At 36.2% G+C, this 288,358-nt stretch overlaps 1 protein-coding gene and 1 long non-coding RNA gene across 4 annotated transcripts; one reads left to right on the forward strand and one right to left on the reverse strand.

Moving 5' to 3' along the window:
- The first annotated feature begins 20,896 nt into the window (after nt 1–20,896).
- LOC131043799 (DNA (cytosine-5)-methyltransferase DRM2) lies at nt 20,897–174,893 on the forward strand. 2 transcript variants are annotated; one of them, XM_057977032.2, is made up of 8 exons: nt 20,897–21,269; nt 21,466–21,636; nt 23,238–23,334; nt 23,440–23,486; nt 23,573–23,710; nt 97,724–97,823; nt 157,826–157,935; nt 173,487–174,893. In XM_057977032.2, the coding sequence occupies exons 1-8, from the start codon at nt 21,189–21,191 to the stop codon at nt 174,633–174,635; spliced, it is 1,893 nt and encodes a 630-aa protein (XP_057833015.2). In that variant the 5' UTR covers nt 20,897–21,188; the 3' UTR covers nt 174,636–174,893. The 2 variants fall into 2 exon arrangements, with proteins under 2 accessions (XP_057833015.2, XP_057833016.2); XM_057977033.2 differs by having other exon boundaries at nt 21,268–21,380.
- On the reverse strand, nt 123,788–181,426 carry LOC131043800 (uncharacterized). 2 transcript variants are annotated; one of them, XR_009105597.2, is made up of 4 exons: nt 181,389–181,426; nt 181,131–181,262; nt 171,919–172,070; nt 169,154–169,469 (listed from the first exon to the last, which is right to left on the reverse strand). It is a non-coding gene; the product is annotated as an uncharacterized LOC131043800 (long non-coding RNA). The 2 variants fall into 2 exon arrangements; XR_009105596.2 differs by lacking the exons at nt 169,154–169,469; nt 181,389–181,426 and adding an exon at nt 123,788–124,079 and having other exon boundaries at nt 181,131–181,343.
- Between the last annotated feature and the right edge of the window lie 106,932 nt (nt 181,427–288,358).

A 288,358-nucleotide genomic window follows, 5' to 3' on the forward strand; every position in this document is an offset into this window, starting at 1 on the left:
CTCTTAAACCATAGATCTTCGTATTTATCCTCACCACTATCAATCATCACATCAAGTAATCAACAATGACAAAGATCAATATGGTTGTTGTCTTGGTGGTCTAGGTAATCTTATTTATTATTGATTTGTCTTGGGTTAGGTTCTTATGCTACTCATGGATGTCCGCTAATAGAGTAGCCGAGATGATTCATGATCCTTTTTCTTTGTTTGTTGTTTCTGGTGTGTTTCCATGAAGTTTTGGGACATGGGTATTTTGGGTGTCTATGTTGGTATGTTCATTAGGCAAGTATCTTTTGCAAAAAAAAATGAAATTCAAGGATAACAATACTTGTGGCTATCACACATACCTCGAGCATTAATGCAACAACCCTAGAATGGAAGGATTCACACCTTTTTTGCTACATGTTTGTTACTACAATGGGAAAACATCAACACCTTGGTCTCTCATACCTTAGTGTACAAACCTCCATTGTTACATAATAAGGCTCGATGATAAAATTGTTGCATTACCTAAGAAGCACGAGAATTCATGATAGTTTCATTTACTCATATCAACTATTATATTTGTAAATCAATTTTATTCCCTAACATTCTTCTCTTCTTACTAATCATTCTTTACTTTCATAATATGTCATCATTCATCCAACTTTCATCTATCATTTGTCTTATATATGATGTGTCATTCTTGAAACTAGACATTTTGATATATCTTTAGTCTTATATAGGATGTGTCTTTCCTAAAACTAGATAATCATCTATCATTTATCTTGTACAGGATGCGTCCTTCTTGAAACCAAACTTGATCAATCCAATCAATCTGCAAATCATTCCAACCATCTCTTCTATCCAATCAAAACCCATTCATGTCATCAAGATAACCATTTTTTCATTTCTATATGACATTCTTCTTCTTTCAAGGGATCATTCATGCCTTAATGCACAAACAATCTCTCCAAGGGGCCTCCTACCTCCATCCCTCAACATACTAGGACAATATTTTCTTAATTATTCTTTGAAACACCTAAAAATGCATTGTCTCAAAGAGGGGTAAAATGTAGACACTTAAAATTATCTCGCGCCTACAAATGCCAAATTTATTAATTATTTCTCTATCTTAATTAAATAATTTTAATTGATCTAATTATTCTTCTATAATATTCTTCTTTCATTTTAAATTTATATTGACCATTTCCCCCTTAAATTAATTAAATAATTGTATTATTTAATTAATCTCAATTATGTACTTTAGTTAAATGGTATTTATCATATAATTAAATTCAATTTTTACTATTCCCATCATTAAAATTTTCTTTAATTATTTAATTATCTCATAATGTCTTCTCATTAAATAAATTTTAATAAGTTTATTTAATGTCATTTGATCTTAATTTAAAATAATTCAAATTTCCCTCCAAATTCAAATTCAATTCATTTCCCACTAATTTCAATTGAATCTCACATTTTCAAAAATTCAAATGCAAGTCAAATGAAATTTTATCCTAAATTTCCTACATCAAATGTAGAAATTGTTTACTAAGACTAACATCTAGTTCTAACTAGTGACTCAACAACCACCTTTTCTAACTAGTCAGTTACTTCCCCCATTTTCAAAATCCACTTTTTCTAACTACTTAGTCAAGTAAACTGCACTCCCAATCAAGTCACTTCACTAGTCAGTCAAGTGACTTATTCTCTCAATCATATCTAGTCAAAATGGGAAATCATCTTTCACCAATTTGTCTTATTAATTATCAATCGTCGATCAATCTTGTCTTCAAATCAATCTCACCCATCGAATTACAACTCTCGAAATATATAAATTGAATATCAATCCTCCCTTTTTGATAACCATGATCTTCGTAATTCTTCTGCTTATATCTTGCAGGTATTTCCAAAGTGTAACTTTGAGAGCCACTTTCTCCACAAGAAGAAGAAGGACAATGGAGGACAAGCACATTGGAATTGAAATGGGTTTAATTAGTTTGTGATTGAATTTTATTTCATTATTGAATTAAGATTGAATTTGTTAGTTAGATTCATATTTTGTGCTTACTTCTCGATCTAATTGACATGCAAATTTTACCTTGTAGATAGTGCCTTTGACAATCCTCTATAGCCTCATATTGTAGCATCGATATGCTTTTCTCTTTATAGAGTATCCTAGAAATATTCCTTCATCAAATCTTGCATTAGACTTTCCTAAATCTTCCTCATCTCTTTCGATGTAGCAATTGCTTCCAAAGATTCTAAAATATCTGACTATACGTGATCTACCATACCATAGCTCATAAGGTGTCTTTGTGTGATTCTCTCTCACTTGTACTTTGTTAAGAATATAGACAAAAATATGCACAAAATCTCTCCAATATACATTCAACTGGTTAGCATCTTTAACATAGTTCTAGCCATTTCCACATCATTTCTATTCATCCTTTCAACAACTCCATTTTGTTGTGGAGTCTTAGGTGTAAAAAAAAAATCTTCTAATACCATGCTCTTCACAAAATCTATTAAATTCATTTGATTTGAATTCTCCACCTATATTAGACCTTAGACACTTGATCTTAGCTTCTACTTGATTTCAACCATAGATTTGAACACTTTAAATTTATGTAGGGCTTCTAATTTTTGTTTTAAGAAAGTAACCCATGACATTCTAGAATAATCATCAATGAGAAACATAAATTACCTTTCAAAATTTAGTCCTCTTCTCCTTGTAGGTTTGCACAAGTTTGTATGGATCAACTCCAAAGGTTTTGTAGTAGAGTACTCCTTGTTCTTGAATATGTTCCTTATTTGATTTCCCATCTAACATTTTTTGCACATTGTATTGGCAGGTTTGATAAATTTTGGAAAATCTCTCATTTCATGTGTAGAGATGATCTTTACCATGTCAAAATTGATGTGTCTCATCATTTTGTGCCACAACCAACTTTCACTACTTTGAGCCAACAAACAACTACTTACTTTGTTTTCCTTTATGTAATAGACATTATCATTTGTTCTTATACCTTTTGCAACTAATGTTCCAGAATCTCCTTTTCTGATCTCACATCCAATCCCATCAAATATGAACTTATTGTTGGATATTTCTGAGAAGTTTGTTGGAATGATGTATTGTCGTTGATGTCAACATATTCTTCTGTGTATTCCAGTGTTGCAATTAGATTGGATGAGTTGGTTTGACTAGTGTGTTGCAGTTGAGTTGTTGCAGTTTAATGGGTTTAGAGATACTTATCTCTAGTTGATTCAACAAAAGTTTTAGAGGTTCACATGGTGATTTGATCATGTTGTGAGATCCGGTATTAGGGTTGGTTATTCAATTGTTCGTGTTATTCGGTATTTTGGTTTGTGATTCGCATTGCTTCGGAATTTCTATATCTTGGTTTGCAGATTTGGCAGAGTGTTTTGGATTTTCATATGTGTCCTCAATTCAGATGGTTCGTGATTTGGAAGTCTGCAAGTGAATCTTTCAGTTTGACAATCAGTTCAGCGTGTCTTCTTGAGGTTCGATATATTATTGATGAAGATTCTAGTAAGTGGTGATGTTGCAGTTGTTTCTTTGGTGATTCAAGTTGCTTGTGGATGTTTCTAGATTGGGTCTATCTATGTTGATGGTATGCATTGATCGTTGTGTGTGTTATTGATCCGGTGGTGTTCTTTGTATATTATGCGACATTCTTGGTGATTGTAGAGTATTGCAGATGTTCGAGGCATGATTCTTGGTGGTGTTTTTTGGTTGCGGTATTGATTTAGGTCCAATCTATGTCTTAGCCGATATTGTTTTGGTCCACATGTGTTGTTGTAGCATGTGAGGTTAATATTTTTTTATTTGTGTTGAGGGTTTAGCCGACCTTGAAATATAAGTTGATGATTTGTATAAATATATGTAATATTTATTTTTGAGATGTATCTACATGAGAAAACATTGAATTGATCTTTTAGTAGCAGAGGAGAAGTGCAAAAGAGTGAAGAAGTAGAAAAGGAAGAGTTTGAGTGTTTGTGCTTAACCGAAACTGTAACCAAGCATATGGAGATGGTATTTTCACAGTTCATGTCATCCGGATTGTTGTTCGATCTTTGTAAGGTAGTGGGCCTTCCTCAGGGTTGTAGTCCTTCTTGTTTTGAGCAGTGATCTCTAGGAAGTGTGCCTGAATGCATGTGCATTCCCCATTGTAATATTTACATTTAATCCTAACACAGTATTATCTCATTGTGGGTAGGTTCCCACCGTGGTTTTTCCCTTAACTGGGTTTTCCACATCAAAAATCTTGGTGTTATGTGTTCTGTTAATGTGGTGTTGATTTATGCTTTTACTGTTTATTATCATATCAAAATTTAAGTTTGACTTGTGTAGAGTTTGTGAGCAAACTGATTCACCCCCCCCCCTCTCAATTTGTTGCATTGTTGCCAAAACTTGTACACTTTTGTACGCATTTGGCTCACACTCAAGAGATTATATCTCAAACCCTTAACATAATAAACATCATCTATTTTATGCTTATCATAAATGGATATGGTTCCTTTACCACAAATAGGTGTAGTGTCTTCACCAACAAACCACATTGATCCACCATCATACTTTTCAAAGTCAAGGAACTTCTTCTATCACCTATCATATGGTTTGAGCATCCGAAATTCATTATCCAAGCTTTAGTTCTTCTTTTGCATGTAGTGCAGTCCTTACAATCATTAATCTTTTATTGTTCTCTTCATCATGCAGAGTATCAAACCTTTCATCATCCTTTTCTTTTATGGTTAAAAAATAATAATCCATCATTCGAGTCATCACAATTTTCATCCTTAGATGAGTGGGTCTCCATTGAATAAATTTTATTCGTAGGCTCATCTATGTCATCTATTCGTTCATTTATGTCATCTCTTCTACAATAATCCTTTCTCTTGTTATCATCATTAGGTCTCTTATAATTACCTTCCTTGAAAGTACATTTAGTAACATAATGACCAATTATTCCTTTGACTAGCATAATGACCAATTCTTATTTAATTATCCTTTCTCTTGTTATCATCATCAGGTCTCTTATAATTATCTACCTTGAAAGTACATCTAACAACATAATGACCAATTCTACTATAGCAATCATTTCTCATGTTATCATCATTAGGTCTCTTATAATTATCTTCTTGAAAGTACATCTATCTTTGAATGCAAATTCCTTCTTAACATTGTGTTGATACATAGAGATGATTCAAGGTAGGTGTATCCATATTATGACTTTCCTTAACAACATACAACTTAGGTCTATAACATATAGGCAAAGTTCTCACTTCTTTTCTCACAACCTAATTTTCTTCAGTATTCTCACCAATATCATTGATTGCACTTACTATCTCATATACTTGATGTAGGTAATTGTCAATGTTCTCATCTTCAAACATTCTCAAAGTCTCAAATTTATACTTCAAATTTTGCATCTTGACTTGCTTGATCTTTAGATCTTCTTCATAAATGCTACCTAGCTTCTTCGAAACTTCCTTTGTAGTCTTGAGGGACATCACTTTCAAGAGCACAAAATAACTTAAACTACTGATAAGTACATTTATTGCCTTGTCATTGTTTTCATACAACTTGATCTTATTTGGAGTAGAAGGACCACTACTAGTAGTTGAAGGAGTATAGCCATCCTTAATAGATTCCAATACTCCAAAAGGCATATAATCCAAATAAGATTTCATCTGTTCCTTCCAAAAGCAATAATTTGAACCATCAAACTTAGGTTCTTTGTGACCACTATCTTGTGCCATCCTAGACCTTACTCAAGTGGTTAAGCATTCCTAAAGGAACCTTTATTTGATACCAATTGTTGAACACACCACAAGCTGAGAGGGGGGTGAACAGTCTTCAGAAAATCCTTAAAATTTCTTCACTCATAAACATATATGAATTGTCTTTAACCAATTGAGCATCAATGAAAGATGAAAAAACAAGAACCAAACACATGAAGACTGATTTTTTACATGGAAAACCTAATATGGGAAAAACCACAATGAGAACCAAACTCACTATATGAATAATTGAATACAATGTTTAAAGCACAAGGCTAAGGAATCTCACTACTCTTGATTTAGACTTGTAGGCTAAGGCGCACAACTTTAGGGAAAGATACAAAGGACTTGCAAGATGAGACACACGATCTCAAGGCAAGATGTAGACCTGCACATGCTACCAAAAGGACTCACTATCATTTGGCATGTACAAAGGAATAATGAATTGAAATGAACAAGATCTCCTCATCATAAAATTATCCTTGAACATCTGGTTCAAGTGACTAATATCATGGAAAATACAATTCACACATTTGTTGGCTCAAAACTCTATCACATTGAAAGATGTGATCAACACATCTTATCATAGATTGATATCTGCACTTCTACTTCCCATATATTCTTCCACAACTCTTTCAACCAATCCACACACAATTCACACATCTACACATCTATTTATATCACCTCATTCACCAAAACTCTCAACTAGGTCGACCAAAAACAAAATAAATATAATTTACACAAAGTTGACCACCATGAGCAACTACGCTAAAATTGGTCCACTCCAAGAGATAAAGATGACCTAAATACATCACAACAGGTCTTCCTAAGTCGATTCCAATGAGCTGCACACAACACACCCTCCAATGTAAACATCAAACAAAATGTGTAGATAAACAATAACACGTTAATTAGTCAACCCAAAAGGATTATCCAATGCAAATTACTTAATGTAGATCTTCACACGCCATGGTAAGACCTATAAAAATACCTTAACCTCCAAAGAATATCCAGACCAAAGGAGCATGATCCAAATAAGATGAACCAACTGAGTCAGCTAGAGACCAACACAAAAGATAATGTTGAATAACAAAACAACATCACTTCACTTGCAGAGTAAACAAACACTTGAATTATAAATTGGAACATTGCACGAGCCATATGAACATGTCCTAAAGTTGCAACACTTGAATCAACACAACGAAGCAATGCAGAGCATTCTTTAGACCAGTCTTGACAGACAACCTCATTATCAACAAACTACAAAAATTAAATTCAATGCCTGAACTACTAAGGACTTGAAAATATTATAGTGCAACATCCTCAAAACATAGACATTAAATCCAGATTCACAAGCCATCAATTGCAAATGTGGAGGAATGTAGGGCATTCTCCCATAAAGATTTTAATTACTCTTTCCTGCATATTTCATCTTCCACTACCATCACCTTCTAAAAACACCACATACTCACTCAATATCACCACCAAACACCATAACAACATCTAAACATTCATTTTCAGACCTTTACATGTTCGGCAACAATCCACACACATATCAGGTTGACATCAATGAGAACATTGAACACACATTACTAACAACTTCTACATGCACCACCATTAACAATCATCAACCTTAGGCTTTTGGATTCCATCAATCCTTCTAGAAAGGTTGCCCATTGCTCTATCTTTGTATGTGCTTGTTGTTGAAGGATTTAGTTATTCATTGGCAAACTCTATCTCCTTTGGGAGGGTTAGAGGAATTGCCTTTCTTGAGTCTTCTAATCAACTGGTTAATGGTGACATTGTCGATGATTCCTTTCTCATTCTTTTTTTTGGTTGCTTCTCACTCTCATTGAAGAGGAGGAAAATATCAAAGAAGCTCTCTCAACATCTTTTGTCTAGCTCTGGCTTGATAATTTGGTGGCATAAGACTTAGTGTTATCATCAATCCATTCTTCCTACTCCCTTGTGTCTTCTCAACTACGGATGGAAGTGGATTGGTCATGGGAAAATTTTTAGATTTTTGGGCATTCCTTTCACCTTCTAGGCTTCTTTGGTCGACCTTTGGAATGTAGTACTCTCTAGAATTGAGAAAAATCTCACTTATTAGATCACTAAGACACTTTGATTGGCTGGTAAAATCCAGGTTTGTTCCAAAATTCTTACTACTACACATGTGTTTATCTCCTTTTGTTGGGCTCCCTTCAAAGCTTCCTATTTAAAGCTTGAGAAACTTCTTGGTGACTTTTGGTGGGCCTCTTTTAAAGACCACAAAGTATTTCACCACATTGATTGGAAGTTATATTGTCTCTCATGGGACTCAGGAGATCTTAGGCTCCTTTCCACTCAATGAAAAGGGATGGCTCTTTGTGTTAAATAGTTTGTGTGAGCTATTTTTGGCAATAAGGCTTGAAAACTTCTTCTTGAGCATTGTATTTCTTCGAGTTTTTAGCTAATCAACCTGCTTGAAATGTGATTGGTTTTCAAACCCTTATGTTCACAAAAGAAGTTCATATCGAGGGCACTTTTGTTGCCAAGAGTATCCGATGTACTTGGGAAGCCGTTGAGCCTTGGCTTTTTTTATTAGTGTATCCTTTTCCAAGGCTTGTTTGTGGGTTCTCATCTTTGACATTTGGGCATTTAAGACCCTCATTTCCTATTCTATGGGCAACTAAAGTCCTTTAAGCAATTTTTCTAGTGTTGCCATGCTCAACAACTTTGGAGCTAGATTCATGACTTTTTTTGCCTCTTTCAATTAGAGCCCTTCTCCTGACATATGGTTCTTTTGGGGGTTGGCTTTTCATCCCTTTCAACAATACCCAAATTTGGCATGCTTTTAGGGTGGAGATTTTATTTTCTTTCTAGAAAGATAAGAATTCTACTGTTTTTGCTCACTGCTCAATTGATACAAATATTTTTGTTTTTTTTCTAAGGCTTCCATTTGTTCTAATGTAATGTTACATATTCATTTGTTATGTTGGAGGTGGCTCACCTTTAGGAGCTTCTTGAACATTGGAGCACTGCTACGTGTACTATTACAAGGGTGTCCCCAAACAATTCTATCTCTCATGGTTGTTCTCTTCATTGTGGTCAACATTGAGGTTGAAGTTTCTTAGCCCAATGCTCTTGGTCTCTTAGGTCCCATGCTCCTTAATGACACTCTAGTTGTAGGAGTGGTTCAATTATATGTTTCTCTACCTCTCATCCTAGCGGTGTTGCGTTTGGTTGGCTTTCAGGTGGTATGGGGTCATTGACTAGTGGTGGTGGTGATTGGTTGGTGCCTAAGTCATCAAAGTGGTTCCCTTGATTGGGCTTGGCTATTTCTTTGATAAAAAATGAAGACAAAGATAAGGAGAGAGAGGATAAAACTAACAAGGGGTGGTCCATTATTGATATCACCCCAAACCTCGATGATGCATGGGGTAATTTGAATGTACGGGACCACCCATCACCTCTCATTGGTATTGCTCTAGATGCTTAGCGACTTTTATTGTTGGTATGTTATCTTTTCAAGTATTGCCCATGTGAACTTTGGGGTGTCACCTTGTGTCCACCCACCCCCTTTTTTTTTTATAGGTAATGGGCCATTGGTCGAATAATTATAAAGAAACTTTACAACCCGATTCAGTGTGGGCACCGATAGGAAAGAATCGGGCGAAGAAAACCTCCAGTCTTGCCCAAAAAATATTATTCCTGGAATTATGCTGATCAATTGCATTAAGTGGCAATTTTCCATTACAGAGCTATACATTTGACATTTCTTTTCAATTACATCAATCCTATTTAGAACAGGGTGTTTACAACTTTGTCAAGTAAGTCATTGACATGTCTTCTGAAGACCGATTTAATCCAGCTTCCTACAAATAGTGGATCATCAAAAAGTGCATTATATATAAAAGACAGAAGATAGAAAAATAAACAAAGCAAGCTATTCATAGTGAATGACTAAACCGCCTCTCAGCTAGACCACAAAACCTTTTTATTTTAATATCTTCGCTTACCTGCTCTAGAGATTATCACCCACCCCTTTTTTGTGAATATGTATATTTTTAAATATTAATAGAATTAGACACATTTATTCATCAAAATAATTTTTTTTATCTTCATAGTATCAATTGTATATACTTCCAAAGATTTTGTGATACAAATTTGTATAATATTATTTTATTATCCAAAATTAATAATTAACTAATGCAAATCTCAAATTTTATAATATAAAATTTATGTCAAATACTACTTTTAAATTTTATGTATGTATGTATGTATGTACTTCCAACAAGTTTGATATATTATATTTTTATTATTCAAAAATAGTAATTTATGTACATTTAATAATATACATTATATTTCATATAATAATAAATATGCTTATATTATATTTTTCAATGAATTTAATCATATTTAATAAATATAAATATAATAATATATAATATATACAAATATTAAATTTTTAATCTTATATTCAAATATATTTAAATAAACATATTTTATATTATAATGCACTTTTTGATGAGTCACATTATTTTCAAGTTTCAAATATTTATATTTCTTAATATTCTTGGCTTATTAGGCTGGTCTCTTTTACCTACATTTCACATGTCCAACTTGGACCCCACAAATATTAATTAAGCTATGGAAAGAATCAATTTTTATGTATCTATGATTAAAAGAAAATCAACTTAGGTGATGACCGGAACTGGCTCTGCAACTACGGTTGCACCTATGTCACGACCATAGGGTTTGACATGAGGCTGCAGGGGTCGTTGCCATTAATGTGGGGGAGTGCAGGTGACCTCCTCCATGTAGGTAAGTTTCTCTTTCTGTTTCTTTTTTTCTTGTTTGTCATGCATGCTCTATTCTCGATTGTCCTACACGTCGTTGCTCGCTCTCCTATCTGCGAGTGGAGTTAATGCACTTTTATGGAGGGCTCGTCCGGAGGCGTCACCAATTTAAACAATAGATCGGGAGTCCAAGATGGAAGGAAGAAAAAATTCAGAGATGCCATTAATCAACCTTCATTCGTCGTTGCAGAGGGTGCGAGGTTTGTGTTTCTTGCTAATGGAGGTCCCTGTGGAGAAGGTAAGGACCCTAACTATAGTTTGGACTCCATCTCCATTGCTCTAAATGAATTAATGTGTAATGAAATTGCTCAGGAAAAGAATAGGTTAAAGGATACTGCGATTTTCTTTGTTGCTATTGATTTAGATAAATGTCTGGCTAGGAAATTTCTTGACGACTAGTTTAAAAATGTCTGGAATATTAAACTAGGTTTTCATGTATCATTTTGTAGATTAATACAAAAAGGTTTATTCATTGTTTTTTTCAAAGATCACAAAGCTCAATTAGAAGTCATTAGAAAACAATATTGGACGGTGGGTAAATGTACTTTTTGAACCCTAGGGTGGTCTCCTGAAGTGGTCAATGAAGAAATTTTAGCACTCTCGTGCCCTAGGTGGCTTCTAATTAAAAATGTTCCACCGCTTCTATGGAGATTCATACCTCAAATGCTTGAACCAATTGGCAAGACTATCTAGATGGATAACTCGACATCTCTTATTCCTCACTTGGATGCAAAGGTTCTGGTATCCATCAACCCTGGCCGAGACCTTCCTAATTCGGTAAACATTAATTTAGGTAATGAAATTGTCATTTGTCGTATTGAAAGCCTCAGAGGGATTAACGTGTGCTTCCTCTGTAGCAAAGAGAGACATATTCAAAAAAATTGCCCAATTGTTAATCAGCATAAAGGAATGAAGAAGGCCCACAATGATGCTAGTGACCCTCCTCCGACCCACAAAAATAATGCTCCTCTCATGGACAGTCTTAACTCAGTAAAAATCAATAGAGCTATAAATGGAGAGAGTAATAGAATCTCTGATACTAGAAAATTAGATAATAATGGTATACCCAATACTATCGCCACCCCCCACTCTGCAATATTGAAAGCCTTGAAGAAGATGGGAGAAGGTCAGCGGGATGGTTTTCAAATGGTGGAGAAAAACCCTAGGAAAAGGAGAAGGAAAAATTCCCAACAATTGGCGCTGGAGAAAATTAGAGCGAATAACCCTACTAATTTTAAAAATAGAAAGGATAAATCTTTTGTGGCTTCGCCTATGGACGATGATGTGCAGGACATCCCCCTTGAAATGAGATTCTCGATCTTGAAAGCAACCTCTTCCAATGATAAAACCATAGATCAGGGGTTCGAAGAGAGGTACGATGTCAGTAGTGAGTTAGGTAAGAGAGGGAGTTCTAATGGGACAGTGAACTTAAAGGCTACTCATAAAAACTATGCTAATATGGATGTGTCCTATGAGCCAGCCTTAACATGTGTCACTGATAATGCAAAAGAAACCCCCTCTCTTACAAAATCCACTCCTGATACAGTTGTCTCCCTCCCCCCCCAAGAAGTTCATTGAAATTGAGGATAATTGTGTGATTGAGGTTATTGTTGCTGACCCTAATAGTTGTGATGTTAGGTGTAGTAAGCCATTAGCCTTTGAGGATGAAACCCTAGAATGTTGTAACTTGAAGGCACTCGAACCCTGTTCTGAGAGTGGCAAGGCCCCCAGTCAGCGTGATCCCAATAAGGACCCTGATTCCGAGGATGACTCTCAAAATGATGAGTACACTAGTGAAGACGGGGAATGGATGACGGATTCAGACAACCTTGAGGCTATACCCAGAAGAAGAAGAGGTAGACCACGGGGTTCAAAGAATAAGGGTTCAACTAATAGAAGGAAAAATGAAGAAAAGAAAGATCTTCCTAGATGTTTTAGCAGCTTCAAAGTTGCTAAAGAGTAAAGAATTCACACTAATCTATGATGAAGTGCATTTCATGAAATATTAGAGGTTTGGAGTCTCCAGACAGGAAGAAAATAGTTAGGAAGTTTGTTAATCAACACAGAGATGCGGATTTTGTTATGCTACAAGAAATAAAAGCAGTTAAATTTACCTTGGAGGTCAATTTAGATTTCATTTGAAAAGACTCTTTTAAGATCTGCTCAGGACATGATAAGGGTAGAGGAGGAGTTGGGATCCTCATCAACTCCAAATGAAAAGAACACATTATTAACCAAGGGTGCTCACCGTGCAACAGAGCAGTGTGGGCTTCACTGGACATTAATAAAACTATCATCGGAGTATGTTTAATTTATGCTGCCAATGACTATAGGGAAAGGACCGAATTATGGGACTGACTTGCCTCCCTCCCTGATATATTGTGGATTATTGGGGGAGACTTCAACATGATTGAAAATTATGAAGATAAATGTGGTGGTGTTCCTATGGAATGGAAAGGAGTCGAGAAATTACATTGGGAAAGAATGAAAAATTGTAAGAAACTATTTGACCCCTTACTTGGCAACAAGAAGGATGCAAAAGGAATTTGGTTCATGTGGTGCAATTACCAGAGATGAAAGCAAAGGATATATTGTAGATTGGATAGGTTTTATGTTGATAGAGAACATTTCTCCTTTGCACCAGATAATCAGGGTAACATTGTGAAAGTATGGCCGGTTTCACTCTCGGACCATCACCTTGTGGTTTCCTTAATTAGTCTCAGAGATTCTCCAGCTAACCAAGGGAGAAGAGGAGATAAATTCATCCTTAATACCCATCGCCTTAAAGATCCAGATGTGTTGGTCGCCCTAAAAATTATTAGGCTTCTCAACAAAGGAAACAAGGAAATGAATTCCCATGTAGACAGATGGAACCAAAATGTAATGAGTTGGCGGACATTACTCCAAACTATTGGGCAGAAGAAAGCTAAAGATTATAGGTCGATTGAGAAATCTCTTACTAATGAACTCTACCAATGCGAGATAGATATCCAGAATAGTCCAAGCAAAGTAGAATTCTCGGACAAAGTGGCTCAGGCGAGGGATGCTCTGAGGAAGCACCAACAAGTTAAGATTAGAGGTGCAATGATTAGGGCCCGAAGTCAGTGGATGTAATTCGGTGACAAAGGTTCTAAATTTTTCTTCAACATGCTTAAGCAGAAGCAATTTAGAGAAAATATTGATAGGTTATGGATAGATAATAAAGAGGTAGTGGAATTGGAAGACATTAAAGAGGCTTTTTGCAAGTATTGCATAGAACTCTTCTCCTCAGAAGAATCCCTTAAATCTCAGGAAGCCAGAGAAAAGTGCAAAGCTATTATTCCCAGTAAGATTTCAGGGGAGGATGCACAAACGTTGGGAGAAGCTATCTCTATGGGTGAGCTAAAAACTGCTATTAGGAACTCGAGCAATGACAAAAATCCGGGTCCGGATGGTCTGCCTATCAAATTTTATAAAGCTAATGAGGAGTGGATTTGCCATGACCTCCATGAACTATATTCAGAGGCTTTTGAGAGGGGTTCATTAGGAGAACTTATCAATAAAGGAACTATTAAGTTACTACCCAAAGAAGGAGACAAGTCACTTATCAAAAATTGGAGACCCATTACTCTCCTCAATGTATCCTATAAAATTCTGGCCAAAGCTCTTGCGCTCAGAATAGAGAATGTGCTACCGAAATTCATATGCCCCACTCAAACAAGGTTCATAAAAGGAAGATATATACTGGAAAACCTAATTACCAGCTGGGGGGTGATGGATTGGGCAAATGTATCAGGGCAGAATGCAACCATGTTTCTTTTAGATTTTGAGAAGGCCTATGACAAGGTTGAATGGGAGTTTATATTAATGATACTAGAAGCCTTTGGATTCCCTGTGTAATTTTGCAAATGGGTGAAGATTCTCCTTAAATATGTGTCTGCTTAGATTGAGATTAATGGTTCTCTCTCACGGTCTATTGAGTTCGATAGGTCTATCAGACAGGGTTGTCCTCTTGCCCCTGCTCTTTTTGTTATTGTTTCTGATGCCCTATATTATATCTTAAGAGATTACACCATATCCCCTAAAGTAGGAGGTGTTAAACTTTCGGATGGGTCTGAACTGATTAATACCCAATTTGCTAATGACACTGCACTTTTTATAAAACTCACCAAGCATAATATGGAAGCCCTGGAGTACAAAATTAAGTTCTTAGGTGAGATCTCAGGGGCCAAAATTTCCCAGGCTAAATCTACCCTGCTTGGGTGGAAAGAGGAGCTGCCGATTTGGCTAGATCAGTTTGGCATCCAATGGGGAGGGCCTAATAAGATTGTAAGGTACTTGGGAATAACCTTTGCCATCTCCCCTTCCCTCAAGGAGATGTGGCTTTGGGTTAGAGGCAAAATTGACAAGAAGCTCAATAAATGGAATAATAGGTATCTTTCGCTTGCCGGAAGAGTGCAAGTATGTCAAAAAATTATATCCTCATACAGTATCTACTACTCCTCGGTGTGGATGTTCTCCAACAACCAAATCATGGAGATTCAAAAAGTTATTAGAAACTTCCTATGGTTTGACGGGAAAGGAAATAAAAAGATACACTTTGTTAAGTGGGGGTGGTGCCACGTAGAGAAGAATCTGGGAGGACTTGAGCTAAAAAATTTGAGAATACAAGGGGTTGCCCTCTTTGCAAAGTGGATCTTCCAGGGTTTTGATGGCTTTGAACCATGGAAAATTCTGGTAAGAAACAACATCTTGAGAGCTATGTCAAAGAAGGATAAATCATGGAAATCTCTTCCTTTTTGTGACCTAATGGCTAGAGGTTTTGTCGTCTCAGTGCAAGGTTTGGGTGTCTTTAAGTCTATTTGGAAAGCCTGGGAAACTATTAGACCTTTCATCACAAATAAGAGGGCCAGCAAAAATGACCACATCCATGGGGAAATGTTTATCTGGTGGAACCTTCTCCATTCGTCTAAACCTCTTGCGCTTACGCAAGGCTGCTCTGCCAAAGCATGGGCCATTAAAGGAATTCGATGCTTTAAGGATATGATAGAGAATGATAAGCTTCTTAGCTGGGAATCCCTTAGAGATAGATTTGACCTACAGAATTCCCAAAAAAGAACCTATAACGTGATGAAGCATGCTTGTTCAAACCTGTAGTTACCCAAGAAATGCAAGATTTTTAGTGAAAGTTGTACTAAGCTAATGTGGAATGATGTTATTTCTGTGTCTAATGTCAACACTATTTTTGTTTACAATACCCTAACATATGATGAATCTATTATAATGCATGCTAACAATCTGTGGTTTGCAGAATTCTCAGTGAAATAGTGACAGAAGATATTTTCACGACTTTGGACCAGTCCTATCACACCTAAAAAAAAATGCTTTAGATGGTTGATGATAATTAATAGGCTACCATTTAGAAAAGATCATAATAATACATATATGTAAAGTGTGTAGAGTACCTGAGTCTGTTAGGCACATTTTTTTTTAATGTAGTTTTGCTAGAGAAATTTGGCTGTTATTTGGTATATCTATTTCTAAGCAGATTCTTGTTTTAGATGTTCTCACTGGATATATCAAGGGTTTGAAAAAGGATACGAACTTATTCTGGTATATTCTTTCCACTGAAATTTTATGGTATATGGAAAATTAGAAATGAAGATAAGTTCCAAGGTATAGATAGGGCCCTTACTGTGTCATTTCATGGACTCACCCTTCATCGAATTCTTCTGTAGGTATCTGTGACGATGAACATTGAGAAGCATAAATTCCTCAGGTTCATTAGAGACAGAAATGCCAAGATGTACCTACATGAGATGGAGAACGGATACAAGTGGAGGCAGGCCGTAGGAAAAAAACAAGTCGTTGACCTAGCAATGGAGAGCCTGGGAGTAGAGGTTGGAAAAATCAGAGACCCGGTGAAGGATCACATCCAGATGCTTACCCAACTCCTTGAGGGTAAGCAGGCCGTGTGGATGGAAGGCCCGTTGGGGTGGACGACCTAGATGGAGGCCTTTCAAGATTTTGATCAGTCTTGATCCTGATTTTGACACTACATTACATCTCTTATGTTCTAGTTTTGATAGTAATTTATGCATACATATGCATATTTTTATGTAAAATCTGTGTATAATCCTATGTAATTTCTGCATACATATGTGGTTCTCTGGATCTACGATCCTTATGTACATTCAGTTGTAGTTAGTTGAACTCTGGTTATGACAGTTTTTGTAATAGTTTTACTCCTTATATGCAGTACAAAAAAATAAATCAACTTATTACAATTTAAACAAATAATTTTATACAAACATTGTTCTACAACAAGAACTCAAAATATCAGTCTACGATTTTGTAAAATAAAAGATAAATATTTCTATGATGCATGTGCCAACTGCTTTTCAAGTAGAGAACAATGCTAAGAAAGAACAAGATGCAAAGCATCAAGTTCCTGCCCAATAGTAGTTTGTTTAGAGTAGAAAATGGGAAAGCATTTGGATAGAGTAAGGAGAAATGCCTAGAAAAATAGAAATCATTTTAGCAATATGTTGAGGCTATTAGGGCCCATACCAAACAATTGAATGCAACCGAAGAAAAGTTAATTATCTCAATCTCAGTCCAATCACTTAAATGTATATGTCTGTCTAAGTTGTATTATCATAAGTCTTCTCTCAACAAGATTATAGCATCGACTCTATTTAGATATGAAAATTAGTTTACTTATTTTTTATTTCTACTATCTATTTAACTATTAGAGAGTTCTTCATATCTTTATATAAGAAAATACAATGTTGTTTAAGACATCTATAGTTAATTTCAAATAGAAGTAGTATTATGATTTTTTTATAGGTAAGATATTTAGATGAGTATGGATAGTGATTTGAAGGTGTTTAAGATTAATAAATTTTATAGTAGAAATGTCATTTAGAGTATTGTGTATTATAAAGAAATATAAAAAAATGAAATTGAAAGCATGAAATAATAGAAATGTGATGGTTAATTTCGTTTCATAGTATGAATGAAAATTTAGATCTTATTATTCAGATTTTTAGATGTCATTTAATTTAATTATTAAAGATAAAATCGATAAATAAATATTTAAAACTTCAAAATAAATAATCAAAATAAAAATAAAATATGATTTTAAAGTTCCTGCCAATAAGGGATAGGTTGAAGAAAAAAGGTTGAGAGATAGAGATAGCTTTAAAAAAAATGAATAGATAAATATATTAAAATTGTTAAAGCTAAAAGTTTAACTTTTACATTTAGAAGTATAAGTAAAACTAAACTTAAATATAATTCTCATATTCTTATTTTCTTTTACTTAAAGAAAAGTTTAAATATTAATATTTTGTTGTCTAAATAAGTATCAAATTTAATATAAACAATGTAAAGATGTATATATACGTGTGTGTTTTTAGATACCTACATAAATATATTTAAAACATCTATGCTATTACAATACAAAATATATTTTTTAATTATATATGAAAATAATTTAATGTAAAATTTATATAATAGAAATATTATGAAATTTATATTATTTAATTTAATATATAAAAATTCATTAAATGCGAAAAAATATAATTAAAAATAAATTATTAAATTAGCTTATCAAATATTAAAATAGATTGAAATTATGAGTTCCATGAAGTTAGTTTTTAAAGATGTGAAAAATTAACAACTGCAAAAGGATGAAGTGTCGTTAAAAAATAGACATTGGCATGAGAAACAAAAATAACCATCAACAAAATAATTTAGTGGTCAAACTTAATTATCAAAGAAGATAAACAATCTTGGATAAATGTCACTTGAAGTATAGACCATACAACAAATAATGCTTGGACACTCTAAGACTATAAAATCAACTCCAATAACAGTAAAGAGTATAAATGAATGTATTAACCAAAACTCTTATCTTCTATCATAAATTTAACAAGCTTCAAATCGACTATGCATTCACATATAGGGGTACAAGAATGATTGGAACAAAACCTTTGAATTAGGAAGATAATAAGACTCTGTTAGCAATAGGCTATTTGTGTAATAAGGAGAAAGGGAGAGAGAGGGAGGGATAAAGAGAGAGAGAGAGAGAGAGAGAGAGAGAGAGAGAGAGAGAGAGAGAGAGAGAGAGAGAGAGAGAGAGAGAGAGAGAGAGAGAGAGAGAGAGAGAGAGAGAGAGAGAGAGAGAGATAAAAAAAATATAGGAAGTGATAAATAGAGAGAGGTAGAGATGAAGATATAGGGTGAGAGAAAGGATAAGAGAGATAGATAGAGTGATAGAGGTAAAGGGAGAGATAAATCTAGAGAGATAGGGAGAGAAGTAGAGATAGAAAAATAAATATGGAGAGAGGTTGAAATAGAAAGAGGGAGAGAAATAGGAGAGAAAGAAATATATGGGAAAAGAGGGGGTGAGGGTGGGAGATATGTGGAGAGCTAGAGAGAGGAAGAAAGAAAGGGAGAGAGAGGAGAGGGGGGAGGAGGGGGAGACATAGAAGAAGGCGACAAAGATAGCTCAATCTATAGAGATAGAGAGGAAACTTGAGAGATGGAGAGATGTAGAGATCATGATATGTAGATAGAGAGGGAGAGATAGAAATGATGAGATACATATAATTAGAGAGAGAGAGAGGTCTGGGGGAAATAAGTAATTAATTTATTCTTATATTCAAAGGTTGACAACTTTATATTTATTTATATAAAATAAAATTATATGTATAAGTTTCATATCATTTAATTTGTAAATATTGATGTGATCCAATGGAAACAATATCAAACTTTGTTACTACCAATAGAGCATTTCTTCAATCACATATAAATTTGGGTGCAAATATAATTTTTTTCATGTGTATCACCATTTGTTTCATTCCTTTCCTCAATACATGAGTTTACAATTGCCTAATCTAATGAAAAATTATTTAATTAAAATAACTAAAATAATTATATAATTAAAAAATATTAATTAATATTACGATTATGATATAATTGATTAAAATATTTATAGATATTTAATAATTACTTAAGTATTATTTTATAATTAATTTAAATTTGAAAATAATAATTAATAACATAACAATATTTTATATATATTAAAATTCTTGAATTAAATAATTATAAAATAACAATAATCTCTATAATATCAATTCTAATTCTAATTCTAATTTAATTTTAACTCTATTTTAGAAAATTAAATCTTACTTAAATTAATTAAACATATTCTAATCTAATTAAAATTATATAATTAAAATTATAACTTAATCAGCATAATAAAAATTTTAGTAATAAAATACAATATTAAAATTAATTTTAAATCTAATTATTAATTATTATTTTAAAATTATATTATTTTAACTATATTTATATACTATTAATTATAACCCACCATTAAATTTATTATTTAAACTTAACTTTAAATCAAATTCTTAAATATAATATTATTTTAAACTTATGATTAGATTTATTGTTTTAATAAAAAATAATTACAATAACAAACATAATTCTAATTGTTTTTTTGAAATTTAAAAATTTATTATTAATTACAATTTTAATTATATAAAAAATCAAAGATAAACTAAAAAAATTTAGAAAAGTAAACCTAAATTCTAATATAATTCTAATTCATAAGTTTTCTTGAAAAAGTCATTACTAGTAAATGAAAAGAATAATTAAAGCAATTAAACATAATCTCTTGTACCGTATGTGGTTTAAACAATATTTTAAAAACCTAAAATTAATAGTTTTTAATGATGCACGACTCGGAGCATCCAAGTTTGTACTTGACTTGTCTTGGTAAAAGAAAAAATATGTAGTAAAAAATGTTAAAAAAATTGTAAAGCTACTATACATTGAAATATGCAGAGAGCAGATAATTATTAACTATTAAATAATGTGTATTTTTCTTTGGAAAAGGCTGTTTCGAGTGACCGTATAGTGAGAATGAGTCAGAAATATAATTACAAAACATATTGTATGTATAAAAAGATAAAAGTACATTGTATTTCAGTATTTGTATTAAATAAAAAATAATTATAAAGATTTTTTTGATTGTTATGATTGTACATCAATTTGACATTTGATGAATGGTTGAGATAAATATTGTATTTTGTGTGTTGAGAAAAATTAAATTTTATGAAACAAAATTCAGAAAAAAAAGGATGAGAAAGAAAAAACGAAAAAAAAAGTCCAAGAAAACAGTGACCCCAAAATTTAACGAGGAACATTTTGATCGTCTTGCATTCCTTTTCTGCTAGCAGTTGAACTCATTTCATAGAGGGAATGCCTTCAGACAAATATTCTCAATAAACTTTCAATCTTGTTATATTCATCATCTAAGTTTTATGATATTTTTAATGAATGATTTATTTTGTCTGTAATCGATTGGATGCCTCAAATTGGACCAAACTGACTTGCCCAACACTAAATTTTTTTTCGGACAGCTGCTTCTCCCACAAATAAACCCATCGACTGACCAGCTAAAATATCTGAATTATTATCAGAGTTTAATTTCAAAATTTCTGATCATAGACGATTAATACTACATAAGATCTGATAATTTCGAGATAGCACAACGTGTACAAGAAAATGAACATGAACGTGAATGTGAAATTGAATTTTGCCATGACCACTAACGTGGCGAAAAATAGCCGCAAGACGTATTCCTCAGTAATATTACCAGATGCGCTTTTTCGCTTTTCACTTTTCATTTTCTTAAACGACAAATCTATTCTCTTGATTTTTCATGTCTGAATGCCCAAAGAAATCTAACTTCAAATGGTATGTTTTTTTTTAAAACTCTTTTCTTCTTCTTTGGGCATTTTGCTGTGGGTGGTCTGAAGTCGCAGTGTTTGTCTTTTCTAAGGGAAATCTAGTGGAATACGAAGAAAGTGATACGGAGGAAGCTCTGAAGAAAAATGCTGGCCAACCCATCAAATTATCAGGAGATCAAGATAATGGCAAAAAAATTTCAGAAGAATTGGAAGAATGTGCTTCTACTATTATATGGCAGGACTTTTCTCACAACGCATGTGAGGTAAGGTGGCCCACATCTCTCTACTGTTTTTCTACTTGACAATTTGGCTTGCTGTTTTTAATTGCCCATTTTGCCTTCTCCTTAGCTTTGTGAGAAGTGAATATGAGCCTTTTTAACTTATTTTGCAATCATCCTACATAACCATCAAATGTCTTGCATGTGAAATAAAATGTATTACCTCCACCACAATTCCAAGCTTTTTAAGCTCTCACAACTGTTAATAGTCATGCTAAACGAAATCTTAACAAAGCATCATCCATCCTAATCATTGGAGAATCCTTGTTTTTAATTTAAAAAACAAAGCTTTCTCGCTCCACTTTTCAATTTCTCCATGTAGGTTCTGGCTTCTCAAGTTTGTTGGGCTCTAAAATTTGCTTGACAGTGAGGCTTGTTAGAGGTACTTGAACGCAGTTACATGAGGAAAAAAAATATCCTTTCATAGTTTTTGAGACTCTTGCAACATAATGCACGAATCAAGCAGTTGAGTATACCTCCTTCAATGTTTAGGTTTTTAATTGGTTATATATTTATTTAGAAATAAAATGTATTCACCTCCACCACAACTCCAAGCTTGTTAAGCTCTCACAACTGTTAATAGTCAGCTAAACAAAATCTTAACAAAGCATCATGTTTTTTAATGAAAAACAAAGCTTTCTGCGCATAGCTCCCACTTTCCAATTTCTCCATGCAGGTTCTGGCTTCTGAAGTTTGTTGGGTTCTAAAATTGCATGACAGTGAGACTTCTTAGAGGTACTTGAACACAGTTACATGAGAAAAAACACATTCTTTCATGGTTTTGAGACCCTTACAATATAATACACGAATCAAGCAGTTGGGTATATCTTCAAAGTGTAGCTAATTGGTTATGTGATTATTTAACTGGCTTGTATAGATCATGTTTTTGAAAGATTTTTTTCCATTCTTCAGGAGTGAAATGTTGCTTGGATAGTTTCTAACTCTCGCACGTGCTCCTCCACACAGAAGATTTACTTGAATCAAAAAGTTTACAGAAAATTTTAAGGCAAAAAGAATTTAAGAGCCACTGTCAAAAGTATTTTAGAGAGCTTGAAAAATTCTATTTAACTTTGAGCTTAAAAAATAAGGTTTACTTTACAGAGTTCTCATCTCATGTATGTGCATGGCGGCTCATCAAACTCTGCGGGTCATATCTCAACTCTATGTTCATGACTGACATTATTCAAGGTTAACATTTATAGGTTTTCTTTTCTTAGGAGACTTTGGATTCCCTCACCAAAGGATAAGTCTGAATACCAGAATTGTTTAATTTATTTATTGCCCATTTACTTTAACTTTGGTTTAAGCCCTTGTATGATGTGCTCAACCCATCCAGTGCTCTCTTTAATTTTCTAATTGATTACCTTCCATGATTCACATATAAAGGACCTTTGTTTTGTAAATCTAAATACTTCACATATAGGATTTGTACTAAGTCACTTACGCTAAAAATATTAGACATTAAGTTGACCATTGGAACTTCTACATTGAAAATCTTAGGTTTTCATTACTAACAAATATACAAGATTTGTGCATCAGTGTAAGAAAAGATCTATTTTCTTATCACTCCATTATTTTATTTACAGGGAAGCTCATCAAACGCATCATGGAGCTCCATCAAAAGATGGTTTGTAGATATGGGATGTTCTTCCACCATAGTTGATAAGGCTATTGATATATATGGTAGTAATCCATTTCTCTAGCTGTGATTATCAAGCTGATTTTGTGATTAAAGTCTACTTTGCAATTGGCTTTAGCGATTCTAATAATTAAATTTTCTCATGTCAGGAACGAAGAATGAGGATGACATATTAGAATATGTATTAGCTTGTCAAGTGAGTGAATTGATTCAGATTCCTAAAATGGTTGACGAAATTTTTTACTTTGGCCTATGATAACAATTGCTGTTATATTTTTATAGGCTGCTGATTATTCATCAGATTCGAGTCACCAAGATTCTTTCACTGATTTAGAGAGATTGGAGTGGGAGGACACGTATAACTTTGGAGAGAATGAAGTGAAAAGCCAGCCGCAGTTCTCTGAATTTGCACATCTAAAGGTGATAATTTTATATTGAAACGCTAGAAATAATCTGCAGTTTTTTTTTTTAAGATGTAGTCTTAGATTTGATGTAAGCTTCATCCGTTCTATAATTTTTATATGGCTTATCTAGTATTTTTTTTAAGCTTACACAAATTACCCTAATAAGAGATTAGGCTATGACAGATAATATAAGGTTATGTTCCATGTACCCTGGATGTTGGGGTATGTAAAGTAGGAAGATTTTCGAAAATAGAAGGATCTTTTCCTTGCCTTAAAATCATAGAGGATGGCATAGGATATATTTGTATTTAAAAATACAAAAAGCTTAATTTCGTAATTAATGACCCTGCAGAAATGTCAAACTACATAATAAATATTTTTGCACAAACAAAAAATATCCATACACAACACTATGAAGCTACTTGTGCATTCAATGCTTAAGTAATGAATTTCATAAAACTAAATCTTAAACAATGCCTTGGAGCTATGTAAAATTTCTTTGTTGAAAATGAGACATAGTTCCACGTTGTCATGCACTTGTATATAATATAATCAGATGAATCAAAAATTGGAACAAAAGGTTCCCACTCATTAATGGGTTTTGAGTACTTCTAGACATCCTTTATGCAATTGTTGGAATTCTCAACATTCTTGAGTTGTAGATCCCTAAGTTGAAATCAATGACTTCTTGGGAAACCTATGGAATTGGAATTCTAGATATCCCTAACCCATAGTCCCTAATCTAAGGGACGACCAAGGGACAAAAGTGGTGTCCCTATTGCTACATATGCCAAGATCACAACCAAGATACATTTTCTATCTATCCCACATCCCCATACCAATGGAGACAGATTAACACATTCTCAATCCTTGGGTAAGCATGTATGAGAATACTAGATAACATAGCATTTGAAAATCTTTTTTGCAACTAAAACATGGAGTTACCTATTCTTTAGTTCATGTTTTGGTTTCATATCATGTTATTAAAAAATAATAAGCATCTTATACACTAGTTGGCAGAGATATTAGTTCGTCAAGTCACCTATGGTATTGCACATGATTCTTTTTGCAGTTACATTAATCGTGTTTTGATCACTTGCAAACAATAGGATCTCTAATTTATTTTTTTCTTTGAGGTTCAAACTTTTCTATGAAAGCACATCCTCTCTTTTGTGCCTAATTTTTTCTATAATAAAAGATGACTCCAAAATATATGCCTAAGAAGAATCTTGGACCTTAGAAGTACTTTATTTTTTGAAATAGATCAACATATATTAAAGATGTGGTAAAATTAAACATAGGATAGGTTAGAAAATGAAAAAGTGTGGACTGTCAATTTGTCTTCCTAAACATGATTTTGTCCATATGTACAAGAAGCCTAGAATTTCAATTTTCTGACAATTATACCAAAGAAAACCAAGATAGGAAGCCTAAAACATATGAACATATAGAGTATGTATCCTATGATTGCTCAATATTTTCTATTTTCTCCAACACCACAAGGTAAATATTTTTCAGTAGAAAATTGGAAATTAGGCCCTTCCCATAGTTGAAACTAAGATCACTTATGGAGGCTCGTTAGGATGATCTTTCTTCTATCTCTAGGATTAGCTTCCTTAATTGGCTCAACTTGGAGCCAAGCATTGGGGTAGTTTGTCAAGCTATTAGTTTATTCTTGCATGCTGTTGCACCTCCAAACTTGGGTTGCTTGGTTGTTGGATACATGTTTGTAACGTCCCCTTTTAGTATCTTTTGTCAAATTTCTGGTTCTTTTTGTATTTTTTTAAAATTTCTTGAAACAAAACTCAAACTGGAGCAGCAAAATCAAAATGAAACTAATTTCTAGAAACTTGTTGTCACACATTTTATGGCTGGAAAATAGCTTCAACTTCTCCCCAATCTAGTAAAATTCACTTATAGATGATAAATAACCCAAATGAAAATGCTGGTTAAGGTATGATACAAAACAGACAGCCAACACCACACCTTTTTATATGCAATCACACTAAGATCTAAGTAGAGAATGCTCACATACAATCAATGTCAATGTCAATATAACTAAAAGTGAATGAATTGAATTTTCAAATGCCAACAAACATACAAGAATGGAACCCTAGCATATTAAGTTTGATTAGATATGAATTAAACACCATTTTATCACCTTTGCAATGCCTTTATGAGATTTGCAAAACGCTGGAGCAACTTACATTGACTGACATGCACAATTTTCAGATTCATAATAATTGAAATTGACCAAATATGATGAATGTGCAGCTGTAGGAGACCTATATGGTGAATATTAGACAAATTTGGTGGATGTATCTGACTGTATTGTGGCAGCAACAATGGCGAGGTGAATGCCCTTGGAAGGTCATGTGGCAGCAACAATGGCGAAGTAAATGCCCTTGGGAGGTCATGTGGCAGCAACAATGGCAAGGTAAATGCCCTTGGGAGGTCATGTGGCAGCTGGAAATAGTCAATTAAAAGGTGCGCAGCAGTCCAAGGGCTTCCAAAATGCTGAAAATAGTCAATAAATTGTTTCCTAACAGAAATATATGCTAATGTTGCTTTCCCAAAGTGTTGTTTTAACCTCTTCCAATGTTGTTATGCCCAATTATGGCCTGAAAATGAATAAAAACAGCAATAACTATTTGAGATCTTCCCTCCCAAGCAATGGTGCTTCCAAAGAAAGTGGCTGGAAATGTTGTTGAGACAATAAAGAAAGCTCTCCAAAAACCCTCCAAAGTGATGGCGCTATCACTTGATTTGCAGATTATGCAAGATAAGGTGATGAATTCACCATGCTGGTATACTCGATTTGTTGGCTGTAGATTTTGGTTGCTGCACTAATGATGGATAATTATCAACCCAAATAGCGAACATTTCCCTTGGAATGTTGGCGCCCTAACTCGAGCAGAAATAACTATTCAGTATCATTTAAATAATGATTATTACCTCCATATTTCAGTAGCAGATGAAGCTATAAATCCTCTCCCAAATGTGATGCACTATATCGCCATTAAATGGCAATGCAACAAGTGCAATGAATTCTGAAACCTAAAATTAAACTCTTCAAATCATGAACCAGAATTATGAAAATGCTCCAAACTAGTTTTCATCCCTAAATCAAATGGTGAAAATCTAAGAGAGTTTTCATCCTCCAAGATCCTCAAAATCAACCAAGGGTTTTTGTTTGTGGAAGTAAACTTGAACACAGCTCAAATTCTAGAAATTGAATGGCAAAATGATGTCAAAGACATGAGATATCCAAATAAAGCTAAGCACCCTCCTTTTGTAGTGCTTCAATTAGGCCCTTGGGACCAATTTCTTGAAGTATTTGTAAATACTTTTATTTTATTTTCAAATATTAATTATTTATTTATAAGTGCTAAAAACTCTTTTTATTCTAATAACAATATTATTTAAGTTTCCCCTTAAATTAAAAACTACTAGACCCAACTTAAAATAATATTAATTTTTTCCCTTGCTTTTCTCTTTAGTCTACTGGAAATGGGGATAGCCTAGAGGTCTTCTTCTTGGCTCTCTTTCTAAAAGGGGACATTGACAATTTAGAGCTCCAAATTGTATTGCATGGATTGCAAACCAATCATTTGAGGGGGTGATACATAAGGAATGTTAGTTAAGTTGCCCCTTGAATTCAAAATTACTAGGTCCAACTTAAAAAAATATTAAAAGTTATTTCCCTTGCTTTGCCCTTTAGCCTATGAGAAATGGGGATAGGCTAGAGGTATTCTTCTTGGCTCTATTATTGAAAAGGGGACATGACAATGTTATTGATCCAAAGTTTTCTACATGGATTGGAAACCAATCATTTGATAGGGTGATACATAGGAAGTGTCATTGACAGACTAATGTATCTAGTATCATTGAATTAATTACATTCTACTTATCCCTATGCCTAAGAACTAGCTACAATTCAGATTCTTAAGTGAGAACTAGTGATAATCAAACACAAACTGTTGATAATATAGCGTCAGTCAGTCTCCTTCTAGCCAATCCAAATGTGTGAATGGCCTATCGGCCTTACACATTTTATTTGTATTATGATTATCTATTTAATTCTTGTCTTGTTCAATATGCAAACATGCTTATATTATAATCGATGTATTTTGCATATCGTATATTGTCTTAATTATCCAATTAGACATTAGACTGGACATTAGTCAAACATTAGTTAGTAAGCAACTTATGTGAAAGTCACCATCCTTAGTGCATTTACCTAGGGTGGTGACTCTTGGAAAGAGTCACCCCCTCCTCACTTATATATCGTGGACAACTCTCAGGTCAAACAAAACATGGAACACATTCACGGTGAATAATATCTGGTCGTTATCATATCACAGCTAACAATATATCATGCAAAACAACTGTTGTCAGACCGAATCGAACAGAGAGACGAATCATAGACCATGGCTATCAGATTGGTGATAGATGACTGTAAACGAATATAGTATATCGTGGTTGGCAATCAGATTTATACAACAATTCATTGATAGATAATACATAGAACAAGATAAATTTAAATTCTGATTCATAAATTTAACACAAACATTGCATAAATTACACAATACATGAACACCCCTATTTATTATGTTCATCAAAATATAAAGTACATAATTGCCAATGTGTGATTATCCATGCCAAATCTCTACTTTCCCTTAGGTTTACAACATCAATGCTAATTGATGATATTTTGACCCTTATGTAATGTCCCCAATCAGATACACTAAGAAACTATGCTAATTTTTCGGTATTTTTCTGATTAAGGAAAATTGGAAGATAAATATTGAAAAATATATAGATTCAAACCCTCAATAGTTTTATGATATTTTCCAAGAATGAATACTGACAATTTGCATTGAATTTTACTCGACTTTATAGATATCAAAAATGCCTCAATACCTTAGGGATTTTATTTGAGAGAATTAAAGATAAACAAGATTTGCAATAATATTATTCAGCATGGATAAATATTTCAGAAGTTAGTGTAGTCGTAGTTGGAAAACTTGGACTCGGAAAAAACTCCCCAGACAAAAAACTTGACTCGACAAAAACTCAGCAATTTTTTCAAGATTTGCAATAATATTATTCAGCATGGATAAATATTTCAGAAGTTAGTGTAGTCATAGTTGGAAAACTTGGACTCAGAAAAAATGCTCTAGACACAAAAAACTAGACTCGACAAAAACTAAGCAACTTAAAAAATTGCTTAAACTTAATTAGAAACACATTGTTTTGCAAAATTCAATGAAAAGATGTATCCAATGAGTCCATAAATGAATACAAAAGTGTTTTTATCAAATCCGATTGATTTGAATGCAAATTAAGTACAAAATTGCATCCGCATATGGAATCTTGATGGTTGATAGCCTAATAGTTGATACAATAGACAATTGACAAAATGAAAAGTAAATACAACATTTTACATCTTCCTCTTCCTTGATCTACTAAAAACTAGGGAAGAGGTAGAACTGAAAGCTAGGGGAGAGGTAGAACTAGAGGATCTAGTCCTTGAAGTCTATTGTGGCTCCTCACTTGGCATGAAAGGTAGTGGCTCGACCTCAATCCTCATAGTAGATGCCAATGGCAAGGAATCCTCCTCAAACTCATCAAAGTCATCAAATCCTACATCTCTTTCTACAGGAAAGATTATGATAATTTAAAAAACACTAACAAATATTGAAAGAAAAATATTATTCAGTTGAAAAGAAGATTGCATATATTTTCATATGAAAAACTAAATATTACAATAACACTATACACGCTTTATAGACTGTTTTTGATAAATAAAGCAGCGTTAACTAGGGCGCTGGCCCTTTACAAAGCCAACAGGCTAACGGAATTAAATAGACCAAGCAGGGGTGCAAACCCCAAACAAACAGAGTTAGACAGGCCAAACAAACCTACCTGTCAAACCATCAACAACCCAACCCAACTCAAGAGTGGGGAGAATCCACAACTTGACGAAGGGGTGGCTGGGGAAGGGGGGTAGATTTTCCCTTCCGCCTGCGACAAACAACCGTCAAGGCAACACTATCATTAGGAATATTCAAAGAAAAATCAGGCGGGGGAGACCCCGAAGAGTCACTGCCAGACTGCTACAGCAGAACACCAGGAGACTGTTGTTGCAGAACAACAACAGACTGCTGCTGAAGAAGAACAAAATCGCCAGAAGAAGAGCAAAGCTGAGGATCAGGAGCAACGGATGTAGGAGCCAAGGGCACGAAAGGGTCTACAACAGTAGTAACCTCAACAAAGGCATCATCAACAGTAAGGGGCACCTCATCTCGAGAGGACTCAATCGAGACAGAGTCAGAAGCATTAATTGTCAAGTGATCTTCAGTAGTGTCCTTCCACCAAGTAGTAGCGCCTTTTGCGGCGAGAGAGAGTAGTTTGAAGCTACATGGCCCGTTGAGAAGCACCTTTGACAGCGAAAGGGGAGGCCCTCATAATCCAGCGGTTGAGCCCATGGCCTATCCCCAACCATAAGAACCACATCCCTGGGGAGGGCTAGAGATATGTCAACATCAATTAATAGGCGAGCAAAAGTAGAATGACCCATGGAGATCATGGCATCGTCAACCTTCAAGAAGCTGCCAATGGAGTTACCGATGGCCTCAAAGCAAGAAGGCTCCCAGAAATGGAGGGGGAGATTGGGGAGGCGGACCCAAACCGGATGAATCTGTTGGTTGAAAATTTTGTACACTTGGGGAAATATACAAAATTGTGGTTTCAACCACAGCACACGAGTAAAAACTCTCCTAATTAAGGGAAGGCTCCCCCTATCTAACTACAACTTGGAAAATAAAATGGGATGGGACAACAATCTTTCTTCTTTTTTCAAGAAAGACAATATCCTTTTCTCTTCACAGAAAAGGATAGCGATTGAATATGAACAACAGTAATTACTTTCAAGTGAAATGAGAGAAAGGAAATGAAGTTTCCTGAAAGCGCAAAGACTTCCGTCACTTCCTTTGGGACGGGACAGCAATATCAAGCTCAAAGACTTGACTATTGGAAGTCCTATCTACCCTTTGCTATACTAAAATTTACAATGAATAAAAGATAACAGCTCAAAGACTGGAATAATCTATTCTTTCAACATAAAGACAAGAAATAATGCGAGCTCAAAGACTTGCTGCTATTTCTTATCAAACAATAATTTTTCCTCAAGAATAGACGCAAGCTCAAAGACTTGCTGCTCCTTCAAGAGGGTTTCCTATTTTAATTAATCTTCTCTACTTGCAGCTCAAAGACTTCAAATCAGATTGGACTAAGCTCCTTTAGAAACACTTTGCATAGAAGAAATAAAAAGATTCAAACTGAAACATGTAGTTCAAAGACTCAAAACTTGAGTAATCCTTCTTTATTATTCTTCAAAACCTTCAATTCACATACATAAGCTCAAAGACTTCTTGCTGTAAATTTGGCAGAGTTTTTGGTTGCTTTCCAAAAGATATATTTACAATGGACCTCTCAAGTATTTATAGAAGAGGAGCCTTGAGAAAAAGGTGGGAGGATCCTAACTAACTTGAGAGATTCTCTCAACCACCAAGACTCCTTCAATAAATAACTGAGACTTCATTAATTAACTAAGAGTTACTCTAACTAACTAAGACTTATTCCAACTACAGTCCTAATCGGACATAACTTGTAGTTGCCTTACATGTAATTACAAAAGTACAAGTAATGTGTAACTTGTATTTTTACAAAAATTACTTTTACATGTAACTTGTCAAAACGAAATTACAACTAAAGATTACAAAAGAGGGAAAATTCAACTAAGTGTTGAAAAACACTTAAGTTGCCTTTTGTGAAGACACGAATCCTTGAAATTTTCTGATGCTCACTTGTAGTTCCTCGGGATTTGGTTCATGGGTGTTCTTAGCAACAACCATAGTCTTCACAATAGTGTCGTGACAGCGGAGGAGCGCAGAATTGTCTTTATCCAGGATAGACTGGATCTCATGCAAAAAGGCTTGGTGTTTCATCAATGCTTGAATTGAAGCTGCCGAGAATTGTTCGCTCCTCCACTCATTATGAATCCTCATTTGTAAATCAGCAAGAACTTCTTCTAGAATCAGCTCTCCATCCTGACTTACTATATTGCAAGAGGCCCCTTCACAATGTGAGACAATACCTCGATAGACTTCATCCCGGAATCTCCTTGCATCACTGATCTCCTCAATGAGGGATTTAAGAACAAGGGTTTTGTTTTCCATCAGTTCCTCAAATTCCAAGTACATGACCCTGGAAGAGATGATGGTGTGTTCCTGCAAAATACTCAGCTGTTGTTGGGGCATGGTACGCCAGATTGCCAGACTTTTCTCAACGCTTTCCAGATTCTTTTTGAAAGTGTTAGAAGTCTGATCCAATTTCTCCTCAATGGTTTCCAACTTAGACATTATTTGAAAAATGTCTTTTATCACTTGCACGCATTGATCATGAAGCTGATCAATCCAGGAATCCAGTGCTTGTACTTTCTGAGCAGCCCTTTCCACTCCACGAATCGATTCTTGGGAACCGGAAGAACCTATGGAGTTACTCCCTTCAGCAACAGGTTTTGTGATTTTATGGATGGCTGCCATGAGCTGTCGGTTTTCTTCTTCTAGCTTGTCTTTCTTTGCAAGAAGATCGTCACACCTTTGCACTAGTGAAGCAACAGAAAACTGAGCATCATGTTTAATGACTTCATGTGTTTGCTTGCCCAATTCTACCCTTGTAACCTTATAATCAGCAGCTGACATTTCATCAAGTGGTTTATCTGTAATAGGTTCCACAATTTCAGCTATTTTCATCTTGTTGCTATCAACAGTTACCCTAGAGATAGTCTTTGCCTTCTTAGCAACTTTTGATCTGGACTGTTTGAGTTGCTGGTAGTCAAAGGCATCAGGTGAGATCTCTTGCTTCTTTCTTTTCGGGGTGAAAGAACTAAGCCATGGAGGCAAAGTCATCAATTGACTTCCAGTAGTAGCTGTAGGCAAAGGAGAAGCAGTTTCTGTTTGAATTACCGTGGTCACCCTAGGAGGAATATCTGTTTGAATAGCGACCACGGTTTGCTTAGTTACCAATGGGCATGAAGATTGCCTCATGAATTCTTCAAAACCAGAAGTGGAAGTATCAATTTCTGATAACTGAATGCAAGTGGGATTATCTTCAGGAACTTCCAACACACTTTCTCGTTGTTGCTCAGGAGAAGGCCCGTATGCTGAAATGGGAACTGCATTCTGAGGAGACTCATCAATGAGCAAATCAGGAGGAGAAAGAGGCGTCTCAATAGAAACTGGAGGAATGACCTCATGAGGCGTGTTTGAAACTGGAGACTTAGGCGCATCATCAGATTGCTGCCCCTCTTCTGGATTATCCAGATCGATCACCTGAACATGGAACCGTGATTTCTCCTTCCCACGAGTAGTTGTCTCCTCAGGAGGAAGCACTACTGCACGACTAACTCGTAACTTGATCCTTGTGCCTGAAGATGAAGCACCCTCCTTATTGTCAATCTGAATCTCAGACTTCCGTCCAAGAGGCCCTGTAGAATCATTTTCTTTACCAACCTTGATTTTGATAAGTCTAACAGCATTACTTTTCAGCCATGCGTTAGTGTTGGCCAAGATAGGCTGAAATCTGTCAAGGATGGAGACGCACTCCTTGTGTGACCATTGGATCAAAGGAAGTGGAGCTTCCTCAACCCTTCATGAAGTGTATTCAGGATCAAGTATATGCCCGTCATCAATCATCCCTTGTGGGATATCCGCCAAGTTCAAGTCAACAATTTGCTCAACAGTGAGCCTGCAATAATCCATCTTCAGAACTTCAGCTTCTGTGCGGAGATCTGCCCAGATGTCTTCAATGCGATGAACATGCACAAAGGATTTCTTGATCTTTTCCTTCATACCTCTATAATCAAAATCAGCTCTAGGTTTGAACCTCTTAAGCTTGATTTCCTGCAATTCAACCTCCATGGCCTTAGCCTTCACAGATGTGACAAGGGAGTATCGACCAATTTTCAATGGATTTGTGCTGGAGATCCCCATTCCAACCTTGTTTCTAGCAGGCTGAAGAGTATGAACAGCCATAATCTGTCTTCCCAACTCCATAAGAATTATCTTATCGGTTGGGTATCTCGGAAGCATGTATGGCTGTCCATCATAGCACCCAATCCTCATGTAGGTGAAGGTGGGAAATTGCAGGAATAAACATCCATACTCAGATACCTTGACCCATGCCTCATCTGATACTCGTTTATTTCTGAGATCCATGTCAAACTGACACATAAAATATCCAAAGAATGCGTCTTGGACTCTTCTGAAATGTAGTCTGCTAGGTTTCAAAGGCAGCTGGTCATAATATTCCCAAACTGGTATGAGCGAGCGATCACCCTTGGTAGAAAGACCTGGAAAGTGTCTAAGTGATGCTGCCAGATATACCAAATAAGAATTCATAAAGAAGGTCATAGTGGTAGGAACCGCTGCAAGTTGTCCGCACAAAGCATCGCTGATGATTTCACCCCATGAAATGTGATGCGACTGCCGTATGAACATGATGAATTGATACATCCATGGCTCAAAGACATTAGAGTGCTCAAGGCCTAACATTCTGCTGAGAAGAGTGATGGTGTCTCCTATCTCCCACTTGAAATCACAACGGTACAACTTTGCCCATCTTGAGAAGGAAGGACGTGGCTCATGAATCCACCTATTGATGTGGCGCTTGCAATCTTTTTCTCTTTTCACATAATACTCTGCTGCACTTTCTTTGGTGATTTCCATATAAACAGGTGCAGGAGGTATTTTGAAGACCTTCTCGATTGTATCCGCATCAAGACGAATTATGGCTTCACCATCATCATTTTTTATGACTCTTGACTCTTTGTCAAAATGATGGGCGCATGCAAGAACAAATTCAGGTTCTAGGGCAGCCACTGGGAAAGAAGATGCATGATGGATATGGCTGTCCAACAGCCGCTGCAAGTTGTTATCCTGTGGATCTTCTACCCTGTGAATGAATTCTGCCATATCAACGTGCCCTATTTCTGTGTCCCTGATGCGATCCAATGGAGAGGATACCTGGGAAGGTGTAACCTCATTCTGGTATTTATCATATTTGTATTTCATTTTCTTTGGAGTTGGCGATGCCGGCAAATCTGACATTGATTGCGAACCTGAAATGCTGTGATGAAGACTTAAAAGGGTTAAGGCCACATCATAATCAGCTGCAAATATCATTCTTTCTTTTTTTTTTCAATTGGGTAAAACTTTGATCTCTGAATTTCATGGTTTTGTGAGAAGAAGAGGGAAGACATGTAGAAATGGGAAAATCTTGACTTTGACCAATTTCGGATCTTGGGGGAATTTTCGCAAGTATACAAGTTGAAAAGTACATACATGCAATCGGGATTTTAAAACCCGAATACAAGTATACTTGTAAATTCGAAAATGGAGAAACGGATGAAAAATGGGATTTTGACTTGCGGGAAATGATGGAAATGGAAAGTACGGATATGGGGAACGTGAATGGATGGAAATGGGAATATCCGGGATAGTCATTTTCATGAAAATGGGAAGATCTTTTCAACATGTAATCCGGTTTTTAAAACCCGAATTTGCAAGAGAGGGGTATTTCACATTTTTCAAGCTTGGAAATTTAACCAAAAATGATTAAATTTCTCAACCGTAAGGGAAGAACAAGAATTTCCAGCGAACTTGTAATCGAGATTTAAAATCCCGAATACAAGCTAAGATGGAATTTTGAGAAGAATAATGCAATTTAACAATTGCATTTCAAAGGGAAGATTTGTTTCATGAAAACCAATTTTAAGGGAAGAACAACACATGCGAAGAATGTAATAAATAACGAAAAATGAAGAAAACATGAAAATAATAAAAAGAAGAGAAGAAAGGAAGAACATACCTTGATTGGAAAATCAAAATGCTTCTCCAACAATGCAATACTTCTTGAGATGAAGAAGCAAAACTGAACTATTAAACCCTTATCACGTTTTTGTGAAAATGCCCCCAAAAATGGCAGCAATCTTAAACTTGGAAGAGTAAAATGCCAATGAAAGTGTTCATTTCAAGTTTGTTGAAGCAAAACGATCAAGGTATGTGCTGAAGCAATAACACCAAAGGTGTTTGAAGAGGTAACAATGTCAAAGGATTAAAACGCAGCCAAAGAGAGTCACGTTTTTGTGAAAAACGTGGTATTCATTACACATTCAATGAACCATTAAATGGTGCGAAACTTCTCTTACCCTCCACACCTTAGGAAGGAAGATCAAAACGATTTAGGAGTGTGCGAAATGTTAAAGATTCAACCCCTCAAAACGTGGCATTAATGATTCACGTTAGGAAAAAACGTGGTTGCTGTTTTTAGGGTAAAAACCAGCGAATTTGTCTTTGAAATGGCATGATAGATGTCTAAAAATGCAAGAAGATAGGATGCAAACCCAAAACGCCTCCTTCATCCAACGATTCATCCACGAATTTCGCTTTGAAAAAGTCCAAAATCGCTTCCTTCTTGCATTTCGGGTTTTGAAAAACAAATGACAAGTTCGTTTTCTTCAAAAGGAAGCAAATCGGGTTTTGGATATAAAATGACAAGTTCGATTTGCACTTTTCCCTCTTTCATGCTTAAAATCGGGTTTTGGATATAAAACAACAAGTTTAAAATCTCACTTTTTCACTCATTAAGCCAAAATCGGGGTTTTTTGGACAAATGACAAGTTTAAAATTGTCAAAAATGAACTTTTATGTTAAAATCGGGTTTTAAAAGACAAACTGCAAGTTTAAAAATACTTGTAAGGGGGAAATAAAATCCCTACAACAAGTATTAAACACTTGCACACATGTAATGGGGATTTAAAATCCCTATTACATGTGTGAAAACCATTAAAGTAGGAGTTTTTTGAACAAACTGCAAGTTTACTTGCAGTTGAGCTAAAAAACCCCTATTTTAACTAAAAATGACCAAAAAACAACAAAAAGATAAAAACATTAAATGGGAAACTTAAAATAAATTACAAGTGACATATTTGAAATAAAAAATGCACATGTAAGTGATCAAAAATTCCCCTACAAAGACCACAACAATGAATATCATTAAAACTTGCAGTTTGAAGAAAATTCTCCACCTGCAGTCTGGGTTTTAAAACCCGAAATTGAAGGAAAGGCATAGCAAACGAACCCAGAATTGGATGAAATTCGAAACGTAGTTCGAGAATGGACTGAGGATCAAGCCAGTCCAAGGATTAGTCGAAATTCTGCCTCGGGAAGCGTGCCATAGAGTAAAAATTTCAATTTTTTCATAAAAATTTCACTGTAGTGGTCCTTCATTTTTGGAAACAAAAATGAGGACAACAGAATCGATAGAGATTCAGTAAGGGGGTTGAAGGAAGAAGACCAGGTCTTAATAGAGAGAGAGTGATCCCCCCAAGACCACAACTTTCCCAGAACCAAATCACGGTTAAGAGTAGAGGTAAAAGAAGCAATAAAAAAGCCTTTAGCACAAGGGAAAATCTCAATGCCATAAGCAACTAAAGGCTTCCAAGAATCACTCACCCAATGAAGACTGTTGATCTTCTACACCAATCAGATTAAAAAGAAAAATCAAAGCTAAAAACTAAAAAATAGTGCACAAACTGTTTTTAAGCTAAAAACTAGATAACTGCATATGTGTGTAGTCTTTTTTAAGAAAGAAAAAAAATAAGAAAAACAAAAAACTGGATCAATTTGCAACGCATCATTTTGATATTCAATCTCCAACACATCGATCATATCTTTAATCTCCCCCCTGAATGATCAATGGAGGTGAGTCCCAAATCTGACATTTCAAATTCTTGTTTCATTTCTGCCTAAAATTTCTCCATAAGATCTTTGATGTTACCTCTAAAAATAAGATCATCAACATAAAGGCAAATAATGACAATATCATTACCAATACGTTGTACATACAAGGTGGGATTTGAGTGGGGGATTTGAGTGGCTTCTGTTGAATCCCTGCATGAAATAACTACCAATTATAGCATACCAGGCATGATGAGCTTGCTTCAACCCATATAGAGGTTTCTTCAACTTGTATACTAAGTGTTCTTTTTCTAGAACTTCATAACCCATAGGCCGTTCCAAATAAACTTCGTCATCTATATAACTATTAAGGAATGTTGATTTCACATCCATGTGATATATTGGCCACTTGTATTGTGCACCAATAGCCAATATAATCTTGATTGTATCAAGTCTAGCAACAAGAGAATTTTTTTTTGAATAATCCACTCCAGGTGTTGTGCAAATCCCTGGGCAAGTAATCTTGCCTTATGCCATTCTACTAAACCATTTGCATGATATTTGACTATATATATCCATTTCATACCAATCACCTGCTTATCTTTGGGAAGTTGCACTAATTCTCAAGTATTATTTTTATGAATGGAATTCATCTCATCATTTATAACATTAACCCATACTAGTTCTTTCACTGCTTCATGCACAAAGGGTTCAACTTGAATTGTACTAAGCAAAGAAAAATTAATAACTGGATTTATATTTGCACTCTAATAAATATCAACCAAACTTTGTACCTTTCTTGGAGCTAATGTTGGAGGTGAATCATCACCTGAGTTTATACTACTAGAAGAACTAGGTGAACTTGGAGGACTTGAGCTTAAGCTTGAACTTCCGCTTGAGCTTGTGGGGAAAGGAGGAATGCGATTATCTTCCATGCTAATGATTATTGATGCATTTTTCTGTACACTATCTTTCCATTGCCATACTCCCCCTTTATCAAAAACCACATCTCAACTAACAATCCATTGTTTTGTGTTAGGATTATAGAATCTATATCCTTTAGTTATAGTAGAATATTCCACGAAGATACAAATTTGGGATTTGGCATCCAACTTCTGCTTTTGAACTAAAACATGCACATATGCCAAGAAATCAAATATTCGAAGATGAGCCATTGAAGGCTTGTGACCACTCTAGGCTTCCTTTGGAGTGATGCTTTGAATTACTTTTGTGGGACTTTGGTTCATAATATATACTGTTGTGGCAACTGCTTCTCCCCAAAAACTATTTGGATGATTTTTTGTCTGCATCATACTTAGTGATATTTAATGGTACGGTTCTTTCTTTTAGCAATACCATTTTGCTGAGGTGTATATGCGGCAGTAAGCTATCTTTGTATGCCATTCTTAATAAGAAAACTCATTAGAAGTAAACTCTCCCCCTCTATCTGTTCTGAGTATCTTGACATAATACACACTTTGCTTTTCAGCCTTAGCTTTGAAATTCTTGAAGCATGCAAAGGCTTCAAACTTTTGTTTAAGAAAACAAACCCAATTGTGGCAAGAGTAATCATCAATGAAAGGAAAAAAAATAAAGGTTCGTACCCAATGATTCTTCTTGCATGTAACTACAAATGTTAGCATGCACAAGCTCTAGAGGAGATTTTGACCCTCAAAGATTTGTTCACCAGAAAACTGTCTCGATGATGCTTGCCAAGTCCACACCCTGAACAAACTTCTTCTTTAGCCTGAATTGCATGAAGCCCCCTCACCATATTCTTTTTGTGAAGCAAAGTTAACCCTTGAAAATTCAGATGACCATAATGTTGATGCCATAACCACGAATCATTTGTGGTTGATTTGAGTGCATGCAACTTACTAAAAACCAATGTGAGAGGAAACAATCTATTCTCTGTCATACTAGCCTTTGCTACAAGATGATAATTATTAGATTTATCAAATATTTTGTAGCAGTTATCTTCAAATACTACTTTGTGTGTAGGTGATAGATTTCTAAGAGAATGAATACAAATCTAGAAAAAGCAGATTGAGACGCACAAAACCAAATTTTTAGGAAGTGAAAATTCTTGGTCAAAATCGCCTAGCAATAGTGACCGACACTTTTCCGACAAAATTTCAGGAAGATACTTAGAGCAACATCTTGATTCTGAAACGGTTTCCAATATTTGCATCTTACACAACATTGACCTGCATTTCCAAACTCAGATTTCAAACACAGGTTCCTCTTTGCTTCCCATTTCCAAATCTATACTTGATGTCTACATATCTATTCTGAAACTATTTGTTTATGCTGATCATTGTCAATTTTACATCATTAGCCCTAGCTCTTACATTTAATCATTTCATATCCAATTACAAATTTCAACTCAAACAAGGTGAATAAAATTGAGTTTGTGCTCAACCCTTTCCAATAGACTTGAGGTTGAGCGTATTGAGTCTTATTCCCCTTAATTGAATTTGGTTACGAATGGGTTTCGTTCCTAGATCACATAATTAGACTAGTGAATCCCCATTTACATTGATTACAACTCCATTCTCTGCATAGCTGTCCTATATGTTACTTGGATGTCTTTTTGTCACTGTTAGTGTAGGTTTTTATTTTCCTAGTTGGATTTATTATTTTCCGTTTTCCTAGATTTTTCCTACACTTTAATTAAGCTTGCTTAGGTTAATAAAGCATGTTTACTTAAGACAAGTGGGTATTGAGGTTTCGGCATGCTATGAGGAGGTGCATTTACTATGTTTAGACCATCATGGTGGTCTCTCCTCATTGGCCGGTATTGCCACCTCCACCCCTCTCTTGATTCTATATAAACATGCTACCTTGCTTGTATTTTCATATAGTTGGAGATAGTAATCTGATGCTATTTTTCCTTGGAGCACTTCACATCAGTTTTCTCTCGGTATCACTGTTATGCTATTTATTTCATTTGCATTTACAGTTTATTTGATCTATCTCTTTCAATTTAATTCTGGGTAGTAATTTGTTTCTCAGATTTTAACATGGTATCAGAGCCTGTTTTGAAAGATTAGATTATTGTAGATACTAGATATCTTGTTAAATCTTGCTGTGTTTTCTTTTGCATTTTGCATGATCTGAAAAACCAACAAAGGTTTAAGAAGATCCAGTAATATTGTTTTACATAAATGTTTTTTTTTGTAAAACAAGGTTTTTGAAGCTTAGATTTGTTTTACATAAATGTTTTTTTTGTAAAACAAGGTTTTTGAAGCTTAGATTTGTGAAGGAACTTTCAAATAGTGTATTTTGAGGCCTAACAAACCTTACCTTTGTATTTGGAAGGCCCCAAAACCTCTATTTTCATATAAAGTGTGTGCAGATCAGACATCAGAAGCTTTGCATGTCGTTTTTTCCTTGTTGAAGGCGTTCTTTTAACATTGTGGCCCCATCTTCCGAAAGTGATAAATAAAAACGCTTTCTGGGTTTGTTTCGCCGCTGGAAAAAACCATCTGGGTCGTTGCCAGATTTTTTATTCAATCAATTGATCTTTTGAAAATCGCATTGGAAAGCTTTGGCCAGACCCCTCACCATTGCAGTTTTCATTTTTGCATCTGATCTTCAAATGAGGTTTTCTCATTCATATGGAGGTATTTATCAGTGCAATTTTTTTTGAAATGGGGTATTTTTTCGTTCTCTTTGCAGAGGTGCAATCAATTTTTTCTTAGAAGTTACCAATTTTCCAAAAATTAAATTTTATCAGTAGATCTGAAGGGCAGTCCTCGTTTTATGAACTTTAAACCACTATAACGTTCACATATGATCTCGGATTCAGGTCATTCTTTTTTTGAAAGTGGATGTTTTTCAAGTAGAATACAGTGGTGTTGGTTTGATGCTCATATTCTGAGATATTATTTTTGCCTGTAGTATTTGTGTCCATTTTTTGGACTTCGTAAAACTCTGGAAAATAACTCCAGCATTGTAAATGCACTAAATTATAAAGTGCCACCTTATAATATCTGGGGGGGGGGTGATTTCTGATCTAGTACAAAGGGGGGGTGGTCCAGTGTGTTCTCTCTAAGTTTTTCGTCTCTCTTTCCTGCACAAGCAATCTTACTTTTTGCATTAAAATGGATCAAAATATAGTACCAATACTCACACCTTACAACTACTATGAGTGGAAATAAAAAATGACAATCTATTTTAAGAAGTTAGGGTTGTTTAAAGTAACTATGGGACTTGAAACTAAACCAACACTAATTGCAGAAAAGCCAAAATGGTTTAACAAATGTGATGAAGCTTATGGTACTCTATGTATATCTGTATCTTCTTTTTCATGTTGAATCTGCTATAACTCCAAATGATGTATGGACAGCATTAGAAGGGTTGTTTGGTAAACAAGATGAGTTAAGGGGACACCAATTGGAGAATGAGCTAATAGGGATAAATCCATGTAATTTTGATACAATTCAGGACTTCTTCACAAAACTAAAGGCTATAAGATTGCAATTGAAGGCATGTGGGATAGATAAGAAAGATTCACAATTGATTCTAAGCATTCTTTCCAAACTTGGTCCAAACTATTCAGTTTTTGTGTCTACTTTCTATGCTACAAAAAGTGCCTTAGGAACCAGCTTTAAAATGCCTTCTCTTGATGATTTTGCAAAAGAACTCACACAAGAACAGGATAAGCTGATTCAAATGGGCACAATTAAGCCCTCTAAATATCAAGCCTTGGTTGCCAACCAAGGTACAAAAGATCAAAATGGGCTTTCTAAGCAAGAAAAGAAACAAAAGAACCAAGGAGAAAAGAAGAAAGAACAGAAGCCAGTTATTGCAAAAGCAACTAATGATGCATCTTCTTCAAAGGGTGACAAGCCCAAGAAGGAGAAAACTAAGTGTTCCTATTGTAAGAAACCTGGTCATGATGAACATAAATGTCTAAAGAAGCAAATTGATCATTTGACTCATCTTCTAGAAACGAACAACATCAAGGTGCTTGAGTCTGTCAAACCAAGTTCATCTCAGGAATCTTCAAAGGACACAAGTAAGGGGAAAGGAAAGGGCAAGGCCCTAGTTGTTGTTGCTTCCCAGCCTAATTCCTAGGTTATTGACTCGGGTGCTTCGCACCACATGGCTTCATCAAAGGATAGTTTTTCCTCTTTGGAGTCATGTTCTATGCCATCTATTCTATTGGGTGATGACACTCCTGCTAAAGTGCATGGGAGAGGGTCTGTTGACGTGGGCGAAGGAACATTTCAGGATGTCCTTTGTGTTCTATCTTTGTCAACTAATCTCCTATTTGTCTATCAGATCACTCACACTTGCTCTGGCAAGCAGGTTGAATTCACTCCAGACATAGTGGTAATTAGTGAGATGCATAATGGGTCTACAATTGTAGTGGGAAAGACAGATCATCAGTCTAGACTGTATCACTTCTCTCACTTTGTTCTAGATTCTCCTTCACTTGCATTGCTTACTCACTCAGATGAGGTGAGTTGTTTGTGGCATCAGCGGTTTGGCCACTTGAACTACCGCTACTTGCAGCAGCTCAGTCAATATGACATGGTTATAGGGTTGCCTTCTATTCGATTTCTTGATGGAGTTTGTCAAGGATGCATTCTTGGCAAGCACCCTGAAGAAAAATTTGATAAAGGCAAAGCATGGAGAGCCACACAGCTTTTGGAGCTAGTTCACAGTGATTTAGCAGGACCATTTCCAAATCCTTCTTTCAGCAGGGCCAAATATGTCTTGACATTCATTGATAATCTTTCTCGGTACACCTTTGTATATTTTCTCAAACAAAAGTTTGAGGTCTTTGAGTCTTTTCAGGAATTCAAAGCCTTTGCAGAGAAGCAATCAGGGAAAACCATCAAGGTTCTGCGCACCAATAATGGGGGGGAATATGTCAACCAGAGGTTTGAGCAGTTTTGTATCTCAAAAGGCATTGATCTTCAACACACAGTTCCCTACACTCCACAACAAAATGGAGTTGCAGAACGTAAGAATCGGTACTTGAAGGAAATGGCTAATTGTATGATCTACTCCAGATCATTGGCACCTCACTATTGGGCAGAGGCCATCAATTGTGCATGTTATATCCAGAACAGGGTTCCTCATCGAGTTGTGAAGGAGGTAACTCCTTTCCAAGCTTGGACTGGTCGGAAACCCACAGTCAAACACTCTCGCGTGTTTGGGTCTCCTGCATGCGCCCACATTCCAGCAGAGAAATGCAAGGCTATGGATCTGTAGAGCAAGCCTTGCATATTTGTTGGGTATCCAGATGGTGTCAAAGGCTACAGGCTTCTCCATCCTACCACACATGAGCTTTTTATTGAGAGGAGTGTTCGTTTTGAGGAGGATACTTCCAATTCTTCTTTTATCACTTCTCCATCTTTCATTTCTATGGAGACATTGCGACTTCATGATGATAGTTCTTCTGAGGATTTTAATCCTCCTGATCCTTCTGAGGAATATTCTTCCTCCATTTCAGATGACGATGATGAGGATTCATCTTCCTCTTCTCTTGGTAATCATTCAGACGGTGATGATTCTCCTCCAGATTCTCCTCATTCTCCAGCTACTGGGCCTCTTTGGGCTCGTCAGACATTGGAGTCAGCAGGTGATTGGGTTGGTGATCCTTCAGATGAGAGAAGAACAAGGTCACAATTTGAGCATGCTCCACATCTCTTCTTTGCTACAGCTTCCGATCCACAGACCTTTCGGGAAGCTTCAGGTGTCCCCGAGTGGGATGCAGCTATGCAGGAGGAGTTCAATTCCTTGGAGAGGAACCATACTTGGGATTTACTCCCTCTTCCTAAGGGAAGGAAACTTGTTCGGTGCAAGTGGATCTACCAAACAAAATTTGCTGCAGATGGGTCGGTTGATAAGTATAAGGCTTGCCTAGTCGCCAAAGGATTCTCTCAGGTTGCTGGGATTGACTACTTTGAGACTTTTGCGCTAGTTGCCAAGATGAATTCCATCCGACTTGTCCTTGCTATTGCTGCAACCCATTGTTGGGAAGTTCATCAGATGGATGTGAAGAGTGCTTTTCTTCACGGTGACCTTCAGGAGGAGATATATATGGAGCAGCCACAGGAGTTCGTCCAGGATCCTTCAATTGTTTGTCGCCTTCGGAAGTCTCTCTATGGCCTTAAGCAGGCCCCTCGTGCCTGGTATGCCAAGATGGACTCCTTCCTTCTATCAGTTGGGTTCACTCGATGCCATTCTGATCCAAACGTCTACATTTTACAGCAGGATGATACTCTCACCTTCCTTGTTCTCTATGTTGATGACTTGTTGATCACTGGGAGTCACTCATCTCGTATCAAGGCAGTCAAAACTGCCCTTCATGATCGTTTCTTGATATCTGACTTAGGCCTACTCCACTACTTCTTAGGGATTGAGATCACCCAGTCGCCTTCTGGTATCTTCATTGGACAGCCTAAGTACGCTCTTGATATGCTCTCAAGATTTTGCATTGCTGACTGTAAGCCCGCACCGACTCCATTTCTGTCAGGAGTCAAACTTGAGGCTTCTTGTTCTTCACCCTTGGCGGATGCTACCTTGTATCGTCAATTAGTTGGAAGCCTCATATATTTGACTCACATGAGGCCTGATATTTCATATGCAGTGGGCCTGGTCTCCAGGTTCATGTAGGAGCCACATGAGCTGCATTGGAAAGTAGCTAAGCAGATTCTTCACTATGCATAGGGTACTCACAGTTATGGGATTCATTATACAGCGGGCATGGATATTGACTTGGTGGGATATACAGATTCAGATTGGGCAGGTGATTCTCAAGATCGCAAGTCCACTTCAGGGTATTGCTTCTCTCTTGGTTCTGGTCCAGTTTCTTGGTCGAGCAAGAAACAATCTGCTATTGCTCTTTCATCTACTGAGGCTGAGTATTGAGGAGCAGTTAATGCTGCTACTGAGGCCATTTGGCTTCACAACATTCTCATTGAGTTTGGCATTTCCTTCGAAAGCCTACAGTCATCTTTTGTGACAACCAAAGTGCTATTCAGATTTCTCACAATCCGGTCCATCATCAATGGACCAAGCACATTGAGATTCACATGCACTACATTCAGGAGCTGATTCATGAGTAGGTTCTTGATCTTCAGTATTGTCTGACATCAGATCAAACTGCAAACATCTTCACCAAACCCTTCACTAAAAGCAAGTTCATTCATTTGAGATCTTTGCTTGGGGTGCGACAGGTGTTCTCTTTTGTTGGGGGGGCTTCTTAGTTCCTTCTCTCTCTCTCTCTCTCTCTCTCTCTATTCTGGGGGGGTGTACTCTCCTTTGTTGGGGGGGAGGACTACGTACATGGGTACCTCATCAGGCTTCATTTGTCGGGACCCATATTTTCACCCACCTAAGCTATGCTTAAGGGGGGGTGTTAGTGTAGGTTTTTATTTTCCTAGTTGGATTTATTATTTTCCCTTTTCCTAGGTTTTTCCTACACTTTAATTAAGCTTGCTTAGGTTAATAAAGCATGTTTACTTAAGACAAGTGGGTATTGAGGTGTCGACATGCTATGAGGAGGTGCATTTACTATGTTTAGACCATCATGGTGGTCTCTCCTCATTGGCCGGTATTGCCACTTCCACCTCTCTCTTGACTCTATATAAACATGCTACCTTGCTTGTATTTTCATATAGTTGGAGATAGTAATCTGATGCTATTTTGCCTTGGAGCACTTCACATCAGTTTTCTCTCGGTATCATTGTTATGCTGTTTATTTCATTTGCATTTACAGTTTATTTGATCTATCTCTTTCAATTCAATTCTGGGTTGTAATCTGTTTCTCAGATTTTAACAATCACTGCTTACTACCAACTCATTAAACTGTTGATTGTTGTTTCTTCTAGCACCTCACCCGTCATGTCATTTTATCAATGCTTACTACCAACTCATTAAACTATCTATTGTTGTTTCTTCTAGCACCTCACCCTTCAATGTTAGCTCATTGTAATAAATTTTGACCTTCTTGGACTATTCTTATCCTCCAAACTGTTAGTGAGTCTGCTACTGATCCTGAAAATTGTCACGTCTCTTCTTTCTTATTCATTGTCTGGCCTTACCTTTGTTAAGTGTATAGCTTCCATTGGATTGAATAAATCAATATATATATATATATATATATATAAATATAGATATATGCATATTTATTAAATCATATATTAAACGTCATGGTCTATATAATCCCGATAACTATCGGGTTGCATTAGTTAAGACACCGAACACCATCGCTGTTAACTAATCCGATGGATGTGAGACGGAGGGTCATGTCCCCGTAGGGTCATGACTCTATGTGGCATAAAGCCACGTAGAAGTCATGCCCCTACGTGGACATGGCTCTTCGTCTACTTATAGATATGCAAGAACATCGACACTTTCTGACATAGTGATCAATAACTGTGGCAATCTCTTGACCCAGAAATCTGTCGACATTGCAATAGAAGATTAATATCACAAAGTTTAATTTGGATACAAATCGAAGGAAACAATATTCATAGCAGTAATCTCACTTTAAGTCTATCCTTACTAAACACCATAAGACTGTTATGTTCTCTATCTCTGATCAGATTCCTTAACATGGTATCAGAGCCAAGTTGGTAGAGAAATAATAAAAATAGAGACAACTCTTTTCAGACTTGCATTCAGAATCGAAGGAAAGCAATCATGGTGAACAGTGTTAGAGTGGAGGATAGACTTGAAGGCACATCCAACTTTGTCTCATGGAGAATTCGAATAACAACAATTCTTCAAGAACTCGAATTAGATGCATACATAGAAGAAGACACTAAGATGCTTGAAGACGAGCCAGAAAAAACAACCTGGAAAAGACACAACAACAAGGCTAAGAAAATCATAATTGACACTGTTAAAGATCACATTCTTCCAACCATCTCAAAAATTACTACAACTTATGATATGTTCAAGACCATTTCAAACTCATATGAAATAAATAATGCAAGCAGATTGCTCACCTTAAAGCAGCAATTAATGCATATCTACATGAACAAAGGAGAATCAATTACATCCTATTTCATGAGGATTTTAGAGTTGAAAGACCAATTATCAACCATTGGAAATAATGTAGATGATTTGGAGCTATCTCTAATAGCACTAAAGGGATTACCATCCAGTTGGGAATCCTTTATTCAAGGCATTAGTGCTCGTCCGACACTACCAAAATTCGATGAAATCAAGAATGATTGCACTCAAGAAGAATCTCGGCTAATCACAAGAGGATTGGGTCCAAACAAAGAGGGAGAAATTCAAGCACTACATGCTAACACAAGCAACAAAGGGCAGAAAAGGAAGTTCAAACGGAAGAGAGGAAATAACCACAAAAGAAGAGACTTCTCCAAGATTCAATGCTACAAGTGTGATAAATTTGGACACAATCACAGATTTTGTCCATAAAGGAATAAAGCTCAAGCAACCATAGCTGAAGTCAAGGAAGTAGAGAATCCTCTATTTTTCCTAGCCTTATCAAGTGAACTAAACTCAAACAAACATATGTGGATAATCGATAGTGGAGCCTCTCGACACATAACCAGATTTAGAGATCAATTCGAAACCTTTGAAGGCCACTCAACTGAAGAAGTTACAATAGGAGACAATTCTACCTATCCAGTGAAAGGAATTGGGACCTGCTCAATTCAATTAAGAACAGGAGTTACACTACAATTGAAAGATGTTCTTTTTGTACCGGGTATCAAAAGGAATTTGGTCTCTACTTTAGGACTAGCTGATCAAGGATATCGTGTCACCTTCCATGAAGATAAAGTTCTACTCTGGCCTAAAAATTCTAATATAAAGAATGCTATTCCTATAGGATCTAGAGATGGTAGTTTATACAAATTATGTAATATTCAAAAACAAGCACTAAATCATGAAATACCAAACTCTAATGAAATTTGGCATCGAAGATTAGGACATCTTTGATTTAGTGCCCTACCTTCTATAGGAAAGATTACCACAGGATTACCAAATCTAAAGTCTGATCATGTTGGAACTTGTAAAGGATGTGCTCTAGGGAAGTGTTGTCCTCATTTTTGGATTCTCAAAAATGTGACAACCCCTACAAATTTTTGCCTTAAAAGTGTCATTTTTGTCTCCAAGGCACATTTTACGAGGTAAAAAACTCACATTTGATAGTGTCAAATCATTGGGGGGTGTCTTTGCCATCATTGTCCAAGTTTTGGTGAGTTTTGGTCTTCTTTTTCCTAGCTTTCTATGCAATTTCGGGTTTCAGAACAGTCACTGCAAGTTGAAGTTTTTACTCTATGGCACACTTCCCGAGGCAAAATTTTGACTAATCCTTGGACTGGCTTAATCCTCAATCCATCCCCAAGCTACGTTTCAAATTTCATCATGTTTCGAGTCCGTTTGCTATGTTTTTGCTTCAATGTAGGGGAATTTTTCAATGATTACCAGTAACTGGTAATTTGTTTTTCAAAACCCCCTTGAAGCTTTTAGGCTTGTAGGGGAATTTTTAACCAACTGCAAGTTTTTATAAAACTTGCTTCACTTTAAGTGTTTAAAAACTTGTAAATGAGATTTTAAAACCCCTTTACATGTCTTTATAGCTTAAAGTTGTTTTTATAATGTTAAAATAAAACTTGTAAATGGGATTTTAAAACCCCTTTACATGTTTTAAGTGAAATCACTTGTAAAGGGAATTCTATTTCCCTATTACAAGTAATTTTACTTGTAATTTCTTTTCTAAAACCCGATTTCGCTCATAAAGTGCTTTTTTGAGGATTTTAAACTTGTAATTACATTTTTAAAACCCGATTTTCATTGTTTCACGCATTTTAAACTTGCTATTTGTTCCAAAAAACCCGAATTGCAAGGAAAAACATGTTTTTTGAGGATTTTTAGCAAATTTTTGTGGAGATTTTTTGGGAGATAGAAGGCGTTTTGGATTCCTCCCTATTTTTATGCATTTTCAAACACCTTTCACGCCACATGGAAGTTAAGATTGCTGGTTTTTAGCTTTATAACAGAAAACACGTTTTTGCCAAAAAACCACGTTTTTCTTCATTAAAAATGCCACGAATCAGCAATCTTGTGAATCGTTTTGACTTGGTATGCTAAGGTATTCAGGTTAGAAAGAGTTTTGGTCATTTTCCATGCCATTTCTCATGCATTTGCTGCCACGTTTTTCAGTTTTGGGCATTTTTTCAAAAACGTGGCTAGGGTTTTGGAATACGGTTTATTTCTTTTTAAGAGATATTCTTCTTTATTTCAAAGATTGATCATCTTTTGGAGAGGCATTTTCAGATTGGAGCAAGGTAAGATTTATTTTCTTCTTGTTTCATTTTTCTTGTTTTCTTGTTTTGTTGTTTCTCCTTTCTAGTTGTAAATTTGTAAATGGTTGGTTCTTCCCTAAAATCGGTTTTTATGAGAGGAAATTCCCCATTTTACAAATAAATTTGTAAAGTAAAGTTGTTCTTCCCCTTTGGAATTTCTCCTTCTTTACTTGCATTCGGGTTTTAAAAACCCGATTGCAAGTAAGAGGAAAATTAGTGTTCTTCCCTTTTTGGACAAAGACTTAATCTTCTTTGGTCCAAAAATCAAGTTTCAAAATAAGAAAGATGTGTTCTTCCAAAATTTGCAAAGAGATTTGCAAGTGTAAAGAGTTCTACCTCTTGATGTGTTCTTCCCAATCATTTGCAAGAGGAATGTTTTGATGTGTTCTTCCCTTTTTGGACAAAGACTTAACCTTCTTTAGTCCAAAAATCAAGCCTCAATGATTAAAAAATCAAGTTCTTCCCATTTTCTTGAAGATGATCTTCTCAAAAAAATTTCATATTCGTTTCCCTCATCCGTACATACCTTTTCATCCACTCATTTCACACTTTCATTCATTTTCCCCATTTAAAGTCTACCTGCGGTCAGCCATCCAGAACCCGAAATTGGTCCAAAATGCACTCAAAAAACACTTGAAATTGAGTTTTAAAAGTCCGATTACAAGTGCAAACTTGTAGTTACCCATTACGCATATGAAGTTGCATGTTTGTTCCCACACTTGCAAGTTAATTCTCTTGTTTATCCCACACATGTAATGCAACTTCCAAAACCCGAAATTCACTTGTGAGCCTATTTTTGCATCAATTTATCCCTTCCCTTGTCAGTCCGGTTTGCACACACGATCTACCAAATCAATGGATTAAGGCATGGGCCTTATTTTGCAAGAAGATTTCAAGAATGAAGGATGATACAAAGAAGAGATACAACAACAATTCATGGTTGAGAGCATAGAATGCTTTCAAGACAAAGATGGTCATGACATGAAAAGAGGAAGGCAGCCCGTTCCCTCTTGAAAAGCTAGTACTACCCCAAGCAAGAAGACAAGGATGCAAGTTCCCGTTCCGGTTCAAGATGTCTTTACCAATCTATAATACTTCAAGTTCTAGCATCCTGAAGCGACATGAAGATCATCACAGACAAAGGATGATGCAGTTAGAGTCGTGTCTTTAGACACATGGAATAATTTTAGTTATGCATTTGTAATTTCGTTTTGACAAGTTACATGTAAAAGTATTTTTGTAAAACGCAAGTTACACATTACTTGCACTTTTTTAATTACATGTAAGGCAACTACAAGTTGTGTCCAATTAGGACTGTAGTTAGAATAAGTCTTAGTTAGTTAATAAAGTCATAATTAGTTGTTGAATAGGTCTTGGTGGTTGAGGGAATTTCTCAAGTTAGTTAGGATCCTCCCACCTTTTTCTCAAGGCTCCTCTCCTATAAATAGAAGAGAGGGTCCTTTGTAATCTTTATCTTTTGGAAAGCAAGCAAAAACCCTGTCAAATTTATAGCAAGAAGTCTTTGAGCTTATGTATGTGAATTGAAGGTTTTGTAGAACAAGAAAGAAGGATTACTCAAGTTTTGAGTCTTTGAGCTACATGTTTGAGTTTGAATCTTTTTATTTCTTCTATGCAAAGTGTTTCTAAAGGAGCTTAGTCCAATCTGATTTGAAGTCTTTCAGCTGCAACTAGAGAAGATTAATTAAAATAGGAAAATCTCTAGAAGGAGCAGCAAGTCTTTGAGCTTGCGTCTATTCTTGAGGAAAAATTACTGTTTGATAAGAAATAGCAGCAAGTCTTTGAGCTTGCATTAGTTCTTGTCTTTGTGTTGAAAGAATAGATTATTCCAGTCTTTGAGTTGTTATCTTTTATTCATTGTAAAAATTTAGTATAGCAAAGGGTAGATAGGACTTCTAATAGTCAAGTCTTTGAGCTTGATATTGCTGTCTCGTCCCGAAGGAAGTGACGGAAGTCTTTGCGCTTTCAGGAAACTTCATTTCCTTTCTCTCATTTCACTTGAAAGTAGTTACTGCTGTTCATTTTCAATCGCTATCCTTTTCTGTGAAGAGAAAAAGATATTGTCTTTCTTGAAGAAAGAAGGAAGACTACTGTCCCATCTTGTTTTTATTTCAGTTTTAGTTAGATAGGGGGAGCCTTCCCTTAATTAGGAGAGTTTTTACTCGTGTGTTGTGGTTGAAACCACAATTTTGTATATTTCCCCCAAGTGTACAAAATTTTCAACCAACAGGAAGAACTCAAAAAAGTTCTTTCCTCCAAGTGAACACAAATCAAAAATTGTACTAGAACTTGTCCACACTGATTTGTGTGGTCCAATGTCATTACCATCACTAGGGGGTTTCTTGTATTACGTGATATTTGTTGATGACTACTCTAGGAAAACTTGGATCTATTTCATAAAACTCAAGGAATCAAATGAAGCGTTATCAAAATTCAAAGAATTTAAAGCCTTAGTGGAAAATCAAACTAGAAAGAAAATAAAGACTCTAAGATCAGATAATGGGGGTGAATACATCTCTAAAAATTTTAAAGAATTATGCATTTCTGTTGGGATTAAGAGGGAGTGTACTGTACCTTATAATCCTCAACAAAATGGAGTCGCAAAAAGAAAAAACAGAACCATCATCGAAGCCGCTAAAGCCATGATGCATGATCAAAATCTGCATCTCTCATTTTGCGCTGAAGGCTCAAATACAACTGTGTATATTCAAAACAGATGCCCTCATTCAATCCTAGAGAATATAACACCTGAAGAAGCCTTTATAGGAAATAAACCAGATTTAAGCCATCTAAGAATCTTTGGTTGCCACATCTATATTCACGTTCCAAAAGAAAAGAGAACCAAACTAGAACCCTCCGGGAAGAAAGGCATATTTGTTGGCTATAGTGAAATCACTAAAGGATATAGAGTCTATATTCCAGGGCAAAGATCTATTGAAATCAGTAGAGATGTCAAATTTGAAGAAGATGCTGCTTATAAAGTCTCTCTAAGTGCAAAAGATGATCAAACTACAGAATTAGATGAAAATATTACAGTTGAGAATCTGAGGGAGAATAGCATAGAAAATCATGAACTTCAATCACCTAATTTCGAGAATGCTGAAAATCCTAACAAGAAAAGACCACTATGGGCAAGAAAGATGATTGAAGAAAATAATGTGGAACCTGATGAAATCTTCAAAGAGAATAAGAAAACAAGAAGTCAATCATGCTATGTTGCACTCATGACCAAACTTACAAAATCTGAACCATCAAATGTTGAAGAAGCCTTAACATGTCAAGCTTGGAAAGATGCAATGATTGAGGAATACCAATCTATATTAAAGAATGATGTCTGGGATATTGTATCTAGACCAAAAGACAAATCAATTGTCTCATCAAAGTGGTTATTCAAAATCAAATATGCACCAAATGGCAGCATTGAAAAACACAAAGCCAGATTTGTTGCCAGGGGGTTCTCTCAAAAGGCTGGAATTGATTACAAAGAGACATTTGCTCCAGTTGCCCGATATACTTCTGTGAGAACCATCATTGCCATTGCAGCTTCCAAAAGGTGGAAAATACACCAAATGGATGTAAAGACCGCATTTTTGAATGGTTTTATTGAGGAAGAAGTATACATAGAACAACCCGAAGGCTTTGCTACATAGGATAGAAACCTCTATGTGTGTAGACTAAAAAAAGCTCTCTACGGCCTGAAGCAAGCTCCCAGGGCATGGCATGGAAGGATAGATAATTATCTCTCCAAACTAGGATATTCCAAAAATGAAGCAGATTCTAACATATACTTCAAAATATTGGATGGTGACATGTTAATACTTGTTCTCTATGTTGATGACTTGTTGATAACAGGAGAAGATCACCTCATTGCAAAATGCAAACTAGATCTTGTGGCTGAATTCGATATGAAAGATCTAGGTCTACTGCACTATTTTCTGGGTCTAGAAGTATGGCAAAAAGAGAATTATATATTCCTAAATCAAGGAAAATACACCACTGATATCCTGACCAGATTTGGTATAATAGATTGTAAACCTCTCTCCATTCCAATGGAAACAAATCTTGATAAGCTCAAAAGTGAAGCAGCAAATTCAAAACCTACAGATCCTACATACTATAGACAAATCATTGGATCTCTTATGTACCTAGTAAACACTCGCCCTGGTATTTGTTACGCTACCAATGTGTTAAGCCATTTCATGTGCGAACCTAAGAAGATTCACCTAATGGCGGCTAAGCGTATTCTGAGATACTTGTGTGGCACTATTGGACTTGGCCCGAAGTATAAAAATGTTGAGATACAACTCCAAGGATATTTTGATTCCGACTGGGCAGGTAGTTCCATTGATCGTAAAAGTACAACAGGGTGTTGTTTTAGTCTTGGATCAGCTATGATATCCTGGTTTAGCAGAAAACAGTCAGCAATTGCCCAGAATTCCACTGAAGCCAAATATATGGCTGCCTCCATGGGAGCACGTGAGGCAGTGTGGTTAAGGAAATTGCTAGTTGGACTATTTGGGAAACCACTAGACCCCACTATGATTCACTATGATAATCAAAGCTGCATCAAACTTTCTATAAATCCACTCTTTCATAATCGATCCAAGCATATAGAGATCCCATACCATTACATAAGAGATATGGTAGACAGAGATGTTATCAAATTGACCTACATCAGCACTGAAGAGCAAAGTGCCGACATATTCACCAAACCTCTTGCAAAATTGGAAGTGGAATACCTTAGAGGTAAACTTGGTATGACTAAATTATAATGGAAATTTCTAATATTAATATTGTTCATATGTGATTTGATATATTCATGAATATCTTGGATGCAATATTGCATGTATGTGTTGTGTCATGAAAGGTGACGATCTTTCATGTAAGTGTAAGATCGCTATTTTAAGGTGACGACTTTAACAATAGCCTGATCAGTTATCAAGATTGACTACATTAAGTTGATGTCCCGGAATGTGCCGGAAATCTTGATACTAAATTCCCTATGATGAGTTACTGAGTTGTTACCATTAAACGGTTGTTCTGAAATATGTCGGAAATTATGAGAACAACAATATCATGATTGACTACATTAATTTGCTGTCCCGGAATGTGCCGGATATCATGATACTAAATTTGTTTCACCTATGGTAATGACATGTTATAATTGTCACTAGAATCAAGGTAGTAATCTGATAAGACTTAAAATAGTTCTTGTCCCAGAGTGTTGGATATCAGATAATCTATATCTCTCTGAGATATGAAGTATTTCATTAGTAAATATTCCTGAGTGAATGATCATGTCAAATAAATATGTATATCTAGAAGGTTGTTCCTTAAAACTCATTATGAAATTCAATCCTCTTTTGCTAAGAGGGAGTGTTAAGTGTATAGCTTCCATCGGATTGAATAAATCAATATATATATATATATATATATATATATAGATATATGCATATTTATTAAATCATATATTAAACATCATGGTCTATATAATCCTGATAACTATCGGGTTGCATTAGTTAAGTCAGCCGAACACCATCGCTGTTAACTAATGCGATGGATGTGAGACGGAGGGTCATGTCCCCGTAGGGTCATGACTCTACGTGGCATAAAGCCACGTAGAAGTCATGCTCCTACGTGGACATGGCTCTTCGTCTACTTATAGATATGCAAGAACATCGACACTTTCTGACATAGTGATCAATAACTGTGGCAATCTCGTGACCCAGAAATCTGTTGACATTGCAATAGAAGATTAATATCATAGAGTTTTATTTGGATACAAATCGAAGGAAACAATATTCATAGCAGTAATCTCACTTAAAGTCTATCCTTACTAAACACCATAAGACTGTTATCTTCTCTATCTCTGATCAGCTTCCCCTATCTATCTTGCAACTTTAACCTTATCAATGACTTTCAAAGTGACATTTTTTCTTGGCTTGGGACTGTCACTTTTAGTATTTCTTGTTTGACCCATGCTTATTTCCCTTTTAACTTCACTCTACAAGCTCTCTCACTGCTTTATTCACTATGCATGTGGATGACTCACTATTATTCTTTTGAAGCCATGATCAATAAGCTCTTTGTCCTTTCCATTCCTTGATGTTTTTTCTTCCTCCTTTGCTTCTTCTTCCTCCACACTGGTGTTCGCAATGTCAATCACTTTCTCTTGTAAAAGAACTGGTTGCCCTTTAACTTTGAGTCTGAACTGCAGTAGTTGTGGGCTGCAAAGATGGTATATCTTTTTCTGCAATGCCCATTTACTGAAGTCTGATCTTTCCTGTGAGGAGGCAGTGGCTGGATTCACCATTCCAGGTGGCATTGACGTTACTGTTCCAGAAATGGAAATAATTTATATTGAGGATGGTCCTGAACTGGCCAATTTTGTTTTGATTGTTTAAGCAATGGAAGGCAGATTTGATGGTATAGTATCTAGCTCCAAGTGCTAACTTGGTTCTTATACGCCACAACCTTCATTTGGGGCATCAAATCCCACCACTGACCATAATTGTGCTCTTCACATTTCTTTGTCCAAGACTGGCATTATCCTTTTCATCTACTGGACTTCTATGTCATTTGCTTTGGCAACTCACTTATCCTTGTTTTCTTGTCTTTGACTCCCATGTGAAGAGGCATGATATGAACAAAGTAGGGCAGAATTTTTGTAAATTTAATGGCATCAGTGCCCTCTAAATATCCCTTAAACAATATTACCATTTCACCTAAGGCTGTCCCTTGATGTTATGCTCACCATTTTGGCTTGATTGTCAGTGGCTGTCATTATGGAAGCCCTTCTCTTACAATCTCTTATCCACTACCCAATTTTCATGTCAAATGGTCTTTGTTACTTTTATGATTGTTATGAGTATATGAGGTGAATGCCTTGTTCCTTTTGATTTGAATCCTTCATGCTCTTTAGACTCATCATCATGACTATTATAGTTCTAAATGTTGACTGCTCTTTTACGCCTATCCTTCTTCAATGCCATGCACTTCTGCTCTTGAACATTGTCCTCACAGTCCTTCAAGTTCGAAATGTCTTGATTTATTAAAACCTTGACCAAGTTCATGTAATATAAAATAATCCCAAGATACTGAATAGTTCCAAAATACTAAAATATATTGTTTCTGTATCATACTACAGGGTTATCTTTGTCATAGTGTTATGCCTTCATACCCCTATAACTGTACTCTTTCATGAATTTAGATTTGCTCTCATTTACTGGAACTAAAGTGGTATTTCACCTTCATAATGCTGTCCACCTTTTATGCATAGGACCATAGTTGGACTACTCGTGACTCGGCTCGACTCACCAAGCCCCTGAGAAAAAAACTCGGGAAAAACTCGGAAAAACTCGGCAACGTAAAAACACGCTTAATTTTATAAAAAAATGCATTTTTTTTGCAAAATTTAATGAGAAGATGCATCCAATGAGTCAATAAATGATAACACAAAAAAAAACAAGCCGATTCTAGATATATTTAAATGCAAAGTGTCTACAAAATCGCATCCTCATGAGGAATGTTGATGGCTGGAAGCAAAATAGTAAATAGTTTTTGTAAAACCAAAAGTAAATACATCATTACAAATTACAATTACAACTTCCTCTTCCCAGCTCTAGCTAAAACTAGAGGAGAGGTAAAACTAGAGGGTCTAGTCCTAGAAGTCGGCAGTGGGCGTGACTATGCCTCCTCGCTCGGTATGGCTGGCTCATCCTCCATCCTGGATGAAGCTATGTCTACACATGCTTGTGGCACTGGCAATGACTCCTCATCCTCATCCTCTTCCTCCTCAATGTCATCCAACGTGAAACCAAATCCACCCCCCTCCTCCATAGCTTGCCTCTCCAAATCAGTGTTGTCATCCTCAGAAAACAATGGAGGCTGCTCCTGTGATGTCCAATCACTGTAAGGATCTATATCATCCAAGTCAAGTGAACCACCTGCTACTTCCTCTACCTTCCTTACGTGCAATCGAAGATTATATTGCACAAAGACAAGGTCATTGAGGTGTTTTTGAGCTAGCTTGCTTCTCTTCTTCGTGTCGATGGCTTCAAACAAGCTCTAATTGTGCTCACAACTGGATGAACTACAAGGTTGACATAAGATTCTGAGGGCAAATTTTTTGAGATTTGGGGTATTTCCACCCCAACTTTGCCACCAAGCATCTGCAAAATAAAATTAGGTTGAAAGAAGCACCCCTCACCGGGGTCTGAGGGTGAGAAAAAGAGGGGTAGAGAGATAGGTCTAGATCTTGGTGGAGATCTACAAACGCGCAATATTTGAAATTTCATCATTCATACTCATAGTTTCAAACTTTCAACTCTAAAATTTATAATACCAAGATTTCTTCAATGCTAATTATGTTGTTATATGGAGCCTAATCAGACTCGGAGGTTAAATTTTCCCTACTTCCATCAACGCAGTTTCCCCTTATATTTTTCGACGGGGGTTTGGGGGCAGTGCCCCCAAGTTGGGGTCAAGGGGCAGCACCCCGAGAGGCCAAAAATACTTTTATTATTTTATAAAGGCGTCAGGTGTTATAAAGTATAAGAAAGAAAAAAGACATATTGAAATGCCACTTATACTTAAATGTAATATTTCTTGTGTATATTTTGATGAAGAGAATGAACTGACCTAAAAAAACAAAAACTGATAATTTTTTGACATGTTTGGGCTTCTTTTTTTAGTCTAGCCGAGTTTTTTAAAGAAACTCGGCGAGTTTTTGAAACTCGCCGAGTACTCTGTGAGTGTTCCATCTATGCATAGGACTGTCATAGTGTTGCTTCCACTCGTGTGCCCTTTATAAGCCCCGTACAACTGTTGAAATTGTTTCTTGTCACCTTCAATTTTAGAAAGAAAATTATACCTAGTCTAACTGTCTATGTACCTTTTCTGAACTTAATTATAGGACGTCCTCAATGTTAGATTGTTGAGCTCCCATTAGATTTCTATGACACTATTCTCATGCACACTCTTTTCATTATGACTGTCATCTAGATCCTTGTAATTTATTGCTTCAAAACTGCCCATCTTGTTTTGACTGTCTTCAACATATCACTGTGACATCTGAGCCTTCACAAGCTGCTGTCCCTTATCCAAAATACTATCCTTTCATTATTGGCATGACTGCCATATGTCTTTTGTTTACTGTCAGTCTTTCCTTGGTATGCCTGCCTTTTACATTGGACCCTTTCCTTAACAATCCTCATAAATTTCTTGCAAAACTTTCATAATATATTGCCCCTTTTAAGACTGTGTATTGCCTTTTATGATGACAACTTCCTCTATGCAAAATACTGTTTCTAGCATGACTGTCATGCTGCCCATATTGTAGCTTTCATATCTCTGTTTTGTGTTGCAGCTGACTTTATAAATGTCATAGGACTAGAATATCACCTTCATTTGTGCTCTCACCTAAAATATTCTTCTTCTCCATGTGACTGTCTTGTTTGTCATTGCACTTCACAGGATGGTCAATAGAACAATTAACAAGAGAACTGTCCTCTACCAATTCACGAGGATTTTCTCTATTTGGTACTTTCATGGGTTTGTCTTTAATCCAGTATTTCTTACTCTATAGGCCATGAGTATCATGATTGCAACTTCGCAATCTGTAGAATTCCTTGCAAAATATAATTGTTTGATGATATACGCACTTAGAATCCCTACTGCAACTCCAAATCCTGTTCTTGTGAGAAAGAGATGAGCAAAGTTTCCAAACAACTGCAATGCCGTGATGCTATCAATATGAGTGAGGTCAAAATTACTAACAGTATTGAAAGAACTACAGATATATTATTGTTTATGACACCTTGCCCGAATACCAGACTATAGAGCAAAGGAGTTTCATCCTCATTCAGTAACTAAAATCTGGCATTGAATATCATAGGTGGAAGAAGGTAATTAAAGAAAATTTCTTCACTGAACACCAATATATGAGAACTTCTTCCTTCACTGAAAAGCATATTATTCAACTATCTTTTCTACTCTATATGATGAAACAAGAACTTAGGACATCACAACTTCATGCAAAAATCTTAAAATATGTTGCAACACTTAAAGCTCCAGCACTATAAAGAATACCTGGCAAAAATGTGAAAGGGGGCATGTATAATCTACAGTGTGTGTATGGGTATGGAGCAGGCTTTTTCAAATTTCTCCCAACGTGCCATAAACCTGTCTCTTTCCTGAAACATGGCATCTTAGTTCTCTGCAACATGCCCTCACATAAAAGGAAAAAGGTGAGTCATTAAGAGCTCATCAACTGGCTTTACACATCCCCTCTCCACCATGAACATGTATGCATATAAAACTGACCCGTTTCCAGCTCTTCTGGGCAATGAAGGTGGGAAAGACTAGGTCTACATAATGTGGAATGAATTCATTGAAGTTTTCTGTTAGCGCTGGTCACCATGAAGGGGCTTTAACATGCTGAAACTAAACCTAAAGCACCAAGAAGCCCTAAGTGATCAACTCAGTCAAAGGAGAACAAACTTTTCATTGAAAAGGTTTCCCTCCAAACACGTGTAGGCTACCTTTTGGTCGCATTAAGATTTTTTTTTTTAAATCACTTTACTTAGGACAAAGTGTGACACAAAGCATATTAACAAAGACAATGTTGGTAATCAAAAGCACTACCCTAAAAAAATTTCAAGATCAATCATATGTATAACAAAATGTCAAGTCATTCTTGTCACATCAATGTCAACTATGTTATCTTCTTGACAAATAGTCAAGTGCTTAGATGTTGATATTTCATGGTCCACTAATGATGTATGTAGGATGTTTTTCATGATGATTATCAATTTTTGAACCATGAAGGAGACTCCAACCCAGGTAGAGTAAAGAAACTGTGAAGTTAAAAGAAAGATTATGGTGGCAGATGCTAGGCAGAGGTAGGAAGGATTGAGGTCAAGCAAAATCTACTCTAGCTCATTGAGGAAGAATCATATATTGGGATCATCTTCCAAAGATGAAATTGCCATTTGGTAAAATTCAAAATTCAAGAGTAAAAATTTCAGTGCCTACTAAAGATCAAAATTTCTACTTTTGGAAAGTTTCTATTTTTAGAAAAAGATACTTTTTTCTTTTTTGTTTTTTATTGTGTCTTGGTTGAGAAGAGAAGCACAAAAATCAATTTTTTTTATTTTTATAAAGTTTTGTAATTGTTAAAGGAAGAATCCAATCAAGAAGAAGATCTATGTTAACTTTGTTTGATGTTGATGTTTGAACTTTGAATCCATGAAGAAACTTTATGTTGGAAACCTGGAAATATTGTATTGTTATTGATGTCAAAGCAAGATGGGTTATCATGGATGTCAAAGTATTGTTGTCATTAATGTCGTGATGATTTAATACATGATGTTAATAGATGCAAAGAGCAGATTGAGAAAATGGATGGCAACCATTGTAATTGCTGGCCAAGATCTACTTTATTTGGGTATTTAATGCTGGCCGACAATGAGAAGCACTTATTATGTCTTATTTAAATCTCTATCAAGGCCAAGTCATTATATTAGAGGTGAAGGTAGCACTTACTATGAAAGAAAAGCATATTAAGTATTGTTGCTGGCCGGCCTATACTAGTCAACCATATCTTGGCATCCACAAAGAACATATATAAATAAATGTAAATATAATCACATGTGAATTTAATACATGACATTAATAGATGCGAAGAGAAGATTGAGAAAATGGATGGCGACCATTGTAATTGCTGGCCAAGATCTAGTTTACTTGAATATTTAATGCTGGCCAACAATGAGAAGCACTTATTATGTCTTATTTAAATCTTTTTCATACAAAGAAGGATGACAAATAATATTAGAGGTGAAGGTAGCACTTACTATGAAAGAAAACATATTTTATTGTTGGCCAACCTATACTAGTCAACCATATCATGGCATCCACAAAGAACATATTAAATCAATGTTACGATAATCAAGTGTGAAGGGTAAATACAAGGCAGCAATGGTGATCAAAAGAAAAGCAGCAATTAAGGTGTCTGATCCTCAATGAAGAAATCATTATAAGGAGCCTGTATCATGTAAACGTAGTTAGCACTTTGTCTAGTGAAGCAATGAAAATTAAAAAGAATACTGCAAGGGTCATAATGCTGGGTGGAAGCTGATCTGATGTTTAGCTAAACATGATCACAATATATGGGCTGACTTCTCTATTCACTACCAAGTCATATGTTGCAAAGCATTTAAGATTAAGGAATAGCAGTGATTAATAAGGACAAGGAAGAAATTAAGATTGTCTAAAAGGGAGTGATACAAGTTTAATAAATGCAGCCATTAAAAGATGATTCAAGTACAACGATCTAGTCTCTAAGACAGTGATTCCAATATGCAGTGATTGGAGCTTGTAATATACAACGATTATTATTGAAGAATGAGATTAACCTCAAAAGGTAGTGTAGTGTCGTAAATTGTACACCCTTGCTAGGGTGGTACAATTTCACACTTAGGTTAGCACCCGCCTTAGTGTGTTTGCATCTTGCATTATTATTTCCCTTTAAGCATTTAATTAATTAATTTAATTAAATCTAAAGTCATATTTCATCACTGCTCACATCATAAAATTGGGCCCTTCACTAAGTGTGCCCCTCTTTATTTTATTCCTTCAATAAATCATTTAATCATAAACCCTAATTATGTCCTATTTCGACCTTTAAGGCCCGATTTCGCATATCAAAACACCTCGAAATCAGCTGTAACTTTGGGATTCACTCTAATATCATCATATCTAACGGCCCTGAAAATTTGCTGAAAAGTTGGTCGGACCGTGGCGGGAGTGCATATGGTCCTCAGCTTTTTTCCCGAAATTTCGGGAGCACAATTCTATGATATTATAATGCTTAACCCCAAAAGATTGGCAGGAAATTCAATTCCTAGGTTGGCCTAAAGGCAGAATTAAGTCGAAATTAAGATCTAGGGTTTCATACATAAGAGCTCTCTTTCTTCATTTGAAGGCAACTAAGATCTATCTAATCTAAGGAGTTTTTAGCAAAGCAAGCATAAGGAGCCTTCTATGTAGTGAAAGAGAAGCCTATGTGGAGTCTTCAACAACATTCAACAACATTTCATCAAGCATTCATCATCAATTAGGAGCCTTGAAGACATTGAAGAGTAATAGGAGACCTTGTGGCAATATCTCTCCCTTGGGGATTGTTATGATTTCATGTTATTTTCAGGTCTTTGTATGAGCTTCTTTACATTAATTTGCATATTTGCATTCATGCTTTAGATCCTTTAGCATATTTGGTTTGAAGCATTGTTATTTACATTCACATTTACATTTAGGGTTTACTCTCATGCGTAGGGTAGCTCTAGTTTTTTTCATTTTAGGATCTTTGCATACACACAAGGTTCTAGCACACACATTTTCAATACATTATTGACTATTTGTGGAGGTGGAAATCACCAACACAAGGGTTTGACTAAGGCAAAACCCTATATAGCCACCCAAACCTTCCCTTTTCAGTTGCAGGTACACAAACAAGCATCCAGAAGCAGTTTCAAATTTGGAAAAGGCATCAACACAACCTAGAAGTCTCAAACGTGCAGAAAACTGTCAAGGACAGGGGCATGGCACCCTGGTCCCTCCATTTTGCAGTCAAATTTGATAGGTTGCAGACTCAGGACCTCCAATTTGCAGTGTCTCAGTTGCAGCCTCCTGCCTGCAGAAACAGGACAGTGGCGTGGCACCCTAGTCCAAGTCATTTTTGTTCAATTTGCAGGATCAAGTAGACATCCAGAATCCTCCCCCTTTCATGCTTTCAGTATCTCAGTTTCAGATTTGCAAGTTTGTTCAATTCCGAGTTCATTTCTGCTTCATTCTTTATCTCCTAGTCTAGTTGGTCATTCAAACCCTAGTTTTTCTCATCATTTGCAACATGAGAAATAAAAACCCTAAGAGGTAATCCTTGGCTCTCTCTTTCTCACAAGAAGTAACCAAAGTGATCTACCTCCCTAGGCTCTTTTGTATTCCCAATGTGTTGGTAAAATTGGGATTAGGTCCTAGTCACCCAATCTCGCTTTTTCCGCCCCCACCTTTTGGTGAACCCGACGTGAATCCAACCTTCTTTAATTCTGATTTATGTTCTCAAATCTGAGTGGTTTTGCTATTTCAAATTCAAATTTACATTTACAAGTTTCAATTCCTTGCAAATTTCAAAATTTAGAGGTTAATTTTGTTAAAACCCTAATTTTTCAATTCAAAATTGAACTTGTGGATAGCTTAATTTGGATCATTAATTTCAGATCTGATTTAGGAACACATTTCACTCATAAATTTCATTTTCTAAATCAGCATTTAGAGTGCTTGCATTGGTTAACATTGAACATTTCCTTCTATTTTGCATATGTTATCATTTGAAAGAGGAAATTTTTTGTCATGATGCATTCATTTCATAAATGTGATAATGGGTTAGCTTCCTTTGTTTCAATTTTTCCTTCTCCTAAAGAACCTCTTCCCATCTATGACAACATTTTATTGCCTAAAAGAGTTGTTACCAATCCCTTTAAAACTCTCCCATGTTCTAAAGATGAAGATTTGAAGAGTGATCTTGACAATTCTCCTAAAATGTGCCCTTGTCATCTAGCTATCTTAGAGGAAGAGGATGATATTATAAACACTTTTCTTAATGTTACCTTACCTTACTTACATGATGCCTCTCTTAGTGAAAAGGTATTGATGGACATTGACTTATCTTCTCCTAAATTTGGTCTTACCAATGGGGGCATGTTAGTACAACAAGAGGTTATGAGCACTTCTTCCACAGATCTCCTTCCTAAGCATGATTCTTTGAAGAAAGATATTCATCTCCTTTCTAAAGAATACTCCCCTCACGAGGTTCATTTTGTGCAAGAAGATCGTATTGTCCCTACTTTTCCTAGCGATGGCATTTCCTCTTTTGATTCCAACAAAATTCCCACTAGAGATGATGCATTAATGAGAAATGTTTGCCCTTCTACTAAAGCTTGCCTTACCCCTAAAGATGCCTTAGAGAAAGAAGATGAAATCATAATAAATTTCCTTTGTTGGTTGAAAATTTTGTACACTTGGGGAAATATACAAAATTGTGGTTTCAACTACAGTGTGTGAGTAAAACTCTCCTAATTAAAGGAAGGCTCCCCCTATCTATCTACAACTTAAAACTAAAATAGGATGGAACAATAGTCTTTCTTCTTCTTTCAAGAAAGCCAATATCCTTTTCTCTTCACAAAAAAGTGATAGCAATTTAACATAAAATAGCAGTAACAACTTTTGAAATGAAATGAGAGAAAAGAAATGAAGTTTCCTGAAAGCTCAAAGACTTCCGTCACTTCCTTCGGGACGGGACAACGATATCAAGCTCAAAGTCTTGATTATGTGAAGTCCTATCTACCCTTTTTCTATATTAATGATATTCAGAACAAATTATATCAGCACAAAGACTGAAATACCTTATTCTCTTCTACGTAAAACAGTAAGAACTAGTACAAGCTTAAAGACTCACATCTATTTCTTACAAAATCTACTTCTAAACTCTCTTAAGAACAAGTGCAAGCACAAAGTCTTACAACTCCTCTCAAAAGAATATTTACTCTAACTTATATTAACCTCCAATACTTGCAGTTCAAAGACTGCAAATCAAATTTGATTAAGCTCTAAAAGAAACACTGCCAAGAAAGATAATATGGAACACAAACTCAAGAATGTAGCACAAAGACTCAAAGCTTGAGCAATTTTCCTTCTATTTCTTTCAATTCTTAAATTCACACATGAAAGCTCAAAGACTTCTTTATTGTAAATTTGGCAGAGTTTTTGCTTGCTTTCTAAAAGATAAAGATTACAATAGACCCCTCAAGTATTTATAGAAGAGGAGTCTTGAGAAAAAGGTGGGAGGATCCTAACTAACTTGAGAGATTCTCTCAACCACCAAGACTTATTCAATAACTAACTATGACTTATTCCAACTACAATCCTAATTGAACACAACTTGTAGTTGTTTTACATGTAATTACAAAAGTGCAAGTAAAGACTTGACTTGCAATTTACAAAATGATTTTACATGTAACTTGTCAAAAGAAAAACTACAACTAAGAGATTACAATTCTGGAAAAAACGCAACTAAGTGTTGAAAAACACTTAAGTTGCAGCATGTGAAGACATGAATCCTTCAAACTTCTAGATGATCGTTCATAGCTCAGCAGGATTTGGTTCGTGGGTGTTCTTGGCAACGACCATGGTCTTCACGATGGTATCATGGCATTGAAGAAGCATAGAGTTGATCTTCTCCAAAGTGGACTGGATTTCGTACAAGAAGATTTGATGTTTTATCAAAATCTGAATTGAGGTAGCTGAAAATTGTTCGCTCCTCCACTCATTATGAATCTTCATCTGTAAATCTACGAGCACTTCTTCTTCTGGTATCAACTCTCCATTCTAACTCATTATATTGCAAGAGGCCTTCTCACAATGAGAAACAACACCTTGAAATACTTCAACTCGCAGTCTCATTGCATCATCAATCTCCTTAATGAGGGATTTGAGAACAAGGGCTTTGTTCTCTAGAAGTTCTTCAAATTCCAAATACATGACCCTGGAAGGAATAATGGCATGCTCTTGAAGAACACTCAACTGTTGTGGAGGCATTGTGTGGCAAATTGTCAAGCTACCTTCAACCCTTTCCAAATTTTGTTTGAAAGTCTCAGAGGTATGATTCAATTTTTCTTCAATGGTCTCCAACTTAGACATCATTTGGAAAATGTCTTTTAGCACTTGTGCACACAGATCATGAAATTGATCCACCCAAGAATCCAACGCTTGTACTTTTTGAGCAGCTCTTTCAACTCCTCAAATTAATTCTTGTGAACCGAAAGAACTTGTAGGATTACTCCCTTCACCAGCAGGTTTTGTAATTTTATGAACAGCTGCAACAAGTTGCCTATTCTCTTCTTCTAGTTTGTCTTTCTTTGCTAGAAGTTCATCATATCTCTGTACTAGTGAAGCTACGGATTGTTGGGCATCATGCTTGACCACTTCATGCGTTTGTTTACCCAATTCTATCATTGTAAACCTGTAATCAACAACTTGCATTTCCTCACGTGGCTTATCCGCAAGGGGCTCAACAATTGTGCCACTTCCATCTTGTTGTTGTCGACAGTTACTCTTGAGATCGTCTTGGCTTTTTTAGCAACTTTGGGCCTAGACTGCTTGAGTTGCTGATAATCAAAGACATCAGGAGAGATTTCCTGCTTCTTCCTCTTTGAGGTAAAAAAACTAAGCCATGGAGGTAAAACGACTAGTTCTCCTCTAGTAGCTACTAAAGGCGAAAGAGAAGCAGTTTCTGTTTGAACATCCATGGTCACCCTGGGAGGAGTATCTGTTTGGATGGCAACCATGGTTTGCTCAGTAACCAAAGGGCAAGAAGTTTGCCTCATAAATTCTTCAAAGCCGGAAGTAGAGGTGTCAATCTCTGACAAAATGGATACATGCAGGAGTATCCTCGGGGATTTCCAGCAAACTCTCTTGTTGATGATCAAGAGGTGGCTCAACTGCTGAAATAGGAACAACATTTTGAGAAGACTCCTCCACTATTATGTTAGGAGGAGATAGAGGCAGCTCCATGGAAACTGAAGAGGGAATCTCATGAAGTGACTCGGAAGCCAGTGACTTAGGAGCATCATCGGATTGTTATCCTTCCTCCGACTTATAAGGATCAATCACATGAATGTGAATCTTGGACTTTTATTTTCCACGAATTGTCGCCTCCTTAGGAAGAAGTACTATTGCTCGACTAACCCGCAATTTGATCCTAGTGCCTGAAGATGATGCACCTTCCTTGTTGTAAGTCTGAATCTCAGACTTACGTCCAGGAGGCCCTGTAGAGTCATTTTCTTTTCCAACCTTGATCTTGATGAGTCTAACACCATTACCTTTGAGCCAAGTGTTGGTGTTAGCTAAGATAGGCTGAAATCTTTCAAGAATGGAAGTGTATTCTTTATGTGACCATTGGATTAAAGGAAGTGGGGCTTCCTCGACCCTTCGTGAGACAAACTCTGGATCAAGCACATTACCATTATCAATCATTCCTTGCGGAATGTCCACCAGGTTTAGATCAATAACCTGCTCAACAGTAAGCTTGCAGTAGTCCATCTTGAGAACCTCCATTTCTGTACGGAGACGTACCCAGATATCCTCAATACGATGCACATGTACGAAGGACTTTTTGATATTTTCCTTCATACCCCGGTAGTCAAAATCTGCCCTCGACTTAAACCTTTTGAGTTTAATCTCCTGCATCTCAGTCTCCATAGCTTTGGCTTTGACGGATGTGATAAGAGAATACCGGCCAATCTTCAATGGATTAGTTGTAGAAATCCCCATCCCAACCTTATGTTTGATAGATTGATGAGCGTGCACAGCCATGACTTGTCTTCCCAACCCCATAAGAATGATCTTATCGGTCGAGTATCTAGGAAGCATGTATGGCTACCCACTGTAGCATCTGACTCTTGCATAAGTGAAAGTCGGGAATTGAAGAAACAAGCACCCATACTCATTCACTCTTTCCCATGCTTCATCGGACACCCTTTTGTTTTTTAGAGTCTTGTCAAATTGGCACATGAAGTAACCAAAGAATGCATCTTGAACCCTTCTGAAATGTAATCTGTTGGGTCTCAAAGGCAGTTGATCATAATATTCCCACATAGGTATAAGCGAGCGATCACCCTTGGTAGAAAGACCAGGGTAATGTCTGAGTGATGCTTTCAAATACACTAAGTATGAATTCATGTAGAAAGTCATGGTAGTAGGGACTGCTGCAAGTTGTTCGCACAATGCATCACTGATAATCTCTCCCCATGATATATGATGGAACTGCCTTATGAACATGGTAAACTGATACATCCACGGCTCAAACACATTAGAGTGCTCAAGACCCATCATCTTGTTGAGGAGAGTGATGATGTCTCCAATTTCCCACTTGAAGTCACAACGGTACAACTTAGCCCACCTTGTGAAGGCGGCTCGTGGCTCATGAATCCACCTGTTAATGTGCTGTTTGCAGTCCTTTTCCCTCTTGACATAGTAATCAGTTGCACTATCCTTTGAAATTTCCATATAAATAGGTGTTGGTGGTATTCTGAAGACTTTCTCAATAGCATCCGCATCAAGGCAGATTATTGCCTCACCATCATCATTTCTAATGGTTTTTGTCTCCTTGTCAAAGTGATGGGCGCAAGCGAGAACAAATTTAGGTTCTAGGGCAGCCACTGGAAAAGAAGATGCATGATGAATGTGGCTGTCCAACAACCGCTGCATATTACTATCATGCGGAAACTCCACCCTCTTAATGAATTCTAACATGTCAACATGCCCTATCTCCGTAACCTTGATATGATTGAAAGGAGAGGAAACTTGTGAAGGTGAAACTTCATTCTGGTACTTGTCATCTTTATACTTCATCTTCTTTGGAATGGGAGATGATGGTAAATCTGACATCGAAGAACAACCCGGTATGCTGTGATGAAGACTTAAAAGTGTTAAAGCAACATCATAATCAGCTGCAACTAACATTTTTCCTTCTTCAAATGGGAAGAACTCCAACCCTTGCACTTCACAACTTTGTGAGAGAAAGATGGGAAATGAATGGGAATGCTGGAAACTTGACTTTGACCAATTTCGGATCTTGGGGAAAGTTTTACAAGTATACAAATGGGGAAGAACGAACATGCAATCGGATTTTTAAAACCCGAATGCAAGTATACTTGTAAAACGGAAAATGGAGAAATTAGTGAAAAATGAGTTTTGGACATGTGGGAAATGACGTGAATGGAATGTACGGATATAGGCAATGAGTATGAACAAAAATGGAAAGATTTTGGGAATGTCATTTTCAAGAAAATGGGAAGAACTTTCAACATGCAATCCGGTTCAAAAAACCCGATTTTGGAAGAATGGGTATTTTTCATCTTTGCAACTTGGAATTTCAACAAAAGAAGGTTAAAATCTTATAGCCATAAGGGAAGATCAATTATTTTCATCCAACTTGTAATCGGGATTTAAAATCCCAAATACAAGTAAAGAGGGAAAATGGGGAAGAACAATGCAATTCACAAATTGCTTTGCAAAGGGGAAAATCTCTCTCACAAAACTGATTTTAGGGCAAAACCAACATATATACCAATTTACAACTAGAATGGAAAAAACAAGAAGATAGGAAAATGAAACAAGAAAAAAAGAAAACATACCTTGCGTCAATCCAAAATGCCTCTTCAAAAGATGAAACAATCTTTGAATGAAGAAAATAACCCTTTAAATAGAAAAAGATTCCAAAACCCTTGCCACGTTTTTCCAAACTCGGATTTGGAGAATAACAGCAAAAACGTGTTTCAAGATGCAAGAAAAATGCGTCGAATCTCTATCCAAACCCCACACCTAGGTGAAGGAACCAAAAACGATTTAGGAGAGTGTTGAAATTGTGACAAATTTCAAAGAAAATCGTGACATTAATAAACACGTTTTTTACTGTTTACATATCATTAAAACCTAATGATTTGAACCTCCAAATGGCGTGGGACGTGTTCATAAATGCATAAAAATAGGAGAATCCAAAATGCCTCTTACCTCCTAAAATTCCTCCACAAAATTTGCTTGGGCCTTCTTGGCTGGTCGGGTTCTTGGAGAGATGCAACAAGTTTCTTTTTTACATGCAATAATGAAAATCGCGTCTCTCTTTTCATATTGCAAGTTTAAAATGTCACTTTTCTCCATTCTAGGCAAAATCGGGTTTTTGAGAGAGAAATACAAATACAAGTTATTATATAATAACTTGTAAGGGGAAAATAAAATCCCCTCAACAAGTTTTAATAACCTCCATTTCTGTACGGAGATCTACCCAGATATCCTCAATACGATGCACGTGCACGAAGGACTTTTGGATCTTTTCCTTCATACCCCGGTAATCAAAATCTGCCCTAGACTTAAACCTTTTGAGTTTAATCTCTTGCATCTCAGTCTCCATAGCTTTGGCTTTGACGGATGAGACAAGAGAATACCGGCCAATTTTCAATGGGTTTGTTGTATAAATCCTTATTCCGACCTTATGTCTGACAGATTGATGAGCGTGCACAACCATGATCTGTCTTCCCAACTCCATAAGAATGATCTTATCAGTCGGGTATCTAGGGAGCATATATGATTGCCCACTATAGCATCCACCCTCACATAAGTGAAAGTTGGGAATTGAAGAAACAGGCACCCATACTCATTGACTATTTCCCATGCTTCATCTGACAACCTTCTGTTCGTTAGAGTCTTGTCAAACTGGCACATGAAGTAACCAAAGAATGCATCTTTAACTCTTGTGAAATGTAATGTGCTGGGTCTCAAAGGTAGCTGATCATAATATTCCCACACAGGTATAAGCGAGCGGTCACCCTTGGTAGAAAGACCAGGGAAATGTCTGAGTGACGCTGCCAAATACACTAAGTATGAATTTATGTAGAAAGTCATGGTAGTAGGGACTGTTGCAAGTTGCTCGCACAAAGCATCACTGATAATCTCTCCCCATGATATATGATGCGATTGCCTTATGAACATGGTAAACTGATACATCCAGGGTTCAAAAACATTAGAGTGTTCAAGACCCATCATCCTACTGAGGAGAGTTATGATGTCTCCAATTTCCCACTTAAAGTCACAACGGTACAACTTAGCCCACCTTGAGAAGGCAGCTCGTGGCTCATGAATCCACCTGTTAATATGACGTTCGCAGTCCTTTTCCCTCTTGACATAGTACTCGGCTGCACTATCCTTTGAAATTTCCATATAAATAGGTGTTGGTGGTATTCTAAAGACTTTCTCACTTGTATCTGCATCAAGGCGGATTATTGCCTCACCATCATCATTTTTAATGGTTCTCGTCTCCTTGTCAAAGCGATGGGCGCAAGCGAGAACAAATTCAGGTTCTAGGGCAGCCACTGGAAAAGAGGATGCGTGATGGATATGGCTGTCCAACAGCCGTTGCATATTACTATCCTGTGGATCCTCTACTCTCTTGACGAATTTTGACATGTCCGCATGCCCTATCTCCGTGTTTTTTATGTGATCCAAAGGAGAGGAAACTTGCGAAGGTGAAACTTCATTTTGGTACTTGTCATATTTATACTTCATCTTCTTCAGAATAGGAGAGGATGGTAAATTTGACATTGAAGGATAACCTGGTATACTGCGATGAAGACTTAAAAGTGTTAAGGCAACATCATAATCAGCTGCAACTAACATTTTTTCTTCTTGAAATGGGAAGAACTCCAACCCTTGCACTTCATGAATTTGTGAGAGAAAGATGGGAAATAAATGGGAATGGTGGAAATTTGACTTTGACCAATTTCGGATCTTGGGGAGAGTTTTACAAGTATACAAGTTGGGAAGAATGAACATGTAATCGGATTTTTAAAACCCGAATGCAAGTATACTTGTAAATCGGAAAATGGAGAAATGAGTGAAAAATGAGATTTAGACTTGTGGGAAATGACATGAACGGAAAGTACGGATATAAGAAATATGGATGGATAAAAATGGGAAGGTTTTGGGAATGTGATTTTCAAGAAAATGGGAAGAACTTTGGACATGCAATCCGGTTCTAAAAACCTGATTTTGGAAGGATGGGTATTTTTCATCTTTGCAACTTGGAATTTTACTAAAAGATGGTTAAATTCTTATAACCATAAGGGAAGATCAATTATTTTCATCCAACTTGTAATCGGGATTTAAAATCCTGAATGCAAGTAAAGAGGGAAAATGGGGAAGAACAATGCAATTCACAAAATACTTTGCAAAGGGGAAATCCTCTCTCACAAAACTGACTTTTGGGGCAAAATCAATATATACCAAAGTTCCCAGGCTCGGACTCGGCTCTGACTCGGCTCGTGACTCGGCCCGGACTCGGCAACGACTCAGCAAAATAAGAAAACCCTTGAAATTTAGAGATTTTTAACGATTTAGAACTTGTTTCATACACCCATTATTGAATTAAGCTTAAAGACACTATAACATCATCAAATAGAAGCTAATTTGATCACATACATAAACATACATCCATCACATGCGTAGAAATGTTAATTGTAGCTAAAGGAATTAGAAAACATAGACATATAGAGTTATAAATGTTGTCCAATGTATATAAAATCCATGACTTCAAATGTTCCCAAACATATATGTAACTGTAAAGTGTTAACAAAAACAAGTCTATGGCTCAGGCTTTGGCTCAGCCTCGTCTATCTGCCTCCTAGAAAGGCGTCTAAGGTAAGTCCTGGATGACTGAGTAGCCATAGTCTCTGCCTGTGATGTGCCAGTCTAAGTAGCCATAGGTGTTGTGCCTGATCGTGCTCTATCCTCCTCCTCTGCCATAGCCACTGTCTCAGCCTCTCTGTCTGCCTGGTCAACCCACTCAAGGTCCTCATCAGTGAAGACTGGATCGGTGGACTCAGTGAGCCAATCGGACTTGGGGTCGACTTTCTCTAGAGTGATCGGAGAGAAGTCAGCGTCCAAAATCTGTCTGGTCCTGAGACGGAGATTGTAATGAACAAAGACTAGATCATTCAACCTCTCCACAGACAATCTATTTCGCCTCTTCGAGTGGATGTGCTCGAACATGCTCCTGTTGCGCTCACATCCAGAAGCGTTGCATGGCTGGCTCAATATGCGGATGGCAATTTTTTGAAGGTTTGGGGTTGAAGGCCCAAACATTTGCAATTTTTTTAAGTGACGTCGGTCGGGTCACGACCCTCTGACTCGGCGAGTCAAGCGAGTCATGTCCCCTGACCCATCTGAGCCCGGGTCAGGGTCACCGTGACCCGGCAGGGGTCACTCGGCCCGCTGACTCGTGTGACTCGCTGGGAGTCACGGAACTCTGATATATACACAAATTTACTACTAGAATGGAAAAACAAGAAAACAAGAAGATGAAACAAGAAGAAGAGAAATCATACCTTGTTTCAATCTGGAATGCTTCTTCAAGGATGAAACGATCTTTGAACGAAGAAAACAATCCCTTAAATAAGTAATGAATGAACTCCCAAAACCCTTGCCATGTTTTTGAAAAACGTTGTAAGCAGCAAAAAAGTGGCACAAGATGCAAGTAAATAGGGCCAAAATGCTAAGGAGAAACCACATTTAAGAGTCCCAAAGCCAAACGCCCAAGGGACAAGTGAAATCGTGGCACCAAAACCCCAAGATGTAGCTTAGATGAATCACGTTGAAAACGGTTTTTGGAGAAGTAAAACGCAGAAAATGAAGGTTAAACCATTTACCAAATCAAATGCAACGTGTTCTTAATCTCACAAAAATCGCCTTGCAATAATATCACCTCCTTGATCCATGAATCTCTCAACAAAAATCGGGAAGAATTTGTGGCAAAATCATTTTAGGAGAGGAAAATCGGGTTCTTGGGAATGAATGACAAGTTTTATTTTACATGTAATAGTGAAAATCGGGTTTTAATTTTCATATTACAAGTTTAAAATTTCACTTTTCATTCAACAAGGCAAAATCGTGTTTATAAACCCAATTGCAAGTTTAAAATGCCTTCATTTTTACTTTATGGAGCAAATCAGGTTTTTTAGACACAATAGCAAGTTTAAAATGTCACTTTATTCTATTTCTAAGCAAAATCAGGTTTTTGAGAGAGAGACAAGTTATAATAACTTGTAAAGGGAAAAGAAAATCCCTTCAACAATTTTTAATAACTTAACACATGCAATAGGGGAATAAAATCCCCATTACAAGCAAAAAACACTAAAATAGGGGTTTTACAAAAGAATTACAAGTGACTTTTAAATATGCAATTTAAAATTAACTTGTAACTTATCCAAAAAATCCCTATTATGACTTAAAAAGCCAAAACGCATCAAGGGGGAAATAAAAAGTAAGTTACAAGTTCTTTTTTCAAAAAGTGCACATGTAATTAGCTAAAAATTTCCCTACAAAGACTAAAACAAAGGAAATCATTAAAACTTGCAATTCAAGGAAAATTTCCCACATGCAGTCAGGTGAAAAAACCCAAAATTGAAAGAAAGACATAGCAAACGAACCCAGAATGCGATGAAATTTGAAATGTGGTTCGAGGATGGACTGAGGATTAAGCTAGTCCAAGGGCGAAGCAAAATTCTGCCTCGGGAAGCATGTCATAGAGAAAAAATTTCATTTTTTGACAAATTTTATGTAATGGTCCTTCATTTTTTTAAACAAAAATGAGGACAACAGGGTTGGTGCTCCCGAATTTGTAAGGGGTTGGTGCTCCTAGGCTTGGTGCCCTGAAACTGTAACTAGTGAAGTTGCCAATGAGGCTTATTCAAGTTATTTTCAGAATGGTTTTTTACCCTTCAAGGGTTTTCCCAGAGAAACGGGAATCGCCCAAAATCGCCGAGTTTGGGCGATTTACGAGTCGAGTCATGCTCGCTGAGTCCAATGAACTTGGACTCAGACTCGGATGATTCTGGGTCAAAAAAAGGCCCAAAATCGCACTTGCCCAAAATCGCCCAAAATTGCCGAGTTTGGCGAGTCCCAACTCCCAAATTTGGCTAGCGGCATGTAACTTTAAGTGAAAAAAAACACAACTTCTAATATGTTTTGAATTAATTTTTTTTGGTTTATATTATGCTTTGAGCCTAAAAGTGAACTTCATTTCATTCATTTGGCAAAATAGGAGGAGAAAGGTGAGTTGCAAGGAGAAACAATAGAAAAATAACAACCAACGCCTGTATAAAATTATAGTCTTTTGGCCTCGCGGGGCGCTGTCCCTCGACTCCGCCTTGTATCTTGACAAGGAGCGCGCCATGGGTGCTGCCCCTCGACCCCGCCCTCTATCGCGGCAAGGAGCGCGCCATGGGCGCTGCCCCTCGACCCCACAAGGGGCATTGCCCCATGACCCCAACTTGGGAGCGCTGCCCCCAAACCCTCATCGTAAAATTAGGGGGAAAATTGCACCGATAAAAGTAGGGAAATTTTAACCTCCGAGTATGATTAGGCTCCAATTCCATATAACAACATATACTTTCATTTGGTGCATCAAGAGTTGGAAAGGAAGAGTTTGCATCTCATTTGATCATATGATGACATGGATTTTTTATTCCATGAGTTTTGTAATATTGTATACATTTGACAATATTTATATATCTATGTTTGTTATTTCCTTCAGCTACAATTTGCGTTTATTCTTATGTGATTGATGTATACTTGTGTATGTAATCAAATTAACTTCTATTTGATGATGTTATTGTTTCTTTAAGGTGTATTTAATAAAGGGTGCATGGAACAAGTTTTAAATCTTTAAAAATCTCTAAATTTCTTGAGTTTTTCACTTTGTCGAGTCCAGCCGAGTCCGAGTCCGAGTCCGAGTCCCGAGCCGAGTCCGAGTCCCATTTCTTTGAGTTTTCTGTGTTATGGTGTGCATGTATGATTCAACTAATTTATGGATTGACACATGCTTCTATGATGATTAAGTGTCATGCATTGATCAGATATATGTTTCCTTTTTATTACTTGATAAGCTTGTGCTTGCAAAAAGTAGTTGTTTTATAGACCACTGATTCACCCCCCCTCCTCTCAGTGGTCTGAGTATTCCAACAGAAATAGCTGGAGCTTCTCACAAAATATGCATTCTGGAGGTGCCAATATGCTCCCAATATGGACGACTAGGTCTAGAAATGTCAAACAGAAGCAAGGAACTCCAATTAATGCATATTCTAGCTCTTACAAACCCCAACTAGTGCCCTACAAACCTCACCTGGCCCTTCAAAAAGTGGTATGGCTGGCTAGGAATGGTACGGCCAGCTAGGGAGAAGATATAACCAGCAAATGGAAATAAACTCTCTTCAATCTTCTCCAAATCTGCTCTCTTCAAATCTGATAGACAATAAGCTTTGAAAGTCCGATATATAATCTCCAATATGCCCAAATCTGACCTTTAAAATGAAATACTAAGTATTCTTCAGATTGTATCCCTCAACAACATAGAGAATGTTACTTGCAATGGTTGTCGTCCTCACAAACCAAGGTTGAAGAAGCAATCTCCTCCATATAGAAGCAATAGCAAAATAAAACTCAACATATCCCTGAATGAGAGCCCCAATCCTCCTTTTATATTTTTTTGGCTTTTTGGCTGCTTTTTCGAAAAAGTACTTTTTTTGCCTTTTTGCTATTTTTTTAAAAGCACATTTTTTGCTTTTTCACTATTTTTTCAGAAATATGCTTTTCCTTTTATTTAATAAAAGTCACTTCGTTTTTAATCTCCTAATGCAGCATTAAATTATAAAGGCCCATCCATTAAAATAAATCACCTTAAATTTAATAATTGGCCTCTATAGTCCCTTCATTAAAAAAATTAAAATAATAACAAATTTAAATCTTTAATTAATTAAAACTTATCATTAGTTTATTAAAAATCCATATATATCAAAAGTCAAGATGATCATCAAACTGAACCCATGAACAATACTAAAAATAGTAAGCATGCCAACTGACTCTGTCAGTGCCCATAACTAACTAAAAATAGTGTGGGAGAATTAACCCAAAAAGGCTCCCAAAAAGAGCATTATGCTTGTCATAACTATTTGATCATGAAATTGCTCCTAATACTGCCTCCAAGATTCCCTAAACGCCACTCATTAGCCTATACATTCGCTAAACCTCACTCATTAGACTACGGGAATCAATTGAATAGGCTAATGGTCTCACCATGCTGAACTGGCTTAGGAAGGGGACATTACAAAGGCAGCGATGGTGATCAAAAGAAGAGCAGCAATTAAGTTAGTTGCTCCTTGTTTAGTCCTTTATGTAAGGTTGGTAACACTCACAGATAACATAGTGTCTCCCACACGTACCAGTTATTCATGTAACAGAACATTCATATATCACAGCATAAGTAATAATGATAAACAACTAGATCGGAAGAGTTATATCTTTATTGAATTATCCAGAATATCCATACATAATCTCCCTCGCCAAGGTTCCATCCAAACAATATATAGACCCGACGGTTGGCCAAGTTGCCAACCATCACCAACTCCCAACTACCCGACGGGAACCTCTTGGCTACGCAACATGACCATACACACAACATAAACACAATTATAACTATCATTCCTACTAACATAAGTTATTTACCCCTAACATTAGCCCCCCTAAAAAAGTAGTCGTCTTCCAGACAACTAAGACAATAGGAGCTGAAATACAAAACATAAACTAGGACCGAGAAGAGGGAGGAGGCGTCCCTGTAGTGGCCGGAGAAGAAGGTTGTTGTCCGGTGTGAAGTCTTGGGTTCTTTTCTACCAGCAACTGCCGTTCCCATGCCTTCTTTACCATGTGGGCAGCTTCCAACAGTTTCTTATCTTTTTGCTCCATCTGTGAGGTGAGCTCTGCCACCTTGGTTGCCAGTACTTGCACCTCCTTATTCTGCATGCTGCAATGGGCCTCATAGGTAGTCATCTTCATTTCCAACTCATTCTACAGGTTCCTTTATACTGCAGCTAACTGTGCACGCTTCTCCCCTTCCTTCTCCAGTTTTGTTATATACAGATGCTGGGCCTCTTGCTCTATCTGGTGCCACCGCATTTGCAAGTACACATCTCGGAAGGCCCCCTCCATGCTGCGGAAGGTGGTGCCCAAAGTGCCCCTACCTCCCACCAGGTGCCTGTGAGTCCATTCCTGAACCATCACTGGCGTACTACGGTCCAACCACCCTTGCCGTTCGAAGTGGCGTGCAAACTCATCTACACACCTCGTAGTCATGAAGTGACATAGTTGTGTAGTGTTAGCGGAGTTGTCGACCTCCATCTGCCCAATCAACTGTGCCATTCCCCATGCAACATTGAAGAGCCCCTGTAGCTCTCCAAGGAATCACTGGAGTGAGCCTGCTGGATCACTCGGATCTGGTGGAGTGAGGTGGAGCCCTGCCAGTGATCCTTCTGGCCCACTTTCCCCATCATAGCTGCTCTTTTGGTCCTGCCCGCCACTTCCTGGGGCCTGATGCTCTCGGTCAATAGACATCCCCACGTCTTGGTCTGTGATAGTAATAGTTATGTCCAGTGTCAAGTGCGCCCCAATGGTCATGCTGTGCGATGCAGGGGAGGGGGGAAGGTGCGGAGTGAGTGCGAACTGCCCCAGCCATCCATCCAGCGAGGCATCTATATCTTCATCCGTGAGTGTCTCCAGTGCTTCCAACGCCTCCAGGGTGCTTCCAACGCCTCCAGGCCATCCCCAGTCATTGATATATTTCCTGCCTCCTCGTTCCCTACCAGAACTGTAATAGCACCCAGTGTGTCGGTACCCGCTAGAGCCGTACCAGTACCTGTTGAAACCATACCAGTACTTGTTGAAGTCGTACCAGTACCTGCTGAAACTGTTTCAGTACCCGATGAAGTCGTACAAGTACCTGCTAGAACCGTACCAATACATGTTGGTACCGTACCAATGTCTGTCGTACCAAAACCTGGATCTGTCGTACCAATTCCCTACTTGACCATTGTGTCTTTTCTTGGTACGGCCTCCCCTGCCACTATCTGGTCTACCGTACTGGTACCCTTCGTGGCTTCTGTCGCAAGTACAACCAAGCTGATTTGTGGCAATGATACCCACCGTTGTGCTGGTGGTTCCCCTTCGTTGATTTTTCGGAACAACACCCCTACTGCACGTACGTCCACCACAGGGCTAGCCACGGTAAGTGCTTCCTGCGGTACCAAGTGTGCCGAAGACAATTTTGGAGGTGTGAATTTTACCCTTGTACTCTTCCATTGTGCACATAACCCTCCGTGTTGATTCTCCTCTTCCTCCTCTTCCTAATGTTGCGACTCTGCTTCCCCTTCATCCTCTGTAGCTGTGTGTGGCGCCATATGGAACCCCTCATCACCACTTTCCTGCTCCTCAGTCTCTTCTGCTTCCTCCTCAAAATCCTCTGTGTTGTTGGCATCTTTGACCTCTATGGATGCGTCCAGTTTTCTTCTCTTTTTGGCCGGTTGAGCGGTGTCACCTAGTGTGTCCAAGTGGGTATAGTAGTACATGGTAGGTTTATTCGGTTCCACCCGTTCGTGTGGTTCGAAGGTTCCCCACATTTCTGGTGGTACTTGCAAGCGTACGACGTCCAGGAATAGGTTGATGGCATGATGGCACATGTAGAATGTCTTGTGTTCCAGTTTGAGAAAATCATGGATTCTTTCCGCCAGGAGTTGCCCCCAGTTGTACACCTTCCCACACTTAATCCTGTTCATTTACCCTATCATCCAAACAGCTATGTCGGATGCGCGGCTGGCTCCTGTAAGGTGACTTTTTACCAAGTCCATTAGCATTCTCCATTCTCCGGGTGCAATAAACGCACGCTTCACCCCCCTGCCATCAGACCAGGCACTCTTCCACTGTTCCTCTGTGAGATCATCCCTGCATACCAAATCCATCAACCATTTCTTTTTTTCCTTGGTGAGTTTTTTGGTTGGTTTGGCCACGGATGCCCCCTTCTCGGGTATACCAAATACCCTCCTCAAGTCCTCTAGTTTAAAAGAAACTCGCACCGTGCACCGCTGAAACTGAATGACGAAAGCTCATTCCTGCGGCTTGTATTTGGACACCATGGTCCGCAGTACTAGCTCAAAATCCTTGATGTTGAACATGGGCATTTGGATGGCATGGTCTACCTGAGCCTTCCCGAGGGAATCCTTTACCACATGATCCGGAGGAGTTTCTTCCCACCAAGTACAGCATTCGCTGTAGGTCACACTCTCAAATGCTACATTCTCCGTCGTGATTCCCTCTGAATCCTTCTGTACCTTTGGTCTATTACTGGATTTCTTGCTGTTGGTTGGCTTTGTGGCAGTCATGGTTGCACTGTAACTGCCTTGTTCTCTTCTCCTACCTTTGTCCCATCCTTGGTTGTTATTATAACCATCTGAAAGTGTGCTTCGCCAATTTGTACGGCCCATTGCACTATCCACTGCCTTCTCACCGTATAGAGTCCGTAGTTTGATTTGCCAAACAACCTTCTTACTTCTTATACTTGCCTATTTCCTGCGTGTATGGACTATCGCATGCTGGTCTTTGTACGGTACCATACGGTATTTGTTCCCCTGCTCGTACGACTTCCTCCTTCCCTGCGTCGGCGGTCGTACGCTGTTGTACCGACTTCTTAGCTTGTCGTACGATCTGCACTAAACTCTGTACGACACATAATGTTGAGATTGTCGTACGTCGTACTTGAGATTTTGTACGACGTACGGAGTAGTCTGTCGAATTTGGTGCCAAGCGTACGGGCCAGATGTGACTGTTGTACGTCGCACGCTTTCCTGTGTTGTGCTTTCCGTACACCTTACACCATACGGGATATCCAGTTGCCCTCTGCTTCCTTCTGTTACTTTCGTACGTGTCGACTGTACAGTTTAGGTGTTTGACTCTCCCGCTTTCCAGTTTGAGCAATCCATACGTCGTACGGGTCTTCCAATGCTTCTTCCCACGCCTCCACGTCCGTACGATCGGTCCGTATGGTGTACGGACTTAAGTCCCCTCCTATGCCCAGCTGTACGGGTACCTGCCTTCGTCCTCCCAATTTCGCCTTGCTGCCAGGTTTGCTTCGCTTTCTTCCCTGCTCTGTATACAAATGGGCCTATTGGGGTTCTTTATAATTACTTGTCCTTGTCAGGGTTAGGGTTAGGCATAAATGCTTTATTAATTTAATATTAAATAAATGCCTTTTTATCAGTCGTAATTTTTCCTTACTTATTTTCCTTATTTTTGCCTGGCATTTTAATTTTTAATACTTGCTGACCTCGAATTTTTTCTCCTCTCCATATATTTCCCTTCCCTAACTTTTAGTACCCCCTTCCTTAGCAATTGTTTTAATTCCTTTATTTGACAGCAATTTTTAAATGTAAGTCCTCGTACCTTTAGTTTACCAAGGTATCCTTTGGTCAGGTTGTGCCATTTAGATGGCCTTTTGGGGTCCACTAGCCAGTTTATTGTTTCTACCACTACTGCTGAATGATCTTTCCTCCCCCTTCATTTTCTGTTTGTTGGTCGTGTGCTATACTTCTTCTTCGCTCTTCCCTTGTCACATGTCCTGTCTTCCTTCCATTTTTTATTTGGTCCCTTGTCAGCGTCCTCATCCCCATTGTTGTTCCTCTTCATTCCTGAGGGATCGTTCTGAGTCTTCATTTTTATCTCTGAATCGTGCAACCACATACAAACGTGCAAAAGTCTCCTATAACATTCTTGTGTACAACATGTCCCTACGTACTCGAGGTCCCATATCTTGTCAACTAACAGAGCGAGTCCCACTCCCTTATATCGGTCGTCAATGTAGCGACCCCCGTACTATTGGTACCATTTTACATACCCCTCCCGAAGAGCTTCATATGGGGCTCGCTTCTTCCAATGTCCTGAAACCTGCACCCACATAGTTGGGTCCCCAAAATACGCATTTGTGAGGTGCTTGTGGATCCTGGGAACCGCCACACCTTCTACCCGTTTCGGTACAAGTCGTTCTTCCATGGCCATAAAAGGCTTCTTCCAGTCTTCATCTCTTCGGTAGGGTTCTTCTTTTACCATTGGGTCTTCTTCGACTTCCTTGCTCTGGCCAATGGTCCAGTGCCCTTTGGCAACGTATCCCAGCATGTTAATCTCAATTACAGGTTTGTTCCGTTCTTTGTAGATTTTCAGTTTGGAACCATTCACTAGGTCCCTGATTGGATTGTTGTCCAGAGTCGAAAGCTTCATCGCCCCGTTTTCCCCAACCTCTCTGATCTTATAGGGTCCGAGCCATCGAACTTTAAATTTCCTCGGTCGAAGTTCGCTCTGGCCGTTGTACTTCAAAACTAACTGCCCCGGCCGGAAGTTGACCCGCTATAGGTGCTGGTCATGCCAACACTTCTGTCGGCGTTGTGCCACCTCTGTTGCCCATTGTCCCATTATTCTCCGTTCGTCCAGTTTTATCAGGCTGCCAAGTCTTGCACTCAAGCTCTATTCATCGCCAAGTCTATTAACCACCGCCACCTATAGGCTAGGTACGGTATACTCGGCTGGTACTACTGCCTCCTGCCCATACATGAGCTGGAACAGGGTATGCCCCGTAGTGACTTTGTACATTGTGCGGTAAGCCCATAGTACGGCTGGTAGCCTTTCCTCCTAGTCTTCCCGCTCCACCCCACATGATTTGTAAATTATTGACACCAACACCTTGTTGGTTGCTTCTCCCTGCCCATTAGCTCGGGGGTAGTATAGACTAGAGAGATTGTGAAAGATTTTGAATTCTACGGTCATGGTACGAATTACTTGGTTGACAAAGTGCACTCCCCTGTCTCTTGTGATATGAAGGGGTATCCCGTACGTTGTGACGATCTGTTCATACAAGAACCGTGCTGTACTTAGAGCCGTGTTATCCGGCAAGGCCCTCGCTTCTGCCCACTTGGTGAGGTATTTCGTAGCTACTACAATATATTTGCACCTATGCATGCTACTCGGCTTCAAAGGTCCCACAAAGTCCAAACCCCAACGTTTGAATAAATCCTGCGGCTGCGAAGGAAAGAGGGGCATGAAATCCCTCTTGAGTGGTTTTCCTGCACGCTGGCAAGTATCACACCCGATCACCCACTCTCGAGCGTCGGTGTGTAGAGTTGGCCACCATAGGCCAGCCAAAAGTACTTTCCTGGCAGTCACATCTAGTCCCATATGTCCGCCTGCTAACCCGTCGTGTGCTTCCTTCAACACACAGGGAATTTCCTCCTCCATAACACATCTCCTCAAGATTGAACCCATTTTGTATAGCAGCCCATTGATTAGTTGGAAGGTCTTACTCTTCATTGCCAGCTTCCTCCATTCCCCTGGCGGCATCTCCCTTATAAATGTGGAGGTATAGAGGTACCGACCAATCTTTTCGTACCAGGATGGTAGTATTGCAATCTGGAATAAGTGTGCATCTAGAAAGTCCTCGTTCACCCTTTCAGCCGGTTCCCCTGATCTAATCCTTTGATAGTTGGTCGGCTATTACATGGGACTTTCCTGGTCATACAATAATGGTGAAGGTAAACTCCTGCAAGAGCAGTAGCCATCTACTTACCCTACCTTGGATGATTGGTTTATTTACCAGGTACATTAGTGCCTGATGGTCCACATAAAATGTGAACAGCGTAGCCAACAGGTAATGTCGGAACTTTTGTATGGCGTACACCATCCCTAGTGCCTCGCACTCTGTTGTGCAGTAGTTCCGTTCAGCCCTTGACAGGAGTCGACTGGCGAAGAAAACGGAATGGTCTAGCCCTTGTGTCCCTACCTGCGTGAGGGTAGCACCAATTGCAAAGTTGGAGGCAACGACGTGTACATGAAACTCCTTATTCCAATCTGGGTATACTAGTATTGGTGCACTCACCAGCCGATCTTTCAATTCCTTGAAGGCTTCTTCCTGCTTTGTACCCCATACAAACGGCTTTCCCTTCCTTCTCAGCCTATCTAGGGGCCAGGAGACTTGTGCAAAGCTTTTGATGAATCTCCGATAGTAGCCCATGCGGCCCAGGAATGATTTTACCCGTCACATTCGTTGGGCTCTCCATGTTGACAATCACTCCTATCTTATCCAGGTCTATCTTCAGACCTTCCTTACAAACAATGTGGCCCAGAAGCTTCCCTTGCAGTACCATAAACCTGCATTTCCTTGGGTTCAGAGCTAGCCTAGCTTTTCGACACCTCTCCATACATTCTCCGAGAGCCTTCAAATGGGTGTCCTAGTCACTAAAAATCGACCAGTCATCCAAGAATGCCCTGAAGTTTCCTACGGACATTTTTTCAAAGATGTGTAGAATTATTCTCTAGAAAGTTGTAGGTGCATTACATAGTCCGAAGGGCATGCGATTATAGGCGTACACCCCTTCCTCTACCACGAATGTGGTCTTCCTCTTGTCTTCTTCCGCAATACTTATCTGGTTGTATCCCGAGAACCCATCTAGGAATGTGTATATCTCGTGCCCAGCTACTTCCTCCAAGATGTTGTCAGTGAATGGAATCGGGAATGGATCTTTGATGGTTACTGTGTTTAGGTACTTGAAGTCTACGCATATCCTTATCTGATTAGCTTCCTTCTTAAGCAAGATGACTATTGGAGAAACCCAGTCACTAGTTTCCACTTTGAATATGATCCCTGCTTCCAACATTTTGTTGATTTCCTCGTTTACTTTGGCTGCCTAGTTCTTGTTCATCCTATACGGTCTCCTCCATACCGGTTGGGCTCCTCGTACGAGGGTTATGTGATGTATGCACAATTCCGGCGGTACCCCCTTCAAGTCCTTGTAGGTCCAGGCAAAGATGTCCTTGTATTCCAGAAATATCCTGAAAGCCGCCGCCTTTAGTACGAGGTTCCAGTCATCTCCTACGAGTATTACCTGCGTCCTCATCCTTGCCTAGATTAACTTTTCCAACCCCCCTTTCCTCATAGTTGATGGGTTTGTCTTGTTCAAACTGGTGGGCTAGCGTGTCATCCACTCGTGCCATTCCCTCCTGGTACCTGTCGTACTCCGATGGAAATGACTATTCGTCCATACTGCCACTCTATTCCCCACTCTCGCATACTTGCAACATGTGGCACTCCGGGTGGAAGACCTGGTAGTCCTCCATTTGCCAATGGAAGAGTCCGGCCAGCGAACTAGTTCCATCCTTGGAGCATCCGTCCAGTTCCAATACCCCTTCTTCGTTGGGTTCCCTCCCTCCTCTGTCTCCTTCTGAACCCCACTCCCATCTATTTGAGTCCTCCGAGTCGGAGTCAGACGACGCAAGCTCTTCACTGACGGACTGATTCCTCAGGTCAATCACATACTTATGGCCTTCACTCTCGATTGAGAGTGTATTCTTCTTCTAGTTATGATTGGCTCCAGCCATGATCAGCCATCCCCTTCCCAGGAGGGCGTCGTACGTTTTTCTTTCTAGTGGGATGACTACGAAGTCCAGAAGGAATCGTTTTGTCCCGATCACTACCTTTTGTGCCATCAGAGTACCGAGAGGTTTGATACCGTGTTGGTCTGCACCGACGAGATGGAATGTTGGTGGCTAGAGAGTAGGCTTGCCAAGGCTTCTCCACATTTCCTCTAGTAGTATGTTGACTCTGGACCCGCCATCCACAATGGTGTTTGTGAGCTTTTGTCCCATTATGTCCATCTCCACCATGACAGGTTTTCGTCCAATGCTTACCGTGAGTAGCATAGGGTCCATGGCGTTCGTACTAGGTTCCTTCACCGGAGTCGTACTATGTGGTTCTGTCATCGTCCGGTTTTCCTGGCCGACGGTGGTGTCACCGGCTGCATTTGTTAGGGCCATCCTCAACTGTGGCATGGTCTGCAGAAGGTCGAATACCCGTATGGGTATTGTGGTCTGTAACATCTGCTTAATGATAGTTTTCTCCGGTCCTAACCGAAGTGGTGTACTGGCAGCCGGGTGCGAGGCCCTCCGCTCTTCTACCATCGCCCGCTCGATATCCGCCCTGGCTTCATGGAGTCTTTCCTTCTCCGTGCGAGGGTTAGGATACATGGCTTTCTTGTTTTGCAATCTTGTGATTGCCAATACGCCTTCCCCCGGTCCTTCTAACTCCAGCATATTCACCCCTTTTTGCTTTGGACAATCTATGCCCTCATGATTCCTTGGACCATACCATTTGCACAACAAACTTCCTGCGTCACCCCCGTTTTGACATTCCTGCGCAAAGTGATCCCATTCGTTGCACTTTCTGCATTGAATCATGGGTCGTCCCTTCGCGTCGTATTGAATTCTACTCCTTGGTGTGTTATTATTGGACCTGTTGTTACCCCGCCGATTGTTTCTGTACCCTCTAGGAGAGGCATTAGAGTTTGCTGCCAGCTTCGGAGGTGTCGCTGGCAGTGTAACCTGGTCGGGTTGGGCATAGAGAACTTGTGTGCTCCGTGCTTTCAAGTTGTACGAGCATTCCTTAATGGAATGTCCCATTACTTGGCAGATGTCACAGAAGGCTTTGCGGGGACAACTCCCCTTAGTGTGTTCGTCCGTCTTGCAGTCGGTGCACCATAGCTCCTTTCCTTCCCTGCCACCTTCCTTGTCAGCCTTTAGTTCTTTCATCATCCTCATCATATCCCTTCGGAGTGCTTGCACGGTTTTGGACTCCCCATCACTGTCTTCATCTGTACTGTCACCATTGCTCACCCGGCGCTTCCCTCGGGATGTCTTATTTTCACTTTCAATATCCATCGCACGGTTGTATGCTTCATCATACGAGGGCAGGGGGACCACCTTCATCTTTCGTCTGAGGGATGGTACCAATCCTTCAACAAACCATCTCTTCTTAAGGCCATCAGCCAGATGGTTCTCCATTTTGTTGAGCAGTTCCCTCAGCCTTCTACTATATGCCCGCACGCTTTCACCTTTTCCCTGCTTGGTATTGTAAATCTCTGCCACAATTTCATTGTCGTCCCGTAGGAGTTTGAACTCCTCTTCGAAAGCCTTCTTCAGACTGTTCCAAGACGTTTTATACTGGGCATCCAGGTCCGTATACCAGTCAATGGGTATTCCTCGCAGAGTGGCTGGAAATGCCTTCAACCAGTAATCCCGGTCGTCCTAGCCATTTGCCTCCCAAATGGTCAAGCATGTCTTACAATGCCGTACGGGGTCCTCCGACCCGTCGCCCATGAATTTTGGAAGCTTTTGTTTCTCCAGGGTGTGTGCCATTGTTCTTGCCTGGAGGGTTTTATGTAGCACTTGGAAGTGACTATATGTCGGAAAGGTATTATGTGTCCGGGAGGTACCATACGCTCTTGGTCTGGTTGGACCCCTGTCCGCAGGGCTTTGGTCACCCTCGCTCCTATAGTCCCTCCTTCCCAGGGTTTCTGGATCTGACCCTCCTATTTTGATGCCCTTTGACAAGGACAAATTCTTGATGCCAGATAATGTTGCTTCAAAAATAGTGGCGATCTCTTCGTGCAGGTCCCGTACCGCCTCCTCTCCTTGTTCAAAATATTCTGACGGGTTGCTCTGCGACTTGGCTCCAGAGTCCTCTTCACTTGACGTCGAGTGTGGGGCCTAGCCGGCGAGATCTTCCTCCGCTACGTCTGGAAGTGGTAGGTTCCTGGCGACCTCGGCCAACTCCTTCCACGTACACGACCTTTGTCTCTCCCGACTACGACTCCGACTTTTGTTGTGTTTCTCTGGGCTCCTCGAGTTCGCAACCTCCCTTAGCCGTCGTCTCTATTCGGCCTGTTCTTTTATGCGGAGAGATCTCCGTACAGTTCCTTCGTCTACTCCTTCGGTGGCAGTGTTATGTTTGTCCTTGTTTGACCGTAGGGGCATCAAGTGCCAGAGGTACGGCGTCGACTAGCCTCCCTCTCCCCTTCCTCCCTACGGCTCCACTCCTCGTACCTTCGGAGTACTTGTTGCCGACGAAGTTCTCGTGTAGTTTCCTCCCTTCGGTCTTGAAGTGCAATCAGATTTCTGGCAAGTAACCTTGGAATACTTCCGAGCAGGTCAAATACGAGAGTGCTGACGGTGAGTTCACCACATACCGTGCCTTCAGAGACGACTCTCTCTTGAGCTTCCCTCTGCACGTACTGCGTGATTGACACGTCCCACAACTCTACCAAGTCTGCCGTCAACTGATCCTCTCGTGCCTCTTCTGCGGTACTCTCTTCGTGCATGTCGCTGTCCACGACAATTAATTATTGGTTGAATGGCTGGCCCATTAATTCCTTCTGCCTGCCGCCATGGTTATCTCTAGGTTCGTTCAAGCAACGACACCAAAATGTTTAGTCCTTTATGTAAGGTTGGTAACACTCACAGATAACACGGTGTCTCCCACACGTACCAGTTATTCATGTAACTGAACATTAATATATCACAGCATAAGTAATAATGATAAACAACTAGATCGGAAGAGTTATATCTTTATTGAATTGTCCAGAATATCCATACATAATCTCCCCTGCTGAGGTTCCATCCAAACAATATATAGACCCAACGGTTGGCCAAGTTGCCAACCGTCACCTACTCCCAACCACCCGACGGGAACCTCTCGGTGACGCAACATAACCATAAATGCAACATAAACACAATTATAACTATCATTCCTACTAACATAAGTTATTTACCCCTAACACTCCTTAATGCAGAAATCATTATAAGGATCCTGTATCACGTAAACATAGCTAAGCACTTTGTTTAGTGAAGCAATGAAAAATAAAAAGAATGCTGCAAGAGCTAAGCACTTTGTTTAGTGAAGCAATGAAAAATAAAAAGAATGCTGCAAGGGTCGTAATGCTGAGTGGAAGACAATCTGATGTTTAGCTAAACATGATTACAATTAATTGGGCCCACTTCTCTATTCACTACCGAGTCATATATTGCAAAGCATTTAAGATTAAGGAATAACAGCGATTTATATTGAGTTGGCACAAGGAAGAAAATAAGATTTTCTGTAAGGCAGTGATAAAATTTTAACAAATGCAGCGATCAAAAGATAATTCAAATACAGCGATCTAGTCTCTAAGACAGTGATTCCAAAATGCAGCGATTGGAGCTATTGATATACAACGATTATCATTGAAGAATGAGATTAACCTCAAAAGGAAGTGATTAAAAGAGAATAACAATGGCAGCAATAAGAATTGATAGAGGTGAATTAAATTCATAATAGCTGATCCCTTTGTGGTTGTGCTCATACGAAAGAAGTGTTAATAAATGTGATAAAAGAAACATTGATTGAATCAGGTCGACTCTATTGTTCCATTAGCCCCTCTTCGGGAATGAAGAATTAAAAATTAAATTAAATAAATTTGTGTTGGGCCGTCCTCTTGTGTCACCTCTTTTGGTGCAGAGGCATATTGAGTGACATAAAAGGGTGATGCAAGGAGGTCAAATGAGGATATGTACAATGTAATATCATTCAATAATTGAGCAGAATTAAGCAGAAGTAAACATGAAGAATGGAGCAGATTTATATCAGACACAAGGAGGTATGAACAGGTATGAAGCAGACTTGCGAGCAGATCTGAAGGTATTATTATCGACCTTATGAGCAGACTAGAGTGCAGATTTAAAGAAGATTGAAGTGTAGATGTTTGAGGTTTATATGTGCAGATCTATGAAGTTTGTATGAGCAGATTTGTGAAGTCTTTATGAGCAGTTTTGAGCAGATTTGTTAAATCAAGTTTTGAAAGAAAATTATCAAGAAGGCAAAGACTTTGTTGTGGTTGGGGTTGGTGCCTCATGTTGGAGAGGTCGGGTGACTGATATCAAGAGATTGGTGAATATCTTTGCCATGGTTTTCTCCTTTAAGGGTTTCCACGTAAAGTGTGTGTTCTTGTGTTTTTCGTGGTATTTGTAATTTGCAATTGATGGATTGTGATTCATAAGTTGAAAAAGTAAAATATTGTATTATATCGATCGCCCCCCCATAATCATGTGCTCATCACTTTCAATGTTTTGTGGTAATTAATTTTCTTCATCCATTATTCTTCTAGGCATTGTCACTTCCATGTGTTATTTTTTCTTCAAGATTTAATTAATCATTAATACAACTCCAAAGTCTATGTTTAAATATTTGGATAAGTGTCATTAATTCACATTTTAACTCTCATGAGTTGAGAATCCTAATGGTGAGATAGGAGTTTTTCCGAGTCTTGTGCTCTAATCTTGAGATCAAAAACATATAGGTCAAGTTGTCTTAATCACTGTATCTTAATGCAAAACCCCAAAGAACAAATTGTATGGTGTTTATATTAGCATGCTTGTTTTTTCAGGATTTAAGAGAGGGTTGAGTTAGGGAGTTTTTGTTGCAAATTTGAAGAGAGGATTTCATCATCCACTGTTTTGTTTTGTGTTGTCATGAAAGTGACAAATTAAAACATCAACAAACAAAGGAATGAACTCCCTGTTTCAACATTGAAGAATATCATTTTGTTGGAGATGCTCTACAACCCCCATCAAGAATATCCAATATGTCATATCGGAACTCCAAAAATTGCCACAAGGATACTAGCCACATTTTTCAAAGGGAAGGAACTTGAATGGTTCAAGGGCCTCGCCCCAAGTTCAATCATAGAATGGGATGCCTTGGGGAGATTACTTTATGATGGACTCAAATATATGGAATATAATCTCTCCCTAGTGGAACAAACTACTATGATCGAAAGGGCCCCCATGGAATCTATCTTGGACTTTGTAATCAAATTCATAATTACTTGGGAAAAGATTTTCTTGGAGGCCCAACCTTTACTAGGTATGAACTATCTCTACTTAGGGCTTTGAATCTTGAGTTTTCTTTGATGATTCAATCGATGGCTAGAGGAACTCTACTTACCACCTAGTTGATCAATGTGCAGTCAAAAATAGCATAATAAAGGCTCAAAATCAAGTTTAATTGCAGCTATTAGTTAGAATAGAAAAATAAAATGAGTATATAAATTTGATCCATACTTAAGACCACCTATAAGAGGTGGGTTACTCCTCTAGTGTTAGCCATCATTTTTCCAATGAGAATATTTTTCTTTCAATCACCTAATTGTTGCATCACATAGATAGTTATTATTTTTCAAATGAATTTGGAAAACAAGTATTTGATTCTTCCTAATATCCTAAGATATCAAGAATAGCTTTCCTTCGTGAAGAAATGATATCAAGGAATGTATTACCACATTTGTTCTTGTTTATTTGGTGACCTAAGGCTGTTTGTTCTGTGAGACAAAAATAGAATTATCTTTTTCCTCCTAATATTGGAAGGCCAATACTTTGAGCCCTACTTTTGGCATTTCCTATTAGCCTTTTTAGTCTCCCTTTCATTAAGATGAACAAATATAGGCTGATTAGATCCCCTCATATTTTAACCTTGGAGAGAGTGAAAGGAGATCACCATTCACCATTTATAGATATAGAATATGGAGTGATGATGCAACTCTAATCCATATGTTTACTTTAAAATTGAAGCCAAAATATTGAAAATCCTTCAATACTAGAGCCCAACTGCATCTTTCAAAACCTTTAGAGATATCCAACTTGATCAAATGCTCACTGAGCTCATATGTATTTTCAAGAAGTGATTTGTTTCTTGGGTCTCCATGATGTTTGTGTTTTGCCCTTCTAGAGGACAAAATCTGATACTGTAATAGAGATTATTTTTGCTAATGATTATTTTGTAAATCATCTTTAGAGATTATTTTGTAAATCATATGACACAAGTAAATTGGTATATATTGATCCACTAGATTTGCATGGGCTATATTATAAATCACTATGAACTTTGTGGAAACGACTTGTCATAGCATTTTGTTTGTGCTTCTGAATCTTTGATAGTCTTCAATAAGAGTCACTAGATCACTTTTAATTAGCACTAGGTAAAACAAGAAAAGAAAACCATTTAGTCTTTGTGCTTTCTTAAAATGAAATGAGAATCTTGTGAGTTTATGCTAGTTTACCTTGGGGACATATCCATAGGGTTTTATATGTGTCCCCTAAAATAGGAATATCTCAAGATTGTGAGATGGGGATGAAACATCTCCCCACCTCCCATGCAATTGGGCCCCAATAGGGCTTTGGGGGATTTCTAAGGATGCCTCAAGGTCCTTGGGATGGCTAGGGGGGTGTCAAAGCATCCATCAACCATCCTCGAGATGTCAAGGCATCCCAGCTATAAAAAAAAAACACGTTATTAAAAAAAATTAAAAAGAAACTCAAAGGCATCCATTTTGCTATAGAAAAGAAAGAACATAGATAGGAAGGCATTGTTGGTTAGAGAAAAGAATAAATTATCATAAAACTCAACCATTGATGAAAGTTAGGGACATGTTAAATGGAAAGCAAATTTGTGATCGCATCTTATTGGTTGTCAAAGGTTTATTCAAATTTCATCTATGAGCTTTATTCTAGGTGGGAATTAAGATCAAACTATGTAATATCCTTAATTTTGTTTGGATGTTTGCAAGTGTCTGATAAAATACCCATCTGAATGATGCAATCTTTTGTGTATTTGGACAAACTTAGCAGTTTAAAATTGTAGACGATACTTTCAAAACATGCAATATCTATTTCTAATGTTGCTAATGAGGATCCCATGAATGATACGTTCAGAAAATTCTGAGATATTACATTAACACTAGTGAAGCATTTCTCGACATATAAATTATAAAAAATTGAGGAATACATAGTTATCTAACATTATAAAAACGTTCTACAGATGCAATATTATGATATCCGAGTGTAACGTCTTGGTTGGGCGGAAGATTGGAATTGTTTCAGACCAGCTGTGTGCATTAAGATGGGTTTATATCTCCATAAGGCTTTTGTTTACAACCTGTAGCTTGATATAGTGCTAAAGATGGAGGTTAACTCTTTGACTCTTTCCAAACCCTCACATCTGCCTAATAGACCTTAGGTTTCACACTATGTTGTCCCCTTTTGTATGGCATGGCCTCCCTATTTAGTGACAGTGGGTGTTGCGGCTGGGAAAAAAAAGCTTCAAGTCCCCCAACAAGCATAAAAGTTTGAATAACATGTTTATCTATTGTGAGCTTCAAGTTCAAATCTTCAAAAAATTGAATATCATTACCCTCTATTTGATTATCCTTGATTTTATTTGCTTGTACCTGTAGTTGCTTGAATAATTCCATGTTGATGAAACTATACCTTTTGGTAGGGTTTACAAAAACAATAGCCAAAATGGATTTAATACCTGCATGAAATTGAAGGATTGAATCTTCCCTCCTTTGAGCCAAAATGGATGTAATTTTATCCTTCATCTTCTCTTCATCGTCCTTCACATCTTCTTCTTCTTGTTCTATTTCTTTTGGTGCCCATCTATCTAAGAAAGCTTGGTACAATTCATCGAATGAAGAAATGTCATTAAGCAATGGCACATACCACTGTTTGGCTTCACCTTCTTAGTACATAGAAAAAAATTATTTCCATAATATACTTTGACCATAAATTCTTTTATATTGTGCCACCATTCTAATGTATCTCCACTTCCATCAAAATTAGGAAACCCCATTGAAACTGGGGTTTTCAGAAAAAAAATTTTACTAGATCACCTTTCTATCCATATTGTTGATTCAACTTTTGATTAGATCATTTTATAATGTTGTTGACCTCAAAACAAAACATACAAATAACAGATTCCAAAGAAAATTGGTAAGATTTCTTAAATTGTAAATAAATCAGAAAATTTTCGTGATTTATGGCCTATGGAGCTAATTTATGAAAAGAACTTAAATTGGAAAAACTCACTCAATATTGATGATCAAAAACTGAATTTTGGATTATAGCTTCCTTATTTGATTTTTGAACTTTTGTTAAAAAAATAAAATAAAATCATAGCTGTTTATGAGATATAGGCAAATCTTCAAAAATTAGGGTTTTGTCCAAAACTATGCCCAATAATAGCTTTAATACCACTTGATAAGGTCCATATAGTAATAATAGTAAGGCAATGTAGAACACAGATCATGCACAACACGAGAGATGTTTGTTGGCCAAGATTCCCTAAGATTCAATGTATGAATAAATAAAATAAGTATCCATAAAATAAGCCCTTGAGGTAGGGCAACACCATACAACAATTATTAATGAAGAAGCCACTTCGTGCTATATCTCCAAGATGTCCCAAGTCTCATAACATAATCTTCACCCTTTATGGAGACCTCCTAATAAACCCAATATAGGCCTAGTCGTTACCTAATATAATTACTTACACAATTTGTCCACATGACTCAATATGACGAATTTAAGGGATGTGTGGCACATGTTTGCATCTCCATCAACCTATATACATTATAATATCATATCTTTAGGTACATAACATATAACCAAAATAATAACGGCAATAAAGTAAATAGAATAAAGAGTAACACAAAATGTAAGCAATATTGATTGTATTACCTCCATAGCAAAGTATATCAAAAGATCAGACCAGCGAGGTTGCTCACTCACCAAGTACAGCCCACAACAATATATAAAATGAAGAACAATTGGTGTGGCTGTTAAGAGGCTAAGACAACCATGACCAACAACCCAGTGACCTATACTAACCAAAAAAATCAGAATAAGCATAGACTGGCATAGCTCAGACTTTGACCAAACATAATTTAATTGGTGCAACATGATTTCGTTTATTCTTAGTGGTTGACCTACTGACAAATGTAGGTCCATGGGTAACAATATAATAAAACACCTAAACTAATTAGAATACTACCTATAGGCTATGATGTCTACATATTTTACTTAGGTCAAACCATTATTGAAAAATGTCAATGCTCATGTAATCTGTAAAGATTAAAAAACTTAAACATTATATGTTTTCCTCCAAGAAGGTACGTGTGTGTGACACAATCAACTACAGACCTAAAAGAGAACAGTGTGAAATTCAAACATTCATCAATGCTACTAGAAAGTCAAAGTTAATGTCAGATCTGAGAAACAGTTTCAATTACTTTGTCAATCACTAGTATACACGTCTTCTCAATGGTTTTTCAGGGGGCTTGGTGAATTTCCATGAACTGGATAACTCATTAACTTCAAGTAATTATATCAATTCAGACAAGACAGATTTCATAAGATGTGACTTTTACTCTGACTATTCTATTAAACATTGGTTAAAACAAGTAGAACTGCTTATATCATAAAATATTGGAAAATAACCATGCAATGTCACAAATTGTACCTTTGTCTTGTCTTTGAAGTTGAAGGTTTTCCCCGTTTTCCATCATTTTAAGGATATGATCACATGTTTGATTGTGTTTTCTAAAGATTATTTGTTTCTTGACTTGATGCTTTTTTGTCTTGGCCTGTTTAGAAATAAAGCGATTTAAGTTATGTCAAAAGGATTATCTTTTGTGTGTCCCATCAGATTGATCTAGTAGTTTCTAGTTGTTGGAAATATTATTGTCATTGATGTCAAAGGAAGATTAATGTCAAGGTGATTTATTTTTAATGTCAAAGGAGGTTTAACCAGAAAATATTTATTGAATTTCAAAGGGAAATATTTGGATTTAAAGGGCTGGCTGACCTATGTATATTTGGCTAATTTTGGTGCCCACATCCCAAGTCGCTCAAAGTAATTTAAGATTATTAATATTTCACATGGGCCGATCCATTGGTGTAGTCTCCCCGCTTGAGGAATTATAATAAATTTATTCATTTACAAATATGGCTCACCCCCTTTGAAGGATCACCTCTCTTGGATGAAGAGGCATAAGAGGGGTATAAAAAGAAGTTGAGTGGAGGAAAAGTAAAGCAAGCAGTTAATGTAATATCATTCCTATTCAAGTAGATTTTTTTAAGAAGAAAATATATTTGAAGAAGTTGCAAGCAGATTTTATGAAGGGGACTCAAATGATCATCATCCATTGAAGTAGCAATATTCAGAAAAGCAAAATTTTGTTCATTTGGAGATTCGTGCCTCTCAATAGAAGAGATTGGTGTCTCCTGCTAAGTTAGTGCTCACTACTGGGGATTGGTGTCTCCAGTGGATGGTGCCTACCAGGATTTGTAAGAGAGTTTTATTTTTGTGGCTGGATTTGGATAGTAGATCCAAGCATTCCTTCTTTGTGGTTTTCTCCCAAAAGGGTTTCCACATAAATATTGTGTTTCCTAGTTGTTAGATTTTATGTGATTGCTCTATTGTGGTTGTTGAATTTTGATAAGTAAAATGATGCCTTACACTCATTCACACCCCCCTACCCCCCCACTCTCAGTATTTGTGTGCTCATCATTAGTGTTATTCATGTCCCATTTTATATATGGAGTGAATGATGCATGGTATTAGAAGGGTGGAAAATTGAAATAGATAATTTAGTTAAAAGGCTGATAAGGTTGTCAGCAGGGATATTACACAGTATTTCTGAAGACTTGAATTTAAAAGATTTTGTGTGTGAGTGTTGGTTTCCTTTAACATTAGAAATTTGATGTCTTGATTTTCCTTTAGGATAGTGTTATTGTGGCAATGGCTTACAATCGAAATTTGAGACTTTAGGGAGTTTGTTGAGTTATCATTATTCTTTAGAGCCAATTAATGCAATTGGGTATAAGGGGATATTAATGTTCGTTATTTTTGTTTAGTCAGTGTGAGTTGATGTAGACTTGCACCACCTGCTGTATACAATTGAAATCCAAAAAAGATTAGCATCCACGAAAAAGATGCTCTATTGCTATAACAAATAATGATATAGCCTAGTCTGAATGTACATGCATTTTCATGTGTAGAATTTTTAACTAGGTCTAGAATATTCCTTTGATTTAACTTGCATTTTCATGTGTGAAGATTGTTAAATAGGTCTAGAATATCCCTTTGATTTTAACTTGCATTTTCATTATCGTCAAAGAACAAAAAATAATGAAGGGATTTTGTTTTTTAAGAATCTCTCTATTACAACATCATCTCCCTCATTCTTTTTTTGCATGTACTTGTATATGTTGTACAGATAGGTTATTGTAGATGCTTACCACAAAATGCTCTCATTTTTCTTTCCATACTGCATAAAATTAAAAATATCTAAATGTAGGAGTTTCAAATTATTTGAGCTTGTTCATTTGAATTGTAAATTTTTTCAAGAAATTGTTACTTTCAAGACATTCAGATGCTGTAGATATGAGCACCTTCTGTGAAGTTAAAATCACAATGATTGTTTAAAAAATTTTATCATGTGCACTTTCCCTGTTTAAAGGGTTTGAGATAATGTGGCAACTACAACGATTATTTTGTTAAGAAAACCTTCTAAGTTGTATCATTTTAAACAATCTGCATGCTTGTGTAATTGAATAATTTTTCACTGGTCACAAATTACATCATAATTAGGAGATCAACATAAATGTGTTTCATGCTCCATATGTATTTTATATGCATGTTTTTGATATAGTCTCTTCAAAATGTATTAGGAGGCTCAACCAGAAGATTTTAAGGCAGATATTATCATGGCCCAACTGATGGAAATGGGGTATTCTGAAAATGAAATCTCTGCAGCCATTCAAATAAATGGTATGTGATCCTGTAGGTGATGACAAACTATGTTGCTGCCATTAAATTTCATGTTGAAATTACGCAGGCTTTACCCATTGCATTTTTAGCTTCAACATCCATTGATGGAGGCATTTCGTGATTTTAATAAATGGAAATTCAATATTAGAAACCAAGGCTAGCCTAGATTACTTCTTGTTACAAGACAAATTAATGCAAGATCGATAAAATTCTCACTGAAATATTTGGAACTCTATAATAGTTTACCCATCTGGCTCTTGAGTGCAGGGTTTTTAGGTTCAGAATTCAAATTGTTAGTTACTTCCTCTTTGTCTTAGCACCTACAGGGTGGTTATTTGATGCTTGAAAGAATCTACAGGTTAATTTGACGATAAATTTTTTTCTCATTTTCACCAACAAAACAAGGACATTGAAATCCGAATAAGGTATCCATATCATATGCACAAGAAGATATTGTTATATGGTTTATACATAACAGATAATATAGATCACTAACAAAAATGGTTCTTGGCTTAATAGAAACCAAACAAAAGTATGGATTTAATACGTGTTTTCTGTTGGAGCTTGGATTGTTGCTACTAAATATTGATTATGAGTCATTGAGTAACCATAGTCAGATGTTTATTTGAACAAGTCTCACAGCCTCAAAAACGAAAATTCTCTTTAAGCCCTCTTTAGAAATCATCTAATCATATTGGTTTAGTTCTCCACGTGCTATAAAGGGCATCGTATGTTTTTTGCACCCACTCATGGGATTCTTTACTACTTCATGATTCCTCTTTATTCACATAGTGTTGAATTTTGATTTGTTGCTTGAAATTCATCATGTTTCTTGAATTGGAATGCCATTCTTAAGGAAACTTCCTCTGATGGGAAGTAATCTACAATTTTTATGTAATGATCAAGCCCTAAATAAGAGCTGTCACAATAAAATGCAGTACACTCATGCTATGCTATCTGAGCATCATGTCTCCTGTATTTCTCCACACCATGTAGATAGAATTTTTTTGATAGAGTGACAACATCCATATCCTCTTTTTGCAGCTTTCTTGTGTCAGAATTAATACCAGTGACCACACAACTTCTATCATATAAAGGAGAAAATATTTTTCTGTTCATGAAATATACATACCAAATACCAATGCCTTTACCAATTCCTTGTGAGTAACTAAGAAGTATCTTATTCTTGGTATTTCTGATTCCGTCAGCTATTCCATCATGGGTGCTGTGGAGCTATATCCTTATAAGTTTACCAACTTTTGTGATATCAAGATCTTATCTACAATTACATACATACATTAATTAGGTCCATCACATGAACAGTACTGTCTCATCTCTATGAATCCTTTTCAAAATGAAATCTCCTTATGTGAACTTTTTCCAAATAGTACATTCAAGAACTAGTCAGATTTGAGATTTCACTCTACAAATTTAATGGTTTACATTTTATAACCTCAATTTGGATCATTTCCTTAGTTGGCTATAGCTTCTATTTGTACTGCTACTTCAGTTCTCTATTTTAGAACTGATGATTTCTGGTTGACTTGTGGTTTTTTGGCCCTTGATTATTTGTAATTTTGTCTAGCTCCTCCAGTACTCTTACATTTTTTTCTTGCATTCCTTTGAAAAAGTAGTTCCTTTTATTTTTCAACTTCAAGAGCATAACAGATGGCTCCTTGCAAAATTTCAGGCAAATGAATAGATACAGCATCCTTAATGTGGTATTTAGCCCATCAATGAATCTGATAATTTGTTACTCTTCCAAAATGTTTCACAAAGATTTCTTGTTTATGACCATTCTGTAACAGTTCTTGATTGACGTGTGTCCTGATATTGGCAGAAGAAACTTCTAGTTTATCCTCAAGAGAAGATGTTTCTGATATCCTTAGATCCAATTACATTTTACCCTACTTAATAGAAACCATAAGTTATTTAGCACCTCTCTTTGTCGTAATAATCTTCTTTTCAATAATTATTCCAATTAACTGTGATATCTTGGAGACCAGTAATGAGTTTTCTGCAGTTTCAAATGAGGTCTAAATAGGCTTGACTTTGAATCTATATTTATTGATGATTTAATTTTCATGTCATCTTGAATTTTGAAGACTGTCCTGGTTGGGTTTAATCCCATAACCATTCTAGCATCATTTTATTGAGTCCCGTCATGTTTATTTGATCATTAAGTAATTCTTGCTTGTTTGGTTGCCAAATGTTCCCATAATTGCTCAATCAGTTTACCATATACAAGCGAAATGAAATAGGCACCTCAAAAACGTTGTGGATTATTTTAGCCAAAAGGTATTGAAGTCACATTTCTAATTGTTATGTTCTACCATACATTCTAATCACGTTGAATGGATGGTTGTTGTTCATCCTGAGATACTCTCCCTTTTAGATCCATCTTTCAAGATACATAGGAAAGTTTGTGGAAACCTCGGTTTGGTACATCTATTTTCACCATTCCCTTTGTACTTGAAAGAAGACATGCAATAAAAAAATAATTATAAGTGAAGAATAATCCGATCTAATGCAATATATTTAGGAATGCACTACTACTCAAGGTCCAAGGGAACGGAACGGCCATGTATGTTATATCCATCTAATTCCTGTAAGGTTAATGGGACAAAATGTCATTAAATTTCCCAATGAAGGAGACTAGGTGGACAACCATCAGTATCAAGTAATCAACACACTAGCTCTCGCAAAGGTTTGTGAGACTTGAAAATTTCAGGCATTATAGTATTAACTAACAAGAATTATAGATTAAATAGAAAAATGTAAGCAAAAATGTTGAAAATAACATAAGATATCTGGAAAATATTTCTATTGTAAACAATAAAATTACATTAACAACAAACATAGGTATAGAAAGAAAGCACATATAAGAGATCTCAAGAAATCTCCAAGTCTCAACCTTAAGCACAATGGTCATTGATGGGTGTGGCATTTAAGATAACTAACCACCAAGCCACATACTACAAAATCAAATTCTTGAGAACAATTTGGACACCTGCATCCGCCCCCCATAATATTTTGGAATCCTTTTTGACACTAGGAAGATCCAAGTGGGTGAAAACAAATAGCACTTGACTTCATGTAGCATCTTACTTCATTTAATCTTGAAGTAAAGGATGCACTACTGACTTAATGTTGGACTTTGGGAGGACCTCCTTGGAGGATCACTATTTCACCTTGTATCTCCTTCTAAGTCCTCTTCCTTCTGCACACTTGTTACATTAACTCTAAGAGTCACTACTGATGTATTTTTCATCTTTAAGAAAAGTGTTGTTATCTCAGCGTCACCCTTCTACAAATTGACCAAAATTTTCTCTTGTAGCTTCTCATATTCCATCTTGTAAGTCTTGAGGGATGTTATCTTAGTCTCCAAAAAGGCACCTTTTCTAGCATCCTTGGTGCATACTTTTTGAATTCACCCATCAATGATTGATAGACAATAAAAAAATGTTTGTGGTTGTTGTCATTTATATTTATTTTACCAAGAGTTATTCATTTTCTTTCTATAGCCTTCAACTTTTCTCCAAAAGTGTTCTTTTCTTGTTCTCCAACTACCCCTCTCCATCCACAATCCACCACAATCCACAATGCTTTGTAGTATTGTCATCTTGTTACATGCATGTACAAGTTTTCCTCTAAACTATATATATATATATATATATATCTTCTTGTTCTCCAACTACACCTCTCCATCCACAATGCTTTGTAGTATTGACATCTTCTTACATGCATGTACAAATTACTCTCTACACTACATGCCCATATGAATAGACCTCTAGTATATATATATATATATATATAGCTAGACAAAACAAATAGATGGATTGAATTGTGTGAGAGGTGGTACCCACTATCTCAAATGCTCTTGCCTAATTTTGATTATCCAATTCAATCTAATGAACAAACTAAAAAGGAAAACAGTGGGTATCAACTCTTCTTCCACCTTAATTAACCAACATTCATTAACTTTTCTCCTACCTCAAGAAAAGAAAAATTAATTGACCAATGAATTCATGAAATCATTAAGACGTGTCTATAAGGTTGATGGATATACATGTCAAAATAATCCTCATCCTAATAATCTTCCTCATTATCGATTTAATGGATCTTAATATGGTTTTTTTTTCACTTCCCTTCGCCTTATCACTAGGCCCATATAAGTCTTTAGAATCCTCTATTTTCTTCTTCTTCTCAAAGTGACCCCATGCTCTAAACTTTACATGGCCTCATCTTGTACATGATCCAAATGTAGCCTATCTTTATTTATGCCCAACTTTGGTTTAAGAACAAATCCTTGCATGGAGAAAGTATAATCCTTAGGAATGTATGTGATTATAAGATCCAACATTAGTATGTTTTCCCCAACCTCTTGGCTAACAATCTTCCTTGGAAAAACCAAGTCTTCTATATTAATATCCTCAAGGGTGGTGATTGATTGATTCAATCGTTCTAGATTAAAAAGAAAAAGATGCACGTAAAATGAATTGCTTTTCTTTCTAATCCAATTAGATAATAATATAATATTAGACTACACTTTGTACATGTAGGCATTTACCACTTGTGTTGATATGGAGGAAGACTGGGATAATGGTTAATGGTTAGGCAATTTTTTTAAAATCTTGATGAGTAGGAGGATGAATAGGGAAATGGTAGTAGGGATGCCTCTTTGGGTGCTCAAGATAAGCTTGTGATTCACTTGTTGGTGAGCTTTTCTTCAAAGTTTGTTTGTTGGTAGGCTACAATCTTGAAACCTTGAAAATGGTTTTGATATTCTAGCTAATAGGTTTTCTCCCACTACTATTTATTAGGTGCTACAAGGCTATATAAATTTTAGAAACATATAATTCTTAGAGCTCCTACAAAGAATAGTTTGCACATATAGGGGTAGAATATGTAACTAAAAAGGGGGTTGATGCAAATTTGGAGAAGTATTCAACAAAGGAGGTTTTTAATATACAGGAGACTTCACCCTTCCTGATGTTACTCCTAGTAAACCTTAGGTGATAGCTCCCAAAGATCTCATGGTCAAATATGCATATCCCTTCCCTAACTACTCTTTTGAATGACTCTTTTTTTTATAAAATTCAACACAATTGTGGATAAGGAATGTCTTTAGGATAAATGGCCTTGGTTTCATGTTAGATTAGAGCTATTTGTCTACCTTGGTAGTCTTTTTTGACCCTTAGCTAGTGTTTCTCATTGTGCCACCCTTTTGGATACGACCTTACCACCTCTTTTTGTGCTATAGATTGGAGGAAGGGGCTCATTTTACTCTGAATCAAATTAAGACTTTTCAAATTGGATCCTTGTTGTGATGGCTCTTGTGGGAGCTATGCAAGAGCCTAATTGATTTTGGACCTATTTAGGTTAGCCTTATGTTCTATTAAAATTTCTTCTTCAACAAGTTATGGCTGCACCATGTGGGTATTGAAAGGTTTCCATTCAAGTGCTTCTACTACAATTATTCGGGGCATAAATAATGCAAGAGCATCTAGGTGCACAAGCAATAAACATCAACCAAAAACAAATTCAAGTTCATTTTTTCTTTTTCCATTCAGTTTTGGAGTGTTTTAGTTTATTTTTAATGTTTGCTTTAGGAGGCATTTCTCTGATAAATTTGGCTAAAGTGAAGATGGTGTCTTTTCTTAATGGGTATCAGAGGTTTAAAATTTAATGAAAATTGGCTTGGTATTGCCCAAGTTATGGAGTTGCAGTGGTTTCTCTAATTTGTGAACTTCTTGTTCATCGAAAGCCAGGTTTGTTGAAAAGAAGGAGAAGAAAAGTTTGTTTGAAACCATTGTTGTTGGGTTCCTTGTTCATAAATTTGTTGAAAGTCTGAAAACTAGTTTGCAAAGGGATGAGTTCACCAAAATACAAGTTTTGTGTGCTTTAAAATTGTTGAAAGAAAGAGATAGGAGATTCCATGGTTCCTAAGAATGTTGAAGCCCGACAACTCAACATAGTAAAGTATGAAGAGAGTTGAAAATCCCACAATATATGAAGGGATGGATTACATGGTTCCTAAGGATGTTGAAGCCCGATAACTCAACAAAGTAAAGTATGAAGAGAGTTGAAAAGCCCACAATATATGAAGGGCTTCTAATGCAAAATCTACACAGTCCAAACATTGGTAAAAGAGTAACAACAAAATTGTGAATACACTTCTAAGTAATCTCGAAGATCCATTACAGATAACACATTGTAGGAAGAGATGAAACGAAGGGAGATGTTTCAGTTTTGTAACTATTCAAGTGACTATTGTGATTCAATTTGGAGTAACTGTTAACTTTTTAACTTCCTCAAACTTGTGTATAAAACACATCAATTAAATCAATAGAGTTATTCATAGTTGACTAAGGAGAGAGCTAGGCAGTTGGAGGCAGATCAAAGAAGGGCCTTTGGCCAATTGAGAAGTGATGTGGGGCCAAGATTCAAGAGGCTAGTGTGAAGTTGGAGTGAGAAAAATAGCTAGAGGAATGGCGAATATCTATGAGAGCAATTGATGTTGAAGAAGGTGGTTGGAATATGCAAATAGAAGAGAGAAATAGAAAGAAAAGACCATATAAGCAGGCCTTTGGGTAATGTAATGAATGATGCCAAATGTGATTTTCAAAGTATTTAAATAAAGAAATTTATATCTTGTTTTGATTATGGATATCTCATTGATTTTTATGAATTATATAGTGAGATTGCTATTGTGCGGCTGCATGGTTGGGTTGTATGATAATACCCACCCCTACCATGACTACATCAATAAACAAACTCAATTCTCTATTAGAAAAATGGTGTTGGATTTTGGATCTAAATTGGCCCCCCCCCAAAAAAATCCAAGTGAGGAGATCCTTTGGTTGATTCATGGCAATTTCTTTTGCATGAAAAGGCTCCATGAAAATGAAAGAAGTTAATGTTAAATAGGATTGACAAATGCAGATTAGTGAGAACGTTGTAGTATAAGGTATCCCAAAGCTCTCAAATGGGCCTAAGGATGAGGTTTATTCAACATCGATTCAGAGAAATATTGAGCCCATGTTAGGTATATTCTTGATAAGTTGCAATCCAATGGAAGAAATCAAGAAGCAACGTTGTCGAAAATCGAAGGTAGAGAAAATCCAAATAGAAGCTTGTGATATGTTTGGAGACAGGCGTAATGGACTATAGAGGGTCTTTCATTTTAGTACGAGGATTGTGGAGTCTCAAGCTTGATATGCCTCTTATTATATTGTATGTTTAGGATGTTTGTGTGTCTTCTACATTTTGATTTTTCTTGAAGTTGTGTCTTATATAAACTAATGTTTAAGATTTTGTCTTTTCTTATAGTATAACTAGGTGTTATGGTTTTCCAAAGTTCTTTTATGTGACTTTATCTCTCTTTAGTGTGGGCAAGGGCCTGATAGACCTCTCACTAATAAATATAAAAAACATCACTTTAGCTGTCCAAATACCAACTTACAATTATGTTACAGCCACCATCTAACTTCCAAATTCAATGATAAATATAAGCATACACTCATTGAAGTGTATACTATCCAATTAAATCAAACTTTGCATCCATTCTTTCAACATTTGGTGCCATAGTGTGGATACCATAGGAAGGGTAAGCTAATCATAGTGATGAAGTTATAAGAGATGCTATGCAAAATCAATCTAATGAAAAAGAAGAAAAAAGAGAGTAAAGGAATGAAGAAAAAAGAGATTAAAGGAATGAAGAAAGAAATTTTTTTGTTTTAAAAGTTTCTCAAACTTGTTATCCAAGAAGAAAAAATGTTGTTGAAAACAAAAAGAGGAAAAAGGCAAAAAAAAAAAAAAAGGTTTGGAATTTGAATGGTTCAAATGCACTATGAATAGTGTAGAATGAAAAACGAATGGCATGTGTGAATAGTAAATAGTATCGTTGAACATTAATGGTATGATATGGATTGTTTTAAAAAAATAATTTAGATGTTTTACCCAAAGACCAAACTTAAAAAGGAAAAACTATAATATTTGGAGTCACAATATACTCACAATTGTTGAGTATAGGAATTGTGATAGAATGATCCTAATAATAAACACCGAATTGACTTCAATATTGTAGATTATGATAAGTGTCATAAGTAAGCCTTGTTGCTAAAATTGCTTGGTTTTTATGACTTGATCTTAAAAGTTCAAAATGTTGATTCCATTAGTGATCTTTTGGATAATTTGAAAAAGAAATATCAAATTTTTTAAAAGGTCGTCTTGTATTTGAAAAAGTATTGTTTTCCACAAAGTTAGATGAGATTATGATAATTCCATAAGATAGCCTTGTTGCTAATATTGTCATTTTTATTACTGAACCTTAAAAGTTCAAAATGCCAATTATATTGGTGATCTTTTGCAGAATTTGAAAAAGAAAATATCTTTTTTGAAAAATGTAGTTTTGTATTTGAATTTATTTTTTTTCCATAAAGTTCGGTGAGGATGTGTGATTGCCAGAGCATCAACTTAGGATAAGGCACTTAAAAGATCAACTCTCTACTATCGGTAAACTAATAGATGAATATGATATGGATTATCTAGTCATCAATAGTTTTCCACTATCATTTGAAAATTTGTTGGCAAAGACTTAGACTCTCACCTTGAAAAAATTTAGTTTGTATTTGCTTCAAAAAGAAATGAGACAAATGCAAATGACAAGTCTAGTGATCGATGACTTGAGAATTCGCTTGTTGTACAATGTAAGTGCAAATCAAAGAAAGAATTCTACTCTCAATAAACCAATAGATGAATATGATATGCTTTCTCTAGTTATCAATAGTTTGCCACTATCATTTGAAAATTTTGAGTTTTTGCATTTGATGCCAAAGACTTGGACTTTGGTCTTCAAATCTAGTTCAATTCATATTCGTTGCAAAAATAGTGGAGACAAAGACAAATGAATATGTTGTAGTTATGGACAACTTGAGAGTGCACTTGTTGCACGATATATGAGAAAAACAGAAAATTATTACTTTTGATCACAACACCAATCAAGTTTTACTATTATTATAAGTTAAAGAATTTTAAAGAAAATATTGGAATTGACACTATGATGTATCTCATAAGATGTTGTGAGATCAAGACAATTTCAAAGTTGTAAGAAATAAAGACTCTATGGGAGAATATACATTTTTTATAACATTATCTTTAGATAACAATGATGCAACCAATTGTTCATTCTTTGGTTCTTCACCTTGACATTTCACCTTTTGAAGAGACTAGTATGTCAAGTTTATTTTTTATTCTAGCTCTATAGATTGATTTTAATGATGCAATGAAATTCATAGTGAGGGATGTTAGGTTTTTTCAAAATATAACCAAAAATCTATTGTCTATTAGTTAGAAAATAGAAATTTCTTACATTTTTGTGCATTTTGTGGAAATAAGTGTATTGTGATTGGTGTCAATAGGACAAAATGGTTTCCATTAGCATTGGGCAATGTGGTTTGTATATGCTAGTTAATCCTACTACAATTAATTTGTCTACCTTGGTTGTGTGGGAAAAAAATAGTATTTTGTGGCATGAGATATATCAGCATCTCAATCTTCATTACTTATCCAAACAAACAACCAATGGAGTTCACAAACTGCCATCTATCAAGGAGAAGTAGGATACATTGTGATGTGTTTGATTGCTAAGTAGAAATGGAAATCATTTCATATTAAATAGGAATGACATGAAAACGGAGATTTAGATCTCGTTCATTCAAATCTATTCTATGTGAGTTGTCTCAGTAATCATCCATAATATTTATTGTGAGGTGTTTTTTTTGTGTGTGTTTGATGATTTCTCAAGAGAAATGCAAACATATCTCCTAGAAGAAAAAGTCGGATTGTTTTGGGATCTCTATCAAGCCAAAAGAATTAATTGAAAATCATAACTATGGGAAAATAAAGACCTTGGGGTCTAATGATCAAGGTGATTTCACTTCCAAGCAATTTCAAGACTACTACAAGAAGGCAATTGTAGATAGTTGACATCCCCATGCACAACTCAACAAAATGGGGTGGTTGAGAGGAGAAATGTAAATATCACAAAGATGGATCAATGAATAATATATAGTATAGATTGAAAGGAAGCTAAGGTTCAAAGAATGCTTCCTAACACGCATTCCTAACACTAATCTAGTGGGGAAGATAGTGCAATTTTTCTTACAATCTTAACTATTATAGAAATAGAAACACATTCAAAAGGAGTTAATGAACTTGCACAAAGATATACAACAATGAACACAAGATATATCGTGGGGAAAACCCTTTCGAGAGAAAACCCCACACTTCAAAAGCATAATACTTTGTATTCCAGTAAACTAATTGTTACAATACAATATCAACACTTAGCTTCTTCAACATGATTCTATAATTGACAACACACAATCTGGATGATTTTTGGTAGCATAACACTTCACCTGCGAAACAAAACATGCATGATGCTCTCCAAGACCACCTTATATAGAGAAATACAACAAAGGAGGAAGCTTCTAGATGAAGATAGAAGATGGGGTTGTTGAAAACACTTGGGACACTTTTTCTACCACCTATAAGCATGCAAATGACATGTACATCTCCAAATGACTGCCCAATCAAACCTCTTGTTGATGTGTCTTTTGTACATGACCAAACACAGAATAAAATACCCAGAGGTATCTTATCCTCTCTTGAATAAAGCCCCCCGAATGCTGAAGATATCACAGAAGGATCAATCGGAGAAACTCCAAGGTTCTGTTATGTAGGTTCTCTACTCGTGGATAAGCACCAATGGTCGTTGTGTTTGCTGTTTTACAAGGGGCCTTACATACTTTCTAGGAAAGCTTGTTCTTGCAACTACTTTTCAATGAGGAAACTGAATTCTCCTAATACTAACTGATGTTTCAAAAAAATGGCAAAAGATAAGGGCTTTAAGGAGGCGATACTAAACTAATCTTAGGAATGACTAAATGAGGACTAATCTTGATAAAACTCTACCAATTTCAGTATTGCCAAAAGATTACAACTCTACTGGAATTGGTGCCATCTTCTAAGGGGATTCAATGATTTTCGAATCATCAATGGGATATATACTATTACTAAGATACATATCACTATCTCCAATAATGATTGAACTCTTAAACAATCTTAATATCTCCAGTTGACCACACAAGGCGTGCTTACAATCAGTAAGAAGCTAGTGGTTTGGACTATGAGTTTTACCAAAGATCAAACACAACATTTGTCCTTCAATCTAATTCTAAAACTTAAGTACTATCTCTACTAAGAGTGATTCAAGAAGATAAACAACCATGAAGATAGATGTAATGTCCCCTTTTCTAGGTGGCATGAGATGAGCAGGGGTTGACCTACCATTCAAGTTCCCGTAGGTCAATGACATGGTTAGGGGACTCATTCTGAGGGTCATGGAGCTTTGCAGGGGCTCTGTGAGCCATTTTGGTCCTTTAGACGACAGTTCCTATTTTTTAGGGAGAACTGGCAGTTGACTGAATGACCACCTGGGGGAACAAGGAGTAGAGCAGGATCCTTTTGAGCAGTTGCAGGTGTTTGGAAAGAGGTTCCTACTTTTTAGGAGGTTGTGGCAGTTTCCATATTTGAGGTTCCACGGGACCATACCATGGTTTCAGTTTCAGGAAGATTGGGTGTGTTTCCTAGTTTCTAAGAGTATCCCTTGATTTTAGGGATGGGACTGCCAGTTGGCCCATCTTGTCCGGCATCAGTCACAGACAGGTGACGAACTCAGATTCATGTTTGGTTGGTTATTTTGGGCTATTATTGGATCTATGGAAATATTTTAATATATTTAAATATTTCCTAAGTTAGCGATTAAATAAATTAAAATAAGGCTATGTATATAGCCATTTCGGAGTAATAAGGGGTTTTTGGCTTCATCTGGTTTGATATGCCTATGTGTTATAGCTCGTTGGAAAGGTCTTGAACTTTGCTACATGATTCTCACCTCCCGGAGTCTTTTTGGATGCTTGAAGCTATTTATTCGCAATAAAGTGATATTTTTCTATAGTTTGACGCCATAATTGGGAAAGTGTCACTTTAATTATAAAGCGCAAGCTTTATTATTCTTTAGGGTTCGATTTGCAAAGGGAAAGGAGTTATAAGGAGATGAAAACCTAATTGATAGCATCTTTGATCATTTTGAAACTTGCGAATTTGGGAATTGCTCTGGAAGAGTGATTTTGGTCTGGGACGTAAACCCCAGGTCTGAACTTGCTGGGACGTAGCCCCTTAGTAGGAGTTGATAGTGGATTTATCCAGGATTGCATAGAGATTGTCAGAGGTAGAAGACACATCTTCTTGGCTTGAAGATTCAGCGTGCATATTGGGGGTTTCAACAGGGCGGCTGGTCTATTTCAGCTGGCACGTGATTTGCAGCAGCTTCCACGCCTCCTTTGCAACCACGCCTTGTTTGTATGTTGGCTTGAAGGGTTGTATTCATCTTATTTGGTCTTCCTTGTTCGTTGCCAGTAATATTCCTCCATCTGGCATCAATCCAGATTGAGAACACCTCCAAATAAATGTATGGATTCTTGCTGAATACAAAACTAAGTTATTTGCCTAGTATGATTTGTAGTATTTTCAGATTGCTTAAGTGTTCTTACATATGAACATTGTTTACTGTTTTATTTCACAGTTGTTGCTATCTATCAATTACTTTACTTATAACATCAAAACCCAAAAAGAAACAATCCCTTTCTGCAACTTTTGTCTATTCTATAAGATCACCGGAAAATTACGAAAATATAGTATGTTTAATTAAGAATTTACAACAGCAACAGCAAAAGGATCCATTTGGGATCTTTCAATAGCCACAAGGATTGCAATAAAACACCATAACTACAATATTTCATTGATCTCATAGCAACATAAAACAACAATTGTTCAACTTTCTCTCTTCACTACTTCTTTCTCTGTTGCTAACAATCTTAATTTTATTTCTCTTTTCTCTGACTCTCTAACTCTCTAAAATGAATTGAGTGAGGGCTTATTAAGCACTCTCAAATACAATGAACGACCTGGATCTAAAGGAGATCAAAGGCTAAGATTTTGACACCTAAACCCTAATTAGGGTTTGTTACCAAAAGAACCCCAATAAGATAAACATTATCAGTCCATAGCCCATAGAAATTGGCACAAATAACGAGGAAACATAGCCCAATGGGAATAAAGTTGCCACGTCATTTTACAACAACTTCTCATCTAGAATTTTGTTCCCTTTTCTATGTTCTTTTCTGGCATATTCAATGAATCTGGACGTAATCCCCTCGATCTCAGCAATGGGAATCTCATGCAGGTTCTTCATTCGTTCTTCCAAGTGAAGGACTTGATCAAAAGCTGCGAGAAGGGTCATCTCCCATCCAGGCTCTAGCTCTTTTGTTTTCTCGATTTGGAACATAGTAGCATACATCTGATCTCACTGCTTTTCTGTGACCATGTTCTCCTCTTTGCAAAAAATAATCTTGATCTTGTCTTCCAATTCTTGGACATCTACATCTGTCTCGATCTCTATCCTTCTGTCAAGGATTGTACACAATACATCAAACACCTTATCCTGAATAGGGTGGATAGTGCCTTCAACTCAGCTGCATCTGTTATTGATGTCTTCGAAAAGAACTTCCTTCATTTGGAGCAAAGCTGACCATTGCAGAAGGTTATGGGTTCCTCCCTCCATTATCTTTTCTTGTCCTAAAATCTGCCTTGACGTCCTTCTTATCACTTGTAAGACCGGGATGACAATGTCTCTAGTGTGAGTGAATGCATCCACAATTATCAATAGATTATGAATGATCTCAAGGACTTGGATAGCCCGATGAACTGTCTTCATCATTCTTGTTACAAATTCAATGGCTACCTTGTAAGATTCATCAATCCATGAACTCATGAACTCATGAGTTGGGCTAAGTTCTTCATCCTTTCTGCCTCATTTATTGATTCGGGAGGAAGTGCATGCAAAGGTGATACTGCTGGATCCTGTCGCGTTAATGGTTGATTAAGGTGGCTAAAATAATTCCTCCAAGCACTAACCTCCCTTTCTAGTTTCTCATTCTTTTCCATTTCTTCTTTGAGTTTGTCATTAAGTGCTCTCACTGAATCAGTTGCTTCTTCCATGGCTTGCTCGGAGGTAAGTGGACCAAGATCAAATGTCTCTAGATCATAGTCCTCTGCCATAATCTCATCCTCATATTTGTCCACTACTGGTGTGGCTACCTATATCTTCCTGGATCCTGCATCATCTCTAATTACCTTTGACATCTTTGTAGCCTTCTTCTTTTCGATTTCTTTTTGGGAATTTCCTATGAGACTTTCCAAATCAAATACTTGTTCTTCCTCCTCAACTACAACTACCCTCGTCAGTCTTTCTTTCAGCCAATCTAGAATGGAAGACTTTCTTTCCCTTACCTGTATTTCCTTAGGCAGAGGTCTATCGTCTCTGAAAGGAGATGTTGCTTCATCATCATTCTTTTCTTCTTTTTGTTCATTAGCACCAACCTAGAGAGATTGACTTGATGAGTGCTGAGGTGTTCGTCCTTTGCCTTGTTTATCATTCTGCACCATGGATTCCATAGACTCATCAATTTCATACACTATCTTTCTTTGATCTTCTCCTTGACTTATCTATTTTTCATGTCTAGAAGACGTACATGGTGGACGCTCAGGATTCACCTTTTGTTTCTTCTTGGAGGGTTCTCTCTTCTCAGGTCCTTCTTTTCTCTTCGACCCTTTGGAATGAGAAGTGTTCTGACTCACACTTGCTTCTCCTTTTTCTGTTCTTGTTTCTAGGGTGAATGGCATGGCTATATTTTGCTCCTTTAATTTTTGATGTTGTACATCCACCCATCTGCGAGTGCAATTTAAAACAGGGTCCATCAATGCTCTTAGGTCTGCAACTTCTTGTTCATTCCAATCTACCTTCACTTCTTTATCTTCCTTCTCTTAGGACAATTGGAGATATCTACCACTGTCCTGGGCTTGATCGACTACTCTATAAACCTTACATTTCCGGATAAGATCCAAGGGTAATCTAGAATGCATCTTTCTTTTCACCTCTACATCATCCTGGACATTCATCGAGAAGTCCTCCACTTGAAACTCATGTTTGTACTTCTTCCCAACTGTCTCTTCCATATGACCATGAGGATCGAAATTCTCTCTTGAGGCAAAGGATGTGAATGAATACAGAGATAATTCCTTTTCTGCATCTTCTGCGGCTTGAGAATTAGGACACACTTCAATTGAATTTCCCAGTAAAATAGGTACGGGGATACCGTTTCCATGCTTATGTCTTGATGCTTTAGCATAAGCAGCCAACTGTCTAGTCACTTCGAGTAATATTATTTTGTCTGTAGGATACCTTGGCAACATATAGGGAGGTGAAGGGCATCCATGGACCTTGATGTAGGTGAATTTTGGAAACTGAATGAACCATGCACCATGCTTCTTCACGAGCTCTTGTGCCTCCGGAGACAGTCGATGGTGAATCCCTCCTTGCAATGTCCTAGTGATATACATTGTGAAGGTGTCATTGACTAGCTTGTAGTCATTCCTTGGCGGATGATGCAGTTGAACATAAGAATCACATGCTCTTATTTCTTCGGGTCCTCTCAACAATTCCTCTGTGTGGTAGCCCTGCATACTCAAAACTTCTTACTAAGGAATATATAACATATGAATTCATGTGGAATGACTTAGTAGGGACTAGCCTCCTCAACTGCACGTCTAGGTTGTTGCTAATGATTCTAGCCCAATTGAGCATTCCTTTTCCTTGGACGATCACTTGAATAAAGAAGAACATCCACTTGTCGAAGAAGAAGGCCTGAGAGGCACCTATAACCCGATTGAGCATGGTTATCAAGTCCCTGAATTCTTCTTGGAAATCAATTCTGTGTGGCGTATTAGGTATCTTGTTCAAGCGAGGCCTACTCTTGAGTAACCAATTCTTATTGATGAAGTTCAAACAGGTATCAGGATCATCTTCATAGATGGACCTAGCTCCTTCCAAGCTTTTGTAGATCATATCTCTCGGCTCTGGGAGATGAAAAGCTTCACTTATAGCTTCTTCTGAAAGATAGGCTAGGACAGTTCCATCCTCGGCTACGATCGTCCTTGAATATGAATCATAGTGTCGGGCACATTCAATCATCAGCTCGTGACATTTGACTGCGGGAGGGAAGCCTGCAGCCTTGATTTTGCCACTCTCAATTATCTTCTTGGTTATGGGTGATGGCTTGCCGATGTAGGGTGCTTCTCGAAACTTCTTCACATTGAAGTTCCCTAAATTGGTGTATCCGATATTGCTCCATTTGGACACAATCCTGGTCTCCAAATCATCGTTCTTTTGATCTTCTTTGATGAGAGCCTGTCGGGTAGCGGATCCACTCGCCTTGGGGGTCGTCATTTGATACCTACAAAAAAGAGGCTTAAGTTAGGTTTAAGTATAGTACCCAAGATAGGAGATTTGAGATTCCATAAAAGATGAAACCCTTTTAGAAAAGGTAATTTTTCAAACTAGGCATCTCCTAGAAATTAAACTAGATATAGAAGACCTAGCCTTAAGCAAATTTAAAATAAAAACTTGAATTAGATCTTCAATACCTTGCCTAAAAATCAGATTAAACACCTTACCTTCAACTTCCACTTATTAATTTGAAAAGATGGATAAAAAATGAGAATTTTTGCTGGATGAAAGGTCTTCGATCTGCACTTCAGGTTCGCCTTTGATGATTTAGCCTTTAATCAGCCTTCCTAAATCAGAAATTCGCCTATACCTGCTGCAATTCGCTTCTCCAATTCTGCTCCTCAAATTCGCTTAGGAATAATGAATGAATGAATGATTAAAGATTTCAAAATACATCTTCCTCTATATGGCGATTTCACCACTTTACCAAAAGGCCGACTTGCATAAATAAAATAAAATAAAATCACCTCCAAGCTGGCCGACTTAGCTAAAACAGATATAATTGAGCGCCAAAGAATAGATTTTTCCTTTTTTTAATTAATTTCAAAGCTCAAAGATCAATTTAGCCAATTTAACAATTGTTTAATCAAGGCGGATTTGCTTTATTTATCAAACATAAGGCTTAATGAGCGATTTAAGATAAGAAAAATGTGCCTTGAAGAAATTCGCTTGTGGATTCTTTAAAGAGACAAGGTAAACCTAGAAGATGTTAGGGTTTCTTCAAAATTTGATGAAGGCACACCTAGTCTTCATAGTCAATAGAATGTTCATGATGTGAGAAAGGCTTAAACCACCCCAAGGAGGCTTGCTTGAACATCTCACCTAGGTCCATTTACTTCATCTTTCAATACCTTCACAATCTTGATTTTTCACTATTCCATGCTCTTGTCATCATGACATTGCAACTTGCCTTTGCCTAGCTCAAACAAGGTGGAAAAATAGGCATTTCAAAGGATTTCGCCCTAAACCCTTTGGAAGGGTCAGGAGCGAAATTCATCCCTTAGCTCAAAATATTCACTTCTTGCACCCACAACCTACTCAAATGCATGCTTGCGGCAATCTTTAAGTCCAATCCACCTTGATCACTGTCTTGGCCTAGCACAAACTTGAAGGAAAAATGATATTTTGTGAATTTCGCTCTGGACCCTTTGGAAGGGTCAGAAGCGAAATTCAAGTTTTAGACTTGATTCTTCATCTCCCTCACTTCAATTCATCTTGCAAGGTGAAAATACATTACTCCTTGTCTAATCATTCCATAGGGATCAAGGCTTCGGCTTCACACAAGGAGAAAATAGGTGATTTGAAGAATTTCGCTCTGGACCCTTTGGAAGGGTCAGGAGCGAAATTCTCAACTGAGCTCAAATTTCATCATTTTATTGTTTCAAAACGCCTCCAAGACAAGCATATGCTAGCCTTCTCTTCTCCAAAGCCTAGGAATCCACAACTTGACCTTCATCATGAGAAAATTAGGTGGAATTGAAAATTTCACTTTGGACCCTTTGGAAGGGTCAGGAGCGAAATTCTTGACTAGCTCGTTTTCCTTCACCTAGGTCTATTCTTCTCACTTTGTTTCCCCTTGACTCCCTCATTTGGATCCATCTCTCAACCTGATAACATTTGCTTGACCTCCAATGACTAGAAAAGAGAATTTCGCTCAAAATCATGGCCAGGGACAAGACCTATCTAGGATTTCGCCCTGGACCCTTTGGAAGGGTCAGGAGCGAAATCCTTGTCCTAGCCTAAAATCTTCATTTTTGATGGCCAAAACCCATTCCAAGACAATCCTAGGGGCATCTCCCAACTTCTCTCATCTTGGTCTAGGCTTGACTTGACCCAAACTTTGGAGGATAGAATAGGTTTTAGGATTTTCGCTCTGGACCATTTGGAAGGGTCAGGAGCGAAATCCTTGTTCTTGGGCTCATTCCTTCATTCCACCACTTCAATTTACCTCAAAGGTCAAAGAAACGCTACTCCATTCCTTCCTAGGCAATAAAAACCAAAATTTTGACTAGTTTGCAAGCGAAATAGATGATCTTACGAATTTCGCTCTAGACCCTTTGGAAGGGTCAGGAGCGAAATCCTAGTTTTTTCTCAATTCCTCCAAATTTGTTGATTCCTAGCAACTCAAAGACATGCCTAAGGATATCCCTAATCTCAATTCATCTTGACCTACACTTTCCTTGGCATAAAATTGGGAAAAAAGAGTGGTTTTATGGAATTTCACTCTGGACCCTTTGAAAGGGTCAGGAGCGAAATTCATCTTTTAGGCAAAATCTTGATCTTTCAATGCGTCCAACCACCTCCCAAGGCAAGAACATACCAATTCATCTTCTCACATTCCTTAGAAACCAACACTTGGCCAAAACAAGGAAGAAAAAGAGAGTTGTAAGGATTTTCGCTCTGGACCCTTTGGAAGGGTCAGGAGCGAAATTCATCTTTCAGGTTGATTTTGCACTTCATTCATCCAATCCTTCCTCAAAATTGATCAAATTTAAGCTCCTTTCATCTCGCTTAAGTGAATCCACCATCAAATTAGCTCTAGACACGGCTAACCTAGGTCTTAAGGCAAAAAAGAAGGCCAAATGGAGGATTTCGCTCTGGACCCTTTGGAAGGGTCAGGAGCGAAATTCTCCTTCCAGGTTGATTTCCACCATTTCATCACCTCAAACCTCCTCTCCAAGGCAAATATGCATCCAAGTCTCCTCAACTATGCCTCAAAAAATCCAAAACTTGGCCATATCAAAGAGCAAAATAGAGGAAAAGTGAATTTCACTCTGGACCCTTTGGAAGGGTCAGGAGCGAAATTCTTGTCTTGGACAAAATCCACACTTTCCAACACCTTCAATCACTTCCTAGGGATAGAACATATCAATTTGCCCTTACCATGCCCAAGGAACAAGACTTTCAATGCAAACAAGGAGAAAAAAGGTGACTTCTAAGAATTTCGCTCTGGACCCTTTGGAAGGGTCAGGAGCGAAATTCATAAATTAGGTTGATTTCACACTCCATTGCCTCAATTCACCTTCAAACTTGATCAAATTCACCTCTCCTTATCACCATCAAGTCTATTTGCCACTTACTTAGCTCAAAACAAGGTCTTTCCAATGTCTTAGGCAAAATAGAGGGTCAGATGAGGATTTCGCTTTGGACCCTTTGGAAGTGTCAGGATCGAAATTTCCATTCTAGGTTGATTTTCACCATTTCATCGCTTCAACTTCCTTTCAAAGGCTAGAGCACCTCAAGGTCACTCCAACCATGCCTTAGAAGTCCAAAACTTGGCCATAACAAGGAAGAAAATGAAGGTTATGTGAATTTCGCTCTGGACCCTTTGGAAGGGTTAGGAGCAAAATTCCTACTTGGGCTCATTTCTCACCTTTTTCCTCCTTTCTTGGCTTGAATATGACTTCTTAGGCCTCCTATCATCATCAAGTCAAATTGCTCTCAAAGTGGCATTTATTTCAAGGTCTTAGTGAAGAAAATAGGGTTTTACAAGAATTTCGCTCTGGACCCTTTGGAAGGGTCAGGAGCGAAATTCACCCTTAGGCTCAATCTTGACTTTATTTTCCACATTTCCTTATCCAAAGAAGTGCTTGGCTCTCAAAAATGCATGGGACAAGGATTAGTTCATAGGTTTGGGCAGGTAAAATGTCTTATGAAGGAATTCGCTCTAGACCCTTTGGAAGGGTTAGGAGCGAAATTCCTGATTCTAGGCTTGATTCACTTTGAAATTAACTTGACTTTGCCCTAGACTCAACCCTTGGTGCATATCCTTCCATATCCTTGCCAATTCGTTCAACAATTCCTAAAATCGCCTCTTGAATCTTCCCTTTGCCACTGGCTCTGCCTAATCAACTCTGACTTGACGGAAGACAAGACTTTGACATGAAACCAACAATCTTGACCTACCCTAACTTCAGACTTTAATCTCTTTTGCACAATTTATCCATCTTCAATCTCCTGAAAGGTAAGATCCTTTTAAGATAACCCTAGGGTTCAAGGCAGACAACATACGACTTCCCCAATTCCAGGTTACATTTAACTTTTGAAAGAAACCCTAAGACGAGCTCTTTGAGAGAAACCCTAATCTACCCAGCTCAGGCGACCACTAACTCACTCAAAACACCTAGCAAGCAGAGAAAAAACCTAGCTAAGGGAAAGCAAATCCCAAGAAAAGGGTCCCCATCCTAATGGGGCGATGTGTGAAATGGTCACAACACCTCCTAAGGTTAGGCATTCAAAATTTATTATTCTTAGGTATGATGGATGCACTTACACTTCTTACAACTGTCATAAAAATAATCATTACTTACAACACTTACAACTATAAGAGTATCAATGATAATTGTCTAACAATAGTAGATTCTCTTATAGCTTGTCCTTACCCTGTTTTGGTGTCCAGCTTCTCCATGCAAAGGTGCCTCTCACACTTGTCCATTCTATCATAGAATCTGCCATAAATTGTCATAGGTTGGTGTGTCATAAAGCTATCATAAGTTGGCATAGATAGGTGTGTCATAAATTTGACATTACATGATACTTTCACCCATCACCACAAAATTCCAAGGTCCTCTAAGTGGGACACCTACCTCCATGTGAGGACAAAATAAGCCATGTCACCTTCCCAGTAGGATGACAAGTCAACATGCAACTCCCACTAGATGATGAAAGAGCATGTGCAAATAAAATTGTCCTTGTAGGCTCATAAATTAACCAAATATTAAATAAATAAAACCAAATACCAATGTTAGGACTTGCAAAGGTTGAGACACCTTAATCCCAGCATTCTCCCACTCATCGAAGACCTTTCAAGAACCAAACAATCAACTACAAGGGGCTGAGAGGCCCATATGACTACAAAACCATTTTAACTTCTTTGTGCTCACTAGTTTCGTCAATGCGTCTGCAACATTTGTCAGAGTGCCAACATTCTCCAATTTTACCTTCCCATCCTCTATCATAGCTTGAACAAAATGAAAATAAACATCAATCTGTCTTGTTCTGACATGGAAAGTTAGATTCTTTGCTAGACAAATAGCACTCTGATTGTCACAACAAATAGTAATCAAACCCAATATCTGAACACAACCGTCTAATCCAAATGGCTTCCTTACAAGTATGAGTAGCTGATATATATTCAACTTTTGTCGTGCACAAATTGACTACAACTTGTCGCTTACTCATCCAACTAATAGCACTGTCGTACATAGTAAAGGCATAACCACCGATGGATATTATGTTGTCAATGTCAACTACCCAATCCGAATCCACATATCCACAGATACTCAAAATGTCGAGATCCAAAAGGATAACCATGATAACACAAGGAATACTCAGAAGTACCCCTCAAATATCTAAACACTCTCTTGACTACATCCTATTGCACCCATCCAGGATTAGCCATATATTGACTCAGCACTCCCACTACTTGGGCAATGTCTGATATTTTACAGACCATATCATACCCAAGACTTCCAACAACGCTCACATATGATACATTGACCATGTCCTCCACCTCAATAGGAGATTTTGGACAATCCTCCATAGATAACTTCGTTCCTAGTGCAATAAGAACCATCATAGATCTATAAGTTGTCATGTTGAATATCTCCAACATAGAATTCACATACTTTGGCTTAACCAAAGCTTTCTATTAGATCTATCTCTTTTGATCTTCATTCCCAAAATGTACCTAGCTACACCTAAATCTTTCATCTCAAACTATCTTACAACTGAGACTTCAAGTCAAAAATCAAATATCCACTCCCAAATAGTAACATATCATCCACACATAATGCAATAATGAGAATGCAACCATTATCAATTTTGAAATAAATAGAATGATTGGATTTAGACCTCTAAAATGTCAAACTCAACACATAGGTATCAACATTTGTACATGGAGTTGTCCTCTCTGCAACTCCATTCTATTGAGGGGTGCATGGAGTTGTCTTATGCCTCTCAATCCCATAGTCCTTACAAAACGTATCGAAATTTGTCAAGAAAAACTCACCACCATTATCAATCCTTAAACACTTGATTGTTTTGCTAGTCTGATTCACAACAAGAGCCTTAAACTCCTTAAACCGACTAATAACTTCAGATTTAATTATGAGGAAATAAACAAAAGTCCTTCTATTTTAGTCATCAATGAATGATACAAAATACATAGATGTTGAAATAAAAGGAACATTAACAAGACCAAAAACATCAAAATGTATCAAGTAAAAACCCAAAAGACTTTTAAGAACTAGAGTAAAACTTAACACGGTTTTGTTTACCATAAATCTAAGTTACCGGTTCCGGTTCGGATTCGGGTTCCGATTCGCGGATTCGGCCAAAAAAAAAAAATTGGGTACGGGTACGGGTTCGTCCGTACATATATATATATTTTTTAATTTTTTTTAATATATATATATATATGTTCAAACTTCAAACATCAAAATTATATATGTTCACAGTTCAAACATACAAATATGAAACATACAATGTAACTTTCCCATACAATGATACATAAATGATAACAGATAAATGCAAGTAGAATAGGTTGAATGCATGTTTTGATGCATGAAATGCATCATAGAGGGGCGGATTAGGGTTTAGATGTAAAAATAAGATTAAAAAAATTGTTTTTTAATTGTTTTTAATTGCTTTCTAACCCGTGGGCCCCGTTTTTGGGAACCCACGGGCTTGGGTTCACCCGGGTCCTCTTGGGTTCACCCGAGTCCTCCTGGGTTCGCCCTGGGTCCCACCCGGGTCCTGCCCAGGCGGCTGGGTTCCCTGTGGGTCCTGCGTGACAGGACCCACAGGGAACCCAGCCGCCTGGGCAGGACCCGGGTGGGACCCAGGGCGAACCAAGCTGGGACCAGGACCAGGACCCAGCCAATTTAGGCAAGAACTTTTCAACTTCCAAAGTTCGAAGTTGCTGCCATTAAACTTCTCCATATCAACTTTTTTGGATGTGATTGCCATATTCTTCATATGATAAGATTTTGAAAATAATTTGCAAAATCTCCCACTAAATCTAAGATTATTATAAAAAAACCACTAGCCAACAACTAGACCAAAACTAGCCAAATTCTGATACCAACTAAAAGGAAGAGAAGGTGCAGAAAATGGTTCCTAACACTAATCTAGTAAGGATGATAGTACAAGTTGTCTTACAAGTCTTTACTATTACAGAAATAGAAACACATTTAGAAGGAGATAATGAGCATGCATAAGGATATACAACAATGAACACAAGATATATTGTGGGCAAAATCCTTTTGAGAGAAAAAACCCACACTTCAAAAGCACATTACTTTTTATTCCAATAAACTAATGGTTACAATATAATATCAACACTTAGCTTCTTCAACAGGAGTCTACGATTGATAACCTACAATTTGGATTAATTCCGACAGAATAACACTTCACCTACAAAACACAACATGCATGATGCTCTCAAAGACCGCCTTATATATAAAAATACAACAAAAGAGGAAATGACACATAAGATCTCCAAATGACTCCCTAATGAAACATCATAAGTTGGGCACTCAAAATTTACTATTCTTAGCCTGATAGATGCTCTTACACCACATACAGTTGTCATAAACATAATCGTCACTGACAACACTTACAACTGTAAGAGAATCAATCAAAAGTATCTAACAATAGAAGATTCTCTTATAGCTTGTCATTATCCAATTTTGGTGTCCACCTTCTCCATACAAAGGTGACTCTAACACTTGTTCATTCTGTCATAAATTTTCATAGTTTGGTGTGTCATAAATCTGTCATAAGTTGTCATAGGTAGGTGTGTCATAAATTTATCATTACTTGACACTTGTCACCCACCACCACGAAAGTCCAAGGTTGTAATGTCCCCTTCTCATTGACGACCTTCCAGTGGTCCATTAGCCTATTCTTGAGACCCGTAGGCTAGGTGGAATGAAGAATGAGGGTCCAGCATTGATGAAACGAGGACTTACTATTTTTAGTAAGTCAGGGAATGGCCATTCTAGTGATACTGTCCTCCTGAGCTCTCCATGCTTTGCCTCTGGATGCGAAGATCATGCTTTTCGGAGCATTAATTCTTGACTTACTATTTTTAGTAAGTGGCAGTGTGGCATAATTCTATTTTTGGCAGTGGACAGGGTTCTGATTCTGTAACAGTTCTGTGGTCGTCCTGGCTCAATTTCATCCTAGTCTTGATAATAATCAGTACGGGAGTCATATGTGATATAATTAAATATTATTTCCTTATCCTAAGGTTTAATATTTAATTAATCTGTTTAATTGCTACTGATTATTGAATTTGGGATTAATGCCTATATTTTTCCTAAGTTTTTGGCGAGTTTCATGTTTATTAAAGAGATGTTGAAATATTTGAGAGAGATTATTTTTATGGCTTATCTCTAATATTTGCCAAAGTGTAACGTGGGTCCATGCCTTGGGCGTGTAGTTTGACTTGTGGGAAATGGCGCCACACTTGGGGTCCACATGTAGTGGAATGAAATGCAAATGAAAAGCGTTGAATTTGAAGGAATTTGCATTTGGGTTTGAGGTGTGTGAAGTTATAAATATGAGACTTGGGCTCCCATTTGCATCATCTTGAAAAATTATAATGTTATGCTGCCGGTTTGGCGACGGAACTTGAGGCTTCGGAGTGCGTCTCCCTAGTGCTACCCGGTTTCGTACTTGAAATACAGTACCTAGTTGTGCATTGTATTCTCTACATTCTCATAGTTTGCTTAGACATTTTTGGTGTTGAAATGATGCTGGAGACTTGCTGTTTTGCCTGTGGCTGAAGCACATTTTCAATCACACCTCTCTGCTGGAGCGACTGACGGTTATGGGTATCAGCTCTATCCTCCTTCCCAGCAATGGCGATACATTTTGTGAGTTTATAGAAATTTTAATTAAGCTTTGAATTTCCTAGATCAAATCGAAATTCCTAGGTATGGCGTGGGTTTTGGATATTGCATTGGGATGCATGCAAATTAAATAAGGGGTTGTTTGGGTGGTGGCTTTAATTGGTTGTCATTGCATATGTTATATGGTGGGTTTGGGACTGGTTTGAGTATATTCGGATGTAAAATGAGGGAGTTATGAGCATTCTAGCATTTCCATAGGTTGCTGATTTGTAATTCCAGCCTGCAATTTGGATGTAGCAGAAATTCATTGTTCGTAATATTATAATCTACATCACTCTTCTCATCTTATCTCTATTTTGTAAGGTTGTTTCAGTAGTACTGACCAATCATTCTTGTTGTCCTTATTTGTAATTCCCACAGCATAAGTGGAAGAGGCTGGCTTAGCCGCCTTCTTGCTTTGAATTCAGTTTATGTACTGTTACCAGATTTTCACCCGCAGGCTCAATCAGGTAGAGCCACTAAGTTTTTTGAGCAAGTGGTATTTGATGGCCTCTCTATGTTGCATTTCATTACAAATGAAATAACCTCAAAAGAATGCAGAAAGCAAAGATTGCGAAGTAAAAGCATTTCATTGATATAAATGTACGAAGCATAGAAAGATTAGGCAAGTCTTTCAGAAAGAATGTAATCTTTATTAAAATGATAGAATGCATGTCTCACACAATAAGCCGTGAGACTGACCATATTCATTCAATATGCATGATGCACATGAAAGCTAACTTATACATGAATAAGTAAATGCTAAAAATGCATGTCTAGAGGGTGACCAGTCGTTGCCTGAATGACTGGCGCTTGTTGGCTGATCCATGAATCTGTTGGTGTCGTCCTGCTCCTCCTTGCTTCCCAGGTCCTCAGTGCTCCTTTTTCCTGCATGATTCAATAGGCAATAAGTTAGAACTGTGTTCTAAGCAATGAAAGGTCATACACTATACATGAGCATTCACTTATACATGTATAAGTCAGTCTTGATGTGCAAAGAAAGGAGATGCATATTTTAGGTGTCCAAGAGAAATCAAGAAAATCATCATACATAGGCATATTTTATCTAATATGTTTGTTTCATGTGCAACTACGGATCTGATCATGTTCATTTTCAGCATGTGGGGTGAAATGGGCTCCCACAAGGGTTGAGCCCAGCATGCTAAGTTACAGACAGCACTGTTACAGTACCATCAAAGAAAGGCATATAGTCCCTAACAAAAGATGTAGTCATGATGCATTTGAAAAACAACCATAAAAGGAGGAATTGTCATGATGGAGAGCCTATAAAGATGCAATGACAGTCCAATCATTGAAAGTCACAGAGAGCATGCATGGAAGAAGCAAATCAGTCTTACTGTCTTGGACAAAAAAATCAAAGCCTAAGGTATCAATTATTCCATTCATTTTATCAGAATTTTGTAGCAACTTTCTAAAAATGTCTTAGCCTCTCAAATCCAAGAATGCAGTCTTTTTCTAAGAGCTAGCACAATTAAAAGGTCACATCGACTATCAAGGTAATGGTGCCCTTGAGCTGTTATGGAAAGGACAAATACAATGCTGATTTTAAAAGATTAGTAGGGATGGTCATGGTGTCCTGTTTACTTCTCAGAGGGGACTTCACAGCTTTAATCACTATGAAGATGCCAATACACAGATAAAATACAGTAACACATCCATGGACTAGATAACTATCAAGATGAATACGGTCCGAGAGCTCAGAAAAGTAATGATATAGCAGCCATAAGGAGGATTACAGCAAATAAAAAATGAACACTGAATCTTTTCCAATCCATGCAAATTTCCTGATATATATAAAGAAGCATGTAGCAGCATGATGACAATATTAAAGGAAATAAAGGCATGATTATGTAACGGTTTCCAGGGAGGATATAGCAGCCATAAGGAGGATTACAGCAAATAAAAAATGAACACTGAATCTTTTCCAATCCATGCAAATTTCCTGATATATATAAAGAAGCATGTAGCAGCATGATGACAATATTAAAGGAAATAAAGGCATGATTATGTAACGGTTTCCAGGGAGGATGCAGTGCGTGCCAATATGACGAAGGAGGTCGCCACAAGAGCCCCATAACAATTAAATTTTTTTTTTTAAAATCACTTTCAGAAGGGTTTTGCTTAGAAAGTCTTAAATATTTTTGCAGAAAATAGAAATATCTTTCAGTCATGAAGGAAAATATTTTTTGAGAATCAACTTTCAGAAATCAACCATTTTCAGTTACATGCCCAGATTCATATACAGCTACAGTTTTCAGAAAATGCATCTTTTAATACACAACGTAATGCAGATTTAGAAGAGCAAAAGGAGGGTATACAGCTTTTTTCACTTTTTTCAGTCATTATGATTGTTCAAAGGCAAATTATTTGTGCAGGAGAGTCTTACCTATGGCAGCAAGTAATGGCGGAATAACAGTCCCAAAAAAAAAAATCTTTTTAAACCCTCAGCGAAGTCCGCCCAGAAATAAGAAGTTTGCACCCAGCAGTAGAATCGGCAGAAGTATAATTTCTTTTGGGCCTAGATTCGACTTCGAATCATCAAAAGAAGATGGTCACTTCTCAAGTTTGCAGCTTTTCACATTTTAGTGAAAGTCCCAGTGGAATGCGTAAAAAAAAAAAATGCCTTCGAAAGGTGCAGAAAATACGCACTTCATCCTTCCAAAGCCACGCCCAACACACAACAACAGAGCCCAATTTCCCTCCAGTTGGTGCTCATACAAACCCTCGAAAATGTGAAGTGCAGCATGGCGGCCGAGGAAGAATCACTCCCAGCTAAAAGACCAGAAAATCGACCATGGTGGCACAAATGGAGGCTCGAAATCAACAAAGCTGCGGATTATCGCCTACAGGAAAACCCTTGGCGGCACCTTCCAGCGAAGATGTAAATGGACAATGCAAAGTGAGGAAGAAATGATACATTTTAGGGTTTTCATACCCTATATCCTATTCATCGATGACTTAGGCAATTCATTTTCATTCTTTCCTTCTCCATCTTTTTCCCGTGATTGCCTAAGGGGGATTGTTGTAATAAAAGGCTTTCTTCCTTATAATATTTATTAAGTGAGTTAATAATATCACTTAATAGTTTTCATTAAATATTAATATTTATCAAGTGACATTATTAACTCACTTAATAAATATTATTTATTAATGAAAACTTTTTGAGCATAGGTTTTAAGTTTAAATGAAATAACTATTTATTAAAATGATTTAAATTTATTACTTAATTTTTAATTTTTTTAATTTCATATTTATATTTAAAGTCAAAAAAATTTAATAAATGGAGTAAGAAAATGTTTACTAAAGTGATTTAAAATTCATCACTTTAACAAATATTTTCTTATTGCATTTATAAAATTTTAATAAATAAAAATGATAAATTATTTGTTAAAGTGAATTTAATCACTTTAATAAATAACTTAATTATTTTCATGTTATTAAATTTTGACTTTAAATATAAAAATGAAATTAAACAAATATTCAAATTAAGTAATAAATTTTAAATCACTTTAACAGATATTTATTTTCATTTATTGTGAAGTCAAGGAGATATTTTTGGCATTTATGAAGGCTTGCAGGCCTGTCAAAAGATATTTTGGGACCATTTATGATGCATTTAGGAGCTTTTATGGTTGCAGCATGGGTGGGCTTGACTTTTGGCCCAGTTTTCTCCCTTTCAAACCTGTTTCAGGTCTTTTGAAGGTGGGTTTTTGTTTCTGCTCGCCCAAGAGGAGGTGGATATATTATTCCTTATTTGCTTTTTGGAAAGCATATATACTACCTTCCTTCTTCTTTGTAAGGGTTCTTCTTCATTCATCTTTTTGGCAGACTGTAATTTCTGAGTTCTTTCTACAAGAGGGAATGTTTTTGTAACACATTTTCAAGAATAATAAAGCTTGGTGATACCTTTTGGCAGGGATAATAGCTTGTACCTTTCTCATTTTTTTTGTTATTGTGTGTCTTTAGTGTTCGGCAATTCTTTGTGGTTGGCTTTTGCCCCCCTTAAAATTGCACTTTCTGTTGATGCCTTATACAGAAATACATATACTCTTGCAGGTCATAAGCTGTGTTTTCAGTAATTATCAGTCTTAGGTTGTGAAAGGAGTTTTTCCTCTTAGGACTGTGATTATCCAACCTTCTTATGAAGTATTGATGCAGAGATTATGGGTTGTTGGTTAGTGTAAAAGAGCTTCATTATCACCGTTATACTTTGTATCATTTGCTTATTTGAATTTCAACATATCATCTGGTGCATCACCTTAGGGTTAGATTTTAGTTTCATATGTCTTCCTCCTCACTCTTTTCCCTGAAGAAGCTGCTAGTTTAGGTGAAGATTTTGAAAAGAACCAGCTTACTCTAGAGGTCCACTTCAGTTTTAGGTTACCCACAACCTTGAAGTGTTCCCATGTTTCAATAGGCAACTTAAGTACGCAGCTTTAGCAGAGGGTGCAGGCTTCATTGATAACATGTACTCAATCCTCCCACTAAATAAGTGGTCAAGTGATAAGTTTAATGCAATTGTCCTCCTGCTGAAATATGCGGTAGAGTGATAGCTTAATGTAATGTCCTCCCGCTGAAATATGCGGTAGAGTGATTGAATTTCAGTTTCTTGTCACTTTCCCTTGGCTGGTTTACCGCCAAGAGTTTGGTTTCTATCCTGCTGGATAAGTAGAAGGGGCTGGCCTGCTGCCCAGGCATTGTAATTTCAGTTTGATTTTTGGTGCTAACGATCCCCAGAACACCGTATGCTCTCACCCTCCCAGATTGGGCTCTCGGTGAACAAAAGGTGGAAGGGTTCCCTTTCAACAGTGTGGATTATTTCTCTAACCTTAACGGGTTGTGGTGTTTGCTTGTAACTCTTATTGTTAAAAAAAATAAAAAAATTACTGGGATATTACAAAGGTCCTCTAAGTGGGGCACTGTTGACGTGTATTTTATACACTATCAAACACAGAATAAAATACCCAAGGGTACCTTATCCTCTCTTGAGTAAAGCCTCTGAATGCTGAAGATATCGCAAAAAAGGATCAATCAAGGTGACTTCAAGGTTCTTCGTTGTAGGATCTCTACGTGTGGATAAGCACCAGTGGTCGTTGTGAATGCTGTTTCTTCAAGGGGCCTTACGTTTTCAATCTGCAGGAACAGGATTTTCCTAAAGCTAATAGGTTCTCAAAAAATAGCAAAAGATAGGGTTTCAAGAGATGGATACTAATCTAATCCTAAGAATGACCCAATGTAGGCTAGACTTGGTAAGATTCTACCAATTTCAATATTGCCAAGGAATTACAACTCCACTGAAATTGATGCAATCTTCTAAGGTGATTAATAACTTTCAAATCATCAAGAACTATAGATACTATCATAAAGATACATATCAATATTTCAATAACGATTGAAGGTTCAAGCAATCTTAATATCTCCAGTTGACCACACAAGGCGCCCTTACAATCAGTAAGAAGCTAGTGGTTTGGAACGTGAATCTCACCAAAGATCAAGCACAACACTTAGTCCTTCAAACTTAAATACTACTTCGACTGAGAATGATTCAAGAAAGTAAACAACCATGAAGATAGCCACAAGAATTGCAATAAAACACCATAACTTCAATATTTTATTGATCTCAAAGCCAAAATAGACAACAATTGTTCGAAATTCTTTCTTCACTACTCAATCTTGCTACAAAACAACTTTCTTCTCTCCAAAGCTCTAACTATCTATCTCCTTAATATCTAATCTCTAATGACAAAATGAAAATGAGTGAGGGTATATATAGCATCCTCAATTACAATGAACGGCCCAGATCAAAAGAAGATCAACGGCTGAGATTCTGACACCTAAACCCTAATTAGGGTTTGTTACAAAAAGTTCCCCTTTTAGATGAACATTATTAAATGCATAGCCAAATATTTAATTGGCACAAAAATCGAGGAAACATAGACCAATGATAATTAAGATGCCACATCATTATATAACAACCTTTCATCTAGAATCTTATTCCCTTTCCAATGTTCTTTCTTAGCATATGCAATGAATCTGGACACAATTCCTTCAATCTCAGCAAAGGGAATCTCAGGAAGATTCTTCATGCGTTCCTCCAAGTGGATAACCTGATCAAAGGCAGTGAGAAGAGCAGCTTCCCATCCAGGTTCGAGTTCTTTGATCTTCTCAATCAGGAGCATAGTAGTGAACATTAGATCCCATTGCTCATCTGTGATGACATTCTCATCTTTGCAAAAGATGACTTTGACTCTCTCTTCCAACTCTTGGAGGTCCAAATCCGTCTCAACTTCGATCCTCCTGCCGAGAATGGTACATAACACTTCAAACACCTTATCCTGAATTGGATGGATGACACCTTCAACTTGATTGCATTTGGTGCTGATGTCCTCAAAAAGAACCTCTTTCATCTGGAGTAAAGTTGACCACTGAAGTAGGTTATGAGCTCCTCCATCCATTATCTTTTCTTGTGCTAGGATCTTCCTTGGTGTTTGCCTGATTACTTGCAGAACAGGAATGATAACATCTCTAGTGTGAGCGAAAGCAGCTACAGTTATCATTAGGTTGTGGACAATCTCAAGGACCTGGATAGCTCGGTGGATTGTCTTCATCATTCTTGTTGTAAATTCAATGGCTACTATGTGGGATTTGTCAATCCAAGAGCTCATAAGCTGAACCAAGCTCTTGACTCTTTCTGTCTCGCCAACTGATTTGAGGGGAAGTGCTTGCACAAGAGATACTGCCGGATCCTGACGTCCCAAGGGCTGATTGAGATGGGTAAAGTAACCTCTCCAAGCACCAACTTCTCTCTCAAGCTTTCTATTCTTTTCCATTTCTTCTTTAAGCTTGTCCTTAAGTGCTTCAAATGAATCGGTTGCCTCATCCATTGCCTGTTCAATAGTGAGCGGACCGAGCTCAAATGTTTCTACATCATACTCTTCTGCGAGAATTTCACCTTCATACTTGTCCACCACTGGTGTAGCTATCTGCAATTTCCTGGATCCTGCCTCATCTCTGATCACCTTGGACATCTTGGTGGCCTTCTTCTTCTCCGTTACTTCTTGAGAATTTCCTATAAGGCTCTCTAAGTCAATTACATCTTCTTCATCTTCAATCACTACCACCCTTGTCAGTCTCTCCTTCAACCAATCTGGAATGGCAGATCTCGTCTCTCTAACTTGTATTTCTTTAGGCAATGGTTCATCTTCTCGAAGAGGAGATTTAGCTTCATCATCATTCTTTTCCTCATGTAGCTCATCAACTTGGGGAGATTGACTTGATGAATGCTGAGGTGCCTGCCCCTTTTCAGGTTTATCATTCTGTACCATGGACTCCATAGATTCATCAACCTCAGGCACCGTCTTCTCTTGTCCTTCAGCTTAACTTGCCCTCTTTCCATGTCGAGAAGATGTGCCTGATGAGCGATCTCGATTGGCCTCTTGCTTCTTCTTGGAGGGTTCTCTTTTCTCAGGTCTTTCTTTCCTCTTTGCGCCTCTAGGATGAGAATTATCTTCACTTACGCTCGCTCCTCCTTCTTCTGGTCTTTCCTCCAAAGTAAAAGTCATTGGTATGCTCTGCTCTCTTAGCTTCTGATGTTGCACATCCACCCATCTGCGAGTACATGACAAAACTAGAGCCATTAAAGCTCTCAAGTCCAAAACCTCAGGTTCATTCCAATCTACCTTCACTGCTTTGTCTTCTCTGTCATAAGATGACTGGAGGTGTCTACCGCTATCTTGTGCTTGATCAACTACCCTATAAACTTTGCATTTCCTGATAAGATCTAAGGGTAGCCTGGAATGCATCTTTCTTTTAACCTCTAAATCACTTGAGAGATTCATCCAAAAGTCCTCTACCTGAAATTCGTGTTTGTAGTTCTTACCAACTGTCTCCTCCATATAACCATGAGGATCAAAATTCTCCCTCGAGGCAAAGAATGTGAATGAATATAAGGCCAATTCCTTCTCTGCATCCTCCAAGGCCTGAGTATTAGGACATACCTCAATTGAATTCCCCAATATGATGGGCACGGGAACTCCATGTCCATGCTTGTGTCTGGATGCCTTTGCATAAGCTGCCAACTGTCTGGTCACCTCAAGTAGCACTATCCTGTCTGTCGGATACCTCGGCAACATGTAGGGAGGTGAAGGACACCCATGAATTCTGATATATGTAAATTTTTGAAATTGGATGAACCATGCACCATACTTCTTCACAAGTTCTTGTGCATCCAGAGATAGTCGATTATGAATCCCACCTTGCAATATCCTAGTGATGTTCATCGTGAAGGTGTCATTGACTAACTTGTAGTCACCTCTAGGAGGATGATGCAAATGAACATAAGAGTCACAAACTCTCACCTCTCCGGGTCCTCTTCCGATCACTCCTCTGTGAGGTAGCCCAGCATATTCGAAACTCCGGATCAGGGCATATATGACATATGAGCTCATGTGGAATGATTTAGTAGGTCTTAGCCTTCTCAACTGCACATCTAGACAATGGCTAATAATTCTAGCCCAATGAATCGTTCCTTTTCCTTGGACTATCACTTGGATGAAGTAGAACATCCACTTTTCGAAGTAGAAGGCCTGAGGAGCCCCTGTAACTCGATTGAGCAAAGTTATCAAATCTCTGTACTCCTCCTGGAAGTCGATCCTATGTGGTGTGTTGGGAATCTTGCTTAGGCGAGGACGGCTTTTGAGCAACCAATTCTTATTGATGAGATTCAGGCAAGTGTCGGGATCATCCTCATACATTGACTTGGCTCCTTCTAAACTTTTGTAAATCATATCTTTATGTTCTGGAAGATGGAGAGCCTCACTTATAGCCTCCTCTAAAAGGTAAGCCAAAGTGTTTCCTTCCTTGGATACGATAGATCTCGATTGTGAGTCATAATGGCGGGCACACTCGATCATCAGCTCATGACACTGGACTGCTAGAGGGAAATCGGCCACCTTGATGATGCCACTTTCAATTATCTTCTTTGCGACAGGTGATGGCTTGCCAATGTAGGGGACCTCTCGAAACTTATTCACACTGAAGTTTCCCAAGTTGTTATCTCCGATATTGCTCCATTTGGACACGATCCTGGTCTCCAATTCTTCGTTCCTCTGATCTTCCTTCATGAGAGCTGGACGACTAGTAGATGCTCCTGCCTTTGGAGTCGCCATCTTGACACCTACACAACATTTCATAATTAGTAATCTATCTTGAAGCATAGAAATATAGAGTAGAAAGGAAGATTTAGGATTTTAATTAGGAAACTTCATGATAAATCTTGAGTTATCATTTCCTAATTAACTATGCAATACTTGGAATTTTCAAAACCAAAGTTCAAAATTCAAATCTTCAACAATGGTGTCAAGATGATTTCGCCATACCTCCTCTTGAGTATTAAACTCTAAGAAATGATGCAAAAATAGATGAATTTCGCTAGGCAAAATGTAGATCAAAGTTCTCCCTTGAATAAAAATGCGCCTCCTTTAGTCCTCACAAGAATCAATTCCACTTCCTTTAGTCTCCAACACTTGAAATAAATTCGTTCCAAATAGACCAGATTTCGCACCTCCTTCTTGCTCTCCAAATTCGCACTTGAAGCAATGATTGAATGATTTGAATGATGAAAAAAGACCTCCAATATATAGAGCGCCCACCCCTTTGCTCCCCCTAGGCCGACTTGGCAAAAAGAGGTTAAAAAATAAATAAAATTGCAAAAAGGAGGGGCCGACTTGATAAAATAAATAAAAATAAGACCTTAAGCGCTCCATATTTAATTTTAATTTCATAAAAATTAATTTTAAATGCCTTAACAATAAAAGTTCGATTTTTTAAGGCTCAAAATTAATTTATTAAATGTCAATATGTCCCTTATTAAATGCCAATTTAATTTTAATTAATTTCTTTTCAAAGGCTTCAAAATTTTGAGGAATTTGGGGGATATCAATGCTCAAATATGGTAAAATAAAGAATGCTACTAACTTCGCCCTGGACCCTTGGCAAGGGTCAGGAGCGAACTTTCAATTTTGCTCTTGCATTCCTCATTTTTCAATTGTCAACTCTCCTTGTGGGATAAGCGATGATCTCCTTCACTCGTTCCATGCATGCTTGATTTGCTTTTGCAATGCAAAATAAGGACTTCAAAGATTTTCGCTCTGGGCCTCCAGTGAAGGTCAGGAGCGACTTTTGCAATTTAGGCCAAGATCATCAAGTTTTGGAGGTAAATCCTTGTTCATCATGTTTTGGAGGACCTTTCCACCTTTGCACAACCTTGCCTTAGCGCGATCTTGAAGGGAAGTTGTTGGTTTTGCAAATTTCGCCCTGGGCCTTCAGTGAGGGTCAGGAGCGATTTTGCACAAATTCTTGATCATTCCAACTTCAAATTACTCTTAAGGCGTAGAACATCATACTTCAGTCCCTGTTGAGTCTTGAGAACAAAAATATCATCTCGAAATGCAAGGAAAGTGGGCATACTTGGAAATTTCGCCCTGGACCCTTGGAGAGGGTCAGGAGCGATTTTCCCTATTGTCATCAAAATTTGCAATCTTAGCATCTCAATTCCACCTCAAGGCATTTCAAACATTGTTTCAAACTTGTGTCTAGGCTTAGCTTCATTTAATTTTGGAGGAAAAGATTGGATCTTAGGTTTTTTGCCCTGAGCCTTCAGTGAAGGTCAGGAGCGATTTTGCAAATTCAAGTTCATCCATCTTTTGCTAGCCCTCCAAATTATCTTCAACGGGCAAAACATACCCTTCCTCATTCATTCAAGCAAGATTTTGTCTTAATTCTTCAAAGAAAGGAGAGAATCTTAGAAATTTGCCCTGGACCTTCAGAGAGGGTCAAGAGCGACTTTTCAAACCTGGCTTGATCGCCTCCTTGTTGATCGTCCAAATTATATTCAATGGGTAAAACACACTTGCCTTTATCTATTCCAATCATAAAAAATCACTTTGACCTAGCAAGAAATGTGCCTTTTGAAAATTTCGCTCTGGACCTTCAGAGAGGGTTAGGAGCGAATTTTGCCTTCTAGACCAAAATGCTTCACTTTTCATCATGAAATGCCTTTGCTAGGGAAGATTTCATCTTGTTTCACGCTATGAATAAAAGTTCATGTCCAAGAAAGGTCTAAAAATGTGTATATAAAGAATTTCGCGAAATTACCCTTTTTGGGCAAAACTCCATCATTTCATCATCTTCAATCAAGTCTGGATGCTTTATCACGCTCATTTCGTCCTCCACCACGCCTTTGATATCTCAATTTGACCAAACAAGGTCAGGAATGACTCTAATAAGTTTTTCCGCCCTGGACCTTCAGAGGGTCAGGAGCGATTTTGATGATTCCAACAAGATCCTTCATCATCTCAAGTTAAAACTCCTTCAGGTGGATGGAGAAAGTCATTGATTTTCCACTCATGTCCAACACTTGGTTCCTTTTCACTGCAAGATGAGGTAAATCAAAATTTCGCCCTGGGCCTTCAGTGAAGGTCAGGAGCGATTTTTCCCTTAGCCTTCAAAATTCATCATTTTCCATGCCTTCAAATCTTCAAAAGCCTCAAGTCACGTCCAATCATCTCTCCTGGAGACCCTGCACAAAACAAATTAGAAAAGTCAGTGACAAATATGCCTCAAATAACATTTTCGCCCTGGGCCTTCAGAGAGGGTCAGGAGCGATTTTGCCCTTTCTGGCTAATCTATTCAAAATTTAAGTCTCCAATCACTTCACAAGGCAGAGTCAGGTCATTTTCAAGGTCAGGAACCAATTAGCAAACCCATCAAAAACAAGAAATTGCACTTAGGATGAATTTCGCCTTGGGCCCTCAACAAGGGTCAGGAGCGATTTCTCTGTTTCAGGCACCATCCTACTTCCAAAATTTGATCAAAACTTACCTAGGCAAGAACACACAATTTCACCTTCAAAATGCTAACACTTAGTCAAAATTTGGATTTTTACCCCCAAAAACCCTGATTAGACCTAACCTAAGACCTACTTGACTCCCCCGAAAGGCTTACCTTACTCCAATCGTCTCAACCCTTCGGGAGGACACTTAATAACTTTCAAAATTTGACTGGACCCAGCTTGAAAAACATCCAAAAGAAACCCCTAAGGTTTAGCCCTAGTCCAGACACACAACTCACTCACTCAAAACCCTAAAAGCAGAGAGAAGAACAAGCAAAACAAAAGCGAAAAAGAGGGGGTCCCCATTCCAATGGGGCGATGTGTGAAATGGTCACAACAGGAACCTACCTCCATGTGAGGACAAAATAAGCCATGTCACCTTCCCAGTAGGATGACAAGTCAACATGCCAACTCATGTTAGATGATAACATAGCATATGCAAACAAAATTGTCCTTATAGGCTCATAAATTAACCAAATATTAAATAAATAGAACCAAATGCAAATGCTAGGACTTGCAAAGGTTGAGACAGTTTAATGCCAACATAGATTTGTAGTACAAATTCTAGGAGGGACCCAACATAGTGGTATGAAAGGTCATACATGGCCTCACACCTAAATAATTCTAGTTTAGGATAAAAACTTAGGTGACACATTTCATATGTTTAGTTCATTTGCATATTTTTTGGTTTTTTAATAACAAAATTAGTAAACAAGGTTAGAGTACATTCTAATAGTTTTTTGTTGGGTATAGAAAATTATTCAAGGCATATAGAATCAATTATGTTTCCACTAACAAAGTTTTTTTTTAATTAATCAAAGGAAGAAATTCCATCACATATATTAAAGTAATAATAAAAAATTAGAGTTGTGTAAAGATGACTTTGAATAGACCAAACATTAATACAAAAAGAAATGAAACCATGGCATGCAAGCTAGTCAATAGAGCTTGACACACAAACTAGAAAAAAAAAAATTGTACATTCTTTGAACCAGGTCTCACTCCATTCACACCCATTTTAACATGGGACTGAAGGAGCATATTAGGTGGATTTGAATCTTTATTGAGTGGATTTTTCTTTCTCTTTTGCATAATACTCCATGCACCTCCATCATTCTCATTAGCAATAGTGAAGTAATAATGCCAAGAACTACCTTTTCTCGGAGAGTTTTTCATAGTCAAAATTTCCTTCCAAGAAGGAGATAAAGGTACTCATCTAATTGAGGAAGATACATTCTACACTAATCAAGGCTCCAAATAATTTCTTGAACACTTTGGTGGCTTAGAGACAACATTCAAGCCTTGAGTAGGCTTAGAGGAGGAGCAATATTACATTACAGGACCCTCAATAGTAAAATAAAAAGGAAGAGAATCTTCCATCAAGAAGCCTAACTATTTGATTTGCATTTGAGACTAGGACTATGACCCATTTCATAGCACCTACAACTTGATAATCCAAAAGCTAAGTCTAAGAGAAATCAACTACTTTTAGATTAATATCAACAAGAAGATCCATTTGCATATCTAAATTAACAAGAATGTGAACAGAAGTATGAGTGAAATAAGAACTAATTGTAGTTGTTGACAAACTCGAAGAATTTGCCAACTCTTAGAAGGATGGAACTATTTGCATGAGGGGTACATCATTTCATGTCTCTATAGAGACTATAGTTGCAGCCATCGACATCCATATTGAAGGTGTTTGCATCCCTAAAATAGTGAAAGGCAACTATTCAAAGGTGATGAAATGGTTCTTGAAGAGGGGTGATAATATCAATAGGTTGCAAAATGGCTTCAATGGGGAGGATTTCCCTTATGTTTTGAAATGGGTGGCTAAAGTTCAAATGAGGTAAAAAAATACATTAATATTTTCTAACACATCTTCACATTATACTCCTAAAATAACACATACAGAAAAGAATAAATTAATATGTTATATCTAAGGTTACATTTCCATCTCCTTTAAATTTAAGCAAAGTTTTTCCTTGAGCTGAGAGGCGGGTCATGCAATTCATTCCCCAATGATAGGGGAGTTATAACTTCTCCCCATGAAATTGTTAGTTAAATGATTCTTTCTGGAGGATTAGATTGAATATTCATGACCAAAGGTAAGGATGTGCCATGTAAAAAAAGTTTGAAAAGTAGGTGATTCAATGATAGCTCTAAAAGTGAAGAAGGCCTACTTATAGACTTAACATTCTTTCTTGTTGAGGCAAGATGTGTATAAAAGTCAACTATTTGTAACCTATCAAAATTAGGATCAAGAATAGCTTTACTACAGTAACCTCTAGTATATCTTTTGCTAGCCAACATCCTCATTAAGGCTAATTATTTTTAGTAGATTGCATTGGATATGCTTTTGGAATAGCAATTACTCTTTCAACTATCACCAACTATCCTTCTTAGCCAAGTCTTTGAGCTTGTTATCAAATTTCTTGTCCAAGATCTTCCTCTTTGTTAAGAACTTGGTCTACTTGATGGTATTCATAATTTGATCTTCTATATCTCTAAGAAAATGTTTACAAATCAATTATTATATCTTCTTGCTTGGCATTCAACCAATTAATATTGTGTTGCAAGACAAGCCCAAAGTTACACTTCTTCGTGACCCTGGCATAGTTACCAAATATATGTTGGGAAATAGATTTTTACTGTGATTATTATCTTTGAAAATAACTTTGTTTTGCACAATAAGCAATGATAATCATACCAATTGTTAGTAAGTCAATATTTAACAAATGTCCTCTACTTTGAGAGGGGAAACTCCCTCTTATGATAAATAATTTTAATTTTAAGGTACTTTTTATCCAAAAGTACCAAGAAAAGGGTTTTAAATAAAATAAAGAACAAATATTTGAGAAACTTAAAGAATAAAATTATGAATATTGATTCAAGTTCCTTGGATTACAAGAAAATAAACTCTCTTTTTATTAGAATGTCTTAAACAAAGTTCCCAGACTCGGACTCGGACTCAGACTCTGCAAGGCCGACTCGACTCGTGACTTAGCCATGACTAGACAAAATTAAAAAAAACCTCGAAATTTAGAGATTTTTAACGATTTAAAACTTGTTTCATGCACCCATTATTGAATAAAGCTCTAAGACACTATAACATCATCAAATAGAAGCTCTAGCTCATCCTCAACCTCACCCTCAGAGTAGTTTGTGTCTAAGGTAGGTCCTGGATGACTGAGTAGCCATAGTCTCCGCCTGTGAGGTGCCACAATGATCAACATCAGTTGTGCCTGTGTCGGATCGTGCTCTATCCTCCTCCTCTACCATAGCCACAGCGTCAGCCTCTCCGTCTTCCATGTCTGACATGCCGCAGCGCAAGTCCTAGAGCTCGGACTCGCCTGACTTGCCTGACTCGCCCAAGTTAGGTGAGTTATGAGCAAAACTCGTCGAGTCCGAGTCACAAGTTATCAAAACTCGCCGAGCTTGGCTCGACTCGCCAACTCGGCAAACTCGCCTAACTCGCGGCGAGTTTGGGAACTCTGGTCTTAAATGAAATGCATGCAACAATGTTGAAGGAAAAGTATTATTCTAGTCTTAACTTACAAAAAGACAAGATAGCTATCAATAGTATGAATTCTAGAATATTTGAAACTAACTGCATAAATCTTAAACATCATACATTTATATAATATCTAAAAAAAGAATAATTGCTTTCACATATAATAAATTATGATTTGCAAAGACTATCATCAACATGACATATAATATATTAACAGCAAATGAAAATATTATAATTCCACATCAAAGTATTTTCTATTTATTTGCAATTGTACAACTGAAAATCCTTGATACCAAAAATGTGCAAGCTAAAATGTCCTCTCAAAACTTCGCATTGTATTTATAGGCTTCCTTTTTAAAATTACCTCATAACTACTTTATAACAACTTTTTGAAACATTGAGGTTTAAAAAATAATAAGCCTTATTTGGTAATGTTTTACATAACTTTTTTGGAAATAAGTTTCATTTTCTAATTTCAAATTACAATAATTGATTCATGTCACTTTTTCAAAAAGCAAATTAGAAAGAGAAAAGACACCAAAAGAGAGCGTTTGTTTGCTCCCCAACTTCATCAAACTTTTTCATCTCATCAAAGATAACATAATTGTCTAACAATTGGGCCATCCTTTAGCTGAAATTGGAATTGTTTGCACATAGATTGCATGGCTTGTACTGAATAATTCTAAGACTTATTGTATTATCAATAACTTTAGTAGCTTTGCTTCCATGTAGTTAATGCCATGATTTTGCAATCCCATACATAATAAAATCGTTGGTTAGTTGCAAGACAATTAAGCCCAATTGCCTTTCTTAATATGAGATCAACTGCAAATAACCCATACCCAACCCTAATAACATTTGGGTGAAAAACTAGAAGAAAAATTCAAGTGCCTAAAAGTACCCAACCCTATTAACATTTGGGTGAAAAACTAGAAGAACAATTCAAGTGCCTAAAAGATTTGGAAAATTTTAAAACCTTCTGGGGTATTTGATCTCTAGAGGGTTGGTCACTAGAACTCTTTAACACTAAATATTTTGTTATATGCCTTTCCAAGCAAACCTAAATGACAATATATTTGGAAAGTGTCTTTTTTAAAGGTGATGAGTAGGATCATCTAACATTAGTAGGGTGTAGAAGTATCCCATCAAGAGGTGTCTAGTTAAGAAAGACACAACCTAACAAATTTTCTTTGTAGACATGGTTGCTAGATCATTTCCACTGATAATATTTGATGATAGATTTACCTTCTTCCTACTTTGAAGGACATCTAGACTTCTAGTTTGGCACTAACATGTAGAGTGCTAGCAAATGTTGTAGAGCTTGGCTTGCCTTTGTTTGAAAATTTCTAAAACCTTTTCAACACTCATTTTGTAAATATTCAATGATCAAGGCACTCCCTACAAATAATTATATAACTACTATGTATGTAGCAATCATTACACTCTAGGAGATAACATCTCTTTAAAGTATCTTGTTAAAGGAATCGCATGCTTACTTTATCAATTTTTTACTATAATATTTGACAAAAATTCCCTTTCCATTATGCTTTGGTGGACACAATTATTTTCAAAGACTCCATTACTCTATAAGACTGCATGTATTGGCAAGAACACAAGTTTCAAACCCTAAAAGTCTTTGAAAAAGTAAAGCTTTCAATGATTCGATAAAATTTAGAACTAGTTTACTTTTCTTTTGGCAAACTCAAAAGTTATTGAACTTTAGAATCTCCCACCTTTGACTCTGTCGATGGTTTTTGACATTTTGGCACAATTTTGAGTTCACAAACCTTTTCGTCTCCAACATTTTGACAATCTCTTCTTTGGCATTTTGGCATTTCAATAGACTTGTGAACCTTTGAACTTGGTTTTCAGACTTAGAATGGTTCGTGAAATTTAAGTACCATTGAAACTCTTAAAAAAGGATGATTTTTGGGGGGGATATTGGGAGTTTCAAGAACTTATGAGCCTTCAAAAAGTTCACTAAAATGGGTTTTTTCCAAAAATGAGAAAAAAGTTGCATCATTTTGCAAATTTTTATAAGGGTTTCAAAACATGATCATGACTTTAAAAAACTGGAGTTGCACAAAATATTATGAATGACAATAAGAATAACTAGATGAAAATGAAGAATTATTTAAACATAATTGGCACAAACATGGGTAAGGCTACACAAGACAAAAAATGGTGGGTTAGTAGGATTCAAATCCAAAAAATTAGCATTCCACCCTTTAAAATAACCTTTCTTGATGTACACCTCCCAACTACCTTCTAAATAGTCTTCTCCAACAATATGTGAAAATATTTGACCAAGTGCCTTCCTCACTCATTAAGAAAAATTTGTCATCTTAACCTCCTCCACGTTGAAAGGATTCACTCATTCCACATTCTAATTTTCATGAAAATTTTCAGCACTATAGTTGCAAGATCAATCTCCACACCCCTCACAAGTAACTAATTGAAGAAGTATTCACTTTATTTTTTAATGGTCTTAACGTATATTATTTCACTGATAAGAGGTAAGATAATATTTTCTATTGTATTAGTTTCTCTTTGGATAATAGAAGATAGATGGAAAGTTTTGGTATTTTTATCCCCTTTCTTAAACTATTTAACATGACATTTTTTAAAACATAACATCTCCACATGTAGCAAAAAGTTCCATTCTTCCTAAATACTTGTTCCCTTCTGCTTGATCTCCTGTAAGAACCTTGAAGAAATAATAGTTTTCTCAACATCCTACAAACTATCCCTTACCATTTCCTTCTAGAAAAAATATTCCTCACTCAATCCATATATCATTTCCTTCATGTTTGAAGAACACAATATTATTCATTAGAATAAGCCTCTTGCAACCTTTGACCTCACACCACCACTCTCTCAACTTCTCAAACTCAAGGAGATCAAACCACATAACTTGTAACTTAAAAGGGGGGCCACGAGGTTTAAATTTCTCATTAATATCCATCCCAATAGGCCAATGATCTTAGCTAACAAAAAATAGAACATCATCAAAATAAGCATGCATGATCAAAAAAGAAATAAAAATTAATTAGAAAATGATCCAATCACTTAATAATACACTCCTCACTAGTCATTTTATTACACCAAGTAACTGAAACTAGCTTCAAAAGAAATCTGTTGATCCCTCTTCATCATAGAAAGCTCCAAATTCAATAGCACCAACAAGGACCGCCTTTCATTACCTAGACTTCTCAAACAAATTCATCAAAACATTAAGATCACCTCCAACATTCCAAGTCCCACCAAGAAAATTATTTGTAAAAGAGCTCAAGTCTTACGATATTTATTTCTTCTTGTCATTCACTACTAGACAATACAAATTAGATAGAATAAAACTACTCTTTACAAATACCTCCAACTATACATGAACAACTTGATTATATTCCAGCGTAAACATTGAAATGCCTAGTTAGCCTAGAAGACCAACAAAGTTCCTAAAGCTCCTTGAGCTCCATCTAAAAAAATCATGCGACTTCTCCATTATTATTCATGCAACAATTCCATTCCTTTTATTTAACTTTATATCTTGTAAGAACACCACATTCTAGAGTTCTTCCCTACAAACTACTTAACCAAGCAATGTTTGTCATGAGCATTTAAGACCTTAACATAACAACCAAGGAAATTCAAGGTTACTTGGTTGGGGAAATTTCTCCAGCACCTCTCCAAAAATTAGTAATTGGGGATTATTTTCCAATCAGAACTTCCTCCAAAGCATCAACTTTAGCTTTTTTGCATCAATTCTACTCTATTGGCATCCCACCCCTAGTATCTATAGCCATATAAGCTGCTAGAGACGTAAGGATATCAATATGTTTTCATTTTTCTCACGTTTTTGCTACACTCTACATTCCATTTGCAAACTTATCCATAATAAAACTACTCTAAGACATTTTTTGGCTCACCTAATGCAAGAATTTTTGAAGGTGACAAATTGATGTAGACGAGCTCATAGAGTCTTATCAAATTGTTTGTGGATGCAACAAAACAAGACTTTAAGCAAAAAGAACTTAAGGCAATCTATTTAATGAATAAAAATAGGCTTCATACATGCTCTGGTTTGATTCTCTAACAAAATTTAATATGCTTCCTCTATTATTTTGCAAAGCAAAAAAACATCTCTTAACTTTATATCATTCTACTCACAACAGAAGATTATACAGTTCTACAGATGGCTATACCCCTACAAATATTGTTTTCTCAAGATCTATTAATGATGAGCACCACACTAGATTACTCTGTTTTTATTTAAATCAAAACTCAAACAATGCACCAAGACTCTTCTTATTTCCACACACTCATTGGCTCTCTTCTTTAACTCAAGCGCTTTTCCCCCTCTTGTCTCACACTGCCACTTTCTTTTACATCACCTTTAAACTACCAAATATGAGTCTCTATCTATCACACATGCCTCTTTGTGCTATCTTAAATCCTATGTCTTTATCCTGCGCACTCTCATATTAAAGTCTAGAAAAAACTGCATTTTTAAACTTCTAAAGTTTATCCCTCAACTGTCGGCTTTCTTTTATCTACTCACTCTCTTCCCAACAGAGAGTATTTCCCACGCATTTTGTCCTTCCTTGCATTTTTAAACTTCTAAAGTTTATCCCTCAACTGTCGGCTTTCTTTTATCTACTCACTCTCTTCCCAACAGAGAGTATTTCCCACGCATTTTGTCCTTCCTTCCCTATGCACCTTTCTTCCCTCTTTTCATGTGCCTCTTCTTTCACTTGGGTGCCTCCTTGCTCATTATTTTTCCACACACTTGAAGGTTTTGTGATCTTCTAATCTTCTCTTTGGAATCTGGAGTCAAACTCTTCTCATCTTGTCTTGCTCGCATGTGCAAGGCCAATGTCCTGCACCCATCTGCATGCCTAGCTTCCCTTATAACAATTTACTTCTTTCTTTTCAACGCATTGGCTAAAGGTTCTCACTAATTTGTGCTCCATTTGAAGCCCAAAATATTTGAATAAAACCTCCCAAAAGTGGTGCATGATCTTCCCCTCTGAATTTGACTTCATCTGTTGGCATAAAAATGGCCACCTCAACAAGTCCTATCTTCCCACTCTCCTCTTCTCCTTATGCAACCCATGTCTTCTCCTAACATGGCTCTTCCCATTCATTCATGCATCCTTTTATTTTATTTATTTTTTCTTCATTTTTCTTTTCTTTGTCTCATTGACCTCTTTTGTTGCACATATTTTCCCATTCTTTTGTGTTTTTTATTAAACATAAAACTTATTTCACCAGGTATGGCCTCTCTGTCTCCCGTACGCGATCTTTGTCACGAGATAATTATGGATTTCAAATTTGTTTGGATGTTCTTGCATCAGACACACTGGATAGGAAATTTGTGAGCAAAGCTCACAAAATGAAGTTGGGTGGTTGAACCACCCATCCAGATTGAAGGCAATCTGCAGTGAACTCCATCACTGAAATAATTACTCCAAATTCATTTTTTTTCTTTCTCGTCTTCCAACACCTAGCCGGAATGAGTATTCTTCTCCTCCAACAACTCTTCTCTACATTCCTCTTTTTCAATGTGGAATCAGTCCCACCATAACTCGTCCTCCTCTGCCTAGTATATCTTTCTTCCTTTCCCCTCTCTATTGGGTTATACCCACTATAGTCCATCCACCTCCACCAAATATTTTCCTTCCACTTCTTGCTTGCATAGCAATCTGCCATTACTATGTCTGCATATAAATCACTATCGCAAATATTTATGGAAATCAACAGTTTTTAATTTCTTCCCTTACACTTTGTTGCATCATTTCTTTCGATATCTCTATGTCCTCCAAAGGACTAACCATTGTTGCAATTTCTTCCTCTTCAATTTCATCTACATGACACTCTGTTGTCTCCTCTTGTCAACAAAGGATCATCTTCATCCTCATCAACTCTCACATCAAATTTAGGACTCGATGGGTCCATTTTCTAAACTTCTTGCTCTTCTACATCAACTTATGAGGTACTTTCACCTCCTTCACATTCTTTAGAAATAATTGATTGATGGTCCATAGTTACCATTTTCTACTCTCTTTTCTCTTCAATCTCAACTTCACTTCCATTTTCCAACACCTTTACTTCCTTAAAAGGACACTCAACATCATTTTCCTCTTCATTTTTTGCATTTTCTTTTTGCCTCTCAACCTTTGTTGCAATCTTATTTTTTCACTTCCACTCATTTTTCCTACAATGGATTCAAAATATAGTCTTTCCCATCTTTCATAATGCTATAGGTGTTTTCTCTACCATTATGTATAGCTTCTCTATCATAGAGCCATGGTTGACCCAATAAAACATGACACATATCCATAGGTACTACATCACATACAATATCATCCATGTATCTACGAATCTGAAAATCAACAACATATTGCTCACTTACCCAAATCTGATGATCTCCTCGCAACCAAGAAATGTAGTACGGGCTAGTATGTTTCCTTGTCTTCAATTTCAACTTCTCTCAGCCATTTCCAATGACACCAAGTTATTTGTGCTACTGCTATCCACAACCACTCTACAACACTTTCCACATGACTTGCAAATACTTTGAAAGAAACTGCTCCTCTAGTATGTTCTTGCTTCTCTTTCTATGGCTTCAAGAACACTTTCTTCTTCATCAAACATTCTCCTTGCCTCCAAGAAATTTTGTCAAACACCTATCACACACTCTCAATCTGCAACCTATACAAAACACATAATCAATTCTTTGTGGCTTTCCAACTCTCGATTTCTTAGAACTCCTCGCAAACATGCAACAATTCTCTCGAGCTTTTCAATACAATTGCACTCTCTACTCGCAGGTCTTGGTGTAAACTCTACACTCTCAAATCTTCGCACTCTTATGCCAAATGACATAGAAGAGCTCAAAGAGTCTTATTCGATTGTTTGTGTATGCAACAAAACAAGACTTTAAACAAAAAGAACTTAAGGCAATTTGTTTAATGAATAAAACTAGGCTTCATACATGCTTTGGTGTGATTCTCTACAAGCTTGATTATGCTTCCTCCATTATTTTGTAAACCACCCCAAAAAAACTCTTCAACTTCATATCACTCTGCTCACATTCGAAGATAATACACTTCAGCAAATGGCTATGCCCCTGTAGATATTCTTTTCTCAGCATCTACTAATGATGAGCAGCATAGAAAATTAATTTTATTGTATTTAAATCAAAACTCAGACAATGCACCAAGACTCTTCTCATTTCTCCACACTAGTTGGCTCTCTTCTTTAACTCAAGTGTTTTCCCCCCTCTTGTCTCATGTTGCCACTTTCTTTTGCATCACCTTCAAACTACAAAATCTAAATCTTTCAATTCTTTATCTACCATGCATTCCTCTTTGTGCTCTCTTTAATCATGTGTCTTTATCCTACGCTCTCTCATATTAAAGTTTGGGAAAATCTGCATTTTTAAACTTCTTAAATTTATCCCTCAATAGTTGTGCCTACTTTTAGATACACACTCTCTTCCAAGTTGAGAGTATTTCCCATTCATTTTGTCCTTCCCTACTCACCTTACTTCCCTTTTTTCCTGTTCTTCTTTTTTTTTTTAAAGATGGGTAAATGCTTTGACCCAAAGCTATGAACTGATGAGGTCACAAATTGGGGACCTCATCCCCATTCAAGAATAGCACCCCAGCGAGGTTTGAACCTTCATGATAAGAACAAAAACACCACAAATTAGCCATCACAATATGCCAATGTTGGTGCACCTATTCTTTTTTCACTTGGGCACGTCCTTACTTTTTTTTTTCCACACATTTGAAGGTTTTGCAAATTTCTAATCTTCTCTTTGAATTTTTTGTAGTCAAACTCTTCTCATCTTGCCATGCTCGCATATGCAAGGCCAATTTCCTATGCCCACCTTCATGCATGGGCTCCCTTATAATAATTTCCTTCTTTCTTTTCAATGCATTGGCTACATGTTCCCGTCAATTTGTGCTCCAAATGAAGCCCAAAATATTTGAATTAAACCTCCAAAAAGTGGTGCATGGTCTTCCCCTCTAAAGTTGACTTCACCTGTAGGCATAAAAATGGCCTCAGTGCATCCTTCTATCTTCCCACTCTCCTCTTCTCCTTATGCATCCCTTGTCTTCTCCTCGCGTGGCTCTTCCCATTCATTCACGTAGCCTTTTATTTTATTTATTTTTTCTTCATTTTTCTTGTCTTTGTCTCATTTACCTCTTTTGTTGGATGGCTTCTCCCATTCTTTTGTGTTCTTTATTAAACATAAAACTTATTTCACCAGGTGTGGCCTCTTTGTCTCCCATACACGATCTCTGTCATGAGATAATTTGTATTTCCCAATTGTCTAGATGCTCCTACAAAATAAACCAATCCCATTCACAAAAACAATTAAAGGTATATTCTTTGAAAATTATTCAACATTCCTTATAAGAGTTTAATTTTGAGCTTCCTTAAACTTTGACAAGCTAAGCCCTATTATGGCTTCAACAATGGATTGACCCTTGGAATTCTTCACTAGACTCGAAAGCTCATAGGACACCCTAGATTTAACCCTATAGGCTTGCTTTGTTATAATAGATGCAATTCTATCTTTCCTCTTGATTTTTCCATAAGTACAAGCCATATTGAAAACCCCACCAACACAAGAAACACTTAGAAGGAACACAATTATGATTAACCTCCTACAAACAAGAATATAATAAGGATCTAATCCTCACAACTTTCATTATAGGATTATTCAAATTTATTTTCACACAAATTCTTGCATGTCACTAATTATTTATTTTTAGTTGATTTAGAGAAACAAATGTACTTGCCAAATGCATTCCCAAAAGTCATGAGGATTATTTCAAACCAAAATTCCTGAAGATTTATATAGATGAACCTAAAAATAGGCATCTCCCAAGAAATCATTGTTAGGGTTAACCAAGGAATCAACAACTTCATTAACAATCTTGAATTACACATGAAGCATGGTCCCCCACATTAATGCACCCCCCCCATCCAAAAAAAGAAGAAAAGAAAAGAATAAACTCTCTATTTGTTATAAATTGAAAGTTGATTTGCAAAAGATAGTGAGCAAGAAAATTAATATTTCGCCTAGGCCAATCTTTCCATGATTTCCCAATTTAGGCTTCATTTCTTTCCACTAAAGGTCAATACCTCATAAAATGAGACATTACCCCTTTTTCAAATCCTCAAAGGTTTATCAAGCAAACTATTTGGAGTGTAAATTTCTAGGATGGATTTTGTCACCTTGATATTCATATTTTGCAAAGTTATTCCTACCACCTTATTATCTACCAATATTCCACTTTCCTCCAAAAATAAAAAAATAAAAAAAATCATTATTTTCTTGGAGAAGACCCTTCCAAGCTCCTACAAGATTCCAAATTTCCTTTTTTCCTTGCTTTGAATCCTACTTCCTCTTCTCAAACCTTTCAAATTCTACCTCAAAATCCTTCTCTCATCCTATCTCCCACTTCTCCCCTTGAATTACCCTACTAACCAGTCTCATTTCTTCTACATTAATACTGATTTTCTCATGACCAAAAGCATTACTTTTCTTATGTGCCACTTCACTCTATTCACACATAAATAAGTACATTTGTTTCCTAAAATTCATGTTTTATGAATTATATAGCTATGCAATTTAAAAATAAGATTAAGGAAAAGATTATGGTGGACTACATTTAAACCATAATTGAATAAGAAATGTTACAAGTTGATACTATGTCATGGGTTTATTTGAGAGCAAAGAGAAGTAATGATATGTTATATTTAGTCCAAATACTTTGGTAAAACACCACTAAAATGAAATAATATTTTCAAAAGTTCTACTTCTTCTAATTCAATCACAAGCAAAAAATTAATAATTCAATATCCAATATGGATTCATGATTGTGGGCTTATTTGAGAATAGAAAGAGGAAATGAAATATTAAATTTCAGTCAAACGTGGGTGATTTGTCACTTAAGGAAAAAAATCCTAATGTGAATTAAAAGATTTGAAACTTCAGAAAATTGTTTACACGTTTTAATTCAATCACAAAGAAAAGTAGTGAACTTTCACTTAAGGAAAAAAATCCTAATGTGAATTAAAAGGTTTGAAACTTCAGAAAATTGTTTACACTTTTTAATTCAATCACAAAGAAAAGTAGTGAACCATACTTTGATATGAATTCATGATAATGGAATAGCTCTGTGAAGTTAAGAATAGTTTAACGAATGCAAGCCTTCTATTAGTTCAATGCAAAAGAATTAAGTCTGGTACTTATTATTTTATTTACTATTAGTATTTGGAGTGGTTGATAATTGAGAATACGTGTTCTCTATAATTTTAGATGTCACAAGCATAGACATGCTTTTTATTGAAATAAGTAGCAAAACAAGGGTGTTGGCCCTGTATACAACAGCTTATAGGTGGCATGAAAGAAAGGCAGCAAAACTAGGGTGTTGGCCATATACAAGCTCAGGCCATTAATAGCAAGTCAGAAGACCACTATTAAAAGGCTTGTCAAACAAACAACAACACAATAGTAGAAATCAATAAACCCGACTCAAGAGTGGGGAGAATCATCCATAAATCAACATGAAAGAGTTTGAGGGCGGGGAAGGACTTACCTTTCCACCTGCGACAAACAACAGACTAGTCAATACTATTGTTAGAGATTGTTGAAGTGGCTAAAATCGCAGAACTACGACTTCATCCGGCCAACGCAGACTAGAATGCTAAGTATCCTATCCTCTCTTGAGATAAGGAAATCCCTAATGTTGTGTGAATTTGATCAATGGGGATGACCTCAATGTTTTGTTTGTCAGGTCTTGACTGCAGGATAGCTTAGTGGTTGATGTGTTTTGCTCAAAACACAAAGGGGACTTATGGTTAGACGAAATTGGTTTTGTACAGGTTCCCTAGAGTTTACAGTCCTATATCATCTGATTTTGCTTCTAATTGATGTTATTTCAGCTTGACTGGATGGTTTCTTTAATGAAAAAGGAAAAAAAGGAGGGATAAGGATAAAGAGTGAATAAGAATAGCTAACTAATTCTAACTAAGACAGCATATTTCAACACATAGATGGAAGTCTTCAAAATAACTAGAAATTACTTTGCCAGCCAATTAGCACTAGGTAAAAACCAGTGCAATCATCTAAGGATTTTGGTTTTTCAAGTTTATTAGATACGAACGATAGACTCTTACACCTATTTATCCAAATCTAATAACCGAACTTAGCACAAAAGGGATTCAGACTAACCATGCAGAGGAAACAATAATCAGCTATTTCCTAATAGTATGAACCAAGATTTTCCATCAAATATATGCATAAATAACTGCCTGAAATTAAATACAGTTGCAGAAATATGAAATAAATGGAGAAGAGGACCATGCACTCACAGTAGAACAAACACAACTTTAACTTCCATTAAATCCTGTATATATTTCGCCAGAGTTTTTGCAATAATCTTTGTTTTTCTCTCTTAAAAAGAGGAACTAATTCCTTTATATAGAATTCCAAAAACGGATGAATGGCCAAGATTAAACTTAAACAAGTGGGTCAGATTCATCCTCTATCAAAACTGCCCATACCCATAAATGGGAGGCAAAATATCAGCAACAACAAAAGGAGAAACAATAACTACCAAAAAGGTAATTAATAACTACCCAAAAAGCTGCTCCAAAAAGTGCACATGCACGGAGCTCAAGATTTACAACTGTTTTGGCAGTTAGAAATGAACTTTATGCCTAAAAAGTGCTTTTTAAGAATTTATAAGAAACTTGCACTTTAGGAAAGCACTTTCTCCTTTCCTGTTGTGGACTCCTTTGTAATAAATTCGACCTCATCGTGCAAGTACTCTCCCCAGATATCTCGATCAGCTGCACGCTCTACCCGAACGTAGTCCTGGAATCTTAGACATAACTTGAACAATTCGGTTGTTGGAGGCATAGGAGGATTAAATATTTTATAATGAATACGCTGTAGGAGGCTATCTATATTCTCCAGTTCTTCCCTCCAGTATGATTTATGATTTGCAAAGCATGATATGTCCGCCTGCAGCCCACTAGCAAAATCTAGGTCCTCCATGGAGTAGGTGACCTTGGTTTTAAGCCTGTCCTCCCACTATGGTTGCACCTCATTATCTTCCATACTACTTTTCCAACCGGGAACCATTGATCTGAGGATCTTTTCATCAAGATCCTTCACATTTGATAAAGCGTCATCGCACTTATCTTACATTTTATTGATATTATCCTTCATGTCGTTCTTCATGCTGAGAATCCAATACCATTCCTTGAAGGTATTGACATTATAAGGATTTACGATAATATCAACAATGGGGATTTGAGAGCAGGTCCAAAATAGAGCCCTTATGAGGGGCAATGCCTTGGCAATCGCCTCATGAGTGTTATAACATTCCTTCCTTAGCTTACACATTTTGATAAGAGTAGATTCCCTATGGAGAGCTATTTCACGCAAGTCCTTGAAGATTTGCTCTCCCCTTTCCTTGATGCCTCGAATCCATTCTTTGACAGCTTTGGCGGTATCACATACTCCTTCAAACTCTGTTGTAGTCCTTTGTGCCAATGCCAAAGGGGGAACATGGGATTCAGGGGCATGTTGCAATGGTTTCAGCAAGTGATCAATGTATCCCTCAACTTGCTCAGCACGAACTCGGTACATGTCTCTCTCAGCAGTCATTTCATCGAGTTGTCTGAGCATATTCTGCACGGAATCCTTGAACTCTTCCCTTTCTTGCTCTTTGGTGGCTCGCCCTATGGGGATGGTTGTAATGCTATAGTCGACCAATGCAATTTGATCCGCTGGCTTATCGACAGGCGGGGTAGAAATATGAATGGTACGGTTCCTCTGCTCATCCTTAGTGATCCAAGAGTAGGTCTTGGTCTTTTTCTTACCTTTGGACTTTATCTCTCCAATGCGGGAGAAGATATCCTCCAATTTGATAGGTGGCTTGACAGCTGCTTTCCGCTGTGCACAAGCAATCAACCAGTCTTGAGGGATGGTTTGTCCGGATGTTATTGCCAAATTCCCACTTTGCTCCCTAGAGGTTTCAGCTGGCTCACTGCCTATCTGCAATTGATCTGTCATAGAAGGAACGGATGCAGTATCCAATCCCTTACTCATAGCTGAGTTATCCCCTACCTCACTAAACAACTGTCAGGTATCCCCTTGTGATGGTCATTCTTCAGTTTTGTCGAGCTCCTGGGTCTCATCCCCCTTTCGTTCTCCCTCAACGGTGGTGTCATCTTTGCCGACGCTATTCAATTATAATTCATGCTGACTCCCCTGGGTGAGCTCATGCTTACCAGCCTCTTGATTTGGCGGAATTTCTCCCTCTTCAACTTGATTTCCAGGTTCATCAAAACCAACGATCTTGACTTCTGCATCTGGCTCACCTTGTGCTGGAGGATTATTAGCCTCGAATGTATCAACATCACTCTGGGAGGGCGGAGCAGGTATATAGTCAAGTTCAACTACATCATCCTCCGAACTGGGGTCTTTGGATGACGAACTGACTTCTGGCCTCCTGATAGGGATCTTTTCCCTTCTAGTTCTTTTTGATGTCCGAGTCCCTCTATTAGCTCTAGCTTTCTTCCTCTTCTTTCCGGGTTTCTCAATCTCTTCTTTTGGTGCACTTGAGGTTCCCTCATCCTCCGAAGACTGGGAATCGAGACTGCCCATCATATGGTATGTAAATTGAATTCCTTCATGGGTTAGTTTTTCAATCTGCTAGGATAACCAGTGATCGATATACCTTCCTGGAGCCGCCATAACTGCCTCAAAATCAGTAATTGGATCCTGAGACCAATCAATGCTCGGCAAGAGGTATTTAATCGCCTCAAACTCTTGGACTTGCAAGCAATTGCCATAATCTGTCAATTGATCTGGGACCCGACGGTACTCATAAAGCCACATTTGCTGCACACTTAGCCTTAAATACTCATGTCATCGGACCTCATAGTCATCGGAACAGTTGCTCCAATAATCCTCAATTGATGCCTTCGCTTTGTAGCGCCTGCCATAGGCTCTTTTTGCCAAATTGTCATGATCGAAACACTTCCTTGGGAAATGTTCCTGTAGGCCATAAGATGCTAATTCAGCAAGTGACTCATCAGCTTGTACCGAATTCTTGAAATGCACATCGAGGGTACCCAAGATCATGGGGAAGGTGAATCCGGACTATTTCTTATCTCTGAGTAAACTGCCCGCTGGATGTGCCTGCCTTGCGACTTCCATAAAAACTATTTTGTCTGTGGGATAGCGTGGAAGTCAGAACGGAGCTCCCTCAAAGGTGGTATCATCTTGATATAGGTGAACCTAGGGAATTGAATGAACCATGTGCCGTACTTTTGTACCAAAATGGTAGCCTGCTCTGAGAGCCTTATATGCAATCCCCCCTGCATCAACCTGACTAGGCGCATTGTAAAGGCGTCATTGACACGCTCATACTGACCAATTGCGTAAGCAACGCTGTTCTTTTCTCTTTGAGCAATGTCATAGTAGTGCAGTTAAGGGTAGCATTCATATACCTTGACCTGATTTGGGTCGTTCCCGATTTCACCCTTCTTGATTAATCCTGTCAATGGCTGGTGTCGGGCAAACATGTAAATCAGGTAGGAGGTCATGGTAAAGTACTTCTTTTCCTCAAGTTCGACCAGTTGTGTATGGATATTATCACTGATGATCTGAGCCCAGTCGAACTTGGATTTCCCGACAAAGACCTGCTCCGTAAAGTAGAACATCCACTCTTCAAAAAAGTTAGACTGAGGGAGTCCCATAACCTAGCTGAGTAAGGTGACCATATCACCATGCTCATTATGAAAGTCACTTCTGGGGGTCTTTTTACTAATCCTAATACTCGGAGGCCTTCTCTCCTTATACCATTCTTCGTTTATCAATGTCCTCCATTTAGCAGGGTTCATGTCGTAAGCAACTTGTGCCTCATCAATAGTTGTAGCAATGGGATTATCAGGAAATGGAATGTCAAATGCTTCTCCAATGGCCTTAGTTGTGAAATCAGCTAGCACCATATTTTCTAGAACTACTAATCTGGTCTCTGGCTAATAATGTCGGGCAGCCTCAACTACTAGCTCATAATTTTGCACGGATGGAGGGAAACCTGCTGCCTGAGCGATACCACTTTCCATCATCCGCCTAGGCTTGCCATAGGCGTTAGGAGAATATACCCTGTTTCTGAAATCCTGAATGTCTATGTGGCCCAAATCAGTATCACCTATGTTCTCCCATATGCTCTGGACTTTTGACTCCCTCACTCCTCCTCTATGGTACTAGTACTTCATCTTCTCGCCTCTGCGGGGAATGTCAGATTTAGAGACCCGAGATGTTCCGGTTGCATCAGGTGTTTTTGAGGATTCTACTGCCGATTTAGGCATTTATCCTGCACAATCGGATGCGAATTACGAGACGAGATGAAGGAAGTGAACAGGTTAGTCAAAATAGAGGATGATGTTAGCACATAAGGATCAATGGGAAAACCGAAATTTCAAGAAAGTACGATGCCTTAGGAAAAGAGCTTGTTTATCTAGAAGCGAAATGTTATGAAATAGGAAATTAAGCTGGATTGTTTAAATCTGTTATATGGAGCGAGCTCCAAAAGGTGCCACTTCCGACTAACTATGATGGTGCGGACAAATGCTCAATTTTGCAGCTAGGGGTTTGGGTCTTTTAACGATTGCCTAAAAAGTTTTGCCTAAGCTCAGTTTTTTCAAAATATTCAAATTTTCCTAAGTCTGAATTTTTTACATTTCAAGGTTAACTTTCCCTAGCTGGCTCTGACTTTGCGCTATGTTTAAAGCTTTGCTTGATACCTTTCAAAAGAAAATTGTGATCTACGAAATTTCATCTGATTAAATTTCCATTATCCGCTAAGCATAGCGATCAGTTTTGCATTCATTAAAGATTTAATGGAAATAAAACGAGTCATACCTGACGACTTGTCCAATCAATGAATGAACTTCGGCTAAAACGACCCTTACAAAATTGCAATTCTTGAAATTTCGAAGAAAAGGGATCCCTTCAAAACCCCGCGGCTTGTCTTCCTTGACTTGAATTCGCGATCTTGGACGCTTTAGCGACTTTCAAACCAAACAGGAAGAATGTAGACATTCGCGGTTTTAGTGCCTCGTGATCTTGGAGGTTTTAAAGACTAAAATGTCTCACACATAACCCGCGCGATATTGGACGGCGAGGTTTTCCCTTTTGAAAGTTTTCCTCTTAAGATATTAACGCCATTCCAACTGTCTTGCCCTTTCAGGCTGGAAGCATAAAACGCAAGTGTTTGAAGATACCTCTTTTCCTCCTTGGTTCGCGATCTTGGATCCTTAGCTATTTTCGGGGTAGAAGAGACTGAAATGCAAACATCCCAAAGTTTAACGCCCCTTTTAACCCTTCTCAATCTTTACCCTCTTTGCGCTTTTTCGGATTTGCCCATTTTCGGGCTGAGGGAGGCTTTCGCAAACTTTCAAAAAAGAACGCTTTTTACTTGTCGTGATTTTTACCTTCTTTGCACATTTTTCGGGCTAGAGGGGCGTTTTGCAAGCTTTCAAAAGGGAAGGCCTTACCGATGATTTGTCGTTTTCAGCCAAAAGGGTTATTTTGAAAAGTTTAGACGTTTTTAACTCCTTTCCCTCTTACGTTTTCGGCCCATGAGGCCTTTTTGAAAAGTTTTATAATTTCGCGATTTCACTTGCTTTGCCCAATTTCGGGCTAAATGATCCTTTTGCCAAAACTTAAAAAAAAAATAACGCCTTTCCTCATTTTTAGGGAAAAAGGGCATTTTGAAAAGGTTTATCGTTTTTATTTTAACGCCTTTTTCACTTGATTTGGCATTTTCGGCTCATGAGGCCCTTTTGAAAAGTTTTATAATTTCGCGATTTCACTTGCTTTGCCCAATTTCGGGTTAGAATTCACTTTTGCAAACTTCGCCATTTCCAACGCTTTAGCGATTTTTGGGGTAAAAGGGCATTTTGAAAAGGTTTTAAGTTTATAACGCTTTGTGATTTTCAAAAATCAGGCAAAAAGGATGGTTTGAAAAGTTTCTTTATTTAACTTTTTGGCTACTTGCCCAATTTCGAGCTAGAATGACCCTTTGCAAACCTTAGAAATAATGCCTTTCCTCATTTTCGGGCCAGAAAACGATTTTGCAAAGTTTAAGTTAAACGCTTTACTTCATCTTTTCCATTTTTGGCCTGGAAAGCACTTTTGCAAGCTTTAAACTTTTAGCATTTTCTCCCTATCAAGCGATTTTCGGGTCAAACAAGGAGTTTGAAATCTTAGAAAGTAAAACGCCCTTTATGCTTGCAATTTCGGGCTAGAAGACCCTTTTGAAAAGCCTGATCTTGAAACCGAATTTGCCCCTTTAAATCGATTTTGCAAACCCCGGTACAATTGACACCCTTGCCTATCTAGCCGATTCTCGAGCTTGTGCTAAAACTCAGTCTCCCTTGGATTGATTTTGGGCATTCAAATTGTGAGACTCTCTATGCAGGACCCCCAAGCCATGCGGTTTAACACTAACAGACGCCCCATCTCCTAATGTTGACATAGCTCATTGCTTCACTACCACTTGTTGGATCCCAAAGATGGCGGATAAAAATTAAATTTGAAACTCAGCAGGACGAAGGCTGGAAAAGAAATGAGGGGGACCCTGTCGGCAACAGGGAGTGTGTGCAATGCACAACAGAGACATCATTGCAAGTAGGATAAAGCGAGGAAATCCCCTTAAATTTTTTGACAGCAACAAGAGTAAATTGTTGTTGCATAACAACACTTGGAGCAAACAGTTGTTGCAGGAACAACACCAGAAGCAAACTGCAGAACAAGAGCAGCAGGAGTAGAAACCTCAAGGCCATTGAAGGTCTCATAGACATGTTGACATATAATTAATTTCACATTTTTTCTCATAAAAAGAAAAAACTAGGTTTCATGCTCAACAAAAATGATAGACTAACTTTGGAAAATCACATTGCAATGGCTATCCCTTATTTTAAATTTAGTTTAATGAATAATAACCTTCTACTATTTAAATGCAAAATAATTAAGTTTGATTCTTATTATTTTATTTACTATTGATAATAGGTGTTCTCTATAATTTTACATGCCTTAAACATAGACCTTTTATAAATTAAGGATATTAAAAGAGCTTAGACCCTTGTACAAAGAAATAAAAGTTGTCAAAAGGAAGGATGAAATAGGCCCAAATAGGCCATAAACAACACAACCAAGCTGCCAAACAAGACTATAAACAAAAGCGAGAACTAGGACCACTATGGTCCCACTTAGAATCCCACATTTGGATTGATTTTGACCTTAAACTCCCAACTTGAATGAGTTGACATAGACATGTTAGCATATAATTGAATTCACATTTTCCTCAAAAATAAAAAAAAATGGTTTCAAGTTCAACAAAACTTAGAGACTGACTAAATTTGTAAAATCACATTGCAATGGTTATTCTTTAGGTTTACTTTAGTTTGCAAGCCTTCTTGAAATTTGTAATATGGGTAGCAATAGTTGATGAGTAGGTTAGACATACCTTAGTAAAATTGTGAAAATATTATCTAGCTTAATAGCAAGCTACATATGAGATTTCTATGATGCTAGTACATTCTAAATAAATCTATGTTTTGTTTGTGTTGTTTAATGATTGATTATATTGATGCTTTCAAAATATTCCAAATTTGAATTATGACACACACAAGCAAAGATGTTAGTAGATATAATTTAAAAGTAAAGTAGTTCTGTATTTTTTGAGCAAAAGGGAAAACACCAAAGATTGTTAAAAAAAATGTATGTAGAAAGGAAAGAAATCAAGAAGATAGAGATATTTTTAGAATTACACATCAAAACTTAATAGCTAGCAATTCTACTTGATTGGGTTTGTAGCAAAAAGATAGAATGCTAACAAACAAATGCATTTCATTGAACAATGGCAAGACATAAAATCTTTATACAAATTATTAGTACTTGAGTTAGACTAGTGAAAACAATAGTGTGTCAATAGTGTCATCTAGTAAACATTTCAAAGAATTGCTTTCATTAAAAACATTAACTATTTGATCTCAATTACATAATTTCTACTACTCAACTTACATTTTTGCATTTGAAGAACCTATGTGATATGTTATATTAAATTGTTATCCTCGTCATATCATTTTTTGTTTGTCTTACAGGGGTTCATACTCATATACATGAGTTGGTAGATTTTATTCATGCTTATATGCAGGAGACAGAAATTGGCAAGAATGTGGTAAATGTAGTTCTTGAAAATTACAAAGACAAGGTGTGTGTAGATGCTATTTTTGTATGTGTTCTTACAAAATCACTAATAAATATTAAAGTTACAAAATTCAAAGTCTATAGATTGTCATGGAAGCTTATGTTTGATCCCTCATCCGTGTATTCATGGAAAACATAGTTTTGATGAGGTATATAAAAGTAGCTTTCTTGGATACATTTTGACCCAAACAATAACTATACACTAAAAAATAAGATCATTTAAAATCTATAGATTGTTGGGGAAAATTTTGCCTTTGATATATTATTTTACACAATGTATAGGACAAGCACTAAAACCAAGCTTAAGTTGATGCAGAAATGTAAACCACCAAATATCAACCACTAAATATCAATTGCATTTACAATTGAAATAGGAGATGAAGAAGGTAGTAAAGACAAAGATATACTATTTTTATTAATATGTAAATAATTTTAAATGATGATACCCATGACATCCATTAATCCACCCCTATTTGAAGCTCAATAAAGATATTTACATGCCCCAAGCCTCTTGTTTTATCCAATCCACCCTTTCTATTGATCATCATTTCTCCTACATTCTCAAATTTGTTGTCAATATCAACCCATTTGACCTTGGTTGAAGTGAGATCATGGCCACCTCATCTTCTTGTTCCCCTTTCTTTGAATATATTGGAAGCCTAGAACTTCCTCACCCTTCTAAAGACGGTCTTTATTTCTTTGATCACCCTACTAAAAAACCATTCATAAAGCCTTCCTTTCCAACAAAATGAGCAATGACTATAACCCAAAAATGGAAAATCCTCTCAAAGTTTCATTCACCATTGAATGAAATAGAATCTAAGCTCCACAAATTTGGAAGTTCTAAAAAAAGTGCTAATATGTTGATTTATGGGGCACTGTCATGGGCTCAAAACAATCAAATCTTGGATGCAATATTATTTATAGCCAAATGGAATGGTCAATGTGATCCTAAGACCAATGAACTATTTTTTTGACCATCTCTTCAATTAGAGAAGAAAATGAATTTCTTTCAAGGGAGACCCTTTGTCTAGAACAAATATGGTTTATTTAGTAAATTTGTGGCAACATCATTCAATGCTATAGATGAACTACCAATCTTTGTCTAAGTATGGATGAGATTACCCCTTGCTAATGAATATTAGAGGGAACATTAGATTAGGAAAATAGGTAGCATGATTCAAGAGTTAATATTTTCCTTTAAACTTACTTTTCAATCTAGGATACTAAATCATGTGCAAATCTATAGTATTATCAATTTCAAGAAACCATTGTCTACTAGTATTTTGTTGGAACTATGATGTATTTTTGGAAACAATTTGATTATGAATAATATCTCGCTGTGTTGTCAAATATGACAATCACAAATACCCAATCCATATGTTTCCAAGTGACATTGCACCACACCAACAAAAGCCACTTAGTAGTCTCATCTACCAACAAGCACCACCTATGATGTCACCTAGGTTGTAAATCCAAAAATATCTACTCAAGATACACTTGAATCTCACTCCATTACAATTTAGTAATTCCAATTTCATCTTTCAAAATCCATCCCACACCAACTATATCATCAAAATGCAACACTAAATCCTATAATGGTGATAAGAACCAAAAGAACAAGGCTTACTCCTATAAGGGTAAATTGCCTCAAATCAACCAAATCTATTAATATCCAACCACTTGTATTCTTAGTTCGCACCCAGGTAGAAGCACCTCTTTCTATTGCATCCTCTTATGGATATCCTATGCTCCCTTTAGAACATCCTTACACAATCCAAATCATTGTACCTAGTGACCTATAAGTGATAGTCTCTAAAGTGCCCATGGATATTACAACCCAAAAATTGAGAAAAATAAAGCATCTTCTCATTCTAATGCCAAAACACTCGGCAATTCCAGCCAACATAAAACAAGATTATCACACACACTAGACTCAAATTTAGGGTTAGGATGAAATTATCAAGTATCATCCAAGTGATATCTATTAATCAAGACACTACACGTGGAAAGTGATCCTAGTCTTTTGTAAATCATGGTACCTTTACTGAATCCTTTATCATCATGAAAATCATGTCCATGAGAGTTAAAGGGTTGTGACTAAAAATAACTAGAGTTTTCTTTGTAATATAACACAATTAATAGCACTAAATATGTTCTTACTAGAAGATACCACATTAGTAGACGTGGCATGCCTAAACTGGTGTATATCTATTTGAGGCCCCAAAAGCAATCTAGAGAAGGATTCAAGTGTTATCTTAGGCAATATCTTTGATCTATTGGTATGCTCCCAATTGGTGGCTTCACAATTACTTGGAACATTTTTAAATATTATCAACCAAGTTTTCATTCTTATGAATACAAGATTTTGAATTATGTTTTTAGTGTCTACATTCATTCACATGATAAAATCTAAGAAGTATTATATAGCTGAAATGTAAGTTTGATTTGCAAAAGCCAACTATATTTCAATCATATCTAGAGGGGAATTCAACATTGTAGAATCTCCTAATGATGCTGGGGTTTCTACTTTGGCTGGATCGGACTCTTTGGTGACAATGAAAGAATCTTCGGTTGCCACTAAGGATGCTTCTTTGATTCATGTTGTTGTGATACTGAATGCTGCTATCCCCTCTACTGAAAACGGATTGTTGCCTCTTACCCCGTCGGTTTCTTCGTGTGTTGATACAACTTTTGTCCCTCCTATTAGTGGTGATCCTGTGTCCGTGACGGTGGTACCTCTTACCTCGCCGACTGATTCAAAGGGTGTTGGCACAACTTTTGTTGGTTTTGTCTCTTTTCCCACGACGGTTGTTGCTCCCTCTTCTGGCAACCTTTTTTCCACTCCGGAAAGATCAGTGTTGGGCCCTTCGGATTGGTCTGTAGCGGCAGCTAAAGTTGAAGATGGTTGGATTACTGTTAAGGGAAAGCATTCCAAGTCGTCCAAGCCCTCTTTTGATATGACTCTTCATTCCCACAAGGCCAAATGAGTTGCCTTTGTAGTTGGTTGTTTGGGCTGGTTTTACTGGCCCTACTGTCTTTTGGGGCAGTCCCTGTCTTTGTTTTCGGTTGTTCTATCTAGTCAGGCTTTCAAAGCTTTATCTTTTAATTTGTTGTAAAGGGTTTCGGGGGCCCTTCAAAACCTATTTTCACTTGATCAAAAACATTGTAGCATCTTCAAAAAATAAGAAAATTTCCATTTAAAGTGTATTTAATTAACATACTATACAAGTTGATCACTCATTGATGTAGAGAACTTCCAAGCCTAGCAAAATAGAACATGGGTACCTAGAGTAGAGCCTAAAAGATAGATAACTTTATAATATCAAAAGAAAGGATTTATTTTCAACTACAAATTGCAACCTACATACATGGAACCACAATATCATATTACAAGGCAATACTTCTCACCAACCACACCGATTTTCCCTTTAAGCATGCAAATATATACTGAAAAACATCTGCATTTCACTCAATTGATTAAAGCATGTTAGTTAGAATTTCCTTCCATTTAGGTTTTGCACATGTATCAATTCCTTGGGAAGCTATGTTTCTTAAGGAAGAAACTCACAATATGAATCAAAGAGATCTTTAACAATAATCAAAGGAAAAGAATTTCCAAATTTCAGCATATCTAAATCCAACTACAATCAAGGGCAAAGTAAGTGAAGGAATAACATCTAATTAATTAGCCATCTTCCCTCTAATTGAAAGAGGAAATCTATTTGTGCCAAAAATCAAGAGCCCCTAGATATAAGAAAGGGATGCCACTACCAAATCAATTCTAAATTAACCAAAGTAAATTTATGGCTAACTAGATCCAATTGGATAGTTCTAGAATTAATTGTCTAGAGGAATATGACAAATAAGGTGTTGATGATTTCCAATCGCTCCTTACAAGATCCTTGATCCACATGGAGAATTATTGGTAGCCTTTTTTATAGTTCATCGCACAACTTGTATGGAGAACTAAAAACATCCCTCTAATTTCTTCCATTACAGATGTCAAGCTCATAATTGTCACTTTTTCCTTCATATGAGATAAATACCCTAACCTTGACAAGTTCCCAGACAAATCTTTCAATATTTTTGGGTGGTCATTATATCTAATTTACTAGTTGTATACTTTCATATCATCTTTAAGGTCATTTATGTTGTATCAATTCTAGCACATTGAGACCTTGCCAACATTAAACACAATGGTCACGGTTCTATTAAAAGGAATTCAATTTGAAAAGTTCCAATACTAGCAATTAGTACAACATCAATCATAAAAATCGATGCCAAGATGGATAAGACAAAGCCAATCAATAGTCATTTCTCTTTCTAAGCCATTGACTATGCAAGATTGGTGCCCTATTTTTTTGATAGCATGAAATAGTAACTCTGGACTTGAATAGTTTGTGGCCATGATAACAACAAATCATTATCAACCAAGCCTTCAATTGAATCTAGATAAATTCAAGTAATCTCATATTACACAATCTCCTTGCTATATTATTATTAATCAATTTCATACAAGCTAATTGTGCCAATTATCCTTCTTAAGTGTGTCTTAATTATTACCCACCATCATCACCTCCATTGTAGTGGCTTAAGCCTTATACCAAACTAAGTTTACAGATTTGGCCTACAACATTCAACAATGATGCAATTATGGCATTGTAATGGGTAAATTAGGGTTTCCACCATTACATGTAAGAAGACCACTAATTTTTTACTTAGAGACCATTACATTAGGGAAAGATGGAATTTGATAGATCTAAGCCAAAAGACCAAGATTTAGATCAAATTCCAAGGGTTTTAGATGTGCCTCTTCTTTCCTTTTAAATTCAAATGATTTTATTAATAATGCTGAATTAGGTTAAATATGTGTAAATTGAATAAATTATGCATAAATAGTGAACTACAGTCTTCAAACAAAGCCGAGACCCCGGATCTGAGCAATATGCGAGTGTTCAAATCTGTTCCCAGAAGGTCGACCTGAATTGTTGGGACCAGAGTGTCGGTTGCACTAGTCCTCCGAACTTTTCATCGTTTAAAAGGGAACCTATTCATCTCTGCGAACAATGTCGATTCTGAAAAATTACAGCTCTATAACTATTCCTGCACACAGTAGAAAAGGAAAAATGGTTGGGAATAGGGGTTTGCCTTAGGTCAAACCCTAGTTTTGGAATTAACTATGAAATAGAATTGAAATGTAAATGCGGTACTGTAATGGAAATGCTTTCCTTTTGAGGGAAAGACTGAAAAATGTCTTAAACACTAATGATATACCTTTTAATGAAGTTTTGTTTGTCTTGACAAGGAATTAGGGTTTCATGTAGATAGTCTTCACAAAACATAGAAAATGAATGTCATCTCCAATGCTTGAATCTTGACTTTACTTCTGCTCCTATGCTTGAAAGAAGATTGCTTGCTTGCTCACTTGAATTTGTTGGATGTAATTGAGGACTCGAATTTTTCGGATTGATTATCAAAATGAGAGGGTTAGACCTCCTTTTATACATGCTAGCCGAAAAACAAATTATTTTTCCGACATGAGCAAACACAGGATTTAGATTCCCACTCAAATCATGTTACTATTATGAGGCCCCAAAATGGGCCCTTTTGAAGAGGTCCAAGGCGTTGGGCGCCCTAGTCCCTAAGGACTAGAGCGCCCAGCGCCCTGGTCCTAGACATCAAGGTCATAGGATCTTGGGGAAGGAAATGCAAATTATGAAAATTTGAGTGAAATACATAGTGTGAGCAAAATCAAGGCTTCAATCGGGCCTTAGGGGACGAACACCAAAGTTGGGGCCCAAGTGAGGACAAAATTGTAAGGGAGTACAATTTAGGATGCTACAAGCATTAATTTAGCAATCATTCTCATGGCACGTCTCTGCTATCATCCATCATATTTTCTACACCATTTTTCATATTTTGCTAATTCCAGCCTAACTACACCAATGTCTAAAAAAGAATAATCCATTGATATCACAGTTAGCATTCCTTCCAAATTTAATGTTCTTACTAATTTCCTAGTTCATATGATATTGTTCCTAGTTTAATCATCTCCTTTTGATGCATTTGGTACCAATACATTTATTTTATTTTAATTAAGTCTAATACTATATCTAATACTATACATTAGCTTACTTGGATAATATTAACTTTCTTGCAATGAAAGAAACAAATATCAACAACTAATTATTCTAAAACGCAAATCATTTTAATTAAGTCTAATACTATATCTAATACTATACATTAGCTTACTTGGATAATATTAACTTTCTTGCAATGAAAGAAACAAATATCAACCACTAATTATTCTAAAACGCAAATCAACAAACAATGATGTTATCCAAGTACGCTATTGTTTGAGGTGGTGACTCACATATAATTGTCCACCAAGGACTTTGGAGCTAAATTTTTGTTTAATTATAAAATTCCAAACACTATTCATTCTTTGATCCTCAAAGACAAATATTGCGTATCACTCATACATAGTTGATTCTAGTGGTGACTACAAGAGAACCAACATGGAAGAAGTTTCCTATTTTTCAATGTTGACAATTTGCCACAATAGAGTATCATAAGATAGTGCCCCTAATAATTTGAAACAACTCTTATTCCCAATATCATCTAGTTCACTATAAGATAGCAATTTTATTTCACTTAAAGTGAATAGTCAGTGACAACATGTATGCCCATTTAATTTATATAGGGAAATGACTAATCATTCACATTTTCTAGTCAAAGGCTAACCAACATTTACAAAGTCCACTTACATCGTCCATTTCATGAATATACCACTATTCATAAAGAGAATGTCCAAAATAGCACTTATTTATTCCAAGGAACAATATTTTCCATCCTAAAGATGTACTATGATATTTATTTAAGAACCTTTTTTGACATGTTCACTATGAATGTTAATATATATCCTAAATGGACTTTTTTTTCAACTCTTAACCCCTTTAAAAGGTTTCTTTAGAAGAAGGTTTCAAGAAAAGAGGACTCAAATCATACAAAATTATGTATCTATTGATTTACATCTTTGCTTATACAAAGGAAATAGAACCATCTAAATCCTTATATGAAAATTGAACATTACACATTCTTTCTCAAAAGTCTCAAATAAACACAAATGTAAAGTATGTAATATTTTTCTTGATTTACAACTTTAAAGCGTTGAATGAAGGAGTAACTACATCCCTGTGCGAGTTCCTTAATAACTCACGTTCACAAAGCACGACACAGTCAGGATAATTCCTACACAAAGATGGTTAAACAAAGAAGATAATATATTGATACACAATTCATGGTAAAGACTTCTCATTACTGAGTTAATGCCAAGGGAACAATTATGGCTCTAAATCACATTACCTAAGCAAGCCTAGAAACCAATTTGATTTGTGCTCTTAGGTCATATTTAACAGTTCAGTGTACCATAGATCCATTGGGTTCATTCATGCCAAGATAGAGGTTTAGTCTCTAATACAGTTTTGCTTTGAGTATAAAGAGATGCTATACTAAAGCAACTATTCACAGTCATGTTAAGGTAATCCAAGTTACCCAAGCCATCCCATAATGTAATTCTAGCAATAGCAACCATTTGTTACTCCTTAATATTAACTTAGGACTAAAGGTACATTCTTCACATGACTACAGTGCTCTCTACTAAGATCATATCCAACAACTACAAAACAGTCAACTCTTTGCGCGGTTCATATGACTTTATTTCACTTGCAAACCAATGCACAAGGTTTCAGACCAAACCATTTCGGTCAGAGGTTTGTGTACCAAGAATCCCACCAAAATAATCATATCCAAATTACATTCTCTTAAACAAACAAGACGCAATTCTGGGCTAAATTCAGAGTACAATCAACAATAATCAAGATACAAGTCACTACATAAATGAGCCAAGAAAGGACATCAATCTAGTAAAGACTAAGATACCGGGTTCTTTTGTTTAGCCCAGGTTCGAGTACAGGTACTATTCAATTACGGACATGGTTTGGGTACGGCTTGGGTTCTTCCTAGAACCCAGGCATCCAGGAAGTACCAAGAGCCACACCCAAGCATAGTTTCATAAATTAAAACCTCAGTTTCACTCTCAGAATTTTGTGACAGCATTTTTTATTAGAATATGCTGGCAAGCAAGCAATTAAATATCATTTTGATTGCATTTGTGAGCGCATTTGTGAGCTATACCTATGAACACGGGGTTAGTAAACTTTATATCAGCATTACTGAGATTGATTTCAGTTGATTTACATTATGCGTATGTAGCAGCTGTTTGCTTATGTTTTGTGAAATCACTTTCCTTGTGTTGTTAATGATTTGGCATTTTGTCAAATGTTTGAAAAATTAAATTGAACCAACTTCTGCACTTGATACAGCTAGATGTAGTGGCAATCCAATTGACTATGCAAATGTTGATATTGGTCTTGAAGCTTTTGATAAAGAACATGAATATTAAAATAGATTATAATTTTCATTTTCAGTGTGTAATGACATTTTGAGACTTAAGTAATTTCATTTTTGCTATTAATGAATGAGGTATCAAAATATTCTATTTTTTTATATTTATTGGCAATTATGGATTTATGAGAATCACTTATAGTTATACACTGATATAGTTTATATTTTATAAATTTGATATTTGAACACACACACACACATGTATGGATGTAACCGTACCTGTACCCAAGGGGGAAAAAAAATGCCATACCTGTATCTGTACCCGAATCAGTAACTTAGAGTAAAGACAAACAACTCTGAGTCTCTACTATTAAAAACCCAATCACCCTCATCCATTTAAGGGATTGAGAACACCTTATTAGATGCATCAATGCCCAGTAACGCTTGAAATTTCTGAAATATAATAAGCACAAATATCCTTAATGACATAGCCACTGATTTTATCCATCTCATCTTGCATTAAGACATCTATAACAACAATTAAAGTGAGGTCACAGTCCTGGGTTGAAATGCAAAATCACACAATCATAATGATAGATCCACTCATAGCCTACCATAACAAATTTAATACATAATAACAGGCAGCAGTCATAACCGATACAAGATACCAAGATCCTACTGCTTCATCCATTATATGCTCCAGTTTGCAAGGTTCCATGTCCATAAATTCCATACAGAATTTTAAGTGAAACAATGCCTTTCAAAACGATCTTATTCCAGTGTCAGGCAAGATGCTGATATCAAAATGGTAGAGTCACAGAATAGAATCTGTAGATAATTCAGTTTGAAAGGTTTCCATACAATCATAAGCTGAATTTAATGTCACAGGATTATATTTAATTCTGCATCACATCACACATCCCACAGGTGACAATGCCAAGTTCAATTCTATAGATCACAGACATGCTGCCATGGAAATTGATTCAGGGTCACATGATAATCAAGTGTCAATCAACATGCTAGCATCACAATGGTACTGTCACAGAACAGAACCTCTAGATAACTCAATTTGAAAGGAGTCCATACAATCACAAGGTAAATTTACTGTCATCTGATCTTAGTTAGGTCTGCATCACAATAAGCATCCCATAGATAACAATACCAAGTTAATACTATAGATAAGTCATATTGTCATGGAATTGATATAGGGTCTCGAGCTAGTCCAGTCACAACAAAGAGCAAAGATTACATCATATCATTAAATTAAAAGAGCCAAAAAATGTTCAGAGCAATACAAAGTTATCTAATATCATCCAGCCCATTCCGGACTGAGATGATAATGAAAGAATATTCAACACCCAAGTGGACTACTACCATCACAGATAAAAAACAAACAAAATAGATCATGATAAAGGTTACTAGGTAGTACCCTCAACATGCATCTCACATTCACATATAGTAATGAAGTTAAGTAGAGAGTACACAGATCATGCATGGAGAGAGAGTAACTGGTAAATGCTTCAAAGCAACGGTAAAATTATCTACTCAATAGTCATAAAAATGTTTCTTAATAAACATAATAGTATGCAAACTGATAATCAGAAAGTATGAATAGTCCTCATAATATGCTAAGGATGGGTACAACTACAAATCTAAAGAAGAACTAAAATACCTCAAGGGTCAACAAAACCATCACCGACCAATAGTACTGACCCTGAATTACATTATTCCATTCACAGTAAGACTTATTGAACATTACAACATCCAAATGGTCATCAGTATCACAATCTCAAAATTCATGAGCATTATAGCACAAGAAAATAGCATAATCAAAGGTACCTCAAAGATAACATTACAAGTATATAATCTATTTCATTTTCATGAAACAAACATGGGGCACGTGGCATATCAACATGTATCCATATAACGTTCATTGCATTGACTCATAAGGTCATCCCCTTGAAAGAATCTTTCTACTGTTTGAATCTTTGATCAAGAGCTAACACAAGCACTGTTCATAGCAATATGCTAAATGATAGTCATACAAATGGAGAAAAGCTATCATGGGAGTGCTTTACCTCCAACCATACCAACTCTTCCATAAACCATCTCTATTTAAGAGGTGGCTCTACCTGTCATAAGGGAATTCATGTCTATGAATCATGTGTTTGTGTGTGTGTGTGTGAGAGAGAGAGAGAGTGGGGGGAGGAAGAGAGCCAAGATGATGATGCCTGATATTTGCATATGCAATTACACGAACATGGAAACCAAAGAATCAAATTGTAATTTGTTGCTTTGCTGAAGTCTTACATGATAGATGCATTCACAACACAGCCACCCTACCCAATAGACTCAATCTCAACATTCAAAGAGTACCACTCGCTTAGCCCTAGATGTTACAATCTCTCATATTTGATAGTACACCAAACAAAGAGGAATAGGAGATCATGTACTCACAGTCACCACATATGACATAAATGCAAGGTTACCAAACATTATTATCCACACACGAGAGGTAACTCCTATGAATTGCTAAGATTTCCTTCCCAACTGTAAGATTGTCACAGGCCTACATTGCCTATTCAGCATGGCTGGTGGACACACACCTAGGAGGGTCAAGAGAATTGGTGCCTCTAGGAATGCCATAAAAAGGTCTACTAGAAGCAATGAGCAATCAATATAAATCGAAACCTAAATGATCTGAACTTACTGACAGAATTCCATAATAAAAATTTATCAAGGACACAATTACTCAAAAGAATAATAAATGCCCTTGCAACAGGGTTATACATTACAACAATTGATTCCAAAAAGGATCCTAAAACCAGATACAATATCAATCATACAAGGTTTCCATTGCACATTCACACTCAATGCATATCTCATACAAATGATCATCAATGACATTAGCCAAATACAACTCGTGAAGACACACAGCAATTGCAACTTATCTATATCGATAACATGACTAATGCAGACAAGCCAAGCAATTACATCACATATATGTCAGTAACTACTCTGCATGTGTGTGGTTATCATCATAAGGTTTTCTTGATCTTCTCTGTCTGATGCATAGAACAAGAACCATTCTCCATAATGATACCTTCTGTTGCCACCATACATGTAATCCTAACACACACACAAAGGTGAATTTAGTTACTCCACATCATATAATCGTAATTTATAATAATGATAATTGAATAAACTACATAATGAAGTAAATAATTAATTCAACATACCTCATAACTTTGATTGCGAATTAATCACCTTTATTAAATCAAGCACATGATGAATCGTCAAAATTTGCACAAGCAATAGTAAATTGATAATAATGTCACAAGTTTTAGATGCAACTGCATCTTTCTCTCTTTATTTGAGCATCTTCTTGATGCTTACTAAACTAATTAAACAAAAAAGGAAACTACTTGTCCATCTTTAATGCATCTTCCCATGTTGCACTCTTGTAAGATCCCTGGTTAATCTTTAATGGCAAATTTTTCGATCTGCAAATACACAGCTGATAGGAATTTCGTAAAACAGATTACACGTTCTTTCTATAGAATTTATGCTGGATTGTATTGTTTGTTTTCTATAGTTTTAATTTAATGCATTCATGATTATGTGCTCACATCCACAGATTCATACCATCTTGACTATTCGGAATAAAGTCATACACAAAATATAGACTTAATAGCTAGTACAACATACTTTCTGTGCCACAATCTGCTGCTAATTAGTTAAACAAGAAATTAAACAACTTGTACATCTTTGATGTGTCTAGCATATAGCTCTCTCCTTAAAACACCGGTCGATTGGAACTTGTGTTGCACAATTTGTCGATTACATAGAGGGCCTACTAATGCTCAAGTACCGAAAATGATTCTACAATAAGAACCATCAAGTCTTGCACTTGTAAAGCATGCTAATAAAAAATATTAGATGCATTAGTACTAGGGGAAGAGCACCACTAGCCATGCGCGTTATGGCTAGTGTTCCAATAACTGTGCACTCCTTGTGAACCCAACCCAAAATGATAACTTAAATCCCATTGATAAATTTCACTTGCACCAATAGTCACTCACTTTTTAGCTTTTTTGCTCCATAATTGGTCCATTTGTGCACGACTACTAGGGCATTTATGCACAACTACCACTGGGTCATTTGTGCATAATTATTGACAATTTTAAGTGCATGGTTATTAGGGCATCTTTGAGAAGGTATTGAGCGAACTTTGAAATTTGTACTTTTTGACCCTTGAGTGCATAACAGATTCCACAACTTGCGTCGTTACTACCCAGAAGCCAAAACAATAGCTATAAGTAGTTGAGTCGCATATAGAGACAACAACTAAAAAAAATTGTCGAAATCTGATGTACTGTTTAGGATCTATGGGTGCGTAAAGTTAGCTATAATGGCTACTGGTACACCTCCCCTATGCATCCCCAAGGGTAACTCATGGAAGGAATTATGGATTTTGTCAAAGGTTGGTGGAAGAGCTAGACAATGGGCTACTAGATCGATAACTTAAAATATCTCAAAGGGGTAAAGAGGCTTACATATTGCGTTGATAGTTCTTTTCAAAAGTAATAGAATTGTTTAGAGATTTTACCTTCAAAAATATTGTTAACCAGTTGCAGAACATCTTAAAGTTTTCATCTTGCAATTGGCTTTGCTAACCTCTTCTTAATTATTTATATGGGTCCCTCCATTTATTTTATCACATCTAGCCCAATTATCTTTTGTCATATCATAGGGTACTAGAGCCTACATTTTATAGCATATAATGACTCAAAAAGCACCATCCCAAGGGTAGGGCGATGAGAGTTGTTATAGGAAAAATCTACTAAGAGAAGGTAATTTGTATGTTGATCTATGCAATGTATCCTAAGTAGAACTTCCAAATCTTGGTTAATTCTCTCTATTTGGCCATCGGTCTCAAGATGATGAGAAGATCTAAAATTCATATTGATCCCTAATGCTACTTATTCAATTGTCCAAAACCTTGACATCATCGTTGTGTTTTATCAAGTATAATTTTTTTAGGTACGCTATTAAGTCTAAATATCTCTTAGCCAAACCTTTTTTCGAAAGTAGGGAAATCATCAATTAGATTCCCTAAAATAATTTGAATAACTTTTGTTGCATTGTGATCAAATTTTGTCAAAGGTAATCCATGGACAAAGTCTAGAGTTTTGAGACTTGCCCAATTTTGGTTGAGGTAGACTTGGTGTAAAAACCTGGCCAAAAACTTAGCAGATTTTTTAATTAATTCAGAAATAGTGAATTTAGGGCAAAAAACACCAAAAAATCTTTACATATTGCATTTCATATTAAATCAACTTCAAATAAGCACAAAAGCTAATCAATTAGATCCACCATACAAATATGTATACAAAAAGAAGGAAAAAATTACAAAATGAGATATTGAAAGTTGATATAAAAGAAAAGTTACTTTGTAATGCATAAAATTGTTTTCTTGTACACAAAATTGGATACAAGATGTTAGAACCTACGGCATTGTATGTCAAAGAAGTAGTTGCACACATCCTATCCATAAAAGAGGTAGCAACAAGATTACCTCAACGACTTATTTGTCTCTAGCTGTACAAGCTCGCTCCTCCTCCCCAATTGCTTCCACCTCTACCCCATGATCAGCTTGACCAACCCACGCATGGCTGTCCTCTATAAATATAAGGTCACAATCCTCCGTAATCCACACAAATGCAAAACCTATTTCAAATCAATGGTCTGTAATCAACTACAAACTATGCTTGTGCAAATTAGCGATCAAACAATTTTTAATCTATGCCATGCTGTTTGAATTTTCATTGAAATAATTGTGAGAGTTTTTGATTTAGCAATCAAAATAGAAAGATAATTAATAGAAACAATCAAGCCATAAAGAGGCATAAATTTTGTCATATAAACCTCAAGATCAAGACAAATAATTGGAAGTGGAAATTGCGCATCTTTCAAGCTTTAGATTACTTCAAACGATTACAAGTCTAAGAAATTCAATCGATGTGTTTTCTATCTTTCTAGTATTCTCTAGCTTTGAATACTTCTGCCACACAAGTTGTGTAGCCAGTCTGCCTAGCATATTTTTACATTGTGCTCTTACTCTTTCTATACTATCCTTTGTAACTCGGTAGATAGTTATCCTGAATCCTCCAATTCAACCTGCTCATGATCCAATTCACTACGTGATGCCTATGATTCCTCTCATGATCCAATTCAACTTGCTCATGTCCTTAAATAGATGTTCGAAGGTTCTCTCAATGCATAAGAAGAATTTAGAACCGCATTTGGAAGAGGAAACATCTAACAATTCACTTCATATTTTCATTGTCCTCAGGACAGAAATACCCCTTCATGCAAACCTACAGTCTCATAATTATTTGGATGGTTTTAAAACTCCCTTGGCCATTATGATCTACCCCAACAGGAACCGACAATTTCAAACTGCCACTTTATAGTTACAAAATTGCCCTTATAATGGTTATTTTTTCCTGCATCTTCCATAATCCATAACTTTTGCATATGGACTTGAAATGAGGTGCCCTTTTTTGGAAGTGCATAACCTTTTGAAAGGAACATGAATATGTAGAAGTATTCAAATTTGAGTGCCTTTAAAGTACTAATTTTGGTCCTACAAGACAATTGCACCTAAAAGGCCAAAACTGTGTCCATCCACTCCAATGAGCCATTGAACTCATCTAATATTTGTACAAAATGTAATAATGGCAACTGTGTGACACATCACTATGATGCCCTTTTCTTTGCTAAAAGTGGATTCCCCATCTCATCCTATCCAAAGCTTCCCCCCTTCATATGCTCTAGTTATTTCACCTTGCTACACACAAGTGGTGCCAATTTTCATCCTTTGCTATACACACAACAAGTGGAACAAATTACATGTTACAATGTCGATATTGTATCATGCTTACAACTGAAAAATGTCCGTACAAGTGTCGATTCTATTAATTTTGTTAGTTTTGCTAGAATCCATGTTCCCTCATGCAATCAAGGAGCACCATTTACCCTTCCTTGCTCTAAGATCATACATGTTCTTTAATACTGGAACAATTATTTTTCATTGTGGTTATCAGTTTAATTCTAAGCATGTAATGTTTTGTTCATGTGCAGGGAAAGAAGAAACAAAATGGAGAGGTATGCAGGAGTAAATTTCGTAAAAGAAAGAAGGAAGATATTATCATAAGTAGCATGGAAACTGACTCCACTTTAGTCCATAAGAGGTTAATGGGCTTTGGAGTTCCTGGATTTCCTGCAAAAGGCCGTTCCAAGCAATTGAAGGAGTTTATGCAAGGGCCTCCATTCTTCTATTTTGAAAATGTTGCCATTGCACCAAAGGATGTTTGGAAGACAGTATCTCGACATTTTGATGGTGTAGAGGTGGAGTTTGTCGACTCCAAATACTTTTCAGCTTCAAAGAGACCAAGAGGCTATGTGCACAACCTTCCAATAGAAGGGAGGTCTCAACTCTTGCCTCTGCCTCCTATGACTATTGATGAAGCATTTCCTCAAACAAAGAAGTATTGGCCTTCCTGGGATCATAGGGAAAAACTGAATTGCATATGCGGCTCACGGGCCAGTGATGTACAATGCCAGGAACTCAGGTCGATAATTAAAAGATCTCATGGCAAACCATCTTTGAGTGAGCAGGCATACATACTTCACCTGTGCAAGAAGAACAACTTGATATGGGTGGGGCCAGATCAGATGGCCCCTCTGGAGCCTCATGAGATAGAGCTTGTACTGGGATTTGGAAAAGATCACACCCGGGGAGTGTCATCTATGACAGAGCGTCTTCAGTGTTTGGGAAATGCATTCCAAATTGACACAGTAGCGTACCATTTGTCTGTGTTGAAACCATTTTATCCCAGTGGCATTAAAGTCCTCTCTTTGTTTTCTGGTATAGGTGGAGCAGAGGTTGCTTTGCATCGAATAGGGATAAGTTTAAAATGCGTTGTGTCTGTAGAAATATGTCCAAAGAACAGGCTTACACTGAGTTCCTGGTGGAAGAAAACACAACAAACAGGCACATTGATTGAAAAGGAAGACGTGCAAGACTTGACCAGAGAAGTACTTGAGGAAGTTATTGATAGAGTTGGAGGTTTTGATCTCATTGTTGGTGGTAGTCCCTGCAACAACCTTTCTGGCAACAACAGAGTTAGCAGGAATGGCCTGGAGGGGAAACAGTCTTCCATTTTTTATGAGTTCCCTCGGATTTTGAATGAGATCAGGCAAATAATGCACTCCAAACCTCTCTTTTAGAATTTGATCTATCTCTATAGGGCCATGTGCATTTTCAACTGATTTAAACGGCATTGGTGTGAGGTCTGTGAATCATCTTGATTCATCTACTTTGACTCTTTCTTCCATATAAAAGACTCTCTATAAAAAATGATTTGATTTTTCTATCGGGATGCTCCATCTCTGATGTGGGGATGTCTAATATTTTGTGTACATATTGATTCTACAATGGCATCCCATTGATCACTAGTAAAAGTTTTCTGTTAAATTTGTTTTCTAGTGGTTTCTTTGCCTTTGGTTCCTAGCAATTGTTCTTAAGTGGTATATCAATACCTTCTAAAAATTAGAGGATGCTTATTTTGGAAGGAAACAACTACTATGTTAGAGAATCAGGCATATATATGCAGTCCACTTATCATGCACATCATATCTATTTAGCATGTTATTGTTTATAAATTTCCTCTTGGAGATATTTGGGGGTTTTGGGGGAATGAGAATGTCTCCAATGCTGCTTATAATTCTACAATTAACCAATCTTTTGCTCACAATTTGAATGAAATGCTTTTCAAAAATATATTATGCAAATAAGTTTATTCTTCTCTCTAAGATAAGCCTCACAATGAGTCTAATCATACTTTTAGCAACTTCTTGGCAACTAGTTTTTGTAATATAATCGTATCAAGTATCAACAATCTATTAATATTATTAAAAAAAATTATCCATTGCCTATTGGTATGTCTGCACCCTTACGTCTTTGAGCACCTATAGTGTTGTGTACAAACCCCTTTGGGGGCAAATAGGTCCCCAAAATTGTGGCCTTCTTGACTGGGACCTGTTAACCCCTAGAACTTTGATTAATACCAAAAAAAAATAAAAAATCTTTGCATCCAATCACATTAGTTTCCCATGTAAATGATGTGTAACATAGAAGAGCTACAATCTATAACCAAACATCTTAAATTAAATCCCTATTTGTGATCTTCCCCTATTTGTTAACAAAGTACAAATGGTAGGATGCTTTGAGGGAGCAAATGTCTAGTAGGCCAATAATGTAGAAATCCAATGAACCAAGATATTGGATGTGACTAGTACTATGACTACAGAAATGATGAAATGGTGGTCTTTCATTCAACTTAATCTTTCAATTATTTATTTTTGATAGCTATTCTTCTGGTCGTATTTTAAATCAATTTTTTTGTCTTGAGAGATAAATTGTAATTGTTTTTTATTGAGCAGGGTTGTATCAAATGAGCATAGTATCAAGACCATGTATAAATGCCATATAAGTTTAATTAATATAATCTCTCGAAATATATAGGAAGGCTGATTGATGTACCCATATGAGACAATTACTTCAACAATTTTTCAACAATTTTTCTCATGTTTTCAACTATAACTGAAAAAATGCAACAGGTGAAAAAGACGAACAAAAATCTAATTTTCATCTTAGTTGCCAATGTCCATATAAACGGTTAACTCAAATTACAAACATTTTGCGTTGCCTTGATATCCACGGTTAACTCAAATTACAAACATTTTGCGTTGCCTTGATATCCACTGATGATATGTAATTAAAGGCTTACAAATTAAATTTACACCTATTTCAAATTACAGATTTTTCCCGATCACAATAGAATTGCATGGTTATGTTTTTTAACCGTTGAAATACAAAAAGCTCAAAGAGATTGTGAGTCGTTTGATGCAGATTTTGCCAAAGCTTGAATATTGTAACAAGGCGTTTTGCTTTGCGATATTAATAAAGCGGTCCTACATTGAGAAGTGCACCCGGAGACGTAGCTCATATTGAGTGAACTCCATTATCAAGCTCATGATCTCTCTTCTATCTTCTAATTCTCTTTTATTCGTTTCATTTTTAATTTCTTCTTTAAGTTATTATTTAACATTATTAAATTGTGTAAAGGATTAAGTGAGCTTAGCTTTTGAAATTTCAATGGTTAAAAATCATAACCGCGCAATTCTATTTGCGATTGGGAAAAATCTGTAATTTAAATTAAGCACAATTTTATTTAGCCTTAATTACAGATCAAGTGGTATCAGAGCAGTTTAACAAAAAAATTGCAAGTGGTGGATGTGAACCAGGTTGAAATTAAAGCAAGGAGAAGGTGCACTTGAAGAGTTTAATCCAGAGATCGTATCGAGGCGAGTTACTCGAAGATCAACCATGGCACAATCGGAAGAAGGAAAACGTGTTAATCCTAAACTCTTTGAGAACGAAAAAAAATTTAGTAAAGCATTCCTAGACATGAAGATGATGGTGGAAGAGTTGTACAAGGATAGGCAGAAGAAAAAGGAAAGAAAAGACAAAAAGAAAAAGAAGGAAGGTGAATCCCCTTCGAAAGATGACAAAGGCAAAGGAGTAGGAGGTGGTAGTGGCCCTCCTGAACCTCCATCCCCATCTTCTTCGTCTTCTTCTTCTTCATCCTCTTCATCTTCTTCTTCTACTTCTTCCCCCAAGAAAAAACAACCTGTATAGTTTGAATCTAACTCACCTTTGTTAAAGCCTGATGTTAAATTTGAATTGCCAACCTATAATGGAGAAGTGGATGCAGAGAAACTTGATAATTGGATAAAACAAGTTGAAGTTTATTGCAGGATTCAAAAGTTTACTGATGATGCTTCAAAGATCCAGTTAGCCACTCTTCGCCTAGGAGGCACAACCTTAATCTGGTGGGAGAGCAGAACTCAGGAAGATCTTAACCAATATGGTAAAATAATTTCTTCTTGGTTTGAGTTTACAGCTACACTTAAGAAACAATTTTATCCATTAGGTCACATGCAAAAAGCAGTAATGAATTGGCAATCTTTAAGGCAAGAGAAAGGACAAAATGTGCAGGAATATACACAGGAGTTTAGGAAAAGAGCTTTAATTTTGGGCATTCCTTTATACACGCAAGAAACTTTGTTAAAGTATATAGGTGGATTACATGAGAATTTGAGACATACAATACTTATGTTTAATCCAACTAACCTTGATGAAGTTAGTGTGCAAGCTATCCATTTGGAAACAAGCTCAAGGAATAGCCATGACAATCTTTTCATGGAATCCAGTAAACACAAAGGAAGCAAGAAAGGGAAGGAGAAAATGCAGCGAACTGTTTCCGTGAAGAAAGATGAGAAGCCTTATTGCTCACACTGCAAAAGGGAAGGGCATGAAGATGCAAAATGTTGGAAATTGCATCCTAATCAGAAACCCAAGTGGTTCAAGAATCAAAAGGGTAAGCAAAAGACCACAGCCATCGTGCAAGACCTTGGTTCAGAATCTGGTGACGAATCCAAGATAACAGTTGTGGGTATAAAAGGTATTGTTCCTGTTGCTAATACCAGTTCCCATACTTCTTCTATAAAGTGTAATGAGGTCCTTGTTGAAAGTAAAAGGAATGAATTGTTTCACATAAGGGCTATTGCAAAACAAAGTGAAATTGATACACTCATAGATAGTGGATCACAAGTGAACTTAATCTCTCAACAAGTTGTTAAGCAATTGGGATTAAAAACAACACCTCATCCTAAACCATATCCATTGGGTTGGGTGCATGAAAATGCTCGGCTACATGTATCAAAACAATGTAAACTTCGATTTGCAATCACATCCAAGTTTGTAGATGAGGTAGAGTTAGATGCAATTCCGCTTGACATCTGTGGGATGGTTCTAGGTAGTCCTTATTTGTATGATAGAAAAGCCATTTTCTATAAGAAACATAATAGAAATCATTTGTTTAAAGATGGACTTGAATTCAGTGTAAAAGCTCATCACATGAAACATGACAAGTCTCTTGAAAAAACAAAACATTTGAAAATGATTGTAAATGCAAACAATGCTTTAACCCTTATGTCTGTAACAGCTAGTGATACCAAGCATGGAAATTTGAAACATGATATGGTGTTACAAACAACACAGTATAAGGATCAGTTGCAAGAAGAGTCAGGCCTTCAGCCAGAGGTGGTAACAGAGGGTTTGAATATTTCATCTTCTAATAATGCTCTTGTTCAGGAGATTCAGAATGTTGATACTATTTCCTTCACATCAGTGTATTCAGTATTGGTACTTGTTATTTTGCTAGTTATGTCTATGTGGATGATGAATGTGACAGTGAATATCGATGAGCATGTAGTTGATTGTATCAGCAAAGCTATCTCATATTTCTTTGTGTTTGTGATGGGTCAGATGTTCAAGCTTTCAGCAGGAAGGACAGATGATACTGGGCAAGTGGGACGACATTGCCCTAGCTCAAATTGTACATAAATAAACCTTTTGGAGGTCCAAAAGCTTCTCAATGGACTTGATCTGTAATTAAGGCTAAATAAAATTATGCTTAATTTAAATTACAATTTTTTCCCGATCGCAAACAGAATAGCGTGGTTATGATTTTTAACCATTGAAATTACAAAAGCTAAGCTCACTTAATCCTTTGCACAATTTAATAATGTTAAATAATAACTTAAAGAAGAAATTAAAAATGAAACGAATAAAAGAGAACTAGAAGATAGAAGAGAGATCATGAGCTTGATAACGGAGTTCACTCAATATGAGCTACGTCTCCGAGTCCGCTTCTCAATGTAGGACCACTTTATTAATATCGCCAAGCAAAACGCCTTGTTACAATATTCAAGCTTTGGCAAAATCTGCATCAAATGGTTCACAATCTCTCTCACTTTTTTTACAATTCTTGGTGCATAGTAACACCTTGCAATCTCCTCTTAGCAATTCTCCACTTTCAAAAGCATGAAAATTCTCCCAAGTTATCACCACTTCAATCCTACACTACCCCCTTTTATACAAGAAAATTGCTCAAGTATAAAACCAATTGATTTTGCAAAATCATCTTATCTCTCCATTTTTACATATAAAATCTTGAAAAATCTCCTCTTTACAAATACAATAAATCTCGTTTAACATTATCCTCCCAATTTGTTTTAAAACAATATGTTATTTAGCCCTTTATGGAGGTCGTGCTTTTACATTTGACAATTTATTTTTTGTACTAAATAAGGTTTTTTTATCCCCTTATTAATAGGGTAAGGAGATTTTAAAATCTTTTGAAATCTTTCAAAAGCCATTTAAATAGCCTCTAATATTCTCCTAATAAAATGGGCTAAAAACTTTATGTTTAGGAGAATTAAATCTTATTTAAAGATTTATGTAAACGGAGGGATTTTCCTTTTATCATAAAGAATGGTAAGGCAAGAGGATTTTAAGGCATGGGTTAGGGGATTAAATCCCACCAAATCCTCCTTAATTAATTAATTTATTTATTTTAAATCATAAAAAAATTTCTTTTAATAATTATGGTTTAATCCATATTTGTGCCAACTCACTACTCTTGCCATGTCATATGCCACATGCCCTGCCAAGTGTCACATTTTGGTGACGCCATGTCATCATTTTGACCAAAACTTTGACTAGTCATAACTTCTACATACGGACTCCTCTTGAGCCCGTTCAAGTTGCGTTAGAACCGTGTCGGTGAGCCCTACACAATGATGTCATTTTTTGTGAGATTTTGAGACTGTGAAATTTTTAGGTTTTTCTAGATCCACCTTCAACTGAAAAGCCAACAACACCTTTGAATTTTTTCACAAGAAAAACTGTATACATCATAGTTATAGTTATACCATACTAGAGAATTCTTCTAGATGGTAGATAATTGTGGGATTGAAGATGTCATCATCATTGCTTAAGGAATTATTTTCAAGTGTCAAAGAAATCATCTTTATTTTGGCTTTATGTAGCTAGTCGGAACAGACAAATAGCCCAATAATAAAGGCCGCTACCCCAAAAAAATGTTCAAATCCACCATGAAAATGAATATTAAATAAGAGAAGGGCAAGTAGTTGTACACCCTATCAAGATTCGTTGGGCAACACCAACCAGCTAAATTTTCTGGTAGGAATAATAATATAGATGCTGACGCTAAAATTTTCATTTCACATATTTGTATTACATACATAATCCCTTTTCTAAGGCATTTTCAAGAGGAGGTTTCAAATTCAAAGAAAAAAATGGTTGGCATGACTTTTTGGGAGCCTCCTATTTGTCATCACGATTCGTTGTTTTTTTAGTGTTATTGTGATGATTAATTTTTACTCAAAACCCTTTTTCTGAAAGTCACTTCTAATAAGTTTTTAACTGAAAATAGTAACAAGAAAATATTCAAATGGGTAAACGCCTGGAGGGGAAGGCAGGCATTTGCTTGTGCATCCAAAATTGCCTTTTGGCAAGTGAGTGCCTCTTTTCTTACTTGCTTCGCATTTCAACTCGTCCACTTTCTCAATTCATTCGTTAACGTACTGCAGCCAAAATTTATCTTTTGTTGATCCCATTCTTGTGTATTTCCTCTAATCACAAACACAATTCACTGGTTCATGCATTTCCTATTAATACATAACTAGAGACTCTCAACCCTCGTAAACATTAGTCGGAAGTGTAAGATAGGAAGCATAGAACCCCTTAAAAGCCATTAAAATTTGTCTCAATTTAAATTTTAGGAGTCTTACTCGTCTCTGCGCCCATCCCAGGAGAGAAAACGTTGCCTCTTCTTCAGACAACCCTCCATGAGAGTCATCTCTTTCCAAAATGTGTCACGTTCAATCTTGAACTCATGTCTCAACCAAAGCGAAAACAGAATCCTGCAGAAAAGATCACATAGATCGTCATTTACTCTCCCCATATCTATGTCAACGATAAATTCAACAACATTTGTGGAGCAAAACGACTAGCAAAATCAATGTTCAGGTACAAACATCATGGCTTACAGAGTGGAGATTAAAAAGGTGTTAAAAAAAACAGTCCCGCAGAAAACAAAAAAAAGCTATATTATATCAAAGAATTTAATCTTATTTTGAGAGCATGATGAGAAAGTTTATTTGAGATGATCCACGGAATGAATGAATGAATGATTTTACTCACGTCCACAAGACCGATCAGTCTATGGGACCGACGATTCACAGCCTTAAACTATTTGCATATTCCTTTCAATGTCTAATGCTATGTATCTTGACTAGAAAGCTAGCAGTTTGGTTGATCTTATCCTCGTCAAATAAACGGTGCATCTTGTCAACCTTCAAGATCTCATATTGAGCACGGATATCATCATATGTTGTGCACTCAATGAGAAAGTGTCATTTTGTCTCAATTGCACCTGTCTTGCTGAACAAGCAAGTTCTCTCTTCCCATACCTCTTTGGGCCTTTTCCACCTACCCTGCAAACCAATCCTCAATTGTGCCACTAACAACCTTGATTTCCCTTTAATAATTGCCCCTAAATATGATTTATCTTCGTGTTCCCAAATTTGGTTAACTCTTTGATGTGATATGTCCTTTTACGTCCAATGTAGTTAGTCCACATGGCAATCTGAAACTTTTCTAGACAAACTTTTTTATTTCCTCATTGGTTTTAGGACATTCGTGCAGCTTGATGTTCCACTTGTTCAACCACTTTTTGTTTTGTTTCATCCAAGTTTTCTTCCTACGGTCAAGACCCTCTTCCATCACAATTTTGGGCCACCGTTGGTTATCCATGTTTTCAACCTTCTTTAGATAACTTATTAACCGGGTTATTGTTGACGCCTCCAATGGAAAAGTACCTGCTTCCGCTAAAAGGATTTCATATGGTACTAATGTTTTAACTTTGAGATTGCTTGTGATTAGGTGTTTTTGAATTCTCTCTAACTGTCTCCATCCACAGTTTGACATGTTGCCTCCCCAAACTTCGCAACCATAGAGAACAACTGGGGTGACCAGCAAACAAAAAGAGTTTTCTTGGTTTTTTCAGTCCCATAGTTCATCTTTTTAGTACCTATTTTAGAGTAGACTTTCCATCCCCCCATATCATTTTCGCTCTACAAGTCTCCCAACTGAACTTATAGTGGAAGTCCTACAATTTCCAACGGATTGCCTTCAAAAAGGAAGGTAATTTGTTTTTTCTTTCCTCTTTAAAGAGAAAATCATGATTTTGTTTTTGGTAATGTTCACCTACATCCCTACCTCCTAACAAAACTGCTCTAAGGCTCTTAAATGATCTCTTAATCCATGAGCTATTTTCGAAATTAGGATAAGATTATCAGCATATAAAAGTAATTTCACCACATAGCCTACTAGTTGGACACCTTATCGATCTCATAATTTAAAATGTGAAACTAGTAGATAGAAGGTGCCCAAAGAAGATTGGGAAGAAAGGACGTGCATTTTTTGCAGCAAGAGTGCGATGGAAATAGAATGATGTTTCATCAAGGAGTGTGCAGCATATGAAGATATCCGCAATCATTTTGATAATGAATTAAAGGTGGGAAATTTGAATCACAAAATAGTGAGTTTCTTACTCAAGATTCATAACAAAAGAACCAACATGGAAAAGAACTTGAAAATGGATTAATTTTGTGCATCTTGGTCCCTTAGACCACTCGATCTTGTGAACGCTATTAAAATTCCTTCATTCGTTCATTCAAAGTCATTCCACATATTTGTAGAGCCCCACATTGTCTAAAATAAGAAAACTTAATGCATAAATTGATGTCATAATGCACAAAAAATAAGGATGAATTGAGAGTTTGAAATTTCCTAGCATGTATGGTGAATGAATGAAGAACTTCAATGACATCACAAGACCAAGCAATTGAAGGGATCAAGACATACAATTAACACATTTTCAAATTCTTTTCAAATAGTTCATTCAAACTACTTCAAATTATTTTCAAACTGAACATGAATATCCTTGTACCTTAAGCACTCCTCAATGAAATGTCATTCAATTTCAACCACCCAATAATACTTTAAAAACCTCATGTACTCATAACTTTGATAATTGTAAATGTTACAAAAGAAGTAAAATATTATATACTAAAGTTGGTGCTAATAAATATAAGTGGATAATTATAATTTTTATTTTTTATTGAATGTAATTACTTTTATCTATTTTGGAAAGGACACAAATAGATACTTTGGAGTCAAAAAAATATGTGAAATGTATAAACTATGTGAAAATGTATAGACTATTGAAAAGTATTATTATATACCAAAGAAAATGAAACTTCACAACATTTTATTTTATTTTTATTAAACTTGGAAAGTCTTGAAGTTGAACACAAAAAAGTATTAACACTCATATGCTAGCTCAAGACATGGTCAAATCAAGAAAAAAACATAACCAAAAAATTCATTATATACCCAACAAGACATTGACCAAAACAGCCACAAACTAAAAAACATTCTACAAAAGCATACTAGCATCAACATACCTGACCCGAGGGTTTATCAAGTAGCAAACTCTTAACATAGTATCTGACTAGAAGAAAAGGGGGTTTCAAGACAAATAAAGCAAGCACTGAATAAATTGATTACAAGAAAACACCTTGTTAAGCAAAGTCGCCTTTACCACCTCATCTGAATCTCTATTTTTATAAAAGTTAGAAATAGTTGGAATCACTTCTAGATGGGCAAAGCCACCTTCACATCCTTTACTACTTCCTCCAGAGAGCATTACAAACATTATTGTCTTTTCTTAGTAGCATGTAAATGATCTAGGAGGAAATTAAAATATACCTCAAACTAGTGACCGCTACCTCAATGTCATCACAGAGAAAAAGGAGTTGGTTGTGTTTGACAGCAATAGGAAAAAAATTGAGCTACATCAAACATAATCATCCTTCCTCGAGTATGCTCAAGGTTGAGCAAAATATTAGCAATGGCCAAATGAATCCCCACACTTGAAGCCTCATCCATTGTCCTCGGTGAGCTTCCAAATTCTAACCACCCAAAGATGAAGCTTAATGTTCTTAATCTCGTCCTTCAAAAAAAAGCCATGATATCTACCACCATTTATTCTCCTAACACATACCACTTCCTTTATCGCACAACATTCTATGTTGCATGTTCTTTCCCCTTGTTCCTTCCACTTGTCCTCCCATCTGTAAACCTAAAACCTTCTCTAGATACCATGTTACAATGCTACAAATTTCAATAGCAAGGAAGTCATCTTTGCAACAATAGCTAGTGCATAGAACAATTGTCACCACCTCTATTCATGATGTGAACACCACAACTTAATAAAACCTATAACCTTTCAACTTAAAATCATAATTGTAGAATGTATCTAACTTAAAGACCACCACCACCTAAATTATATTATACTTTTTATTCTAGTCTAAATATAATTATGTCATATTTATATTATATTATAATTAGTATAATAATATTATGTAAATATAATTAAGGAAAACTATGCCCATTAATGGGATTAGGTAGGATTAAACCTTCTAAGTGTACCAAGGGCAATGAAACCTAGGAAAAACCGAAGGTGGAATGGATCAAAATAAACTCCGACGGTGCATCAAAAGGTAACCTAAGTGTTTTGGGTGTTGGATGCATTACGAGGAATGACAAAGGGATCGTGTTGGCAAGGGGAGCACAACAATTGATGGATGGCACCAATAATGAATCGGAAGCACGAGTGACACTCCTTGTCGTTTCCCTGGTGAACCGATTGTCAGTAACCAAATTACATCTGGAAGGAGACTCAAGAATAGTGACAGATGCCAATACCAAAGGTGAAGCCCAATGTTGGAAAATAAATAAATTTATCTCCCTTATAGTGCAAAAGCTTAATAATTTTCAAGACTTTCAAATCATGTATGTTTGAAGAGAAGGGAATGCAAAAGCGGATTATTTATCAAACCAGGGATGTGAATTTAATGACCAGAATGTGAGATGGTGGGATGGCGCTAGGGAGGCACGAGATTTAGACGTTCTCATGGAGGATGATGTCATCGATGAGTTGGGAGGCAAGTGAGTTTTACTGCTATCATTCTCATCATATTTGGCAAGTTGGAAGGAATGTCGTATCAAGCAAGGTTATTAATGAGCGTATAGAAAGTACGTCACCATTTTCTCCTCCCAGTGGCGGATGCATAATACTTGGAATAGAGGTGGCATGTGCGATATTAATGCCTAGGTAAGGTGGGAGCACACATACCTTGGAAATCGATGGAAAATCTCATGAGTGTATGGAGATCTTTTAAAACGGTGATAGGCTTTAATGATGAAGGAGAGCTTCTCTGCAATATCTTTGTGTAAAGAAGCCAAGGTGATTGCAGGGCATGTAAAGGTTGAAGGTGAATTTGCAGGAGCTTTGGGTTTGGACAAAGGAGGTGATTGTATTTGGTGTTTTTGGTGACAATGGTTGCACATATTTCTTTTGTCACAACTAAACAATAGTTAGCATTTATGGGGAATATTTTGGAGGACATAATGACAAACGTCTTGAAGATTGAAGACTCAAAATTCTTCCAAATGGTGGATGTCTTGTTGAGAAAAGATTACATGGAATTTGTGCTTAGGTACAGGACCAATGCAAATTTGGTCTCGATTTTCTTTTCTCGGGGGCTTGAATTGGGAACGAAGGAGGACGTAATGTGGGTCATGAGGGAGTGCGTCTGAGAGGAGTGGAAGTTAAAGATTCAGACCTTCATGATTATGGCGTGACTAGGGGAAGGCTTTGTGTCCATCAATGGGGAATGGATACACTCGACGGAATTCACACCACCCTTGAGGCCTTTCCTGATCTAGGGTGCGGACATGGACCAAGAGATGTGGTGGGAGGAAGCACGGGTGGCTTGGAACTACATAAAATATTACTTGCGGAGCAGGGAGCAAATGGAGCGGTTGTTGGGTTTGGATGAAGTGAGGAAGTCAAGGAAGAAAAGTGACTTCAAGAAAGAAGATTTCTAGCTAAATTGTAAGAAGTCAGTTTCTTAGTTTTGCTTAGTTTGTTTAGTTTTCTCAAGCATAGCGACAATTCAGATTGTTTATAGTTTTTCTTTCTATTTTAAGTTTTAGCAATGGACAAGTTTAGAAGTTGTTGTATGGTAAAAGACATGGTGGTTTCAATATTTTGTCAAGGTATGGATGTTTTACAGAAGACATGAATTATTTATATTTTTTGGAAATGAAGTATAATATTAATATTTAATGATAAAAAAAAAATAAGGAAAATTAAAACTATTTAAAATTCTTAATAAATGAAAATATTTTTTCAATGAAAAATAAACAATATAAATTTAATAAAAGATAGCTCTTATAAGTCTAAAGTTATAAATATCTTAAATACATATACATATACATATACATATATAAAAGCAAGTTATTTTATTTAATTGGAAATTGGTGAAAATTTATTTTTATCTGAGATATTTTTATTAATAAAGAATTGTTTTATTGTATTTATTTAAAAATTATTTTAAGCAAATATGAATTTTTTTTAATAAATAAGATAAAATAATTCTTCAAGTAAATCAATATTGATTATTTTTGTCGATGGGCTTTTCGACACAACCAACTCAAATAAAACAAAGAACATTCTAATTCACTTAGAAAGTCAATTGATCCAAATATTCAATTAACTCCAAGGTCCCTTTACAATAGGTTTGCAATTTTGGAGTAGCTAAGTGGTCTGTGTGATTTGTTCAACGAGGGGCCTATGGTGGTAAAATATCAAGCTAGACAATTCTTACAATATTTGTTAAAGGATTTGATAAATCTTTCAAGATTTCAATGAAATGATGCTAATATAATTCTAACCTACCATATTTGTAGAAAAGATCAAAATATGTTAATGTTTAAAGAATAAATGGTAAATGTAAACAGTGTTAGCAACAATCAAGAAGGAAGACTAAGAGGGGGGGGGGGGAGGGGGGGGTGAATCAGTCTTCAACGGATACACAACAAACTAAACTTCCAAAACATTAACTGATAAATTACAGGAATAACAGATAACCAAAATAATTAGCACAACACACCACCAAGATTTTGACGTGGAAAACCCAATTAAGGGAAAAACCACGGTGGGAACCTACCCACGGTAAGATGATACTCTACATTAGTATGTGAAAATATTACAATGGGGAATGCACATGCATTCAGGCACACTGCCTGGAGCTCACTGCTCAAAAGATATATGCTCTAAAGGCTACAACCCTCAGGTAAGTCTCACTGACTTACAGAATGATTCAGACTACAATTCGGAAGGAATGAATTGCAATAATAGCATCTACAAATGCTTGATGATAGTTCTAGTTAAGCATAGTTGCATGCCCTGCAACACCAAACTCACCACAACACCTCACTGAATGATATATCCTTGTACGCACATTTACCTCTCTCTAACAATTCAGACACAATACCGACACCTAAATTACATAAGCATCTCACCTATATATACAAATCATCAACCTTGATAACAAGGTCAGCTAAACCCTCAACCCTTAGCTCATAATTAGAAAAATTATATTACACGATACAAAGATCAACCACCAAACCAATATTATGATTTACATTACATAGAATGGACCTAATTCAAATTTCCAAATGATTAAATCCACCGAAAATCCTGCCAAGATCAACCACAACATGCTACACCACCAGAAATACCGCATAACACACAAATCATCACCGATTCATAGAAATCACCAAAAACTCATTCAACGATCAATTCAGATCGCCAAAACAAATAGGACATGATTAGGAAACACCATCAAGCACGTTAGAATCATCCATTACAGTTCCACCATCATCTCTTTTCAAATCTTCATCGGTCAATGTCTCAAAGCTCAAGAACACAAACAATCAACAACTGTCATGAAGAAAGATAACTTGCGGAGCACCAAATCACGAACCATATAAAATTAAGATACACAAGATCATACCAAACAATAATCCAAAATCTCAGCACAAGATCTGATCACATCGAAATATATCGGAGGGAATGTCGACAGAAATACCAGCAGGAACATCAGCAGGAACCAGTAAACAAAAAACTGCAAACCGGATCATAAAATCTTTCCCAAACACCGGAATAACTCACAGGAATATGTTGACATCAATGACAACAACATATCCTAGCAGCGGCAATGAACAACCAAATCCAACAAACAGTTGATGATGTACTCAGTTTTAACCTCAATTATAAAAGGTTTGATGAAATCTAAATAATGTCTAATGCAATGATTAATATTTAGCTCAAGCACAAACACTATAGATGCTATATTCTAAGAAAATTTAACAAATTATTAGAGTTAGATGCATAAAACCACTGTATTACATGTACAAATTTCACACATTAACCCTATTGTAAAGCACATAAGAAGAATTCACCAAGTTATTCAACTTAAAGAGCATAAAACACACATACATCACCAATCCGGAGAAAAATTTAGAAGAAACGAACATGATCCTTTGATTGATTTGTAATAAGCAAATTACAACTTCCAACAAGATTGCCTAAACTAAAAAATCCAAGAGTTCTCTATTTTAAGTTATGACCTTTAATAATGTTTATAATACTAACATATATACCCATCTTGGATGCCCAACACCATCACTTCAAGAGAATTTTTTCCTAGATCCTAAATTGATTTCTAGGCCCAAAATTTAATTACATATTTTATTAATTTAGTCTAAGGAAAATTATAATAGAACACCCACAAACAAGTGATATATTAGATCACCTAAATAATAATAAAATGGTGACTCAAATGTTTCTACCATTAGTCCTATAGGTCTAGAAATTGATCTTGAAAACTCTATAATGATTTCATAACCAAGTTGAAGTTGGGAGCAATTATACATTAGACTTTTGCCTTCTTTGCAAAAAGGGTCTTCTTGAGTTGCTTTGTCACTTCATCTCTACAACTTTGGTCTAGAAGACTTTGAGGTTCACTCTTCTGTATTCCAATGAGCTCATTGATGATGGTAGCAACAAAGGGAGCCTTATTAGGTTTTTCCTAAAACATGCAAGCATCTCAATAAAATTATCAATTTTTTTTATTTTGGGTGTCTCTTTCCAAGTCTTCTAATGGCATATATTGGCTAAGATAGTCAGGAAATCATAAATACTACTCAGAAGAGTAAGGCTTGGTATTTCTTGATAGGCACTCACAAGTTTATCTCTGACCTATTCTTCAGGTTTTCTTAAGCTTGGGCTCTACTAGATATTGACTTATTATGGTATGGCTTACTAACCATATGTGGTGAACTATAGTTTGGTGGGCAGATATGTTTGTGCAGGTAGCTGGATTATATCGGTCTCAGGAGGCTATGGCTTTGATTTGGCAAAGTCTTATATGCCCTTCTCCAAGTAGCTTCGATGTAATTAAAGCAATCTCTCAATTGTATAGTTCATTATGGGCAGTTTGCCACTATCTGTAATTGTTTTTGTTTAAATCCTGATTCTTTCCTATCGGTGCCCACACTGAACCGGGTTGTAAATATTGAAAAAAAAATTATTAATAAAATTATCCGGCCATTGGCCCATTATCTATCAAAAAATAAATAAATAAATAAAATTATCAAATTTTAGTCATGATCGCATTTGTAGATGTTTTCCTTATAGTAAACTTTCTTTTGCAATCCTTCAATGCTTTAATCCTACATTTAGTGACTTCAAACCACTATAGATGTACATTTAATTTTTCATCTAGTAAGCATATTTTCTTTACAATTATATAGATGAAATCTTCACTATTTTATAAAGTTGAAGTAGGTTGTCTTCTAATAGTAAGAGATCTTCATCAAGAATCTCTTCAAAATCAATCATTGCATTGGCTTTGTTACTTATCTTATGGTAGCATTGGATAGCCTCATGGATTAGCCTACTTGTGTCTCTAATGAATTCCTCTAGGCCATGATAGCACTTACCACACCTCTAGTATCCTATTCTTGTTTTCTCTTATCCAATGCCTTTGGATTGCACGATTAGGTGCATTTCAATCTAAAAATCCAACGAGTTAGTTGAAAACTTTTGTGAACTCCCTAACTTGAGCCTTAAGATCTTATTTTGTTTTCTTTTCCTTGTTCACCCAATCTAGGACATCAACCACTAAATTTATAAGAGACTATTTCTCTCCCTCCCATGTCATATCAACCTTAATTTTTGTCAATAGTAGGAGTTGCAACTTGTGCAATCCTATCTCCCTGAGCATACACACTAATGGTAAACAATGTTCTTGCTCTCTTATTGTTTGGTTGAGCCTTTAATATTCCCACGAGCCATAAAAAATCTTCTAAAATATCTAAAAGAGGCTATATGTTCTCTATCTATTTTAAATGATGGAGATTAGCTAAACAGGAAATTCAGAATCCTCGGTTGAAGTTACTTGTGTATGTGGTCTGGCAGACTTGACACCTGGGAGGAGAGGAATGAGGAATTGGAGGAGATAAAGGGATCCCTAGAGAAGAAAGAGGTGAAGGGGTTAGCAATTAATTCATAGTATTATGGGATTCTTCCTTATAAGATAACTCATCATCTTTAATCGCACCTTCTACCAAATCTCGTGCAAGTATTTGCATTCCTTCTTGCAACTTATTAATGTCTAGTTCTTCCTCCCCAATTTGTTATTCTAAAATATCAACTTGTGGAGGATAACATACTATGCCCTATGGAGGAAGAGACAAGGGATAAAAAGGAATAAGAGAGCGAACAAGAGGATTAGCTAGTGCCTAAGTTTCCTTCTTAATAGTAGATGTCTCCTATTTATTCTTTGTTATGGTTTATCTTCAACCTCTTCCTTCTCTTCATCCACAACAATTACACATTGGGAGCCTCATATTTCTTCTTGGTCTCCTTTTATGTTGTAATAGATGAATCTTCCCCTTGTTATGAAGCTATTTTAGGGGCGCTATGAGGTTTATATTGTTATGAATGAGGATCATCTATCTGGTATGGATGCCTCAACCATCTTCTTGTTTGTTCAATCCCCACTTTTATCCTATCCTTAATATAAACATATTTTGGTTTATATCATTATATCATATCCATATTTTGATTGAAAACTTTATTCTTGTTATACGAAGGGTATAAGAATTTTCCATCCTCATGCATTATCTTAGGGGATTCTCCAAATTATATGAACTCATAGGAGCGAATATCACTTGAAAATAATCTATTATCCTTACGGCATGTTCATCTACACAATTAGCCTAGAATTCTTATATTACAAGCTCATATCTAAAGAATGTTCAATCTTGCCTATGGAATAAAACCTATCCCTTTCATATAAGTGCATTGTTAGATGAGCCATCTTTTTCTTAGTTTCCCTAGCATTCTATACATTGGAGAATGGATAATCTCCTACCTAAAGGGGAATGAAATTCTATCCTTGTATTTGTTGGAGATTAGCCTATATATATCCACTACTTGCCAAACAATCTTTAGAAAAATGATACTTTGTTGGGATACTTGGGGAGTCTATAGGATTCTTTATGAAAGCCACCCACTCTAATGTAAGAGAAAGTTTTAAACTAGATGAACCAATTTGCCAAGTCATCCATAACCTTATTTACCTCCAATACAACCTCTATTTATAATCGATCTCCAAACACCTTATAATAGCATAAACAAGTGCATCATTTACCTTGTTATAATATTTCTGACTCTTCTTTGATTCCAACTAGGGATAATGATCATAGATTATTGTTTCTCCCAATTGCAAGGTGCTCATTTGGTTTAAACCTAGAAAGTTGGCTTGGAAGGCCAATAAATACTAGGTGCATTTCGAGACCTTAGATAATTACTCATGTAGTGTATCACTAATATTAGTGGCCCACTCCATTCTCTTTTCATCACAAATTTGGAATATGAAATAGCCCATCCAAGGATATAAATTTTTAGCATTGGTTAAGCCAAAGACTATACTAAGGAGGGTGATGGAATCTTTAGGGTTCTCTTGGAGCTCACTCTTATGGATGTCTCTTTCATTCCTCACTAAAAAATTTATTCTTTATGACAACAAATTATTAATTATCAAATTGGCAATTTTTGTGGTTATATTTTCATAGTACTTAACTTCCCCCTTCATGTTCACATTATCATAGTGAGCATAAGTGGGAATCTAAAACACTCTTTCGTTGACATTTGAATTAATCTCCACTATATTCTTATAGTTTATGATCTAATATATTTCCTTTCTTTTAATTGTATGTCTCGGTATAGTTTATGATATAATATATTTCCTTTCTTTTAATTGTATGTCTCGGTATAGGCCAAGGCCAATTCTAGATATTAAAGGGAAATGAGAAAAGTAGCGGTCTGCACCAAGCTTGAATTTGTCCTACTTTGGGCCATGAGTGTTCTATCTCCTTCAGCATTGACCTTCTCTAAAAATTCCCAAACATCCATATGCACAAGATCTATATCTCTAGTGGGGTTCATCTCATAGTGCGATGGTTAAGTGGCGGTGTTGTTGTGGCCACCAAGGTTTAAATCCCCATTGGGCCATTGAGATCACAGGTTTGTGCCTTGATTGTGTAGCATCATAAATTATAATCGGTACAATTCACACCTCGTGTTTGTGCTCCTACTTTAGCATGTCCCATCTCCATTCCCCCTGGGTCCGTTTTGGTCCTCTTTACTCCAACCTTGATGTCACATATTGACACCCCTGAATGGGCCCCATCCTAAATTTGTCTTCCCCCAATTTCTAAGTTGTTGGTCCTATTTTTGGAAGACCAGGGCGTGGAGCACCTCGGTCCTGGACCAAGGCACCCCAAAGTGCCCATGTCCCCCTTTAACAGGACCCAATTTGCATTTGGGCAGGCTCTCTCCCTCCTTGATGGATTTTGGTCCCCGTGGATACACTTGACTATTGGAGGTCAACCTAATTGGTAATTTACCTATGGAACCCTATATAAAGACATCTTATCAATTCATTTTAGACCTAAGAAGCAATTCATCATCTAATACCTATCTATAGTATTCGTGCATCCATCAAGCATTTAAATCATCAAGAATTTTTAGGCATTCAAGGCAGCATTTCATCCTTCAAGCATTATGGAACAGAGTTACATCAATATTCATGCAAGCATGTGTGTTTAGGTCTTTTATGTCCTTATGTTTGTCATGCTATTACATCCAAAATTTGTGAGCATATCTAAAGAGAATTGCATCATCAATCTTTCTATCAACCATTGCAAATCTAAGGTATATCTCCTAGCATTTACTTCAATATTTACATTATTCAATTCATGGTTAATTCCTAAATTGGGGTTTGACCCAAAGCAAACCCCTATCCACAACCCTTTCTTCTATCTTTTTGTGTGCAAGGAATTGACTCAAGAGTTGTTCTTAGAGATTTTGACAAAGTTGACAATGACGAACAGATTTAGATTTTAATAAAGCAAAAATTGGAGGACTAGAGAGAATCTCTGCTACTCGGTCCCAAAAAATCAACCCAAACTTTCAAGAGAAACTTTTGATGCTCTTCTTCTACCTAGATCCCTTTCTAAAGATCTATTGGATACCTGTAGCAGTTTGTTTTTACTATGCCTCCTCAATTATCCCTTGTCTTGCCCTAATTTCACAGTTCACATCCAAATTTTAACTAAAAGAGGGTGGCAAGCAAAACCAGTGAATCCAATCAGAATTTCAGCCCTTTTCATATTTGTATTGTGGCTAGATCTATTGGATTCACCCCTCTTTCAATGTGTTGGTCCCATAGGTAATATTAGTGGTTTCATTAGATCTTAATTAGTGAAACCCTAATTTTTCCTCACCAATATATTTTGGTGAACTCAAAGATTCTTACATTTTGTATATTTCTGATTTGGTGTTTTTAGAAATGATTTTTTATAATTTCATTGCATACATTGAGTGAACATTTCTTTATAGATTTGATAAATCGATTTGTTATCATGATTTGCTAGCTCAATTTCAAATTCAATTCAATGTCTCCATAATGTTCTCTTTTATGCGTATGATGATAGTTCATGATTTTATTTCATCCATAACTATGATTTACCACCCCCCAAGGACCCTCTTACCCCTGAAGACACTTTAGTGCAAGAATAGATTATTAACACTTCTTTTAAAACTCTTTCTCCCAAGGTTGAAGTTTAGATGAATGATGTTGATATTTATTCTAAAATGTCCCTCTCCCCTAAGGATATCTTAGAGAAATATGATGATATCATAAACACCTTCCTTAATGTCACTTTACCCTCCATAAATTGTATTCCTCCTAGAGATGAAGAATTAATAATTTATTGTACCCCTCCTAGAATACCTTTTATTCATGAAGAAAGAGTCAATACTCCTATCAATGATCTCTCTAAAGGATAGGAAGCATTGAAGATCAACATGACACCATCTTCTTCTCATGCGCATACTCTAGTGCAATGGGAGAAAGATCAAAATGTTGGTGTATCAATCTCTCTAGATTATCCTTATTCTCCTAGAGCTTATCTTAGTCATCAACATATTTGTATGGAAGATGATGTTATGTATTTAATTAATGATCAATCTCCTCACATAGCATTAAGTAAAGATGAAGCTTTGGATGATAAGGACCGTACTTCCCAATCTATTAAAGAGGACATTAATGATGATAGAAAGGAGAATTTCCCCACAAGGGATATCCATTCCTCATCTACTTATCCCTTTGATTCATCTATTTGTCCTTACTAGAAAATTTAAATAAATTCATGATAATAGTCCTTCTTCACAATTAAAAAATTCTTATAAGATTGGTTATTATATAATCTCAAAATAAGGTTATAGTGTCCAAGGACCTGGAAAACATGAACAAGGAATAAGTCCCTATAAAACCTCCTTCACAAGCTAGCACAGAAGGTCTAGGACATCCTCATCACTCATGGGTGATCTCCTTAAAATTCAAATGCTTAAGGAATATTTTGCAAGACACAAAAACTATCGCCCGTCAAAAACATGCTTCTACATCAAATAATCCTCCTCCTTCACCAATTATTTTCCCTAAAGAAAACAATCATTTTCCTTCTACTAGCACACCTTGTCTACATTTCAAGAGACAAGACCTACCCATATTGAAAATCAAGATAAATTAGCTACAAGAATATTTAGGAGATTGAAGTATGATAAGAATACATTATTTTTCATTTCATAAGATATAATAATAAGAATAAAGAAGGTGATGAGTATTGTCTTTTTCATCATTGTTATTCACATTCTTTTGGAAATTGTAAAGCTTTTAAAAAAATTATTCAAGACTAATATGATCGCACTCACATAGCTCTTTCAAGTGATCTTGCAGTTTTTCTTGGTGAAGAGGTAGTGCCTTAGCACTCCATTCACCTTATTATGTTGCTCCTCACCCTATGACAATAGTAGTTTAACCTTATTGGGGGCTCTTTGTCATGTGTGGTGATATATTTTCATTTTTAATCATTCTTGGGCAGCAACATAATTTTTCCTTGTCTCCTTTCTTGGGGGGAAAGGATAGTATATTCAATCCTCTCTCCTTTCAAACATTGTCTCTTCTTTTGAGTTTTATTTTGCATACCTCGATGCCTTTTCTTGCATTGAATTGTCCTTCATACAAGTGCACGTGTGTTACTTGGTTAGGACTTATTCTTTGATTGAAGTGTTATATCTTTTATGTATAATCTCTTGTTAGGAGTGCATTCCTTCTCTTTGTCCCTATGCTTGGGGGGCATTGATTTTCCATATCCTTTTTAAGGATCCACTTTTCCTTTGTTGTGTGGTGTTTTCTTATGATATGATGATATTCCTTGTGTGAATTTGTTTTTTTAATCAAGGATTCTCTCTTATGCAAGAAGTGTGTATTCTTGTGTACAACCTCTTCTTCACTTGGCAATGTATGTCTATTATAAACAAACCCATCACTATGGGTCAAAAGTGTGTTATCCTTCATCAAGAATCCCGACGATTGTGGGAAGGTATTAGTTCTTGTTCTCCTTCCTTTCTTTTGGTCAATGATGTTATTTTTGTTCAAATTATTCACTTGGAGGTAGATGTCTATCGAGCAAAGATATCTTCCTCCTTCTCCTCCAAAGCATTCCTTTTACACTTGTTGCAAGATATCTCTTTAACAACTATATTTTCCTTTCTTATAAGAGTCATACCTCTTTAGCTTGGATTTATGTACATTGTTTCCTAAAGGATATCTCCTTGGTGTTGAAGGTGTGAATCCTTGTTTCTAGCTTCCTTAAGACATCAACATACCTCTATGTTGACATCTTAAGGGGGGGGAATACATATCACCCTCTTTGTACTATTTTTTTTTTACATGTCTTATATGGGGTGTACATTTTTGAAACCAGACCTAACTCTTAGATGAGATGCTTCATTCTTGAAATCAAACACAACCCTTTTATATGTCTTATAGGGGTATACATTCTCGAAACTAGACTTAACTCTTATATGAGATGTTCTCAAAACCAAACTTTTTTTTTTCAATTGCAGGTCTTATATAGGTTATTGCATGCTCAAAACCAAACCTAAATCGTAGACAAGATGCTTAACTCCTGAAACCAGATGACGACATATGTAGCAGGGTCAATTGTCTAGCATAATGTAGCTTCCTAGAGCTTTCAACTCTTCTTTTTTTATTCTTTAAGGTAGGTTGAATAGCATAACACAACTTTCTTGACTATTCTGACTCTACATGAATCACACAACAAAATACAACTTGTTGTCATGTGAGTATTCATGTTCTCGTGGGTCACCTAGCATAACATAGCTTGGTAGCCTATCAATTTCATGATCTCTTTTCCTTTTCTTCTTATGGATCACCTAGCATAATGTATCTTTCTAGCCTATGACATCCATGTTCTCTCCTTTCTCTTCTGCATGAGATCATAGCTTTTCTATTTGTGGATCATGGTTCATCACTTGATGCATGCTTTTTCTCTTTTCATGTGATCACTTGCATTCTTGTGATAGCATTCTAAGAATGATATTAGTGGCTGATACATTTGATTATCGAGGTCTCTTCAATTAGTTGACATGGAGCATTTTGTTTTTAGTACTAACCCCTTGTGTTGTGTGTCTTTTATCTTTGTTTGGCTTTTTGTCTTTATCTTGTTTTGTGTCCCCTTGCATGTGATTGTGTGAGTTCAAATCCTAAGGTTGGGGGCTTGGTTCCTTGAAATTAGAAATAGCTTACCTCCTTGTGATCTTGCTCCTATTTTCTCCTCACTCTTTTCCTCATCTTTCTACTTTACCATGAGTATTTGTATAGGCTCATACTACCGTTAAAGTGGGGGCTAAATGTATCATCGTAAATTGTAACTGGTACAATTCACACTTCATGTTTGTGCTCCTACTTTAGCATGCCCCATCTCCATTCCCCCTGGATCCAATTTGGTCCTCTTTACTCCAACCTTGTTGTCACTTGTTGAGATTGCTAAATGGCCCCCATCCTGGAGTTGCCTTCCCCCAGTTTCTGAGTTGTTGGTCCTATTTTTAGAGGACCAGGGCATGGAGTGCCTTGGTCCTAGACCAAGGCAGCCCAAACCACCTTGGTCCCCCTTAAAAAGGGCTGAATTTGAATTTTGGTGGGCTCTCTCCCTCCACAATAAGTTTTGGTCCTCACCGCTACACTTGACCATTGGAAGTTTGCCTAATTGGTAATTTACCTAGGTAACCCTATATAAAGACATCTTATCAATTAATTTTAGACCTAAGAAGCAATTGATCATCCACTACCTATCTATAGTATTCGTTCATCTATTAGCCATTCATCATCAAGCATTTTCAGGCATTTAAGGCGACATTTCATCCTTCAAGCATTATGGAGCAAAGTTACATCAATCTTCATGCAAGCATGTGCATTTAGGTATTTTATGTTCATGTTTTTGTCATGCTATTACAACAAACATTCGTGATCATATCTAAAAAGTATTGCATCATCAATGTTTCTATCAACCATTGCAGATTTGAGGTATATCTCCTAGCATTTACTTTAGTATTTACATCATTCAATTCAAGATTAATTCCTAAATCGAGGTTTGACCCAAGGTAAATCCCTATCCACAACTCTTTCTTCTCTCTTTTTGTGTGCAATAAATTGACTCAGGAGTTGTAGTCAAATATTTCAATAGAGTTGACGACGACAAACGGGTTCAAATTTTAATGGAGCAAAAATCGGAGGACTAGGGCGAACCTCTGCTACCCGGTCCCGTAAAATCAGCCGGAACTTTCAAGAGCAAGTTTTGATTTTCTTCTTTTGCACAGATCCTCGTTTGTGGCTTTGTTGGATACCTGTAGTAGTCTATTTTTACTATTCCCCCTCAATTATCCCTTATCTTGCCCTAATTTCACAGTTCACATCCAAATTTCAACTAAAAGAGGGTGGCAATCAAAACTAGTGAATCCAATCATAATTTCAGCCCTTTTCATATTTGGATTGTGGACAGATCTATTGGATACACCCCTCTTTCAATGTGTTGATCCCATAGGTAAGATTAGTGGTTTCATTATCTTAATTAGTGAAACCCTAATTTTTCTCACCAATATAGATTGATCCAATGTTCTTATGAGTTTGAGCCTCGGCATTGATGTTGTTACTATTTTTCATGCCAAATGATTCATAGATGTTCATGCATAGGCTCCATACACTCGTTGGGATAGTGTGCTCCTAGTCCATATGTCTTGGTTGGGCTACCATGCTCATGGGTTTGGATTGTTGGGCATTCGTACCAAAAGAGATCATGCATTTGGACTTTAGGCCAAACTAAATAACCCATGTCTTACCTCTACTCCTTGAGATTTCTATCATCCTAATGATGGATCACATAGTGCTATCTAAAGTGTTTATGTAAAAAAAAACACACAATTAAAACCAAAAACTATCACAATAAAAAAAAAACTCCAATATTCATCTAGGATGAAAACATCTTTAATGTAGGAATATATCCTTTGTAGTTGTATTGCATTGCTTTTAGTTGTTGTTGCTCTCCTTGCATATGTGTTACCTTATCACATGCCAAACCATTAGATATTTTAATAAACATAGATAGTGAATAGACAAGAAAATGAAACAATTAGAGAATTGGAGTTTAGGATCCCGGTATGACTTGTGATATAGGTAGTAGGGATCTAGGAAGTCCAATGTTTGAAGGAACGATAGGATCATATCATTAAGTGATTTAAAAGTGCTTAATCTCTATAAAATAATATACTAAAGCAAGATAAGTCTTCAAACCCAAGGGAATAGACCTTTAAAAAGTGTTAAGGTTTGGGGATCAAAGGTAATCCTTAACAAGTATATCAACAAAGGTAAGAATAAAGTTGTGATCCTAAAAGAGTAAAATATTATAGTGTGTCAAGGATTAGATTTTGGAGCCACAACTAAACTAGTACCCATATAATATTAGCTTGAAACTGTGATCATTAAAAAGTGAAATGTAAAGTGTTAGGGATTGGAGTTCATAGGAACCACGAAATCTATATTCAAATATGAGCACTCCAAAGTTGTGATCCTAAAAGGTAATTTAATGTAATGTATCAGGGATCAAACTTCAAAAGAACTAGATAATGAGTACACAATTAACAATATGATTAAAATGACTCCAAAAAGATAGAAAATTTACTAAGGGAGTCATGCTTTGGGGTTCCAAAGGAACTTTCCCAAAAAGGGATAACAAAACAAATCTCACAAGTATTATGTCATACAATAACGCTTGTGGAAGCACGAAACCATAGTGACATCACTAGGCATAAATAAGCCTCGGGTCTAACATATAGATTTGTTAAACAAGAAATGTGGTTGTATGACTTAGGCACACAAGAACAAGGAGGAAAAGAATTAAAATGCAAAAGTAGGAAAAAAGGAGAATGACCCACGATTCCCTAGTCACATCAAATAGAAACAAATAAAGGTTAAATAAACAATGTGAATGTAAAAAACATGAACGATTAAACCACCACTACCATTCACACACTAGGAAGAAAACCTACTTAGTAAAATGGAAAAAAATAGAAATAATGGGGCCAAGGAATGAACATCCACCAACACACAACAAAAACTTGAGAAAGCAAGAACTCCACAACCACAATCATATTACTACAACTCAAAACTATGATGAATAAATAAAATCAATTGTTTATCTCAAGGAAAACATGAAGGCAAATAAAGCAATACGAAAAAAGAAAAGAAAATAGTAATAAAATGAAAATGACAATCATGAGGAAAACTCACCATTAATGTAACTCTAGGGATGAAAGTTGGGGTGATTTTCCTTGCCCTAGAAGGAAACCCCCTTTATGAGGGCATCTTTGATTGGAGATAAGTTGGGTGTCACTTTTTGGGCGGTTTTAGATCCTAGTTTTCTAAATGATGTTTAATAGCTTCATTTATTGTATATCCTATATATTAGGTGCTTGAGATGGAGGTTGTTGTGTGAGATTTTTATAGATGTTGTGTTGCCTCTAGATCTCTTGTTGGTGATACTCTTAAGAAAGCTTTGTCTACAACTATATTATAATCTTCTTTATGTATGAGTAATATATTGGACATCTTTTGGAGTGATTTTTTCCCCTGAAAGGATTTTTCTTACATAAATCGATGTGTTGTGGTATGAATGGTATTTATATTTAATTATTTTAATTTTTTATAATTGTTATAATGATAAAAAAAAATTATATAACCCTCCTCTCAAGATTAATATAGGAATTTGTTTTGCTACCTAAACTTCCTTACAAGTGATATTAGAGCTCGATCACCTTTGGTTTCGATTGTGGGTTGTCGATTTTTTTAACAAATCAAGTTTTGAGTGGGAGATTGTGTAGAAGATTATTTGTGATTTTGTTGTAGAAAATTTCAAATGGCAAGCTCATTTAGGATAATAAATGTATAAGTTTTTTGGTAACAATTTTGAGATAAGGAAGCTAAGATGAAGGATCTATTAACAAACCAATATATTGGGAAGTTGTTGATGAGAATGTTTTAAGGCCTACAAATGCTACTTTAGTTTCTCAATATGATGTGATGGACTGTGAAGACAAGGGTCTAATCATATTGTGCTTGATAGAATCTATTTTAATCAATATCCATGAAAAGACCTCTACAAAGACACTATGGAAGAAACTTGGTGAGATATTTGAAGCCATATCTTTAGTGAACGAGATTTTTTTGAGGAAGAAATTTTATTCCTTGAGAATGGAAGAGGGTGGAAAAATTGTAAACTTCCTAGAAACATTCAATATGTTGGTGGCTTTATTGGCATCATTTGGTGTTAAAATGGAGGAGGAAAATAGTCGTTAGGTCTTTCTTTTTTGTTTTCCTAATTCATGGGATTCTCTTGTTATGACTATTGGAAGCACTACTATTGTCTTTAATTTTAAGATGGTGTGGGTTCTTTGGTTTTGAAATAGATGAGGAGGAAGGTATCCACTAGTTTCAAGGAAGATTAAATATTTATGGAAAATCTATGGAAAAGGACAAGAAGAATGATAAGCATGATAAATCCAAGTCCAAGGTGAGATCCATATCACCTAAAAAAATCCAAAGCTATTTGTTGGAACTACGATAAGCCTAAACATTTTCATAAGGAGTGCAAAGTAAAAAAGTTTTTTTTTGTTTTATGAGTCCAATAAGAAAGATGGTGATGTGTTCATTGCATCTTTGGCCACTTGTGCAAGTAGTGATGCATGATTAATTAACTCAAGTGTATCTTTCTATATGACCTCTAATAAAGATTGAGTTTTATAATATGAATAATTTGAGAGAGGAAATGAGTAGTTGGATGGTGATTCTCATTTAAATATTGTTAGTGGAGGTAAAGTTATAATCAAGTTTCCTGATGTTACAATAAAAATGATTAATGGTGTGTTGCATATATCCTTCAATTAAAATGAAATGTATTGTTTGTGAGAAAACTAATAGATGTGAGTGTACAAATAGAACTTTTTGATGCAGAATGCAATATGATTAGAGGTGCTATGGTGATTGCTAGATCTATAAGATTTAGAAAATTATATAAGCTTGATGTATACACTATTGAGTGCAATAGTAATTTTATGAAAAACAAGTTTGGGGCTACCTCATTATAAGAGGTGAGGATTTCATCTTTAGTGGGTGGTCATGGATCCTGGGTATCCAAGGGTTTTCTTTATTCTAAATCAAATTTATTTACAAAGAAAAATAAATTTATCTATGAAGAAGACTATGTCCTAATACTAAAGACTTGGCCATGTTGAATAAAAGGGTCTAAAGACCTTGAAAAATAAAAACCTTGTTGAAGGTTTGACTAATTGTAATCTTGATTTTAATTTATGTGAGCATTGTATTTATGGTAAATAAAACCACGTTTAGTTTTAATCGTGTTCTCAAAATCTTGTGGTGTGTTGTATCTTATTCATTTTGATATGTTTAGTTATGTAGATGTTTCTTCAATTAAAAAATCCACATATTATGTTTCATTATTGTTAACACAAACCAACAACCACTACACCAAAAGATTGAACTGTTAGTGAGAGCACCACTAGAGACTTTAGGGTGTCGAGGAGGGTTGAGGGTCCTACACAACAAAAATTTAGCCCCTCAAGTTGATAGGTTTGTCCTAGACACAGTCGACCATGAGGCAAGTAAGTTGTCGTCGGCGGGAGTCGTACCCTCCCTATCAAAGTCACTAGTTTTGTTAACACATATTGGTTCCCTCTACACCAAAAGATCAAATGGGATGAGTTGAAGAGTAGGCCCAGAAAACACACCAAATTTTATGCCATGGGGAGTGGTCCTTTTGTGATCACAAGACACAAAGCACACAACACCTTTCATCTATCAAATCTTGAAAGTGAATAGTTGCCAATCCCAGTCATTTGGATTCATCTCAAGTTTTTCTATTGAGGTGATGATCTACAATTGTATCATATTAGAATAGGTTTCCTATTTAAATGTGTTGATGCACATTGTTTTTAATTTAGTCCTTCCTCTAAGTGTTGTAGCAAATGTTTCAGTTCAGTTTTTCCTTTCTCTAAGTGTTGGTGCGCAATTTTTAGTCTAGTTAGTGGTTAGGTGTTTCTCTTCAATGATTCTAATAGTTGTTTATAGGTTTGATCTAAGTCTACTTCAAGTCATATGTTGAATTTATGCCCAATGGATGCTAAGGCTACTAGTCCTTCATGTTTAGCAAATAAACACCCGTGAAAGGTTGCCAAAATGTTACCAAATTTTTCGCTTGTAGGTCAAAAACAAACTACATGGGGCCCTACATCTTATATAGAGGTTTTAGAAGGTTTTAAAATGTTAAAAGAGAGCAAAATTAATTTCCAATGCCTTTGATTTATGTTTTCAAAGTGAATAAAAGGTAAATAATGTCTTTGTTTTAGTTAAAAGCTCTAGAAATTCTCTTAAAGATGTTTCCCACATTGAAGAGGTCAAAGGTAAGTTCATTTAAAGAAATGAGTGAGTTAAAAGTTTAAAACAACAGTCCTCATGTTCCATTAGGGTCAAACGACAAGCTTTTCACTTTCTTTATTTCAAAAAATTTGGAGGGAATATCGTACAAGCTCTTTCAACATATATTTTATGCTCAACCCAATGTTTACTTGAGGTCAAAGGAGTCAAACGCAGGTTTGGCATAGCAAAACTTAGGTTTTCATGAAGGAACCATATTCTTTAAAAGCTTCTCTTTGTTTGCAAAATGATTCATGGCAGCCAAGACTTCTCAGATCTCCAACAAAAGTTTAAAGAGTTTTTTCATGCAGGGATCATATATATATACCTTCAGTTATGTGAGGAAGGAGGGTTTTATTCAATACATTTTTTAATGTTCAAAGGCATGGACATGATGTTCTCAGAGACTTGGATGTGAAATATGCATCATGAAAGTGAGAAACATGTGGGAGAATCTTCTTTGGATCCATAGACAACCCACTTAAATCTCATGCCAAAGCCATGCATGCCATCCCTCAAGGAGATAGGTATGTCTCTCTTATCATGACTTCTTTGTTTTTACGAGTGCAAAGATTTATTGCAAGGTTGTGCATATAGGTTTTTGGCTTAGTAGGGTTTTGTTTTAGTTTATTCTTAAAACAAAGGAACTCAACAAGACGAAATAATACTGAACCATTTTATCCACAAAAGAAAGTTGAATATGTTTAATAGTCATAGGTCTATCAATAACAATAAGGTCCTTTGCGAAGTCACATTAGATCTACAATCCAAAGGCCTAAAATTTATCATGTAGATAACAATGCAAAGAGGACCTAAAAGTATCAGAGATACAAAAGGAGAGCATAAAATCATAAACCTCTTTTCGCAGCCTATAGATAGTTCATGTAAGTTGCATAATAGACAATGGAGATTTATATACAAGGAATACAGTCAAGGTAAAAGGTATCCAAAAAACAAGGACAAAGGTCTCCATGAAGTTGTTAGATCCAAAGGTACAATGATACATTATATGCATGAAGATGATGGTATATATGATAGTGTACCTGGAGTCCTATAATGGGGGTGCTATCAAATAGAGCATCATGACACACTAATGAAAATAGAGGGATAGAATCAAATAAGGACTATCTTGATACATATAAGGAGTAGTTGTGTAGTACCCTATACTTTGCATAATTAAGCAAGATGTTTAAAGCTTCTTGAAGAAATCTCACGCTTAGAGGAGGCTAAGTGAACTTTAGGTTCAAACACAAGCCCTTATATCATGCATTACCTAGGAGGTTAACCAATCAATGCAAATAATCATGCAACATGAGTTTAGGCTTTAAAGGATGAGTTTTGGAGGTGAATGCATGAGTTTAAGCATGGTTAAGGACCCCACATGGGTGAATCACTAGTCGTGGAGGGTTTTTAGTCTACTTTCACTCAGTTTGGAGCAATTTTGACCCCTTTTTTGCATGATTTTTCATCTTGCATGACCAAAGGAGAGATTTCACATGCAAATTGGGGAGAAATCAAGGTCGATTCACCATCAATTGGAGCATATATTCCAAAGCCTTCATGTAGAAAAGAGATGGAGTTATCATCAGTTTCATTTCCAGTTGAAGAAAGAATACTCGTTGCATAAAAGAAATCATTGTACTCTTCTTTCTTAGTTCCTTCTTCTTTCTTTCTACAATTAGACAAATAATTATAGCATTGTAACTCATTTTCCAAAATAATTTTTCAGTTTTAGAAGCAATTTTTTAGATTTTAATAGCATTTCCTTTCATTTCAATAAAGAAGCAACAATGTTCCTTCTAAATTGTTTCATGTCTTTGTGTTGTGAATGTATGATTTGATAAGATTCTTGTGATTTGTCCATAAATCCTTTGATTTTTTCTTAGTCATTCAATATTGAAGCAAGAAAATTCATGTTTAGTATAGGTTATAGGTTCTGTTGATTGTTTTTAGCAAGTTGAAGTAGTGAAAACTTGATTTTCCTTCAAACAAATGTTAAACTCAAAGCGTCCTTATGAAATATTTATGCATTGCGTGTCTCAAATTGAGTTGTGAACAAATTATAAGTCTTTATTGAAGTTTATTGTGAGTTATGACAACATTTAAAAATTCGCAAATTCAGTGCATCGCCTCCTAGAGCTATAGGTTTTCAGTTCAAGCTATCTTTCTATCCTTTTTACTATCAAATTTAGTAGTTTTAGGAGGTCTTTTCAAGAAACCAAACTTATCTGGAGTTCATCCTCATCATAGGTTTCCCATAACTTGAGGATGATCCCACGTTTCACAAGTGTTGGGTAAATTTTTTGTAAACTTGTAAAGGGTTACAAAAAGAGTGTTTCATGACAACACTCAAGATAATATCTCTCAGAAGGCAAGATACGCTCCCTCCTAATTATAAGGGAAGGCTCCCCCTTTCTACTGCAATTATTCTATTTTCTTCTACCTGCTAACTTTACACTAATCAAAGGTACAACAACAACTTAGTTCTCTTTTTTCAGAACCAGTTTCATCTAATTCTCTCTTAGGAACAGACTTTTCCCTTAATTTAAATAACTTGAAAACTTGCAGTAATACTTAAACTAATTATTTTGGAAAGTAAAGTGTCCATGAAATAAAAAAGTCTCCTGTTACTTTAGTTTTTTGAAAATGACCTAGGGACGGGAACTCACACACTTAAGAACTCAAACATTCTTTTTATGTCTTATAACTCCTATCAACCACTGTAACCCAAATATACTGTTAGCTCAAAGACTGACAGATATATTGAAAGATATTCTACTCTAACTAGATAGTCTGTGCAACACAAAGACTTCACTTTCTATCTTTTTAAATTTAAATCGAGGGATAATTTGCAAAAGCACAAAGACTTGAAGCAATATTATCTTAACCAAATCCCAAGTATTGAATCTTCAAATTAACTCAAAGCTTACTTGTAAAAATCCAAAGTTCTTCAATATCTATCACCAATAACTTTCACCAACTTTCATCAATTGAGAGAATATGATACTAAATGACATAAGAACATCAATATCATACAAATATTGAATTCAAAACAAAGTTTGAATGTCAAGCTTCAATCCTTCTTTTTTAAATTGCAAATTCACAAAAAGAACACAAAGTCTCAATTTGCTCTTTACTTGGGTAGAGTTTTGTTGCATAAAAATAAAGATGGCAAAAGATCCTTATTACAATAAAAACCCTCATATATATAGGAGAGGGGTGCAACATGAAACTAGGAAAATATAACTAATTATGTGACTAAGTCAAAAGAAGAGTTAGATTTGACTTAGGACTTGTGCACTCAGCAAGTGCACAAGAGCAATTAAAAAAAGACACTTGAAGTGTTGCTGGATAAAACAAAAAGTTACTAGAGAATCATGAAAATCAATAAGTGTCACTTTCCTTAGGTAGAATTCTTCTTCTGAAATTCCACAAACATATGGAAAGCATGCTTCAACTAAACTTTATCAGGTCCCTGGGTATTAATGGAGATGATCTTGACTCTAGTAATGGAATCCTCTAAATCACTATAACATTTCTTATGCTTCCTCAAAATAGTATCTAAGAAATCTAGGACAAATTGAAGGTCAACCAATTTATCAATCGAGGATAAAGAGAAATCCTCTCTGTCAACTTTAGCAATTACAATTAAATTGAATTCTATAATGATCTCATCTACTGGTAGCACTTTCCCATCCTAATCAAGGAACACACATGGAATTTCTGAAATCTTTGTAACAATCTCTTCCTTTTTTTCAACACATTCCTTTAAAGCCTTCCTCATATCCTTGACTAGATGCTCAAGAATGTTCATTTTGCATTCTAAGGCTTCTCGTTTCTCTACATAAATGCGTCATGAAGGAATAATATTATTTTATATGAGTTCATCGGGATCATAATCATCAAATTTCAACCAAGCCTCAAAGTTTCTTTCTTGCATTTCAAGCTCCTAGGAGAAGACCTCTATAGTGTTGTTTATCTTTGTCCTGACGGTATCAAGGTTATTGACAATGGTACTAGTTGAACCTATGAGTCATGTGTGTTGACTCAAAATATGTTCCATCCATTATGCCACATCTCTACTACAAGATGGCGCTTGCTCAAATCTTTTAACAACCTACTCATCCAACAAAGAAGTTATTGGTTCAACAGTCTCAGAATACTTATTTGCATTGATCAAGATCGAAGCGAGTTACTCGATCCTTTCTTTGAGTTGATATTTATTAACCTTTCCTTCAACATATCTAGCAACAAGAGCTTCCAAAGCCAATATTGCATCCCCTGAAGCAAAATCATGAGTCTATTTTCCCAACTCAACCCTCTGAATAGTATAATAAGTATCTCGTACTTGAACAATAATTGCATCTTTGGAAGGAGCAACAACCTCAGCATACTTCTTCTTATCCTTATCGACCTTTACTCTTGATAGAGTCTTAGCTTTCTTGGTAGTTTTGGATTTGACAGGAACAAGTTGACAGAAATCAAAATCTTCAGGGGAAATAGCTTGCTTCTTCCTTTACGAGGCATTAGAAAACAACCAAGGAGGTAAGGTAGAATCATCTTCTCCACCAACCACCACATCCTGGGAAGTATTGATAGAGTCATGAATAGTTGTAGTCACAAAAGGAGTGGCTATGGTGATCACACATTGGTGGGATTTTCTAATGAAGATTCATTTGACCTAGGAGACGACTCATTGGTGAACTTATCAAAATCATCTAATATAGATGTAGACACTCGGGACGTGGGAAAAGCCGAGAAAAAATTCTCAATATTATCACGGGGTGTGTCTAGGGCTGACTCACTAGAACTTGTGCAAGATACATGAATAATACTTGATGAAACAACACTTGCAAATATAAGAGGCATGGGATCAGAAGTAGAGACAGAAACATGCAATGTAGATGTAGGATAAGATACTTGGAGTAAAGGTTCATCTATTTGTGGCAACTCTTCTACATTCAACTCATCTTGTTCCTGATCACCCTCTTGTTCATTAACTAACTCTTCATCAGGAAGTTCACCCTCCTCCTGCTCATTTGGTGCATCTAATTTTGAACTTGAAGGCTCTCCCTGAGATTTACCTTTCTTGGATCCAACTATGAATTTCAATATAGGAGCTTTTGTTGGAACCGCAACATCCTGTTTGTTCTTGGTTCTAATCTCAGATCTCTTTCCCGTTGGGACAATGGTGTCATAATCAGAAATAGAGTAGAAAGGTTTTAGGGGAACACCATGCAAAGATAACCAAACATTAGTATTTGTGAGAATACTCTGAAAAACGTGCTCTAATAGAAATACACTCTTTTTGTGACCATTGAATAAGAGGCAAAGGAGTAGAAGAAACCTTTTTCTTTTCATATAAAGGATCCAAGATATCACCATCCTCTTCCAGATCATCAGGAACATCAATAATACCAAAGTTCACAATTTTCTCAACTGTCAAGCGACAATAATCAAGTTTCCTTATATCATGCTTGGATCTATAATCGGCCCAAACATCTTTGATCCGATGAACATGCACATAGGCCTTCTTCAATTTGTTTCTCATACCCCCATAGTCAAAATCATTCCTGGCTTTGAATAATCTCATAGTTACTCTTCTCATCTCATCCTCCATGGCTCTAGCCTTGAAAATAGAATTGATAGAATATCTTCCAATGGAGATAGAGAATTTCAAACTTGTCTTATGAGAACCAGATTGGGACTCATGCACTGCATTCATCTGACGAGCAAGCTCCATTAGCACAATTTTGTCAGAAGTATATCTAGGGAGCATGAAGGGCTGACCATTGAAAAATCCAACTCTACTATAGGCAAAAGTTAGAAACTGAAGAAACATGCATTCATATTGATTAACAGCTTCCCATGCATGATTAGGCACCCTCTTATTATATAAATTTGTATCCATCATAACCATATAAGAACCAAAGAAGGCATCATTGACTCTTCGGAAATGACTATGACTTTATTTCGAGACCAACTGAGTATAATATTCATGTACCTCAACTTCCCTTCTATCACCAGTAGTAGTTAAGCCTGGAAAGTGTCTCAGTGAAGCCGCAATGTACACCAAGTAATAAGTCATATAGAACCTAAGAGTAGTAGGAACCTTGGTGAGCTACTCGCAGATGGCATCACTAATTTTCTTTCCCCAAAATATCTCCTCTTTATTCTATTTGATCACATGGATGTATTGATACATCGACTTATAAAAAGTATTAGAAGTGGGAAGTCCTTTTACTCTACTCAAAAGAGTTATCAAGTCATTGACTTCTTCAATGAAGTCACACCTGGGAAGAGTTTATGCCCATCTGGCAATAGTTGGTCTTGGAGTTTTAAGCTAATTGTCATTAATATTATATCTACACTTGTCAGAATTTTTGTCAAAGTAAGCTATAGCTGATTGCATAGTGGTAACTTCATATCTCTCAATACTCGGACATTTGAACATTGAATCAAAGAACTCTTCATCAAGCCTAATTAACTTCTTTCCAGATTCATCTTTCATGCTTCTTCTTTATGGATCAAAATGCTTCGCCACTGCAATCACAAACTCAAGATCCCATGCTAACATGGAAAAAGTTGCAACTAAGTGTATACCACTATTGATAACTGCTTCCATATCACGATATGAAGGTGGTTTCTTGATTATTTTGAGAAATTATTCTAGGTCAACATGACCTATCTCCATGTCTCTAATATGATCAATAGTAGAAGTAACTGAAGAAGAAGGAAAAACTAGATGTAGGTCTTGCTTCTTGTATTTCATCCCTTTTGTTTGGAGATATCTTTGTCATTATTATGATAACAATAATGAGAGAAAAAGAAATTCATTAGTATCAACATGATACACTTGTTGTTGTTCATATAATTTGAGCAAGTTCTGACAATAGAATATTTGAGATAATAAGGTTTTCCAAAAACCTATTTTTGATAACTTGATAATTCCAAAGTAAATGGAATGAAAAATTACCATTTATGTGTGTGCAAAATAAATGAATTTCAAACAAAAACATTTGAAAAAATCCATTTATAGAAGTGTAGAATGAAAAACGTAATTAGAATTTATTTAAAAATAATCTAATTACACTTAGAAAAATAAAATAAAAAAGTGTAATTTGGGCTCATAAACCCAAAATACACATATTAAAGAAAAAGCACCAAAGTGTTGGTCGAGTCTATAGACCCTCCATACACTTAAAAATTACATGAAAACATAACGCAAGGCAGGTTTATAAGCCTGCACTACGCTTTAAAATATTTTGAAATGGTGTCGGGCAAGGTCATAGACCCAACATACACCATTTTGTGGTGTATAGCGGCCCTACGGCCCCGCCAAACACCACTTGGGTATTGTTGGTAAAACTAGCCCACGATGGGGTGTTGGTCAAGGTCTCCGACCTGTCATACACCACGTTGTGGTGTATGGCAGGCCAAAGGACCTGCCAACACCACAATAAAACTATGAGATAGAAACAATGTGGAGGGTTAGTGACCCACCACACACCACATTGTGGTGTTTGACGGGTTGTCCGCCCTCCACAACTCCACAATGTTATAAATATATTGTGCAGATAATACCTGGTGCCGTGGCGAGGTCGCAGACCTACCACAAACCAGTAAATGGTACGTGGTGGGCCTACGGCCCTGTCACGACACCACTATGAATTAAATCAATGAATCAAATAAAACCTGACTTGGATCAAAGATAAAATCGAGTGAAAAATATGAAGAATGATTTGATAACATATATATTCATGAAAAAAGTAAAACGAAAAAGGGTTATACAAACCCTAAATCGAAGGAAAGAAATTCATACCCGAAAATGGAAGTTTAGAATCCTTCTCCTTCCAGGCACAAATTCGATCTCAGAGGGATAAAAATGGAGATTAAGGAGATAATTTAGCCTTTAAAAGAGGAAAGACTCCTAATCCAACACTTCAAAAATTCCACAAATAACTCAAAGTGTATTAAATAAGTGCAATTCAGGTGTATGAATGCGATTTGCACCTATAAAGTGTAATTCGGGTCTATAGACCCGAATTACACCTAAGAGGTGAAATTAGCCAAAAGAGGTGTAAATCGGGTCTGTGGACCCGAATTACACCTAGAAGGTGAAACTTGGTGTAAATCGGGTCTACAGACCCAAATTACACCTAAATGGTCAAACTTGGTGTAAATCAAGTTTACGGACCTGAATCACACGTAAATGGTGAAACTTGGTGTAAATCGAGTTTACGGAGCCGAATTATACCTAAATTGTGAAATTTTTACAATTAACGAAAAAGGAGTAAAACAAGGAGAAACACGCTTTCAACTACACAAAACATCTCGAAAAGTGAACCATAGAGCAGGCAAAAACCACAAACGAGTAAAATTTTGTCGGGTACCCTCATTTTTTCTAATGCTAAAAACTAGGATAACATTGGCTCTAAATAGGGAACATCCTTTTTAAGCATTCCATTAAGGATGTGTAAAGGATGTAGAATCCCAGTGCTCTATGTGCCTTTATCCATCCTCCTAGGGTAGAGTCAGGCAACTGGAAGAACTAAAACAAAAATAAAAAAGGAGAAGATCCAAACCAACATGCTGAAACTTCATTGAACAAATAATTTGAGATGTCGACCACTATGCGGCAAATTGAATGGAGTTCCATCATTGTATGCAAGAAGATAACTCCCTTCACCACAAACCTAATGTATAGTGAAAGGTCGCCAACCTAGAAAATTCTATGTTTAGCTTTCTTGTCAAAAAGAGTTTTAACCTAGTTTTGATGTTCCAAAATATGATGCACTACCTAAACTCGCTTCTCCTAAAGCTTAGTAAGGAATATGATGCACTTGTCTAGAGAATTCTCATATGTCTTATCTTCAATTGCCTTCATCAACTTTAAAGCTAGTAATTCTAAAGTAATTGGAATCTCAACATTAGTACCATAAAGAAGTTGAAAAGGTGATAACACAATGACCCTCTTTTGAGTAATACTATATGTCCACAATGCATCAATCAGCGCTTTATGCCACGGACATAGATTTTCATCAACTAGTTTCTTGATAATTGTAATCAAGTTTTTGTTACTTGATTATGCCTTACCATTACCTTGTGGATAATAATCTGAAGAATGAGATAGAGTGATATGATACTCAAAACAAAATTGAGTAATCTCATAGGATGAGAAGTAAGTAGCATTATCTGCTACTCTCTTATTTGGAACACCAAATCTAATAACAATATTCTCTTTTATGAAATCACATACTACTTCTGGCGTAGCATGAGTTGACAGGAATAGCCTCCACCCATTTTGTGAAATAATCTATTGTAGTTAGCACATAATGATGTCCTGCAGTAGATGGTGGATTGATTGGACCAATGAAATTAATATCCCACTGCTGAAATGGTTCTTCAATAACCACAGGCTTGAGAGGGAAAGCCGCAAGTTCTGATTTACCAATAAATTGTTGACATAAATCACACTTTTTAACCCAATCATATGCATCTTGAAAAAGGGTAGGCCAATAATACCTAGCTCTTAAAATCCTATGAGTGGTCATCGAAGCTGAAAAATGACCACCACAAGCTAAGTTATGAAATGATTTCAACAACTTAACTTGTTGAGCTTTGTCTACGCACTTGAAGAAAGTGTCATCCAAACTTCTTTTGAAAAAGCCATTTTCCCAAAGAACATAACTTGTTGCTCTCAACTTGAGAGTTATTTTCTCCTTATATGAAAGGTGTGAAGGACATTAACCATAGGTTATAAAATAAGCAATATTAGAATACCATTCATCCATAGTACTTACAAACAACACTATAGGGATACTACCTTCAAAATCCTTTTTGAGGGGAATGCTTCCCTGATCAGGCTTATTTTTTGCCATGAGCTGACACATTCCTTTACCACGGACTAATTTGGTAGGTCGAATCTCCATATCATATTCCTGGATTTTAGCAAGATTCAATTACCTCTCTTAGTCCCAAAATCTTGTTGTGTCAAAATTGACTTGACTGCAGTGTCTGGTGTGTGTGTGAAAAAGGGTCTGTAGCTGTAAGCACAACACTTCAATTAAGTCATTACATGTATGGTTAGTAAATCAATAATCAATAAATAATAAACCATAACAAAGCGACTAATTGCCTTCTAAAAGATGCGAGTATAAGATTCCTCTCATATTTTTATAAGCAATACCAGTGACTAGACTACACCAAGACGAAGGATTTAATCTATATGATATTAAACTATATGAATGCAAGATGGATGAATAATTCAAGCAATAATGAATTCAATCAATATGGATGTAAATAATCTAAAAAAGCACAATGATCTTCAATGACTCCAGAGCAAAATTAGCGTGATAATAATCTCCAAGCGTGTTGTCAAAAATCTCTGGGGTGAATTGGAATGAGAGTTGAAGGCTGAATTTATAGAGAATTACAAGAGAGATGATGAAAAAGCTCAATTTAGGATTAATTGAAAATAATTGAGAAATCAGGTTTAGTTAACCTTGAGATAGATTTCAATTATAGTTTAATTGAAACGCGTTTAGAAAAGAAGTTCAAGTTGCATTAGAAATAATACTAAATTAATTCCATGCATTTGTGATAAAAATAGATAATTCTTTTATTTATTCAAGAAAAGAGTCTTTTCAATGCAATTGAACTTCTTTTTTCTGAAAAGCTTTGAGTTCCAATTTTAGAGAATAATCAATAATTCAATTAATTGCTTTTCTGATTTCAAGTTCCAAATTTAGAAAAAGAAATAATATCTCAAGTTTGATTTCTCTCTCAATTCAATTCTTTTTGTTTAATTTTCAATTCAACTCTTGCTTTGTGATTAATTCTTCTTTTGTGATAAATTAATTCCTTTTTTTGCATGATTAAATGGCAAATTTATTAATTAATTAAATATGCTAGGATATTTAATAAATTAAAATAGGATAATTTGATCAAAATGATATTCTTGGAAATTATTCAATTAATTAAATAAATATTTAATTAATATTGAGTAATTGATTTGCCATGTGATATTTGGTGATTAAAGAATTAATTATGTGCTCAAGATTGATTTAATTGTCCTTGGTTAGGACCTTGGTGATGTTGTCGAGATTAGGGGCCCATGGTTTAGATGACCATTTTTAGGGTATTACATTTGCCCCTCTTTGAATTAATGTGCAAGCATCGTGTTGGTTCAAAGAATATGTGATGTCTAGGAGATTGCGAGTTTTGAACTTGATTGATCACGAACTAGATGAAGAGAAAGGTGTTTAGCTTGATTCTAAGTGATGAAGCTAAATGAAGTCTGATTAAAGCGATATCGATCCTGAACTTGATTGAACTTAGGAACGATAGAAAACAAAAGATACCGAACTTTAACTTGATTGATCAAGAAGCGGATCTTACTGATCTAGAACTTGATTGATCTAGACACAGCGAGCGAAGATAAAAATCGATCTTGAACTTGATTGATCAAGATACGATGAACGAAAAATAAACTATCCAGCTTGATTCGATGCGATGAAACTGGACACCTGCTTAAATTTAGCGTGTGATCAAAGATACTCTTTAAACTTTTTATTTAGTTTAAACGAATAATCAGCTTGATGAAAAGCGATGAAACTGATTAACGTTAAGAGATTGATTCAGATGAAGACAAATATCAGCTTGATTTGAAGCGATGAAATTGATATGCCCCTAGCAATTGATTCAATTCAGATGATCGAGAGATCTCAACTTGATGTGAAGCAAAAAAGGTGAGATGCCACTTAGCAATAAATATTTGATTGATTTTATTTTGTTGAAAAGATTTTGCTCGACTTTTGATGAAGATTATAAAAAAAAAATTCTCGACATTGAAGATGTGAGGTCATAAGGTCATGAATATACCCCCTCGGGATCGAAATCGAAAGATAGCAAGGGTAATGATGATTATAGGAAATTGTTGGCAATGATTTCGATTTGAGCATAAAGAATAATTCTGAGGAATATTTAAAAATTTGGCGTTGAGCACAAAGTTGATGTGTAGAATTGAAATTGAGATTCAACGTTGATTACTGAGAAATTGAGCGCAATTAGAAGAAATTTTGAGCAGATGATGAAAAAACGCTAAGCGGTCCAAATTCTGTGAAATTGACTAGTAAAATGATCTCAAATTTTGATTTTGATCCCGAAAATGGAATCAGAATGGGCAAATTAGCTAAGGGTACAATTTTTATGTCCATCAGAGCAAGTTGAAAAATTAGGGTTTTGGCTATATATGGGAGGAAAGTGTCATTTTCAAATCATTTTAACCCTCCAAGTTTGAAAATTCAAAAAGCCTTCTGCGAAGAAAATAGTGGTCCCTAATCATGAGCATCGATTTGAGCACCAGAGATGACATAATCGACCCCGAAACTATGAGCCAGCGGTAAGTGGTCAATCTTAAGCCTCTTTATGTTCTCAATTTTGAATTTTTTTGTTCGTTTTTCAAGTTTTTGGCATGTCTGAAGTCAGGTTTCACGTTTTGTCGTGCGAGACAGGATCTTGTCTTGTACGACAAATTGTTGAATTATCTTTTTTCGTTTGAGACCATTAGATTTGTCATTCGGACCCTACCGTGTATCATACGACATGATTGTAAAAAGACCATTTTGTCGTGCGGAGTCTGATATTTTGTCATATGGGGATGTTTTGTCATACGGAGGTCAATCCTGACTCATACGAAATGCTTCCCTTCTGTGTTTTATCGTTTGGGAAACAGTGAACATTTTTTAAGGTCTAAACTTGAAATTTTGATTTTGCACTTGACTTAGTTGGATTTGCGTGATGTTTTATTTCTCTTGTAGGCTCATTTGGAATGTTTTCTGATGCTTCGTTGTTGGGTTTTTGCAGGTTCGATTACCTCCTGTTCTTTTCAGATGTATTTATCCTCCCGCCATGACATTAGTATGACAGTTATCAGAGGTTGATCAGGCTCATATTGATTTGTGCGGTTTGACTCATCTTCTTGGTTTACCAGATATCCGTGTGAATCACAATATGCTCACAGCATTGGTTGAGTGTTTTCATTCAGAGCATAACACGTTTCATTTGCCAGTGGGGGAGATGACCATCACTCCTGAGGATGTATATAGGATCCTTTGTATCCCTTTTGTTGGGGATAAGGTAGATTATGATATAGCACTGTTACCTAGACTATAGGCCATTAGACATGTATTCAGGGATCCAAACATTTTGACCCGTTCCATTAGTTGGGACATTATGATGAGCAAATACAGCAAGGAGTTTCCATTGGCGTGTGTTCTAGCAGGATTTATCGATTGTTTTCTGATGTCAGATAGAGGACAGCAGGGTTTCCAGTGTGGATGGGGCAAGATGCTGGAAAGATTGATGGAGACCCCTCAGAGACTAGGCTGGGGTTCTTGTATATTGGCCCACATGTATCGCAAGATGCATGAGATTGTATATAGGGATGGCAGGAGCATGGCTGCAGGTGTATTTATTTTACAGGTTTGGGCTTGGGAGCACCTCCCAGTTTGTCGGCCGATAGTAGATGATAGTAGAGAGCTTGGGCAGCTGATTATATATAGGTATTGCAGGCTATGTTACACAGCCCCATCTGGGCAAGATCGATTTTTGGTGACGGCAGCTTGATGACTTGATAGCCATAGTATGGAGACCGTACAGGGGCCTAGAGCCATGGGATGACTGGCGATTGGTATGTCGGGATATTTTTGTTACGTGCCCACTTATCGGCAGATCGCAGACTATAGTGTAGCGATTTGTAGTATCATGGGTGATGAGGCAATATGGCAGGCCTCGGCGGGTGTCACGGGAGTATACAACATATGCTTGATATGCTGATGAGGAGAGGCGGGGATGGTCACCAAGGTTATCCTATGCCTTGAGTATGCAGGAGTTGACTGGTCTACAACGACTAAGATGGGACTACCTGGATGATGTTGCGGATGCGGGGGTATTGCCAGAGTTCAGGAATTGGTTCCAGCAGCATCCATTCCCTAGATTCATAGATCCAGTTGAGCAGGCTCCTCATATAGAGGATGTTGAGGATGATGCCCCCACGCCTGGACAGGGACGGGGCCAGGGACAGAGACAAGGATGAGGACAGAGAGTTGAGGCTTAGACGTAGGCAAGTGGTGATCCTGGTGCTAGTAGCAGTAGGGTTCCAGCTGGGGTTGGACAGCAGAGGGGTGAGGGCGGATCCCTTGGGAGAATAGGTGTGAGGTTGGGTAGAGTTGAGAAGGAGCGAGTAGCTCTGAGACAGGTCCAGCAGTGGAGGGAGGAGAAAAGTGGAGTTGGAGGTGGAGATGGGGGTGGAGAGCCTGCAAGAGAGCAAGGGACTGACGCGGGATGGTCAATGAGAGCACGTCTTGTAGAGCTGCAGTCACAGTTGACAGTGGCTCAGACTCAGCTGGCAGAGTGAGAACGACAGCTTGCAGATCTTAGGCTTGAGCATGATCGTCAGATCTCAGAGATGAGAGCAGAGACAAGAGCAAAGATAGAGGTCTTGCGACAGGAGGTCCTTCACCAGACTAGAAGGGTAGCCTACTATGTTGCAGCATATAGCGTCGCAGTTCCAGTTGCGCAGCAGGTTATTCCCTACTCGTAGTATATTGCACACTCAGAGGGAGCTCGGGCACCTTGTCAGGATCCCGGTTAGCAGGCTCCACCTCCTCCACCAGGCGATGAGGGAGAGGCCAAGAGCTAGATATTCTTTTTGTAGCTCGAATATTTTTTGTAGACACACCCTTTTTTTGTAGCCCATACGATTCTTGCTCCGATGGGAGTTTGTATATGTCTTTCGACATCATTTTGTACTCTTAGACTTTATACAATATATATATATATATACAAGATCCGATTTAACTTCATCGTACTTGTGTTGATTCGTTTATGAGATGTCTTTTATATGCTTTATTCTACATGTATGCATTTTTTTTCAGTATGTAATGCAAATGATTATGGATGTCTATTTTTGTTTCTTTTCATATGCAAATAGATGAATGTGTAATGAGTAATATGAAATGTATGAATCTATATTAAATGTTTATGTATGCAGCTAAACATCTCAAAAACACAAGTACTCGATCAAAGAAATGATGATAAAGAGACCACTTAGTGTAAGAAATGATGATGGTTTCAGCTCTCATTCAGAAGATAAAGAGATTATTACCATACTGAAATCACTCTAAATTCACAAAAAATGTAGAATGATATGCAAAATGATATGCAAAATGCAACCTAAACCTAGCCACTGGATTTAAAATGCTTACGATTCATCATCGAGCATAACAAACACAACAGGCTGGTTAGAATTCATTTCTTTTTCAATGTGCAATATTAATTATCTTGTCCGCAATGACCCTTTTTTCGTTCATATCCTTCGACAGATTTCACATGGACCTGAATTGCATCATAAAGAAATTCCCTCAAAACAAACAAAGAAATGATGTGGACCTCCCTATAGCATGCAAATAAGTGGAGTCGAGGTATGTGAGGCGATTTCACCTTGATGTGAAGGCTCTTATCACAGACACCTAGCTAATTTAGATGTTTCCAGATTATTGGGATCATTCCTACAAGCAAAAAACAAAGAAAATATTATGCCCCCAATCCTTTCTCCTCTTAGTCAAGTTAGACTTCCTCGATTTTCTCAGAGGGATAATAATCAAAAACCAATATAAAAGACAGCACGCAAAGAAAAGATTTTCATTCATAGCTCAAACTGTTTAGTGATTGTTTTCCGTTATGTTGTTTTGCTTGTGTACTCAATGATAAAACTCTTTGGTAGTTAGGAGACAGGTGACTGACTCAGAGTGGATGACTACGATTCATTGATGGAAAGATGACTTGGTTGACACTGCTTAGGATATGTAATGTGCTCAGTCGATTAACCTAAGACTAGGACATTGATCAGTTTCAAGCCATGAGGGTTCCAACGAACTAGGATGTCACAAACATGACTGAAATATATGTACAAGCGAAAGCGTAGATGCAAAACTTTAGTATAGGAGATAAGACTAACCTGGACAAAATCCAGCAGCCATATTGATCGATGTCATTGTTTTGATTTGATAATTGATAGGAATGTCTGGTTTCAAAGAGTAAGTACCCCGTATAAGACCGATTTGTCTTGTTTCAAGTGTACCCTTCCTTGTATAAGACATGTTGATGTTTGATAGAGTTTGATAGATTGATTAACAAGACATGCAATAAGTTTGATTGCAGACTTTGAGAGTTTGTCTGTGGTTGATTTGGTTTGAAGGATAGTCTATGCTTTCTTGCTTCATTTTTTCAGTTTTTTTTTTTTGAGTTTTTTATTTTTAGGATTTTGTCCAAGACATTTTATGATTTTTAGGAGTTTGTTCAGGACCTTTTATCAGTTGTACACGTTGATGGCATAGAGAATGCTAAGAAAAGAATTTCTTCAAGTGGATGGTGTTAATTAGTTCACAGAGTTGTTCTCCTTCCAAATTTAAGAGTTGATAGGCACCAGAGCCAAATACTGCAGTAACGATATAGGGACCCAGCCAGTTGGATTCAAACTTCCCTTTGTTGTCTCGAAATTGTTGATTTTTTAGGATTTTCTCTCAGAACTAGGTCACCAACCTGAAATTCTCTTTGTCTAACCTTCTTGTTATATCCTCTAGACATTCTCTTTTGATACACTTTGAGATGATCAAATGCCACTTGCCGACGCTCATCCAGCAATTCGAGTTCTTGAAATCTAGATATTCTATGATCTTCATCAGTAACAAGACCTTGCAAAGAAACTCTTAGAGATAGCATTTCCACTTCAATAGGTAGTACTGCTTCGGACCCATACACCAGAGAAAAAGGTGTAGCCCCAGTAGGTGTTATGATACTTGTTTTGTAAGCCCATAGTGCAGGATTGAGCTACAGATGTCAATCCTTCCTAGATTTGTTCACTGTTATGTGCAAGATAGTCAGTAGGTTTTTGTTAGATGCCTCGGCTTGTCCATTACCTTGAGGGTAATCTACTGATGACCAGTGTTGTTTTATTTTGAATTTCTCACAAAGCTCATCCAGATCTTTATTCTTAAACTGTCCTCTGTTATCAGTCACGATGGACGAAGGTATCCCATACCTACAGATGATATAGTTTAGGATGAAGAGAGCTACTTGTTTACTGGTTGCTTTGATGAGAGGAACCGCTTCTACCCACTTAGTGAAATAATTAGTGGCAGTTATGATGAATTTATGTCCGTCAGATGAAGCAGGATATATCTGACCAATGAGATCAAAGGCCCATTGCTGAAAAGGCCAATGTGTAGTGAAGGGTATAAGATCCCTTGCTGGAGCATGTATGAGATTTCCATGTAGTTGACATTTCTCACAAGTCTTAGCAAATTTAATAGCATCTTTCTCCATGTCTGGCCAGTAGTAGCCAGTCCATAGTAGTTTCTGAGCTAAAGTAAGACCATTCGAATGAGATCCACAAATACCTTCATGGACTTCTGATAACACACATTTAGATTCTTCAGTTTCTAGACACCTAAGCAATGTACCGTCCAAACCTCATCTACACAGATCGTTAGCAATGATAACATACCATGAAGCGTTTCGAGTTAGGTTTCTTTTCTCATTATGGGTAAGATTTTCAGGGATAATTTGGTCTCGTAGATAAGAGTAGATGTGGATGTATCAGGATGAGTCATGTCCAATAATAGCACAGACTATTTGGGTCTCAGGAGAATCATAGGCCAGGTAATGTAACTCTTCCACCAGGAATTCAAAGCGAAAATTGGATTCTTGTAACTTAGGTATAGATGCCAAGGTGGCCATAGCATCTGTTGCTTTGTTTGCAGATCTAGGAATCTGTTGGAATGATACAAAAGCAAAATACTTCTTAAGATCATCAACCATTCTCTTATAAGGCATCATTTTCTCATCTCGAGTCTGATATGTATCATTGATTTGATTTATGATCAGCTGAGAATCTCCATAGATGTGTAATTCTACAACCTTCCATTCAATAGCTAGCTTTATCCCGTTTACCAAAGCTTCATATTCTGCAATGTTGTTTGTGCAAGGGAATAGAATCTTATAAGACTTTGGGATTGAATACTTCTGAGGAGTGATAAATAGTATTCCAACACCAGAACCATTTTGAGTAAAAGACCCATCAAAGAACATATTCCAAGGTTGTTGAGTAAGATGCATTATTGATTCATCTGGAAACTCTATATGCAGTGGTTGAGTGTCCTCAAGTGGAGCTTCAGCAAGTTGATCAGTAATTACCTGTCCTTTTATGGCTTTGCGTTCCACATATTTAATGTCAAACTCTGTAAGGATCATGACCCATTTTACCAATCTTCCTGTTAGTGTTGCTTTGTTGAGTAGATACTTGAGCAGATCAATTTTAGCCACCAGCTTGACCGAATGTGCTAACATGTAGTGTCTCAATTTTTGTGATGCAAATACTAATGCCAAGCATGCTTTTTCTATTATAATGTAGTTCATTTCATAAGACACCAATGTTCTGCTGATGTAATAGATGGCTCGCTCCTTTTTATTGTCATCATGTTATGCCAGAAGTGCCCCCAGTGATGAATCAATTGCTGATATGTATAAGATCAAAGGTTTACCCTGAATAGGTGGCATCAATATTGGTGGATTAGACAGGACACTTTTATCTGTTGAAGGTGTTGTTCACATTCCTAATCCCAATTGTATATTATTCTTTCCTCAATACTTTTGTGAAAGGTTGAGCTTTGTCTGCTAGCTGAGAAATGAAGCATCTGATGGATTGGAGATGTCCCTATAGACTTCTCATTTGATTGATGTTCTTCGGAGGCGGCATTTCCATTATAGCTTGGACCTTCTTAGGATCAACCTCAATTCCCTTCTTTGAAATGATGTAGCCAAGTAGTTTACCAGATGTTACTCTGAATGAACACTTCTTTGGATTTAACCGGAGTTTAAACTTTTCCATTCTGTCTAGTATAGGACCTAGCTCTTGAATATACATGGATCTCTTCATAGACGGTGGGCGCCAGAGATGTGTGTGTGAAAAAGGCTTTGTAGCTGTAAGCACAACACTTTAATTAAGTCATTACATGTATGGTTAGTAAATCAATAAATAATAAACCATAACAAAGCGACTAATTGCCTTCTAAAAGATGTGATTATAAGATTGCTCTCATATTTTTATAAGCAATACCAGTGACTAGACTACACCAAGACGAAGGATTTAATCTATATGATATTTAACTATATGGATTCAAGATGGATGAATAATTCAAGCAATATGGATAAACTAAATATGGATGCAAATAATCTAAAAAAGCACAATGATCTTCAATGACTCCAGAGTGAAATTAGCGTGATAATAATCTCCAAGCGTGTTCTCAAAAATCTCTAGGGTGAATTGGAATGAGAGTTGAAGGCTGAATTTATAGAGAATTACAAGAGAGATGATGAAAAAGCTCAATTTAGGATTAATTGAAAATAATTGAGAAATCGGGTTCAGTTAACCTTGAGATAGATTCCAATTATAGTTTAATTGAAATGCATTTAGATAAGAAGTTCAAGTTGCATTAGAAATAATATTAAATTAATTCCATGCATTTGTGATAAAAATAGATAATTCTTTTATTTATTCAAGAAAAGAGTCTTTTCAATGCAACTAAACTTCTTTTTTCTGAAAAGCTTTGAGTTCCAATTTTAGAGAATAATCAATAATTCAATTAATTGCTTTTCTGATTTCAAGTTCCAAATTTAGAAAAAGAAATAATATCTCAAGTTTGATTTCTCTCTCAATTCAATTCTTTTTGTTTAATTTTCAATTCAACTCTTGCTTTGTGATTAATTCTTCTTTTGTGATAAATTAATTCCTTTTTTTGCATGATTAAATGGCAAATTTATTAATTAATTAAATATGCTAGGATATTTAATAAATTAAAATAGGATAATTTGATCAAAATGATATTCTTGGAAATTATTCAATTAATTAATTAAATATTTAATTAATATTGAGTAATTGATTTGCCATGTGATATTTGGTGATTAAAGAATTAATTATGTTCTCAAGATTGATTTAATTGTCTTTGGTTAGGACCTTGGTGATGTTGTCGAGATTAGGGGCCCATGGTTTAGATGACCATTTTTAGGGTATTACATCTGGAACTAGACATATGATATGTGAGTTCAAAATATAGAACCTAAAATGCTTGATCGCTTTAACCAAAGAGTAAGCATGTTTATCCATTCGAGAATATTTGAGTTCATGAGTTTTAAGGGAACAACTCATAAACGCTATAGGAGATTCAATATCTTCTGAATTCTTCTGAACCAAAATTGCAGAAAGTGTATGATCTGAAGCATAGCAACACATGAGAAAATCTTTTGAATAATTAGGACATACCAATACCGGATCATGAGCTATTGCTTCTTTAATTTCATCAAAAGCTACTTTTCCTTCTGAGGTCCAGCAAAAAGCCAGCTTCCCTTTCATCATATTAACAATATGATGTGTCTTTTCAACAAAGTGTGATACAAACCTTCTCAAGAAGTTTACTTTGTTGAAGAAAGAATGAACAACTGTCTTGCTCGAAGGTAAAGACAAACTTTGAATAGACTTGACCCTTTTTGAATCAATTTTAGTACCCTCCTTTGTCACAATATACCCAAGAAGTTTACCCTAGATGTAACCCCAAAAACTGACTTCTTAAGGTTTGATGAATTTCATGTTCACGACACCTTTTCAAAACATCTTCGAAATGAAAATTATGATTTTCACAGTCTTTTGAAAAAATAATTAAATCATCAGGGTACACAACAAGGTACCTTCCAATTATACCTCGAAAAGCTAAATCCATAACTCTCTGAAAATTTGCACTGGCATTAATCAGATCAAAAGGCATCCATCGGTAAGCGAACATTCCCTAAGGAGTTGTGAAAATAGTCTTATGTTGATCTTCTTCACTAACTTCAATCTAATTATAGCCCGAGAAACCATCAAGCATAGAGAACATCTGAGAACCAGTTTTCCGTTTGGAAAACTTGATCTATTACTGACAAAGTATAATTATCCTTAAGAGAAGATTGATTAAGATTACACAAATTCACACAAATGCAGATCTCACCTTTTTTCTTTCTAACTGGTACAATATTCGCAATCGAAGACGAATGATGAATTGGAAATATTATCTTGGCATTTAACATTTTCCGAATCTCTGAAAAATATCGTACCTAAGATCTTGGGATTATATTTTCTTTGTTTCTGCTTAAAAGGAGGGGTGTCCAACTTAAGCAGAATATCATGACGTATTTCCTTAGGCTTGAAAGACTTCAAGTCGTCATAGGAATATGCTAGTACGTCAATATATTGTTGTAACAATTGTAATAACTGCTCTCTTTTATCTGGAGTACAACTATTACCAATATTGACAATCTTTGGATCGACATTTGACCCAATATTGTATTTTTCATAACCCATAGCATCATTGGATGACACTTATTGTTGTTGCCTGATATACCTATCATGTTTATCAAACAATTTTTCCAAAGACACTAGGCCTTTCAAAATCTTGTTTCCTTTTAACTGTAAGAAACCTTCATCATGAGAAGAGACATCACTTGTCTCTGAATCAAAATAATTGCTCCCTTCAAAATATCAATTATTGAAACCATCATTGGTCTCTAAGAAGTTCACAATTTGCATATCATCATTATAAGTTTGCCAATGATCCCAATTATCTGGAACACTTTGCCTACAAATTAATTCAATAGAGCAAACTTCCTGAGAAAAATCATTATGAGGGATTAACAAAGTAGTTGATTGAGCAAGTGAATCATCTCTAAAATTGAATTCACGAGATACTACTGAAATATTGAAAGAATCAAAATTTTCAATATTTTCCCAAACCAAATTTCGGTAATGTTTCAACCGATCATTTCGTGTTTGGTAAATATTCCTGACTTGGCAAACCACCAATTTAGCATCTCCTTGCGCATGTAGATTTCTTATGCCTCTTTTTTTGGAAACCTCCATACCCAGCAACAAAGATTCATACTCAGTTGTATTATTAGTATTGGAAAACTAATTTTTGAAAGAATAAGGGGTAATTTCACCTTGAGGAGAAATCGAAACTACACCTGCACCAGAACTATCAGCAGTACAACTACCATCAAATTCCATTAACCACACTTGATCATCAGTGTTTGAGATAGCAGGTTGTCTGTTAGAAACTTCTTCATAGGAAGGGATCAACATAGATTCTGAATTCCCATCAGAAGATGAGATAGACATCAAATCTTCAGATAGTACACCATCATCATTACTAGAAGAAACAAATGAGGAACATTTTGGAACTTCAACCCAATCTTCGATGAACTCAAAAACTTCACCAATGTGTAAATAGTAATTACCTATTCTAGATGACTCGTCTAGGAATTGAGCTTTGTGATCATCTAACTTGACCACTAAATACTTAACTTCTTTTTCTGGGAGCAACTTTTACATTTCTCCTTTTGCAGGAATCCTAGTTTCTGAGCAATCCATATTGATCTCACCTCCAACATCCTTACACAAATTTCTTCCCAAAAGCATACCTTGTGAGGCAAAGACATCAACTACTAGGAAAATCATCTCAATCCTTTTATCAGGATATTCAACAAAAGCAAACTAAGCATCTTTAATTTGACCAATTAAAGGTACTTGTTTATTTTCCATGGAAAAGCACTTACCAAAAGTCTTAGTAAGGGTAAGACATAAAGCATTGGCCACTTTGGAAGACATTACATTATCGAAGGCTCCTGAGTATATAACACAATTACTTAGTTTATAACCATTTATAAGAAGAGAAATATAAAAAGGTTCAATCTATTGGCATGTTGGCATAACTGATGGAGATGATTTTGTACTGGTAAAGGATGATGATGATGATATATTGATGGATTGTTGGTGATGATATAATTGTGATATGATGCTCTATGATCGGTTATTTTTATTGTCATTGATGGTAACCATGTTTGTTTATGTTTGGTATGTCATCTAAGTTATCTAAGTTATCTAAGCCTAACTGGTAATGGAATGTTTGCTAAGTTGACAGTGAACTGGTAAGCGGGAACAGTGAAGGAGATGGTTGCGGTAGAGATCCGTGTTGAGTTAGGTGTTGCGGTTTGGAATGTATGCTTATGACATTATAATGGGTCTATGACTGGAACCACATCATGTTTAGAGAATCGAAAGTTGTGTTTGTAATTGACTATTGTATATTCAGTGCAGGGTTTGAGAACTGGTGACAAGATCTTTAACCGGTGATGTTTTATGGTTTGGCGGTAAATATTTTCATGATCTTATCTTAGTGGTGACGTGATAGAATCCATTTGAATGGATAAGATGTTGTTTGAGCATGATTAAGGAGAAAATTTCTTCGAAAACAGCGAAGTGCTTAGCAGAATGTGTTAAGGGTTTGACACCTTATCATATAGATGTGCGATGATGTGTTATGATCATTCAACAACTGTAATATTCTTGAAATTTATTGTAATGATTTGTATGATGATCTATAAATGATTTGTAATGATATGATATGATCTATGATGTAAATTCAATGTATTTTGAATGTTCTTAGGGTTATGTAACTGACCTTGTTGAAAAGTGTATTTAGGTCGAGTTTGAGAAGAGATTTTGTGTCGGTGATCAGAGAAGGAGAGTGTGTCGAACCAGATTGAGATGTCTGCATGTGTGAAGCAAACTGGAGATAAAATGGATCTGTACTAGCAAGCAGATAATGCATTGATCAGATCATTTACCTGTTGTTCCCTAATAGTTGCAACAGTATTAAAATCTCTTAACCGGGTAGGTCCTAAAAGGCCTGATCTTGTAAATCCCTTCACCAGGTGGCTCATTAATTTGGGTTTAAATCCTTTAGCAAGGATACTCCTAATAGGGTAGAGCTCCTAATAGGGTTGAGGTTAAAACCCCTTCACCGGGTGACTCCTAACATGGTCTTCTGTTAATCGGGCATTATTGTAAAGCTCCTAACCGGGCTAGGCCTTTAATAGGGCACATTCCGAAAGAGTGCAAATTTTTTGGGTACCAATTCCCACTGTGGTTTTTCCCATTTGGGTTTCAACGTGAAAAATCTCAGTGTTCATATGGTGGTTGATTTTTTTATGTATGGATTTGATATCATTACATTGCTTACATGTTGATGAACACATGAATGAGTAGTTTGGTAAATCTGCTTTAAGTGATTGATTGAGTAGTTATTGGTACTGGTTATGAACTGTTTTTGAGAAGTGTTTTTAGATTGGTGAAAGATTTCGGTTTATTGTTATCATTGATTCACCCCCCCCCCCCCCCCCCCCTCTCTTAGTAATAATCGGATCCTCACAATAACAATTGGTATCAGAGCATTAGGTCCTCTTTGTGCAGAAACTTAACCACTTGAGGAAAAGATCTGAAGATGATGAAGAAGGAAGGTCCCAAATACACTAAGGATAACTACATAATATAGAGTGATCGAATGAATATTTACATCAAAGGTATGGGTGCTTAGTTCTGGCAACATGTTATTACTAAGTATGTACCCCCTACCAGTCCTCTGACAACAGATCAACTTAAGGAGCAGTAGGAAAGCATTCAAGCATTGGAAGCAATTGTAAGTACACTTTCTGATACTGAATATATTGATGTCCATGGTTTAGAAACTGCTTTTGAAGTTTGGGAGAAGTTAGAATTAATCTATGGTGGTGATAAGCATGTGCAAAAGGCTAAAGAAGAAATCCTTAGAGGAAAGTTTGATGATATGAGAATGATGGAAGGATAAAATATCACTCAGTATGGACAGAGGATAAAAGAAGTTGTTGGTGGAATTAAAAGTGTTGGTGGTACTATAGATGAAGGCACTGTGGTGATTAAAATGCTTAGAACCCTATTGCCTTCCTATGCCATTAGAGTGTCTGCTATTCAAGAGTTGAGGTAAGTCAGTAATGATAAGGTTACCATTGATTCTTTGATTGGTAAGCTCACTATTTTTTTATTTGAATAGCTTTGATAACAGTGCACCTAAGACAAAATCTGCTTTCAAAGCATCTGTATCTAGTGTACTAGTGAGAAAAGGGAAAGATGTTTGTCATAGTCATAAATGCAGGTCAAGTCATCATGGCAATAGAAAAGTTGATGTGGATGATGAAGTTATTCTGATGGAATTTGAAGCACTATTAGAAAAAAGACTTACTAGAGGCACTGGTAAGTACAAAGGCAAGCTACCTCTTAAGTGTTTCTCTTGTAACAAGATAGGACATATTGTTGCACATTGTCCTAATAGTGATTAAAAGGAAAAGTTTAGAAAATATGAGGAAAAAGGAAAGAAATAGTGCTATGTTGCAATGGATGAAGGTGCTATTGATGAGGAATCTGAAGATGAAGACAATGAGGAGATTGTTTTTGTTCCTGTTAAGGAAGATCTGTCTAATAAGAAGGCTTTAGTATCTCACATTGATAATAGTGATGAATGGATTATTGATAGTGGTTGCTCACACCACATGACCAGTGATAAGAACAAGTTTATTTCTCTTGAATAATTTGATGGTGGTGTAGTAAGATTTGGGAACAATTCACCTTGTATGGTAAAAGGTAAAGGTTCTATCTCTTTGAATGGTAAAAGTAATATTGACGATGTATATTGGGTTGAAGGTTTGAAAACTAACTTTTTGAGTGTTGGTCAGTTGAATGACAAAGGTTATCATCTTGAGTTTAAGAATGGAGTGTGTGGGATCTTAGGATGCAAAGGAGAATTAATTGCTACTGGTAAACAAACTAAAGGTAACTTATTCCATCTGAATGCTAGTGTAAACAATTGTTTGGTTGCTAAGCTTGAAGATAGTTGGTTATGGAATAGAAGGTTTTGTCATGTGAACTTTGATAATGTGGTTAAGGTCAGCAAGTCAAGTATGGTGAGAGGTATGTCACAACTTGTTAAACCAGACAATGTGATGTGTAAAGAATATCAGTTAGATAAGATGACTACATCTTCTTTTAAGAGTAAATAATTTTCTTCTGAGCATATTCTAGATTTGGTGCACACTGACTTATGTGGTCCTATGAGGACTAGAAGTTTTTATGGTGACAAGTATTTCATGTTATTTACTGATGATTTTTCTAGGATGATGTGGGTTACTTTTATGAAGGAAAAGTCAGAAGCTTTCAGCAAGTTCAAGGCATTCAAGGCCTTATTAGAAAAAGGAAACCAGTAAGAATCTTAAGTGTCTCAGATCTGATCGGGGTGGAGAGTTTACATCGGATGAGTTTGTGAGATATTGTGATGAAAATGGAATAAAGAGGCAGTTATTATCTCCAAGGACACCAAAATAAAATGGAATTGCGGAAAGGAGAAACAAAACCATTGTTGAAGCAGCAAGGACTATGCTAATACAGGGAGATATACCTAAGATGTTCTGGAGAGAAGCAGTCAACACTGGAGTATACACATTAAACCGGGTACTGGTGAAGAAAGGTAATGACAAGACACCCTATGAGTTATGGTATGGTAAAACTCCTAATGTTAGTCATTTCAAAGTTTGTGGCAGCAAATGTTTTTAAAAAATAGATGAATATACTGGTAAATTTGACCCTAAAAGTGATGAAGGAACATTCCTTGGCTAGTCTACTAAGAGCAAAGCTTTCAAGCATTTTAACAAAAGGACAAAGAAGATTGTAGAGAGTGTGAATGTAAAAGTTGATGAGTTCTTTGATAAACCTAATGATGCCAGCAAATCTGATCCAATAGATGATGAACAAAAGCTTGTGATTATTGAATTGGAAGTGCAGAAAGATGTTGAGCAGAACAGTGCAGATGAAGATGCTCAACCGGTAGAAGATGAAGAAAAAGAATAGATTATTGCACCGGAACAGGTTATACCTAGGTATGTAAGGTTAAATCATTTTGAAGACCAGATAATAGGTGACAAGAATGTTGGAGTACAAGCAAGGAGAAAAATAAGAGAAAGTGCATGTCTGATTTGTACAGTTGAACCGAAGACAGTGAGAGAAGCTCTTAAGGATGATGATTGGATAAAGGCAATGAATGAAGAGCTTGAAAATTTGAGAAAAACAACACTTGGTCACTTGTTCCTAGACCTGATGATAAAAATGTGATTGGTACAAAGTGGGTATTTAGAAACAAACTGAATAAAGATGGTGAAGTGGTTAAAAACAAGGAAAGACTAGTTTGCAAAGGGTATGCACAAGAAGAAAGTGAAGATTATGGAGAGACCTTTGCATTGGTTGCTAGGCTTGAAGGAGTTAGAATGCTACTTGCATTTGTAGCCTTTAAAGGTTTCAAAGTTTACCAAATGGATGTAAAGTCAATATTTATGAATGGTATTCTTGAAGAAGAGGTGTATATTGAACAACCAGATGGGTTTGCATTGTCAGAAGATAAGGATATGGTATGTTAACTCCATAAAGCATTATATGGATTAAAGTAAGCACCAAGGGCATGGTTTGAGAGACTTCATGCACATTTGATAAAGATAGGATTTCAGAGAACTAGTGAGGAAAACAATATTTATTTGAAGACCGAAGGAGACAAGATGTTGATTGCAGAAGTATTTGTTGATGACATCATATTTGGTGGAAATGATGATATGCGTATGAATTTTGTAGAAGAGATGAAAAAGGAATTTGAAATGTCTTTGATAGGTGAGATAAAAAAATTCAGTGGTTTGCAGGTCCAACAGCTAAAAGGTGGAATTTTTATCAGTCAGTCTAAGTATGTAAAAGAAGTGTTAAAGACCTTTGGAATGGAAGACTATAAACCGGTTGGAATACCTATGGTTACAGGTTGCAGATTGTCAAACGAAGATGATTCACCCTCAGTGGATGAGATGAAATATAGATCTATGATTGGGAAACTTCATTATGTTGTTCATAGTAGACAGGATATTGCCCATGCAATTGGTCTGGTAGCAAGATTTTAGAAGATCCCTAAGGAGACACATATGGCAGCAGTGAAAAGAATATTCAGATATCTTAGAGGGATAGTTAACTATGGATTATGGTATCCATACAAAGGGAATTTGTCTTTGCAAGTATTCACTGATGTTGATTGGGTAGGTAATGTAGATGACCGGAAGAGAACAACCGATGGTGCATTCTTTCTAGGAGGAAGAATGGTATCTTGGACCAGTAAGAAACAGACTTATAATTCTTGGTCTACAACAGAAGCAGAGTATGTGGCTACATCCATGAATTGTACACAAGCAATATGGATGAGGCATGTCTTGGAAGGATTCAAGCAGGATATGACAAAATCGGTGATCATACATTGTGATAACACTAGTGCTATAAACATTTCAAAGAACCCGGTACTGCATTCTAGGACTAAACATAATGAATTAAAGTATCACTTTCTGAGAGAAAGAGTGCAGGAAAAGAAAGTGAGACTGGAGCATGTGTCAAGTAAGGAGCAGTTGGTAGATATATTCACTAAGCCATTACCTAAGGCTACCGTTGAATATCTCAGAGGTAAATTAGGGATTATAACCCTACCTAAGGTCAACTAAGAAGATGTGGAAGCATCAATCCAGTGGATTTACTGAATATCTTTCACTATGGATTGATGAGAAGTGGGCTACTCCTTAGGTGGAGCAATAGAGATGAAGAAGCAAAAATGAAGACAAAAGATACCTTTGCACCTTTGGCATTGTTGTCAAAGGGGGAGAAGAACAATGACAGGGAGAAGTAATGCAAAGGAGGAGAAGATCAAGTGAAGCACAGATCAATACAACATGGCATGATGATTTCCTGGTATTTGTCATCAGTTGATTATCTCAGTGTTGTATTATTTTAGTGTTGCCATCAATGCCAAAGGGGGAGAATGTTGGCATGTTGGCAAAACTGATGGAGATGATGTTGTACCAGTAAAGGATGATGATGATATATTGATGGATTGTTGGTGATGATATAATTATGATATAATTATGATATAATTCTCTATGATCAGTTATTTGTGTTGTCATTGATGGAAACCATGTGTGTTTATGTTTGGTATGTCATCTAACTTATCTAAGTTATCTAAGCCTAACTAGTAATGGAATGTTTGCTAAGTTGATAGTGAACTGGTAAGCAGGAATAGTGAAGGAGATGGTTGTGGTAGAGATCTGTGTTGAGTTAGGTGTTGCAGTTTAAAATGTATACTTATGAAATTTTAATGAGTCTATCAATGGAACCGCATCATGTTTGGAGAACTGGAAGTCATGTTTGTAATTGACCGTTATATATTTAGTGCAGGGTTTGAGAACCGGTGATAAGATCTTTAACTGGTGATGTTTTATGGTTTGGCGATAAATATTTTCATGATCTTATCTTAGTGGCGACGTGTCAAAATCCATGTGAATGGATAAGATGTTGTTTGAGAATGATCAAGGAGCAAATTTCTTGGGAAACAGCGAAGTTCTTAGTAGAATGTTTTAAGAGTTTGACAGCTTATCAGATCGATGTGTGGTGATGTGTTATGATCATTCAACGAATGTAATTGTCTCCAAATTTGTTGTAATGATCTATATGATGATTTTTAAATGATTTGTAATGATATGATATGATCTATGATGTAAATTCAATGTATTTGAATGTTCTTAGGGTTATGTAACCGACCTAGTTGAAAAGTGTATTTAGGTTGAGTTTGAGAAGAGATTTTGTGTTGGTGATCAGAGAAGGAACATGTACTGAACCAGATGTCTGCATGTGTGAAGTAGATTGGAGATGCAAGCAAAGAGTTCATTGATTAGATCATTTACCTATTGTTCCCTAACAATTGCAGTAGTATTAAAATCCCTTAACCGGGTAGGTCCTAACAGTCCTAATCTTGTAAATCCTTTCACCGGGTGGCTCATTAATTTGGGTTTAAATCCTTTAGCAGGGTTACTCCTAATAGGGTAGAGCTCCTAACATGACTAAGGTTAAAATCCCTTCACTGGGTGACTCCTAATAGTGTCTTCTCTTAACCGAACATTATTGTAAATCTCCTAACCGGGCTAGGCCTTTAACAAGGCACATTCCGAAAGAGTGCAAATTTTGTGGGTACCAATTCCCACCATGATTTTTAAAATTTGGGTTTCCACGTGAAAAATCTCAGTGTTCATATGGTGGTTGATTTTTTTATGTATGGATTTGATATCATTACATTGCTTACATGTTGATGAACACATGAATGAGTAGTTTAGTAAATCTTCTTTAAGTGATTGATTGAGTAGTTACCGGTATTGTTTATGAACTATTTTTGAGAAGTGTTTTAAGATTGGTGAAATATTTTAGTTTATTGTTATCACTGATTCACCCCACCCCCCCCCCCCCCCCCCTCTCAGTAATAACTAGATCCTCACAATAACACAATCCTACCAGATACGAAAGATGAGACAACAACTAAGTTATTTTGAGAAACCATAGGAGCATAATGGTTTTCCTTCTCTTTCACAAATTTAGCCAACCTATCAAATTGTTCAGGGTTGGCCTTAAGGTACTCAACTTCTGCCATTTGGATTTTGGTTTTTTAAGTATGGTCAATAATATCAAAAGGTTGGTACTGTAAGCTACGCAAAGGGTTAGGCACATCACTTAGAGGCTTCAGACTAATTGACGTATTCTTTGACAAATTAGACAAAGAAGAGTCAGAAGTACTTACTTGATGATTAGCAATTGGATTTTTGGGAAGGGTAGGCAAAGGTAGTCCTCTTTTTGCAAGAGTAACAAGCAATTGAGGTATATATTTTGCTTTGGTCTTGTCATCCAGCTTCGTATCAAGTTGGTTTGTAACTTGTGAACAAGTAAAAACTGCATATGCTTCGATTTCACGTTCAACTTCGGCTTCCTGGTACTACAAAAACTGGATACTAGAGTCGCCAGCTAATTCTCCTTCATCCTTCTGAAATGAATTAACTATGTCTTCAAGTGGAATATCTTTAACAATATTGCCTCCTTGCTCAGCTTCATAGTAACCCACTAAAGCATTAACTGGAGGTGCTTCAAGAGCCAATCTTTCGGGAGGAGGAGGCAACTTATTCTAATTTTTAGTTGTATAGCTAGAAACATTATTTGGGTAGGTTCTTCGTGGAACATCTTCATAAGGAACATAAAAAGATGTCTGAGAGATTTTCTTTTTCAAAGCAAGAACTTCATTAGCTAGCCTCTACACCATGGAGTCAGTAGTATTTGAAGAAGGAATAAAAACTTCTGGAATAGAAAAACTTACTTTCGCCTTGTTAGGATCTTTTTAAATCTTTCCAGCTAAAATTAAATGATCCTCCATTTCCACGAATTGAGACTGATTTGTTGTCAAATTTTTTGGTGGTATTCTTCTTAATAAGAAACTGACTTCTAGCAGCTAAGCATTTATAAAGAAGCACTTTAAATTCTCTTCGGTAGACTGAGAATTAGTGGGAATCTTGTTATTCAATTAATTGAACTTAGCCACAAAATCCCTCATGGGTTCGTGTGGATATTTCCTCGTGGAAGTGAGTTGAGCTAAAAGAGCATGCTCATCTTCAGTTGGCTTGGAACGTGCTTCAAATTGAGTTTTAAGCACATCCCAAGTTGTAATGGTTTGAGGTGCTAAATGATAAAACCAATCAGCATCAACACCTTGTAAAGTATCGACAAAAAGACAAATAGCTATATCTTCATATTCTACACCAAGAATTCCACATGCAATATAGAAAGCAACAATATGTTTATCTGGGTGTTTCTTTTCATCCCCAAAGAATTTGGGAATATTTTTCCTCGACCCTTGAGGAAGAGGATGAAGTGGTGGAGTCAAATTTAGAGGACCAAAATTTTGTCCCCATGGTCCTAATGCAGATATTGCAAAAGGAGGTACTGGTAGAAATGGAGGAATAACAAACCTCGATACTTGTGGGATTACTAAACCTCTTGATGCACTAGAGGCCTCACTTGGAATAGGAGATCTCTGACTTGTAGGTGGAAAACTCCTTGTCCTTTGAAGAGAAGAACTGGCATGAAAAGGTAAGTAATCAAAATAATGTTTCTGTAAAAGTTCAAAGAAAGGATTAACAACACCTTGATTTCTTCGTACTTGAATAAAACTTTGTCCAGCCAGAGTATAAACTGGTTGAAGCTCACTTCCCCAACAGAGTCACCAAAAAAATGTTGGGTGAAAATTTTGTAAACTTGTAAAGGGTAACAAAAAGAGTGTTTCATGACAACACTCATGATAATATCTCTCATAAGGTAAGATATTCTCCCTCCTAATTATAAGGGAAGGCTCCCCCTTTTTGCTGCAATTATTCTACTTTCTTCTACCTGCTCACTTTACACTAATCAAAGGTACAACATAAACTTAGTTCTCTTTTTTCAGAACCAGTTCCATCTAATTCTCTCTTAAGAGAAAACTTTTCCCTTAATTTAAATAACTTGAAAACTTGCAGTAACACTTAAACTAATTATTTTGAAAAGTAAAGTGTCCATCAAAGAACAAAGTCTCTTGTTACTTTACTTTTCTGAAAATGACCTAGGGATGGGAACTCACACACTTAAGAACTCAAAGATTCTTTTTATGTCTTATAACTCCTATCAACCATTGTAACCCAAATATAGCATTAGCTCAAAGACTGACAGATATATTGAAAGATATTCTACTCTAACTAGATAGTTTGTGCAGCACAAAGACTTCACTTTCTAACTTTTTAAATTTAAATCAAGGAATAATTTGCAAAAGCACAAAGACTTAAAACAATATTATCTTACACAAATCCCAAGTATTGAATCTTCAACGTAACTCAAAGCTTACTTGTAAAAATCCAAAGTTCTTCAATATCGATCACCAATAACTTTCACCAACTTTAATCAATTGAGAGAATATGATGCTAAATGATATAAGAACATCAATATCACACAAAGTTTGAATGTCAAGCTTCAATCCTTCTTTATTAAATTGCAAATTCACAAACAGAACACAAAGTCTCAATTTGCTCTTTACTTGGGCAGAGTTTTGTTGCATAAAAATAAAGATGGAAAAAGATCCTTATTACAATAAAAATCCACATATATAGAGGAGAGGGGTGCAACATGAAAATAGGAAAATATAACTAATTCTATGACTAAGTCGAAAGAAGAGTTTGATTTGATTTAGGACTTGTGCACTCAACAGGTGCACAAGAGCAATTAAAAAAAGACACTTGAAGTGTCACTGGATAAAACAAAAAGCCACTAGAGAATCATTAAAATCAATAAGTTTCATTTTTGTTAGGTAGAATTCTTCTTCAAAAATTCCTCAAACTTATGGAAACCATGCTTCAATTGAACTCCATCAAGTCCATAGGTATTACTCGTGATGATCTTGACTCTATTAATGGAATCCTCTAAATCAGTATAGAATTTCTTATGCTTCCTCAAAATAGTATCTAAGAAATCTAGGACAAATTGAAGGTCAACCAATTTATCAATCCATGATAAAGAGAAATCCTCTCTGACAACTTTAGCAGTTACATGTAAACTTAATTCTTTAATGATCTCATCTACTGGTAGCATTTTCCCATCCTGATCAAGGAACACACGTGAAATCTTTGAAATATTTGTAACAATCTCTTCCTTATGGTCAACACATTCCTTTAAAGCCTTCCTCGTATCCTTGACTAGATGCTCAAGAATGTTCATTTTGTGTTCTAAGGCTTCTTGTTACTCCACTACATGCATTGTGAAGGAATAATATTATTCTATATGAGTTCATCAAGATCATAATCTTCAAATTTCAACCAAGCCCCAAAGTCTCTTTCTTGTGTTTCAAGCTCCTTAGAGAAGACCTCTATAGTGTTATCTATCTTTATCCTGACGGTATCAAGGTTATTGACAATGGTACTAGCTAAACCTATGAGTCATGTGCCTTGACTCAAAATGTGATCCATCCATTCTGCCACAGCTCTACTACGAGATGTCACTTGCTCATCTCTTTTAACAATCATATCATCCAAGGAAGAATTTATTGGTTCAACAGTCGCAGAAGACTTATTTACCTTGATCAAGATCGAAGTGAGTTGCTTGATCATTTCTTTGATTTGATCTTTCTTAACCTTGTTTTCATCGTATCTGGCAACAAGAGCTTCCAAAGGCGATATTGCATCACCTGAAGCAGAACCATGAGTCTATTTTCCCAAATCAACCCTCTAAATAGTATAATTAGTATCTTGTACTTGACCAATAATTGTAACTTTGGGAGGAACAACAACCTCAGCATACTTGTTCTTATCCTTATCAACCTTAACTCTTGACAAAGTCTTAGCTTTCTTGGTAGTTTTGGTTTTGACATTAACAAGTTGACTGAAATAAAAATCTTTGGGGGAAATAGCTTGCTTCTTCCTTTACGAGGCATTAGAAAACAACCAAGATGGCAAGGTAGAACCATCTTCCCCACCAACCACCACATCCTGTGAAGGAATGATAGAGTCTTGAACAGTTGTAGTCACAAAAGGAGAGGCTATAGTGATCACATTGGTGGGATTTTCTAATGAAGATTCATTTGACCTAGGAGTCGGCTCATTGATGAACTTATCAAATTCATCTAATATAGATGTAGACACTCTGGACGAGGGAAAAGTTGAGAAAACATTCTCAATATTATCACAGGGTGTATCTAGGGCTAACTCACTAGTACTTGTGGAAGATACATGAATAATACTTGATGAAACAACACTTACAAATATCAGAGGCTCGGGATCAAAAGTTGAGATAGGAACTTGCAATGTAGATGTAGGAGAAGATACCTGGAGTAAAGGTTCGTCTGTTTGTGGCAACTCTTCTACATTCAACTCATCTTGTTCCTGATCACCCTCCTGTTCATTAACTAACTCTTCATCATGAAGTTCACCCTCCTCCTGCTCATTTGGTGCATCCAATTTTGGTATCTCCTGAACATTAGAACTTAAAGGCTCTCCCTGAGATTTACCTTTCTTGGATTCAACTGTGAAGTTCAATTTAGGAGCTTTCGCTAGAACCGCAACATCTTGTTTGTTCTTGGTTCTAAACTCAAATCTATTTCCCATTGGTCCAATAGTGTCATCATCAGAAAAAAGAGGAGAAAGGTTTTAGGGGAACACCATGCGAAGATAACCAAATATTAGTATTTGTGAGAATACTCTGAAAACGTGCTCTAATGGAAATACACTCCTTTTGAGACCATTGAATAAGAGGAAAAGGAGTAGAAGAAACCTTGTTCTTTTCATATAAAGGATCCAAGATATCACCATCCTCTTCCAGATCATCAGGAACATCAACAATACCAAAGTTCTCAAATTGCTCAACTATCAAGCAAAAATAATCAAGTTTCCTTATATAATGCTCGGATCAACAATTAGTCCAAACATGTTTGATCCGATGAACATAGACATAGGCCTTCTTTAGTGTGTGTCTCATACCCCTATAGTCAAAATCCTTCCTAGCTTTGAATAATCTCATAGTGACTCTTCTCATATCATCCTCCATGGCTCTGGCCTTGAAAATAGAATTGATAGAATATCTTCCAATGGAGATAGAGAATTTAAAACATCTTATGAGAACCATATTGGGACTCATGTACTGCATTCATCTGACGAGCAAGCTCCATTAGCACATTTTTTATCAAAAGAATATCTAGGAAGCATGAAGGGCTCACCATTGAAACATTCAACCCTAATATAGGTAAAAGTTGGAAACTGAAGAAACATGCATCCATTTTGATTAACAACTTCCCATGTATGATCAGACACCCTCTTATTATATAGATTTTTATCCATCATAATCATATACTAACCAAAGAAGGCATCATTGACTCTTTGGAAATGGCTATGACTTTCTTTCAAGACCAACTGAGTATAGTATTCATGTACCTCAACTTGCCTTCTATCACCAGTAGTAGTTAAGCCAGGAAAGTGTCTCGTTGAAGCCACAACATACACCAAGTAAGAAGTCATATAGAACCTAAGAGTAGTAGGAACCTTGGCGAGCTACTCACAAATGACATCACTGATTTTCTTTCCCCAAAATATCTTCTCTTTATTATGTCTTATCATATGGATGTATTAATACATCCACTTATTGAAGGTATTCGAACTGGGAAGTCCTTTAACTCTACTCAAAAGATTTGTCAAGTCATTGACTTCTTCAATGAAGTAACACCTAGGAAGAGTTTTCGACCATTTGGCAATGGTTGGCCTTGGAGTTTTAAGCTAATTGTCATTAATATTACGCCTACACTTGTCATAATTTCTATCAAAGTAAGTTACACTTAATTGCATAGTGATATCTGAATATCTCTCAATACTCTACCATTTGAACACTGAATCAAAGAACTCTTCATCAAGCCTGATTAACTTCTTTCCAGATTCATCTTTCACGCTTCTTCTTTTAGGATCAAAATGCTCTGTCACTGCAAATACAAACTCAGGATCATGTGTTGACATGGGAAAAGTTGCAACTAAGTGTATACCACTATTGATAATTGCTTCCATATCCCGATATGAATGTGGTTTCTTGATTCTTTTGAGAAATTCTTCTAGGTCAACATGACCTATTTCTGTGTCTCTAATATAATCAATATTAGAAGTAACTGAAGAAGAAGGAAAAACTAGATGTAGGTCTTACTTCTTGAATTTCATCCCTATTTTGTTTGGAGATATCTCTGTCATTATTGTGATAACAATACTGAGAGAAAAATAAATTCATTAGTATCAACATGATACACTTGTTGTTGTTCATATAATTTGAGCAAGTTCTGACAATAGTACACTTGAGATAATTAGGTTTTCCAAAAACCTATTTTTGATAACTTGATATTTCCAAAGTAAATGGAATGAAAAATTACGATTTACGTGTGTGCAAAATAAATGAATTTCAAATAAAAACATTTGAAAAAATCCATTTATAGAAGTGTAGAACGAAAAACGTAATTAGAATTTATTTTAAAATAATCTAATTACACTTAGAAAGATCCAAAAAACAAGTGTAATTTGGGCTCATAAACCCGAAATACACATATTAAAGAAAAAGCACCAAAGTGTTGGTTGGGTCTATAGACCCACCATACACTTAAAATTGCATGAAAACTGTATAACGCAGGGTAGGTTTATAAGCCAGCACTGCATTTTAAAATATTTTGAAATGTTGTTGGACGAGGTCATAGACCCGACATACACCATTTTGTGGTGTATGGTGGGTCTAGGGCCTTGCCAAACACCACTTAGGTATTGCCGATAAACCTAGGGCACGACGTGGTGTTGGTCCGGGTCTCTGACCTGTGGCAAGCCGAAGGCCCTGCCTACACCACAATAAAACTGCAAGATAGAAACAATGTGGTGGGTTGGCAACCCGCCACACACCACACACCACACTGTGGTGTTTGAAGGGTCGTCAGCCCTCCACAATTCCATAGTGGTATAAATACAGTGTACAGATAATACTTGGTGTCGTGGCGAGGTCGCAAACCCGCCATGAACCAATCAATGGTGCATGGCAAGCCTACGCATGACACCATTGTGAATTAAATCAATGAATCAAATAAAACCTGACTCGGATCAAAGATCTGATCAGTTGAAAAGCTATGAAGAACGATTTGATAGCATATCAATTCATGAAAAAAGTAAAACAAAAAAGGGTTATAAAAACCCTAAATTGAAGGAAAGAAATTTATACCCGAAAATGGAAGTTGAGAATCCTTCTCCTTCCAGGCAAAAATTTTATCTTAGAGGGATTAAAATGAAGATTAAGGAGATAATTTATCCTTTAAAAGAGGAAATTAGACTCCTAATCCAACACTTCAAAAATTCCACAAATAACTCAAAGTGTATTAAATAAGTGCAATTCGGGTTTATGAACCCGATTTGCACCTATGAAGTGTAATTGGATCTATAGACCGAATTACAACTAAAAGGTGAAATTAGCCAAGAGGTGTGAATCGGGTCTATGGACCCGAATTACACCTAGAAGGTGAAACTTGGTGTAAATCGGGTCTACGGACTCGAATTACACCTAAATGGTGAAACTTGGTGTAAATCGAGTTTATGGACCCGAATTACACCTAAATTTTAAAATTTTCACAATTAACGAAAAAAGGGGTAAAACAAGGGAAAATGCGCTTTTGAATACACAAAACATCTCGAAAAGCGAACCATAGAGAAAGCAAAAACCAAAAACGAGTAAAATTTTGTGGGGTACCCTTATTTTTGCTAATGCTAAAAACGAGGCTAACAACAAGATAGTTGAGTTTTACACTCGACTTGGGTGCAATCCTTCGTGACAACAAAGGCATGCTTAGTAAGCCTTCAGTATTGTATTCTTTATTGGTGAGCAATTGATTTTAGGCCAAGGTATTGTGTTATGCTCATTACTTTCCAATTGTAGTATTTATTTAATGGACTGCAACTGTTGTGGTGTGTTTGGTAGTTGTTTTCATTGGTGGCAAGGTTGTTTGTTGGGCATCTCCTTTTAAGCTATGATGCTTGTTTGATACACCTGGGCTAGTATTGGGTAATAGATTGAGGGCAACAATATCAATACTAACATTGTTGTAATATGGGTCATGTTGAATTTTGTACTTGAGTGTATCCATAACGTGATGTTTGCTCACATAATAGTCATAGTTATTTCCTTTGACGTTGGTTCTCTGAACTAAATAATGACCTCAAGATCTTGTAACCTCTAAGGCAAAAGACATGTAATACTTGAGATACCTTGAGGGAAACTTATGGTGTGATAATTTTATTTGTATTATCCTCATTTTACATGAGTAACTTGTAAAACTAGTGTTAGCCTAGCTATAAACATCTCCTCCACTTGGGTGAGCTTTCTTAGTAGGTTGGGTTGTTTTTGTGGATCTAAGTTTTTTGCTACAAAGAAACAATGCACCCCTTTTTCAACAAAACATCTAGTACATTTGGTCTCTGGATGATTTAGTTGTATGGACATTCCACTATAGCTTTATTTACATATGGTGCATGTCTTCATAAGCAATAATGCATCAATTTATTGTAAAAAATGTTTCATTGATTTTGAGTTTTTTTTTGAGAAAATCTCTTTAGTTATGATGTTATGTATTGTTCCTTTTCGTGAGTTATTTTGGTCAACGATATTGTGTAGAATTTTCAAGAGTATTGTTGATTCATTTCATTTTTGTTATTTGTTTTCATTTTTCATGGACTCTTCTATTGTACAACTACAGATATTGGTGAAGCCATATTGTGTAGTGGATGCTAATTGTACTATATTATTTGTTGTGACTATGGTTTTAGTAGTTTTTAATGTTGTTTCCATAGATGATTTCATCTTTCAATTTAAGCATTGGACACAACACCTTATAGAGATTTGATCTTTGTGTTGGTTGTAATACAACTGATTTTTTTCTTTCTTTTTGGCTTTCTTTACTTTAGCATTTGCCATCAGTTCCTGCATTTTTTTTTTCTAAAAATACAAGTTACACACCCTATGATGCATTAAAAAGAAAGCATGGGATCCTTGTACAAACTTCAAAAGAATTATTATTTACTATACTAACCATCATGTTTATAATTCAAAGTGAAACAATCAAAATATATCTATGTTAGAAATTAGAAGATCCTAATGCCTACACTATAGTTATGAATTAAAAAGCCTTTAAAGGATCAATTTAAATAATTATCTATAGATCAAATTTTTATTGGTGGTTGACAAAACTATAAATTATCTTAAGGTTTTTTTTTAACCAAAAAAAGAGGAAAAACAATTTTACCAAGTTAAAAAAACATAAGCAAAAGTTGTAAAAAGTGTTGCGAATTAAATGTTCAAGTGAATTTGAAGATTACAATAGTAATGTATATTTTTTTCAATGACAATACAATACATAGTTTTCTTTTAATTACATGACCAAAATACATAATCATTAACAACGACCATACACAAATTTTAGTCTATAACTTGCAAGTGCATTGATTAAAAAATTGAACACATAAGATGATAAATATTGACAACTTATAATGTTAGGACCATTTGTAAACATACAAAATGAGGAATAGAATGAAAGATATAAAAATTGCACTTACAATGAAAATCATTTTTTTGTGTTCAAGTTTTACTTGCAGCTTATGACAATTTTAATTTATGATATTCCAAGTTCCTACAATGGGATCAAAACTCTTTAGATACCTAATAGGTACAGTAAGCTATGTCCATATATACTTATATTTAAAAGTAAAATACGTATAATAAGTTTGTACAAAACCTCTATTTATTAGCTAGTAAGAAATAGCTATAGTAAACTATGTGCATATATACTTATATTTAAAAGTAAACTAGGTACATTTCATATGTTTTACAATAACTCTATGTGGAGATAGACATTTCAAATATTTCTAAAATTAAGGCCTTAGACTTAGCCCAAAAGTCGACTTTTGGAGCTTTACTGATAGTTGATTGGACTCTGGCTTTAGAGTTGTACAACTTATTTGTGGCTAATAGAGTCAAGATGAAATGATTGAAAAAACACATAATTAATGATAGCTTGAGGAGTTGTTTCAACATGACTTTCGTATTAGACATGACGACTTCTACTTCAGGTATGGCAGGGTCTATAGTCAATATCATTGTTGTGGTAGTATTGATAACCTTTTCATTGAAGTGGCCTACATGACCATTCTTGAAAACAAGCACAACAACCCTTTGAGAAGCTTTCAAGTTCTTTAATTCTTCACATTCTTTTTGGTAAATTGAACTCCATAAATTTACATCAATGTTGGAAGATGGCATGTCATTTAACTTTAGGCCCCTTTGCAAAACTTCAATTCCATCTCTTTGTTGTATTATTGAGATCTCCCCAGCATTGACTACAAGTCCAATAATGTCAACTAAACTTTTGTTGTTAAAGTTTTCAATTTTATTAATTTATGTGAAGTGAAAGGGCTTACTCGAAATAGATATGTCATTATCACAACACTTTAGTACATAGCTCTAGTCCAAGGTCATTTCCATATGACTATTTAACTTGTTGTATTTCATGTTTGCTTCCCTAACTGAGCCATTAGAAATAGATTACAATGCCCCTACCTTGAATATGTCATAGTGTAAGTCTACAATGTCATTGAAACAAGTGATTCAAATTTGCATGCCTTCACTATCTAATATGTCAAAGTTGAAAACTTTTCCATTATTTATTTGGCCATTAAACTAATGCATCTATTTTTTAGTTGTTACATTTCCTTTTATTTTCCACCTACCTTGATAATGGTTTAAACCTTTTATAGAAGTAATTCTTTCGGGGGCGTCATGTTGCATATAAGGTAAGTGTATACCAAACTTTGGGGTTCAACTGAATGGAGAAGTTATGTGTGCTACTTGCATCTGTTGTTCTTAGTGTTTAAATAGGTACCTTATATTTTCAAGCAATTAACAATCTATAATGAAGAAATCTAAACTAAAGATTATTATGGTCTTGTTTTAGAAGGAAAATAAGGCTTTCCATAAGTTGTATGAATTGTAAACAAATATGGAAAAGGATTATGCAAAGGGAAGTTGGGAATGTCACAACCTACCTCAAATATCCAGTGTTTCAACAAATGCAATTTTTCCATGACACCATAGATCCTATCTTCAGTGTTTCTAAGAAAAATAGATCATTGAATTTTGTTGGGAGAATGGATAATTACATGTGGTTTATGTCGAAAAATACAAGCTTGTACCACTTAGATTGATTTTCATTGGTATTTAATTTTTTAAAGATAAATTTTGAAGACACAAAGACAAGATAACATCTCCAACATTGATGGAATGAATTGCATTTGTAGTCAACTCGGGTTCCATTTACATGACTTACAAAGACACATTGTACTATTTATTGATTTCAATGGTGAATTAGCTTAATCTCCCTAAAATCAAGGGCACTTTGTATTGAACTAAAACTACTATTAGGATTTGTGTACAACCAAATAAACAGGGTATGGATGACCACCATAGCATAATGGTTTTTTTTGTCAAATATTATAGTTCAAAATGCTATGATTGCAAGTTCCCTGGTTGACATGCATTCACATGAACTGTTTGATAGAATGCCTAGCTCAATGGTACACATCCTACTGAATCTTCATTATTGGGTTGCATCAAAAGGATCCATATTATTAGGAATTCACTTATGAAAAGTGAGATATTTGTCGACGTAATAGAAGAACTTGGATAAGAGCTAAACGACCCAAAATTCAAGTGTAACTTTGGATTAGACTATGTGTGTGAAAAGTGGACCTGTCTTTGTATCTGGAATACACAACACTTCAATTAAATCATTAGATGCATGATTAGTAAATCAATAATCAATGAATAATAAACCATTACAAAGAGACCCATTGCCTTCTAGTAGATGTGAGTTTAGATTTCTCTAAGATTGCTAAGCTATCCAGTGACTAGACAAAACCTAAACGAAGGATTTTTAAATCTATATAAGCATGAATATGAGCTAAATGGATGCAAGATTTAAGCTAGATATGCAAGATTAATCTAACATGATTTAAGCAATTTGAGTATTTAAGCTAATTTGATTTAAGCAATATGAAATAACTAATATGCAATATCTCAATGCAAATTCTCAATGAACCTAGAGAAAAAACAACATAATAACAATATATTCTCCAGGATCCTTGAATGAGAGATGAGAGCCTGAATTTATAGAAAATTCAGAAAGAAACCAAAGGCTGATATCAAATGATGATGAGAGGTCAAGATTTTCCAAGAGGAAGCACAATCCAGGTGAATTGATGTGATTGGCTGATTTTCTTAGTTTTTAAAGAAAATTGAACTAAAATTAAGATAAAAAAAAACTGATTTATTCTCTATTTCATTCAATTTTAATATTTAATTGTTTTAATTGCTTTCTTTGAGATTATTTATCAATTTTTAATTTGTTTTTCAAGATTATCTCCAATTGATTTCTTTTCTCAAATTTTAATTCTTTTTTCAAATTAATTCCTTTTTTGATGATTTAATGGCAAATAGATTTATTTAATTAAATATGCTAGGATATTCAATAAAATAAATAGGATAATTGTTTAAAAATTATTTACTTGGAATGATCAATTAATTAAATAAATATTTAATTAATATTGGTTGATTAATTTGCCATCTGACATTGATGATTTTAGAAATTAATTGCGTGCTCAAGATTTATTTAATTGCCTTTGGTTAGGACCTTGGTGATGTTGTCGAGATTAGGGGATCATGGTTTAGATGACCATTTTTAGGGTATTACATAGACAACTAATAGTAATTTTGGATTAGAAATATAGGTCATGAAAGTTCAGAGGTAAAGTTCAAATACATATCATTTTTGGGGTATAAATTTGGTTGAATAGGAGAAGTTGAAATATTTTGGTAGGGTCAAAGTCTGCTACCATTTTTAAAGTCAATTTAGTTTGTGATAATCATAATAGGAGAACTCAAATTAGAGCTAAACAAATCAAGATTCAAGTGTACCTATGGATTAGAAAAATAAGTGTAAATATTGTCAATTCAAATATAAATTAATTATAAAAATCAAACCTAATATTCTTCGATCTAAAAATGGTTTGGGTATGGGTATTAGACACATCAAATACAAGTACTTCTACATAGTCAACTCCACAATAATCTACACTTTCACATGCAATAGTCAGTCCTAGATAGTATATAAGGTTCGTTGGATTATCTTCTAAATTTGCACATGTTGAATCAATGTATATAATGTTTGATTTTGTATGTAGCAGTTAGATGTTATTATTTATAGTTGTAATTTCTTATGAATAATGATGTTAACTAACTTTTTTATATTCTAATTTTTTTGAGGTATGTTGTCCCCGAGCTTAGGGATAATATCATGTGAGAGGCATTGTCATAGTTCAGCGACAACATAGGTAAAAATAAATGGTATTTAGTGCTTCCTTGGTTGACCAGCTAGCAAAATCATAAGTACTATTAATGTTTCTGAATTTTATTTTTTTGCAAAGTCGGTCTTATAGTGACTAGTGTTATCAATTTGAGTGATTTATGGTTCAACATTGTTATGTGTACCCTTTCTTAGTATTGTCGATACCATGTTATCTTTTTAAACCCCACTTGGTGATTCAAGGAAATCTAAAATGTTGTTATTTATTGTAGTATTGTATGTGATAAAGATTAGAAAATCATATTATAAGCCAAATATATGGTATAGGATTATTATATCTGTATTACATTATTATAGGTTTTTAACTTTAGGTTGTAAAGTGTTATCCATAGCAACATGGTAATGGAAAAGGACATTATTATTAATTCTAAGTCAAAGAAATTAAATGAAAAGAAGCACAAATGGTTCAATCTTAATTTAACACACCCTAAAATTTGAGCAAGAGTTTTTAGGGGAGTTGTGGGAAATGACAGTGGTAGCGGTTGAGCACCCATGCCTATTGAATTTAGAGATAGTGGTGGTAGTTGAACCACCCTGCAAGAGTTTTTTGAAATAATGGAATTTATTGTAGTCACCAAGTGTTTCAAATTGTAACTTATTGTAGTCATCTTTTGAGTGGCTCAGTTGTTGCATGAGATTGACTATTAAAATTTTATTTAGCCTTATGGGCTATGGTAGGAATAAAGATATTTGGAATTACAACCTTTTTAATAATGTCATTGATACTTACAACCTTTTTAATGATGTCATTGATAACTTAAGATTTTAGTCCATGAGAACCTGACAGTCATAAACTAAGCTTTCAATTATTCTTGAATCAAAGATCGTAAGTTTTGTAGACCTAGTTTTAGGAAATTATAAGAGTGGAATTTTATGTTTGGAAAACCTTGTAATCTTAAATGGTAATTAAAAACAAGAAGTTTGAAAGGTTTGAAAATAACACTCTATAGACATGAATCTTAAAAGTTGAGATCCTTTCTTAAAGTATTTAGAACATAGATAAATTTGCATTTTAATTTATGAAAAGCATAGATAAGTGTTGTACTAATCTACCACCACCAACCGTGGGAAGGATAGGACAAGAAGCAACAAGCTTAGAAGTATTGCATAAAGTGAAATTAATGATCCATATCTCTTGAAGGGTATCGATGTGAGTTGGTTATTTTTGTGGTTATTTCAAGCAATGAGTTTTCTCTAGTTTTTGGTTTTTGTTGCATTTTTGGAGGTTGAACCTTAGGAATATAATTAATGGTGGTTGTTCATGCTTGAAAAAAATATGGTTTGGAATGAGGATAAAAAGGAAAAATATCAAGTTTTGTATGAGGAACTATTTTCACCTCTATTTCCAATTGGTTGTCATTTTGGTCTAGTTCTACAAGTAAATGGGAAGTGATGGTTTTTTAGAACATGGTCCTCACCTAAAGTGCAAGGTTCAACTTTTCATTATCATTCTATTGAGAATAAGAGTTATCTACCAAGTAAATTATTTATATTTATCCTACATACATGATAGTGATAATGTTATATTATTGTGGTGTGTGTGAACAAATTTGGTTTATGATCTTATTCAAGATTTGGTATATATGTCTGGGTGTGAAACATATTTTAAGGTTGAATAAAATAGGAGTTTATGACTCTTTTCAATAATTCCTTATGGTTGGGGTGTGATAAGGGCAACCAATGGTTGGGACCAATCCTACATCAAACCCTTCCAGTTAGTAGAGGCAAAGAACATATACAAAAAATTCGAGTAGAGCATATTGATGTGGCATCATTATTATCTACTCATAATAACAAGAATTTAAAATTGTCCTTGTAGTGTCTTGAATTGTACTCACCTAAAATTGTGTCCTCATTTAGGCCTCACTTTGTCATTCCATCTTCCAAGGCCTGATCACAATACTGATTTTGCTCACACCACCATCTATCTCATATTTTCATAAATTTTCCAGATTGGCCCCCAATTTGGAGTTTGTAATTTCAGGACCAGGGTGTACCATGCCCTAGGACAAATTAGGACTAGGGCATACCACACCATGGTCCTAACTCAAGACCAGGGCGTATACGTCCTAGGCCTCTTAAATAGGTCCCAAATTGGCCCCCTCTAACGATCATCTTTGATGAGCGAGAAAACTAACCTCGTGTTGGCCTGTTGTGGAAATTCAATTTGATTTTTGACAAGCAAGTATAAAAGGAGGTCTAGCCCTCTCATTTAAAACCTTACTAATCTCATTCAAGATCTCAATTACACTCTACAAAATTCAAGTGAGCAAGCAATCAATCTTTCATCAAGCATTGGAGAAAAAGTGAAGTCAAGATTCGAGCATTGAAGATGACATTCATGATCTATATTTAATGAAGACAACATACATGAAACACTAATTCCTTTATGGAGACAAACAAAACTTCATTCAGGTATACCATTAGTGTTTCAAGCATTTTCATCCTTTCCCTCAAAAGGAAAGCATTTTATTGTAGTCTTTTATTTACATTTGTCAATTCAATTTCATGGTTAATTCCAAAACCGAGGTTTAACCTAAGGGGAACCCCTATTGCCAACATATTTCTTATTTTCTATATGTGCAAGAATAGGTAAAAAGTTGTAATAAGAAGGACTAACATAATTCACAAAGACAAACAGGTTCATCTTTCGACGGTGAGAAATTCAGTGTACCATGGCGAATTGATACTACCTAGTCTTCAAAAATCAACCCGAACTTCTAGGAACATATATGAAACATATTCTTTTGCTTAGATCCTGGTTGGTGGCTTCGTACGACACCTATAACTCACTGTTTCTGTCAAATTACTTCAATAGTTCACTATCTTGCCCTAATCTTTAACAATTCAATTCAATTCAATTAAAGAAGGAGAAAGCCCCTACCCAAGGAGCTGGAATCTGATAAGAATCTCAGTCATTTGATGCTAGATCTTTTAGACTCCATCTCCTCCCTAATGTAATGGTTAATTAGGTCATTTAGTGGTTTTATTATCTTAATTTAACCTTAACCCTAAATTTTCACTATTACATTTTGGTGAACCCGACATCTTTCATGCTTAATTCTAATTTATTGTCTCAGATATGATTCTTTATGAATTTTAAAAGTCAAATTTTCACTCATAGATCTCATTTTCAATTGAATAACATAAATTTAGAGGTTAAATTCACAAAATCTCTAATTTATAATTCTAAAACTAGCTTGTGAGTTGCATAATTTTTCAAGAGTATTTTCAGATTTGATCTTTATGAAATGTTATGCTATGATTTAGAGGCATTTATTGTTCAAATCCAACATTTATATTGCTTAGTTAATTGGTTAATGAATCATTTTTACCAAAAATTCCATTGTTGAATCATAATTTTCAATTTGTCCCTCCTTTGTGCATGAATTTTGTTACCATTATTCCTACCTACAATATTCCTGTGAGAAGAAGTTGTAGAATTAGAGCTTCCCAAGGTTTGAACACTAAGGATATGGAGCCTAATTTGAATAACTTATTTAATTATAATGTTTGTGTTTCCTCCAACCCAAAAAATGATATCATGTATCCCCATTCTCTTCATAATTCTCATGATGTGGATGAATCACTAACTAGGGTTACCGTTGACCAATTGGAGAAGATTGACAATGAATTTGAAAACCTTCAAAAATGGATGAGTCAATAATATCTAAGAAGTGAGGCAATCCCATCAATTGAAGAATTAAAAATAATGGTGCAAAGTGATATAATTGGTGTTAATTTGTTGTGTGGCCTTGCTCATATTGTTGACACTAATATCATGTCAATCAAAAGTTGTGTATTCCAGATACAGATACAGGTCCACTAGTCAAGTCAATCATTATATTCATATTCCTACATTCTTTCCTAGTGTGCCTACATTTACATCTTATATCATGATTACTTCCACACAAAATTTTAATCCTGCACATGGTAGTCATGGGGAAAATCTCGTTAATCAATATTCTTACATACCTCCTTCCGTGAGTCTTCCATTTGTATCCCAATCATCTCCCATACCCACATATCATATGTTCCACCTCCTTATTCTAAAACTCCACTTACATACAACAATGTTACTTCTCTATCACAATTCAATATGTCCAATTTCAAACCATCCACTGAAGAAACCATTAATAATGTTGCCCAAACTGTTATAGCTTTACAAAAACAATTGGCTTTCATGGCTCAATCCAAGTTTAATGTTCCCACATTTGATGTAGCGAGCCCATTATTTGATGACATTGTTTGTGTTGTCCCTCCTAAGCATATGGAAGTTCCTCAATTGGAGTTGTACAATGGAAAAGGTGACCCCTTGACTCAGGTGACGATATTTCAAACATTGTGTAGTGATTTTTCTCATGACCAAAGACTTATGGCTAAATTGTTTACAAAAAGACATTAGAGATAAGCTTCTATTTTTTTAGTTTACTTCCTTTACGCAATTGTGTGTAATACTTCACAACTATCAGCTTCAAGTGAGTCAATTTGAATCATCTCTTTTAATGGCTTCAGTTGATGAGAATGAGAGTGCTCAACAATATTTTTAACGAAGTTTAAACCTAACAAAGGATACATCAATATAAATGAACACATCAATACTCAAGTGCTAACCATGACATCAGGTGTGGCCCCTTTATCCAAATACTTTAGAAAATAATTTACTTCACTTTTTGAGTCTTTGCATAGTATAATGTTGAGGTTAATAAATGTTAATATGTTGAAACTTTCTCCCATCAAGCCAATTGGTACCTCCAAACCTTTTCCATCTTATCACGATCCCAAATCCTTTTGCCAATATCACTGTCAACTTGGTCATGTATTGAGAAATGTTATACTTTAAGGAAAAATATTCGAGACTTCATTGATAATAATACCATATTTGTAGCTGGTGTGAATGACAAAATAAACAAATCCGTAGCTCCTAATCAAAATCTCCAAATCTTCACCAATCCTTTACCTTCTCACTCTACTAATGTTATTGAGTCTAAGTCTCTTTTCTTTTCTCCCAATGACCTTGGTGTAGAATCTAATAATATTGTGAATCTTGTTGATAAACCTACACCTCCTAAGGACCTATGCATCACCTTTGATCCTAGTGAAACTATTATTTCACCCTAATGGCCCATTGTATATCACTACGAAGATCAAATTCAAACTCTCGTGAGGAGTGCTTTTTTATCCAATGTGTATGGTGACTATTTTCACTGAAGAATATCTTTATATTTAATAATTGCATCAAGTAACATATGATAAATCTAATGTTATTGTCAAGGTGTATGATAGTTTATCTTGGCCTACTATAGGTTTTATTGCTCTCCTCGTTGAGGTTGGTACTATGTGCACGTAGATGTGACATTTGCTATCATTCCTACATTAGATCAATTTTTTGTGAAGTTGGGACATCCTTGGCTCTCTTCCATGAAATTTATCCCTTATACCACTCATATATGTTTGAAATTCCCTCATAACTATCATAATAATTAATCATAGTCTTTACCAGCCCGTGACGAAGTGTGGAAATTTCACCCTTGATTACTTTTAGCCTAAACAACTTGAGCCTCTTAAGCCTCGAAGTGATAGTTGTTAATCTTATGAGGATTCAGTTAATACTGAGAGGGGGGGTGAATCAGTATTAATACCAATTGAAAATTTAAACCAGAAACAAACTTATATCAAATCTGAAACCATTTATCAAAATATCTCAACTTCTTTTATCAGATTTGCTAACACAACAGTCAGATCATTTACCACATATATCAATTCTTTCACCACTTAAGCAATCATATAAATTTTATCATTTACCAACTCATTATCCTCATCAATTAGATCAAACAATTTCTCTACCTAATCTTATCAGTATCGGTAACCTTTGATAAACCTCTGATAAAACATCATAACCAGTGTACTCAGAAATAGTGCATGAAATGTAACATAAACAAGAACATCACATGAAAATAATTCCACACATGAACACCATAATTTTTGACATGGAAACCCAAATAGAGAAAAACCACGGTGGGAGTTGACACCCATAAATATTTGTACTCTTTTGAAGTACGCCATGTTAGGAGCTTAACCCTGTTAGGAGCTTACAATACGCCCTATTAGGTACAGACCCTGTTATGAATCACCCGGTTAAGGGATTTGCCTAGCAGCCTGGTTAGGAGCTTGATGATCTATTAGGATCAACCTCATGAGAGGATTTAACACTCTTTTGAGAGCTTCTTGTTAGGGTACTTAAATGTCTAAGGCATGTTAGGACCTACCCAGTTAAGGGATTTAACTTGTTGTAACTGTTAGGGAACAACAGTGAAAAAGTAATTTGTTACTTGCACTTCTCAGCTTGTTGAATCAGATCATTTATTCTCAACACTCTGCAACTCTCAGGAAGATCTCACACTTCTCTTGGACGGATCAACACATTCTCTTAGACCACCGACACAATAAACATCAATTGTGTCATTCTAAATATCCATCTCAACTAGGTCGACCACTAAACCCTAATTACATCATGAATTTACAATACAAATCATAAGAGATCATATCAGATCAATATACAGATTATTACATCAAATTACAATGCAATATCAACTGTTGTCTGATCCTAACCCATCACAAAAATATGATCTATATCAAAGTCAAATCCTCAAAACACTCTGCTAAGCATTTCGTTGTTTCCCAATAAATTCTTCCTTGAATTGTGCTAAAACAGCAATCAAACATTTCACACGGGTTGTGCCATGTTACCACTTTCATGTATACTTACTGTCGATCACCATCATAACAAAAATCATTACTGGTTTAATAATTTCTTCACCGGTCTTAAACCCTACTTAAACCTTAGCAAAACTTCATCTAAAATTTGAAACATGCCTTTTGGAAGACATCACAAGTTCTGGTTCTGGTCAGATACTCCTTTTCATGCTACAAGCTCACATTCCAAACTGCAAATCACCTATCATCACCGATCGTCCAATTCAACCAAAAGATCTATGCTTTACCGATTAAAGTCTTATTTCACAGACTTTAGTTCTCTGTTGGTAAACCATGTCTTTCGGTAAACCAAATCACTTAGATGACAAAAAAAAATCAAGAACATCAGTAATCATCATTTGACATCATTTGCCATCAGTGACAACACAAATAACTGATCAAGTCATCTAATCACAAAATCTCAATCTCTTCATCACAAATAGACTTCTATCCTTTACCAGTGCAGTCATCAATCTTCAACTGCATCACCTCATCTGTATTAGTTATGCCAAATGCCAGCAACACCCTTTTTCTATCTTACGAAAAGTGGAAAAATGAGATGATCATATCTTTGAGTAAGCCTAGAGATCCTAGACCTATTACTCCTCCTCATGATGGACTTGGTATTCTTCCCACACCTTTCTATTCCTCCTATATATGCTACAGTCCCACCTCCTACATCTTACAAAGGAAAGCGTTTGGCATCTCCTATTTCTCAATCTAGTAGACCTTCTCTTTTTCCTCCTCATTTAAAGGAAGAAAAGAAGCCTATTTCCATTGATCCTCAACCTTCACAACCCTCGGCTAAAACTAAAAAATATGTTTTGTGAGATAGCATTGACGAAGACATTGTGCCAAGGCTCGTGAACTCGCTTTCCAAACCATTTCCTCCTCGAAGACACCAAATGTTGACTTGGGCCCATTTGTCTAGACTTCAACTAAACCTAGGGAGGAAGTTCAACCTAAATCACTAACATTAAAAATGATTAAGAAAAATGATGCTTCATGCTCTTTTCATGTTAGATATCCTATTTTATTAATCTAGATGATGAAATGGATGATGATGTTGTTCATGCTAACAATGTTGATTCTAATGATTCTGATGATATGTATGAGCTTGTTAATATTAATCATGATCTATCTTCATGTTTTTTACGAGCATTAACCCTAGCTCCAAGTGACAAACAAAGTAACTCGTCATTAGAGCATGGTTCTTGTTTGTAACTTGTAGTAGCTATTAAAAATATGGTTGTTATTGCACCAAAAGATTGAATTGTTAATGCCCAATACAACCACAAGACTTGTAGAATCCACAGGAGGCGGCTAATCTATGTTACAAACTTAAGCATTGTGTTTCACAATACAAGGAAACCAAGAGCGCACACCTTGCAACAATCCCCTCCCAACGCAAGAAAAAGGGTTTGAGCCTATGAGTCAGGCTCTGATACCAATTGTTGAACCCAAGGTAGGACTGAGACGGGGGTGAATCAATTCAAAACCAAAATTAAATGCAACACATAGACACCTAGAAATATCTCATTACTAACATGCTAATTATTCATCCTAATTAATTAAATAATTAAATAATTATTTAATTAATCTAATGTTTATTCCTCTGAACTAATTTAATCATTACACTTCATCTTTTCTAATTATTCAATTTCCTTTCAATCGTCTAATCATTTAATCGCTTTTTATTAATTAAATGATTTTATTATTTAATTAATTTCAAATTAATACCTTTAATTAAATAATCTTTATTATTTAATTAACTTCATTTCTAATAATTGAATAATTTAATTTATTTATTTAATTAACTAATTCATTCTTTACAAATTCAAAATTAAAAAATTAAAAAATCCCCAAATGCTAATTTCAGTTAATTTCAGCAAAATGTGCATTTCATTTCATGTTTTCAAAAAATTCAAATTCAACTCAAATGAAAATGAAATTTGAATTTTAAATCAAAATCCTACAACACATGCTAAATCCTGACTTCCCAATCAATTCAGTCATCTCCTAAGTTAACTCAGTCAACTCCCCAATCACCTTTTTAAACTCTAAATCAGCTTTTTGGAACGGATAAATCAAATTAGTTAACTCTTCAATCAACTCAATTAACTAATCAATCTATTTAGTCATCTGATCAATCAATCTAGTTATTCTATCAATCAACCCAATCAACTCATCAATCAAATGAGTTTATCTCTTAATCAGTTCTGTCTCAACCAATATCAACCATTGATTGATTATGTTCTCAAATGCATCTCAACTGTTCAATTCTATCATCTAGAATCTATAAATTCAGCTCAATTCTCCCAATTTCAATAATCATGAACTTTGAATTCTTGTGTCAATCTTATATAGGTTAGCAACGCAATACTGAGAGTCATCATACCACAAGAAGCAGAAGGAAAATTGAAGTGACCTGCATCTATGTAATACGAAGTTTTGATTGAATTTATCTATAACCTTATTGTCTCGATTGCATTTTTTTATTGATGTTATGAAATTCATTAATTAGATAGGATTCATGATTTTCTTATTGAATCTAATTAACAATGATGAATTTTACAGTAACACATTTGGTGAAGTCGACGTGAATTCACACCTCTCTTTTAAATTCATATTCTAGAGGTTTTTTTAATCTTAATTGATTGTTTTATTCAAAAATTTCAAGACTAACATTGTGCATATCGGGTTTTAGGCAAGACTGCAAGCTGTTCAAAGATTTTATCATATCTTTCAAATTATTAAGAATTTATCCACGATGTTTATATTGTAGGTTAATGATCATCTTGCGACTCTACTATCCAAGAAACAACCTTAGATCATCATTTTTGAGTGAGATATGATAGTTTCAATATTTTTTCATTAATCTTTGATTTTAAGAGCAAATAAACGAATATCTCTAAGAATTTTTTACAGTAGGTTAAGGATCACAAAAAATGTTTACATTATAAAAATCAGCCTTGTACATTTGTTTTGACCGAGATATCATATTTTTAATATTTTTCACAAATTCTGAATTTTGGGTGCAAATCAAAAAATCTCTTGAAATTTCACAGGGGGTATTGTTGGCAACAATGCAGAAAACTAAGAGGGGGGGGGTGAGGGGGTGAATTATTTTGCACCAAAAACTACAGCAACTTAAACCACAAAATAAATCTAATAATGAACAGTTAAAGCATTAAACAACACCACATCAATAGCATACATAACACCAAGATTTCTGACGTGGAAAACCCAGTTAAGGGAAAAAAACACGGTGGGAACCTACCCACAATGAGAGGATACAATGTTAAGAGTAAATGTGAATATTATAATGGGAATGTGTTGGGATTTAAGAACACTGAGAGGGGGGGTGAATCAATGTTCTACCGGAATGGAGAAATTTAACCTTATTAATACAACTCAGCAACCGGTAAACATAAAAGCATATAACAATAAGAAACAATGCAACCACAAAGATGAACACCATAACACCATAGATTTATACGTGGAAAACCTCAAAGAGGAAAAACCACAGTGGGATTGGAGACCCACAATATCTATCCACTGATCAGATGAATAAATATTACAATAAGGGGCCTGCACATGCAGGAAGGCCAACAACCTAGAGCACACTACTCATCAAAAAAGGAGACCATGTGTTGTCCTTTTCTATCTAATCTAATTCTTCTTCCATAGCTTTCATCCAACATTCATCCTTACAAGCTTCAATAATTGATGCCAGTACAATTAAAGAAATTAAGCATACCTCATCAGTTGCCAACCTTCTTCTTGTCCAATTATCTGATCTTCTAGTGAATGATTCAGCCTTACATACGTAGGAGTCTTCTGGCTTTCTGTTCCTCTTCCCTGATCTTCACTTATTATAGAATTTTTTGATACTACCAGAGTAACTGGTTTTGCATTTTGTTCCAATATAGGTGTTACCGATTTAGTTATGATCATTTCCATTGTCGGTTGAGCCTCAAACTTCATAACCCACTTCTTCTTGTGCTCCTTTCGAGTGTCATCAACCTTCTGCTTTCCCTTCTCATTAGATTCATCACTTCCTATTGGCAGGTTCTTGCTTCTACAAAATTTAGCAATATGTCCTACTTCGTTGCATGCACAACAAGTGACATTGTTCTTCTGAATTGCCTTACTGTAACCTTGACCATTCCTTGACCTGCATTGATTAGCCATATGTCCAAACTTTCCATAGGCATGACATTTCATATTCATTCTACAATCTTTTATCCGATGACTATACTTCTTACAATTTGAACATTGACCGGGAACTGCATTATTATTCTGATTTGCTCTATTTCTACAATGTCTTGCCATATGACCAAATATATTGCAAACAAAGCATCTACCATTAAATTTATGTGCATTGGTTTTCCTTACCGATGTCCTCTGGTTCCGGTTGACCTTCTGACTGGATGTGTTATCCTGATTTGCAGTACCAGAGCTTTCTCTGTGCTCAAATCCAAGACCTCTAGTGTCTCCAGTGTCCCTTTGATCCTTCAATAATTCATCAATCTTAATAGAACTAACCTTGAACTTATCTTTTTATTCATTTGCAATAGTTAGATCATCTCTTAGGATTGTTACCATTCTTTCCAATTCTTGCTCATTGTTCTCTGATTGCACCAATTCAGTTCTCAACACATCATTCTCATGAACCAATCTAATGCATTCCTCATATCTGTTTTTCAGAGATATAGCAATATTTTCTTCATTCTTCTTCTGGTCTTCAATCTCCTTGGACATCCTCATAGTTAGGGCTTGCATTTCATTCTTCATGATAATATTCTCCTGGCTCAGCTTCTGACATTGTTCCTTAAGGGCATCCTTCTCTTCATCATCTTGATTTTGTAAAAGTTCCTTCCTTTTAGCTTGGGCAGATGACAACCTATCTTTTAGAGTAAAAATGAATTCCTTTGTAGATCTCAACTCATCTTGCATCTTCATGCTCCTTAATCTTTCAACATCATAGTCTTCAAGTATTTCTTGAAGTTCCTTCCTTAAACTTATCTCCATAGATTTTGGATACAGGATCTTCCTCAAGTTGTTAGACTTACTTCAAGGCATGAGGCTCTGATACCAATTGTTCGGATCCAAGAACACTGAGAGGGGGGGGGGGGTAAATCAGTTTTCTACGGGAATGGAGAAATTTAACCTTATTAATACAACAACTCAGCAACTGGTAAACATAAAAGCATATGACATTAAGCAACAATGCAACCATAAAGATCAACACCATAACACCACAGATTTATACGTGGAAAACCTCAAAAAGGAAAAACCATGGTGGGATTGGAGACCCACAATAGTTATCCACTGATCAGATGAATAAATATTACAATAAGGGGCCAGCACATGCAGGAAGGCCAACAACCTAGAGCACACTGCTCATCACAAAAGGAGTCTCACTAACTACAGAAAACATTGGACAATAATCTGGAATGAAGATTGAACTGCAAGTATAGCATCTCCCATGTCTGAGTATAGTTTTGGTTAAGCTCAATACCGGAGGCCTTAAAACTCTTGCATAAACCCAACTCAATCACCTATGATCGACCAAATCCTTTGCATGAATTATTATTACATTATTCGCTTGCATACCCTGATCTCATATGATCTCCAAAGAGATCTTACATCATATTTATACCAACCCATGACCTAAACAATTAGGTCAGCCACCTAAAAGATAATACAATAAATTCATAACTTAAACCCGCAATCTAATGATCAACCAAGTTAGCCTTAAGAGCGAATCAACATAATCCAATCAATGAATCCAACTGGTAATGTATCGGGAGCATCAACCCACACGTTACATAAATTGGTCCATAACCTAGCAGAATAACACCAGACCAATAATAGATCACCATAAGCCAAATGAAACACCATGAACAACTGGAACATGAACATGATAACCATCAACATCTGAATAACCTTCTAGAAGCCACACCAACACCACTTATGCATAATATCAAAAGATCTTCAACAAAGCTCTGCCAGTGAAACCCTTAGCGGTAACCAAAAGGCTTACTAGAACAAGTGATAGCTTCCGGATCATCAAATCCCAAACCAACTGAATGTGATACACATTAGGAACACATGAATAACCAATCCAAACCAATTCCACATACCAAAGCATACCGGAGCATACCAGATCAACATGATCTTACCAACCAGAAACCAATCATCCTACCGGGACCAACCGGTAAACAGCCAAAGCAGCTAGTGTTGACATCAATGCAACACATAATCAATTCCTCCAAATTACCAACGGGAATGCACATGTATTCAGGCACACTGCCTAGAGATCACTTCTCAAAATAAGAAACCCAGAAAGGCTACAACCTTAAGGGAAGGCTCACTGACTTACAAAAAAAATTAGACTACAATTTGGATCATATGAACTGTTAAAATAGCATCTCCATATGCCTGAGTATAGTTCTAGTTAAACTCACTATCAAATCTTCACTGCAACACACTTCTTCACATAACTTCGCACAACTTCCCTACTACTAAATGATTGATACAATATTCGCATATAGCATGATCACATGAATGATTATTACATATTTAGACGTATAAATCTGACCACCTTCTTAAATAAATATTTAATATTTATTTTAACCACATCCCCTTATTAATTAAATCCTATTTAATTCATTTCTTCATTGTCATCTATTTAATTAAATATTTATTTTAACCACATCCCCTTATTAATTAAATCCTATTTAATTCATTTCTTCATTGTCATCTATTTAATTAAATAAATTATTCAATTTATTTAATTAAATTCACCTAAACCTTTTCTAGCCTTTAATTAAATAAATCACTTTATTTAATCAATTCCCCTTTCTTCCTTTTAATTAAATTTACATTTAATTAAATTGACTCTTGCATATAAAGAAATCTAATTTATTTGTAAAAATCCCCCCACTTGTGTTTATGCAAGTTGCATCTATTTTAGTTGAAATAAAGCATTTTACTTTAATTAAAAAAAAAATTCTCCCACTTGCCCTCTCTACATTTCCCACTTGCCTCCTAAACATTCTTCTAAAACCCATCTAATCCTAACCAGTTAGCTTTAATCCCTCTAATCATGTCATTTCCCTAAATTTGAGGAGGTCACTTCTCAAATTTGGAAGAAAGTCTTCTAAATGCATTTAAGGCTATATTTCTTCAACAATATAACTTGTTGAGTTCTCCCAAATTTGGAAGGACTCTTACAAATTTGTCCCGAAAGTCTTCCAAACTATTAATGGTTAACTCAACCCTCCCTTCATGGTTAGAGACTTTCTCTCTAACTTAACCCTCATCTAACCCAAGGGTCTCATCAAGAACTCATGGCTTTGACCCTAGTTATCCTATTAACCCTTGCACAAGAGTTTACCCCTTGGGCAAAAGCTTTATCCAATGGATGACCCTAACCTAACCTCAACCTTACCTCCTAAGGTAACCTTCATATCTCCTTAGGCATTTAATGCCTCTTGCATCTCCTCTCAAGCCACCTCTTGTTGATAATTATCACCATTTCATTGGTGAAAATTGTAAACATGGATTGAGTAACTTTCAATCCTAGCCATTGTTAATATTATTCAATCTTAACCCTCCATTGCCCTATTTTTCCTATAAATAGAGCTCTCATTCCTCATTATCAATGATCCAAGTTTCAGGCATCTACATTATAGCATAATTCACTAAGTATTTTAGCCTCTCTTTGTTAAATAATCATCATAAACATTTAGAAGCATTTCATTTCATATCATAGAATATTCATGCTAGTATATCATGTTAGGATAATTTGTTAATCTCATTATCATATTACTATCTCCATCTTAACTTAATCATCATATCTTTTAACATATCATACCCTCAAGGTTCGCTGAAAAAGAAAACTAAAGTTCACACCCAGACTAGAAATAAGCACAAGAGGAAGGAGGAGAATGTGAAGGAGCTGGAGGTTTATAAGCAGGAAAGGACCTCAGAAGCCAAACAAAACCTAGAGAAGGTAACCACGGGCGAAGCTATTAGGGTTGAAGACACAACTACTATTCAGGACACCCCAAAAAAGGAACGGGATATCCCCAGTAAGGTTGATCCTCCCCCTAACCCTCCTCTAGAGGGTATGCAAGGTTTCATGGATACTATGGAGTGGCTAATAACTAGTTACAAGAAAGTTGTGGATGACAACAAAAAACTCAGCAACAGAATTTAGATTTTGGAAACCATCAACACTGGGGAAGGGAAGACTATGGCTGATTACATTGAGGCCTTGAAAAATACCATTTCAAAAGCTGAAAACATAAGAGACTCCTTCAACCTCAGATTTGAGAAAATAGAGAAAGATCTACAGGAAAGGAAAAATCTTGCTGACGCTAATGATCAAACTATCTCGGGTACCACCAGTAAAGTTAGCAAAATTGAGGAGTGTTTGAAGAGTATTGTTGAACAAAGTTTAAGCATCCTGAAGATTTCTACTAGCAACACTAATACTCTCATCAGCAAACTGGACGAAGAGAAGGAGACCCTGGATATTGACCTAGATAGTGAAGGCACAAGGGACGCTCAAGGACCCAGAACTTGAACCAGAGGCAAAAAGAAAGAAAAGAAACCTAACAAGGACCTGGAAGATCTCAAAGTTGTTGGGGCCACCTATGACCAGTTGATGAAAAAGGTGGAGGACCTGCTGAAAACTATAACTGTGTCGTGTTTTCCTTGTTTCTTTGTTGTTTTTATCTTTAGCTGTCTTTTTGGTTTGCTGGATTTTTTGCCAATCGTTTTGTAAGCGGTTTATAAGCTCTGGACTTTTCATTGTCTTATCTTAATCTCCTTTGTTAAAGGTTTTGGGTCCTGAAAACCTGTTTTTCTTAATTAATCAGAACATATCCTATAGATCTTAGAATGCATTCATGCATATATATCACAATATCACTCATTCTTGGAGTTGTCATTCCTAAGTCATTTGCTCAATGATCTGAGAGCAAAACATTGACTTTAGGGATCCTATGAGATAGAGAACAATGGGACACCCCTTGGGAAGTTAAACTAGTTTAAATTAGTTTATACTTGCATTAAGAGTCTCATTGGTATGTAGGTCATCTGATCTTGATTTATTTGTTTTGATCACCACATTTTCCTGCGTACAACATATATTTATACAAATCCTTCAACCTCTATTTCAAGGTCAGCTAAACCCTCAATACAAATTATAAAATAATATCCTCACACGCTACAAAAATACATGTAGACCAAAACAATGTCGGCTAAGACATAGTCTGGACCCAAATCAATACCGCAAATATGAAACACCGCCAAAAATTATGCCTTGATCATCCACAACATGCTACAACCACCAAGAACATCGCATAACATGAAGAACATCACCGAACAAGGAAAATCTTCAATACCGCACACAATAATTAATGCGGACCACCAATAATCATAGAACATGATCTAGAGATATTCACAAGCAACGTGAATTGCATCACAATAATTGCAACAACTCGAATTACCAAAATCATCATTATCTCTCTACTATAGCTCAAGAACATCAACATAACTATCTGTCAACCAGAAATATTTGTTTATGGATATCCAAATCATGAACCAAACTAATTGAGGACACACATCAATTTCCAGAACACGTTCCACACATCCGCAACCAAAGATAGCAATTTCGGAGCAATACGGAGCACAAACCAAGATACCGAATAACATGAACAACTGCATAACATCTTCAAAACCAGATCTCATAACTCAATCAAACCATCATGTGGACATTTGCAAATGGGAATGAACCATCTACAAACAACATACAAGAAACTCTTTAAACCACATCAGCTCATCTGCAATACACAAGCTAAACAAACTTATCTAATCAAATTGCAACACTGGAATACATAAAAAACTTTCCAACAATTTTCAAAATACTTCAGGGTTTTCACATGCTTCTCTCTCCCTTTGACATCAATGACAAAGGCTCAGAAATCAGGCTGCTCTCCCCAAAAATCTAAACATTTGAACCACCAACACTGACACTGACTACTCCCCCTGATTTGCAGCCTCACTCATCAATCCAAAGCATAAAATACCTCTGTGAAGTTTGTCGGACTGATGCAAATCCATGCACCTTAGTTCTCATCAGGAGGGGAAATTACCCCTAACTTCTCTCTGAGATACTTAAAAGTAGCTTTAGGAAAAGGCTTTGTAAAGATATCTGCAATCTGTTCCTTTGTAGATACATACTCCAGTTTGCCTTCTTTCTCATTCACCTTCTCTCTCAAGAAATGAAACTTGATTGATGCATGCTTTGTCTTAGAATGCAACACCAAATTCTTTGAGATATTGATAGCACTTGAATTCTCACAATATATAGAAATAGGCTCATCATAAATAACTCTTATATCCCTCAACATATGCTTCATCTAAATTACTTGAGTACAATTGCTAACAACAACAATGTATTTAGCTTTTGTAGTAGATAAGGAAATAACATTTTGCTTCTTACTTGCCCAAGAAACCAACTTCTTTCCCAAAAAGAATGCACCACCTGTAGTACTCTTCCAGTCATCAACAAAAACTTCAACAATCAAAATATTATTCTGATCAATCTTGAAATAAAGATTACTCTCAATAGTACCTTTATTGATCCAATATTCATCAAATACTTATACAATCTGGCATACTTGGCTCTAGGGGCTTGCTTCAATCCATACAATGCTTTCTTCAACTGGCAAACCATGTCCTTTTCACATGTCAGCTAAAATCCATCTGGTTGCTCAATGTAGACTTCTTCTTCCAATTCTCCATTAAGAAAAGGTGATTTGACATCCATTTGATAAACCTTGAAACTTTGTGAGCAACATAGGCAAGAAATAATCTAACAACTTTAGTTCTAGTCCCCAGAGAAAAAGTCTCCTCATAATTAATTCCTTCCATCTGTGAATAACCTTTACAAACAAGTCTATCTTTATTTCGGACAACTTCACCTTATTCATTCAACTTATTCTGGAATACCCATTTAGTTCCAATTGCATTTTTATCCTTAGGTCTAGGAACAAGAATCCATGTATTATTTTTCTCAACCTGATTCAATTCTTCTTCCATAGCTTTAATCCAATTTTCATCTTTGCATGGTTCATCAACATTCTTAGGCTCAATCTTAGAAATCAAACAAATTTCTTCATCAAATCTTCTTCTAGTCATCACACCTTTATTCTTGTCACCAATAATTTGATTTTCTGAATGATTCAACCTTACATACCTGGGAGTTTTTAGATTTCGTTGAATTTTAGGTTCTTGAATATCTGCAACTTCTCCTTGATTCTCTATCTTTTTTGGATCAATTTGAACTTGATTTATAGTTTGCACTGGCTTTCCTTTATCTGAACTGGTATCCTGATCATCAGAATCATATCCACAAGATCTAATTTGTCTTATATTACCCTCATCAACCTTCACATTAGCACTATCAACCATCTTCATCAATATTTTATTATAACACTGATAGGCCTTACTTTTAGTTGAATAACCAAGAAAGATTCTTTCATCACATCTAGGATCAAACTTTCCAAGATCTTCATCTCTTTTGATATAACATTTACTACCAAAAATTTTGAAATATCTAACAGTAGGAGCATGAACAAACCATAACTCATAAGGAGTCTTACAAGTATCACCTTTGACATTTACTCGGTTAAGAGTGTATACAACAGTACTTACAACTTCTCTCCAAAATACATGCAAAACATTTCCTTCAATCATCATGGTTCTAGCAACTTCTTGAATTGTTATATTCTTCCTCTCCACAACACCATTCCATTGTGGTGTCCTAAGAGCAAATAATTGTCTTTCAACTCCATGCTCTTCACAATATGCATTAAACTCACTAGAAGCGAATTCTCCACCCCTATCTAATCTCAGACACTTCAGCTTCATTCCAGTCTCAGTTTCAACTCTAGCTTTGAAAATCTTGAACTTCTCCAATGCTTCAGACTTCTCCCTTAAGAAGGTAACCCACATCATTCTTGAATAGTCATCAATCAACAACATGAAATACGTGTCACCCTACAAGCTTCTCTCTCTAGAAGGACCACACAGATTAATATGCACAAGATCCAACAATCCATTAGAATTATATTGTTTTCTTTTATAAGTAACTCTTGTATGCTTCCCCAATTGACTCCTTACATATCGGATTAGAAGGCTTTATTAACTTCAGTAGATCTCTCACTACCTAAGTAGAACTTATCTAAACCATGCAATAAAAATTTACATGACACATCCTTTTATGCCATAACCAAATTTCATCAATCTGAGCAATCAAACAACTTTTACCACCAGCATTCAAGTGAAAAATATTACATTTAGTCTTTATACCAGATGCAGTCTCAATTCTAGAGCTACTCAAGATCTCACATTTTCCATTCTTGAATTGCAAGTTATATCTCTTATGAACCATCTGACCAACACTCAAAATATTATGCTTTAAACCTTAAACAAACAACACATCATCAGTATTATGCTTACCATCAAGAGAAATAGAATCTCTACCATGGATTACACAAGCTTTGTTATCACCAAATCTTACTATACCACCATAATACCTTTCCAAGTTCACAAATTTACTCGTATCACCTATCATATGATGAGAGAAACCACTGTCAATTACCCATTCATCTTTCTCCTCAACTTTAGCAGCTAAAGTTTTCTCTTCATAAGTGCAGCTTGTAGAATTTGTAGTTATAGAATCATCTTCCTTGATAGAAATGAACACAAATTCATCTCCTGAATTACCCTTATTTGACTCATCATATGTCACACCTTCATCAACGACATAATAACACTTCTTTTGATATTTAGGCTTATATGCCTTAAATGCCTTCTTAAGATTTCCATCTCTTTCCAGACACCTTGATGCAAAATTTCCTATCTTATTACATGAAAAGCATTTAAGAGGTAACTTTCCTTCATACTTACCGACACCTTTAGGCAATCTTCTGGCAATAAGTGCTTCAAGCTCCTCAATCTCACTTTCTTCATCTTCCATCTCCATGTTCTCATATTTTCCTTTCAAGCCCTAAAACTTAGAAATATTCACATGACTATCACCTTCATGCAAGGTCTCCAACTTTACCTAGATCTCATGAGTCATTTCAAGATCCATCACATTAGTCATCTCAGAATCTAACAAGGCACTCAACAATGCTTCCTTGGCTCTAATATTGAATTATGCTTCCTTTATCTCATCTGGAGTAGTAGGACCATTCTATGGAACATTATAGACATTCTTAGTGATCTTCCAATACTCTTCTCCAATGCATCTCAAATGTATTTGCATCCGGCTCTTCTAGAGAGTGTAGTTTGTTTCATCAAATCTCAGATTATCCTTCTTGAAAGTAAAGGTTGCCATCATGGATCTCCTCAACTAGTCAAGATTCTTCTGGAGGATCTATCTCTGATACAAATTATTGGAAACAATGCAACAAGTTGAGAGCGAGGGGGAGTGGAATTAGTTTGCACCAAAAACTATAGCAACTTAAACCACAAAACAGATTTGATAGTCAAGAGTTAAAGCATTAAACAACACCACACCAATAGCACACATAACACCAAGATTTTTGACATGGAAAACCCAATTAAGGGAAAAACCACTGTGGGAACCTACCCACAATGAGATAATACCTTGTTAGGAGTAAATGTGAATATTACAATGGGAATGCACATGCATTCAGGCACACTGCCTAGAGCTCATTGCTCAAACTAAGAAACCCAGAAAGCCTAAAACCTTAAGGGAAGGCTCACTATCTTATAGGAAGTCTCGCTAACTTGCAAAAACATTCAGACTACAATCCGAATCATATGAACTATGAAAATAACATCTCCATATGTCTGAGTACAGTTTCGGTTAAGCTCACTGTCAAATCTTCATTACAACACACTTCTTCGCATAACTTTGCACAACTTCCCATCTATTGAATGATTGATACAATATTCACACATAGCATTATCACATCAATAATTTTTGCATATATTTATACAAACCCTTCAACCTCTATTTCAGGGTCAACTAAACCCTCAATACAAATTACAAAATAATATCCTCACACGCTACAACAATACATGCAGACCAAAATAATGTCAGCTAAGACATAGTCTGGACCCAAATTAATACCACAAATACGAAACACCTCCAACAATTACATCTCGATCATCTGCAACATGCTACAACCACCAAGAACATCGCATAACACAAAGAACATCACCAAACAAGGAAAATCTTCAATACCATGCACAATAATTAATGTGGACCACCAATAAGAATAGAGCATGATCTAGAGACATATACAAGCAACGTGAATTGCATCACAACAACTGCAACAACTCGGATTACTAGAATCATCATCATCTCTCTACCAGAGCTCAAGAACATCAACATAACTATTTGTCAACCTAAAATATTTGCTTGTGGATATCCAAATCATGAACCAAACTAACTGAGGAAACACATCAATGTCCAAAACACATTCCACACATCTGCAACCAAAGATATAGCAATTCTGGAGCAATACAGAGCACAAACCAAAATACCGAATAACATAAACAACTGCATAACATCTTCAATACCTGATGTCATAAATCGATCACATCATCATGCAGGCCTTTGCAAATGGGAATAAACCATCTACAAACAACATACAATAAACCCTTTAAATTGCATCAGCTCATCTGCAAAACACGGGCTAAACCAACTTATTCAATCAAACTGCAATACTGAAATACACAAAAAACTTTCCAACAATTTCCTCATCAACAATCTCCACATATGTTAACATCAATGACAACATATCAGCCAATATCCAACAAGTATATTCTTTACACTTTTGATTTTCATGTCAAATAATTAACAAAAAGCTAGATCTTTAAAAATTGATGTTTTTCCATAAATTTGCTCTCCAAGGTGCAAATTAATGTCTTTTTCTAAAATTCTTACACTTTGGAAAGCTCTTAGAAATTCATCAAGGGTATCTTCTTTGTAATTTTATTTTTGGTGTTAAAAATATTACAAAATATAAAAATAGTCTTCTTTGACTAGGTACCACATGCACAAGAATTGGAAACAAATATGTCTGGTAAATTCTGAAGGTAAAATCCTAAGTTTTATTTAATTTCATTTTATATAGGATTTTTTGTGTTACTGATTTTTTATTTTCAGCATGTGGCATTCGTGGGACCAAGACCAATAGTTTGAAACTACTAGCTCGTGTTCTTGCAGGATGTGTTTGTCTTCTTTTTAACCTTAATTCTTATTTTGATTTGGTGCGATAAAAAGAACATCTTGTTGCATTTACAAACTTTGACAATTCACATTTGGATTTGGTGCAATAAAATGGACATGTGGGTACAATTCATATTTTGATTTAAGGCAATGAAAATAACATCTTGAGGTGTTTACAACTATGACAACTAACACATTTCAATTGGTGCTTAAAAAGAATCATTGTCATTTGTTCTTAGAATGCTTGTGCTTGTGAATAGACCTACTGCTAACACACACTATCCTCTCCCCTGACTTTCCTCGTCCTGGGTGAAATAGAAAAGTGTTAGCGAAACTCAATTTTCCTTTTCTAGGTAGAGGGCCTACCTCCTAAGAGCCCATAAGGCTGGTGAGAGGGAACTAACCAAGCAGTACTTCTTCAGCCCGTTATACAAATTAAAAAGCTAGGTGAAAGTCGTGACTACTCAGTGAAGTTGGGCTATCTAATAGGTTCCCTCAGTATCCACACTTGTGTGAGATGCGTAAAAATACTCTTTTGAGGATTGGGATATGTTCTTCAGTGGACCTCTGTTGCATGATGGACACTGAGTTCCACTGAAGTTCCCCCGCTAAGAGCCAACTATTTTAAGTAGCCAAAAATCCTTACATCTAATGGCTCAAGGAGTGTGGATCGTACCCCGTAGATACCTCTCATGTACCCTTCAGAATGAGACAAGAATGCCCCAATTATAGGATCTCTAGATCTTCAGGGTAAGAGAATCTGGTATGGTCGAGAAGTGAGTGTCGTGGTGGGGGAGCCAGCGCTACCAAAATCTCTATTTATTTGTCTTGCTTGTGGTATTCTATTGTAGAGGCCCCATTGGATGGTTTCCATTATATCCAAACTAGGCTTGTAATTGTTTTCAATCTATATTCAAATATTTCCATGTGTTAAACCAATAAGAGTTAGTCCCATCTTGAGCTAATCTAGGCCCTTTCACACATGAATTTGATTTCTAGAGTTTGTCCAAAACAAACTAATTGGCCATACTATCTTTACAAACTTCTAAGTGCTTGAAATTCACCATTTGACCAAAAACATAAGGTCACAAAACAACAACTTGGTTACCAAAAAACTTCAAACAAGGTTCTCAAAATCAAAACTTGGCTCAAAAACAAGATTAACAGTGAAAAGTTCATGTTGCCTCATTTAAATTTTGCAATCAAAGAGTCCCATTCAAAATCCATTCTTATCATACCAAAGTGTTGAATCCTTTCAAGAATCCCCCATTCATAGTCGAACTCCTATCCTGTGTCAAGAGGATAATCCAAAGTCAGAAGAAATGAGTCCTGAAATAAATCAAGATCAAGAACAAACCCTTTCATCCAATCCAATTTTTGATCAAGATCCCACCTATCAAGAGTCTTATGATGATCCCCTAATCCTTTTGTATTTCATTCACAATGATTCCCTTCCACCTCAAGAGAAAAGTGTCCTTCCAAGTCCCCTTCAACACCCACCTCCTAAACAAGATCATGATATCCCTTCCATCCCATTCAATGATCCAATTCAAAATCCAGAGCAAAGCACAAACTCCAATGATTGTATTCCAAGTGAAGATCAAAGATTCCCTTCACCTCCATGTCATAATCCTCCTAATATTCCACAAGATCCCATCACCCCTATCAAGGTTATTCATGAACCACTTACCTATCGAATGGGTTCTTCTACTTTCATTCAATCTAGTTTACTTCATGATCATATCGTTTGTTCCATACCATACCCTCCTCAAAATGGACTCGCGTCTTGTTTTAAAAATAGCATGTATCCCATTGCTAAAAATATTTTCCAAAACATGCATTATCAAGGCAAAGGGTTAGGCCTACATGAACAAGGTATATTAGAACCCCTTCATATCAAAGAAAATCTCAATTATCATGGCCTTGGTTACACAAATCACTCTCAAAACATTGGTGTCCTTGCTAAATCCCACAATCATTCTTCTAAATCCAAGCATACATAGTCCCTATTGTAAGGAAGTTAAGTAGTGGAACAACTTCCTTCACTAACCTTGAGAGGAGGGTAATGCAAAAAAATTTATAGATCATTACAACAATTACAAAAACTTAACATAAATAAATAAAATATCATGCATACCACAACACAACAACACAGTGATTTACGCAGGGAAAACCCTTTCGGGAGAAAAACCCCACACTCCAAAAGCAACTCAATATATTATTCAACAATCAATAACATATTACAATATACTTATAGAGAAAGCTCTTCATAGGACTACCACTAATCAGAGATTCAAAGATAACTCAATAGCCATAAGACTTACACACAACCTCTATCTCATACACCTCATATATAGGAGATACAATACAAGAAACCGTCAAACGATATTACAAAACTATGGGCTAAAACCACCCAATTAAGTAGAGCCGACCTTGTCTCCGTTATAGATTCCCTATGACGTGTCAAAACACGCATCAACACGTGTTCCTCCCTTTTACAACTCATTTATGTGTCCGATGCAATTTATATTTCTTATTTCAGGAGTCCAAACTTCTGGGGGCCATAACTTGTGAACCGTGTGTCCAATTGACGAACCGTTTGAAGCGTCAGAAAGATCATGAAGTGCTCTATCACTGTATATATCACTAAACCATTTAAACCCACTTTTTGGGGCATTTTGGAGCCTCTATAGTCCTCAAAATTAGATTTAAACATTTCATCGCGCCCTTAAAAAACATAAACTTTAATATCTTCAAATCTAGTTATGATTTTGCGACAAAAATTTACCGGCATGCTTATCTAGCCAATCTAAAGCTTTGGGGAAAATTTTGCACCATTTTGTGCTCATAAAAAAACTTACATTAAATAGTAACCTAATGTAAATGGAAGGTTGAGACACCATTTTCCAACACCTATCCTCCAAATCCATTTCGGGTCCTTTTATCCCAAAGTCAAAGTCTTCCTCCCTTCCATCCATATTAGGATCCAATGTCCCTCCATCCACGATCCATATGATCCCTAGCTCACAATCCAATTATCTTGTCATAAATCAAGATCAGTAAATGCATACATTTTTTAGCACCTTCCAAACCATCTACCTACATCAACCCATCCAAAAGACCTCCATATCATTCCTATTCATCCATGAACCCCATTCACTTTGGAAAAAATTTGGATGCCAAGCATAAAATCCATAAATCCAAAAATCCATATCCATCAAAATATTGGCATGTCCCATCTAAAAGACACGTAAAAACTATTATCCTTATTTTCGTTTCAAGAGAAAACAAGGTAACCCCCTACATATTTTTGATAAATTCGTCCTCTTTTCTCTAAGTTTTGGTTTTGGAGGCATTTTCGTCGCCTCATTCATCTTTGAATACTTAGTGTTCATTCTTGAAAATCTCACCTTTTTAGTTAAAATTCAAATTTTAACTTAAAAATGAGTTTTTCTTGTTTTGGTGCTAAATCGGGTTATAAATCCGACTCTACACCATTTTTAAGTCCTTAGGTGCAAAATCAGATTTTAAACCCGAAATTGCACTTGGTAGTCTTTTTAGGTTATTTTCGGTCTTATAAATCTAACTTACACCTCTTTGGGCATAAATGGTGTAAATCAGTCTTATAATCCAAAATACACCATTATGAATCACGTATTTGTAATTAATGATTTTACGAGTTCGATTTTTTCGGGTTTCTTACCCCTTTATTTTCAAATTGAGTGATTTCTTTTTCTTCATTATTGTGTGGGTGATTCGTAAGGCATAAAGCTCTTTTGGCTCAAGCTTGGATCCTTCTTTCCAATGGTATGTTTTCTTGGTATTTCCTTTGTAATTTCCAATTTTTCATCGAATCTTTGGTTTTCCATTGGTAGTGGGGTTGAATATCACAATATACACCAAATTTTTAACTCCGATGTATACTATGATTTTCTACCTGCATTATCGTTTTTTCCCTTTTCATAGATTCACATTTTGTAAACCCTAGCCGATGGTGTGAGTCGAGTTCGAAAACCCGAAATACACCAAAGCCTTGGCAATGATGTGTGTCGGGCTTTCACTCAATCCACATCATTGTTTCCTCATAGTTTTTGATTCCCTTCAAATGGTGGATGGCGGGATCATGACCCCGCCATGCACTGGAGCATTGCTCCTTGGTGCATGTCGGGGCCATCATCCAGACTTACACCTTGCTCTTATCATTTTTTCGATTAAGTGTTGTTCGACAATGCTAATCGGATTTTTGTCTCTGATTCACACCCTATCATCTTTTAAAGTGTAAGTCGGGGATACAAACCTGACTTACACTGTGTGCAGTTTGTTTTCCCATAACATAGTGTATATTGGGGATATAACCCCGATATGCACTATGTGTAGTTTTGACCTTCCCAAGTGTATATTGGGGTTATAAACCCGATATACACCTCTTTTTGATGTTTGATTTTCTCATAAGTGCAAATCGGACTTATAAGTCCGGTATGAATTGCTTATATTTTTCACTTGTTTTAGGTGCTAATTGGACTTATAAGTCTAATTTGCACTGATTGCACACACTTGCAAATTGAGAATATAAACTCAATTTGCACTCAATCAGACGTTCTTGATCCACAAAATGGGATTCTTAGATTCATATAAGGAGGCTAATCGACTCAAATATGGTGATGATCTTTTTCAATGTTGCGTGTAATTACTTTCAAATGAAAGAGCCATCACCAAGCAAAAGAACCATGAAGTTCAAAAAGCAAGAGATTCATCCAATTTTTCCTCCTTCTTCCATATCATCCAACATTGACAATGTTAGAGATATGGAAATTGGGCATGTAGATCTTGATGAATTCATGAAAAGAGTCTAAGAGCCACCAATGTCCTACAAGATGGAGCCGACTGTCAACAATGGAATTCATTTGGTTGCAGCCTTCCCCATGTTGACACAAAACCCTGAATTTGTGTTAGCCTTGGATAATCGGTTTGATCTAGTAAGAAGATCAGTGAAGGATGTAGAGGGGGAAAAGACTCATCAAGCTTGATGATGATTTCTTTGACACCATTTTCAAGTGTCCACATATAGATCAATATGACAACATTGATATGCAATCAACAGTGGCCTTCTATGATAATAATTCAGAAAAGTGCAAGAGGAATATCAATGAGAATAGGAAATTATCAATGTTCAGTTTGCTGATGATACAACTATCCTGCTTGTCTTGGAAGAGGAGAACCTATCCTCTCTGATGCACAACATTGAAATCTTTTGCAAGGCTTCAAGCAACAAAATTGCTCTCCATAAATCAACCTTGCTAAGATGGATTGATTCCCCCCCAACTGGCTTTCTAAATTTGACCTAAAATGGGGAGGACCAAACCTAATCACTAGATATCTAGGTATCCCTTTCTCTATCTCCCTGAATCTGAAAGAAATGTGGGAGTCATTCAGGAATAAGGTGGATAAAAAATGGAATAAATGGAACATAAACTACCTCCCCCTGGCAGGTCAGTTTCAAGTCTGTCAAAAAATCTTGTCTTCATACAACATCTATTGCTCCTCAGCCTGGCTATTCAGTAATTACCAGTTCATTTATCTTCAAAAACAAATTAGGAAATTCCTATGGTCGGATGGGAAGGGGAATAGGAAACAACATGCTGTAAAATGGGATTGGTGTGTCAGATCTAAGATGCAGGGGGGCATGGGCCTCAAAGACCTCAAAATTCAGGGCATTGCCTTGGCTGCCAAGTGGATTTTTAAAGCCCTTGATGGAAATGAACCTTGGAAAATTTAGATCAGACACAATATACAGTGCCCCCTCCGTAAAAAGGCAAATAAATGGAGGAACTTGCCCATGTGGGACTTGATTGCTAGCAATTTTGAGATCTCTCCTGTTGGCTCAGAGGTCTTTAAGTCCATATGGAGGGCTTGGAACCATGTCAAACAATTTATCAGTAACAGTGGCATTATTGATAATAAGGGTACTCTCAACTTGGGCAGATCTATATGGTGGAGTATTTTGCATAATGGGAAGCAACTGGCTTGCCTTCAAGGGTGTTCTGCCTTGAAATGACACAACTTGGGCCTTGTTACTTTTGAACACATCTTGAAAGACGGTTCTCTGATTTCTTGGGATGCTCTTAGTTTGGCTTTCAACCTCCCCATCTCCCAAGCTAGAACCTACAATGTCCTCAAGACTGCACTGGACCCCATCCTCTCCTCATCTTCCCCTCCTTCGCTCTCCCCTATTTCTTCCCTTTGTTGGCTTGATGGCTCTCCCCTCCCTCTAATGAAAGCCAAACTTTTCTACTCTTCCCTTGATGATTTCGAAGATATCCTAACTCATCTCAATAATGTTTGGAACCTCACCTAGGATTCTAAAAAGTGACATTTTGCTCTCATGAGATTCTGGTCTGCTCCGCCTGATCCAAAAAAGAAGTTCTTTTCCTGGAAACTTCTACTTCACAAGCTCCCTCTTAAAGACAATAATGGAAACCCCCTATTGTGTAAATTGTGTCGTCTCCCTGAATTTGTGCTACATATCTTTTTTGAGTGTCATTTCACCAAAGAGGTGTGGAAATTGTTTGGTCTTTCAATTGATACTAAATGTCTTACTATTGATGAGGTGGTCCTTGGTTATATTAAAGGTGGCAAGAAATGTGCTAATCTCTTTTGGTTTGTTCTCTCCTTGGAAATTCTTTAGATCATTTGGAAATCTAGGAATGATGATGTGTTTATTGGCAAGGGTAGATACCTCACTGAGTCTCTTAGGAGACTCATTCTTTACCTTGTTGCTATGCATGCTATGCAAGTCACAATGGTTCTTCGCCTTGATGAGGGCAAATTTGACAGATGGTTGAACGATGGTGCTACATATGTCTTCATCAATGAGTTGTCTCATGGGTTTACTTGGGACCAAATGGGAAGTAATAAGACACACTTTGAGTAGGCATTAATGAAATTTATGTAGGAGATGGAGGCAAGACAACAGAGAGAGGACTTCACTCAGATGGAGCTGGAAGGACTGCCTACCCACCCTTTTAGAGACCAATTCATCAAGGGACATGTATAGGTGTGGTGCGAGGGCAAATTGTGATGGACTATGTGGCTCCCCCCTCTGGGAGATAATACTAATCCCAACTCCTCCTTCCTCTTTAGCTAGTTGATAACCTGTTCCTTTTATGATATACTGCTAATATGGGACCTCCAAAGGTGTATTTTTGTAAATTTTAGGATATATTTTGTATTATTTCCTATGTTTCATTTGTAACCTATATGTAATGGACATATGATATGGGTTGTGGGTTTTCCAGCCATGATTTTTTGATACTGTGAGTCCTACCTGATAGATGGCTGTGTGTTTTCCAGCTAGGACTTTTGAATATTGTAATGTTGTTCTATGATACTTAATACAAAAATATCAATGAGAATTGGTTAAAGACTCCAAGGCCCACAATGGCAAGGTGGCCTGAAACTCTTCCTCAGAGTGATTTCATCGAGGAGGTAAATGATATGATTACTCTTCTTAGTAGAGTAAAAGGGGTCCCAATTTCTAACACATATCATAAGTGGATGTATCAATACATTCACATCATCTGACAAAACAAGAAGAGAATCTACTGGGGTAAACATATTGTTGATGCATTGTGTGAGAAGTTAACCAAGGTACCTACCACCTTGAAGTTCTATATGACTTCATATCTTGTCTATGCATCTGTCTCAATGAGGCATTTTCCAGGTTTATCTACCACAAGTGACATAAGTCAGATTCCTATTTATCAGTATTTCACACACTTGACTCTCAAAGAGAGTTTACATCATTTCAAGAGGATCAATGATGCTTTCTTCGCCCACTACATGTGTATGTTTGATAAGGATCTTTAGAAAAAGAGAGTGTCAAATGAGGCCTGGAATGTGGTAAATCAATATGGATGTATCTTTTTGCAATTTCCTACATTCACATATCTTAGAGTTGTATGCTTCAATGGTGAACCTTTCATGCTCTCGAGGTATCCATCAAACAAAATTATTCTCATGGAGATGGCTCATCAAATGATATCAATACATGAGCATCAATTTGGGGCTTACAAGGCTGGTATTAACTTCCTCTTTACCATTGGGAGATATTCTATCAATTATTTCTATAAGGCTCGAGCCATGGAAGAAGAAATGAGAAGGGTAACAATGAAGTCCTTGAAGGCCATAAAACATTTTGGTTACAGGGGCATGAAGAATAAAATCAAGAAAAGTTACACTCATGTCCATCGGATTGAAGATGTGTGGATTGATTTCAAAACTAAAGAAGACATCGGGAGGCTTGACTATTGTCATTTGATAGTAGAACAAATTGAAAATTTAGATCTTGTTGATATCCTAGAGCATCTTGAGGATGATGGAGACATCCTAGATCCTATGTATGAAAAGAACAAAGTTGTCGATTCTCCTTTGCCCTTGATCCAATGGTCTCAAAAGGAAAATACTTCAATAAGGTTCGAATTCCAAAACATCCTTGTTAATACCAATGTTTGGTTGACTCGGCAAGGTATTCAGTTGAAACCTTTCCAGACCGGATCGGATGATGATATTGTAGGACCTGTGGGAAATACTTTAGAATTGAGAACCAAGAATAGACAAGATACAACGACCCCAAAGGATCCAAAGTTCAAATTAACAGTTGGGAAAGGTAAGAGTCAAGGTGGAGTCAAGGTGAGTCTTCTTCTCAAGAGACTCAAACTCCTAATGGAGAATAGATGAATACAGTTCTGCAAAAATTTGAGGAGTTCATGAAGCAAGATCAAAATGCAGTGTGTGGTGACACTTAGAATTTTTAAGTTGTAGGTGCATTTTTGTAATAAGACTTTGATACATTAAGTTTCATTTTGTATTTAAGTTTTTACATCTAGTATATGCACGAGTTCTAAGTCAATTAGAACTCTTATTTGATTTAGTCATAGTTTTTCCTAGATTATCTCATTGCACCTCACCTATATATATGAGGTTGCTTATTGTAATTTTTATCTTTAATTATATGCAAAAAAAAACTGTTGAAGTGAAGAACAAAAGATAAACTTTGTGTTTCCTATTGTTATTTTGAAAACTCATTCAAATAAGAAGATACCTTTGGCAATCAAAATTTGTGTCAGCTTCATTGTGTTCTTGGTAAGAGTATTCTTATCAAATATTATTTTGATTAAGTAAAGTCTTTGTGGAAAGATATTATTAAAGAGTAGAAATAATTGTTGGTTTGTGGACTTTGTGTCATTTTTCATCTCGTGTTATTAGAATTAAGAATAGGTGAAAGTGATATCATTTTGAAGAATTTGCGCTCCATATTGGTACTTTCAAGATTAAAGTTAGCTGAAATATAGTAAGATAGCATTTCAAAGACTTTGTGCTTTGTATTGTCATCTTGATAGAAGGAGATAATAACTTGAATAATTTGAGCCTCATATTATTATTACAAGAACATATTATCAAAATTTGTAATAAGGGATCAAGATAAAGACTTTTTGCTTTACTTTGATTATCTTAGTTAACACTTTGGGTTATAGAAGTTTTCATAAAAAGGTTGATAGGACACTAGTGATTTTTTAGAATTTGCGCTTAAGCACTCTTTCCCATCCCGGAGAAGAAAAATAGGACTTTGAGCCTTTATAGAAACTTTGCTTCTTTATTTGTATTTTGTTCATTCACATGCTTTGAGTTAATTTGTAACTTTGGAATTGTAAGAATTATTATTGCTCTATATTGTAAATTCTTTCCTGAAAGAAGAGGAGAGAATAACATTTGTTCTAAAGAGATAATCGGATGATGTACCACCCATGTTTAGATTAGAAATCATAGTGTGAATTATGCTCTAAATTTAGAGAGTAGTAAACAAAAGGGGGGCCTTCCCCTATAAATTAGGAGAGATTTAATCTCACATATTGTGGCTGAAACCACAATTTTGTCTTCCCTAGTTTACAAAATTTTCAACCAACAAAAACAAAGAAAAATTTGATCCAAAGGCAAAAATCAATATCCAAAAGGCTACAAAGGACCATTAAGAAAAAATAAAAAATAAAAAACTATATAGGTTCCTAAGTCGCTTGTAGAAGCAATGCATTCCAAAGAACCATAGAGAAAAGAAAAATCAAAATCGATGTGGATTCTCATAAAAATATTGCACCCCAAAGAAAAAACAAAATTGGCATCCACTCTTGCTATTCCAAAAGATTCGCTTAGATCATCCATTTACACATCTTCCACTTTCCAAATCTATTCTTCCATCATTTCCTTCATCCATTTTGGGTCCTCATGTCATGAATTCCACATCCACTCTATCAAAATCTCAAAATCCAAAATCCACTTGTCCTCTATCACTCCACCACCTCTCAAGGTGCGTGCCAATGTTGATCTTGAAGACATTTGTGTCCACCCAACCACAAATCTTCCAAAATCCTATTTATTATCCAACACCTATTTTTCATCCTTCTCTCACTCCCATTCAATCCTTTGCATAAATCCTTCATCTGTAAAATACGTGTTTGTGTCATTTTGTCACACGCTCACCCATGCTCAATCTTGTGTTCAGTCCATTTCCTATATATATATTCATGAAACACTTCAAAATCCCAGGTTGTTCCTCTTTAACATTATTGTTACCTAATTTTGCTACTAGCTCAATCAGGTAGAGCTATCATGATTTACAAACAAAAAAAAGGGGACATTTTATCTCTATTATATTACACCCATGTGCATAAGAAATAATAGAAGACTATTCTACCATATTGCATTGTGCAAATGTATGTAACATAAAAAGATATTGTACAAGTCTTTCTGAAAAAGGTAGTCTTTATTGAATGTAAAAATGTACATTGTCTCACACAAGCTGTGAGACTAATTGTTTCTTATTCAATATGAACAAAGGAAAGTATATGCATGAATTAGTAAATAGAAAGTAAATGTGCATATAGGGAGAGGGACCAGTCATTGCCTGAATGACTAGTTTGTTGTGTTGACTTGCTTGTGGTCTTGTCTTACTGCTACCTCAAGCTGCTCATGTTCCTCCTAGCTCCATTATGGGTTGTTTCCTGAATTTGATTATGAAAGAAGGTTAGAGCAATGCCCTACACAATGAATGACCCCTAACCTTATATACACAAACACTTATGCATGTATAAATTGATCTTTATTCACATTAAACAAGCAATGCATACTATAGGTATCTAGGAAGCAACCAAGCCATCATAAACATCTGCAATATACATTTATTTTCTAACAAGTTTGTTGACTGTGCAAATACAGGTGTATTTATGGCTTGTTTTGATTTATCATATTCAACATGTGCGGTAAAATGTGGCTCCCACAAGGGTTGAGCCCAACATGTTATTATTTTGGGTGCTTTGGTATAGATTTAGTGAGTTATCCTCCATGCCATGGTGGTTCAATCAAACATCAATCCATCATTGATAATAATGAAGTGCTAAATTCATTGTTATAAATAATAAATTAATGTTCAATGGGACCACAATGCCATGAAAGATAACAACCATGGTATTCATAAGGACAATGAAGACACCTACACAAGTTCAAAAATAGCTTTGAGAAAGCTATAGTGAGTAAGGATTGATATGATAGTCACTGTCATTCCAAAATGTAACAGTAGTTTCAAAGCAACAGTCTTTGACAATGAAGCACAACTTGCCGGTAAGGATATCAAAGACAGTGAGCTGGTGAAAGTCACAGAGTCATCATAGCAGCCCAAGTAAAAGAAGAATGATAATAAATACAAAGGGGAATATCCAAAGGTAAGTTTAGTAGAGCTATCAAACCCAAAGTGTTGAGACCTAATCACTTTCATGAAGAAAAATAGTCATGAGTCTTAGTGAAGCCAAATCAGATACAATCATAAAGACCGTCATAGTAGCAACCTTTTAAAGAGAATAAAAGTAATCATCGAACATGAGTACAACAATATTGAATGCATCAAAGCATGAGTCATATGAATAGTATCAAAAACCCTATGACACAAACCAATGAAAGCAACCATAAATTTTCAACTCTCAATCATGAAGGTTTCTGTCATTGAGAATTATAGCAATCATTGCAGATGAGAGATCAATGAAAACAATCTTTAACCATTGAGAGAGAAAAGTATTGATAGAGCAGCAATAATGAAGCTATAGCAGTAGAAAAGATGATGTCAGAACCCAACCTAGGACAACGAGCAATGTTATTTCCTTGGGACAATCTTGTGCATGAGTGAATAGAATGGAAAAGACAGTTTTAGATTTTGTGCACAATGAGCACTTGATAATATGCCAATGGTTAAGGTTCAAAGAAGTTCACACTAAAGGAAAAATCCTTGGTAACAGAGTGTCAAAGAGGGGTTTGAAAAGATCACAGTAGCATCCAGGACTTAAAGAAAGGCAACTCTATACATTTTGTCTCTTTCCAAAGCCTTAAGAATAGAGCAAGTGCTTAAAAAGTGCAGTCATCACACAATGAAGGTCAAGAATATGTTAGTAGAGGATAAGCATGAGAGTTGCTGCTAATTAAGGATGGTCGTGACAATAGAGGATCTGACATAGTATGTTGACATGAGAAACTAAATGGACAAGGCAATGACCCTTGTGTATAATGAAGATAGATCATCTACATTTATATATAGTTATAAAATAGTGACCTTCTTGAGGACAAGAACAATAAACAACAATATCAATATATGAGAACACAATGTAATTCTCAGAGCCGTGAACAAGGATGTCAAAGAACAAAATTCAATGATCAAGGTATAGAGATCAATGACCAATGAGATATGATGATCCAGTAATATTTTTATTCTCTGAACAACATAAAATTCTTTATCTAAAAAAAAAACAATGAATTAGTACCAGTGAACACCATTAATAGTGCCATAAGACCATAACTCATAGTCATGTTGCAGACCATAGCACAAGAAAATTCAATCTAAATGGTAGAGTTTTAGAATGAAAATGCAGTCACAACAAACTGTATAATTGATATAGAGTATATGCACAACAGTCATAGTCCAACCATGGTACAATCCATACAAGGAAGACAAAGGAGTATAGTGCTACAGTGACAATGAAAAGAAGGTGAAATCCCCACAGTGATAACCATTCCAAAAGCAAGATGCGATACTATAATAGTATGCTCATAGACATCAAAGGAACCCAAAGGCCTCAAAACCAGTGGTTAGAGAAATATAAAGCAGTCCAAGTCATGTAAGGCCACAAAGAACAATCAACGAGCATCATAGATCAGACTGAAAATCAGTGCCCTGAGAATGAGAAGATAGAGAAGAAGGGAAAGAGATGAAGCTAATAATACCAAAACAAGGCTACAACAGTCTCCAAGAGAATCGCAATGAGGTTTTGAAAGTCTAAGATCGGTATAGAAGAATAATAAACCTGTAACTTAGACATGCACGAACCCTGTTTAGAGGTTACAACCAGCCAAGGAAATATTGTTGGCATCAAAGTATATCATGCATCATTCATAATGCAACAGAGAAATGGTGATATATCAGCATACAAAAGGTATTCATACATATACAGTCAAGTTTCTCAACACAGAGACTTACCAGTTTCGGCCTTTCAATGCTCAAAGCTTGCATAAACCTTCCCGATCATGGTCTTTTTCCAAGCTTCAAAGAACTTCCACTCAAACCCTTGTGGCGGCACATTCTTCCCAATAGAGGAGAGAAAGATATCAAATGTCAAAGAGAAGAATGAGAAACTTAGGGTTTTCTATTCTCTAATATGCCGATAAGACTTAGGCATCTTTTGTGCATTCTTTTATTTTTATTAAAATAGCTTCCTCTCAAATATTTTGTGGGTGTTTTTTTTTTAGCTTCACATTTATTGTAAAAAAGCATATTCATTAAGTGATTAATAATGTATCACTTATTATCATTGTAAAGAATATTCACGAAGTGGTAAAATATAAACCACTTAATGAATATTATTTTATGAGAAAATGATGACAAGTGTTGAGTCAAAGGAGGATAAGACTAAAATTAATGATAAGTGCCAAGTATATAGAGAATGTGCCAAAGATATAGGGGTGGTTGAAGAGGTTAAGATGCATTTAGAGGGTTTTTAGGCCTTTTTGGAGAAACTTGGATTATTGTTGGGGTGCCTTTATGGTAAACTTGGTCAAAGTTGACCTTTTCAACTTTACGGAGCACTTTTTGTGAGAATCTGGTTGCTAGATTTTGGGGTTTTTGGAGGCATCCGACCCAAGTTAGTTAGAAGCCCTATTCTCATGGGTTTTTTGGAGGGAGATATTCCATATAATCATTCTTTGACTTCATTGTACTTAGTTCTTATTTTTATTTTCTGTACTTAGTGACTTCTTGGAAAGTCCTTTAATAATTTTGCAGCAATTTTCGTAACTCATTTTGGACATGAATATTCAGTGACAGACTGGGAGACCAATATTTGAGTTCTTATGCCTTCTTTCTCATCTGTTTGATTGTGTGCACTTAAGTGATTTATCAAATTGCTAGTGAATAACTTTGTTCCTTGTACTTTTGTCTCATATTCAACACCTTTTTTGCAGAGAAGTACATTGTATGCAGGTTATAATTTGTGTCAAAAGTGCATGGTCTTTTTAACTGTGAAGTTTTTCTTCCTCCTAAGAGTCCAACATAAAGACCTTGATAAGTGGGAGGCAATTTTCCATAGCAAGTCAAACTATGATATTGCTATTAGGGTTCAACTGTGTAGTTTTTGAGTCAAACTCATTGACCCGTGTTTCATGAGTAGTGGTTCACAAGAACCCATCTCTCATGAGAACGAATAATCTACTTAGCACTCATTTCATATAGGTGATGCTCACAGGGGTGAAGCATTAAGACTTCCTGGGAGGTCACCCATCCTAGTACTACTCCAACTCAAGTGTGCTTAACCATGGAGTTCCCTCCAAGGTTAAACCCACTTACCTTTCAACCCCATTTGCAAAACCTTCAGAAAGTGTTGTGCCTTATGAACCATTCATTATAGAGCCCCTTTAGCTCATCAATTGATAAGTAGGAGGCAATTTTCCACAGCAAGTCAAACTATGATATTGCTATTAGGGTTCAACTGTGTAGTTTTTGAGTCAAACTCATTGACCCATGTTTCATGAGTAGTGGTTCACAAGAACCAATCTCTCATGAGAATGAATGATCCATTTAGCACTCATTGCATCTAGGTGATGCTCACAGGGGTGAAGCATTGGGACTTCCCGGGAGGTCACCCATCCCAATACTACTCCAACTCAAGCACAGGGATATACAAGAGTAGGTTGTGCAATATTAACTTAGTCATTGCAACCAAGAACTTTCTTTTATGAGTTTCATCGTCCTTCAAATTTGGTGTATCACCTTTATTTTAATTTCTAGTTTTTTCAGTTCGAAGTCTTTTTCAGTTTATGCTCCTTTCCAACCCTTTCCCTCTAAAAATAGTAGAGTTAGTTTAGTTGAGGTGAGAAACCAACTAGGAGTCAACCTTATTAAGAGATTCACTCCAAATTCAAGGATACCCGCAACCTTAGGAGTGTTTCCATGTTTTACCAAAAGGTTAAGTTATGCAACTTAGCTCAGGTGCATTTCTAGGTGATAACAATTATCTTTTGGTTGGGATGTATACTCAATATAAAAAGATAATCACTTGTTGTATCTTGATACCAACATCTTTTGATAACTATATCTCACACACTTAATCAATTTCCATTAGTCATTGTGGTTTCTTAGGTGAAGATGTGGCTAGTGAAAAATAAAAAATCTCGCTTCAGTGCCACTGTAATTCCCTAACCCACGTGAGATTAATCACTTACGAGTCAATGCACAAAAGAATAAACAACAAGAGAAAAGCAATATCAAAAGAAAATAAATATCAAGAAAACAAATACCTAGAAAAGAAAAGCAAAAATGCAATGAAATACAATATCAAAATGCTTGGCTCTAGGAACATGCGAGTAACTCCATTGGGGCTATGGATGCCTGGTTGGCAATGGAGCAATATTCATCAGATTACAACGATAACCTTGTCGGTGCTATGGATGCTCGTTAGCAGCGAGGCTCTATCCAGGATTCTTTTAAAGCCAAGATAACTCATGTAGCTAGTCACGTTGGATTCTAAGGATCAATAATGATCATATGGACCAAAATGAACCCACTTGCACACGCATGGGTAATCAAAGACTAAGTACCTTGATCTAGTTTGGGATTCTTCTTCCCTTTTAAGTATGCTTCCTAGTCACTAGATATGTGTGGTTGAATTTTTCAAAGGTTCTAAGTGTGGATTGGGTCTCTATCTTTGAAATGTTCAAGAACACTTATTCGAGTGGTGCTAGATGTTCTAATGATTTTACACATCAAAAATTGAAAGTCAAAGAAAGAAAGCATAGACCATCCATCAAATCAAATCAACAACAAACAAACTCTCAAAGTCTACAATCAAATTGATCACATGTCTTGATAATCAATCCATCGATCAAAATTTATCAAACATCAACATGTCTTATATAGGGAAGGGTACACTTGAAACCAGACAAATCGGTCTTATATGGGGTTACTTACTCTTTGAAATCAGACATTCCTATCATCACATCAAGCAATCAAAACAATGATACATATCAGTATGGCTACTGGATTTTGTCCTAGTTAGTCTTATCTTTATCAATTGATGATAGATCATGTTTCATCTATCAAAATAAATAAACAAATAAAAATTCATGAAAAAAAAAATCTAAAAACATCAAATAAGCTTGAAAACCCTAAAAGAATCAAAAAAACAATTAAAAAAACCCAAAACAATCCATCAATCGCAATTCACAATAAATTATCCTTTGAAAACAACATGCATTTCAACAAACACAAACGCAAAACAAATCAAAATATTGAGCTTAACAAATCATGCATTAATAGACAAACTACCAAACTAGCCTACAACTTAATTTATCGATTGCCTATTGACTTTCAACATCCTTATCAAACAACATGCCTTTATGGATATATCATTCTTAAAACGAGCACCTATCAAATATCATGTCCTAACAGATACATCTTTCCTACAATGGGCATCCTATCAAACAACCATCCTATCTAGAAACACTTATCCTTGGCAAGAAGATCAGTATGGTTGTTGAATCGTTTGGTCATGTTAGTCTTATCTTTATTGATTTATCTTTATCAATTGGTGATAGGTCATGTTCCTATGCTACTCAAGGATGTCCACAAGTGACTAGAGGAGTTGAGATGGTTCATGCCCTTTTTCTTTGTTTTCTTTTTGTGGTGTGAACCGATGAAGTTATGGGGAAATGGTATTTCGGGTGTCTGTATTGGTATGTTCATTCAGAAAGTATCCTATGCAAAAATAAAAGTCAATGATAACTATGCTTGTGACTATCACACATACCTCGACTCTTAGTACTACATCCAGGATGGAGGGGTTCACTCCTTGTCTGTTATATGTTTGTTTCTGCAATGGGATATCATTCACACCTTGGTTCTCTATACCCTGGTGTAAAAAGCTCCATTGAAACATAATAAGGCTCAATGATGAAAATGTTGCGCTATAATAAAGATATAAGAATTCGTGATAGTTTCATTTCCTCGTATCAACTATTATATCTGTCAATCAATTATATTCTTCACTTATTAATAATCATTCTTCATTTCATTATATTTCATCTATCATCTGTCTTATATTGGATGTGTCCTTCCTTAAACTAGACTTGATCTTTATCTTATCAATCCAATCAATCTAATCAATCTGATCAATCAATCAATCTACAAATCACTCCTACCATTTCTTCTACCTAATTAAACCCATACATGTCATCAACTAATTGTTCCACTATCTTACATTCATCTTCTTTCGAGAGATTATTCATGCCTTTAATGCACAAACAATATCTCAAGGGGGAATCACACCCTACCATCGCCACCATCACCGAGGCAAGAATTTTTTTTTAATTTTCTTTGAAACAACATTGTTCCAACATTGTCTCAAAGAGGGGCAAATGTAGACACCTAAAAATGTCTCATTACTAACACGCTAATTATACACCATAATTAATTAAATAATTATTTAATTAATCTAATGTTTATTCTTCTGAACTGATTTAATCATCACACTTCATCTTTTCTAATTATTCAATTTCCTTTCAATCGTCTAATCATTTAACCTCTTTTTATTAATTAAATGATTTTATTATTTAATTAATTTCAAATTAATACCTTTAATTAAATAATATTTATTATTTAATTAACTTCAATTTCTAATAATTAAATAATTTCTTTAAGTTATTAATTAACTAATTCATTCTTTACTATTTCAAAATTCAAAAATTTAAAAATCCCCAAATGCTAATTTCAGTTAATTTCAACAAAATGTGCATTTCATTTCATGTTTTCAAAAATCCAAATTCAACTCAAATGAAAAAGAAATTTGAATTTCAAATCAAAATCCTACAACACATGCTAATATCTTGACTTCCCAATTAATTCAGTTATCTCCTTGGTTAACTCCCCAATCACCTTTTCCAACTCCAAATCAACTTTTTGGAACAAATCAATCAAATTAGTTAACTCTTCAATCAACTCAGTTGACTAATCAATCTATTGAGTCATCTGATCAATTAATTTAGTTATC

Source organism: Cryptomeria japonica, chromosome 7, assembly GCF_030272615.1.
Source record: "Cryptomeria japonica chromosome 7, Sugi_1.0, whole genome shotgun sequence".
NCBI lineage: Eukaryota > Viridiplantae > Streptophyta > Pinopsida > Cupressales > Cupressaceae > Cryptomeria > Cryptomeria japonica.

Bases quoted from the DNA above. Each gene is read 5' to 3' on its own strand.
- LOC131043799 (XM_057977032.2), top strand. From the start codon at position 21,189: ATGAACATGAACGTGAATGTGAAATTGAATTTTGCCATGACCACTAAC. The intron at 23,335-23,439 runs GTAGTAATCCAT...TTCTCATGTCAG, and splicing joins TAAGGCTATTGATATATATG to GAACGAAGAATGAGGATGAC. The intron at 23,711-97,723 runs GTGATAATTTTA...AAAATGTATTAG, and splicing joins CTGAATTTGCACATCTAAAG to GAGGCTCAACCAGAAGATTT.